This window comes from Gallinula chloropus (genome assembly GCF_964237585.1).
Source record: "Gallinula chloropus genome assembly, chromosome: 1".
In the NCBI taxonomy this organism is placed as follows: Eukaryota; Metazoa; Chordata; class Aves; order Gruiformes; family Rallidae; genus Gallinula; species Gallinula chloropus.
The window spans coordinates 61,249,153-61,451,567 of NC_140085.1; the positions used below are offsets into that span (position 1 = coordinate 61,249,153).

The 202,415-nt window shown below is 39.2% G+C and overlaps 1 protein-coding gene across 2 annotated transcripts; it reads right to left on the reverse strand.

Moving 5' to 3' along the window:
- Nucleotides 1-4,976: 4,976 nt before the first annotated feature.
- SYT1 (synaptotagmin 1) lies at nucleotides 4,977-135,413 on the reverse strand (the record flags this gene model as incomplete). 2 transcript variants are annotated; one of them, XM_084272070.1, is made up of 8 exons in its annotated part: nucleotides 4,977-5,183; nucleotides 9,100-9,233; nucleotides 56,257-56,374; nucleotides 79,218-79,385; nucleotides 82,735-82,902; nucleotides 86,128-86,241; nucleotides 99,575-99,759; nucleotides 135,242-135,413. In XM_084272070.1, the coding sequence occupies 8 exons, from the start codon at nucleotides 135,411-135,413 to the stop codon at nucleotides 4,977-4,979; spliced, it is 1,266 nt and encodes a 421-aa protein (XP_084128196.1). The 2 variants fall into 2 exon arrangements, with proteins under 2 accessions (XP_084128196.1, XP_084128195.1); XM_084272069.1 differs by having other exon boundaries at nucleotides 86,128-86,250.
- Nucleotides 135,414-202,415: the final 67,002 nt, after the last annotated feature.

Below are 202,415 nucleotides of genomic sequence, written 5' to 3' on the forward strand. Positions count from 1 at the left end.
AGTTAAAGTCTTCTCTGTGCTAGTTTGGCACGTACTTTTGGAACGACTTTTTAGTGCAGTATTAAAAAATGTCTATATTGAATATGAAGAGATTTATTGCATATAAGGTAAATGTAATTAAGACTGGGCAGAAGTTCTTGTGGTATGTATGGAAATGCCTGGATGAACTGACACTGAAAAGAGGGGCTGGAAGTAAATTTGGTAGATGTATGGTCCGAAGGGCAGGCCAGTATGCGTGTAAGGAACTGAACTGGCAGACTGGAGTGCAAATGCTAATGCATAAATATGTAAGGGAATTGACTGTTAGAGTAATCAGAAAATATAATGTTCTAATTTTTGCTTTGCATAACTAACAGACAATTAACTTTCATTGACTCATGATGTGAAAAGTGATCGAGAGATGTAGATCCTTTTCTTTGGTAACAGTCTGTCAGTTGGGAAGAATGTTTTTCTTGATAGTTGATTAGGGGTTAAATGAGCTGAATAAAATTGGCAATTTTTGCTGCTTTCCTCACTCAGTATAACAGCTATTATATGAAGCATTTTTCCTTACATTAATTGTAAGGCTTTAACTAATTAGCCCTGTTGGAAGAACTAGTTTTGATTGGCAAAGAAGTTCTTTCGGTGTTCCCAAGATGTTCAAGAATGGCTGGTGCATATAGAACATGGAACAAAGTATTTTTATTTATTGACTTTGATAGATTTGGGTCTGCATACAGCCAAATCGCTCCTCTTAGGGAAGTATGTGCTTGCTTTGCTTGTGCAACAGCTTTAGATGGCAATGAAGGGAGCAGCAGCATGTCATACCTGCATGATGTGGTACCTGCCTGTACCTTTGGGACCTACATCGCGCCACCGGACCATTACTTTAGCTCCTGCAGACCTAGCAGGCATCACTTCACAGCAGATCTGTAAAGCCATGGATGCAGACTCTAGCCATTGAAACTTTTGGAAGACCAGCTGCTCTCCAAGTTACTAGGCCCACCAGGAGATGTTGACCTGCCTCCACTCATGGAGAGTGGCATCACTCTCTTTGGTGCTCGTTGACTCTAGATGTGGGGGGAAAAACAAAAGCTGGGAGAAACGAGGGGAATGTCTGAGCAGTGGGAATAGGGAAAAGGGTAAACCCTGAAAATCTTTACTATGAGCTCTAATTTGTAGTAAGGTCTTGTGTAAGTAAGGGCTGTGGTTAAACTGGTGTGTATCCATAATTACCACAGTGTGGTTCCTGAAGGGATTTGGCCTGTTTCTTCTGAGACTGGGGAAAGAGCAGGGATATGTCTGTGAGAAGCGGTTACATAAAGCAAACATGACTTCAGGTTTGGGTTGGGGTTGTTTTGATCTGTTTCTCCTCATAGGCTTAGGAACTTAATTTGTTTCATAGCATAATGTTTTTCAACCATTTCTTTGTTTGAGGATTCACATCCTCCCACACCTCCCCCCATACAGATTAAGCTCTTATTAAATGATCTTTAGTCTGCAAGAAGGTTGATTTTTATGGCCAGCTGAGAAGTAGCTCTTGAATGCAGGCTAAAATATACTCTCTCTCTCTCTCTCTCTCCAAATGAAAACTTCCACCACAGCTCTAATGCGATGGGCTTGAAGAATACTGATGCGTAGGGAACTACTTGAAGCTTTTGTTGCGGTATAGAAACTAGTCCATGTTTTGATAGTGAATGGTGTTTCTGGAGGTAAATTATCAGGCTCCTTGGGAAAACTGGGTAGTAGTTCTTCATCTGCAATAGTGATGGAGACTTCATCTACTGGCTGTGACTGTCTTACAGTGAGTGGCCCGCGCTGATGAAAGCAGCTTTTCACAGCCCCTTGGAAAGTGCGGCGCCGTTACGCTTGCAATACTCTGAAGTTTATGACTGTGCTAAAGTCCCAGAGTGAAACGCCTTTCCAAAACTTTAGATTAAAAGAGAAACACTAGAACATCAACAGGAAATAAAACATTTTTATTGAATATCTGTGTAATATGTATGTTATTTTAACGACAATTGGAAAACTCTACCGTGGGAAGTCACTACACAAAGTGAAACAAAATATAAACCACCTCATCAAAAATGAAGGTAAAATACGGCTAAAGTTGTCAGCTCGCGGGCCACGAGCGATATGGCAGGATAAAACACCCCAAACATTTCTACAAGATACAGAGAAAACCCACACAGAGAAACACTCAAGCAGGCAGTAAATATACACAAAGGCAACTAGGATCTTTCTACAGCATCAGATTCTAATACTTCACACAGCTTTGTCAGAAAGGTACATGTGGCTTCTTTGAGGATGAAAATGTCATCTCGGTCACATGGCAGGTTCAGTCTCTGAGAATCATTGTACCTTACAAACCAGTTCTACGGTGACGTTCAGTCTGGCAGTGTAGGAAGAGAAAACGATCAAGAATACCTTAACACAATGAGTCAGTCCTGGCAGTTTGAACCTGCAGCTATCCTGAATGAACAACTGAAAGTTGGAGACCATGAAGCTCTTAGGCTGGAAAGCTGACTGTCCACTACTTCTCTTTGGTGGGGTTTGGTCCTTAAAGTTAAGATTTTAAAGTATTCCAGCTTGATGCTTTGCATGTATGCGTGCCTGTTTCTATCAGAAAATGTCTCACTTGTGTTTTTTCCATGTTTCATGTAAAAAAGAAAGAAAATGGGTCTTGCTATTCTCACTTTTGGAGGTGGGGAGAGACCTAGGCTTTTCACAGAATTGTAGGGGTTGGAAGGGACCTCCAGAGATCATTGAGTCCAACCCACCTGCCACAGCAGGTTCTTTAGGACAGGTCACACAGATTCTTTGCCGCCTCTTTTACCCCCCCTCTGTGTACTCAAAAAGGTGCTTGGCTGTTGCTGCACTGACCTGTCCGAGTGTTGCACCTCTCCCAGAAGCAGAACCTTGTGGGGTGGGGTGGGGGCTGTGGGATTTTGGTTTCAGTACACGGTTCTCTGATTACATTCATCTCTGTTTTCCGTAGTTTCTTTCGGATACAATCAGCAAGGATATTAATGGCCAACCTCTCATGCCTCCCTCCAAAAGGTGTAGCGTTTCCACATTTCTGGGGTAGTTTGCATGGCTGAAAGTAATGAGCTCTTCAAAGCATTATAGATATATTCACAGCTTGGAAAGATAAGCAAGGGGCCTCAAAGGACGGTACATGAGATAGAAGTGATGCCCTAAATGACTTGATGAGATGGTACAAGCTAAGATGACATGCTGGCTAGCCATCAGATGACTATCTACATTAAAGCGGCGGAGGGTGAGGGAGAGGGAGGTTGGAAGTGTAGAGTATTGCACAGGGCTTGACAAAATGCTGCGTGGTCAACCCATTCAGTATAGCATCCTTGTTCCCTGCATAGCCCTCCAGTTCTAAATTGGTCCATAATAACTAGAACTGCTTGTGCTATGCATTCCTTCGGCAGTGCAGTAGAAGGGAATGGCAGTATTATTACAATATCACTACGGAATAAATTGATTGCTATCCACTGAGAAAACTACATTTCTAAGCACACACGGCAGTCACAGTGATACACAGAGCAGTCTTTCAAGACTCTTATGGAATGACTAATAGCTTCATAATAGTGCCATTTACTACATAATAACATTGAAAACATTTAAAAACTCCTCCTGAAACGAGCATCTAGTATACAGAAGAGGTTGCTTCAGTTTTCTAGAACTTGTTCTTTGTTTTCACTTTTTTTTTTTTAAAGGACAAATTAAAACTTAAGTATAAATAGTATATAAAAGGTCACTAGCTGTTCTCTTTTGGCTTACTTTGAAGTGCATTTAGAACTATGGCTAAATTTTGTCATCTTCTGATGGGATTACAATACTGTCTGTTTACCATGAAACTATTTCGTATAATAAACTCACACGGCTGTGTCTAAAAAATATTCTGCATTCCTTCTAATCTGAGTTAGTATAATAAAATATTTTGTTACAAAGTCTAATGTGCAAACTCATTATAATGTGAAGTCGTGGATGGAATTCACAGTATGCAAATTTTGTATAAAGGTGATAATGGAGAGCTACTCTTGTTTTCGTGGCAGCATGTCGCGACTGCTGCGTCTCGCCCCTCCCTTCCCCGCCCCCCCCTCCCTGCACAACCTCTGCAATGGTCTTACTTGTTGTATGTCAGATGAAACCGTTGCCTCCTATGGAACTGCTTCCTCAACTTTCAATCTAAAGCCATTTCAGCTCGTTATGTGTTTCCTTTGGAATATATACAAAAGGATTGTATCCTGGCTTCTGGCTACGTCTCCTTGAGGTCAGCCACGGAGCTGCTCAGATCATGCTAAGTTGCCTGTGAAAGAAGTCTACCCAATCGGATTTGCCCCTCCAAGATTCACTGTGGACGCATAGTGTGTTATTAGGATGGTCCAGTTGAAAGCTCAGATTTAAGTTGTCCTTTAAGATGTCAGTGTAACACTACTAGTGCCTTACAAGTTGGAATTTTTTGTTTTTTTCTGGAATGCAGACGATACAATAGTTACCCTATAATATATTATCAGCTCTCCTATATCTCAGTCAATTTACATAATTTAAAATAGAACATCTTATTAAAAACATCTAGATATACACAGATTAGGAAACGCTTACAACATACAAATACACAAACTAGAAATAAATTCTCAGCATACTGGTGTATATATACAACTGTGTGATACAATAAATAATTTCTGTCATGCTCTATCTACACATCATATTGCTTAAAAGAAGAGTAGATTGGGGGGCAGTGGTGAAATGAAGCGCCTTTAGAGGGCTTTCTACATTTAAATTTGTGCAAATTAAAATGGGAATTTAAAAGTACAACCGATCTCTGTCAGGAACACATGGCTGGAAATGAAAGGACCCATATTACTGAGGTATTTACAGATACTGGCTAAAGAGCACTATGTGGGCAAATGCAGAAAGGCTTCTTTCTTCTTCTTCTTCTTCTTCTTCTTCTTCTTTTTTATAATTTAATTTTATTTGATTTACTTCTTGACTGCCAGCATGGCATCTACCTCCTCCTCGGGCTGTAAGGTGTGCCACTGTGCAATGGGCCGCCGAGGGTTGGCCAACATGTCTGACCAATGCCGCAGCTCCGCTCCGGTGCTGTTGTAGCCCACAAAGACTTTCCCGATGGCATCGTTCTTGCCAATCTTGTCATAGTCCAAAACAGTCACAACAATTTGCACTTTCTACAATGAGATAGAGAAAGAGCAGTGAGCATGACAGCGAGGGGAAGGTGGGCACGGGTAAATCTCAGGACAGACAGTGACAATGGAGACTCCACGTACACAAAGGGGGGTAAGTGTGTGACAGCCAGAGCAGGTTCCCCCAGCCAGAAGTAAATTCAAACTTTTGTCTTTGCTTGTTGTGAGCAAATAAAATTAGGTTCACAACCTCTCTAACTTGAAATTTGCCCCTTTTCTTTGAAGAGCGTCATATGGTAATCTAGGTTGAGGTTTGGGTATTTTTCCCCCTTAAACAGATTAACAACCCATGGTTTACTTTTTTTGTTATTGAGGATTGACTGCCAGAAGCCTGTAGGGCTAAGAGTGAGATCCTAAGGTAAACTAAACCACATGTAGTCAATTTAACACATGTTGCTTATGTAAATGAGTAAAAATTAGGTAAAATTCAGAAATGTCTCTACTCCCAAGTTAATGTCTGCCATGTTGTACTCTCTGTACATTGCTTTTCTGCTTCTAAATGACTCTTACCCTTCCATCCCACATGCCAATCGGTTACTTTCAGATGAATTGTGAAGATAGCCCTTACAGTTGCTACATACACATGTGGACTCGTTTATGTGCACACACACACACACACACACATATGTATATACTGTGTGTATTATATACTTTTATACAGGAGTCAAGGAAACCATCTGCATGCTCAGGGGAGCTGGAAAGACATATAAACCCCAGTGCTGTGGGGCTGACACACAGGCTGTGACTGTGACTGAGCAGGTGTTAGTATATCACTTCTGCTATGGGAACGGTGACCTCTGGAAAAGAGATTTAAACTATTCCCACAAAACCTGCGCAAACCCACCTGCTCATGTCCCATTCACTTAGACTGGGGCGCGCTGGGAGGTGATCTTCAAGTCAGGCAGTTGTGTATGCATTTGTGTGCATCAGGTCATTGATGACCTGTCCATCAGGTCATTAATATTTGTGAAAAGAGCACAAGCAGCTCTTCCCTCAGTTAGAGAGGCGTTCTTCCCCAATAGCACCTAAGGTGTTAACAGCCTTGGGATGATTTTACTAAGCTGCAAACGCGTCTCCTTAAGGAGGTTTGTTTTTCCCACTGCAAATACACACAGCCCCTTACTCCAGTGCGAGCTTCCTGAATTGAAGGAAGAAATGCCCCGAAACACATTCCTTCCAGAAAAATCTTTTATTATTAAGTTTTTAAATTTAAGGCTTTAAATACGTGTAACAACCTGGATTTTTTACTAGAATGACTAATTTCAATGCTTGCTTGTAATAGAATTATCGTTTAAAAGTAACTGCTGCTTCTAAGCATGTCTGTAACACCAGGCTCATGAGGTGTATTTATTCTACAGAGTCCCTTCCCTTACCAGACTGTACAATTCAGAGAAAGAGATGATTCCAACAGGCACTAAAGTATTTATATAGTTGCTGATGACAAAAGTGTACCTCAAACTCAAGGCACTCTCTCCCCAGAGCACTCACTATAAAAGGCTATATCCCGAAACATGTATTTCTACATGCCAAAATGATGTTTCAGTGTTGCTGTTTGCAATATGCTGACTTTAAATGTTGATGGTACCTCCCCAAATGAACATTTATGTTTTAGATGCATTGCACAATCACAGATATAAAGATTAAGCGTGAGACTATTATTTTATGATACAAAAAAAAGCTGCCTGCTGTACCTAGAAGCTTAGGGGTTAGTTACTGCTGGATATTTTTGGTGTTAATCATAAGACAACAATGACACTGCAAACAAAAGACCCTTTTCCTTGCTCTGTAAAGATGTAGGAACAGCTTGCTCAGATGATTAGTTCTGACACGACTTTCACCTCATGGCCTCTGGCTTGAACCCACAGAGAAATGTGAACATTGTCTTTGTGGCACATATTAGAGGGAAACCTGCACTGCAAAACCAAACAGGTGCCAGCAGAAAGCACCACCTCTGCTAAAAACACTTGGAATAGCAGTTTCCTCACTGTGACCAGGCATTCCTAGGACTGAAAGGGCCTGAAGACATTGCTACCTACAGAGGCAATCTGTCTTGAAAACAGCACAACACATGCTTGATCTGCCTGGAGCAACAGGATTTGACCTCCTAGCGGTGTCCCCCCATTACCTTTCAAGACATCACCATATTTTCCCACTTATGAGCTAGAATCCATATTCATTATTAAATTGTTGAAAATGTTAATGTTTGGTCCATTTTAAATTACAATGGTATGCTGCTATTGAGCTGCTTACCACCCTCCCTTGTTTTTACTCTCTAACCATCCCAAAACTTGTATAACCATTGTTGTTTTTATTTGACTGTAGAAGTTTGCTTAATGACTTTTACATTAATTTACTCCAAGGCACGGTGATTCTCACCATATTAAGTCTAAATAACACTCTAAAATGTGTTTTGGTAATGAAGAAATCACTTCAGTAACCATAATGACATCACCTCTGAACATAGTCTTTTATAACTAACTCCAAAACACATTAGCATATAACCAAAGCCCATAATTACAGATTTTAAATTGATGTACTGAAGTGAATAGCTATAAAGTCATTCTAATAAACTTATGAAAAAAGTGCAAAATATTAAACTGCTAAACTGTGATACTTTTTAGAGCCTCTATATCCACCTTGCAAAACTGATTTAGAATTGGAAGGCAAAATGGTCAAATACCTACAGAATGCACCTACCCATGCCAAAGCTCAGATCTGGTAACTCACAGGTGCCCCATTCTAGCTCCCCAGTCCTATCCCAATTTGGAAATCAAGACATTTGATGCCTAAATTGCCAGAGAGGCTGAATTTGATTGATTTTTTTTTGGCCTTTGGGTCTTTGATGCTTGTTATGAGATTTTTCACAAGCACACAGACCAGTTTTCATTAAAATCAACGGGAATTAAACCCCACTTTTGGATTCCTAGAGTCCAGAGACACCTGTACATGCTGTGGGGCATGAAGAAACTACTGAATGGTAGGAATGATGTTGCACTCCCAACACAAGCCGTAGGCATGGGCAACAAGAGTACTTGCTTTAGACACTGAAGATAAAGGTTATTACGCATTTAGGGAGGGAATTAAATTGGATGTGGGTTTCCCATGTCTCCTGAGATAGTTAAGAAGACTTTCTCTTTCTCTCATCACTAAGAGATGATTTGCCTTCCTGTAGCCAGAGGTAGGCAACTGAGTCCCTGAAAAACAAAAATGACACGATGCCTTGTCCAGGTATTTTCTACTGCTACTGACTTCCAGTTTGCTGACTTCTGAGGTCTGTAATTTTAGGCACTGAGCTCTCCAGGAGTAGCACCTGGCCAAATTCTGGAGCTCCCCTGAGGTGCCAAGTAAACAGGCACTGCAGTACCGACTCCTGAAATTCTCAAATGTCTTTTTCCAATGAGCATAGGAATCACCAAAAAAGTTTTCATGGTGTAGGGAATAACTGAAAAAAAAATAATGAATTATGCATTTTGCTTAAGAGCAATACTGCAGTACTTTCAACAAACGGCCGATAAACGGCCAGGGAACACAAATGTGTTGAAATAAGTCAGGGAAAATGGCTATCTATGCCTTTTCTTTTCTTCCTCCTTTTTTTTTTTTTTTTCCTTTTGCTGGCACATTCCTTTGCTGTCTCCCTGTGGATTTTTTTTTTCCAGAATCCATTTCTGTTAACAGAAAATGTCAGTTATCCATTTCTCACTGATGAATCAAAGCTTCATAAGTACTGTGCATTTTATCATTTCCCTCTTGAAGCAGTCACACTCATCTAATGTGGCACAGGGCTGGCACCTAGGTGCTAATGAAGGCATGCACACGTGATAATTAACAAGATTCCTGTTAAATATTTATAAGGGCTGAGAAACGGAATGCAGAGGGAAGACAAAACACTGTTTGACATTACCTGAATTTGCTCGAATGGTACTTCAAAGCTGAAAGACTCGTTGTAGTAGGGATTCAGAGTGTTCTTCTTAATTGTAGTCTTTTTCTTCTTCAGCCTCTTACCATTCTGCATCAGGTGGATCTTCACATAGGGATCTAAGTAATCAAGAAAAGCAGAGCTAAGAAGGGTAGTTCAGTGTGTTATCTACAGATTTTTAATGGACTCGATGGAGAAAAAGAAAAACCTCTAGCAACAAACAACTTGTGTTTAAACAAAGTCTTAATTTCCACTGTAGAAAATCTCCTGTATCACTGCAAAGCATTCCTGACAGAAAAAAGGTATAAAACATTTACTGCATTATCTCCTTAACATTGCAAGGGATGGGTAATTTCCCACATAACTTTATTCCATTGCTCATTAACCATCCTGGAAACATTTTTATGTTAATATTGTTTATTTACTGCAAACATTTCTTGGCAATGGGGCTGTGGGGGGGTTTTCCCAAGAGCCCTGAGCACTCTCAAATGCACACACGGCAGGCACAGGGCAAGGGTGGCTGGCTGCTCTGAGACTGCCTGGCAGCTCTTCCCACTGCTCCTTGGGTGGGAGCTGCACCATGGTTTTCCCACCCTGTGACATCCCCAGCGGGCTGCGACTGGCACAGCGCAGCATCCATGGATGTGCTGTGTGGATGGATTGTGTGTCAGGAAGGGGCCTTTAAGTACCAGGCCTCTACCTGAGTGCTACATGCAGCTACAGTGAGGTGCGGGGCGTGGTGTGGGTATAACCTATGAATTGGCTTTGCTACCCTCTAATGAATTCCCATCGTTATGCTGTATGACCTCTGGTAGCTAAGGAACGGAACCGATCTGGTACCTAATTAGGTATTCCTCGTGCAAGCAAAACTCTCATGGATGTTACTGCCATGAAGTGGGACCTCAGTGGTTGTACTTTCAGTGGAAACGTTGCCTGCCTAACGGAACAGCGCTATCAGTCTTTAACCTGTTACAAGAGCCATGTTCCCCTTTAGAGAATAAACTGGCAGTTGTTCTTCATGGTGGTGTTAATTAGCAATACCTTCAGTGAGCTCAGTTATTTTTCTGTTTAGGTGTACCACGAAGCACCGTTTAAAGCATCTCAAGCTCATCCTTTCCAACAATCTGTATGGTACTCTCCCCAGAATTTGGGTAGGTATCTCCCCTGGCTTCAGGCAGCTGAACTGTGATGTAGCTTGAAGCAAGCCTTGCCCTAGCGAGCTCATAGGAGCTATACAAAGCACCAGCCAGCCACAAGTCATCCATGGCACAAATATAAGAATGCAAGCTATAGAAGGAAAGGGATTCTTCTTTCCTTCCCAAGGAAAGGATGGGGCTACAGAAGAGTAATGACAAATTAATACTGAAATTAAATATTGTCACTATGAGGAAATCATGCCTTATGACTCTGCAATGAAATTCATGCTTGGAGTTTCTGAGAGGAGTAATTGCACTCTGCTACAGTCAAAATATGCTTTACTGTGGAAGACCTAGGAGTTCGGGGCAGTTAAGCTACTGGAGTGATTTGATCACAGCCTACAGTACCTCTGAAGGGAGCATAGTTTTGGTAGTGGACTCTTCAAGCCAGCAGACAAAGATATAATCAGATCCAATGGCTGCAAGAAGGAACTAGACAAATTCTAACTTAGAGGGAGGCACGTACTTTAGGAGTAAGGCTACTGAAACAGCTGGAGTAGCACCTCAGTGTTTGTGCTGAACTCCCTGTCACAGAGGGTTAAGATTCCTTCTCCCTCAAAAGACTCAAGGTCGAATAGAAATTACATCTGGGTAGGTTTACGCTCGAGGCTAGACAGGGGGATTGCAAGGTTTCCTTTTTGCTGCTCAATGTATGAGCATGTGAAGAGCAGAAGTGTTAGCAAAAAAGCCAACAGAGTTCTATTTCTTTTGAATACTGAGTTCAGCATCACTGCATACAGGGTTTCGAAGGCGTAAAACAGATAAATCTGGACTCCTTCAACATTAGGTGAACATGAGAAAAGCTCATCTGCCTTATTAACTTTGCTGAATGTGCAATTGTTTTGACATGCAAAACGATGTTTTAGGTACTTCTAATATACAGTTAGAAAGTTCAGTAGTCAAGGAGCCAGTGTAAGAGTGTTAAGACACAGAAACGAGACAAAATGCTGTTAAAAATAATCTGAGTAACCAGAGTGAGCTGGGAGGCTGAACAGTGCTGTGTTACGTTGTTATTAGTATTATTAAGGGGATTAGAATTGAAGAATTCAATGAAGATAAATACAGTCAATACGAGTCAACCCTTTACTGACCTGTGCTTGCACACAGATAGTATACAGAGATTTGCTGATTATTGATATGCCCATAAGGAACTGTATTGTAATGATTTACATAGTGATGCAGATATATTCCTACCTTGATAAACATTCCATGTTTTGGAGAAGAATATTTTTAACCTAGAATTCAAGTGGATGTCAACGCTTGAGGTCTACACTCACTTGAAGTGATTTGTTTCTATTGACTTCTAGCTCTTGCTGTCTTCTTTCTGGTATTAGAGCAAAATCTGACCCTGGATAACTCAGGCCATGGGACAAGGCCCAGAGGCTAGGTTTCTGTGGTTTCTTTTTCTTGCCCTGATCTTAAATTTGTCTGTCTGGGGATTTTAGTTAGGCTCAGCCAAACCCTAGGTTTTTAGTAGGAAAGATCCCAGGGGTAACAGACTGCCACAACAGTGCAGAACTCTCAGTGGCAGAGGTCCCAAATGGAGCACAAATGAGGACAGAGCATATGATAAAATATCCTATTTATTGTTATTATTTTTTTTTAAATCCAAGGATAAAAATCATCAAGCCAAACCAAATAAAGACTGAATTTCACCTAGCTGAAATCATGTTCTTTCTTTTCTAGTTTCAGAGGAAAATATTAAATGTTTGCTCACCACAAACCCCACTGCATACCAGAACGGGGTGTGCAGCTCAAGTAAGTGGATGGGCCATTAGAGATTTTAACTAAGTTTCGCCTCATTAGACTCTATATCCACTTCCTATTTCTTGAAGTATCCTGGTCTCATCTAATTTTGCCCACTCTATTTTTTCCAAGGCTCATCTACGACCCCCTCCACTACTACATCATCTTCAGCTACACTCTCCCATATCCCGCGACACTGTCCCTAACTCCCTCAACTCTCCAGTAATCTATTTGCTTGCGATCTACACAGACAACCTGGTACCCAAGCACAGACCTTCTAGTGACTTCATGAATAAGTCTCTGAAAAAGACAGGTTCTGTTCAACCAAATAGCAGAAGCTGAACTGCTTGGAGTCAATTATTAGAAGAAAGGAGGATAATCAAAAGAAAGCAGAACCTTGGGGAAGTGCCAGTCTCCAGTGATTTTTCCAAGATAAGGTTTAGTGCTAATGGAAACTTCTCTCTACTTGCGGTGCTGGCACCATTACTCATGCTGAGTAATACTTTAATATGTAAATAGTCTCACTGAATAAGTGAGACTAGTAAGGATGACAGAGCTGATATTACAGCCCAGCAGTGATAAATTGTCTGTTAAGTGCGTAGTCTGGGCATAAAGGGCAGAATTCTCTATACCAAGAAGACATGTCTACAACTGACACCAATGAAAATAAATAAGCATTTCACTTTATGTACTCTGGATAGTTATCTCATTGCAGAATAAATACCTGTCTTGGGTCAAATAAATTGTGCCCCAAACTATTTACTTCTCTCCACTGACACAAGACAGCCTACTTGCTTTCATGTAAACAGTTACACAGAAGAAATTGCAAGTTAGAAAAAGTGAACATCACTGTTGGGGTTTTTTCCCTACGGTTTTATTTCTTTCAAGAAAACAGTGATTTTGATCCACATTACATCCACAGGTATGTGTGGGTGGACATTGCCCATCTATCTGGAAGAAAGCATGTTGTGTCTGGAGGACTACAGGGTACAGCACTACCCCCATGTCAAAGGGGACAGAAAGGCCGCGTGTCTCTTGCTTAATAATTCACTTTAAGCAACGTGTGGGGCTAAATAAAATTCTGCTATTTATTCCCTCATTAACAGTCTAGCCATGAATGCCAAAAAGATGTAAAATTCATAACCGTGCACTGTAGATTTTACAACAACATCTCAAGGGAGTCAGCCTGAACAGCTTTAAAAGCACTGGGGGACCAGCTGACACATTTTGTTTTCCTGAAGTCTGCAGTAGGATGCCAATACATTATTGAAAAGGTAATTGAACAGGTACGTGATAGCAGGTAAAGACTTTGGAGCCATTTGGGCTGTGAAGCATCTATATACAATTAGAACCCTCTTAAAACAATGGCTAGTTCATCATTATTGTTTGTAGACAAGATGTACTTCACTGTTAGAGGTTTCAAGAAAGGAAATTTTGCAGCTGAAAGAAGACAGCACAACTGAAACTAAGAGAACCGTGGCAAATGGCAATATCTGAGGAAAACTCGGGAATGACTGCTTGTCAGTGGATTTTAAGATGAAAAATTTGTTATAGGGATCAGTAGTTAATGAAAAGTCATTTTCCACCTAGGCAGGAGAGAACTCAGCACACAAATTTCCAGCTGTACGAATCACAGACAAGTGTCAACACAGCGCTCGGCTTGGAACAGGTTTATTCTGAGCGCAAACATGAGGACGGTGCTGATCTTTCATAAATATTGGTAAGGCTTCTGTAATCTCATCAACATATGCCTACAAAGTGGACAAATCTCAAAAATGATACAGGGATAATTCTGGGCTTGATTGGGTGTGCAATTACTGAATTCCAGAGCCTGCTTGCGGGGGAAACGTAACTGTTTAAAGAAAAAAGCATCCCACGGTGCCGTGTGATGCATGGTGGGATCAGAGAGAACCCTCTGCAAGCCTCAAGTAAGCCTGACGCAATTAATAGGGAAAAAAAATGAGCCAGAACAAACTAGTCACAGATACAGCTGAATAAAGTTTCACATGGCAAAACACTGTAATAAGACATTCTCAGCTCAAATGTAGAAACCGAGAAGAATATGGTGCCAGAACTGCCTCCAGCTGTATTTTTGTCTTCAAAATGTTCAGGATAACTGGGTGCTAATTAGCATGTTTTTTCCCCATCAGAAGAGAAATGTATGCCACACCAGTGCCAAAGCACACATCACGGGCATTGAGAGCAAAGGTGTCGGCAGACAGCAGAGTTGCCATTCCGGGAAGCGGAACGAATTCCTGAAGAGCTCGGCAATTGATCCAATGGCTGAAGAAAATCAGGTTTGGAAATGCAGTGGCTCTGCAAACCCGGTGAGGACAGAGGCGACTTGCAGGGTGGATCCTTAGTTCCATCCTAAAGAGCCATAAAGGCTTTCATCCTGCAACAGCACAGCGGGGCGCCAAGCCCAGGAAAGGCCAAGACAGATGCTTAGACCCGAGCAGAATGCGTGTGAGGTTCAATACTGCCCCCTTAATCTGTTCCTGCTCTGTGAGAACTTGGCTTTCGGGAGCGGGCAGTGGGGGAGAAGAGCAATTTTAGACAGGAAACAACTTTATTTGTTTTCTATAGAGACCACACCAGGGATGAAGGCTGACAGCATCAGCAATACCTGCACGCTTCCTTCTGCCCTGGGAGAGCGGCCGCAGCAGTCGCCCACAGCTGTGCGATGGAAAGCAGCGGGGCTCTGAGAGCAGAGCAAAACTGGACAAACTTTCTGAGAGTTCCCACAGATCTGCTGATTTTTCCCAAGGATTGTGGGACATGCTGCCTCCATGGACACATAAATGCTTCTCTCCTGAGACAGGGATGATTCACACGATGCCTGTGGCATCCAGGCCATGGATAATTTGCTCTGACTTTTAAAATTTTTTTACTTCTGTTTATTCATGTATGGATGACAGGGGATAATTAAAGTCTCTAAAATAATGAGTTTAGACTAATATTGTTCCTGGATTGTCCAAACTAGTATTTTTCAGATGAATGGAAAGCTTCTAACAGGAAGGAAAGAGAGAGGGGGGAAATCGTGTTATCTGGGGAATAAACAATGTAAGGTACATTTACTGAGAAGGAGCACAAGTGCTATGGTATGTTCTAGACTGCATAAATACTATAGTTTATATCCATTGACGCAAGCTGTTGGGCTTTCTACCTTCCTCCACAAATGAGCAAATTAAAGTTGGAACATTATTTTTAAGGAGCAGCTGATGTCTCAAGGGAAATATTGGAAAACATTCTCATTAGAAACAATTCTCTTGGCAGAAAATATAGGGTTTGTGGGTTTTTCCTTATCATATTTCCTTGAGAACTGGATTATTGATTTATTTATTTTTTAAAATAAGTTCATTTGCTACATAATGTCCAGTCCTCAGCTAAGGTTCATATTTAGCTACTTGGGACCTCATCATAGTTTCCATAACCCCACTGGGCTGTAGATTATTGGATGTAATGGGCCAAATCTTTAGTTGTAGCCTGTAGTTTATCAATACACAAGGGAAAGTTGGGCAGCAAAAGTATTTGCCCTTAGTTCCTGCACAGCCTCTACACCAGTCCTTACCCCAGCAAAACACTTTTTAAAATCACTTTAATAAGCAACCTGAGGGTTAAGCGCTGCGTCCCTGGGAGATTCTCCCAACACCACCAAGTAGCTTACTGGCCATGAATGGCACTGAGGAATTGCAAGCAGCCCTGTTGGGCTGCCAGCACGGCCCTGATAGCTGCAAACAGTTTAGTTAGAAAGACTCTTACTACACTTTCTAATATCTATCCCGTGGGTGGACTGCTCCAGGAGCAGCGCTCGCACACACGCAGAGTAAGCTGCCCATCAAGCCTGGTCTTGCTTGTATTATATGTCACAGGGTAACAAGTTAGATGACTTTGGATTGCATATTTCCATCAGCATCTTTAAAAGAAGACGCTGTGAGATTGAGTAATTTATAAATGAAAACATTTGTAGTTTCATTCTCAGTAACATTATACAGATTCCTGTAGGGATAATAGAGTCCAATACATTTATAATGGGGAAGAAGTCGTTGGTATTTATAAGAACTAATGACAGCCTGCCTATTACAAACAAAAAGTTAACAGGAGAGCTTAGCCAAGCAGCCTCTAACAGCTCTTCACTGCTGTGTAGCTAGATGCACATCAAGCTGCAATTGAAAAGCTGAATTCAGAGAAGCAGGGAGCCTTGGGAAGAAGGAGGTGCTGTAAAACCAACAGCGAGCCAGCTATCCCCTCACCCCAGAATCCCAAACTGAGGTCGCTGAACATGTGGAGCTGACAGTGGAAACAGAAATGTTCACAGTGGCCTAAGGGCTGTTCAGCCAGCGCTCGAGTCTGCAGTTCCACCCACAGCACTTCCAAGGGGAACATAACAAATGCTACAGCGCCAGATGGGGAAAGTAGCAGAAAACTGAAAAAAAAAAAAGAAAAAAGAAAGAAACAGCCAAAACTCTTATTTAAAACCAGCACAAATTAGTGCTTATGAGCTTATGATTAAGTTTACTGCCAGAGCAAGGGCAGCTGATCTCTCTTGCAACCGAACAGTTCATTTCAGCATAGCTACTCGCAGGCAAAACAAAGTTTCATGAAGCGCAGCAGACGTGGGCTGAACCGGCAGGAGAACGCACCTTGAGGTTTGGCTGTGGGCAAACACAGAATACTCTTGTGGAAAAGCAAAGCAACCCAATCAAGCACCTCATAAATGTGATTACATGGAAACTACAAGCACCAGAGCAGTAAACCTTGCTCCCCTGTATTTACACCAAGAGGGGAGGAACTGACTGCTCGTGGAGCTCGACTGTAGTTAGGATGGGGAAAGAGAGCAGCGAATTAAAGAAGATTCAGTCTTCTGGAGAAGGGCACCTCCAATCTTACATAACAAAGGAATTAAGAGAGCGTATCATAACGTGTCATGCTTGTATACAAATAGAAAGAATACAGTAGCAACTAAGAGGAGGGAGGCATTAACATCAAATGGCAGAAAGGTATTAATTAGGGCTGCTGATACAGGCAGACTCTTCAGTACAGGATTTCAGACAGAAACCAAAGCAAACTGGCAATATCTCAGGCAGCAAATTCTGGCAGACCACGGAGTTTGAGCCTATGCAATGCCTTTTGATGTTATTGATAAAAAAATAACCATATTTATCAAAATGGTGGTACTGAATGTACCAGAAGACGATGCAGAGAAGCTTAGAGAAATTCAAAATACTGTCCTCAAGTGAACTGGGGAGGAGTTGGGGGTGGGGGTGGGGAAATACGTGTTGACTGAGGAATAATAACAAGCAGAAGAGTGGAGAGAGAAGCAGAAACACACAATATATAGAAAACCCCCAAACAACCCAAGGTTAAAGAGCATACCATGTGGATGTTTTAGCAGAAAAAATCCCAGGAACTGGGTACATGACATAACTGTCCTGTTACCAAGTACCTTGACGTCCTCCAGATCTGACCTGGCTATCTAAGGCCATGCAGAGAGGGTTATCAATATTTGGGGAGGGGGGCAGAACTGCCCAACCCCACTCTGAGGCATGTGCTGCTGAGCAGAGACCACAATTCAAAAATCAGGCTGAAAAAGAGAGCATGTGGGGAACATCAGATGGGGTGCGTGGGGTTTGGAAGAGCCTGACACCTGGATGGAGAGCTGCCTCGACACACCTGGAAAAAGTGTGATGGAGAAGAATTGCACTTTACCTTTTCAAGCCCCCACTGTTTTACTATAGCTGTACCAGCTTAGGGGGGCTTTGGGTTTTTATATGTATATATATATGATTTTTTTATATAAAATAAAACAATTAAATACTGGATTTTTTTCTTCACCCCCTCTTTTTTCTGGTAGCCAAGAGGTGAAGCTGCTAATTGCTGATTTAGGACACATTCATCAGAACTCTCTGTTGGTTAAAGTGATCTGAACCTACATTTACCACTTCCCAGCTCTCAAGAGAGTGAGACAAGGTTATAAGGTATGAGAAACAGGTTCTCAGTCTGCTCTGCTGAGAACGTTATATTGTTTGTGCTCCTTTCTTTTACTTAGTGAAGTGAAGGCTGGTGCCAGGTCTCCTTTCTTTGCATGCTCTTGCCTGTGTGATCATCATCTTTGGGTCTCTGCTCCTGTGGATGTTTACTGCATATAGCTATTTGCCTGCACCCTGGATGATGGTGGAAAGGCATCTACTTGGGGAATCTCAGTAGGTGATGCTGTTGGGTGGTGGTGTGACTATCAAGATTTTAGGGGACTGGACTGAAAGAAACCCAGGGGGATTTACTAATTTTAGTTATGATGAAGCTTCTCTGTGCTTCCAGGCTTAAATAGCTGGGCTGACTGTCCTGAGGAAAATTGCCGTGTCACACCGAGACAAGGGCGAGGACGGGCACCCAAAAATAACTGGAAGAAAGCAAGAGAAAAGGATTTCTTTCATGTAGTGAAAGGCTCTGCTGATAGAAAGACCCGACTGAAAGGAAGGAATGCTGGCCAGATGTAAGTATAGATGATACCTATTCAAACATAGTATTTTGCCCTGGCCAAGCTCTGAGACACCTTTGCTTAGGACAAACGTTATACAGACTGAGGTGCAGTGCATGTCCATTTTCTCTCTCTGAAAACAGTTGACACATTTGTTTTTCCCTTCATAAACTACTCACTGGTAACAAACATTTACCTCTTTTGGTTACTCCCCCCCCACGTTTCTCCCCAACTCCCCCTCCAACAAAACTCAGCCATGACAAAAACCTCCCAAACCCAGCAACTGTGAGGCAAAACAAGCCCTAATCTCAAACTGCATGAGGACAGCAGTACTACTGGGTAATAAAGAGAAGCACATTGGAGTGAGTGGCAGTATTCATTCAAAGGAATTACTCAGCCCTGAAACAAAGAGAAACTCTATTAAAACCAAAAACTGGTTGAACAAGCGTACTAGCAATTTACTGTAGCAAGAATATACATTTTGTGCTACAAACTTCTGATGTCAACATTGCCACAGCTTGACTGCCCATCAGCTCGGTGCTACTGGGTTGTGATGGTATTTACATGGGAAAAAGCTAATATACCCTCCTTAAGGGTAATCAGCATCCTCTCCCACAGAGGGTTAGAGGCAAGGCACCCAAAAGGCGACAAATCACATCAGAACCACTGATCTATGTGTCTATCACATTGTCTACGTGCCAGAGTTTTTCCCAAGCACAGCAAACCCAGTTATGAAGGCGTATTTCATACCCCCGCAGTCCAAAACAACGTTACGTGAGTTGGGAGGAGGAGAAGAGGATAGCAAAAAAAAAATAAAAGAGAAAGAAAAGGGAAGCAGCAGGATGTTTTATCTGTATATGACAGAAAGGGTAAGAAACACCCAATTACCTTAGCTCATATAAATGAGTCACCAGGAAAATACAAACCAACAAACTGCAAAATTATTCCGATGTTTTTAATAAAACCCTACTGCTTCTACTTTATAAACTGCTTTTCTCATCCAGGCAAGCTTTCAGTCTCAGACTCTAACGTTGAGAGAGACGTGTTTTTTGATTTGGGTGATTAAACTAGAAATAGCACCGAGAGGTAACACTGCAGGAATGCTGCAGTACAGAAGGAACAAAAAATACGGGCTTACAACATCAGCAACGACCAGTAACGCAGCCTGATCTGAGCTCTTCACAGCTGAGAAACCAACACTAGTTATGCTTTACCAAGGCTGGTATTTATTTTAAAAGCACATCAAGACTTTGGAACTACATTTAATTCATTGGTGGATGTATATAAAGGGAGTTCATCAACATCCAGTTTTCAGGCTCGATTTGAAATAATATCCATAGTGCTTTCTCTAGCTGAGAAGTTTATGTTTATAAAAAGATCAGTTTTCATTTTATTTTCATTATTTTCCTGTTAGATTCACGCTTTAAGGAAGAAAGATGTACACAGAAGTAAGGAGCTACATGATTGCAATGTTGCTTTTAGCCTACAAAACACTTTCAAGCATTCAAAATGACTTGGAGAAAATACTTAAGAGGTCTTTCTTCCCCCTCTCTCCTGCTTCCCAGCACATCCAGTGTCTGTTAAGCAGAATTTTGGGAAGTATTTTGGGAATTCATACAGGCTATTTGTAACACCAAATTTTAGTGTGATTCAGAGGATCAAAGTCTTTACTGCCTCAACACATGCACCAGCAACCCCCTGTATGAAACCTAAAGCAATCCATGATGCAGATGTTTATTTGTGCTTGCTGAGACATCGAGGACACATGAAGCATTTCCCTACTCTCTGCTTGGGACAAAGGCTGGGGCAAAACCCAGCTGATGTGCTTCCTGGGGGTGAGGAGGAGACCCCCAAAATACTGCAAGTCAGGACCTTGCAACATCTGCTCAAGGAATGGAAGGAGGCATTCTGGATAGTGTTTCCTAATATTGTTGGGAAAACTGGTTTTGTTTTGGATTAAATTTAATCACAATCGGCGGTAGGGGGGAGGGGGAAGATCAAAAGCAGATTTTCTTGGGATGGGCAACATCTTCATCTCAATCTTGGCACGAGAAATTACAATGTAGGCTAAATTTACCAGCAGTTTCAACTGAGTTCAGCTAAGTTGTACTGTTATTCAGAAATGACAGCTGAGTAAAAACCGATTTTGCAGTACAGCAAATGAAAAGTTTTGAAAAGCCTGAAGGTCAGATTTTAAACTCGGGTTCTTGCAGAGGCAGGGCTGGGAGGCTGCATGCCTACTTGCATTCCTGTCGCGTCCACATAATGAGAAGCAGTGACCTGAAACTTGAGGCAAATTTTTACTTAGACAAGAGTAACATCTAGACTATGCCCAATGAAGAATTATAGAAGTGCTGAAGTCCTTGGTAGAACAAACAACTTGCCTTGCTTATTTACCTCAGACAAATTACAAAAAGAACAAGACCAGGAGGTATTTAAGGGCAAACATTCAAGGCAGACCTTGAACAAGTGTTCAAGTCCAACAGCAAGAACGCTCTGCTACCACGAATATTAGTCCTGCTATAAGAGGACAGACAACTTGACAAATGGAGTCATTAGGTGAGAGATGGAAGTGTTTCTGAAAACACGGCCAATAGCTCATGCCCCAATGTACCCAAAGTCTTCTTCAAATTGTCCCTGCCATTTAATGACACACATGGATATCTGACTGACATGTCCACCACTTACTGTACACCACTTTTAGCTTAAAAGGCAGTCAAACGCAACACAACCGATCAGAAATCCAAAGGTACATGATAGTTTTCAGCTTGGCTACCTGCTACACATTTATACAGCACATATCCAATTTGGTACAAAAGTGGTGGAGCAATCTGATCTTGTGCTTCACTGACAAACCAGATTGAATCTGGGCAGTTCAGCATATTTCTACGTGCTACTCCATTGGAACAAGATCTTGATGTAGTCCAGTCAAGGGATCATGATCTGTAATAAAATCAAATAACCTGAGAATCCAAAAAGCACATGTGAATTTCAGAAACCCTTTGGCTCTTCAGGATTTAGAGTAGGAGTACTTGAAAAGACATGCCTGAATGTTTGTGGTTATTAGAGGAGGAGGAAGATGATGACAGAGGAATGAAACTGCTAAGAGTATTTATTTGGAATCAATACATTGAAGCCATAGCTTCCTCTAAGCCAAGGCAGTATTTGTTGTGTATAACAGAGAATATAAGTAATTTCAGTGAAACTAAGCTCAAAACCCAAAACTTTTAAACCAACCTTCACCTCACCAAATTTAGAATACATTTCCAAAAAGTCTTTGTGGTTGCTGATGAGTCCATTCTCAAAGGCACCTAACTCCTCTTTAAAAAAATCTCTGGTAAGAATGTGAAATGATCGATTCCCCTGGAGTCCCAGGCTTCAGCTTTCCTCAACTCCTATTGAACACTATTCAGCACTAGTCAGCACCTAGGTGACAATAGGCCTCTCTTTTTTGCCTGTGAACAATGAAAGCCAGGAGAGTCACTCAACAGCAATAAGAAATATATTTTTTTATGTACATGTCAGTAATGGCCATCAGCAAGCAATAATATTAAACCTGTGGCTTTCAGAAAGACAAAAACAAATTCTCTTGTCAGAAATGAAGATCACAAATGTTAAAAAGAATGACCTAAGGAAAGCTGAATTTTTAATTAAAAAAGGGCCAGATTTAGCAAACAATAAACTCGCCTTTCTGATATCCTCAGGAGAGAGAGGAACAGGGGGAGAGAGAGGGAGGGCCTCCGGTTAGCTTGCCATTAGCACAAAGGAAAACAATTGCAGGGCTTAGGGAGGATTTAGCTCTAACAAATGCTTATCACAAAGTCATGTCACTGCACACCATTGTTCTGTATTTGGAATGAAATTAATTTCCAACTCCATATTAACCTTTTAGAAACCCTGCTTGGTAGAGGAATTTAATCCTTTGGATTGTATTATGTGACCAGCAAAGGCCACTTCTAGATTCGGTGAGTTTGACAGCCTATTACCTGAATAACACTTTATTAAAAGGAAAAAAAAAAGTAACATAGAAAATCAGTTTCTTTTCATAACGAACAGCAGGCGGTTTAGGGTGCTGAAAAGTTGAGTGTGTCGGTTCAAGCAGACCAGACAAACAAAACAAAAGGGGAAATCCTACTTTTGTTTTAATTGCATTAATGTTCTATTCCTCTGTGCCATAATTAACCCACAGATGCTGCGACAGCATGCTTTCAGGCCATGCTCCAGGATAACACAACCTGTATCGTGAGGGAGTAGGTGTTCTCCAAACTTACTGAAAAACCACGTTCTCTGACGTGACCAAGTCAGAGCATTCAGCTGGGTCATGGGGGACAACTCCCACAAAGTAAGACAACAGCAGCGATTTAGAGAGCAGTGAAAGCAGGGATTTCAGTGCATGGTGGAGGGGGGGAGCCCATTTTCTGGTCTTTATTAGTCTCAGTGCGCCAAGTGTCTTTGTTGGTCTCTGCAGGACTCTCTCCCCGCTGCATTCCCGAAGCTGAGAGGAGCCCTCTGGATGTCAGACAAAATCTGCTGTCGCTACCATATTAGGAATCAAACCGAGTAGCAAAAGCCCCGGGCTGAGCGGAGATAAATCAACAGGGAACGCGTTTACCTTCCAGCCAGATGAGTAAAGCAAAGTGATTGAGGAAACAAAATAAATAATAACTTAAAACCAAATCCTAAGCAATAAGACTGACTGCGGTTTTTTTAATCTGCTTTGACTTCTATTGTGCTTCCTACTGAAGTGTAGCTCGAAAGCAGATTTGCAGATATGAACAAGCCCTGTTTCTTGCATTTCTTTTTTTGCTGTACTGTGAAATAATCCTGAGATACGTATCAATGATCAGCTCCCAATGTTTTTAACACATCCTTTTTAGCTGGCTGGAAAAGCATCATTATACTGCAGTGGAGGCAGTGTAAACTGCTGTCACCCTATTGACATAAATTTCAGTTTACAGCCAATCTGGCCTTTCCACCAAGATTTCCCTTAATCGTAGATGTAGTCAGTCCTTCACCGGTCATCAGCCTTGTGGTCCATAGGAAATCTCACCTGAAGTACAAGCTTTGCTTTCAGCTCTCTGGTGTGGAGGTAGAACGTAGTGCTTGCTATTACACTTCCCTATATGCACATGGATGTATTTTGAGCCATCTCTGATAGAGAGGGTCAGTAAGGCCGCTACATCATCGGTGATGGCATGCGATTCCATGTAGATGTGATTGAAATCTACAGATCCTGTATCTGCTGGGCATGAATGAGGGCCAGATCTGCAACGCACATCAGCCTGGAGCCTCTCAAATGTGGCAGTCTTACCCCTATTGCACTGCTTTTGGGAGTCCATACTCGGTGTAACAAACTGTCCCTGTGAAAGCTCTCCACCTCTACCCTCAGCGCTGCAGATGCTGTGAGACAGTGGATGCTCTCAAGATGCAGGTGCTCTGGATGCCAACCCATCAGAGAGGTAGGACCACTGGGGTTTGATGCCTGGACCCACGCACCAGCCACACACATATGATGACGTGCCATGTTCCCTCCTGCTCCTCAGCAGCACGACCATTCCAACTCCTCTGGCGTTTGCACAAGTATGCACCATGTCAGCATGCTTAACACAGTCAAGGTAGAAGGAAGGTTTGGGTTTCTATTCCAAAATCCAGATGAGCCTTATTTTTAGCATCTGGTATTTCACAGAAAGAAAAGAGTCTGGAGGGTAAGAAAAGATAGGGAGATGGATACACTGTTGAGTGATAATACTATTTCAGCCTTAGTAACCTTGCATGTCACTCGTGATGGTTGCCTTTGGTTGGATAGGAAACTGTCATATCCACACCCTTTTCTGACCCTCGGCCATTAGGCTCCCGAGGCATCCTTCGTCTCACACAGCCAAAATGAATGGGGCAGTTTCTCGACTGAATTTAATTTGAAGGGTTGTAAAGATAGTGGCAGGAATCATAGTTTGTCTGCAGAAATATCACCGGCTCTTCTGAGAGGAGAGGTGGTTTGTGGAGGGTGGCAGACTAACAACAAAAAAGAAGATTGTATGTATGTCGCGTATTTGTTCAGGGGAAGAAAATCAGTAGGATTCTGTCAACCAGCATGTTGTCTTGGCATAAAAATAAGCAATGGCTGAGGGAATGCAGAAATAGGATGGTAGTCACGGCTTTCTACAGCTTTTAGGACAAGAATAAAGCTGCAGTTTCCTAATTATATAGTGCTCACCCTCCAGCACACTGATTTCACTGCTACCTTTTCTCCTTTCTTGCTAAGGCGTTGCAGTTGCACAGTGTTGTCAGCTCCAAGCACAGTGGTTTTCTAAAAGCAAGACCTAACTATTCAAATATCCACAAGTGATATGAACATTAGCAAACAAAACCTGTATGTAATACAGCTGGAGCTGCAGCAAGATACTCCTGTCCACCGGGAAAATCAAAGCAAAGAAAGCCAGAAGCTCACGGGTCGTGACACCAGCCAGTGGTGGAAGGTCAGAAACACGCTTCTGTAGGGTGTCACACCATTAACTGCTCATCACCGGTGGGAGCCTGGAAACTGGACTTTACCCTGGGGCCTGGGACAGCCCTCCAGTCAAAGCTAAATTCAGGCAATTCACTCTGAAAGGTGGTGGCACCCAGAGGATGCAATTCAGTAACTCAGCCTACAACTACCTTGCTGCTAACTGGAGTTCATTTTCCCTTTTTCTTTTTCAGCTGGAGTGATGAGGGAAGTTGCATCTTGTTTCCCAGGTTATGTTTGTAGCTGATAGGAAAAGCTGTTGTGCTGGGTGGGAATTTAAGGGGAGTAGGGAATGGTGGGGTTGGAGGACTCATTCCCTTCCATTCCACATTATGGGACTTGTATCTATCGTAGTGATTGAAAAGAGGCAGAATATTTACAGAACAGCCAACTTTGCATTAAGTTTACAAGATTTTTTCTTCGCAATATAGTTGCTACTTATCTGTCATAGCTATTGCTCACCTACAGAGAAGCACTGTTCAATTAGGAGTTAATGTCTAAGGAGTAACACAATGTTTGCAGCGTAAGTTGCAGAATGCAAAGAAGAACAGTGAAAAGAGATGAAAAACACAGCCTTCATGTTGCTACAACTTTCAGATAGGACAGAAACTCAGAGTTTTACTGGCACACATTTGGTATCTTGATTAGATTTTCACAAAACAAAGGCTTAACGTGCCTTTGAAGCTTTAAAGTCAGGTCTGTTATATAAATTTGCCCACAACGCGTTATGCACGGCACCTCAGCATTTCAGATTTATTTTTTATAGCATCCCTCTCACTCAAACCACAGCAAATTCCAGACAAGGCTGTAAGCAAAACCCACAGAAGCTTTTCAAAAAGCTCTGTGTTTTCCTGCTTTGCCTGGAATTATCAGTGCCTTTGTTTCCCAAACTTTTGAACTTGCCATAAACATGTCTCCGTATGTTAAAGTATTGTCCTTCACCCAACCCCAGACTGTGAAAATACAGCAGATTACAAAAAGATTTGACATTTATTTTCAAAAGTACCCATATACCCCAACTTTATATGTTTTACTTTTTGTAAGTAAAGAGGTGACTTTGCCAACCATTTCTAAAGGATTAAAAAGCCTGCTGTGTCATCTCATATATCTTCGTTCAGTTTCTAATGCAGCCAGAGAGCACAAAGGCTGAGAGAAAACCTTTTATCATTTGCAGTTATCAACTGGGCCAGAATACAGTATTAGGCACCTTAGAAACTTTTACCTAAAACTTGCTTTGCTTTGAAAAATGACTGGTCTCTTAAGTGAAGGAAAGCAAGAAGTCTAACTTCAAAAAGGGAGTTATTATTATCCAGAAACCTAACACATTTTAGGGAAAAATTGTTGGGGACACTTTAAATAGCAAGCTATTTTTCTACTACATTGCTACAATAGTCCAGAAGTTTTTGGATGTTCTAAATTGCTTTATACCCTGGGATGAAAGTTGCTTTGGGAGAGTTTTAGCTGCCTTCGATGATAAGGTCTTTTATTTAAACAAATATATCAGAAGGCAGAGGCAATTTAAAAAAATTGTTGCTTCAATGAGAGTGAAAGTTAGTGTTTTGTCCTGAGGCTCTTTATCCAAGGTGCAGCTGATCTTAATGTTACAGGTTTCCAGAAAAATGTAGGCAGAATCCTTTTCTCCTTACACCCTCCTGTAACTGCTGGCGCATTGTGGCACTCACAAACTAGAAATTCAAGATAAAGGCTGATATTAAACATCAGTGTAATGCCCCAAACTAGGTGCTAAGAACCCTGTAAAATAATCATGTCAAATTCTTTACTTTCATATATAAATCTGTAACTTTAAAATATATATATGTATATATAATGTATTGTAAAAATCTTTCTACTTGCTTATTATTCCTGAGGTCTGGTATGCTTTTGCATCCATCTTCTCTTTTAGTATGGATCAGAATCTGGACATTATTCTAAGGCATCAGTCTGTTTTCTAACCAGAAATAACCCACTGAAGAACTCTGGCATTGATATTCAAGGCAGCAACCAGCTCCTGTAAGTACTGTATCATTAGAGAAGTGAGACTGCAAAATCAACTGTATGCAAACTTTAAGAATATTCACAGCTGCCAACTCTTGTGATTTTATCACAATCCCTGAGATACAGAGTATATATTTCTTGAAGCCTTAGTTTCTTGACATCATGTTGTCATGAGAAACCCTCAGCTTGCATTTAAAATAAAAAGCACCTTTGCTAACCCTCGTGGCTAGAAATAAAACTCTGCAAGCATAGAAACCAAAGCTTCAAATTGGGAATCCTTCATTTAATCCTATTTAAAATTTATTTACTTTTTAAGCCAAGAGGAAGAACTTTGAGAACGTGGGTTTGGCCATGTTGCTGCTCTCCTCTACTTAAGAACAGCATGCTCTAAAACTGAGCTGTTTGTGACCTTTTTCCTTAAGTTTTCTCTGCCTTAGTTCCCATTTCAAGCATTGTCAACGTGCAGTGATAAAAGCTTTAAAAGCCTTGTTGGGAAAGGCCTTTTACTGGCAATTTTGCCTGACATTTCTCCCAGAAAAAAAATTTCAGAACTTAGTGAAGTTGACATCAGTCAAAATACAGCCTTCAGAAAGTGCTTGTTGGTGTCCTCCTCGGCGCTAGGATGCTGGCATCACTAACATACTGGACTGGGTGAAACATCAAAACAGACAGGGGAAAACAACCAGAACTGTACTGGTTTACTCGCTATCAGGTCAGCACGAACTCATCCACGCAGGTGTTCTCACCAGTTCGATAAATATTTTTCTAACTACCTTAGTCTGTGTTATGCTGTTTCTACTGCTGGAAGAAGGGTTATCACTAAATTTCCCATAGCCCTCCCTCAGCTTTAAGTGTGATAGAAAGCTCCTTTTTCAATTATTATTTAGGTTTTCTCCTGAGGAGAAAATAAAGCCATTTAAGAAGACTAATCAGACAAAAGTAGGGTTTTGAATTGCTGGACACAAAAATCTCTTCCTGCAGTTTCCAGAGCAAAACAGCTGCAGCTGTGCCACGCAGTTCTTGGATGGTGCCTGTTTTCTGTGCTTTAGTTTTGTCAAAAATCAAACACTGAGTTCTGGCAGGTGTGAAAGAAGGGTGGCATGCAGGAGGAATGGACAGGAGAGAACAGGGACTCAGCGTATGACCTGTGGCTCCTCAGGCAGCTGGGCTCACAGAGTCACGAGGAGAGCAGCACCTGAGTTATGATCTTCTTCTGATTCACTCGGAAAGAATCCATCCTCTGCTGCTTATGAAGGGAGATAAGGGGGGGAAAAAGGCTCTGTCTGTAGCTCAGCTATTATCCTAAAGATTCCTGACTCATCTGGTATCCCTCATTCTGACATGCAGTGTTCATGGGACCTCTGGGTTTTATCGTGCTCAATTACAAACACCAGGTTCCTTGCCCTGGTTTGTTAACATGGATTAAGGATTTTGATTGCTTTACCCACATCTCTCCTGCTTTCACTTTATTTCCTGGCTCTAGAAGGTAACTACTTCATATCTGTTTATATTGTGCTCTAAAAATTGGATCCGTCTCTTAAAGAGACTTTGACAGAGCAGCAAATGTCCAGATCATCATTTTATTGCCTCAACCCATAGCACAGGACATCTGAGTTCCACGGATGGTTACCCATGACTGCAACCTGAATCAAGACATTTCCTTCCAGAATTCAGTGCCCAAGCTCACTTGTTGTTTATTTTTCATTGTATTTTATTGTACATGTAAAAGGAAAGTAGGAACTCTGCACTCAGCCAATCTGATCTTTCGCATCCATGTGCACTATTTCACCAAATGATTATTCCATCAAGAGACTATCTTTTGGCCAAGCTAAAGATGATCTTTCAGAAAGACACCAAACCAGATTTATGGACTGCTCCGTTAGCTCATATTCTCTGCCTTTAAGTTACTTTCACATGAAATCTCTTGGGATCATTCTCATTACTCATATTATCAGCCATTCTCATTGCTCTGAGGTGCTCTGATAAAGAACAGGAAAGGTTTCTTTGTAAAGATATCCAGCAAACTCAGAAACCTCTTAATAGTTATGAGTATCTTTGAAACTGATAATAGTCTTTTTTTTTTTTTTTTTTCTTCATGTATTGAATCTGGTAGTTTTATGCTATGGGGTATCATTTGCTTTTCACCATGTCATGTAAGGAAGTGCAAACAGCTCAGTAACACAGCCATTGCAGAATACCAAAATTCAATTTAGTAATTGAGAACAATTATATAGTTGTGCTACATAAAGTAAAAACCTTACAAAAGTATTCAGTATGTTAGAAGCTACTCATGTCACCACAGATTCAGCTTGGTAAAAGGTAGTACTGAATATATTCATTTTTGCCTCAAGAAGGTAACATGTCTCTCTCATCTGTTGTCAGTAGTAACCTGTTCGAAGTTATAATTAAAGAGAAGAACTGGGAAAGTTTTCTCTATCCTTGTGGTATTGTATAGGTCTTTCAAAGGATTAGATGAAAACATGATATAAATCCTGGCAGAATTAATCAAATATAATTGGAAGAACAGCAACCCATTCGTATCCAGGCCAACAGTCAATAAAACCAGTTGACTGCTTTCTAACATGACATTCCTTAAGAAGTGGAAGTCTTTGCATCATCATTCCCCCTAGATTTTTTTTTAAAATCATTTAAAGGGGCCATGGAGTTGGATGCTACAACCCGTTTGGCCTTTTCTTACCAAAAAACCCGAGAGAGACAGAAGGAAGAGGTAAGGAAAGAGCATTTAATCTTAACCTAATGGTTAAGAAGTTTACCTGACAGGTAGGTGAAAGGGATTGAGGTCCCTTTTCTAATGAACGTTCAGTTTCTTATAAGAGTGGAATACTTGGGGCAGGGTTACACTCTAGTAGTTAATAGCCTAGTATAGAGAGGACTCTCCTGGGAAGGAAGAGAAGTAGTTTCCTGTTCTAAATGGAGTTTATCATCTCCAAGTGCCAAGTTGGACAATCCTCCTGGCTGTGTTCATTCCCAGGAGTAGAAATCTTGGCATTGTCAAGTTTTAAGGAACTTAAAGAGTTTTGAGGAACTCAGAGGGGCCTAAACCCAGCCCTTTTTCTAAACTGTTGTATTGATTTCCTAAACAGTTCTGTAAATGTTATTTTCATACCATTCTCTCCTCTAATGGAAATATTATTCCCCCCCCCCCCCCCCCATCCCCCCCAAGAGTGTTTGACAGTCCTCCTCTGGTGTGATAAAGTAACTGCATTTTGAACAGGAAAGGCACCCCAGATTGGATTTACTGGCAATTAAAAACACTGCATACAACAACTTAGCTACACTGAGAAACGAGGATTGTCTGAGCCTGTGGCAGACTGCCCAGAAGCAGCAAGGCAAGCGCACGGGCAGCGTGCAAGAGGCGAGTCAGTGGGATTTGTGTTTGGCTAACAGCTCTGCCTGACACACATAAAGTAAAAGGCAGGGCACAATTAGGGCGTTTATGGTCATGGAAACACAATTCCCCAGCTAGTGCCTGATAGACAAAGAGCGCTGATCAGTGAAAATGATGTGGTGCTCCCCTGCAAAAGAAGAATAAGGAGCACACCCTGCTACATATTTAGATGCTTAGCCAGCACCCTGCCAGGTCCCGGTCCCAGGCTCAGTCCCCATGCCACAAAACCCAATTGTGCTGCCCAAAGCTGCCTCTGAAGCAACCCCAGGGAGAAGACGGTGAGAAACTGATTCTGACAAAGCAAAGACAAGGAAGCACTTCAGACAACACCAGATAATTCAAACCTGCGCACAGCTCCCTGCTAGAATAAATGGCCACATCACTGTCATCGTTGGTGAAATTTTACCCATTCAGATAAGCAGAGAATCAGGCCAATAATGCCCTACCAGACTAAATTATGTAACTACTTATCTGTAAAGGTTACCTTTGTTTTCTTTATAATGGAATTATCTCCACAAAACCAGTTATTTAGCCACTTCGTTATAAAACCATGTAGGAACACCACAATTTCTATCATCAGCTTATGATTGCCTTTCATTATTATTAATTCCAATAGTGCTATATAGCGATAATGAATCACAACAGGGGCACTACTTCAGATATTGTAGCACAGTATATCCACCAGACCAGAAAAACTACCTGCTGCATTAGGATAATTCTGACACGCTTTGTCTTCTTTCCTATAATTTTTTTTGTTCCCTGTTTATTTTCTCTGCTTGCAGCTTCCTAATCTAAGCAAAAATAATGATAATATTTTCCCCTTTGATAAGCACCCTAGTGACACCTCAATTTATTTTTTTTTGAATCAGCCTGCCTGTTTCAGTTCAGATCAACAGTCACGTCCAGTAGACATGTCAAGACCAGCGAGTGAAAACGCATACTTGTTGAAACTTGAAAAGTCGACCTTACACATACCACCCAATATTTAAAATATCAGGAACACTGCTTGAACAAGCAACATGACATGCTCCATGGTTGAAAATAATGGAATTATCATTTATTTTTTTTTTTAGACCTGATCTCACTACTTTGCACCTGGCTAAATTATTTACATCTGCGCTGAATGAGTATAGACCTGTGCCTTTACAGTCTGGTAGCACTCTACATCATCTTTCACACACAGTTACATGATTGAACAAATCTTTTGTTGAACTACAAAATCAGGTTCATGCACATCCCTAGACCAATTCCCTAATAATGATTTTCCATCTTGCAATCTGAAGTTCAATTTAAAGACTGAGGAGAGATGAAAACTATTTTCCCTCCTGAGAATTTGTCTAGTTCAGCTCTAAACATCAACAAAATATATGTTAGGAATGTATTGTCTTCATTTATATGTGAATAACTTATTCCTTCTTTCTTTCTTTCTTTCTATCTTAAGGAGGATAGTCCATGCCTCCTTCTAGTATCTAAACTCCCTATTTTATCTTGCACCAGGGAAGTAATTTACTATTGAGACTGTAATCTCTTTTTTGCAATCTACTGCTCTTGAATATTAAGCATGATAGATGCTGCATACACTTTTCAGATCTTTACAACATCAGCTTCAAGTCCATAAGAAGGCTGCTTAGGCCTCAAGTCAGTACCAGCTTCCAAAAGGATAAAAACTATGGATGTATATGTTCTTCAGTGTGTAAGACACACTGCAAAGGTACACTATGCATGGATAAAGGCACTCTGCCTCTTACTGTTGCAGGCACTTTTGTTGAAATTTTATGGCATCGTGGTTTTGTAAGTGAATCCACTAATATATTATTGGCTGGATTTCATACTGACCTCATTTTCTTAGCACACAGTGTATCAGACAAAGTGCTCATATACCTATGATAATAAAAGGCCAAATTAATAAAATATATTATATGAACTTTGTTTCATTTCTCCTTAATTTGAATACTTAGGCTGTTGAAAATGAACTTTATAATAATATTCAAAAGAGCCCTTGCTTTTTAGCAGAAACAAGGAAAAAAAATATTAGTGCCTGTTTTCTATATTTTCACAATGTCGGTTATGGCAAAACGAGCATTTTCATGGCCATTTAAAATCCCTAAGCAAGGCTGAGTATGACAGTACTTCTGGAATGGTTAAAATACTTGTTCATGAGGATTTTCAGTGCCAGAGCACATTAGCCCAAAGACAGTTACCTCAGTTGTTCTTGCGCCCTATTAGCCTGCTGCCAGCTCCAGCTACCTGCTGTACATAATCGCAGGGTTTTGCCTTGCATTTTCTAAGGTATTTTGCATTCCCAGGTGAGCAGCCTGGGATCTGCTCGGCACAACAGGCAGAGCAGCCTGAACAAAAACAAATCTTCAGCTATTTCCTAATTTCATTTCTCTCAGCCATACAAAAGCATGAAATTCTTATTCTCTGTATTTGGATGTTAAGTAAAGATTTCAATAATTCTGAAAAAAAAGGAGGTTTTAGCTTCTCTTGGAAACCTTATCCATGTATAGAAAATAATGGAAAGAGCCCACTTTAGCTGTTGGCCACATCACAGAATCACAGACTGGTTTGTGTTGGAAGGGACATTAAAGACCATCTAGTTCCTGCCATGGGCAGAGACACCCTCCACTAGACCAGGTTGCCCAAAGCCCCATCCAACTTGGCCTTGAACTCTGCCAGGGAGGGGGCAGCCACAGCTTCTCTGAGCAACCTGTGCCTCTCCACCCTCATGGTAAAGTATTTCTTCCTACTACCTAATCTAAATCTACACTCCTTCAGTTTAAGCCCATTACCCCTTGTACGATCACTCCATGGCCTTGTAAACAGCCCCTCTCCAGCTTTCTTGTAGGCCCCTTCAGGTACTGGAAAACTCCTCTAAGGTGTCCCCGGAGCTTTCTCTTCTCCAGGCTGAGTAACCCCAACTCTCTCAGCCTGTCTTCACAGAGGAGGTGTTCCAGCCCTCAGATCATCTTTGCGGCCTCCTCTGCACTCATTCCAACAGCATTATGTCCTTCTTATGTCAGGGTCCCCCGAGCTGGATGCAGTACTCCAGGTCTCATGAGAGCAGAGGGGCAGAATCCCCTCCCTCAAACTACTGGCCATACTGCTTTTTGATGCTTTCGGTGGTTGGCTTTCTGGGCTGCAAGCACATGTTGCTGGCTCATGTTGAGCTTTTCATCCCCAACAGGGACAAGTCCTTCTCTTCAGGGCCACTCTCAATCCATTCTACACACAGCCTGTAGTTGTGCTTAGGACTGCCTCAAATCTCTGTCTCCTTGATATACACATTAGAACTAACGAGCTGTGGATTTTGTCTATTTTTTTTTTCCCTTTTCAAATTACTACCACCAAGATCTCAAGTTTCCCTTACACAGGACTAGAAAACATTTTTCCCTTGTTGTCAACATTCCTCTTCTGCAGCATAAGATCAGCTGGAACAATGCTCTGTTAAAATTGTTGTTCAGAAATTTGCTTGGAGGCTCATTTTAAGAGCAGTGCAATTCTAGAAAGAGATTTCATATATTTTAGCATTAGTTGTTCATGTACAGAAATGTCTTTTTCATTAGGTTTCTTTCAATAGGTTTCATTTTCTATGCACGACAGGGTAAGAGATCATCTCTGCCCCAAACAGCCAGCAATACAAATACAGCCTAAAACAAAGAATGTTACATGTATATTCCTTTTCTCTTCCATCTCACAAGCTACAGTCAGAGTACCAGTTTTGATAATTTCTCTGAAAATACCCAACAATATGCATGTTTTTTCTTCAGTGGTGGGATAAATAAAATCAAGTAACTAGGAGCACCCTACCACAAGTGAAACAGGTGGGTAGAAAGGACAGATTTGAGGTAAGCAATCCTCTTCCTTAAAACCAAACCCTTAAATTCATACTGCCTTTTTTCATCTGACTGATACTTGAACTAGCATGGCAATATTTACATGACATAAAAGTCAGAATTTACTCACAGCTGGAGGCTACTGTTCACAACGCTGCTAGTTCACCATCATAAACTGTCTCTTTACACAGAGTCTAACCGAGTTGGAGCCTGATCCATGACCAAGACTACTGTGCACAAATAAACAGTAACAACATGATCGTTGTATTGAAGAATTACAGGCTGAACTGTCAGGATAATGTCATCTGCTATTGCTTTGCAGATTCGTTTTATTTTTGTATAAGGAAGACAAGATGCTTTTATTTTGCATTCTTGAGCAAAGGCGTTCATTAGCAGCCCTCACGGTTAGGCTTAGCTTAATCCAAGTTGGGCATCCAATATCCATATTGCAAACTGTCCATAGATCACTCTGAGGATAGGAATCAGTTGTAAAAGATGAACAAACAACATTTCAGAACATTGTTATTAAACACCCTTTTTACCAACAAAAAATAATAAAACTATTGTCTGCATAAGCCAGGATAATATAGTTTAAGTGTATCAGAAAATAACACATTTCTTTCTCACATGCCATGAAAACAGAATAAACGCGATACAGGTATTTTTCACTTCCAATTCTGTGATGGTATTGGACAGTGGAGTATATTATCCTTGAGAAGAGGAGGCTGAAGGTACCAGAAATGAGGTTGTAGAGAGGTGGATGATGGTCTCTTCAGCCAGGTGACAGGTGATAGGACAAGGCGAAATAACAGAATCACAGAATTGTAGTGGTTGGGAAGGACCTCAAGAGATCATCTGGTCCAACCCCCTGCCAAAGCAGGTTCCCTAGGACATATGGCACAAAGCTGCGCCAGGGCAGGCTCAGATTAGATGTTTAGGAAAAAATGTTTCACTGAAAGGGCTGTCAGGGCCTGGAACAGGCTGCCCAGGGAGGGGGTTGAATCACCATCCCTGGATGTGTTTAAAAAAAAGGTAGATAAGGAACATAGGGATCCGGTTTAGCATAGAACAGGAATGGTTGGAGTCAATGGTCTTAAAGGTCTTTTCCAACCTTGTGATTCTAAGTTATTAAACTACTACTATAAAAGGTAGATATCAAGTTCTTCAAAATCAAAGTATTTTTGTGCAAAAATTTTGGCTTATTCTTTCAGTCACAGGGTAATTTGTGAAGTGACAAAACCAGGGTTCATCCAAAATAACTGAATTGCATGAGAGCTGGCATCATTATTGGAGAAGTCATGAAAAGGAGGAAAACATGCAAAGACCATTAAAAAAAATTGGTTTGCACAAGTTTTCACAAAGCATGATACATAGCCAAAATAGATGAGAAAGCATTTGCAGTTCCTGGCAATAGGCAACAGTATTCTTAGTATCTCTATAAATACCTGAAATCAGCCACAGTGCAAGATTCTCCCAGATGCAAGTTACTCTTGCTCAGAGAAGTAGCAGGTTTCCGGTACGAACCTAACAACACACTGAGCTACGGAGAAGTTTCTTTTTCCCAACCTCCAACCCAATCATGTTGTTTATCACAGATGAGGGAACTATGTCGAAGCCCTCAATTTTTTTTATTTATTGGTGGATAAGGGTGGATACCAAGTACATGGGTATAGATGTCATCTTTTAAGTTCTGGTTTCCTCCAACTCATTGGCCCCGAGTGTCCACAAAACAGCGACACAACTTTGGGTTTCTGAACATCACTCTAAAGTACAACACAAATCTCACATAAATCTTACCATACAATATAGTCACAGTCTTCATTTTTTTTATGCTAAATTAGAGACTTCCAGTTCTTAAGCTGAAATACTGTCAATACTTGATAAAACTCTGCACCTACGTTTATTAATTCACTGTATACATATACTTATCCCATACACATGTGTATGCTTTATAAGACCAGCTTTATAAGATGCAGGATGCTAATTTAATATTGTACGGGGCGGGGAGGAGGGGGGGAATGTTTATTCATTTCTTTCAGGATGTCTCGGTTATAAGAACTACAAATTATTCTGATTTGGAAACGGTGTGGGCGTGAGGGAGGATGACACCTGTTCAGCACCACTCCCGCAGGAGCATTACTCCCACACAAGGGATTTGCATACTAATAGAAAAACAGTATTTGCAGGTTTTTATTTACTACATGAATAGCTGTATGCTAGAGATTAGTGACCAAAGCACCCAGCCTAACAAACTGCAAGCCCCTTCTCTGCGCATATCTTCATTTGTCATATCTTAGAATTCCAGCTGGTGTTCTTCTAGCATTCCTTTTCTACCATCCTCTTCTCCATTGTGACTACAACAACAACAGGTACACTGCTACACACATATTCAAAGAAATCTTTTAAAGCACGAAATAATCAGCTTCCGTGGTTCTTAGTGAAGGTGTATGTGTTCTCAGGTATGCATGGGCAGACCCAGCAGTTCAAATTTCCTCAGAATCTGTGTGATTCAGTGACATTTGGCCAGCTGAAAAGTTTTTGAGAACTATTTCCGAGTCATTTGGCTGGGTGCCTGTTTGGCTGATGCCCTTTACCACTACTGGGTGATTCACAGCTCCCTACCTCTAAGAATCAATACAGCAGAAATTGCTGTTTCTTTTGTATATTGAAGAGAGAGGGCTGCAACTGACTGCTCTGGAAAATGCAAACCCAGTTTACACAATTTCAAAAAGTAGTGGCACTATCTACTCTTAAAAGGATATAGTTATTTTTAAAGCTAAACTTACCCTAAGGCAAAGGACTCCCTCCCCCAAATAAATGGCCACCTTGCTTACTTTGGTCAGTAGCAGCTCCAATGCTTCCAGCTCAAATGAGCCAAGGTCTTTAGATGGGACTTTGGCTTTGCAGAATAAAATCAGCAAGAAAGCTAGAAAGTCACTCTGCAGCTTGTGGGGTGTCTGGATTGAACTCTCCAGGACATCCACAGCTCAGCAGTCTCAACTGCCAGGTCTTTATGTGTCTTCCAGGAGGGAAGGGAGTGGGTCAAGGGAACTGCATGCCATCCTTTGTGCCACCCGTTTCCCGGTTGGCTTACAGAGCTCCTCCCCTTGCCGGACTACAAGAACATCCACCGTATGACTGCAGCGCTTTCTGTCCGCAGCATGCAAACAGGTAGGAAGGGGACACCAGCTCTCTGGTCCTGTGGTGAGCGTATTTTCAGTTGCGTGATGGGAGAAAGATTGGAGAATTTAAGCCCTGCTGTGCACCCATACCAGGTGAATAGCTCCTCACTGATGCTTTAAATTACAGGCTTCAAGCTTTCTCTAAGAGCTATGAATATGCGAAAGCTGCAATGCAGTTATTTCTTAGTTTCCCATCTATTTTTGTATTTCACTTTCTAAATTATCTTGTTACATAAACTGAGCTTATCCCCACCCACTAAGCAGCATCCTTAATTTCATATCTGTTTCTTCCCCCCACTTATTACTAAATCCTCTCTCAACATACCTGTGGCTTTTTTGTAGTTTTGGGCTGTTTTATTTTGGGGACCTTCAAATATACCATTAATCTTGTGAATTACTTCAAGTTTTTTTAAACCTTTCCTATATTATCCAATTTATTAAGCATAGTATTTTGGCTGATGTCAAAGAGTTAACAATTAAGAGCTCGCACTGAGCTCAAAAGTATTCTTTTCTATACAAGTACATCAGTGTGCTCCTTGCTTCCACATAACTAATAACATGTCTTAAAATGCACGGATTTGAAATTTATCTGATCGATCTATTTATGTAATCCAATCAATCTGCTTATGCTTAAATATGTTGGTATGCTGTTATGACATTTGGGCATCTCCTATGACTAAAATCTAGCACTAAATTAATGACACCCAGAGAGAATTGTCAGGCCCCAATTACTTGTGTGCTGGCGCTGCCACTAAACCGAGTAAATAGCCCGTCTGTGTTGCAATGCAGACAGTGGAGATGATGTATTGTAATGCAGATCCCAGTCCTGTGTATTAGCATAGCAGCTGAGTGCATGAAGCATTTGTACCATGCTAACTTAAAAGCATCGGCTTCATTCCCATGTAATACAACACTAATAATTACACTGAGAACCCTCCAATTAAAGCCCCATCTGAAAGCTTTCCAGACCTGCAGAATCCCAAACAAGGAATGGTCAACATCAAGCAAAAAATTAAATTAAAAAGAATTTGATAAAAACCTTAATTAAAAGTGTGTCAGAACAAATACACCTCGCTTTAGGTCCTGAGGCCCATTAAATTTCAATATGACAAATTGCCACTGGGTGTGAATGTCAGAGATTCAGCGCTGCTTTCCCCACCACAGTCCTTTTTTGGTCTGAAAACTTTTTTTTCATCCTCAGAGTCTCTACAGCCGTCAGGAAGAGCAGCATCGCAGAAAACTCATCTCCAAAGCACCCAAGACCACAGCCAGGCTCAGGGAGGGGGCAGGGAACAGATGTAGGTATTAAGTGTTCCCACCTCCTCGCATACCGAGGGTGCTACCAGTACTGTTTGGGTCAGCTGTTGGCTTCTGGGAAGCCAGCAGAGATGAACAGCAATCACAGTACCAGCCTTCTGTCCTCTCAGCACTGAGATTCAGCGTGTACAGAGCGACAAACTGTTGCTGGCTGACCACTGAAATGGGCCCTGGTTTGGCTCCCGATCGAAATGAGAGCAACCTGAAATTTAACCAGCAACAACCAGGTCAACTCCAAACTGTCTTGAGAAGAGTGGACACCGCACTCCTCTGACAAGGGACAAAGAGTAAGTCGCTGCAAAATTCTCCACGAATTTCCCCATCCTGATAAGCCCCTTTTCTTAACTCAGCCTTGTCTTAAGTGGGACACACTCTTTTGGACTTAGATGTTGGTTGATGAGGAGAAAGACAGGAGCATCACTGAACCTATTTGTAAATCATAGTACCGGCCTTCTGTCCTCTTGGCACTGCGATTCAGATTTTGCAGATATATGCTGCAAAATGCTTTCAAGCCATGAGAGCCACAAAGTAAAAAAAAATCCAGAAAAGCCAAATTGCAATGAAGCAAAGTGAAAGGCAAATAGGTTTTACTCAGTTATTGCTCAAAATTATTTGACATAATTGAATACATTACTATTTTTTTCAAACATAGAGGGTATATCTTGATTTTTTTTTATAACAAAATGTTGAACCATACAGTTCCTTATTACAAAATCTACCATAGACAGAATCTCCAAACCAGTGGCAAAACCCTCCAAAGAGAACCCCCCCCCAAATCATTATAGCACTGTATAATTACTTTATGATTTTATCAGCGTGTGTGTCAGCAGGAGCAAGAAAGGGGCTGCTCTTCACAGAGACAATTCTATCACAACAAGGCTTACAAAGATATTAATGTAAAAGCTTCTCATTGTCTGGAAATCCTTTGCCATGGCAACTTAAAATCAGCTGCTTCCAAGTGATTTTAAAGCTTAACCGTCCCTCCTAACCTTTGAGCTACAGACCTGGTATTTCAACCACAACTATTAAATCTCCCAAACAGGTGTATACATTATCTCTACAAAGACCTGCATGATGAGGAGGTCCATTTACCCTACAGGGACAAGTAATCATTTCGGGACTCGTGTGTAGCAGAAATTATTGTATCAGGAATCCTGTATTCAAATCACTCTAACTCTTGCACACATGCTCCCAGAATGGCTGGGGTGGGTGCTGAGATGTTGGGGTATTTTTTTGCATTACAATCAATCTGCTTCCCACCGGACTGTATTTTTGTGCTGCTTTGCACTTGCTGACAGCATTGATCCTCTTATCATCTTCAAGGATATCTGATAAGAATTATCTGATTCAGTGGGAGCTTGAGACAGTTTCAGCTGCAGATGTACCAAAATTTGCTTTGAAATCTACAGATGCTCCTCCATTCAGCCAGTGAGACCGAGTACGTAGATAAGTTGGAAAATAAACGGTTACAAATTTGAACTGGAGAATCATGCGTGTCAGTTTTCTCTGAGCACCACAAAAAACTATCAGAGTGCATTTTCAGCTCTGAGTTCTTAAACTGTGTTGGGCTAATGGATCTCAGGATTGTGCATCACAAGCAGTGATGACTGGAAATTAGTTACCCCCCTGAGAAAATACCCAACTCTGTCCATTTCACAAGGACTGCTTATCATTTCCTGTTCATCCACTGTATTCCTGATTCATGTTCAGAGGGTGGCAAGGAAGAATAATACTTAGTATTCTGCTATTGGGGTAAAGTTTTGAAAGGCACAAGCTCCAACATGATCAAGCTGACCGGAGATCTTATTTAAGTATAATAATGATACAAATAATATGCAACAATCTCAGGGAAGAAGGGATCTGAGTACAGATGGAAGGAGGAGAGAAACACAAGTGTTACTATCGTTATTACTGCCACAGTGGCACTCAAGAGGCCCTTTTTCAGCTGGACTTTGGTTCTTATATGTTAAGAGGTGGCCTGTTCCACACTGGAGATGACGTAAGTGCAAAGACACAAAGAAATGCTCTCCAAGGTCAAACATAGCCAAATACCCTTACATATCATCAAACAAGCTACTAACAAATCTGGGAAGACTTAACCTTAAGGTTCAAAGTAGCATTTAGGTGCATACAGAACATCAAGACAGCCTTGGTACTGAAGGAAGTAAATGCAGAAAGACCTTATACATGCACGTAAGAGGGAACAGCTGTCAGTGTTTCCTGGAAAAAAATGTGTCCAACATCACACCACTGCACACCCCACAGAACACATTCACTTGGTCACCCAGCACGCGGAGATGTCCTCCTTTTCCTAAACACTTTGGGATATGGAGCATTGCACACTTCAGATCCATCTAGGATGCAGCCTGGCTGGCATGCCCAGCTCATGCTTAGCACAGGGACAGACTGAGCTGAGGTCATGACTGAGCTCTGCGCAAAGTACAGGCTTTGCACGCTCAGTCAAAAAATGTAGCAGCCCCTGGAAATGGAGAAGGTGATTCTGAGGACTAGGTTTTCATGAGGACAACATACAGCAGGGAACCAGGAAGCCTGGTTCCTACTCACCATGAGGAAATTTGATTCGCCACCTCCTCTGAACATTTCCTATCCATGAGGATATAGTCTTGGCTGGTGGTTGGGAAAATAAACCCTTTACTGGAATCTGGACACAAGTAAATGAGAAGGAAAGGCTCCCTGGACAAGAAGGATGTCTGGCAGGAAGCGTCTTGATTTTGCAAACCACAGGTAAGGTGGTTTGCACCTTACCAGGTGCAAACTGGTAGGTGGGTGAGGACAGATGAAGGTGTCTAGTTTATGAGATTTAACTTTTCTGGGATCATACAAGCATTTTACCTTCGGAAATTAGGACTTAAAGCCCACCCACACAGCGTACACTAAAGTGGGAAACAGAAAAGAAGACTTCTCTGAAGGTTCAACATAGAAGTTACCAGCAAATTAGTCATGTTCCCATGCCACCCATATCTCCACTGCCTCATGCAACTGCATTTGCAGAGTAATTTGGAAAACTAACTCCCTGAGAAACGCTACTGGTACTTTTCAGACAATTACAGTTGAAGTTTTTCCTCTTTTGGTCTTGCTTAGAAAGCCAAGAGTACTTACTAGTCTAAGGTCTCCTTTAAATATTTTTATTGCCTAGCAATATATGGTTCACTGACATTCAGGAGTCAGCTTTGGACAGAAGAGCTCAAGGGAATGAGTAATATGCACATTTCCCTTCAGCATGCCCCTTTTCACACCTGGCTATCCAAGTCACCTGATAGATGATTACACTGATGTGCACTCTGTCATTTCCTTATTGACTGCACATCTAAGAGACTCAGGTAAGCTTTAGTTTAAGCCCTACAGTATCTGTGAAGCCTCAATTATAAGAAATTTTGTTTTTTGAATTTAAGTCCTCCAACTGATTAAAAAAAAAGATTAACAGCTTCTCTGTGGTGTCAGAGCTGTGTGCAAGAGTTTTGATATAACAAAGACACCAAACATTCTGCTTTTCAGTATCAAGGCTTGGCTCTGAAATGCTGATTCAGTGAAAATTTGGTCACTGTAACTGACACAATCAGGAAAGGTTGCTAAAGGTACAGTTTGCAATGTATTTAAAGGCCTAAGTATGGGTAGGATTTTCAAAAGTACATAGCTAAGAACCTTTCAGAGAACTACTGAAAATCCCATCTGACTTCTAATTCTGTATCTCAAGATACAAATTTCTACAGTCATGTTTTTTTAAAATCATTATAAAATTTGCTATTTTACTCAGCCATTTTTCTTCCAGTTAAGTGAAAAGTTGTATACGTTTTTTCATTTTCTCTATTAAAAATAATCTGTGTGATAAGAATAACTGAATGCCACTTCTTTTGCATGTGCAAGAGGACAAGTATACGTGTACCGATCCAAAGTACTAATTGTTAGGCCTATCCAAAACTACTGCCATCCACTGGAGTTCATGAGTTGCCATGATTTGAAATAAAAATATTAGCAGAAGTTTCTGATCACTTTGGTAAGGCTTGGTCTTGCCCTTCATTGCCTTTAAGGTATTAGTATGTAATCCATGGAGCTACATGTCTGTAACAGAGTAGAACTGGAGGTCCAATGTCAGCATATGCTGTGAAATCTGTTGATGCAAAGTTTGGAAATATTCATGTGAACAAATTTACTGAGACTTTAGAGAGGGAAAGGCAAGCTTTAGGGGGATTTAGCGTGGCTACTGAAAACCTCACGCTGTCCTACAGTGGTTTGTGTTTTATGACTACTGTCAAAACCATGATTGGACTGTGTTACCTTGTCTGGTCTTTGGTGATTCATAGATGGCAACTCTCTGCGTCTTTTACGAACCCCTGAATATTGGTCCCTGTCAGCTTACATGCAATTTCTTTCAAATATGCTTCACTGTAATTATTTAGGGTTTTCCCCCCCTCCCACCTTGCCAAGTATTTTTATTGATCATGTTAACCTGCTTAAGTCATTAAGTGATTTACTGCTGCTTATATGCTTTATTTCTTTCATTCTGATTAGTTTGTGAGACACTCTCTAATCGCTGTGCTTCTCTCTTTAATATGGCTTGCAGATAGATCATTTAGGAATATGTGCTACTCAGACTATTTTATTATCCCTGTACAAAATTCACATAGAAATTGCTGGCAAGAAATAAAAAACACAGACAATGATAGGCAACGTTCCTCGTTTCCTAGAGGCAAAAAGGTGGCATTCATTTATGTGCAAGCAGAATAAACATCAAGTCAACACAGAGTATTCCAGCAATAGCCAAAGCCTTTACTGATCCTGTGGCCATGTGAAAAAAAAAAAAAAAAGAAAATAAATCCAAAATCTGTGTTCTACTGCCCTTTTTGTGATAAAATAGAAACGTCACTTGATGGAAATCAGAGGGGCAATCTGAAAATATGTCTTATTGGTACATTGTGGAATGGCAGAGTCTAACTCTGCGTGTTACAGCCAGTTTTCATTTGTTAATAGACGTATGCAATTTGAGAGACAACAAGGAAAATAAACATTCAGAGAATGTGGGAAGATAAAACTGGCAGATGGAGAAAATGGCTTTTATACTTCTGAGAATAAATAAAAATTAACAGAGAAAAACAAAAGTAAAAAATATAAAACTGAGCATGAGTGGTTTGCATTTGACCAGAACGTTATCTTTCAATGAAACAACCCTGGAATTAATATGGAACACTACTGGACCATATGGATGCTTGGATTGCTGCCAGAAAAATTACACCATCTGTCCTTTTACCAAAAAATGGACCAAAATGCTATGTGTTACAGTAAGGCTACCATTCTTTTCAACATACCAGACACGTTCCTGACTAGCAAAATACACTTCTCAGTCCAGTAAGATTAATAATGGTCCTGAGACAGCACTCATAACCTAGTCTGACCCAAAGATACCGAAGGGCTGTTTAATTACTGTGTCATGCTTTGGAAATCCAGGCCAGTGACATAAAACTTGATCACCAATAATGAGGAATTGTCATTACTCATATTGAGAAGCAGCTTAGAGCATTTCTGTATTCTCTTTGGTTACAATATAACATCCTTAACAAAATTTTAGAGAAGTCCGAGCTCCTCGACCTTTCTTACCAAGCTGAGTACAATAACTTTCTCTCCTCTATAGATGGCAGCACTATCAATTTACTCACTTCACCCTGTTATCAAATACATGAGATAAACAGCCATAAAGAGCAAGCAGAACACACGATTATACAATGCATCTCATTTAGTATGCCTGATTGCTATAATATAAGTCAAAGAAACAAAAAACCCCCAAACATTCCCCTAGGGTTCTTCACATTTGAAGTAGATTTCATGGAAATTTAACTCAATTTCAGGAATATAATTGAACTAACAATCTGTTCTCTCAGACAGGATGTCCCCTGCCTGATATTATGCAGGGCTGGACAGATGCCAAAGCAGATTTGAATGTACCTCAAAGTGCTAGTGAAAAATGACTGGGCTTTTCTAAAAGCAAGACGCATGTGTTAGGTAGGTCAGGCAGCAGCACTGTGGATGCTGCTAGTCTTCCCTTCCATTTAGCCTATCAGGATTCAAATATGCGGGAACTGTAAACAAAGAGAAACCACGGCAAACAGCATGTAAACAAGGGAAGCCAAAGTGCTTATCCTGGGAATGCTCTGCAGAAAGCAAACCTGCATGCAAATGCACAGCCACGGAATGCTTTGGGGACCCTGCTCTTTGCTGAAGTACGATGCCAACAGCCAACAATGCCAAAATTTGTTTTCTGAAGTCAGGGTATGACCTGGGTTATTCACATTCAAGGTCTCCCTCCTATGCATGGAAAGCAATTAAATCTAGAGAGGAAGTAATGGAATACTTTCGAGCCGCTGCCTAGGTTTTAAAAAAATATATTCATTTGCTTTATCCAGAGATCAGAAAGGAAGGAAAAAAAAACCCCACCACACGACAAGAAAATGAGAATAGATTTAAATGTGAATCATCAAAGCATGTTTGTCACTGGATTTACAATAAAACAAAGTACTTTTTTTTTTTTTTTTTGTTTGTGTTCCCAAGGAAACACAGTGTAGGTAATCATTCTGCCTTCTTTATGTGCAGGTACCAGCCTGGTGACTGACTGTCCTCTTTTCATACCTTTTTAGTATATTAGCCAGTGTCAATCAAACTCAACAGGATCACAGGCCTCTCAAGGATATTAAATTCCTACAAGCTTTGTGAAAGTAGGCAGCCAGGTGGAATAGTGAGAGCCTACTAAGTATCCCTATATGAGGTGAAAGCTGCAACATGGTCTCACCTCTTACTATACACCAGAAAAAACATGTGTGAAAGAGATATTATGGATGTTCAAACTGTGGAAAAAAGTTTCAATTGAAGCACATATTTTATTTGACATCAGAATACCCGTCACACTCTGAAATTTAAAGGAAATCGTACCTTATAATTTCACTGCTCACAGAACTATATTTTAAATTACTAGAGGACTACTGTTGGCCTTGGGCTTTTGCCAACTCTTAATGCGATGAAACATTTCATCAGTGCAAAACCTACCTCAAGGCTGAAAAGCTATCACGTCCATATCCCCTGCTACCGCATGGAACCTGAAGCTGGGGACCATAATACCTAGACACTATAGCATTTGATATTCCATAGTACCATAGATCTATTAGTTACACAAAGGAAAGCGTGCACTGGTGTGTGTAGAAGATGCGCTTGTCCTAGTAATTTAATTTACAAACCACATTATTTGTCTATGCTGTGGATTCTCTTATACAATTCCACTTTGTTGTGAGAAGAATTCAAACCATGATCAATCAAAAAGATGCAGTCCATGCCTGGATTAGACCACGGCCACGTCTATCTCAGATGTGAGTTCATTTCTTGACTAATTCAGGTCAAAGTACTCGACCAGTGTAGGAAATCACTCGCCCTTCCACAGGGACTGCTAGGCACACAGCCTAAGCAGAGCAGCAGATGGGAAGATTGTTCCTGTCAAGTGCTGGTTTCCTGAGCACAAGCCATACAGTAACTTCCCAAAGCAGATGTTCCTCAGAAATGGGGCACTACAAATAGCCTCCAGGAATGGGTGACCCAGTCCCTGACTTCCGCCATCCAGCAATGCGGTCTGATACACTTTGTCCAACAGTGGAAGCTTCTCCCCAGAAACACCTTTACTCTCAAAGCTTTCCAGATCCCAAACACCTTATTTGTAAAGTAACACATGCCTCTTTTTAATTAAATATCCCCCCCACCCCCCTATTTTTTATCCATGAGGGAGCAGCCTGAATTAACTTAGCTCCCAACCAGCTGAAACAATTTGCAGTGCAAGACTTGCTGATGCTGTCACATCCTTACATAAGCATTTCTTCACATCCTACATAGCCAGGGCTTCTGAACTCAAAAAACCCGTTATGTTGCATGCTCTCATAATCACTACTTTTAGCATCCCTCAAACGCTGGCAAGCATGTGATGGCTTGCTGATGGGAAGCAACCGATATAGCTGAGTACTTTGATTCAGCTTCCCGGAACTGACTGTGGGAACGCATCTCCCCTTGCAACAACGCTGTAATAAGACTGGCCCTGGAGCCAGCTGTGCTGCAAAGATTTCTGGAGAGGCTCAAAGAGAATTTCGGATGCTTTCTCACTAGGGCTCAATCTGGACATTATCATATTCTCTTCAGTGGAAAGGCAGATTTAACCTGCAGACCTGTATATGCAAAGCGTTCTGTGATACCACCAGGAATCTGAAGAAAAAGAGGTGCCACGAATTAGGTTTGATAGCAGAGATTAAACAGAACCCCTTACACTTCTCTGACCTGAAGCAATTCCTACAGAGATGCTGCTGAGCTGCAGAGATTACATTTGGATCCCGAAATCCTCATGTGTCACTACAGGACAGAAGTTAAAATTTGGTACTGCCTACTATTAGATCACGCACAGGTTTATAAGGTTTATCTGTATCCTTGTTTTTCAACAAACTCAAATCTGAGAGAGATTATATTGTGACAAAGCTCGTGATACAGAGATTATAAATCCTCCTTTCTGCCTTCACAAAAAATCCTCCCAAACAGCTGAGCTTTGCAATGGGTAGGGTTCTTTATGAAAGGTTTGGTTTTAGGCGTGTTTTGCAAGAAAACCTCTAAAAGGTACCCATTACACATTGGTCAATCGTTTTACAGAACATTTGAATTTTGCAGTCACATGAAGTTTATGTCTGCTGGCCTGCATACCGGACAGATGCTGTGAGCTGTGCTTTATTTGCATCTTCCCTTAATGAGAGTTACATATTTTACTATGCAATAAGTATTACATTAATATCTAATGTGATGGGATGCTGCAAGAAACCCCTGCACATAAATTATTTTGATTTAAAGAGAGTAAAAAAATGTTGCTATTTGTAAACTTGAAGACAGCTCAGCATAAATGAAAGGAATTCCTGTGGGGAATGAGCAATAACGTATTCATCAAGAAAAGAGGAAGACAATTTTAATCTCCTCCTATGGACTAAAGTGACTGCATAGCAACCATGAAGTGTCAGGAGATGTTCCTCCATATTACCAGTTTTACTATTGCATTATATTAGTGATAGATACATAAACTGAAACACATCTGGCACTGCTTTATCAACGAGATCAGTAAAACAGAGGAAAAACCCCACAGATTTTTGTTTAAATCCAATCATATTGTTATGGTGGAGAAAAAAAAAAGTCTCCTCTCTTATCTTTAGCTTTGCAAAATGATTGCTTAGCACCTTAGCTGTCCTAAATAAGGGAAATATCTAAATAAAGGTGTTGCTGGTGTAGGTACTTCACTCATACCCAGCCTTGTTTCCCTCTTCAATACATCTGAAAGTTTCACACTTAACAATAATATGCCTGAAGAGCTCAGTTTATTACAAAGCAGAGGTAAAGACACCTTAATGATGAGACACAAGATTCTCATGAAAACCCCATCACTCACTGTGATGACTTTCAAGCTAATAAACAAAAACACAAGATAGGTAGGCAGGAAGTAAACCCTGACAAATTCTCACCTCCACCTTTACAGGGGAAAAGTGGCATTTTTGGGCTTCACTTTTCCACCTCGTTGGCAGGTAATTTGCAGTTAATCAAATCCTTGAGAGTGACTCAACTAGAATAAGGTGGCTCTAAGGCAGTTTGGCATGAGCTGGAATGAAGAAAAAAACCCAAATTCTGGGTTTTGTACCTCGGGTATAGCAACATGGAAGTAAAGTGAAGGATAAAATATTTGGAAAGAGATTCGTATCACTCTCCTGACACACACAACACGCACAAGGAGAGTAGCTGAACGTTGGCACCTCAATCTCAATCAGCAACAATATTATGTTTCTCTCCTGTTAACCTGAGTAGGGTAATGGGATCTTTATGGGAAACTGCCTCAATAGAAGTGAGGGCAGGACTTTGCTTCCACTTTCAGTTGGAAAGGTTTTGGGAAATAAATTTTGGAACTGGTGATGGGAAAACTGATTTTTGTGGAATGATAAGCATCACACAGCTGTCAGCAGAGAGCTTGCTGGCAAACGTGAGAACAAACAGTTATCACCCATAAGGCATATGTGCAAAGTACTGATACCAACAAAGAACTGCAAACACCCCTTTTCCTCTCTCTCTCTCTCCTTACACCGAAGTACACACTTCTCTCTCATCACAGACATATTTGTAGCACTGTGTTCTAGAGGAGATGTGCAGCTCCCTCCCCATTATACAACCCCTGCTCTCTTCATGGATAATCGAGGAACAGGACCGAGGGTCTAATTTGTGAAATGCTTTTTTCCATTGAGATGTGCACACAAAGGAGTTACACACTGGAAACTGAGTTAGGAGGACTATAAAAAGTAACCATATAAAGATCTAGCAGAATCTAATCATCTTTCTTGCCCACATGGGATTAAACAAACAAAAAAATGCGTTGTGAGATTTAAAGTACAGTAAAAACTTGAGTTTAAAGTTATTTCTATTTCTTCAGAAAGTGCTACAAACTTCACCAAACCTCAACCACCTTAACAGTGCTAATAAAATACTCATCATGCTATCTTAAAAACCTGTATGACTTTACACAGCCCTGCAAAGGAAATACCCTCAATTACACGTTCCTTACTTTCTGTGAGCATTTAAGCACTGATCTAAACTGTATTTATAGAGATGAAAAAAGACATTTTCTTTTTGAGTTCATATTATATTTTTTTTTTCTTCAAACCCATTAAAAGAAAAGACATAGGCTGCAATTTTCAGAGAGTAAAAATAAATTAAACTTACTTGTAAGAGAACTGCCTAATTTCCCTAAGGACTCCAGAATCTATCTACACTATTTTTACATCCATTTTACAGCCGCTCACATTGCTATGAAATTCTGTAGAGCTTGGAAACCTAAAGTATTAACCATCTAATTTTCATATAAGTAATTAACACACACACACATCTTCACACTTGCTTTGGGACTGCATAACCAAATAAAACAACACTATAATTTAATCAGGAAGAAGCCCACATACAATCACACACAAAATCATTTTTTTTTTAATGTGGCTGTTCACATAAAAGAAGTCTTCCTGCCCTCTGTTTTGGGGAAGGGAGTGTAGAGGGAAATCGATAGCCATGCCAGAAAATTATGGGTATTGTTGCTGGCAGGGTTAGCGCAGCTGGGTGCTGATCTCCTGTACCTTTGGTCGGCAGGCACAATTAAGGAGACATACACATACAATAAGTTTTCTTTCCTTTCTCAAATCAAGAAGCTGTTCAAACACCTCCTGAGCCCAGGTGCTTTTTCAGCACAGCATTTGTCCAAAGGTTTCTCTGAGCAATGTCCACAGGTTTTGTACAACTTCACTGGTAATCAGCAGGTACAATCTATTTTTCCTCATTTTGAGCATAGGAGGGGGAAAAAAAAAGAGCAGAACAATTTGACTCTACTTCTTTGTAAGAACTGACACATTTGATGGTTCATATAATACAATATATTATTGCATGCAATAGCCTGTAGCGTATGATTCAATGGAAATTGTGTACTCGCTCCAAAATGGGCAATTACCTGACAGCTTCCTCACAAGACTCTGAAAAATGCCCTGGAATACGAGAGTTTATGGATCCTTTAACATGACATCAGTGATGAATACATTGTAATTTGGAATATATTTTGATTTTGGAATTGCCTTCCTCAGCTTTTAAATTGAGGAAGAAGGTTGTTTGATGTCGAAGGTTTGAGTTGGTATTAGAAGAAACAACTCCTTTAGACCTTTCTTAGCTGCTGAAAGAGGACCATTTTGGACAAGACCCCACCTCCCTATGGTCCAGTATTAAGGAAGATGTCACCAACTGGAATGTTCTTCCAAGCAGGAGAGAAAAATTTTAACATGATGGAGATCTGGTGGCTGATTCTATCATCCCTGTAGGAACCAACCCACAGTGAATTTACTGTGATGCCGTGGGACCGCTTTGCAAGCATTAGAGAGATGTACTGCTGAAGCCATCTACTGTTGGAAGCTCTGCCAGTGTATTACGGTAGAGATACTGAGATATTAGATGTTGCAGAAATCCTTGCAGCAAGTGGAGATCTTAAAATATGTGTTGGTACTGATCTCTGTTGGATTCTTTAGGATTAGGCTAGCTGCAAATGCAGCTGTGGTGGTGTTTGTATTTTTACGCTCGCCTTTTAATAAGGCTGTTTTCTTTTCCCTTAATATTCACTGAGTTATGCTTACAATATGGCTCATAGCAAGGCCACGGCACTAATGGTGTATTTCTCTTCCCATAATATTGCATTTGTGCTAGCTAGCTTTTAAGGTTTCTTATGTTTTAATGAAGTTATTAAAGTGAATGCTCTGACTGCATAATTCATGAGCATTCACTCTGCCTTCAAAGAGCTGGTCTCTAAACAATTTTTAATTTTTCAATTCTTTTCTAAGACATCCAACTAAGCCTTTTGAATGTGAATGCAGTATTTAAAATAAATGTCTAATTGTAGAAAACTGGCTTTGTTTCTGCTGTAGTAGGATTTGGTCCCCAGAGATAGTTCTGATTTATAGTATTTGCTCATCAGATACAAAGAGGTGCTCTGTATTTTCTATTTATAGCTCATAAATATTGAGATTAGTTTTCACACACAATGGACTGGATTAAGGGCTGCTTTCTCTGTATCCGCAGCTTTCTGGAAAAGGAAGAGCACATGGGTCTGATGCCAATCCTCTCACCCTAAGCATTAATTTGCAATAGACAGAAAAAGTTTAGGGTCTGCTATAATATTTGCTACTTGGGAACAGTTCCAAAGCAACACCTGAGCCAGCCAGGGTATGTCCTCCCTGATGAAACTTGGGGTCTGACTGGAGGTAGTGGTCAGAGACAGCAGTGCTGAGAAGATAAGCAGAGGGTATATTGATTGCTACTGGGATAAATTCCTGATAACTAGATTGACTAAAAGCTAATAATACTAAAATAATACACAGAGGGGAAAAAAAAAACCCATTAGCTTTCAAGGATTTTTAGAAAGAATAAACCAAACAGAAATTAATCTTGAAAAGATGATAAGCTATGACTTATTATCAGCCATTAAGAGATGACTTTTTGACATAAACCATTATTTTGCCAGCAATACATAGAGCCACTGAGGTTCTTAAAAGAGGCATTTGAGCTGAAGAGCCTGGCTGGCTAAACACCAATGACAACAGCCTGTCCTGGTGCCAGACCCAGTCTGCTCTGAAGGTTCAGAAGGAAAATGTTTTTCAATGTATTCAGTTAATTTATTTCAACGATGGGCTTGGTCAAAGAAGGAAAAGCTGCTGGAAGTTGAAATGAAAGCTTTTATTTCATGTTAGGAACAAAAATGAATAGAAATGGAGGGTATGACTTAATACAGGAAATCTTCAGAACTGCCTGCATAAATGTGTATTAATACTGGGAATCTTCCCACGTAATAGCAAAGAAGCACCATATTTATTGCACAGATCACATTTATCTGCTGGTCAGATGTGCTGAGGGTTAAACAACCTTTTTTTTTTCTTCAGAAAATAAGTACAAAATATGAATAAAACCCAAGTTTACAATTAATCGAGATAAAAGTTTTATAATAATTTAAATCTGTAACTGAAATCACTGCCACTTTAATTAACATCTGTTAGGGAAGCTGCAGACAGTTCCTGCCCTCTTTCTGCAGCAGAAGGGATTGCAAATCTGAATCAAGTATGGGAATTCACAGACAGCCTTTGTGAACCAAATGGCACTGTTGAGCTGCATTGTGCCCTTACTGAGGAATTAGTCAGACTACGTCTCTATGGCCTGTTTGGAGAGATTAAACAGCAAACTGTTTCCGAAATCTTCCAATTTTGCAAATCATCTAAATGAAATTAAATAACGACAATCAACACAGTGATTTGGGAGTCTAAATTCCCTTGATTTGCTGTAAGATACAAGACTCTAAATCTCGTAGAAGTTTTGGGTGAAGGATACCTATAAAACCATGTAACCAGACTTTACCAAATCCAGACAAATAAAAATGATCTATTTATAGTTTACATTCCTACATATCACCTGCCAGGTGTCAGATTCATTAAAAATGCATCTGAATATAATTTAAATAATTAAAATGCCATTTTAAAAGTGCATAATTGTTTGCCAGAGGCCCTTGCTCACCAGAAGTAATAATTTCCACTTGTTGTGGTGACTTGATGAGCTCAGGCTGAACAGTTCCAGTGTTTGCGCCAAGGTTTGCTTTAGTCACAGCCTGATGTTGCAATTAAGTTTAAGACCTGGGAGTTTATTGCTCAGATGGGTAATCTGGTTTTGTTACAAGGAGTCTAATGAATTTGATGATTAGTCTGTTGTCTTTTATTGTCTGTTTCTGAAGTAATTTGTGCTTGGCTTTTGACTGCTAATAAAATTTATGGAAAAGTTCACAGCACCGGAGATAAAGGCTTTTTTAATTTTTTTTTTCCAACTGTAGTAAACATTAAATGGGATATATACACTGACTAGCAGGATTAAGATTTTTTACCAGTAGCATTTCACCCTGTAGGAATGGCTAGGAAAGGTAGTACTTTCAATCTACTTTCATCGGTCTTGCTTTTGATAGGCACTTCCTTAGCTGGCCTCTATATCTGCAAAACATAAGTTATGCATGTTGAAAATCATGCATGTTTTTAAGGCTGACTGTCCACAATTATGGATGCATTCCAAGGTTTAATAAATCACTGAATAGAAGTGCAGAGGGCTACTGAGCTGCAGCGACTGGTTCTTTCTATTGGGACTAAAGAGGACAGAGACGCTAAAGCTTTCCATGCTGTTGAGGTGCAAAGGTATAGCAGAAATTTACTAGCAGCATTAATACTCAAGATGTGGAGAGAAGCAGCCAGAAGGAAACCGTAAGGTTGCCTGCTGCTGTGCTGTGAATGCTTGGCAGCCCTCAGTCAGACCTCCTGCAGGAGACACGGCCTTGCTCCTCCTTTCCACAAGGCAGATAAACTCCAGGGAGGCATAAAAGCTGGATGCAAGGGAAAGCAGAGCTCTTTCCAAATGTCTGTCTTCTGCTTTTCTAGCATCTTCTCCAAAATTGGACAGAGTAACAAAAAGACATATTCCAAACCCAAAAGCAGATGCTTTTTATACAATATCTGACAAACTTCTAAGAATTTTTTTCTCCTCTCTGTGACAACTCCATAATTTTCACCTCTTGCTAATGGCTTTCCCTTGGTGACAGTAAGTGCTGTTCACTATATAGGTAACATTCAGTTAGAGATCACATTTGATTGTTAACATTTTCCCACCTCCACTGCAGTGCAAAACTTTGTGAGGCAAAAAAAAAAGTCATTTTAGTATCTAGAAAAAATAACAAAACTGGTGGGAAAAGCATTCCCTGACTGAGATAAAATCCTGTCACTTCCATTGCCACTTAGCCATACTGTACTTTGAGAGTAGGTATTATTTAGTGTGAATAATGACAACAGAATCTCAGCTTGATTTCCAAAGTTATTTCTGCATAATTTATTCCAAAGATAAATTCCCTAATGAAAGATACTGGATCCACTTTAAACCAACATTATTTCATCTATAATTACAGCCTCAGAAATATGGTACTAACCGCCATTTATCACTGTCAGCGACTTTTGAATTCCTGCTACAACCATGGTATCCCATTGGGTTTGTTTGTCTCTGAGAGAACATGATGTTTCTAGTTTGGCATGGCACTAAAGAAGGAGAACAAAACCTGTCATCCTCTAGGAATATATTTAAATGCTGGGCCACATAGAGGAGAGTAGGACCATTCATTTCCTCATAGTTATTTCCAACACAATACATTGTATTTTCCATCTGTAGTTTGTAGAAGGTCTTGAGTTCATCAGTGCTTCCCCTGCCTGCTTCTTACTTTTCTTATGAGCTGAGTACCCATTATCCATCATATTTCACACAAAGCTTGGAAAAGAATATAGATGCTCTGGCTCTTAGAGCTACAGTTTGGTCAACCCCCAACCCTGCACTTCCTCATTATAAGAATCTAATCTTTTGTTAGGAAAAATTTGGAAGTAAATGTGTTTAAGAACATTAATTTGCAATTAGTTCAGCACAAGCATTAGGGAAACTATTAGTGGCGCGTCCTAATCTAGTTTCCATTTTAGACAAGAAAAGCTAGATTTCATTCAGGTAATCACGACAATATTTTGATGTCGTTTACTCTACCAAGCCTGCTGCAGTGTAGTGGAAGACTTTAGAAGCAAGTAAAATTAAAAAAAAAAAAGAAAAGAAAAGCTAATTGGTTCCTGGTAAGAGACTTTGCTTCCCCCCACTTTGTGAAGGCCCTCCTGTTATTGTTCATGCATAGTGGTAAATAAAAACTTAAGGCTTGCTTCCAGCAGGTCACTATTTCCCCGTGTACTTGGGAAATTACTCTTACCTTGTGCTAAGATTATTAGAAAATAAAAGTAAACCACTTTTTTTTCCTGTCACTTGTTAATCCAAAATCAGCAATTACATCTTCTGTGTGATAGTGATAGCTGTGAAAGCTTTCAATGCAAAAGCTGTGCTGTAATACCCTCATTCTCAGTGCTCAGTAGAAACCACCTCTTTCAAACAGAAGGTATAGAAAATACAATTCTTCTGGAAAGACCTCCCCTTATAAAGCATCTTGTTATTTAATTTGTTCTAAGATGATTGGCAATTTAGATGGTAATTTTTTCCAAGAATTCCAGACACGGCAGAGAACAGAGGCCTACATGGAGCTCTACCAGGTCGCTGGGCCACAGCCCCGCCACAGTGACACAGCCCTGATGACACACGAGACGACTGCATCGTCCCTTAGAGATGTCATGCCTCATCTCACTCATGGTGTGCATACCCTTACTATGAGGAAAGACTACGAGGACTGTCTGTAGGTACTAAGCATGTTGGAGCAATCAATCTCACCGACTACCGCAAGTGCAAGACTGTCATTTTGATTGCTGGTCTACACATACATGCAGAGCACTCCCAATGCTGTGCAGGGGAGCACTCCCACCTGAGCCCTTCAAATGTAGAAACAATTATCCTAGCACCTCAACCAGCAGTCTGCATGGTGACCTGAGGTGAGTTCCTCTATTATGTATTATCAGTAGCACTGCAGCGAAACGCTCGCATTTTGTGAGACTAAACACACTGTAGGAACTGCAGTGAGATTTTTGTCTCTTGCCTGAACGGTGTGTGTTTATCTCCAGGCAACAGGAGAGAAGGAAAGTACAGAGAGCTGTACACTGTCATTTGACTGTTTAACTCTTCAGACCTTGTCTTGGAGTGGAAAGCAACATATAATGAAAATCCCTTTTTTAAGCTGGGATGAATTCTGCTACACGCCCTAACTTTGAGAAAACACCAACCGCATTTTTCAGACAGCAAACAAGTGCCCTTACCTTCTCAACCAAGAGATCTGCAACAGAAAGCGAGTTGTTTCTCAGCCTTTACAAGCCTGCAAAATCTACAAGCAGATTTTCACGCACGTACCTGATAGTCCACCGACATCCATCTTCTTCAAGTTCTTTGCCTCCAGGATGACGACAGTCAGTTTGCCAGCAGTAGGCACATAACGGAGGGAGAAGCAGATGTCACCCAGTTTTTCTTGCTGTGAAAGCAAACAAGACGTGGTGTTATATTTTAATCATTTTTTGTACCTCTTAAAAATACAGCTCTGAAAGCTCCACAGGAAATTAACAGGACTACATCTCAAACTCCCATTCTCAGACACAATATTCAAATGAACAATATAAGGTATCTGCCAAAAGTTGCCCAGCTTAAATCCATGATAACCTCAAGTCCATTGCTGCAACTGGAGTGCACTGGAGCTATTGTGTATGGGGCCAATGACAAGATATGTGCTGGCTGCCAAGCTGTACTGCTCAGCATTTCAACTTTGACAACTGGGTCCCACAAATACTATTTGCCCTTTAAACCAAGTCAGGATAATTGTTTTGTTTTGGATTTTTTTTCAAGGTTGTGTTCCAGTGGAAAACAATTAACACACATGCACAGACAACCCCTATGCTGCTTTCTCTAAGTATAAAGAAACCTACAAAGAACAAAGCATTCAGTATAAAATAAAACACTTGTCTTTTATCTGACAGGCAAAACAAACAAACAAAAAAAGGCAGACATAGGCTGGGAGAGTACACCGTGCATCCCTCTTCACATCAGGAAGGGTTGGAAAGGATTTGGTTTTGCCTTCAGCCTTGCAGCCTTCAGATCCTGCCAAATGCAACCTTTTGTAATTCATTGCTCAGTATATTCCTAACAGTCCTGGCAAAGAGGAAAGGCTAAATTATGCTCAGAATTACAGGAACTTTACTTTAAAAGGAGGAGTAATAGATATTAACTTGCAGAGAGAAAGAGAGAGAGAATATTGCTAGGATGATGTGAGCTGCTTTCCTCTTTCCTTTTGGGCACAACAGTATCTCTAGTGGGGTAACAAGGTCGCTTTTGAGACAAGAATAATTAGGTTGCACCTAACAGTCCAATAAACTATTTCAGACAGCAATGTTTCACTTTCCAAGACAGTAGTTCTTATGGCACATATCTGTTTCCACAATTTATTCTGGCAATAAAGAACATTTCTATCAAGACATACCTCTTTGGTTCCAGTGTTTTTTGCAGGAATTATGCACCTTTTCCCTTGTACCAGAAATGCAAAATAAGAACATGGCAATTTACCAGCTTCAAAGAGCCAAAGGGAAGGAGGCAAAGTCAGAACCTTACCTAAAAAGCTGGGGGAACACTACTGACTGCCACTGGCTCACATATTCATGGATGCAGTGGGTATTCCTAGAGAAAAGACAGCCTATGTCCTAAGGATTTTACCATCCATGTACAAGAAACCAAAATGTTCTTTCCCAATTGAGAACTCAAACTTCCAAGTCATTTAAGAAGTAGTGAACTTTATCCACTAATCCAAATTTTCAGCATCAGTGGTAGTTCTCCTCTCAATAGCTCTTACACACAATCACTTCTTATCCAGGTTTGGATAAGCATCTGCAGTATACCCATCTGAAGGATGCATGATAGATATTCAGCTCTACTTCAGAGTTTACATCTTCCTCCCTTAACAAAAGGTGTCTCAGAAGACTCCCTTGGGGATGTGGGGTACCTTATTGTTCTAAATAAACCACTGGAATAGTACATATAAGAATGGCATCATGTAGTTATCATTCCTTTTAATAAAAAAAACCCTCCAAATAACCCCCCAAACAACTTAGAAACTACAATAAAAACTCAACATCTATAAGTGACAGACCCTGAATTGATTATTCGAAGTTGGGAATGAGCCCCAGGGATTGTAATAGATAATTCCCTGCAAAACATCATCTCAGTGATCACCAGTGGCCACAATGAAATAGTTCAAGATGTTAGATGGCTGCATCACATATAAAACTGCTGTCAGAGCGTACATGTGCCAGTATCCTGAAAAGTGGTGCAGTTATGGTGTCCTCCCCAACTCAAAAGGATATGACAGAACTGGGAAAGATCCCAAGAAAAGCAGCGGGAATGATCAAATATATGACACAGCTTCTGCAGAAGGGAGAGCTAAGCAGCTTAGTACTTTTCATGCTGGAAAGGGGCTGGGTGGGGAACAGTATCTGAGAGACCTCTATCTGACTCAGGAGGACTAAAAGCATGTTATGACTTTGCTCAAAAGAAGAGATATCAGAAAATTTACATTTTAAACTCATATCTAAAATAACCTGAGATGCCTTTCACAGCATGGACTGCACTTCTAGGGAAGGACTTAACTATTCCTCCCTGCCTGCATACACTGTTATGAGTCCCAGCACAGACTCAGAGCACAGAAATACAGCTTTCAGCCGTGCAATCCGCATAGCTCATGCTTGGCTCTAACGGCGCCTGCAATGGCATGGTGACAGCAAAACACGCTCCTGTCCCCCTGACATTCAGTTTTGTAAGTCCATATTGGCTAGGCTAACAGTGAAGTTGATCTATCACTTGCAGCTTGTTCAGAATGGAAGAAATCAATTGCTTATTGATTTGTGTCATCATGATCACAGCTCACCCAGCTGCCCAGGCTTCTCCACAGTCGCTGTTCTATTACTTGCTAGACTTGGGTTAAATTTGCCCAGTTGATTCATGGGGCTCCAACTAAGACTGAAACGGGGTATATTTGAAAGGTCATATCAGTCCCCTGTCTTGGAGACCTTTGTAGTCACGTATCATCTACCCTCACCTGTAGATTCACTAGCTGGAGCTTTGGCTGTAGCAGCACGGGAACGTGTATTCCCATGTACTCCTCAGAAATGCACCTCATTGACAGACTAGCTAAGCCATCTATTTTGGAAGGTACTTTTAAATCAATACCATGCTTCTAATTCTTCCTTTGATGGGGGTTTGGTTGGATTTTGGTTGGGTTTTTTTTTTTCCCTGTGTTAAGACTAGAGTTTGTTTTGTAAGCATAAAGTGGCCTTAGGGTTGTTGTTTCTGATCTAAGTGCTTCAGCAGAGGCTGGAGGAGGTACTTTACACTGTTACTGCCACAGAGCCCATCACCTCTCACCAGCCTTTCTCCACCTGCAATCATGTTATGCTTCTGTGCAAACGCCACAATTGTCAACACAGCAGAGTAATTTTTTGAGACCGTTTAATGCTTTTTTAGCCTTTTTAATGTAATTTTAGCTGCAGGAAGCACAGAGAAGAAGCCAGCATCATGTGAACAGCCAGTTTTCCATAGATACCAGCAAGCCACAGGAAATGGCAGCAGATGATGGGCTCATTCCAGTGAGTAACTTAAAAGAAAAAGCATAGGATTTCAGTTGTTATTAAAGTCTGTATTAACCACATTTCTTCAGTATTTCTTGTACTTTTAACATTTTGCATGAGTGCCACAAGTTTTCTGTCATGAAGGTTTTTATTTTCTTTTTTAAATTAAAAAAAATATTTGCTAGGCAAAATGCTGCAAGCAGCAGCACTGCAATGAAGCAACAAAAAGCAATCACCAGAGGTGTGGTTTGCAGGAGATAATTACAAACCCCTGCAGGGCGACGAGGTACAGATGAGTGCTTCTGGGATGGTGATTATCTCATGGAGGTGCCTTATTGTTATTATGAATTTCTTTCAGTCCTCCATATAAATAATTTATGTTAGTAAATTACTTTGATCTCTGATGGAAAGTCTAAGTTAGTGTTAGAAACTTCCAACTGGGAGGTTCACAGGCATTAACCTATTCATGTATAATGCCTAAACACCAATCAAAAGACTCTCTCCATCTAAGCAACTTCATAACTTCATTACATTTAAAGAGGATGCAATGGAGCAGAACATAAATGACACAGACAGCACTGCTAACACTTCTTCAGCTCAGAAAAGGCCATTTGAAGTCCTGTTGAGAACCTGGACTTTTTAGAGACGACTCTAAGTGGCTCCTGCCTGTCTCATGTTTCTTCTTCTATTTGTCAGTAGTCATTTTTACCTTGACAGTACACTCTCCTAATGAGCTACAGAGAAAAATGCTATTTATGCAGATTACTCTCATTCGCACTGCAGAATCTCTAACAGCCATATCTATCTTCTTAATATAAACATTCTCCTCATTTTTGTAGAAGATATTACGATAAACTTGATGCTTGCAGCTCTCTTGGTAAAACAACACCAAAATAACGAGCCACAGCACCATATGCTTTTTCCTAATTGGATCTAAGACTCCAAAACAGCCAGTTGAGGAAGGATAGAAACACAGTGAAGTGGGTTTCCAACTTCAATACCCAGTTTTGATTGTGGATATTTGCATATGCCTGAGAGAAACACAGTAAGACGTGGTTTATGAGAGAAGACATTCTTCTGCCCATCAATATTTACAATGGAAGCTCATAATGTTCACTGTATAGTTTTTGCACCAAAGAAAAAGTTTTAAAACTCTGTGGCAAAAATAGAGACAGCACAAAGGTGGGTTATAAGCTAAATTAGAGTCTTCCAAATTCAAGAAACATGAGTCAACTGTAATGACAATCTCTAATTCTGATTTCCACATCCATGGGCTTCAGACAGTTTTGAGGTCATCACATTCTGTCTACACATGGGGATTGCAAATCCAACAAATTCCTTCTCTTGGTATGTAAGCCACGAATATGCTGAGCTGCAAAGGTGTCACAATAATACCAGTAACAGAATTACATGGGTGCAGAAATGGGTTACACGGACCAGCCACAACTTTTCTATTAAGCCGCCACAGCAAATGGGCAGATTTGGCAACCCACACAAATAGCTGGGATCTACAATTGGGAAAACACTGCTCCTCTACATCACCCCTAGGACAAACAGGGATCATCCTGGGAAAAGGAAATACTGGTTTGTTGGGTTCCCTCTTTTTCTTAAAACCTGAAATTGTATTGCCACAGTAGCTGTCCTTAACATTACCAAAGACATTGAGTTTTTTTGTAAGTACATGGTTAAAGTATAAATCAGAAAATTTCAAACCCACAATCAAACAGACAATCTCTTACACTTGCAAATCAGAGACCAGACGACCCCACAATATCCAGATGATTCTGCCACGATTAGGCAAAGGAGTGGGAAGTGAGCAAGAAGCTCTTAAATCTCAGTCTGCATAAATAAGCTAGAAATAGGTGGTGCAGCAGGGAGGATAGAAGAGAACAAGAAAGAGAAAGAAAAGCTTGAGCAAATGTTTTGGCCCATTATTATAGCACTTCTGGAGACTCACATGAATATGTATGCACACCAAGGATCACTGTACCCCAAAGCCCACGAACTGCTTTTCATATAAAGTACTGGAAGTGAACAGGAGCAGCAAAGTTCTCCTCAGCCTTTCCAATCAAAAGGCTGATTACAGAAGTAGCACTTTCAGACTTGCAAAATGTTAACTATACACCCAATCAATATAAACTTACGGAGTTTAACACCTAAACCATTAATCTGACAAGCAGAATAATCCTCTGCTGTCTAACAGAATTTCATGCCCATGAACAGAGCAGCCATGCTGTTATACAGCTAGCAGTAAATAGGTACTAAATGTCTCTGGAGATAAGGAAGAACCTTCTTCATGACTGTACCTACCACACTTGTGGAAAATATTTTAAAACAATAAAATATGAAGAGACAAATGCCCCACTGCATGTTTCTTTATTCAAGAATCAGTCTTTATTCACAGGAATAACCCACTTGTCTTCCAAAATGGAAGCACAGATTGTCTGCGCTCAAAAGTCTTTCCTGTTTGCTTTTACTAATGCTATTTCAGAAGTGCCTTCATAGGTTATACCCTCTTCAAATGTGCAAACTTGGCCACAAAAGGAAGCTCCTGTTAATGTAAAGTGTTCAGTTACAAGTGACATAACAAGGAAATTAAGCAGCAAAGTGAAATAGGTTACAGCAGGAGATCTTGGAAAAAACAGGATTCTTGAGGCAGAGATCCAGAGGGCTCATTTTGGATGCTATAAAAAAGGGACTAGCAGTGACAACAGGCTAAAGAAGAGATGGAAAAAGAGTCTGATGCTAGGTGAACAGAGAACAGAAATAGAAGCAAATGTCCACGAGGTAAGTTTTAAAAGGGAGAAGTTTTAGAGCAGGCAGGGAACAGTCTTACAAATGGAATGAATTTATTAAAAGTATCAGGAGGTGGTACCTATAGGGGTATAGTCATGGCATAAAGTAGGAGTGAGGAAGAGCCAAAAGAAATGGTTTAATTGCATATTCCTTTTGACTGATTTCCCTACTACGGTCCTACTCGCTGACTCCTTTGTGATACAACTTCTGTATGCCAGCACTACTTTTTACCTTTGCTTAAAGGGAACAGACCTGGCAGAATCTTTCTGTGGAAATGATTTGTTCTTCCTTCTTCTAAGCAGCCTTACTTCACATAGAAATACTTCACAGATCTTTGTCTTCTAATTGATATACATATATATACATGTATGTATACATAGAGAGGTAGTAGACTGCATTTCTTTTAACTGTCCTAATTATGTAACATTTTCCAATACAATTGTAAATCGGACTTGAAAACAAGTTGGGCAATAATTGGAACCAGCCAATGTTGTTAGAAAATTACCAAGTCAGGTTTTGTCAGCTTCCTCCTTTCAGTCCTCTTCATTACATTTTTAACTGTTTAGAGAAAGCACTTCTGTTACTGCTTACTAAAAAGCAGAGGAAATGGAAAGAGAAAACACTGTTATTATTAGTAGAAAATGACACTTCACGGTCATCAGTTTAAAAGCATTACAATCAGCTGCCTCTTGCAGAATGAGAAACGCTGTGGCTGAAGGCACTTGAAATCAAAGATTAGCAGAAACTCACTCTTTGATTTCCAAACAAGAGACCATGCTACCAAACATACCGAGTTCTTAATTATACAAGAAGAAAATTAATTTCTTAAATAAATGCAAAAGGGAGGAATGAATTAAAAGACACACGTATGCCCGAACATCACAGCCTGGTTTTGCGTAACTCTTTGCCTGCCCACAGATGCTTGCAGCTGGCCTCTCTGCTTTAATGACTGCATCTCGCTCTGTTTTGCCACTTGGCTTCTCCTCAGCTCCTGCCTGATCATATTTCTAAATGTCACTCACGCTTATGCAGGCCAGTGCACAAAACAAAATTAATTTAACTGAATGGCACATTAATATTATTACTTTTGACAGCATGGAAAACTTATTAACTATAGCATGTCACACGGCTAGTCTTCTAGTGAGTAGTCCAAGTACAACATTGAAAGGAAATGTAATACATTTGAAAGATTTTTTTTCGCTTATCATCCACTATGAGAAGTCAAATCACAAAGCTTTTCCATGATTATTAGAATATTATATATGCCTTGCAGTCCCTTTACAGAAAGCCCTTGTCCCCCTGTGGGAAGGTATGGGAAGCCACAGTACAGTACCCTTGTTTGATCTGAAAACTTCTCCTGTAGTAAGTATGGGTGCCTTAACACTTAGTAAATGTATTTTTTACTACCAAGAACATCCTAGTTTCCACAAGCAATTGAGTCCAAAGCTTTAGACTATGGACTGAAATTACAGCATCCATCTGAAAATATACAGGATCGGTAGACAGCAGAGAACTGTGATTAAGAATCAAATCAATTACAGATGACTGACTTGAAAGATGTACCACTGAGTGTGGTACTTTATTAAAACCCTGACATGAACAGAGTCCTTGCTACAATGACCATACGGTATCGATTAAGGAAAGACAGAACAAACAGACTAACAAACCAGTAGGTGGGTTGATTGGCAATATGGAATAAGAAATCCTCTATTGTTGCTGGTAAATTCTGCTGAAATTCAACAGCCCCAGCAGAAGACTATCAGGTGAATTCAGTGCCTCTATAACTGAAGCTATATAGTATATTTCTATTTGAACTGCAAGAACCACAAAGAGAAATTCAGTGGAATTTGTGGATTTCTTTTGTAGCCAGCTATCTTCCTCCTTTTCCTCTGTACCAAACTACCAAGACAAAAAGACCTTGCACCTCATACCAGCCCCAGCCACACTATAAATAAATGGTTCTTTTTGCAGTGATACTAACACAGCCTGGTTCACTCAACTCCTGCAGATATATGTCCTCTTTTCTCTCATCTCTTGCTTGCTGCAACAGCAGTTCAGCTTTCATGTTCCTCCATAACATCCCCCAGCACTACCTCCAACTCCCTTCTATGACCCCAATCACAAACCCCACAAAATGCAACAGCCTCCTCCAAAATCTCCTAAATTGGCTGTTAGGCAAGAAGCAGCACACGATGTGGTTATTTTAAAACTAGAAACTTGCTGGTTAGCTAGCAGCAGGCCCAACAGAACGTGTGAGGACCTGGCACATGCTCAAGGGTTTCTCTGAGCAGCAGGAGAAGCTGAGTGCCCATCTCTCTTTTAGCTACTGACTTCCATTAAACTTACAGGAGCTTTCCTACCATGCTCCTAGTTTCCAGGGCAGCACACGACACCATTCTGTGCCAAATCTAGTTTGTGCTTTTATTTTCACAAGAAAACTCAGCCATACAGACAAGCCAGGATCTCACTACGCTGCAGCCCAGTGGTGATCTGGAAGGGGCTGAAAGGGAACTGGATTTGCTAATGGGAAAACCACAGACAGCTGATAAGTGAAGTCTTATTACCACAAGACAGTTCTCCACCTGTAATTTAGCAAGTTGAAGATGACTTTCCTTTGGCTAAAGTTTCCCCCAAATTAATGATAACATTTATTTCCATCCTCTACTATCAGCACAGGCAGAATTTGAAATCCCTTTCTGTACCACCCCTCTTCATTTGGAAAGTTTTCTTCCATTGTCCTTTTTTACTGATTTTTGTACTGGAGATTTTTCCAGAGCATCCAAGCTGCCTAAAAATATGAGATGGGGTAAAGGATATGCAGCTGGAAAAGAGGCAATCTGAAAACCCTTAGAGAAGCTCAAAGCCTCTTTTGTTCTAGTGCTTCCTAGTTTCAGGGAGTTAGAAATATGTAAAATACCATATCAGATAATTTCAATATTTTTGTCTGGGATTCCAGTTCAAATGAAGAAACTAATACATGCCTCTTTCTACAACATCTTGCATTTCAATTTTAGCTTGTTAAATATTTGTGCTCAGCTTGAGAATGAGTTCCTTCTAACTAGTGCTATGTACTTACCCTTACCAGCTCATACCTCACTCCTTAAGCCAAGCGTTCAAAAATGTATTTTTAAGAAACTGCTGAAAAATATTCAAGATTTTTGGTAAATACATACTGGAAAAAAACCCCGTCTTTTATTACTCCACTTCCCCTGGCTATTTCGCTTTTAAAAACTCTCTTAACACTTTCTTTAGGAAGACAAGACAGCTCATCAAAGGTCATCATAGCAATCAGTACCACACACTGAATTTCATTAATCTCTTCAGTAAAAAGAAAGAGGTCACTGCAGTCATCTATAAAAATCTGGGAAAGAAGACTGCACTTATCATGAGATCTCTGGCTCAATGATGTTCATTTTTAATAAATCTTAGACCACAAGGGAAATTCCAAAGGACTGTAACGGTGCTAACATTATGCCCATCTTACTCAAAAAAAGGCCAAATGGGATGAAGGTGGTATCTATCAGCCATTTGCCTTTTATCAAGCCCACATGAAACAAAGGAAGAATTCATAAAAGATTGCATTAATGATGGTTTAAAGGATATGAAATATAATGAATATGAAGTCACATGGTTTTATGGAAAATAGATCTTTTCAAGTAAAATCAGATTCATTCTTTGATAAGATCATAAATTTGGTTGATGAAGGAAACATGCAAATTTTTTAAAAAAATTCTGTTGAAGGTCTACTGCTGTTTTTATAGATGTTATAGACATTAAGACATTTCTGTTGATAAATTAAGTATGCAAAAATTATCATAATGGTAAATAATGCAACAGGCTGGTCAGAGAGAAAGTGTAACTGCTACTGTAATGTGCAAAACACTCAATAGTAGTGAGTAGAAACAGCTGTAGACTTTGTCTGGCAAGGATATAAAATATACTACTCGCACTTGTGTACTTTTTAGTTTAAGATGCTGGAAACTACAAAGAAGGTAAAAAGTCACAACTCTTATTGGAAAAATGTAGGAAAAGCCTCATCATGAAAAACATAAAAGATGATTTTCTGCAGCTTTTTGAAAAGAGGATTGGAAGTGACTTGATTACAGTGCATAAGTATTGTAGAGAAGAGGAAGCATCATGCATTAAATGGCTTGAAACTACTGAAGAAGGGCATAACAAGAATCAATTACTTGGAGTAGAATCCAGTAACATCCCAGATAACAAATAAAGTACACATGTCTAACAGAGAGACAGGGTAACTACTGAAGCTATAAGGGATGTGTTATTTTCTCCATCTACTGATGTCTTATAATCAGTAACTTTCAACCTCTTTGGTTTCGAAGACCCTCTAAGAGATTTCCAGCTGAGCTGCAAAACTGTCAGCCACGCTTTCTTTGTAACCTTCGTCTGTAAGGTCCAACACAGAGCTTTCCAGTGGAATTTCCAGAAAAATCTGATTAGATGATATTAAAATATATCATGGGAGACTTGGTTTTAGTGAACTTCTACTAGAACATGTAGATAATGCTGAAAATCAGGATACCTTGAGGAAATCTGAGCTTTTGGAGATTGCAGGCTATGGCAATGAAGCCAGGACAAAATGTCATGGGCAGAGTGTTTCTAGCTCCTTGCTCCAAAACCAATCAAGGTCTATCTTTCAACTTTATAAGGAATTTTCCTTGTGCCACCTTCCTCCCAAGTTGGAACACTACAACCTCCTGGATGCTGACTGTTTTCCAGAGCGAGTTTGATTATAGGAGGTTCTTTAAAATGTTTCTTGAAGATGTAGAAGTCATAGAATCATAAAATATCCTGAGTTGGAAGGGACCCGTAAGGATCATCAAATCCAACTGCTGGGTCCATACAGGGCCAGCCAAATCAGAGCATGGGACTGAGTGCATCCTCCAGATGCTTCTTGACCTCAGCCAAGCTCAGTGCTCTGACCACTTCCCTGGGGACCCTGTTCCAATGCCTGACCACCCTCCAGTAAAGAACCTCTTCCCAACATCCAACCCAAACCTCTCCTGTCACAGCTTCACACCATTATGCCCTTGGGTTCTATCACTGGTTGCCAGCAGAGATAGGTGCCTGCCCCTCCATTCCACCTCATCAGGAAACCACAGACCACAATGAGGTCTCCCTTCAGTCACCTTTTCTCCAGGTTGAACAGAGAGACTTTAGCCTCTCCTTGTAAGATTTCCCCTCCAGACCCTTTACCATCCTGTCCTTTAGATTCATGTCAAACATCCTCACTTTATTTAGAAAAATGCCTAATTTAATAGGAAATTTTAGTATTTCTAAACACAGTATTTTTTTATTTAATGGGAGATATTTTTTGCCAAAAGAAGATGGTAATGTTAGCTAGTCTAGGCTAAGTGCAAATCAAATAGATAGATTTAAAGACTTGTCATGCTTAGCGAGTTGTAAGACCTCATATAGTAGTGCCTTCCGGCAATAAACCCAAGGAATCAATGAACAGGTGAGCTAAATAGTCTAAGGAGCACTGCTCAATGTTTATACACAAGGTATTCACAGCTTTATATGCAGTGATTGGGCTTGAAGGCCAATTAACAGCGATGTTTCATGATAGGGAACATATAAACAGGAAAGTTTCAGTGCCCTTAAATTCTTACATAATGTGCCCAGTGTTTGCGCTTGCAGGAACTTTTGCCAACTCTGGAACTCCACAGTTGAAATCTAAGCTGGAAGATGATATTCTCAAGTCGTTCCAGAACATATGATCACTGCAGCAAATCTAGTACAACGTAATTAAAATCTGTGCTCATTTACAATTCTCATATATCAGAAAATATTAATTTTTGGATTTTATATTTTTAATTGTAAAAGTTGAAATTTTTAATACATGAAATGTGCATATTTTCCCTTTGGGTTGATGGATAAAAACAAACCATGAAAGTTCTCCATTGAGAAATCAAGTAGTAGTTTAGTATCACAGACAGTATCAATCATGTCTTTTAAAAGATTTTAAATTATTTAATGATTTAAAGGGTGTGTAGAAAAGTATGATTCTATATCTAGAGAAACATCATCATTTGCTATATCAAATTGCAATGAGAGACACTGGCCCTCACTGTAAATGAAAAATAAAGAGAAAGAGAGAAGCATGCACATATTTGGATAGTACATGAAGCTACAGGTGGGTTTTTCTGGAGAGCTTTGATGTATTGTCAAAGTCCAAGTTAATATTCAAGAGTGATAGAAAAAGAAAATGCAGGGATGAAAATCTACTATGACAAGAAAGAACTCAAGGGTCACAGAGATGTGCTGTAGAAGAACTGCAGCTCTTTGTGTCACGGAATTACAACAGTTGTACCTATTTTCTGTACAGTAAGTACAAGCAATAAATTAGAGTAATCAAAATTAATTCAAGTGACCCACATCTCCTGCAAAACTTGCCTGCTCTAAAACATCACAGAAAATTAATGTTCGGCCTGACTGATTAATGGGAAAGTCTGAATGAATAAAACCACTTTCAGCGTAATCCGCTGCCATCTAATTCTGGGCTGGGCATTAACAGAAAGGGGATGTCAGCTGCAGACCTCAGGGCACTCGCATGAAAATAAGCTGTTGCCGGTTTTGAAGCCTGAGCTCCACTCATCGACAGAGATCTTCCTGTTAATTTTCACAGTTACAGAAGAAGATATAGAAAAACAAAGGTAAAATAAGTAGGTTAAAGACGGGCCATCAGCTCTGAAGATTACCAGAACCAATAAAACTGGTTAAGGATCCAATGGGAAGCTCAGTTATGGTCTGCCCACTGCCATCCATACCACTTAGAAGCTGACATGCTGTGCTCTGTGCTGGTGGCATCAAAAGCAGGTTCTAAACCCCACAAAATGACAATCATCTAGGGAATGACTTGGGTTAGAATTTTATGGCAAGCTCTCTGTCTAAGAAGAAGAGATTTGAACTCAAGGTCAGCCACAAGTGGAAAATGGCACTAGAGAAGGATTCCCAAATTTAGTTGCCATTACCGGTCCAAGGTCAGCCACAAGTGGAAAATGGCACTAGAGAAAGGTTCCCAAATTTAGTTGCCATTATCGGTCACAGTGGAAGCAGCAGAAACTCCTGATTCTTGTCTGTTGGAAGTGAATGCATCCAGCCGATCAAACAGCAATTACATAACACTTTGAACTCTCTTCTTACTGCTAGTTTGGAAACTTCTGCCTTTGGCACTATTTCTATAATTCTGATTGCAAACATAACTCTAAAAGGACAACGTCCTGGCCTCCATGTCACTGGATTGTGTTTCAGGTACTTCCCTTCATCTAGTGCCTGGCCAGCAAGAAGCACATACAGAAAATAGCTCCATTCCAAAACATGATCAGTAATGAATTTCATCTGTGCACTGATGATTGTAGCTCAAAGTGAGTTGTGTTCTGCTAGAAGGAGACAGCAGAGGTAGTAATTCTGTAGTAGTGACCATACTCAAGCCCTCCCCAGAAAGAAATCCTACTCTGGCAAGTCTGCCAGTGGAAGGGACAGAACAATTACGGTACCACTAGCCAGGCAGTCATCTGAAACAAAAATTCCCCACAAATGCAATTAAAGGCCACTCACAGAACAACTGAAGTCTGCACAAAAGGTTCCATCACAGATGATGCATCATAAAAGAGATTTATTTCTGCTCCACACGCAGGTCTACATCTTATATGCACACGTAATCGCAGAGCGAGAATATGCAGAGAAGTGAGGAGGTGGAGTGATTCACAGAAGTTTGATCTCTGCTCAACACAGATACTAAAAAGCAATGGCAACTTTATACCGTGGAGGCTAAAAAGTGCAGCTTAATCATTAGCTGACTCACTCAGGTGTATAGAATGATGGTACACATTAAAAAAAAGAAACAAACTGAAAAAATAAAAAAACGAGAAATCAGTCAGCATTTTAGGATTTCCTCCCTTCATGTGGCCAGTGCTATGAAAATCTGGAGACAGAGAGAGAGAAGAGAAATAGTTTGATCTTTAGACAGTGGCATCATTCCTGGAGTAAAATCCCTCTCTGTTAGAATTCTAGATGACAGAGGTTTAAAAAAAAATTGAATTATATAGAACCAATGTTATAAATGTTCATGCTCAGATAAGGTACAGAAAAACATCTATCTTGTTAATCTCTTTACATCTTATGTATGACGTAGAGTTACCTATGAACATCCAAGAATATTATTTGTTTAGATCTGTGTGATTGAAAGTGAAGGACTAGCCATAATCAGCCCTTCAAAAAAAAACTGTGTGCATGTTGGAGACCGCAAGATCTTGAAAATTGGAAATGTCAGTTTTCCATTAACCTACAAGGGAAGAATGCAGAAAATGCAGAAACAGAGATATTCTATGAAGAGGTTTTGTTCTGCAAGTTGTTATTTTGTACAACAGCATCCTGCTCAGACTGAATTAGACACGCACTACAGAAAAAGGCTATGCTATTCCAAAGGGTTTTAGAGCTTAATTTAATATCATCATGTCCTGTTTCTCTAGTTATGATAAAACTCACTAGTAAGTTGCAGAAGGCCATGGAAAAGGAAAGGAAGCCATCCAGAGGGATCTTGACAGGCTGGAAAGATGGGCCCGGGGGAACCTAATGAGGTTCAACACTGCCAAGTGTGAGGTGTTGCACATGGGCCGGAGGAATCCCAGACATAGATACAGACTGGGAGAAGAGCTTCTTGAGAGTAGCCCTGCTGAGAAGGACTTGGGGATTCTGGTGGATGAGAAACTTAACGTGAGCCAACAGTGTGCTCTTGTAGCTCGCAAGGCAAATGGTATCCTGGGCTCCATCAGAAGAGGGGTGGCCAGCAGAGAGAGGGAGGTGATTGTCCCTCTCTACTCTGCCCTCGTGAAGCCCCATCTGGAGTACTGTGTCCAGATCTGGGGCCTCCTATACAAGAAGGTTGTGGAACTGTTGGAGAGGGTTCAGAGGAGGGCCATAAGGATGATTAGAGGGCTGGAGCACCTGCCCTACGAAGAGAGGCTGAGGGAGCTGGGCTTGTTCAGCCTGGAGAAGAGAAGGCTGTGGGGGGACCTCATTACAGCCTTCCAGAACCTGAAGAGAGCTTATAAGCAGGAGAGGATTCAACTTTTTAAAAGGATAGACAATGGCAGGACAAGGGGGAATGGATTAAAACTAAAGGAATGAAGGTTTAGATTAGATATTGGGGGGAAGTTTTTTACAGAAAGAGTGGTGAGGTGCTGGAACAGGCTGCCCAGAGAAGTAGTGGATGCCCCGTTCCTGGAGGTGTTCAAGGCCAGGTTGGATGGGGCCCTGGGCAACCTTGTGTAGATCCAAGCCTGAGGTTGGTGGCACTGCCTGTGGCAGGGGGGTTGGAACTGTATGATCCTTGGGGTCCCTTCCAACCCATGCCATTCTATGATTCTAAGAAAGAGGGAAGAGGTACAGAGATAATTGCCCTAAAACCACCCACCTGCATGACCAACACCACATCAGCCCATGTGAGGAATTTCTTTGGCCTTTGGTGGCAGGCTGAGTTTTATGATGCAATCGAACAGGTAACTGTAGGAATGAGTTATTACTGTCTGACATCTATTTAGCCCAGAAATAAGGCTTGGTAATACATCCTAAATTTATGTACTCCACCTCTGAAAAACATTAGCATAAAGCCAATAAAAGTCTAATACCACCAAACTCAAAAAACCCTTGATTATATTCTAGATTCTAACTGGTTTCTCTAAAATAAAGGCATTTGGTGCTAATTCCTGTCACAGGTACAATGCAAAGTGCTTCAAATGTCAGTTAAGCTCGTTGTTAAACTAAACTGAAACACAACAGGATCTGAAAAGAGGTTAATGGTTACTATGGCAATTCCTGACATGGTCTAAATTGGTGTTTAAGAGGTGACAGCGGAAAGAAATCAAGAAAATGGCTAATACCTTTCTTTCTCTGACCACTATTCCTAAATCTTTGTCTTTAACCTTTTCAAAAATACATCTTTCTCTGAGGCTTCTGGAAACCACGGTCTTTTAGTTCTACCTGGACTGGGCGAAGTGAGGAGACCAGGGTGGCATATTGCTCCTCAATCTTTAGTGAAAAAGCTGTTGTTGTCTTTGGGAGAGTGGCTGGTAAGATGCTGGTGTCTGTTGTGAGGGTCCTTCTAATGACATTCATGATGGAGTATTTTGAAACAGCCATCTTGCAGTTTCCCCTAGCTCCTGATCCTGGTTTGTAACAGCAGTCAGATAATGATTTTTGTCACTGTCAGTTTGCCAAGGTAGGGGAGAAAGGGAAATAAGGTATTACCCTGGACTACTGTAAAGCTTCTGCCTAGAATCCCAGTGAGAAATGCAATTTCTGCCTCTGGATAATACATTTACTGATGCTAGTAGTCAGAAAAACAGGAAAGTACATAAAAGTCTGGGTAGAGAACAATACAGGAAAATTTCATGTATAGTATGTTCTGCGGTCCTTTCACACCAATCAGCCGATTATGCAGATGCATTTGCAAACCATCAGAGATTACAGATCTTTATAACTGGGCATAGCTCATGATTATGGTTGAATTCCCTGGAATTCCTTCTGCAGCTTCTATCCAAAACATTTGTAGTGTAGCTTTAGCACCTTCCACTTGGAATACACATGCAAATGACTGATACATCACCTATCTGAATGAATCACTTGCAGGTACACGGAGAATACTTCCAGCATCTCAGGGATATAAATTCGTCTGAAACCTTTTTAAGAAGAACTCAGAGATGATTTTGCTTCCTCTCAGCATCTTTATCAAAAGCCTACAAAAACACCATTCAGAACATTGCTTTCAAATGCTGCTGCATGTTTAGCACCCCAGTGCAGTGCTTTTGAACTTCTTGGCTGGTCTGGCTTCTATTAGGCTTTTAAAAATATCCTATACTTGAGCAATACCCCCCCACCCCTGATAACATTAAGAGGCAGAGATGGAGAGTTATCTGCTATTTTTTCCTTTGGCCTCGCAACATTCTACAAGCTCTTTAAGAATATGTTGTGTCTAGAATCAACATTAATATAATTACTTTGTATATGGATCATTAGATGCTTAGCACCAAGTGTAAGATGTACACTGTCAGTGCAACTTAACTTCAAGTTGCACTTCCACTCTTGAAAGTCAAATGGTCATGAGAATGTTTTTGACAAATAAGCAATACAAGTTTTTCTGATCTCACAATGAATGCTGTCCAGAAACAGAAGGGCCTCAGCAGAGCCTGAATTTAACACCAAACTGCTCCTTCTTGTCTACTGTGCTCTGTATTTGAATTTAATATCTGTAAAGCAGACAGTCTGAGATGAATCAAGACAAGTTCTCTTTTGATTTCAAGTAAGCCAATTATGCTCTTTTTGTTGTAACATAAGAATGCCTCTGACCTCCTAAGGTAGGTGCCTCTTCCAGAGAGGGAGTAAGATAATATTCAATAAAGGTATATAGTGGGATTGTCAGCAGTTGGAGTATGAAAGGTGAGAAAAGAATGCATAAATATAATAGCCTGAAACAGTACCGTAACTGCTCTACTTGAGTCATATGGTTTTACCTTTAAAATCACAACATTTCAACATCTTCAATTTCAAGATGAAAAACAACTAATTAACTGCTGAAGAATTTCAAATCAGGCTTGCTTATTCTCACACTTAAGGACTTCTGTTTTGCTACCTGTCTCACTATCAAATTCAGTTCCTTTGCAGGACTGATGCTGCATGTACAGCAGTGAAGATGTTTGAAATGTTGTGCATTTACTCTACGTAGCTCTGCCATGAAACCTGAAAATTAAAATCCTTGAAAGTTTTGATTTGGTGTAAGAAGAAGTGAACTTGAGAAAACTTGAACGCCACCCAGAAAACATAGTGATCCAGTATAATATGCAGCTAAATAAAGGAGACCTCACATTTTAAAAATTGTCTGACACCCTGACAGCATCTCCATAGGGATAATGATACTTTCTTTTGCAAAGCACTGTGCTATCTGCAAAGCTGTATAAGAACTAAGTGTTATTATTAGAGATGGGAAAGGCCTATTAGATCATCTGTCCATCTCTGATATAACAGAAAATGACAGTGATTTGCTGCTGTGATTTGACACTGACATTTGCAAAAATGTCCTTTCCTCTTAACTCTCTGCAAGTCTCAGTGCTGAAAATATAATAAGTTTCTATGAAGCATACCAAGGTATTAAGTACACCCATTTCAGGCCTGCTCTCCCAACTCCTTCCTTTAACTTTTATTTTTTGAAGAGGAAGGAAAGAACAATCTTCACGAACAGCGCAGGTCAACTTTCACAGAATTGGTCTTCTGCTCCCCCACTTCAGACAGCTTGTATCTCATCCTTGTGCAAGGCAGTACTGTAGTGTCTCTCCTGTTTGGGATTCTGTATCATGTAGGAGAGAAGATGTGTCTTCTGCTGGTGTTTGCCAGCAGACTTCCAACTTAGAAGTCCTGTACAAAGTATATCCATCACAACCCACAGTGATACGAGTATGCGTCATCCACCATGTAACTTATCCATGGTAGATGTCTAGTTAGATAATGCAGAATCTTATGTGATGTCATTCATAAGAAGTCTGCAGAACTCTTGGTGGTGGATACTGGTAGGTCAAAAATCCTTCTTCTCATGGAATAAGGTTCTGCTTCCACTGCATTCAATGGAAAGAACTGTTTCTGTTCTTCGTTGTATTCCCTAAAATTTCCTGGAATGTTTGCTACAACAGGTTTTCAATTTAAGTGCCAATATAACAAAATGTCTGGGGGGAAATCAGTTGAAGTATTCAGAAGATGACTCTCAGTATGATTCACACTGCTGTGAGCAAAGAAGAGGTCTGTCTGGTCTTCTGTACTGGAGTGATAACAGATATTGGATGCAGTGTGTACTCAGATAAAGTTAATGGCAGTGACATCTGGTAGACGACACAGAGGAGCAAACTCCTATGATCTGTTTTTTTAACACTCGGTGCCCAAACCATTATATGTCAGAGTTGGTAAAAGTGAGTAATCTTTCAGCATCTACCTCTCTTCCCTCCCTTACCCTCAGTCATATAAGATTGAAGGACTAAGAGACAAATCACCTCCATATATTCACAAGGACAGCAGAGCTAAAAGCAGCCAGGGAAAAAAGATTCAAGGTATGCAGATGGTTAGTTGTGGCCTCCCCAATACTTAGCAGTCATTGTACAGACCTGTGCATTCCCACAGCGCTCTCACAGTCGTAACAAATGCTTACATAAAGCCTCGTACCTTCAAAGTGCCTCACCAACATAAGTATATTAATAAGACCTTTCCCAGATGAGAATGCAGTGTCAGAGACATGCCATTCAAATGGCTGGGCTGTGAGAGGTAGAGCTTCAAATATTTCATTAAACCTTCATCCTCTGCCGTCAATTTCAAATCCATTTAGAAAAAAAGGACAGAAAATAGAGCTTTATGAGCAGAAAGAAGGGTAACCGCTTGTAAAATGATTTTGCCCTCTGCATTTGCAGTGTTAATTAAATTGTATATTCAGTAATGTGCATCAACTGAATTCTACATAAAGTCAAATAGAAATAATAATTTTTATACTTAGTTTGACTGATGCCACCTAGATGGTTCTTTCAAAGTGACTGTTGACAATAGTCACTGATGTGCTTTGGTATGTATCTTGTTTAAGGGTCATAATTAAAACCTTAAGGGTAGTTTGGCACCTGATACTTAATTGTAAACATATGTAGAATAATAGTTAGCACTAGGCTGTCAAGAGCTGACAAACTTACCTAAGTGCTGTAAGGGTAAAAGAAGAAAATAAAACCTACCATACAGACCACATACAGATGTGCTTTTCAAGAACAAATCCCTTACACAACTATAACTTGTAGAATAGTCTACAAAAGATTTTTGGCAGTAATAGAATTGAATTTGTCATACATTTTCGGATGAAATCCAGTTGATTGGGCTTTAATTAATTTTTTATCATGTTTGCTTAGTGTTAGTAATCCAAACCACCATGTCATGTTCATGATCAGTAGCAAGAGAAGCATGTTTCTGTTGCTACAAATCTGGCACAGGTACATCATGTTAAGCTTTGTACATGCAGTACTGTATTTGCTAATTCTGAAGCTGGAGTACTGCTTGGCCACAGCTGTATCTGCTGTGAATTCTGCAACATCTGCTGTGTCAGATGATTAACAGGTTTATGGAGGTAAGACCTCTCCCACCCCTCTTTGTCCCATAGTTACTGTCACCTAAAACCTAGTAGAACACGCATGGCATCTGTGCTGCTAAGCAAAAGCTCAGAATTTGAAGATGGTCCTTGGCAGAAGTCAAAGATGGAAATAGGAATGACATGTCTGGGGAAAAACAGCTCCCAAAGCATTGACTCTTGGTTCCTGGTAGAGATTTCTTTTTCAAATTGGGCTAACCAGTTCTTTGAATCAGGCTCAACACATATATGGCAGAAGTACAGGTTCCCTAACAGTAAAAATAAGTGAAGACCTTTTTGAATTAAATACACTTGACTGATGTACATCTTGAGTAACTGGTTTCTGTGGGGTCACATTTTGTATGTACAGTAAGCTCAGAAGCTTTTGTGGGGTAAGCTACAACTAATATATAGAAAACCATGAGTAATCACATCTCCAACTAACCCAAGTTACAACGTTTTTCTATATTTATTGGATATTTTGCATGCTTGTGAGCATAGAGATGCAAAAATGGAACAAGTGACCTTCCGTATTATGACAAAATATTTAGGGAGTTGGTGGAAGCACAGTTTTTCAGGATGTTTTCATAGGATGATATTGCCTAATTCCTTATAAGTAAAAAAAAGCCATGCATCAGTAGCAGCTTCAAAATGGCCCTATCAAAAAACTTTACAAAAATGACATGTTTTTTTCTGTAAACGTTGTACCTGAATTTGAAGAAAGGTGAGGGCAGAGGCTCAAACAGCAACTAAGGAAAGCTAGTTTCTCCTAGTTAGCATAGACAAATGACAAATATGTAAAAATACTCATCTGTCAGTTCACTTGGGCTCTGAAAGCACAAACAAGGTACAACCTAGGTTTCATACCTAATGCAAACTATTCAAAGTTCTTGTAATACTCTTCTAATATCTAAATACTTTAGGCATTATTTTTTGAATTATCTTCTTTTATTTTAACCAAAAATTCTTCCCAAGTCAGAATGCAATTTTTGAAATAGCTCACACTACATTTCAAGCATCTTTGACTTTGTTTTGTATTGGCAGGATATGAACTTTATGAAGCAATCAAGGAACTGAGTCAGGTTTCACTGTGGATGTAAGCTAGAAAACTCCAGAGGCAATTTTCACTGCCACAAGACTGATGAAACCCCACAATAATCTATGCCATGTTATCCATTACCTTCATAGGGGGATATGATTATTCTAAAAGCTTAAAGTTATACTAAAAAGGTGAAGATTCAGTTCCTCTTCCTGTAGTGTTTTGCAACAGAAAAACATGAAATGGTTTAATATCACACACAGTGGCTCATTTAAAGTCCAGCTTGATACTCAATAAAGTTTGGAAGGATTAATACACTCTGATTTCACGTTTCTAGACTTCCAGTATCACAGAATCACAAGGTTGGAAAATATCTTTAAGATCATCAAGTCCAACCATTCCTGTCCTATGCTAAACCATATCCCTAAGTACCTCACAGCTTTAAAGAACAGGGACCTTGAACTTCAAACTTTTTCCCCTTTTTTTTCATTTTCATCTTTGTCTCTAAGATTGGAAAAAAAAAGTGCCCCACATAGCATAAGTACCAATGTCATATGCAATAGGAGAGCCCTGCAAATGCTGTCACTATGAAACAATGCCATGCAGAATATTCCCTGTGTAGCAGTGGCTTTCAAATCAATGAGCAGTAGAAGAAAGACATCTGAAAATAGTCTTTAAAAGCAAACACTCAAAAAGGCAAGACAGAAATCTACTGTTTTTGAAACTCTGAGAAGGCTGCATGGGTCAGCTTCTGCAGAATTTCCCACAACTTTTAGCTTAAATCAAATATTCGGGGTTTTATCACTTGAATTAAGGAAAGATTTCATCCCGAGATTGTCCCTTTAATTACAGAAACTACGCTTCAAACCCAAAGCAGCTTATTAGCTAAATTAGACAACGAGGAGCTCAGACTCCCACCAGAGCACTGAAGCACACTGTGCGCTCCGACTATTAGGAGTGGGCAGATATTATCTAGCAATCAAAAGGAAAAATAATGTAAAACTCAGTATAAAATGGGCTCATAATAAATAAAAAGGTGAATGTGACAGTATGAACAACCTTACAGGACTGTGAGGTTTCATCACAGTTTAGTGATGAAGTATTTCTGAAAAGTATCTTGTGTACACGTAGCACTCTACCTACTAAATAATGAACCCATGGGATGTTTGCACAGAGAGGAAAGTAATAAAAAAAAAGTGATTAATTTTGAATGAGATGCCATTCCAAGTTCTTTATCAAATGAATAATTCTAATCAATGTATATTATTGCCCAGTGGCTCAATCAAGGTCTGAGACATTTCAGTGAAAACCTACTGTTATGTTTGTGCACAATAAGATGCCTTGAGATGGAAAGCCTGAGAATGATTAAGGTCACAAAGAAGCCTACATGCACACTGCTCTTATAATTCAAATGCAAATTCTCTGTCCCCAAACTGCATCAATTCAAGAAAAATTCAAACTCATGAAAACTTTCTTAATATGTTGCATAAAGTATCAAAAAGATTGAAAATAGGATTAGCAAAGGAGAATGTACCATTCATTGAGTATTGGAAAAGATGCTTATCAAAAATTTATCAGGCGAGGTAAGTCTGAGAAATGCTGATAACAGATGGGAGCTGTCTAGGCAAAAAAATGTTGCTAGTTTGACTGTTTCTCTGGCTGAGGATAAAAGTGTCCTGGGGGAAAAAAAAAGTCTGATTTTTCTTACCTCTTCCTTCTCTGCACTTTGCAAGTCCCTCCACTCCTCAGTGACATGACCAAAGTCCACCGTGTTCATCGCAACCTTATATTCCCCAATGATATCATGTTTGGAGAAACGATCAAAGTCATAAACTGCCATCACTAAAGTTTTTCCACCCAGCTCAGAGTATGGCACCTGAAAAGAAGAGAAAATGACAAACTCTGTATCTAAGACAATAAAGATCAGTCCACTACAATGCAAATCTATTTCTTTGGTTTATCAGCTGTCATCTCAGGTAAATTGAACTGCAGAGAAAATTATGAGGTGCATTTGTTTCAGAGTAACTGGGCGCAGTATTTTTTGAGACCAGGCTCTGGAGCTCGACAGAACAATGTGGCAGCTCACTCATCACTCCCTGGGTTTTTCTCATTCTACTTCAAATCATTTTGTGGGTGATGAAACTGAAAGAGGAAGCCCAATTATTTGCACTGAAGACACATGAACTTTTCACACAATGGTGTCTTTTCCTCAATAAATCAACTGTCATCACTCAGAAATGGGTAGCTCCTAGACCGATGAAAAAAGCAGAACTGGATTACTGTATCTGACAAGTAATTAGACACTAAATAGTTCTCTAGCAGTACCATTACCTATTACTCACCAAGAGGTATTTTTCATTACCATACCTTTCACACTGTGGACACTAAGGTGCTTTCGAAGTCATGCTGTACAGCTAGAAATTGTGGTGGCAGAAGGCCAAGTTCTGACTAATTCTCCAGCTGTTCTGAAGTGTTTCGGACAGATGTTGTGGGTTAGGATGCTTATGAGTCACATTTTTAATATGCAGATGGAGATGTGCAGTTCAGGTAAGCTACACTTGAGTGGCTATCTAGAGAGGTCTGATTTAGGAATTGTTTGGACTTGCATTGAACACTTGGTCAATTCAAATATATTCTGCAAGTATAAATGGTTCCCATGGGCTTCAGTAAACACTACTCTATTAATTGTCTATATAAAAAGAAGAATGAAAGCATGACATTATCACTGGCCCTGTTAACCACTGTTCGTTCCCGTTTGTTTAAACCCCAGGACTCTTGTCTTTTGTTACTGTTTGGCTTCAACTCGCTTTTTAAAACACTAATAACACGAGTAGCTTTCCTTTTTCATAACATGTTATGTAACATTTAAAAGAAGCTTTTCAAGTTGAGAGCTGCCATTACTGAGTACAATAGCTTCAGTGGGTACAGGCTGGTGTATTGTAGTAAATGCCACAGCAAAATCTATTTTGATTCTATAAATTATTTGTATCTTCTAAAAAGCTATAGAAGGAAAATGTATGTGGAAGGCATAACCAGAAAAAAAAAAGTCACTTTTTATTTTTATGCAACCTCAAAATCAGAAATGTTTTGAACTTTCTTTCTCCATCAGCTTACAATGCCACTTAGTGGATGCTGCTTGTTTGGAATGCATGAAAAAACTACCTCTATCACCATTTAATTCTTTTTTTTTAACCATTAACTTGAACTCATTTTAGCTACTTTCCTTTTTTAAAGAAGATCTAGTGGCAATGCTTTCTCCATTCATTACCTCTAAAGCAGCCTCAGCCCATAGCTTTATTCAGGACAACCAAGGATGTGATGTCCTCCACGTTCCTGAAGGATCGCTCCCTCTCTCTGCTTTCTAACTCTGAAGATACTCAGTCTCGTGACTTAATGTGAGCGAGACCTTGGTAGGAGGACATGTATAGGAGTGTTTTTTCTGACAAAGACATGTCACTCCTCCAGACATGAACCCTCTTCCCTCTTTAGGGGGAACACCTCCCTCTGTCAGACTGGTGTACTCCAGCCAGGATTTCTCAGTTTCCTTCTGGCAGCACAGTGTGGGGGTACAATTCAGACGGCTGCATGAATAACAGGATATTTAAGAAACAGAAATGAAAAAAGCACTATGATAGGGAACCACCCTAAGAGGAGAAGGAATGAGGTCCCTGGCTCAAGATGCAATAGAGCAGCATCACAACCCATCTCATTCCCATTAGCCATTCCTTGGGAGGAAGGCAGACAGCTTACAGCTATGCCCTTGGAGAAGGTACCTAAATGGGCCTGGGCTGCCTGGTGGGCAGCTCTGCTGAAAGACAGGAAGGGTGCCAACAGAAGCTGTGCACCACCTGAAGTGGGTCACAGAAGTAAGGTTCTGACCAAGTAAAGGAGAAATTGTCGGTAGTTCCTAAGGAACTACAGTTCTTTATTACAGTTGCAACACTAGTTAAATGGTCACTTGCCTTTTCAGTGTAGCCCCCAGAACAATGACAGTATTTGGCGTGACCTGTTGGTTTTCTCTTGAGTACATGCCTCAGTATCCAGGGGATGATCAGCACCATACTGGGATGCACCTAAGCACTCTGTGAGGTCTTTCATGGAAAACAAACTTTCTTCCAAAGCATAAAATTTGAATATTAAAGATGTGACTCAAAACAAGTGGACATTATACCCAGGAGTGGATGATCTGATTTATAATTTGTGCCTTCATCTTAGATGACAGCATTATCGGTTCTTTCTTTTCTTTTGTGAGCTGCATGGGAATCTGTAATTTATAACTCTGTTTTCTCTTAAATACTCTCTTAGGGAAGCTCAAGGAAAAAATAACTCCCCACGAAAGATTATTTTTATGAACATCTTCAAGGGAAAAAATAAGCTTATATATGCAGTAGTAGTTCTGGCCTCCAGGGATATCTTTCTCATTGAATGATTACATAGCCTGAGTCTTTCGCTGTTCCTGTTTTCAATCTGGAGCTGTCATTATAAGATTGGGCATAGAGAGAAAGGCCTAAAGTAACAGCAGAGGAATGTATATTAGGAGAAGCCCCATGAAACATGTTGTGGAGTATTCCTTTTGTGTATTTAACTAGAATTTAGGTTTAGGTACTGATACAGTTTTAGAAAAATACTATTTACAGATACTGTTGGAATGACTTAAATATTGCAACATAAGACTTAGCTACATTTATTTAATTCATATGTTATTAAATCAGAGACATGATCTCTTTTCATATGTAAAGTAGCATGGCAAAGAATTGCTATGACAAAGTCTAGCAAGATTAATCTGCTGTATTGTCCTTCATCCATTTACTTTCCTTGAGTTTTAATTTATTTTTGTAGGGAAAAGAAATGGCACACTGAAATTTATAAATCAGACTACAAAGATATTCAAAGAAAATGCTGGTCTCATGAAATTTCCCAGACATTTGTCAAACTGTCACCATTTTCTGACTTTCTTCTAAGTTTTATCCAACGACAAAATATGGATCAGATTGTCATACATCAGGAAAACTGAAGTAGCTAAATCAAACTGTGCCTTTAACACCTACTGAGATCTGACACTATGTGATACCATTTTCATCATAAGATTGAGTATCACATGCTTCTACAACATGAATAGTCACTATGCTGCAGTTACCAATTAACTTAGACGTCTAACTTGGTAGCCAAGCATGAGATACAGTGGTTACACAAAAAAAACCTTTCAGTAATTATCAAAAAAATACCTTGAATGTAAATTGCTCATTGAAAACAGGGTTAAGGGTCTTTCTGTGGACTTTTGTCTCATATTTCTTCTTCTTATCAGGCAGCAGGAAAACTTTGACATAGGGATCAGATGTACCACCCATATCTAATGCAGGCAGCTCAGCTGCTTGAATAATCCCAACCAGAAGCTGAAGAGAGAGAAAAACAGCAGAATAAAATTTCAAATAGATATTATATATATAAAAAAAAACCCCAAACCCAAAAAACCCGCCCCTGTAACAGAGAAATACACATGCAGACTCTATTTCTGGTCTATGAAAAAACTATTCCCCTTCCCCTCTTCAAGGAAGGCAAATGAAGCAACACTATAGACTTTAGAAAACCAATTATGGCAGATGCAGACTGTACAAAGGCTGTTTTTAAGCAGAGAAGAGGTTTTCAAAGGGCAGCTGATTACAGCTAAATACAGACTTCATCTTTTTAAAGACTGCAATCAAATAACTTTCAATTGCTCTCTCCTCTTGTGCATTATTTTTCTATGCTGGGCACCATGAAAGAAATCACATTATTAAACAATCAAGAATGTCTAATTTTGACTACAAAATTTGTATTCTAAATTCCCAACATGTAACCTTCCCCCCAAGCAAACACAAAAAGGTGATATATGAAATGCAAATCCTCAGGCAGAGCTTTACTGAAAACAAATGCATCTTGCTGTCTTCCTTATATTTAACTTTTCTCGCTATGTATACAAATGGGTTTAGGTAGTAAACTAAGGACAGCATTTTCAAAGAATGCACCAGGAAATCTAACCTTTGGTAACTAATTTCTAACAGCAATCTGCAATCTCGCTGTAAAACAGAAAAAATAGTTTCTTAATACTCTTACACACTTTTAAAAATACGACTGAAGCGCCACTGAAACTTGAAAATGCATTCGTAATTTTTCAAGTGTTATAAATGAAGGGTTATGTTATGCTATGTTATATTATCTAGACATCCCTGCCTGCATTAGGCCTTATCAGCAGAATGGAGGTTTAATCTTGTTTCATAGACACAGAACCAAGGTAAACAGTCAAGTGACTCTTCAAGGTCAATCTGAAGACAAGATATTAAGAACCGAGAATGTGAGAATATTTTCTTCTAAATCAGTGCTTCAGTCACAATATATTTGCCACTCTCATGGATGAATTGTTTAAAATTGGAAACAGAAGCTCTAACAATTGGAATACAGAACAATATAGTCAATCTAGGGAAGAACTTTCTGGTTTCTGAGAGATTCCTCAAAGTTAGACTTATTTTTGCTAGTTTTAAATGCATAGTATGTCCTGAACGCTTCCCCACCTATAGGACTCTTAAGCTGCATGAAACATTTTCCTTTAGCTGTAAGAAACACTTCTGTCTCATTCTTATTCTAGATGCATAACATTTCATAAATACAGGGATAGGCTCAGGATCTACATCAAGTCTTTCACATCAAAGAATGAAAAACAAATCTGTGACTTTCAGTTAACAGAGTGGAAAAGTAATTCAATTCCCTTTTAAAATTTCTCTCTCTAAAACGGAGGCATTCTGCTCTGGAGAGTACATTGAGCATGTTGTCTTCGTTCTTAACCCTGTGCAACGTGTTAGCTGGATTTTTGGTCTGCAGTTTCGTGCTACTATGCCATACTAACTTTACTGAATCCCCTCTTCTGCTCTTTTATATAATCTAATGATAAAATCTAAGCTGCAACATAGTTTAGAGCAGCAAAATAAAACAAGAATCCGTAAGTCAATTTGTTGCCTCAATTAAATACTACACACTTATACAAATTTATTGCTCTCCCATCGTGCTTTTCTTTGTGAAATACAGTTCACAAAATCAACATTTCCTTTAACAAAACTGACATAGAAAGTTTGCTTTCATATTCTAAGGAAACTGAAATCCATTTGTCAGAACACGTTTGTAGCTTTTCCTTTCCCCCTCTTTAGATCTTCTGCTTCTGAAGGGTCTAACGCTTCATACTGATTTCATACTGATTTCAAGGGGGATCAGTGTGACTCATCGCATGGCCACGGTTTTTACTCTGGGAGTCAAGGAAAAGCTCCTTTAACCACAGATTCTTGAAAGGCCTCAGAACTCTTTTTGGCTCTTGTATTGAAAAACAGGTACTGGTAGTCAGGAGATATTTGAAAAGAAAGTGAAAGACTATGTATTATTCCAGGTCATAGTTGTGTGTAAATGCCCTGCTGCTGACACAGAAATTATTCTTAATTGCTCTTAGTTTCTTTGTCTTGCAACAAACAAATGTACTGCATTCCATGAATACAACCTAAGAAAGAATCTGAATGTGGAAATAAATCACAAGTGAATGTGGAATTCTGTTCAGATGAACAGGATTTAACAAGGATTTAAGTTCAGTAGTCATTTCTTTCCCTAAAGTGAGACGAATGATGTGGTTTTGACAGAATTTGTCAAAAAATGAAATGTAGGATATGTATTCTCAAGTGCACTGAAAGAGTGAAGAGTGGATGTAAAGAAGTCAGATGTGTTGGTGTACTTTGACCTGAAGTTAAGCACAGTGAGTCGTAATGGGAGACTGTGCATCAGTAGAACTGACAAAAGTAATCCCAATGACACAGCAAGAGGCCTGGGGAAGGAATTGAATATGAGTTTCAGGATATGGGAAGACCCATGAAGTAGGTCAGTTTTAGGCCTACATCACATTATGGTGCCTGTTCCTACTGAAAACTTGGGTAAGTATACCGAAGTTTGACCTTAGCAGCTTCAGAGAAGGGTACTGAAGGATATGAGTCCTTGAGTGGAGAGATTCTCCTTGTCCAACTTCACTGAGTTTTTTTGGGACAGACCTTTTTATTTGGACTTTTGTTCCAAACTAAAGTTTTCTTGGCCAGTAGTTGGACTTTCATGGAGAGCAACAGAAACAGATGCAGCTAGTTAATAAGGCAAAGTGCACACCTGATGAAGTGCAAGAAAGCTACTCCTGGTGTTATCAACTTGTTAATAGACCCACAGTGAATCAACTTACTGTTATGTCTCTCTCTTTTCCCTCTTTTCTTTTGCTTGCTTACATTTTAAATAACTGAGGCCTGCACTCATCTTTTACTGTCTGCGTGCAGACTCCATAATAATATGTGGGTTGACATTGATTGGTGATGCCTTAATACAAGTTATTAATAAGCATTAGATAAAACTGTGTCTTCAATTTTGATTAAAGGTGTAATATAAATTTCAAGTACGTTGACTACCCATTTAGTAGTACCTCTGCAATTAAACTTCAGTCTTGCTTTCTCTTTTTCACGCCATGCAAGCAGTAAGGATTTCAGAAATATCTACTGTGACTAAATGTATTACTTCATTCTCCCCTTGCGCACGGAAAAATGAAATGTTACAGGTTGTTTGTTTCAAACCTGATTATTCTGGAAGTCATAATCCAAAGAATATTGGATTTTCCCTAGTTTCTCCACTTCTTTGGGTTCTTCTTTCTCTTCTCCATCAGTCAGCCCAGTCTCAGCATCATCATCCTTAAGAGCCTAGAAAGGAGGAAGGCAACATTCATAAATAAGGCAAACTCTTAAGTACCAGTTTCAAATAGACACTGTTCCCAAATCTATTTTGAAGCCATTAAAAGCAAGCATGACAGCAGAAATCCAAATATGCAGTTTACATATATATTTATACTATTTAGGTTGCTCAAGAAGATGTTGTAAATCAGCAAGCAAGCAATGGAAGTAGGAAGAAAGCTTCTTGGACTCTTACAAGCAACAATTGTTATAAAACCTGAAAGTAGAAACAAAATATCAACTCCATATCAAAAAAATTCTTCTGGGCTCACACTGGCTCTCAAAGAGGCACAAGGAGGCAAACATGCTATTAAATAAGCAAAGTCATACATTCATTCAACTTAGGAACGTCTTGGCAAGTCAAACTCGATCGTGCATGCTGTGAATTGTTCGCAATTGGCAACGCGTTTCTGTAGGATTACTATGATACAGAGCATGTGCTGTGGATGAGTTCTTCCTACAATCATATGCCAAACGTTTTTCACGTTCATTTAGAATGAATATGGAAGCAAAGTTTTCACCATGCCATTAGCAAATGCATGTTTCTCCTTTTCCCTCCCTCCCGAGACCAATTTCCTCTTTATTCATTCTCGCTACAAAGCTTGGCTGAACCAAATTGATTGAAAGTTTTTAGTTTGCTTAGAAAGAAACATGAAAACAAAGAAATTCAGAACTGCTTACAGATTTGTTTATTGCATAAAACCTGCTATTTGTAAAGGACACAGCATTTATCTTAGATTTTATACAGAATTAAACTGCTAAAGGATGTATTTTTTTTTTTCCTGTACCAGAAAGCGAAAGCATCTGCACTGTAAAAAATGGAATTCATACAATTACTAAACCATATGAACCCTAACCAACTATGTAGGTCTTATTCCAGCAGATTCTTACCTTAGTAAGAACTAAAACATTGCAAAGGTGATCAGACAAATAGTGAAAAAATTGCAGGAAATGGGAAAATAAAGTCGAGAGTGTGAAAACAATAAATCAATATTGACTACTCATCCAAAATTGTTATTTGCACGTTACAGTAAATGGTACCCGTATCTACATATGCCCTACCTGGATGAAAGTTCCTTCTATACAGCCCTTCTGCTTGCAGAACTGGACTATTAAATGCAAGAACAAGATTTGTTATGTTCTTTCCTTTTCTCACAATATGAGGTGGTCTGATGAAACCTAATGGCATATTTAAACAACAGGTTGCAGCTGGAGCTCTCTATCCAAAGAGACGGCAAGGCTGGAAAGAAGCCATAACCACAGTTGTCAGTGGTTGGGGAAAGAAAGAATGTGAAAGCATTACTATTCTCACTCAGCCATGAAGGCAGTGGGGGCTGTGCAACAGTTGCGTGGGTGTGGTAAGAGGAAAGATTGATCTCTGAGGTAGAAAATGTTATTTTTCAGAAAGCCAGATCTAAATTCAAAAGGTCAGATTCAAAACTGTTTAGTATTAAGCAATTATTTTGCTGCGTTTTGAAATAAGCTAGAAATTCAGCTGGCACGTCTCAACTGAAATCAATGTAACAACAACATTGATTTATGCAAGCTGAGGAGCCGGGTTAGAGTTAAATATCTGAATGTTGGTGAATGATGGACTCCACTAGAAACATAAATTACAGACTACCTGGATGAGATCGGTGGGAAAGGTTGGTAGTGGATGAGAATCTGCTGCCGTGTTGGAAGAGTAATGCTTTTTGAACTAAACAATTTCTATTGGGAAGGGCTGAACTGCCTGAAATGAAAATGATTTTTAGACATTTTGATCACCGAGCTGCTAGTGACATCAATGTTTGTAGCACAACAATTTTGTTAGTACAACACGTGTGACACTTCAAAGCTTGACAGGCTTTATGGCAAGGGACACAGCCCCTGCAGGACCATAGGTGGGATGGTCAGGATATGGGGAGATGCAGTTACGCCAAACACTCTGCTTTTGGTGGTAATAAGGACTTCTGATCAAGACAAAGAAATGATGTGACTTAATCCAACTGAAGCAACTGCATTTATCTGAGCCTGGAGACCACAGGAAGCAATAACTCGGAGTGGGTTGTTAACTCCAAGACCCACCGCTCTGAATCATCTCAGTATTGCCCTAGCAAAGGACTCCATGACAGAAGGGAGATAAACAGCTCCAGTACGTCTGCCTACTGTGGATAATGCTCTGGGTAACTCAATGTGAAAAAGTTCTTACTATGGCTATGGAAAATACAATGGGAAACTAATGTCCTTGCAAGGGAGTTGTGAAGTGCAGACAGAAAAAATTGCGTGGTTGGGAAACTTCTCCACAGGTTATGAGAGGCCTATTGGAAAGTGAAAGCTATTTCTCTGGAGAGATGGAAAACACTGCACGTTATTCACATCAGCTGAGAAGCTATATGATTCTTTTTGACCTTGAGTCAGAAACACCGAAGCACTAAGAGACACTAAGAATGAGATGGTGTCTGGATTTGGCCAAGGTCATGGCATGGGGGGAGAGAAGAAATGACAAATTATTATCTCTACAGTAGTCTGTACATAACAGTTTTTACTATCAAGAGAGGTATTTGCTTTCAAACTAGAGGCCAATGCTTCAAGAAGAAGCTGAGTCAAAGGAAGCACAGAAGTTTCTCATGTTTGATGCAGCTGCTGAGTTCCAAAGAGGAAGAAGAATTAGATTGCTTCAAAGTACTTGAAACACCCCGTAGGGATTTTCATTTTGTATTGAGATTTTCTGAAAGATCAATATTTAATGGAATAGTACTGCAACCTTCAATTTATAGCACACTATATCACACTATATTGGATCTTGCTGTTGTATTGCTACAATCAATTAAAATAAGCAGCTATATTTTATTGGTTTTAGGAACAATAAAATATTTTTAATTATAAGACAGCTTTTTCCTCAAGCCTCTTAAACTGACACAACTGTGATCAGAAAGCCTGGATTTAGATGTGGAGGAATGTAAGCCTTTCCTAATATTTCTTTTAATTTCATGACATTTTAAATGCCTTTTCTGTGAAATATGCAGCATAGAAATGCATTATTACATTGTGCTGGAGACCAGATTTATTTTTCCCAATTTGGAATGACTGTGAAGTTCATTCAATTGGTTTCTTCATTTCTGCATAACATATGCAGAAAGACACGAAGACGAAACCTCTATAGCCTCTTACATATGTATAAATATCTGAAAAACGTAGGCTTATATGTAAGCAGGTGCAGGAATATACAAAAAAAAAAATGAAAAGAAGTGTTAATCCAATGCAACCATTACAAGGTTACACATCTAATGAAATCAGCAAGTGGGAAAAGTTATGTTGTGCCAGGGACCTTAACAGAGTCACGCAATATGCAATGTGTTTTCTTGGACCTGGAACGCAAAATGAATTTTTGAGCAACCTCTCATTTCATCTGTATTTGAATGAGCTCTCTAACTAGTTCTAACCAAGGACGCAGACATAAATCTACACATGGCACTAGGATTTTCTTTTCTGTGCCATGTTTAGGGGATTGTTTTCAAGCTCGTCTGCTCTGTAGTGGCTCCTACAACAAACAGGGCTAAATTACAGCAATCTGGGATCCACATTTCAATCTACCGGCTGTTTCTTCCCTTCCGTAACATAATTAAGAGTGGTTTTGCAGTCTCCTCTTTTCTTTTGGGTTGTTAAAGAAACAGCTTCCTTTTCATTTTTTTTTTTTTTGCAGTTGCATCTTTTGCATTAAAAAGGGAAAGAATAAAACAAAACTGCTTGCAATTGCAGTTCCTCAAACTCCACACCTTGCAGTTGGGTTTTTACACTTCCTGAGCTTCCTCCCCCACTTCCCATTCTCCCAGCTGACTGAAGCCTCTCTGCAGTGATGCTGCCCCTTGATAGTGTGAACATCCCTTGCTTCCAGCTCAGTTCCACCAAAAATTCCTGCACCTCGTCACTGTGTTTGCCCCACTACTCCCCGCCACAAACCACAAGAGAGACTCCAGGGATTGAAAGAGCTGTACATATGCTTTCATTTAACCCACCTCAAAACTGCATGTACAAATTGAGGGGGTCTGCAAGAGTCTGCACAGCTGATCTGTTGGTTGCCTCCAGATTCTGCAAGTGTAGAAGCTCCAGGAAAGCAAACTGACACAAGACTCGGGAAAGACAGCAAGAGTACTCCCTCGCCTCCTGTACAGCGAGGCAGAGGCCACCAACATATATCTGAGTCACCAGGAGGATGCAAAGACCCATCAAGGTATATTTTGCACTTTGATTCCAGTCTCAGTTATCGTTAATGGCTGGTTCATGTGACAAGCTATTTAAGACCGCAGGCAAAGTGGCTTTCACTGCCGTATGTAGAGAAACACTTTAATTAACAGAGTTTTTAGGGTCCCTTCCATTAATCGTGTGGCCTATGGCCTTGTTTTGAAGGAAACAAGACACCAGTAAGCAAGAAGAAGGCAGGTTAAGAAGGAAAACAGAATGCTGACTGTAGCCTGTAAGTTTATGTGCTGCACAGCGCGTGCTGCTGTCCTGAGTTCCATCTCCGCCTGCCCCATCAATCATTCCTTTTGTTCACATGCTGAAGGGGATATTTTTTTAACGTGTGAATGATGCCCAGTCCTCAGGCGTGTGCAATGCCTGCTGAGCTGAATGCAAGAAAACAATATTATTTTGTAGAGAGAATGTTCTGTGCCATGTCTAACAATGAATTTATCAGGAAGGCAATTTTTCCTCCTCACCTAGGAATGGCTCCATTTCCACTAATGGCGGGGCACCCCTTATCAATTTCATTCACATTCAAGAACACCATAATTCTGACCCGAACAATTTTTATCCCAGGGAAAAGAAAAGCCTTTAAAAATTCCTGGCTGATTCCCTATCAGAGAGCAGAAAAGCCTGCAATTGTAGCACATTTCCTATCAGAGTCCCTCAGAAGGAAAGACAGCGTTTCATTCTTTTGGCATCTGCTTTCTCTCGGTGAATTAGTATAAAGAGAATGTTGTGCACGGGTTTCCAGTGGCTGAGCCAGGCTTCCATCACTGTGAAATCTACTTTGCCATTGCTGCTGGAAGAGTGTTGGCCTCACACATCAGCAGTGAGCCACACTGATGCACAGAATGAGCGAGACTCTGCTGTGTCCAGCATGCTATGCCTTGACATTACTTCCTTGCTTGTTATCCAGGTTTTAAATGGTCTGTTGGATTATTCAAAAGGCTTGCCTTCTTTGGGAGCTCTATGACATGAGGCCACCATATCTAGCTGAAGAGCTCACTGAATTGTTAGGGTACTGGTATAATAGAAGAATACAGCAAGTGCTAGAGGGGTTCAATGTAAAATACTAGTATATACATTCAACTGGAGCTTTTAAGACCCCAAATCAAAGTGGGTTTTTTGTAGCCAGTGTTTATTCACTGAAAAAAGTTGCAGCCAATCTCAGCCTGGGTGTCTGTTTTGGAAGTTCACCCTGTGGGTCAGTCAGAGTCTGCTTTGAATACAGAGCCCATGTGCATTGTTATGGTTTAACCAAGAAGGCACCCAAAACAACCACAAAACTTTGCTCAGTAAAGTGGGATGGGGAGAGGGAGAGAACAGAAAAGAAATAAAACTTGTGGGCTGAAAGAAAGACAATTGAATAGGACAGAAAAGGGAGGAGGAAGAGAGTAAGGTGATGATAATAATATAAGTTATGCATATCACAATTGCTCACTACCTGGAGTCAATGCCCAGCTAGTTTCTAATACTCACCACCTCCCAGCCAACACCCTGTTATATACTGAGCATGACATCATATGGTAGGGAACATCTCTTTGGCCAGTTTGGGTCAGCTGTCCTGCCTGTTTTCCCTCCCAGCTTCTTGGGCATCCCTGCCCCACTTCTCATCATCAGGGCAGTATGAGAAGCTGAAATGTCCTTGACTGCTTAGCAACAATGAAAATATTAGCGTGCTATCCACATTATTCTCATCCTAAATCCAAAATACAGATGCTCTGTTCCACCCAAAACCAGGACACATGTGAACAAAACTAAGCAAGTGTTCCTGTAAGTGTGCTAGTGTGCTCTGTCCCCACTTCCCATATGGCAGCGTTTGGTTGTGCTGAGCAGCAGGCTGTGAGTAGGAGGCAGCTTTAGGCTGCTTGGCCAGTGCATGCTGCTCAATCAATTGTTCTCCATCCTCCCCAAATCAATGGCAGTGAGCCAGATGGAAGCACGCTTTGGGACAGAGCTGGCTTGTCAACATGGAAGAACCACCCTGAGTCCTACTTGTACTTCTATTTGAAAAATCTGCCATACTATATAATTAGCATCTTTTTACCAGTGAAAATTAACCTAAATTTAGGTATACATGATTTATTGGGTGCCCCATTGATATGTGGAGAAAAAGTTGACAAAGAACTGTTCTTTTGGCTCAGATGCTTAAAAAGAGGTAAGATCACACCTCTGATGCTCTACACAGGACTTTATCAAGTCTCTGATGTCATCCTTGAAGAGTATTTTGCTATTCATGTTTATTGTTCATAATTTCATAAAGAATAAATGCCTTTGACAATTAGATATTCCCAATAGGTTCTTAAATGTATATACCCACTGACTTCAGGCACTCAGTGTAAGAGTATAGCTCTCCATATAATCAGTGGATACAGGTTAATGTCTCAAGAGTGTGATTCAGATCACTTAATTTAGGGAATAATTGCATACTTCCTAGACACCACTCATTAGGAACCTGCAGACTCTGGTCTTGAATAAAGAATTAAAAATTTGGTCCGTTAATCAAGAGGACACAAGAAAGAAATGTCCTTGACTGGAAGCTTCTGGTGGCAAGGCCTTCAGTATAGAAAAGAAGACATGTAAGAAAATGAGTAGGATCTATATCTTCTTATCATGCTAACAATACAATAGGTTACTAAAAAAGTAAATGAATTATTTAAGAGGAAAAATATTTTTATAGAAAGACGGAAAAGAAATCCAGAAAGTATGCAAAGGGAGCTCCTGTGACTTCTTGGGAGTGACTGAGAGGTAGAGACAGAATGGAAATAAGCCCAGCCTTGTGGCTCACAGCTGCTGCTTCCACATTTTCAGGGTTCTGAAGTCTAGTATAAATCTAAGTTACAAAAGAGTTTTGCAAAACACCATGCAGAATGCAAACACTCATCTATAACATTGTATCTTTATAAACATGCTATTTTCACATTTTTCAAGAAGTTTTATGCACTCTGCATATTGTTTTCTGAGGCAGGCAAAAAACCAGGACAATTGGTCAAGCCTGCAATTAAATTAATGTACAAACAAGACTCAGTCAATGCATTTTTACTGCTGCCATGTAGTTATCGGGCTTGCTTTCCAAGAAAGACTTGTCCCCATTGTTTCTGACTAATTTTCTGCACTGTAATGGCTCTGGAGCACATACCATCTTTCTGAGTGTGAATCAGGGTGTGGATAAGCCATTGTGAGTGTTAATATCAGCACGGGCTGAAGATGCCAACAAATGGGAATTGTCATGCTGAGACCAAGACAGGTGGAATCGTGGAATAAATACGCTCACTATTCTCTAGGCATTCAACTGGGAAAAAAGGCAACCACATGAGCAAACATTGCAGAAGAAAAGACCACTGCCAGCAAGAAAGCTCCTGTCCCTCAGAGACTCCCTTTTGGATAATTTCTGCCAATAAAGTTTTGGGTTCCTCCAAGTGAAATCCAGGCTCTCAGGATATCAGTGTGGATTTTACTGACTTCATTTTGGCTATCACCTTCATGTTGCTTGATCAAAACACACTACTTGGAAATATTTGGGGGCACCTAACATTAAAAAGCTTGTTCCTTCACTGTTTTGACTTCATGAGGGCAAGAGTGTTTACTGTTCCAACAGCTAATATCATAAAGTGAATTAGCCTAAGAAAACCATTATATGGTGAAGTTTGGTTAGATGTAATTGCAGCTCTCAATATCACATTACTTTATAACACCCTGATGTTTCACTGCTATTAACAAATGAACACTAATCAGAATAGTCTGATGGTTAGCTCCTGACCCCAATGTAAAAGGAAGGCCTACATAAAAGAAAAACAAACGAACGTTCAGGGAAGTCAGGTGCCTGACTGAAGGCCACAGTAAGTCAGTAGCAGAGCCAAGAATATACTTCTCATACTGCAGGGTGTAGGATGTATACCTGAACTCAAATGTCCTATTTCACCTAACAGACATATTCAGTGTAAGTCAAAAGTCTTTCACTGGTGACACTGTTTCAGCCTGATGCAATGAGAAAGGATGGAGCTATTAAATCCCCTTCTGCACAAATGCTTTGTGACCTAATAAAATGGTCAGACCACCACAACAATTATTCTCCCAGCAATAGGGCTTGATTTTAGTAATTTTTCAGTGCCACTGTTCATGACTGGAATGATTACGTCTATTCCTTTCCTCAGCCCACAGGCTGAGCTTAAGCAAGATTTTTTTTTGTACCAGTGCATTAAATTCAGACCCAATAAAACAGCAGCTATTGCAGTGCCTCTGGACCTGGGTGCTTTTGGACTTTTTTATTTTTGCACCTAAAGAAAAAAGTAGTGGGAGCCAACAGAGGCATGGCAGAAAGACTGGAAAGTTATAAAGATGAAAACTGTGATGGGAAGATCCCATAAAAACACTGGTCCTAAATGCAAACCAGTTTCACCGACAGGAATCTGGAGTAAGACCACTTAAAAGAGGTTGATATGGAGCATTAAGTTTGGGCAGTGTACTGAGATGATGATGTGAGAGCCCACAGCAAGTTTCATGAGGTACCAAGCATTTTAGCAACACTTTGAAACTAAGACATACTGCTTTTGATATAGTGACATTTATACCGAAAAAGAAAGAAAATGAGCAAGTTATTTTTATGCCCCTAGCTATTTTAAACTTGAGCTTTCTAGTACAGTTTGACTTAATATTTTAACTACAAAAAGAATGACAACTTCTTTTCTTTTGCCTCCCCCTCTAGCCTCCCCACAAACATATACCCAAAGAATAAAATAGCCAATCAATTTAGTTCAGCCTCTTGATGTGTGTATCAAAGCTTCTACATATAAATCTCAGCTGAGGAGCCAGAGCTGTCAGAAGACTATATGTATCAGAGCTTGGGACTAGGTGCGTCCAATAAGCAAAATAAACCTACCGCAAGTGACAATCCAGAACAGTCATGAGACACAACATAGACAAGGAGGACATAGAAGGAAGAAATAAAAATTAAAATATCCACACACAAACATTAGTAAAAACCGTGGAGAAATGACCTTTTTACAGCAGTACTTTCATTAACCATTTCCAACCCCTAGAAGAAATCTAATCCTCCTAGTGTCCCTTGGTGGAATTGTATACTCTACTTAAAAAAGTAAGAGTTGCCTGCAATGGAAACAGGTTTCAAGACTGAAAATGTAATCTTACTGTCAACTCATCTTGTGCTTTACCTCAAAAACATTTGCTGATAATCTATATTATTCCATAAATAATTTCTTATTTGAAGTTGTGTTCACATAAGTGGACATTTTGAAGCACAGATATTCTAACAGAGACCAAAATTTTATTCCACTTTTTATAATATCTAGCTATCATATGTGACTGTTGAGCTGTCTGAGTCTCTGTGTCAACAGAATCTTTAACTATGCCAAGCTTTATGGCTCTACAGTTATTTGGCATGGATGTGCAGGTCAGCATGAGTACCTGCAGGTCAGAAGTTCTCTTTGACAAACAAAACCAGACTAAGATGGAAATTATATTTCCAGAAGCTGATACTTTTGATGTACCAAATGTGATTCCCTTTTAGGTTTTCTGAGCCTTGGGAACTAGGATCTTGCAAGATGCCAAGTGCTCATCAACTGCTATTATTCACTCTCAGCTGAATGCAGAAGGTAATTAGCACTTGCAGGTTCAGGCCTAACAATGGCTGAACTAAGCTGTTGGGGTTTTTGACATTTCAGTTCTTGGTACTGTATGTTGCCCTTTACAGTGGCATTAGATTTACATCTTGTTCTTCAATTACTTTTTTTAACATTAAAATTTGCTGCTTCAAAGAGCTAAAAGGCATACTTGATTCTCCCCTTTCTATTTTATGCCAGAGCCTCTAAAGTGGTTCAATTCTCTTAATGGAAATATTTAACAATTAGCATTGCATTGAATTCAGCTAGGTATATTAAAATTTGCACTGATAATTGAAGGTTAAACTGTTAAACAATTAGTCATACTGGGAAAAAAAAAAAAAAGGAAAGGCAGCTGAAATCTCACAAATTAGGAATTAAGTTGGAAAACTTCCTGAATGCCAAAGACTTAAAATCTGTACAATATCAGACTTCTAGGTATTAATGTAAGGGGCTAATTCAAGTGGCTTGTTCTTGAAATCCCAGATGAGAAGAGGAAGCTTGACTTGAGCACTGGTGATGCATCCACTTATTAAAAGAACCTACCCTCCTTAGATTTAACTGTGCAAAAGAAAACATATTGGTTAAAGCCCAAAAGGATTGGGCACAAGTATGCTTAAGTAACTACATAGAGTATTTTGAGTGGGATCATCTTAAAATACCTATCTGTGTAACATTTCAGAGTTTGAACTCTCTGTAGACAAGAGATGCATGGTTCAGCTTTTTATCAAAATTTCAAATGAAAAAGAAATGACACTCATTAATTACATGATATAATTTTGCATTTAAAATAGGAATTTCCCAAGAATCTATGGTCATTTATCCAGGTCCTAATGAATATAATTAAAAACACTTAATAATATACTGTAAATACAACAATGGCCTTACACGATACAGAACAAATTTCACATAAATATCAATTAACAAATAGTACATTATTTGTCCTAAAAAAAAAAAATTAGTTTTGTTATCATTTATAAAAAGCAAACATCTCAAGGAATTGTCCCACAAGCATAATCAAACATTTCTTCCAAATTATTCTTAATTCAATGGGAGGAAGTTGGCCAACAGTAGCCCAGGGTAACCCAACAATTAATGATGTGAATTTCCATGCGTTGCTGAGGGGGAAATATCTCACAATTACTTAATATTAATAGCCCAGAACAAAGTCTATAGATCAAGTACTGGGAATCTAGGAATGCTAAATCAAAGTACTTAAAGCAAAAGAGTTTGTTTCACATTCACCAAATGGCAGAAACAAAACCAGCATAAAATCTTTTTCAAGGGAGAACTCAAAATTTCCTCTCTCTTTTTTTTTGAGCCCGGCCTCAGTAATCTTCCTAGCCTTGGAACAACTACATCTACATCAGTGTACTGACATGGCTGTTTTCAGGTATGAAATTGTCTTGTGTTGGTGTCATGGAGCCCAGTAGCCCAGTGTGGCACTTGAGACACCTTCTCTCCAGGTGGAACTAAGGCTGAAGCTGCACACCAGGGCACTAGCTAAAGTGCTCCACTTGCAATGTTGATGCAAGAGTCTCTATATGCTCACTCTTTGTGCCTGTGCAGGACTCTCTTAGTTCCAGTAAGACAATCTGGGATAGCTGTAGTCAATTTTTGCTTTGTGTGATGTAGATACATGAATACACCTAGGATGGGCAAGTGGTGTGAACTTCATTAACTTCGAGCTTGAAATGTGTACTTATGGTCTGAGAATCAAAATGGATTGTGTCAGACCAAGCTTCACTTTTTCCTTCATCACTCACAGGATGACAGCATGTACAGTGGTCACTATAACATGTTGATACATACAGCAGCTACGGTAATTGCGTAGCATGAACAAGAATAAGCCAACTGGATCTTCAGTTATTTTCTTTGCTTAATGGCTACTGAACAACTGTCCTCTTGTCTGATAATGGAAAATGAAAACAGCTCTGACAGCTTTATACCTTTGAAGCTTATCCATTATTTTCCTCCCCTTATCTAAGCTCCTTTCAGACTCGAGTCGTGATCCAGTTGTAGCTAATCATCAGACTTGTAAGGCTTCCTCGTCCACTTTTCTGATTTTGCTCTTGCTCTATCATGTCTTATGAGCTTGGAGAAGCATGTTAATGTGTTCCAGAACTCTTAAGACTGGCTGATGAGCTACATTGGTTGGCTGCTTCATCACTGTACAGCAGCATCTCACCACTTGTTCTGGACTGCTCCATGGGCGTTTTAGCTTTAGGCTTATCTTTTTAGCTCTTTTTCCCCATCAGCTGGCCCTAGTCCTTGAGTTCCCAACTTTGGCTTGTACTTCTAATTAACCAGCCTTCAGCCCTGCTACACTAGATCTCAATTTGTGGAAGGAACTGCTCTTTCCTGACTATGCTTTTATTCTCTCTCTGGTTGGATGTGTGCTCTTGGACTCCTCTAGCTCAACTTTACCAGAGGTCTTGGGAGCACAGACTTGAACATTCAATATCTTTACAGTTATTGGCTCCTACTGAAGAGGCTTTACAAAGCAGTTCTGTGTATCTCTTCAGTACTTTCTGTTTGAAAAATACAGCCCTTTGTCATCTCAGCTAAGGAAATCTGGCAGTGCAGCAAGGACACATGGATACTTCACATTTATTTCCCCATTCTGCTTGTTGTCTACAGTTTGCTCCAGAAAGGACAATACAAAAACCCTGTTAGGAAAAAAGCTTTAATTTCTTTCAGAAACAAATTAGTCAAGTCTGTGACCCTAAGCATTAGGTCATTCAACCTTCTGCTTCTCTTGCATGAAGCATATCTGAAGGACAAGTTTTTCTGCCTTTATGAAAATGATGCTGCTCAAAGGGCATTATGCTAATCTTTTCCTCCAAGTTACTCAGTTGCTTATAGCTACAGGTATGACCTGTTAACTTTAACCTCCTCCTCTCCAGTGCAAAATGGATTCTTCCAACATAATGTGGAACATCCCATGCTCTTCTTCCTTGTTTTCCCTGCTATTCATTTTTTTTTCTTCTAAACTGCTGTTTCTTTCTCTGCTGAACTTTTGCTTTTGTGTAAAGAGAGATTTAGAGTTCAGAGCTACTTTTGATTACCATGTAAGCTCAGAAATACTGCTAGAAAGATATACAAACACTGTACTAGGTCCTGGTCAAAGTCTTGAAAAAGAACAGTGAAAATTGCACACATTTGCTTCATTTTTGGGACAACCAAGATACTCTCAATGAACTAGCCCCTTCCAGACGAGTCATTATAAGCCTGCTCAATTTATTAACACAGCAGGGAAATTGGCTGGTTGCTTTATTAGCCATGCCACACCCAGATTCATCTTTTGTGATAGTACTGAGAAGATGCTGACAATCAGTTCTCTCTTCACAGAGCTGCTACTGAGGCCACAAGCAGAACTTTTTGTAAACACATCAAACAAAAATCTTTAAATGCAACTCAGGTGTTTAAGAAAAGGAGAGATACTTTACCTGGTCTTTCATGGTTTTCCCTAAATCTTTAACATCTTTCATGTTAATAGCATTCTTCCCTCCCTTCTCCTTTCCCTTCTTCTTGTTCTTCTTTTTGAACAAGCATTTCTTACAGAGACAAAAGCAGCAGGTAAGGATTAATAGGACTGCAACTATGGCTATGGCTATTAAGGCCCAAGGTGGCACTGGAAGAGAAAAAAGAAACACACACAAAAAGAAGGTGGTAAACTGTTAGCAAGGTTAAATATAGAAACAAGCACATTTCTCTCACAGCTAAGCCTTTTTTCAAAGAAAATGCCCTGCAGAAATACCTGAAAACCTTTCTAAAGCATCCTGTCATCATTTGTATATTTCTCCCGCCTCAGCATTTGAACACACAATGCCAGTTTAACACATCTATCTATTTACATGCCTGGCGATACATATCAAACTCACTTGCAGCTATTTTGATTAATCAACCATCTGAAAACAGTATGTCCAAAAATATTTATACCGTGCAAATCTGTAAAATGCTCAGCACATTTAGGCAGTTACTCACTTCTTTCTTTAAGCATCTCCCCAACCCACCTGGTATTGTGGCTGAAGCAAGTGGAACTGACTGGGATTTTCCCTTTTCCAGAACAGTATCTGATCCAAGCAGTCAGCTTTAACGAACCACCCAGTTCTTCTCCTCTGCCCACTGCCACACTTGACAGACTCACAGATTCTTCACAACAGATACAGGTTAAGGTCATCAGTAAAGACTGACCAAGGACAAAGGAACGTCCAGTCACCATCATGCCCTAACACTAGCAAAGCTTCACAGCTACATTCTCACCTACACTTTCCTATAAAGAAAAGCATATGTTCCATTTCTTCATTCAGCCCACGATGCTGGACATGGCTGAAGCATGATTAAATATCACAGAACTCTTACTATGACCAAAGGTTCTTCTTAAAGGTCAGATTTTTTTGGAAGAAAGTACTAAGATGACACTTAAACACAGGTACCCCAGAAGGGAATTATCTTCATGCAAATCAGCTTTAATGATCACGGATCCCCACATTTAAGCAGAACATCTGATGAAACTCTAAATCTTGTAAATCGCAATTTTCTAAAAATCTTGAAATGCACACAGTCCATCAGGGCTGTGAGGCACCCTCTTGGTGCATTACTTAAAGGCCTCTAATATGATACTGAGCAAAACCAAAGAGTGAATCAAATTTGACATGTTGACGTCAGTGAATCACAGAAGGGAATGGGCAGTATAAATAGAGAAAATTAACTGCCTAAAGGAGCTAAGCAGAGTGTGAAGCATGGTCACAGGAACTTCCACTGTAAATGACCAGTTCAGGAATAGGACAAAGCACCTACACCTTCCTTATTCTAAATTTAAAGAACATAGTTCTAACTTATATTCAAACGTCCTTGGTGACAGATACAAAAATAATGCAGGAGAACAGTTAAACAATAATTTCTGTAATACTTTTTGTGCCTCCAAATGTTCATTAAATGCAGCTGCTATAAAAGGGAAGCTGTACCATATGTAGAACAAATGAGAACTGATTACTAAACAAATGAATGTTAAAAGATAAACAGTGAACAGATTAACAGCTGTTTATGGGATGGATTTTATGGAGTCAGCAGCAGCAATTCTGCAGTTAAGGTTGCAGTAGATCCACACTTATCACAACTTAAAATCTTTATTTCATGCATTAATGATTTCGTTTTGTCTTCAGATCTGGTGTGGTAATGCTTTGGAGTGAACCTGACTCTCCCATAAATGTTTACATGTTTTTTCACCCAGCCCTCACCACTGTGAAACCACCCAGCCTTTTACAGGCAGCCCCTGTTCTTCTCAAATCCTAAACTTTACACGTGCACTCAGTCCGTTAGACTTTTAGCATCTGAAATGGTATTTATATAACACTATATTTTAAATCTGAGCTAATCTATGGGAGTTATGTCAATATGGAATAAATGCTGAGCCCAAATTTATCACCCATTCGTTTTGCTGCCTTGTCAGCACAATGCCAGCGATATATGGGGAGCGACAAGAATAGAGGATGGGGTTCTGCCAGCAGGATGGCACCGTGGGAGGGAAGAGAGGAGGAACACATCAAATGTGGGTATGCTGGGACAGCCAAGGAATGGAGGAGACAAGGAATGTGGGTGTTAATAGGATACATACATATGCATCCTACAGATGAAAAAGCTTGTGTAGGTAGTGAAGTCAGGTGCCTTTGTGATGCAACTGTTGTGTAAAGCGGTATTCTGGCAGTGCTGCCTCGGTTCTCTGGAGCATGAAAAATGTAGGGTGCCTTGGGGAGCATTTGAAACACTTGCAGATACCTCAGCTTCTTTTTTATAATGCATTGTCTGCTCTCATCTGTTTGTAATTTAATTTCACCCAGTAGCTCTTGTGATGCAGTTAAATGATCATGAAATTAATAACAGAGACACCAAGAATTATGCAGAATTCCTTATTTATCTCTTCAAAGAAAATATGGTTCCATTTTTATTAAACAAACCATAAGCCATAAAGGAAAAAAAATGGGGCCAACCCAAAAATCTGGACATTTCCAAAACCACTTCAACATTCAAGTCTTAAAAAGGAAAAAGGAAGGGTGGTTTTTTTTTTTCCTAATAGAACTGTAGTCTCTCTGTCAAGGACATAGTTCATCCAAACATTGCCACTGACAGGGATTGCCCAGTCAGTGGATGTACAAGGTAGACTTCAGGCAAGTGAAATGCACAGTCACTGCTGTCTTTGAAGTGATGTTTGTTTCCTTTCAAAGGCACTATTTAAATAATTTAAAATGTTAATAATTTTACATAATAGAGACAAGATTTTCCAAAATTACTAAAGACTTTTAGGGTTTTCATATTTGTGCTCCCCAATTCATGATGATGCAGAAGAGCTTGAATTTGTGAAAAAGGTAGGATTTTAAAAAATCAATTTTCTGTAAAATCATCTCAGGATGGACAGACCAGAATGAAATTACTAATGTCAGGGGTCACTCAAGCCTACAGCCCCTAATTTTTCAGCCATTTTGAAGACTGTGAACAATATCTATAAAAACCTTACCGACAGTATATGAACTTCCTTGGTTCAGCACAGTGGCTCACTGTAGAGATTCGTATTGGTTAATTCCAGTTGGGCCTTACCCACAGTTACGCAAGATTTTAAAATAATTTGGTTTAAATTTATTTAAATAAAGAATTTAAGTGGAAAACAAAAGGGATCTACAGTTTGGAGACTACCTCCACCTATATTAAACCAGTTTGATCAGGTCCAGCAGTGCAGTTTGTAACCTCAGGAGGTCTTTGTACATGACCCATTGAGCAAAAGACCCCTGTGGCAGATGAGGTAAGGTGGGGGACGTGAAAAATGCAGATCCTGACCAAGCGACTGAGGTGTCAGGAAGCCAGAAGCTTCTTGTACAACTTGTCTTACCGGGTGCCTGCACAAGGGGGTGCTTTGAAACAAGCAATACCTACCTATGTGATCAAGGAAAAGCTATTGGTTTGAGGATAATTAATATGTGTGTGTGAACTTTCTGGTATTTCAGTGCTATTTTCTTTGTTCTGCTCCTGTGGGTAAATACAGAATACGGACTTTGAAGAAGCTGTCATGAGTCGCTACGTGATTCAGTGATTGATTCTACAAGGCTCTTAAATCTATATGGAGGGGATCTGTTGTGTAGCATAGTTAGTAAATAAAGTCTTGAATTAGTCTTATTGATCCAATCCAAACAGGGTATGCTCTAGGACTTCACTTAGAAATGCAGGAATGGAGCTGATCTGTAAAAGGAGAGTGTAAAGAAAATTAAACATGTGGCTTACCCCCGAGCAATAGCAGGGCACTGAAATCAGTAAGTTCTAGGATTGTGTTGATAATTGAAGCATTTTGGGTACTGATTTTGTGTCCTTCACTCATGCTGAACTGCAGTCAGATATGAATGTGGCTAAAGGAATTGTAAGCTCTATTATCCCTCCCTGTTGCTTCCTACCACTAATGCCAGCCAGGGTTGTGTGCATGTTGTGGGTCATTTGATTAATTTCTGGCATTCACAAATGCAGCAGCTGTGATGCACTTACATTATCATTTTAGTTTGCAGTTAGGAGTGCATTTATGAGGCAGATCTCCAGACCTCACCCATACACCATGCTTGGACTCACGTTGTGTGGCAGTCTGAGAGGACATGATGGACCCAACGGGAACATATGATCCCAGAGTTCACCTAATGGTGCTCCACCACAGAAGGCACTTGGCCCACAGGAGCAAACATAATCCAAAGCATTCATCCACAAAGTTTGCAATATGGGGCTGAGTGTTCAATCAACTGCTTTACTCTACTGTTTTGTTTCTACTTCACTGCACTAAAATGTAGCTTATGTCCCAACTTGTCATTAAATCTTATTCCACTGAATATGCTAGATTCAAAAGTAAAGATGTATTACAGAGTTATTCAATTTAAAAATTATGCCCTTTATATAAAGATTTCCTTACTTGGCCTTACACAAAATGCTTAGAGAGGTACAGGCCTTGGGTCTAAAACTGACATTCACATTAGATGATCTAAAATAATCAAATGCCTTGGAGGACATTTGACTCCAGTGGAAGGACAGTAAGAGGCAAGTCACAAAATGTGCAACAGCATCAAAGTGCTACAGTCTGTAAAAAGGAGCAAAATCCTTTATCCTAATAATTTCCTTTCCATCTGCAATGTCAGAGGAAACCTTATTAACTTAGAATCCAAAGAGAGGGAAGGTCAAGGAAGAACCAAAGAGAGGACCTGAATTATAAAGTGAAGACTTCCATAGCAAAATCTCTGCCCACTGACAACTTCCAATTAAGCAATTAAGCAGCCCCATTTAAACTGTGGCAACGAAGGACTATCAGCTGATGGCAACTGCCATATTATTCTGCAAAGGAGGCCTGTGGCATGTCAGAATTGATAAACATTAATAATCTATGTTTCAGGGGGGCTACGATACTTAACAGGAAGGTGCAACTGCCAAATAGTTGAATGTGAAATGCATTGCATTAAACCAAAGCTCTGCTAGCCTGAACATGAGAGAACTGGGAGTTTTCATTTACTAAACCATAGCTTTCTGCACGTACAGCTTCTAATCAGGAAGCAAATCCCATATGTATCCATATTCAGACTTTCTGTATAGAAACTCCCCAGGAGCCACGTTCTTGGAATCAATTTGACTTTCATTATAAGTCACTTAAAGAAAGTGTACTGCGAGCAAGGACCCAGGTAATGGATACCACTATTCACAGCAGAAGGAATACAAAGGTGATCAATGCAAAGAAAAGGAAATGCTGATACCTGGTAACATGACTTGAGAAAGAGGAAGAGAAAAACTGCCAACTTATAAATACTGATGTGATTTAAATAGTATCTTGCAGGCCTATACAGCTACATTTCCACTCTGAACACTCTTACGTATCATCCCTTGGTTTAACATCATGTTTGCAAAACATTATTTTAACTTTCTTACATTCATCACGTATTTTTTATGTGGGTCACATTAATGGTGCTACCTTTGACCCATCACTGGAAGGAACTGCTACTAAATATCTTAACGGATGCTCTCATGTTGACATGTCTCCTCCCTTGCCTATTCTTTTGAGCATGTGCAGTTGCATAAGACTATGTCTATGAATAGTTTATGGAAGTTACTGAAGGTTTAACTGAGCTAAGAGATGAGTGTTTTGACAGTGAAAGTTCCCCACATGCAAAACAGTCTGTGAAAGTGCACTGATCAGATGGGCTTCATTCATTGAAGATACTCCTGCTTGTTGCTTCTTTGTTAGACATTATTATGCAAAATTATGCAAACTCTGTAGGACTGAACATTCCAGTCTTTGCAAATAAACTGACATTGAATTTAGCAGTAGTCCCAGATATGGCTACAAATTTAGCCAAGGTGCTTGGTCTGCTTGAGAATCTTATGTGCCTGCTGTATGCTTGCTCCCAAAGTTCTAAGTCAAAATGCATAAAATTACTGAAATATTTACCTGAAGGCAAACCCATGCCTACCAGTAGAATTTGCAGGTAATTTATGTTTATTATTGCTGTTATTAATTCACCCTTTAGGGTTCTCTCTTATGGTAAAATACACACACCCAACAGCACATCTTATTTCTGCAGAGCAGAACTATTTCTGTCTGTTGCTATCACTCTCTCCTTCCTTCCGACATGTTTTGCTCCCTCTCGCCCCCAGCTTCTTGCTGCTCATTCTCATCAGATCCTCTGCCCCTCATCTTTCAAGACACAGTGAGTAGAAAGCAAGGCAGGAGAGATTCCAGGTGAAATGGGATGATGAAGCAGCCAGAGGGAGGAAGTGAAGCTGCTGAGATATCTCCTTCTTGAAAGAAGTACCTCAGAGAGATTGCAAAAGCCTTCAAGCTTAACTGGCAGGTTTCACCACATAAATGCTAAAATGAAAATAGCTTCTCTCTTAACCTGCCCTTTCCCTACAAAATCAAAATGAAGAAATATGAGAAGAAGAGAGTTAAGACAGACACAGCCTTTGGTGGCTGTGTCACTGCCACTTGAGGCCACTCTCCTAGGCTCACTTTCAGCTGAACCACTCTTGCATAGCGTGCTCGGCGGCCACATGGCTCCTCAGGAAGGTCCCTCCTGTGGTCTCTTATGTTGTCTGCCCTTACTAGCAGAGCTGTACTTCTGAGGGACTGCTGGCTCTCCTCTCACCCTCTCACAGCTCTCTGCCCTCCCGGCTCCCTGTCCTCCAGCAAATACAGCCGGTTCTTCCACTGCCCTCTAAGAAAGAATGATATTCCCCTACTTGTCGTGTCCCAGAGGAGCAACCAGCAGCCCAAGTCCCTGTTGTCTAGCATGTCCCTTGTGAAGTACCCCTACATTGGCCAGAGTGACAAATAAACCAGCCTCCCTCTTCTGGTAAAGCCTCTAGGTCAGAAAACAGTACAGAAAGGAAAGACTTCGGTGGAAGAAGCTTTCTAACCATGTAGATAATATTTTTAGACTGATGTTTCCTATCAGTTCATATACCTGCTGCCATAAAGCTTTTAAAATAAAATAAATTAATTTAGGATCTAGATAATTGCCAGAGAAAGCCCTGGGCACATTGAGCAGCTGGGGAGGATGAAGAAAGCTGGAGCCTCCAACCAGACCTGGAAACCTGACAGGTTTGCTGAAGGCTTTCCAATAACTCTATGTACTAACACCAGCTGAGGCCAAATACTTTCCTGAGAAGGGACAAAATTACCCAGGGGGCTAATATTCAATGCTGACGAGCAAATCTGTAGAAGCTCGAGATGACTGCTTTCCATCATGTGGACAATTGTATTTTGTGGTTAAAAACACTTTTCGCATTTCCTGTGACATAAACAATATGTTGCACTTCAAAACTGATGGATAGTCTGAAGGGGAAAAAAAAAACCCCAACAATAAAGTTGTGCGACTCCTTCTGACTTGGAACTGTAATTTTCAAGGGGACAAAATACTCCAGTCATGTCAATCCCAGGACTCAGAAGTCAAGAGAATCAGACTCAAAAGTAATGAAACTGATGGGAAAAAAAATCAATTATGTCTAGATAAATTTGATTTTCTTAACTGATTTCATTCATTGTATGCAACACTGGCTTTGTTTTATCTTCTTCTTTCTCAATTTTTGAACACCTAGAAATGTTATTTGTGTCACATTTTCAAGGTTTGCCCTGCAAATGTGAGAGCAAGGGTTGTATTTCAATTTTCAAAACAGGAATCACATTTCTTGCATATCAGAATTAGTCATGCATAGAGCATGTTGAATTTTATACGTTCCAAAATGACATAAAAACTCCATTGCCAAGGAAGGACAAGCTAATTCGGCAGAATTTTTTATAAAAATATTACGCAGGAGTTAAGTCCTTTAGAAAAGGAACTGAACTGTGAATTCTGACAAGATAAACTTACAGAAACTGTGTATCTTTAAGCCAATGGTTTGTTAACATATGCAGACTTAACACAGAATGCTATTACATGATGAGCAAAGGTTTAAAGAACAGTTACTATTAAAAGAATTAACAACACCAGAGTAATACACTAAGTTCCCATTGAAAATAACAATCAGCTTCCTTCCTCAGTGAGATTTCATATGCATTTAGAAGGTCTCAAATAAAAATGCCTCATATATAGCACTTTTCATCAGTAGACCACAATATGTCTTACATCTGAGCTGCAGAAATGTGGACATTAGTACACACAGAATAAAATTACTTAGGTTGGCATCATATAGAAGTCACCAGTCAGATTATTGACTGGTGCTGTGCACAGTAAACAAGAGGGGCTTCATTTGCTGTGAGCATGTTTCCAGCACCACAAGTCCCTGCTACATCTTTGCCAGGAGCAAGGTTCGTGTAGGCTGCAGATCCTAGGCACGCACTGCGCAGGTGTAGGGAGCCAGGTGCTGGAGGATGCCATGTGCACGTTGCAAGGAAGTGCGCAGCAGAGATCAGCCCTGGGCTGCAGTGTCAACCTCAGATCCCACCAAAGGAAACACTTCAAGTGTTACCCTAGGGTGCTCACGTGCTGTGTAGCTCCTGGTAGTACAGAGGCACTGGAAACTCACACCCAGAAGGAACCCCTCCAGCACAGCGTTGAGCACCCTGTGTGACACCAGATCCAAACATACATCAGAGGTGCCCTGGGTCCTTGTGCTAGGCCCCTCAAGGCTGTAATCTTTCTGACATGTCTCACTGGCACCTCAGCTACTGCAGCGCCAGGAGCCTCGCTCAGCCCTTTGGGCACCCCCTGCACTTCCCTTCTTCCCAGGCAGTATGTCAGAGGACCACTTCCAGATTTTCTGCATGGCTGTTTCATACGAAACAGTGATGCTGCTGACTAGGAGGACTGAAAGACGGGACTTCCTAACCTGGAGTGTTACTGTCAGCAGAGTAATTACTGTCCCACAGAGAGCGTAATGACATGCCGAGCTCTGAAAATGTTCCAGGCTTGCAGAGTGTTTGGAACCTTAAAACTTAAATTTGTTTATCTCTACAGAGCTGTAGCATAAACAGACCAAAGTTTCGTTTGTCACGATGTGCTACTCCGATAATTTTTCACTTCTTATTTAAAGCTTTAATCTGACTATTGCCCTTTTATTATCTAACCAGCAATATTGTATCCAGAGTTCACACACTAAGACAAAGCACCAAAGTATGGGATAGCACAGGGCAAACAGAAGTTACTTGTCATACATACCAAACTGATGAATGCACCCACTCAAACAATCCTCCTGTTCCTCAGCCTTGCTGCCAGTTCAGATTTTGATTTCGTACCTTATTAAAACTTTTGGTGAATTCTCAGTGAAATTTACTGTCTCTCCATGTGAAACAAGACCAAATGTCAAAATATAAAGTATTTCTAACTCATATGTAAATAAATCCTTTCTGGACTTGATCTTTTGCCTCTATCCATCTCACAGTCCAGTAGAGTCATATTGTTGTCTCTGAACAGATACTAAGCAGCTTCATATAACCTCTTTTATCCAGCCCTTGAAAAGGCTCAGGACTAACCTGTTTTTCCCCTCTCTGATAGGCAAGATAAAGACAGGCTAAAAAGACTCACCTACAATATAGAATATACTACATATACATATATATATACACAAACACACATATATATCTATAGACACACACTCACACATATATACATATATATGCATCGTGTCTGACATCCACTTATTCAAGAAACATATGTAGTCTGCAGTTAAGAATCATGGGAACTATTAATTTCTAGAATTGATTATTACTTTTGGACATAAAAAGCCTTTGTTGGTGATTTTCATTTTTTAAATTGCTTCAACAGGAAAGCATTTGCATGCTTAAATATGGTAAGCAGTGACTAAGTCTAATTTCTAATAGGTTTGAGAACTTTTTCCTATTTTTAATATCCAGAATGATTTAAAAAATACCCCTATTTGCATAGCTGTAGTAGTGATAAATCAGTTATAAAAATGAGGAAACAAAAACCCAACCTACTTCCAGCTAGAAATAAAGCTTTTAGAAAATCTTTCTACTGTACGTAAGGTCAACTGCAGTACACAGCCAGCAACTATGCACATGAGAAGCCATATTTCTGTGCCAGTAATGTATCTGCAAAAGCAAATTAATTTTGCTGTGTACCCAGTGAAATCAACTGAATATCTGCTTGTTACTTTAAATGTACAGATAAAACTTTGAACAAGATTCTTTCATTAAATATTATCATTATTAATAGACATTCGTTTGTGTGTGGGTAGTGCCTAAGGGCACCGACTCAGCAGGAACGCCTCACCAGATTAGACATTGCACACAGATGACATAAAAAGACAGTCTCACTGGAGAGGCTTTAGAGAGTAAAGTCCCAAGCCTGTGTGGTGGGCACATACCCATTTCGGTCTATCTGACTGGTCCTAAGACCTGTGTCCTTGTCCACCCATCAGCCTACAAGAATGCACCACATTTATACACTACCAGATCCAGTCTGCCCAAGCACATCACCTACCAGTCCCTTATGCACAACCCTTGCTAAATACCTTTTCTATCATCTCAACAACTTTCTCCTAGGATCCTGTCCACTTAGCACAGAAACTCCCTCTTTTTGGAGGGAATCCACACAACCAACCTGGCACCTCCATATCTCACCAATGGCCAAGGCTTTGGCCAAGATTGGGCCCTGAAACAAAGGACACAGAAAACCAGGAGATTCTCTGTGGCCCAGACCCTTTAAAAGGAGTGCCAGAGCTGACTGCATTATTGAAGCAATAGCAGTTAGCCTCAGGCAAACCAGATTTCTACCATGGCTTACTCTGGTGTTCCAGGTTCCTTTTAATAGAAATGCCCCAAATAAAAATTTGGTACATTCAATAATTCTTCAGGCCACAGAGTCTTGTCTATTGCTTGCATAGGTGGGTGTATTGCAAGCATTCTCATGCCAAACCCTATCCCTAGTCACCACAGCTGAAACATCCCATGTGGTCTGTCACCTTTGGTTCCAGGGTGTCTGTAAGACCAAGAATGGCCCTATAATACATTACATAATACTTACAACCTTCATAAGCCATGCATGTTCACAGAAATCATCAATAAGATACACTTCATTGGTTTGGTGTCCTCTCCAGAATGGATGAAACCAGATTGCTAGGTAATCCTGGTATTGCTACGTAATCCCGGTCATGGTTCATGACCAGCAACAGCAATGGCTTACTGGGTGCGTTGTACAGGCAAGGGTTCATACCACCTGTCAGTCAGAGAGCACAGCAGATCAGGATGCAGGTGTTGAGACTGGCTGTGCTATTCCACAGTGGGACTAAGCAAGGCTGGACAGGACTGTATGTATGGATTTTCCCAAGGGACCTGGAATTGTGTACTGGTTGAGTTGTGCAGGGGTATGCAGCAGAGCATTCCTGGCAGGAAACCCTGTCCTCTGTGCAGCACTCTGCTCCGTTTGGGAAAGGGCAGAGAGAAAACTGGCAGTGTTGCAGGTGGTTTAAGAATGTTGTATGGGTGACACTGGGTTGTCAGACTGGGGACATAACAGTGCAGGCTCTGCTGAGCTGGTTTATGATGCATACCCAGCAGGCCAGGGCAGCTAGGTGAGTTATTCTGCAGTGTGTAGTCTGCCAGACTGTCTGGGGTGGCTGTGCTGAAGGACTGACTGCTTACAGCCTTGCCCCAGGAATTCTACCTAAAATGTTTTCACAACCTCTACCTATTAAGTAGAGTTGCCGGTCAGGTTACTTGTGTCAGCTTTGAGAATTTGGAGGGAACATGTACCATCAGCCTGGGATGGAAAGAGAGAGCCATCCCCATGGCACACCTTACCTCTGCCTCAACAAGCACCTGGAAGATAACTATCCTCACTCCTTCCAGGAGCCAAATTTCCCCAGAAAACACCACTGGCATGAATGCGTCCAACAGCTTTTGCAGCAGCCTGTTCTGTTCTGGACATCAGTGTCACTATGAAGATGTGTATCAGAAGATGTCAAAAACACAGTTTAGTGATATCTGTATGTTATTAGACACATACTGCTAATACAGAAAAAAGAAATTAATAATTTGATTATTCAATGGCTTTACACAATTCAAGTCCCTTGGACAAAATGTTGTTTCCACCCACTACTTAAAAAAATGGCAGGTTTTGACCTTTCTCTTTTTAAGTGTTTGGTTTTATTTTAAAAGACTGAAGCAAAGAATCTAAATATGGGTTGTGCCCTTGCCTAGTATTTCGACCTCCTTTATTCTGCAAGAAGCTATCAAGGCTGCAACCCACATATCAGTAGTGGCCTCTGTAGGAAGAAATCTATTTTCAAGGTACCGTTAAGGTTAATAGCCATGTTGCTCTTCTTTTTCAGAAGCTCATTTAGCAGCACTATTATGATGAGGATGATGATGATTGATTACTAACTTCTACCTTTTTGCACAAAAAGCACCGTTCCTGATTGGCTAACTATAAATGCTGTAATGGTTATTAACTTTGTTGCAGGAACCACTGCCAAAGTGATAAATAGATTTGTTTTACATTAGCTACCAGCCTAAAAGCATCATTTGACCTCATTAATAGATCTAATCAAATCTGGAGTTATGCTCCCTAAGAAGGAAGACTATCCCTTTTAGGACAAGAACTCTGAGGCTTTTTTCTCATCTCCACAAATAGAAAAGTTTAAATTTTGTTCCATTGAGGTAAGGTCACAATTCTTTCCAAAATGCTTGTGTGAATACCAGGCATTTAAGTTTTCCTTACTTCTTGCTTGGTCTGGAAGAAGTTAAAACTGCTCTGAGGAGGCACTAAAAAGCTACCTGTACAAGCCCAGGGAAGCTGTGTGTCTTGGAAAAGCAGTCAGTTTGCTGATGGAACCACAAACACAACCATTGCACATACATGTCTAGAACTTCATGCTAGTATTTTGAAATCTACATCAAAACTATATGGTTGATGTAGACATATAAATCTTCAGGTCTGTGGAATTAAAAAGCTGTAGACTAAATTTAATCTCTTGATCCACATTTCTTACAACCTAGCTGCAAATTGTTTCTCCCATCCTTCTTCTGTACTTCTATAAGGTACAAATATAACACACTTCTCACTGTTGCTCTGCTTCTCACTTTGCCTACCTAGCAATGTTAGAAAGTATTAATTTAACATGCCTGTGATATGTTTTCTCTCATGTTGTGCTTCTTTCTTCTGCTAATTGTCCTGAGTAATTAATTTATGAGCTCGAGTCAGGCCCTATATTCAGCTGGACCATGTGTGTGTTACAGCTGTAACCCAAAGTCGATAGCTTTAGCTTAGGGGACAATGTGGATCCAAAAGAAGCCTGGAAGGGACTGTTTTATAAGGACACATATCATCCTGAAGGACAGAACAAAACATTATTGTATGGTGTGGATTAATACAGGCAGTTTGTCCCAATGTTTTCTTTGTCCTGTTAATCTTATTGGCTATCAGCAAAAGCAACTATTATCAGTTTGCCTCTGCAGACAGCAACTCTCCCTGAAAATCTCATTTACTACTTTTATCTCCCTTTCTTTTTTTTAAAACCTGACATAAAGTAGAGGTGAAGTATGTGCCACATGCAAGCTTTGGGGCACGGGAGGAACCACAAAAAAAGAAGACTCTTTGCATTGGTTCTGCATTTTATTATGTGATCGTAGCTTATTCTAAAATTTAGCAACATTGAGAACTGGGAATCAGTAATCTGTTCCTCCCTCTCATTTTGGCCTTTATTATTTCCTACACAATGCCATGACTTCAGCATGAGTTAGAAGTGCTGTCATACATTAGAGCTTCTGCCTTGATGAAGGAATTTAATCTAAGTCTCTCCCTTTCCTGGTGAGGCACTCCAACTTTCAGATTAATATATAAAAAGTGGCGAGCTGTGCGATCAGTGTAGTATCAGAAGACACAGGCTTGTTCTACACCTACTCCCATTCTCCAAAAAAGAAGGGCTGTAGGCATCCGTGCTTTGAAGGGGAATTTTCATTCTCCAGTGTTAAGCAGACAGGTGAACCAGTCTGCTGCTCTGAGACACGAGCTAAGGGTTTCAGATGAAAACCCTCCATCTTAAACCCTGTATCCGGCTTTCTGCTGAACAGCCAGCCTGGGAGGCTTTTTATCGTTCTGAGACCCCTTGACTCCCACCTGTGCTGAGTTTGAAGTCCAGGCGTGTAATACTGAACGCAGGCTGCAAGCTTTTCTCAAATTATGTCAGACATTTGTCCTGGATATGACAGAAAGAAATAAATCCTCTCTCTTGGTACTAGAGTCCACCTTTGATTATCTGCAGTAGGTGTCATTTTTGCCTTGCAGTGCCCAAATGAAAACCAGGCACATTCTAGGCACTTAGATCCCTTATGGGGTGCACTGGTATGAGCTCAATTCACAGAAAGAGCATCCTTTTCCTCCATCTCCTTCTGAAGTGTCCTATTGACACTGCACGCGCTCAGCACAGACTGAGCCAGCAGGTACATCCAGCCCAGATTCCTCCATGAGGTGAAGCATCCTTGTAAGGGCATATTGAAAACTCAATGATGAAATGTTACCCTCTTCTTCTATTCATTGGGAAGAGGGTAGGATATGGAACCTTACACCAGCACTGAAGATCAATTATTTGACATTCTGGTTTGACTTTGCTGCAGTAAATGATCATCAGGGTCTGACTCAAGTTCTGTGCTAGACTTGCACCTACAGTCCTGTGTTTGACAACACACCATGTTCATTTTACACCTCTGAATTGAGTTTGGAATGATGATATGCCAATTGGCATAGTCAAAGAAAAGTACTGTTTTCCTCTTAAAGAAGGAAAGACAGGAGAGGGTGACTTGTGACTTGCTTTTAGGATCACAAAGAATGTCACTGAAAATTGAAAGTGGTCAATCTAACCCCATGACCAGTGCATGCCTTTGTCCTGAGACAGGCGTACTTCCATTCTAGTAATATTTTGCTCCAGTATTTACAGTAAACCTTAGCAGCTGCTCTACATGGACACATTTTCTTACTGCTATTTAACAACCACTGCATCTCCTTGTCGCTCAGAAGTCTATCCCACTTATTAAAATCATTTAATTAAACTCCATTCTTTTCATTGGATTAATTTCATTGCTACCAAGCAAAGAGAGCGAAAAAATGATCAAATTTTAAAATTAAAAGTACACAGCAGAGTTCCTGCTTCTCTCTCTCTCACTAAATACAATCAAACTTGAAGTGATTAACCCCAAGTCTGGCCAGAATAGAAAAATAAAAATTAAAAGGGAATACCATAACTCAGCATAGGAAGAATAATCACTTCTGGAATTAGAAGTCAGTCTGCTGAAATCAATGGCTGTGGTCCTGATGACTTCTGTCCAGTAAGGTTTCTGTCCCAGGTTCCCTGTTCCAGAGTACTTACAAGTACTCTGACATTAACTAAAGAAGCGGCTGTGCTCTCTCTTAATAAGAACTTTGCAATAGCTAATCGACAATTCTTCCAGACCTGTAGCATCACCAGTAATGAACAATTAATCCTCCATCTCCTCAGAACTGAGTTAAGCGCCGAATAGAAAGGGAGAGGCAGCAAGAGAAAATGGGCTCTGTGAAGCATGAAGAAATAAAAATGGAAAGATCATAAAGAAAACAAACATTAAGGGTAAAAGAGCAATCAATAAAGTCCAAAGCTTGCAAAAATTGCCTTGGAAAATAAGAACTCTAAAGGAATTTAAATAAGTATAAATGGAATTCTCGGAAAGATTTATTCAAGGGTGAATTAATTCTTCAGCTCAATTTCCTTTTTTCTTCCCGTGCATGATTGTCTCTTAGGCTACTTCACTTTAGGCATATGGTGCCACATGACAATAACAACACATATTAATCTCTAAGTTCTGTATGTTCTCCCGCAGCGATTACTCCAGCAAGCAAAAGGTTAACACATTTAAATGTATGCAAATGAGATGGTGGTTTGTTACTGGCTGAAAGTGCCTTGAAACAGGCTAATAGTGATACACAGATGCAACTTTGCATCTGCAGGCTAATTAAAACTAATCTAATTAAATATGGTGCATCTGTAAAGCAGCTTGAGCACTGCAGAGAACACACAGAATTCCTTTTATAGTTGGAAAGAGCTTCCAAGAGCCAGTGTGCCTGCCATTTCACTTTATTTGGAGCCACTTTAAGAGCAGGTGAGTAATCAGCAAATAAATTCTCTGTAGCTGCTTTGGACCTGTTCATTGAGAGCAGCAGTGATAAATGTATCCACAGATACATTACAGCAGCAATGGAGGCCACATTGGCGGGGGGAGGTAATGTCCTTTCATTAGGCAAAATGATGCAGTCAGAAAAAAAGGAAAAAAGCTTGAAGCTGTAAGTGATTCTTCAGCCTCGCTTATTAAGGCAGAATTCAGCCTCAAAATAACACTTTTGCAGATGTGTCACTGACACGAGTTGTCCACAGTGAAATCAGGCATGATCAAAATGTGTCTTGCCGAGGGATTTCTCTTAACATATTCTTATTACAGAGTCTCCCCTCACCCTTTTCTTTCCTTCCCCCTCGGCAAATAAACATTCCACGGACATTGTATTCAGTATGAGAACTTCCTGTTCTCAATTGAAGTTCTGCCGTAAGCGTTTCCAGCACTGAGAACTAAAATGGCCACAAGGAAATAAAACAGTGTGTATAAGCCTCTACCCTGCCCAGCATGGGCCATCAGACCAACATAAAAGAATAAATTCCTGTCATTTATCTTTTTTCTATCCCTGATAATAATTCAGGTAAGAAACTGCATGTTATAAAACTGTCTTAAAATGCTTAAATCAGCAGTTCTCAGGTGAAAGGAGGTCAAAGGAGGACAAATCTGGATGAAAAGTTCATCACAACATACTTCCATGAAGTATTGCAGTAGACAAAGATACACTGCATATTCTCACATTAGAGAAATAGACCAAACTGTTCTGATCTTGTTGTAACCTAAAATAACTGTTTGTAGCAAGTCATAGATGTGAAGGTGTGGTCCTTGCCATGAGTCTAAATTCATGCTGGGCAAAAGACTACAGATCTCATTGTTTTTCTTTTTTCTCCATTTCTGAAGGGTCACCATATTACTTAAATGTTGAATTCAGTAATATCCATATTGCTAAAATGTTGAATTCCAATATGCCCTTTACCCTCTGGGACAGGCATTGCTCTAGATCCCTTGGAAGCTCTCCACATCAGGGCACACTTTGCATCAGAGCAGACTCATGGAATGAGAATGTGTAAGAATTAAACTGTAGATAAAACACCCTCACAGGCCAGCAAATTGACTTCCTACCATTTTAGATGAAACAGTATGAAAACAGTATGAAAAATTGAAATAGGCTTGTGAGTAGAGCTCTGGACACTTCTCTTTTCTTGGCTGGTACCCTAGCCAGTGAGCTACTTACCCCACATAAGCCAGAAGCTAAGCCACTTCTCCCACAGACCAATGCTCCCAAATCCCCGAGTCTCCCACAGAAGATTTCTCTGTCAGCATCAGTGTGAACGATGAGTAATGCATTCATTCTCCATGCAGTTTAACCTACAGCCCATAGGCTCGCTCTCTTCTCTAGGGGGTGAGATGCGTGGGCTTAAACTTGTTCAGGCTAAGATGTTCTTAGACTTTCTACAAGCCATGTTGTTTCTCCTCTCATGACAGTGCCTTAGCAACTATCCTTACTGGAAAATAAAACTGGTGACACCACTATCAGCATTTCCCTTTCCTTCTTTAGCCCCACCGTAACCCCACTAGTTCCAAGAAAGAAAATGCAACCTCCAAGTTAAAGAGCGATAGGTAAGACAGACAAATCCCATAGTGAAAATTGGGTCTGCTCTTTGAAAAAAAAAATGTACACAGAGTGTTCTGTTATCAAAAAGGAATCGTAAATGATGAAAATTCTCAAAATTGTCCCATTAAAGTAATTTTCTTTGCTGCCTGATGTTTCTAGACAAGAAGAGCTTCGATTTGAGTCCTTCCAGTTGTAAATAGTCCCATTAATTTCAGCAAAACCATGCTGAACAATGTTTGTAGGATGATGTCTTGAGGTGAACTTACTAATACACAGGAAAAAATGCCCTGCATTTTTCGACAGCGTGCCTTTAACCTAGGAAAGATAAGTGTGGTGATTCATAGAAAAGGGATATTTTGTTAAGTTATATCTAATTTTCAAATGAAATGTCAGTCTGCAATTGCTAATCAAATAGTCATTTTCATGGTGTTTTTCTATACGCTGCTGTGAAATTTACGCCATTATAGAAGCTGGAAAAAGGCATCTTTCATAATTCAAAACCTCCATTAAGGTGAGCTTTACGTGCTCCATACGCTGTCACAGAGGCCCAGGCAGCATAATGAATATCCCCCTTTGTGAATATGTGCCCTGACGGTTAACAGTACTGTGTACTATGCTAAAAAGCCTTGGGGTAACAGAGACTTCAAAAAAACCCAGTGTTTTCTTTCTCCTAAGTATGCAACATGAATATAAGTTCAAAATTAAAAGCACTGAATTTTAGACGAGGGAAATTGTATTCAGATCTAGATTTTCTTGATGTTCTATTTTATCATGGTATCATACATTTCCTAAGGACTAAAAAAGGGACTGTCAAACATATTGTTATTTTTGACATGGTATCTTGATTTCAGTTCAATTTAGAGGTTTTAGTGTGGAACAAACATGGGTCTGTATATACAGTGCATTAAGGATACAACATTTGCTTATTTTGCTCTTTTATTATATATCACTTTAATTTACTAATTAGTCATTATTTATTTATTCTCTGCGTACTTTTGTTTACTGTCATTACTATTACTATTGTATTACTTTGATCACACTTTTGTCCTATGCTCACTCAATATATAGTACTCAGAAATCAAACAGCTTTTATAATTACATGAAGGTCGTATGATGGCTCTGCCACCTGTGAATTGTCTTTAAATCAGCACAGAGTTTTAAGCCACCATAAACATAGAACAATAATTTATATATGGCAAAAACTGAATAAGATACAAAATACAGTAAGAGAAAGTAATTAAAAAAACCCCAACATAGGACAGACGATGCAGTTTCTAATTTCTAGACTTAAATGTTGTCTATATTGGTGAGCACAAGACTTCATAAAATTTGAATCTTAGCCTCCTGCCTTTGCTGTATTTTCAATAACCAAGAAACACAGCAAAATAATGCTGATTTGCTCAACATGTAGCAGAAATAAATCTGTGAATATTTGGCTCACCTTCTTATCGCTGATACTAGATTACTCTGCAGTACAGCAAAATTAGGACTTATTTGGTGAAATCTCAAAAGACCTCATCAATACTCCCCAACGGAGCTTCAGAGCCAAGTTATGGCTATATACAGGAACACTATAATATATAAGAAATGCAGTTGACAGAGGTAAAAATGGGCCAATAAATTTGATTGTCATGGTGAAACAGTCCTTTAATAAGGACAATGCTTTTGTCCTCATCACCTGCAATATGCACTAAACTTGGAAGGTAACATTTTTGTGCTTTGACTAGTATTCGACCCATCCCAGGTCATAAATAATCTGTGTTGTCCCAGGAGACTCCACTGAAGTGAGTGAAACTAGTTATATTTATTCAGGCACATCATGCTAGAGGTGACACTTGATGAAAGAAGAAATACTTCCCTGGAGCAAAACTAAATGCCATTTACCTCACTGCTGATGGCTTAGTGAGTCAACATCTCTGCACTAGATTCCACAGATTGAACCACTGAAGAGTTAAAAATACCACCCCAAAATAAACTCTATTAAGCAGTTTCCTAGTCAAAAAATATTAATTATGGCCAACATGTAGTCTATATTTTGCTTGATAGCCCTTTTATCCCTTTAGGAAAGCAGTTTCCCACAAGCATACCCCTTACAAGTGGCTAGTGCATATTTAATTGGCCTCACATACCTTCAAGTTGAATCAGCTCATGCCAGGAAACACTCTCCTGGAACCCAGCACTGTAGCCAATTTTCCTTTGCCTTCCCTCTAAACTTGGCAATGTTGTGATTTAGCCTGGCTTGTATCAAGTGTTGATCCTTATCTGAGGTCACACACAATTTTGCTGACTGCCATTCACATAACAGGGTTACATACAGCGCACTTTTCTGATTCTCCTTTCAAAAATGTTTCTTGTCCAGCTAGGAGCGTAGTTAGTGGCAGTTAGAAAACACTTGAGCAGGGATATGAGGTTTTCCGTTGATAGTTCAGTGCAGGAACATTCAACATATTCATGGGGTAAAGGACAACCACTGACAGAGGCCCTGTTAGTCCTGAGCAAAAAAAAACCAGCTACTCCTACCCTCATGACTTCTGCCACTATGACAAGAAAAAATTGCACATTTTACAGTACATTAGTCTCGAAGTTACTAAAAAATAAACATCAGTATGCAGTCTGCTTTGCCAAAATGTTAGCTGAATGTTTTTTCACTCCTTCTTAGCAAGCTTTGTGTGAAGTAGAGGGAAAGGTAGAGAAATATTGTTTCGTATTTATTCTTTTTCTTCAGAAGTATCCTATGGCAGACAAACAGCCTGGAGAACAGAGGAGAGACTAGCACTGGCAGCGAGCCTTATGCCTCTCTCAGCCATATGTCAAAAAAAATTTCAGGGGTTTTAACTTTCCTCTTTCCTCCCATAACTGTATCCTCAGTTAAAGTCTTAGAATGGCAAAACTCTTTTTTTCCTGGTGAGGCAGAAAGTGTAAACGTGAGAAGATGCTCTGTGATGAGTGAACCAGGAAAAAGTAAGGGAAAGAGGCAGTAGATGAAAAATGGTGAGAAGAACTGGATTTGTAAGTCACAAATGGGTTACTGTTTCCTTTCAGATCACAGACGTGACCTCTACTGCTCACATGCCATACATCTCGTCAAAATACTCTGCAATAGTAATTCTCAGACCATCAGACCTATTGACATGGAGAGTGCAAAGACATATACTCTCATTAATGCTCATCTGTCTGCTGGAAGTAAGTGTTGCATCTTCTTGGAGAAAGAGTCGCTGATGTTTTATTTTACTTTTTTACCTTAGAAAAGGCAATTTTAAGTTCACCTAGCATCAGGACAGGATCATAGATATTCTACAGCTCCCAATTCTCTACCCCTAAAATGTCAGAGCAAACACAATACTGGCATCCCCCCCTCCTAAAACACTATGGGAAAGCTGGGAATATCAGCATTCTTTTGCTACATCAAGAATCCTCACTGACACTTCAGTCTTGCAGTGGCTCCCCACCCTTATTCTGACGATGCTGAATGCGTAATTAACTGCTGTAACTCAACACCTTCACAATTTGGGTGCAGCCTCATTAAGTTTGGGAACTGGACAGGAAGTACACTTACCTACAACTATAAGCATGGACATAATTTATTTTAGTCCTATTTTGATCTAAGTGTGTTACAGCTTGCCTTTACCTCTTACAGAAACCAAAGCAAAGCAAAGCAAAACCAAGTTTGAAAGAGAGGTGTTATGGCACTTGTTAATCTATTAAGTGATCCATTGTAGCAAACCTGACTGATAATAATCCTGGCACTTTATAATTCCCCTGGTACAAGAGGAAAGATCAAAGAAGCCTGCCCAAACAGGTAACTATCAGTATCACTGGAGGCAACCCCATAATTTTGTCTGCAAGTACTGCTGAGGTCCAGTCACTGTAAAAGTCTTGAACTCTGTGAGAGCTTGATGCTGACTTCTCAGTGCTGAAGCTAAAGGAGGGAGGAATTCGGGAGGCACCGCATCTGCTCCCTGCTCATTGCCACAGCACTCCAATTCACCCACCAAACAGCTGAACAATTCACTAAAGCTCATGGATGACCTAAACCCAGAAGAATGCTGAACAACATCATCTGCCACTATGCTGGATCTCTCTCAGGCACAGAAAGCAGCACCGTGGTGGCCTGCTTCCCCCTGAGCTAGAAATGCTGAGGAACAGTGGTGGAGACACGCTGATGCGAGGGCTGCTGTACTTTGGAGGAAGCATAAAACCAACGTCCTCGGCTTTTGTGGTGATGAAAGATCCCCTGGGATTTTCCCAAAAGGATTGTAATGCCTTGCAGCCCCATCCAACTCTCATTAAACTAAATGGAAAGAACCTCAATCACTTTTGTGGAAATTGGATGTTTGCAGGGTTGGCCCAAATCCCAAGTGAGATAATTACATTCTTCCAATGGTTTCCACTGGAAAATTTCAGTATGTGTCCCCCCCATTCCCATCCCAAATGATCTCAAAGTAGCACTCTACTGATCATTTAAACTAAACAACTGCCCAAAATGCTGTCTTTTTTTGACAACAATCATGAAAATGTGTGTTGTGATAATAAGCCATGTGACAGAAGAGGGTACAACTCTCAGCAAGCAGCATACTAAAATGAAATGGAAGGTAAAAAAAAGATTACACTGGGATTTATGAAGGTCTGAAAAGAAATTGGCTACTGCCACCATGTATGTGCATGTTATGTCTCGAAAATTACTTCACTTGTGGAGTTACAAACTTTTAAAACAACCATAGCTAAAGTAAAATTAATTTACATTAAGATATAAATTAATGTAGCAGTTCATCAGGTAAATTGCAGTGTGTATTAGAAATCTAAGTGTTTACAGTCTTGATCCTTCAAACCACTTGTGTGTAACAAATTTAATTCGATGCACTATTCAGGAGCTTAAAGGTTAGTACACATTTAAATACTTTACTGGATTAAACCTCTTGGAATTCTAAAACCTGCTGTCTATCATTTCAGTACCTGAACTCAATCTGGACACCTAGGTTATACTTGCATGGCTCTATCAAGTAAGAAAGTACTTCTGTTGCCTTTAATGTTATTTAGAGGAGTTCTGTATGTCAGTCATGAACAGGACTAGAAAACAAGAAAGAACTTGTTCACCAGTTTGCACCCATCCTGCACTGCAGCGTTCAGCTAGTGTTACTCTGCCATCAGGGATTTGGTATCACAAATTATTTTACCTAATGTGGACACAATGTAGGGCATTGGTTGTTTTGATTTTAAACAGGACATGTTTTCTGTTCCTCTTCTACCAGGACCCACCGGGATAAATATTCGGTTCAACAGAATAAAAGTGCCTCTTATCATTATAATTATAAAATTATATCTAGTTATCTTATTCTAGGTGGCAGTGAGAAGTAGCAATGATGTTGGACAGACCCATGCACTTTGCAGAATCAAAGCCCAGCTGTCTGCAGGTTCCTGACAAAAATTAGCTGTTGCAAATCAAGGATGTTGCAGTTTAAACACTTCAGTGAAAGCATTAACTGAACTGATAAAAGATTTTTGCAAATAGGTTCCCTCCTCCATTTTGTCTCTTCCTACACACCTATATTTATATCAAGAAAAGCAGTGTGCTGAAGTATTTTTGTACCATACAATCACTGTTAAATAAATGCATGGCTGTTGCAGGATATTCAAGTCAATTTTGACTTATTTTCATGCCATGTTATCAGCATTAATGTTATGCCACAAGTCCAGGTAACATTAAGCTTTCTTGTTTGTCCACTGGTCCTCTCCACCACCCATATTATTTTCTGTTGTCCTGAGCATCTCTCTGTCCTGTGACTTAACACTCGTCGATAAATATTTCATGAGGCAAGAGAGTTTAGAAATTGCTATTCTGGAACAGTTTTCTATAAAGTGATTACCATCATCGAGTTGTAATCTAAAATGCTACACTAGACTGAAATTTATGAATAGTAAGCTTGCCCTATCTTCATCTGTCCTTCCCTTGCCTACGCTGCAAGTAAATCTGCACCCATGAGATATTACAAACAAATAAGTAAGTCCGGGGCTGAGACCTGAAATGCTATATCCCAGCTTAGGGCAGCTGTTGGCTGAAAATGGGGTACTGAGGTCTTAGAAAACATGATAAAATAGCTGACTTTGGGAGAGAAGTGAGGCTTGAAAGCTAAAGAAACAAGTCTGAATGTTGGGTTAGCAAGTATATTACTTGTGCCAGTTTTTTCATGTGAGTTCTGGCTAGGACAAAAGTGTTGATAAATACATAAATGAAATTACACAGAAAGGAAACAGAAGATTCAATGAACTCTGGTAAGGAAGGATCATAAAATATCTGTAAGAAAGCTATAACAATTATTATCAACATGGTTGACTGCATGAAGAATGTACTGCCTTTCTGTGAACTTTTTACAGTAAAAAACCAAAAAAAAAATCTAATGCCTGTCTTAGTCCTGGAGGTTTTCTCCCTACTGGGGTATGGCTATATGGGGGATGGTCCTGACAGAGCTCTAGGGTGAGAAAGCTTCTCATGTGAAAATGACTTTCAATCCTACTGACAGCTCACCAGCTTCAGGATACCCTTCCTCCCTTTCTCTTCAAGGAACTTGCACCCCTACACTCCACCGTGTCAAACAAATGGTTTGTGTGGCTGCTTCAAACTGTCAACATGGGAGCTGCCAGCAAAGGTGAAGGAATATTATTCAGGAGGCAGCCTGAAATAGCTGAGTTCCTTACCTTCCTGAGAATAAAGGAAATCAAGGGATAAAGTTGGAAAACATACTCGGATCTACCTTTCCTGCAGGAACAGCTAGGTAAGAAATGCAGGACTCTTGGGGTCAGGCTCTGTAGCCTAATATGGGACATTTGTTTAAGAGTAGAACCCTGAAATACCCAGTGCTCTTTGCTTATTTTGTCCAATGGCATTTCACAGCAAAATGCACATGCTGTCCTTCAGCCATGACTCCAGTCCAGTTAGTTCCCTTGCTCTGCATCAGATCGTACATTGACAGCAGAGAGTGAACCAATCTCTCCCAAAGTAAGAGAAATCAAGTCTCTAAGTCTGGGGAAAGTGTTTTAAGGCTATGAATCAGTCTAAGAGGCTAACCTAGGGCTCTTCCTAGGTATCAAAGTCTGTGAGACCAGTACCATTTCAGACACATCTCGCTCCCGTTTTTCCTTCTGGATAAACCCGGGCCTCCTGTTCCTGTGATGTTCCAAACCAAAGCACTTAACTCATGTCTGTGACTCTGACTCCTGAAGCCTGGTTCCTAAAAGCTAAGTGTAGAAACCCTGAACATTTCTGGAGCTCCTTTTTAGATGTGGGTTGAAATGCCTTTCCCATCTGAAAGGACAAACCTCATCTTTCATTCTGACGGCTCTTGCTGCAATAGGGAAACAGTGCCAGCTACAGTACTGAAACATGCCCCCAGATGATATAGGGGCTGTGAGCAAATTAGGGAGCTCTTGCTGAAGTTGATAATTAAGATTAGATTCAGATTCAGAAACCTGCACAGGAGTAGGCAGATGGCTCGCTCAGCTGCCAGCTGGAACTCAGCCTTCATGAGGCAGTCATTCAAGTTCAGCAGCACAGCTTCCTTCTGTGAAGCCAGAGCAAAGTCTACCTACCCAAGATCCTTCTGAAGATTTGAGGCCACCTCCACAGCTCTTGCAAACTGGCTCTGCGTTGTGGAAGAAGTAGGGATTTTCAGATCTAGACCAGTTCAAGATCTCGCTTGAAATACAAGCCAAGGCTAAAAAGATAAAAGGAGCGCAAGAAAGGATGCTATAGACCTACAGGGACTTGTAATCCCTCAGGGAAGACTAGTTTGGGCAATTCTCAGCAGCAAACTCACCCAGCTCTAAGTGGAATAGTTAACAATAACAACAAAGAATGACATTCTATTCAGCATCTTTGCCAACTTACAGCAGTACCTCAGAATTACAGAGGCTTCATTATGTACTCTTGGTTCTTATAAAAATGCAAGAGAATATCTTCTAGCTTGCCACAGTGCGTAGGCACAAGTACCTGAGCTAAGGATGGAATATCAATCTTAACAGTAATTCCTATATTTTCATTGCCCATTTATACCATACTTTTCAGAAGCAAATCTATTAACCATAGTCCCAAGTGCTTTTTTTCTTTCACGCGGTACGCTGCTGAGAATCAATCTTTAAATGTATTCTCAATTTTAAGTTCAGAACAATTGTTCCATGAACTCTCTTTATAGAGCATTTTCAGAGCAAGATTACAAACTGAATTATAACAGATAATGGGTAATTTCTGTAGACACTTTATCTGCAGGTAAGTTGGAAAAAAACCTAACAAAGATTGTGTTTATTTTATGCATGTAAACATAATTTTAGTGCACTTTCCCTCACACAAAGTAATGAAATTTTAAGATACATTCCCAGTACTGAAAGGAAGCCAGCAACCATGTTCAGTTTTCTGCTTCTAAATTGAATTCTCTACTCTATTTATAAGGCACCGGCACAACTTGACATATCTATAGTGCAATAAAATACCTACCAGAGTCGTTGTAACATATAAAATAATAATCACAGTGATATGCTAGAGGAGACCCTTGGGGGTGCTCTGACACCCCTTGTTAAAACCCTGTCACCAAACCAAAGTTAGTTGCTCATGCCTGTTTCTGCTAAAGATGATTTTCATCCCCATGACTGTAAAACTTAATTAATCTGAATGTTTTTTTTGTTTTCTTCTATTTTGCTGAAATGTCCTTGATATTGCGTATTTCACAGGAGAACTTACTTCTCCCACCCCTTCTTTCAGATTGCACAACTCAAACCCCACTGCTGTTTTGGAAAATGATGTTTCAGAGACAGGTAATCAATAAGGTACAATTCTCTTTGATGCTGAGGTTACACTCCCTGTGTGCTTCTGGCTAAGAGACAGTATTTCCCTTGATGTGACAGTGCCTTCTCAAGGTGCTGTAGAAGAGGACGTGGGTTTAGCCTGTGACAGGCTCCCCCTGTGCTGGGGATGGAAAGTGCTGCAGCTGGTGCCCTGGTTCAAGTTGTTGGATTCTGCTCTTCTGATTTCTCCTTTTCTCCTCAGCTTGTAGAAGGAGCCAAGAAAGTGGTCAGAATAGGGATAAGATCAGTCCTCTCTCAGAACCAAGTGTGTCAGATGTGTGGGTTGCACTTGCTTTGATCAGAGATGTGTAACCTCCTGGTGAGCATGTGTGCTTGCTGGTGCTGGATGAAGCTGGATCATGCTACGGTCTGCAGCAGAACCTTTGGGACATACTAGAGCAGCTTGTGCTAGCTCAAGTATCTACTTAGATATTTGGATTTAAAAGCTGTATTTTTCAGGACTCCTAATTTCAATTATTCAAAATATGCTGGTCTCTTAAAAATAACAAAGGTGTTTTCAAATTATGAATTTATAAAGTAACAGAGTTGAATTGTTTTTCTTTGTCTCGTGATTTTTGTGTCATGTGAATGTGCATGGGTAGTATTTTCAAAGCTTTTCCCCATCAGCAGGTGATCTAGAAACTTTTCTTTAAGAAAAAAAAAAATAATTTCTGAGGTTCCAGTGAAATTACTTGGTTTGAGGTTGCATGGCCAGGTTTTAGTAGTGAAGCAGCTACAGGGGTGGCTTCTGTAAGAAGCTGCTAGTAGTTTCCCCTAGGTCTGAAAGAGCCAATATCAGATGGCTTCAAGACAGACCTGCTGATGACCAAGGCCAAGTCAGTCAGCGATGGCGGTAGCGCCACTGTGATAACGTATTTAAGAAGGAAATGAAAAAAGGAGCATCAGAATTTTCAGCTAGAGGCAGGAGTGAGAAGGTGTGAGAAACTCTGCAGACACTAAGGTCAGTGAAGAAGGGGGAAAATGGGGTGCTCCAGGTGCCAGAGGAGAGATTCCCCTGCAGCCCATGGAGCAGCCCATGGTGAAGCAGGTTGTCCCCCTGCAGCCCACAGACGATGATAAGAAGTAGAGGTTTCACCTGCAGTGCATGGAGGACCCCGTGCTGGAGCAGGGGTCCACAAAGGAGGCTGTGACCTTGTAGGAAGCCTGTGCTGGAGCAAGCTCCTGGCAGAACCTACAGCCCATGGAGTGAGTAGCCCATGCTGGAGCAGTCTGGTCCTGAAGGTCTGCACCCCATGGAAGGGACTCATACTGGTACATTTTGTGAAGAACTGCAGTCCCTGTAGAAAGGACTCATGTTGGAGAAGTTCATGTAGGACTGTCTCTTATGCTGGAGCAGGTGAAGAGTGTGAGGAGTCCTCCTGCTGAGGAGGAAGGATGACTGCAACTGCCATTCCCTGTCCCCCTCTGATGCTCAGGGGGAGGAGGCAGAGAAATTGGGAGCAAAGGTAAGCCCTGGATAAAGGAAGGCATGGGGGGGAGGTGATTTAAAATTTGGTTTTATTTCTCAATACTCTATTATGTTTTACTTAGTAATAAATTCAAAGATTGATTTTCCTAAGTTGAGTCTGTTTTGCCCCATGATGGTAATTAGTGAATGATCTCTCCTTGTCCTTATTCTGACCTCCAAGCCTTTTGTTAGATTTTCTCTCCTCTGACCAGCTGAGGAGGGGTGTGATAGAGTGGCTTTGGTGGCACTGGGCCTCCAGCCCAGGTCAAGCCACCACAAAACAGAACCCTGGGCTGGAGGCTTCAGGAAGAAACTAAGTTATCAGAGATTTGCATTTAAATAACTACAGGAAGTTCTGCACCAACATGCAGAAGAACTTTTACACAGTGTGGGTGACAGAGCCCTGGGACAGGCTGCCCACGGAGGTTGTGGAGTCTCCTTCTCTGGAGATATTCAAGACTCGTCTGGATGCCTCCCTGTGCGATATCAGCTAGGGAGCTGCTTTGGTGGGGGATTGGACCCGACGATCTCTCGAGGTCCCTTCCAACCCCTATGATTCTGTGATTCTGTAATTTAGAAACAGATTTCACACCCCCCCTCTTCCCCCTCCCCGTCCCCGCCACCTTGTACTCTAATAACTCTTTCTTGTACTTGTTCTGTGTTCCAAAACAAATCTTCGTTACTGATTTCCCCTGTTCCCCAGTGCAAAGCTGCACGCGTTTGTTTGGCATGAGCAACTGCCAATGATTTGATGATAGGAAGGAAAACAAGAAGACTTTAATTTGTGCCTTCGCTCTTCTTCCAGCGCTATACTTCAGACTTTCCTAAACATCAAGAAACTTCTTTCTTTATTCTACTCTAAATCTCTACTTCTCCAAGTCTTCTTTGACAGGATACCTAAATACAGTTTGCCAATGTCAGACTGTTCCTAAACTGAGATGACTGCTTATTTTATTGACAAATACATGTGTGTACGTAACTCTCTCTCTCTGAACATATGGTATACATAGTCCTCATTTTCTGCAGGCAGGCAGCTATTCCTTGCCTGGTATTTCAAAAGGAAGGTCTCTGAAACAAAGCCTATTTTTCTGAGCTAACCTAAGATCTTAGGCAGGGACAAACACTGGCATGTGCCATGGAAATACAAACAAGTATTGGTGAGAACTCTACTGTGATTTTATGTTATTTGTCTCTCTTGATTAAACTGGTTTTTAAATCTGTAAGCGTTACATTATCAGCGTTTTGATTCTTTTTATGAACTTCAAAAAGAATGTGCCCTCTCTTCCCTGTGCCATTAAGATTTGTACTCCAGGAACCATTAAGAGAAGCAGTGAAATGAACAACCTGAAATTATTTTCTGTAGACGATCAAGCTGGCAGCTCAATAAAAATTAAATTTCAGGAAGACCCCCATGCAAAAAATCCTCAATTTTCTAATAAGAGATAAAATTAAATAATATCACCTTGCTAATCTTGATGACAAATAAGAATGAAAAATTAAGAAATTAATTTATTGCCTCTGATAGAAGGTAGTAAGAACTCTTAATGCAACCTCAGCTGGTCAGTCAAGAAAGGCAGAAGGGAAGAAAAGCGAGACCAGCAAGGAGAAAGAAATGATGAGGTCCATTTAGGATGGCTGCTGAAGGCTGAAACTTCAACTTAAGTGGCTTAAACATATAAAGCCAGACTTATTTTATTTGTTAATTTACCCCAATATATCCACAAGTCTTTACTCTGGCTTACTAAACTATTATTTAGAATTAACCTAGACCTCAGTCTTGCAGTTATTGTTACATATTTTATTACTGTTTCCACTATAGCCTCCAGTCCCGTTTTGTTTTGACAGTTACTCACTAAGGCGAGGAGAGATGAATAAACCTTTCTCTGAATATCTGCAAACAGAATGTGAAAGAAACCTGCACAGACCATCGGGTTTCAGCCTGAAACACCACACAGTTCTGAGCTCCTGGTTTGGGGGATTATCAGTCAGTTGTATTTGATGAATCAAATTTAGGGGGTTTTGAGCACCAGCTATTGAGGCCAAATGGAGTTGCAAGCCAGCCAAACATTTTGGAAAAAGGTTGGTATGGAAATGTAATTTTTTATCCAATTTCAATGTAAGATGGGAAAGAGCATTAGAAGTACGCAATAACTTGTTATTAAAGAGTGAAAGACAGTATTCTGGACTCAGTGCATTCAGTATTACAGCTGTTTGGGATTATATGAGAAGCCTTAACAGAGTACCATTATTCAGTCAGATGTATGCTGGGATTTTATTGGATTTTTACTCTTTTATTTACCTTACTGGCAGAACAAGGTCTTCTGCTCATACAGGGAGACACATAGGAAACATATCAAGATCACTCTGCTTTTACGAAGGTGCTTAATTAAGTAAACTAATGCTGATTGAGGTTAAGTTTTATTTTTGCATGGTTAACATCAGTATCTTGGCATTTAAAACCTCTGCCCAAGAGCTGTTGCTGTCTCGCATTCCCATAGTCTTGCTAGAACTTGCTTACTGTAAATGTATAGCAGCTACATTCCTGGGCTGTAGACAAAGGCACAGATGGAAGAGCGGTGAGAGGGAGGAAGGAAAGAATCGATATGTCTTAGAAAGTCTTGTAATGCAATTTTGTTTTCAGAAGTGTAAGTGCCATTTTATCTGCTTTTGTTTTACCCCTTTTTTCAGGTGTTGGAATTACTATGTTTAAAATGCAAAGTGTAAAAGCAGAGATGGTGCTTTTTTTTTTTTTTTCCCTCCTGCTGGTAAACAGCTTAAAATTTCTGCAGATTAAAGATAAATTGGGATGGAAGATATAAGAACCAATTAAGATAGAGTGACTTTTATACACAGTGCAGTTACAGAAAAACAACTGTACTGTGATTATGCAAATCAGCCACTCACAACCAAAATGCAGGGATTTACATAACGGAGAAAAAAAATTCTTCACAGTTCTGCCTCAGTAACCTTACAGGATTTTTGCACTTTAATTGTATGACTCATTGTAATAAAATGATCCCACTTGCTTTATCCAGAGTAGAAATATATGTTAGGACATCACCATTCTGAATGATTTGTGTGTTTCTGGAAGCCCATGCTCCCCTGCCACAAAAGGTCGGGTATCTTTTACTTTCAGGAGATGCAAATCAATGAGAAAACAGAATATCTGGCTGTATCAATCAAAAATTTAACTGGGTTTACCTATTGTATCACTACTTCTGTAATAAATGTGTACTAATACAAATGGTCCCTCTGTTCCTCTTGTAACTTTTAGTTTCTCATTCTATTAAGTTCATCCATTTTTGATAAAATAAAACTTCTCTGTTACAGGGGGAAACGTCAGTGTCATTTAAATTGCACAGACCCTTTCTTGGAGTTTTGCAAAGTGAAATCTTAATGGGAACCCTGATATTTTTAGTTTGTTAAATATGTCTAGAGGGTTTAACTTGTGATTTCTGTGTGTCCTACACAACATTATTTAAAAAAGATGACTGCTATTCTAAGCCACGTAGAAGGAACAGTATTTATTCAGCTGGGTGCAGTTTGCTGTACCTTTGTCAGCATGTATTCCACTATTTGAGTGGGGAGAGGGGTGTGGTTTTGGCTACTTTTCTATAAGCATGACTTGGTATGATGCAATTCTGTGAAAAAAATAGAAAAAAAGGAGGCTATGTATCAATTAGCTCCTACTATGGCTGGGCTTTTTGTCACTCGAACCACATTGATTTCAGGTGAGCTTTTTATATTCTACGTTTTTCTACATCCATTAAATCATGAAGGGTTATTTCCCATGTGCAGACATCTTAGGCAGAAGCAACTAAAACATTTAATTATTTCCCTGTCCCACACAGATGACAGAGCACTGACAAAAAAAAACCCCAAATACCCTCTCATTAACCCTGTCACGTGGGGGTGAACACGAGACCTTCAGAAGTTTTAAATGAGAGAGAACAAAGGCTAGACAACTTGCTGATTAGGGCATTCCTCTGCTGGGTGTGAGACTCAGGGTCAGGTCTTCAGCTTCAGTCTACCAAAGGAAAAACCTGGTTCATGGTCTTGGAAGTGTTTTTAGACTCAAGTATCTGTGTTGCCTGAATGGGGCCCGTTAACCCTCTTTATTGTCTCTCATGCAGCAAATTTCAAGGAAGGCACTACAGAAACAATTTGGTTGGAGCAAATTTACAATCATCTGCTCTATTTTAAGAGAGATTCTCAAAATTTGCGACCAGTTATAAGAGGTCAGGTCTGACAACTTTTGTATCACAGTTAAATTCTCAGTTTGTGACAGGCTAACAGCACCTTGCTGACAACTCCATACCGACATAAACCAAATAAATAATAAGGGAATGCTATATTCTTCTGATAGGGAAATAAAATCTCTTCTCCCTTCCTGCCCCAAATATTTGGGAGACAGCCTACTTAAACTTCTTTGGTGATCTGTTTGTGTGTTTGTAAATGAGAAACACATATAGACCTGTCAATTGCAGTCAATTCATGTAGGATTTCTTATTGAGGAAAATAAAAGTAATTTGGGAACTATAATGCTTCAATATGTCAATGGCCCTACTTGATATTTAAACATTTTAAAAAACCCACACTCAAGCATGTTGCCCTTCTGTAGCACAATGAACACTCAACTTTCTTCTTGAAATGGCAAAATTAAAAAAATAAATATACATACACAGCTGAATGTCATGTAAACAGTCCCAGTATTTGACAGAGACGCTGGGAAGATCTAATCACATCTGCAGCCTCCAGAAGGAGAGCAGACAATTGGCACGGCATTTGTCACTACCCAGGTTCATTTCTCCAATACAAAATTACTGCAAGATCTTGGATAAGACGCCAGATTTCTAAAATAGGGGTGATATGTTCAGGTCTCACTATCAGCATAAGGTACCACATTTTATAAATACTATAATATATTTCATGATAAATAAAAGCTGTCTCACATAGTACAGTTTCCTCAGTAAGCACTTTCATCATGTAAAACTAGGGTTTTGGGGTTTTTTTTCATGAACAGAAAAATCACAGAACAGTAGGAGTTGGAAGTGACCTTGAAAGATCATCTAGTCCAAACCCCCTGCCAGAAGAGGATCAGCTAGACTAAATCACACTCGTGGGTTTTGAATGTCTCCAGAGAAGGAGACTCCACAATGTCTCTGGGCAGCTCCATCACCCTCAGAGTGAAAAAGTTCCTCCTTACATTCACATGGAACTTCCCATGCTCCAGCTGGCAGCCATTGCCCCATGTCCTATCGCTGCCATTACTGAGAAAAGCCTGGCTCCATCATCCTGACTTTTGCCCTTTACATATTTATAAACATTAATAAGGTCACCTCTCAGTATCCTCTAAGCTAAAGAGGCCCAGCTCCCTCACCATCTCCTCATAAGGAAGGTGTTCCACTCTCTTAATCATCTTGGTGGCCCAGTGCTGGACTCTTTCAAGGAGTGCTATATCCTTCTTGAACCAAGAAGCCCAGAACTGGGCACAATATTCCAGGGCGGTCTCAGCAAGGCAGAGTACACCTACTAACCACACCCCTTCTAAGACACCCCAGGATGTCATTGGCCTTCTTAGCCAGGAGGGCACATTGCTGGCTCATGGTCATCCTGCTGTCCATCAGGATCTCCAGGTCCCTCTCACCTACACTGCTCTCCAATAGGCCAGTCCCCAGCCTATACTGGTACCTGGGATTGTTCTTCCCTAGATGCAAGACCCTACACTTGTCCAGGTTAAATCTCATTCAACTTTTCCCCACCCAGTTCTCCAGCCTGTCTGAGGCTTGCTGAATGGCAGCACAGCCCTCTGGTGTGTCAGCCACACCTCCCAAGTTCTGTGTTGTCAGCAAGGTCTATTCGGTACAATGTGGAAAGCTTCTTCAGTCTGGAGTTTCTCCAGACTGGACTTTCAACTTGTTTTCATTCTTTTTTAAAAAAAGTACTCAGCAGTGCATTCCAAATTCCATTCTATCTAGAGACCTTTTCCTAGACCTACCAACTACAGAGTTCCTCCTATTAGAAACCATTCACTCCTTTGCTAGGCTAAAATCAAAGTTCAAAAAAAACCCCAAACCAAAAAAGTGTCATCTATCTCATTTACACAGCACAGAGAGATAAAAATTAAAAGAGAAATGCTTCAAATGCTGACCTCCCTCAATGTGTGTCATCTCCCCTACCCCCCGCTTCTTTGTTCTTTGTGTCTTTTTTTGTTTTTTCCCATGATATCATCAGGCAATTTCATGTCAGTATGGTCTGCACTGGACTGTGCAGATTACCAAACTAATGACATATGGACTTATTACTACCGTAACACCTCTAGTCTTGCAAGTGAGAATTTCGAGTGACAGAGCAAGGCTGTTTGCTATCAGTTTTGCAAAAACCTCATCTGCCAGATTGCCAAGATCCATTCCAGAGATAAAAAATCCATTAATATTCTAATTTGTTATCTGTCTTTATCAGTCACACAACACTTCTTTACACAGATTATAACCTTCTAAAAAGGAAAACTCCTACATATGTTAAAGTACTTCCCTCATAATATTTTACATTTACTTATTCTCATGCAGTAAAAATTCTTGGAGGTTGAACATCTCTCTAATGCCTGCTGTTAAAACACAAATATACACACAGACTTTGCCTCCCCGTCTACAAAACTGTCAAAATTATTTGGTGGTGTCACTGGGTAAGTTTTCTGTCAGTAGCAAAAAATGATATTTTTCTTTATTATATGAAAAAATATCGACAATGTTGAATTAGCTGTGCATTTAATACCAGCAAATGAATGCATATTAAAACATATCAAACAGGTTCTGAAGCCTCAGTATCATCAGAAACAGCAGCAAAAAGCTAATACATATATTTTTTTTACAAATGTGAACAAACTGAGGCCTCAAGTTTGAATCAATCCTTTCCAGCTCAGACAGAAAGAACCCTGCTGAGTTTAACCCTGTTGATTTCACGTAAGTATCTACTGGCGCAATCACAGTGTTCTGCATAGGTACTGGAGCTCATGCAAACAACGGCCAGTGGCTGAGCTAACAGAACTACTGAGTGAGAAAAGCATGGCTATCTTCACACCTTACTGATGTATTAGAGCTATTTCTGTGTTAAAAAAGCCCTTTTCCCACTTTCTCTAGATTTTCTAATCCCTTAAAAATACAGACTTTGCCTTATTTTCCTCAATATTTATGAGTTCTGGCCAAATTTTACTTTAAAGTGAGATGCCTACATACATTTGTCACAAAAGTGAAGCTTTAAGTGTTACTGTGAAGAAGTATTTTGTTTACTGTTCCCACGGCCAATGTGTAGTTCTGCCATTCCAGTTCTGATGATTCAGCAAGTATCGATCAGTAAAAATAACTGAGATAACCTGACATATCAGAAATAGTCTCAAATATCATATATATATATATATATGAATTTTATTACAACTAAATATGAGGAGTTTACTAAGCCAGGCTTATCTTCTCATTTTTCTATTTTTGACTGTAAAACATTTAGCATGCTGTCTACATAAATAAAAAAGAAGAAGAAATTTTCAAGTGAACTCTAGTCTGCCAACAGAAGCTTTTTAATCAAGTTTTACTTACATGGAATTTTGTTCAGTTCATTCATGAACTTCTCTTTTAACTTAGAAAATGCATCTTCTTTTCCTCCCCCTCCTCCTGGACTTGCTGGTTCGGTGACGTTACTTGGAGGTGCTGCTGCTACAGTGGTAGCTGGCGGTGCTGCCAGGGCCTCATGATGACTTTCACTCACCATTTTAACCCTTGGGTAAGCTGTTGGAAGAAAAGAAAGACACAATCCCCCCCAAAAGAGGTAAAATTAAATCATTGAAATGGATCTCTCATCAATAAAAGACTAAACAGACAGAACATCACTTGGTGCTCATGCTAGCTGGGCAAATACAACTGCATCAGCATATTGCTTCATGTTCATGATAAAATATTTATTAGCCAAGAGAGAAAAGTCTTTTGCAGGGTTAATTTCAGCCAGAATTGTTTTATTGCTTAGAGTTCTTCTCCAATGGTGTTGCATTTTGAACTGCTGAATGTGAAACCTCAAAATTCCCGTAAAACTCTCACGTAGATTTACATTTTGCTCTTCGGTTTTGAAAGTATAAACCAATTGGGTAATAACCGCTCCCGATGTGCAAATTTCACAGAGTATTTACAGAATTATTTTTCTATGAGAGTACAGAGGTGTGGATCATAGCCAAAGTTTCTATATAAAATAAATGAAGTGTTAAGGATATAATAAAAACACTTCAAGATTTCCTGTCAAAGTAATAATCTATTCTTTCCTCTTTAAGCAAGTTGTATATTGAACAGAAATTGATTTGCATCCGTCCATTTTTATCTTCACTTTGTGAAGGCAATTTTCCTTCCAGTTATTTCGCGTGACATTTGCTACTGACAATATTCTCTTAAATTATTCAGATGTCTCATTGGTGCATTCATGAAGCTACGGCATCTGTAGGGTATCTAAACACAGCCATATTGACATATCTGAGAGGCTGCCACAAACATAATCCCACATCAGCATATTTTTTTAATTTCATGTTCTTTAATGGGCATTTTGTAAAGCCTTTACTTGGGTGTACATTATAAAGCAGAGAAATTTGGGACAGTGGGGTGAAGATGGGATGAGATGCACAAAGCGATTTCAGTGCCACAAGAAGGCGGGCTGAAATGTTTACATTGGTTTTGAACACATTGTTCTGATTTTCTGCCGCATCCCAACTATCACTGATCTGAATAATCATCTTGGTTTTTCTTCAGAAAACCAGAGGAAGAGAGGGTTTGAGAGATAAAAAACATTCATTATTGCTCTGAGTGTACAATTGCTTTCAGCCCCTAAAGACATTTGTCCTTTGACTTTTTGCTGAGAGATTTAAACATCATCATCAGAAAAAAAGGCAACACATCAAAATTAAAGGGGCATACGAGCATCTGACTGCACGCAGCATGATGAATCATGAACTTTCCTGCCTTACGTGACTGTTTTCGTGAATGTTGCTGAGAGTGCTCAGATCGCTAAATCACAATGAGGATTGGCTTTTCATCCTTCAACTTTACTTCTACAAGCCCACAGTCAGGACGACCTGCAAGCGCAGACCTGACTGCGGGCATAACGATGCTTTTGAAATCATCCTCGTCTTTCTCGTCATTAAGCTGGGGTCTGCACACGAGTGTAGTCTGGAATAGAAGCTGTTCTCCACTACTGTCAGCTGATTAAAAAGATTTTAACTAAATAGGGGGCTGGCCTTGTTCTGCAGAAGCAATTTGGTGGGTATTTCGCAGCAATTTTATCCAAGCATTATTCCCTGCCTGCCCATCGCTTCTGCCTTTGCCCTCACAGTCTCTAGCCTAATATAAAATCATGTTGATGTTGACACAGAATATGTATATGATACCGCTCCATAAATATTTCATAAGCATGCAGTCTTATCTGTATGCCTGGAACAACATGGGAGCAGTTCACTAGCTAAAGCAGACCGAAGTGGATGGAAAGATTCCAGTTAATATCCACGAACTTTGGCTCCGGTCCGATGTCTGCGAAGATTTCTCCACTTGCCTCCCAAAATAACAATCGGGAAAAACATGTAGTGCATAATTTGTGTAGTATGAAGTAATGTGCCAGCTATTCTAGACTAGAAGACTTTTTCCATATGCTCTGATGAACGCCAAATACTATGAAGCAAAACATGCAGAGCCATCAGCTGTGAACATTACTGCTGCTTTGTATTATAGCATTTTGTCAATGAATGTCAGTTAAATCAGAAGAAAAGTTGCATGATATATCATAATTAAATCAAAATTAAATTCCTTAATTATAATATATTGCTTAATTATTTCAGGCCTGGCAGTTGACTATTTTATTTTGTAATGGAAGACACAATTTGCAGTGATGACTTTCAGCTAATTAAAAATTAAGGCAAATGTAATTTATTTGCTTCCAGTTTTAGAGCTATATTTTGAAAAAACATTGGGAGAACAAATTTGAAGCGGTGCACTTTCATTTATTTAAAGGAAGGAGAAAATAACAAAACAGTATTCCTCCGAACTGCAGGAACAATCCTCGGTGGAGTCTTAGTGCAGTTAGAGGTCACTACATCTAATGAGGCATGCACAAATGCTCTGAGACCTGCCACAGAGCCTTCGACCTTTACACGCCAATGACACTGTCCTGATATTTTCAGTAGGTGTGAAGGGGCTGAACAGGAATCTTGTCTCAGGGAAAGCTTTCTGTGGTGAAGAATTTTCAGGAGAACACATGCCCACTCCCTTAGAGAGATAACAACTGAGAGCTTCTGCTATTGTAAGGCTGCACTTTTCCCCAGGAACAAGGGTGTAAACACTGTGGGACTATCAGAGACTTTGGAATACTGAATAATTAGATTTAAATCAGCCTTTTATAAAAAAAAGGGGTTACATTTAATTCTGCAGTGCAGCTGAAGGTGAAGATTCGTACAATACTAGCAGATTATCTGCCATTTATGAAATGGCAACTGCAAGCAAAAAATTTCTTATGGGTTAAAAAATGAAATGTCCTGGAATTCAATTAAGGTTTCCAGTTCAGTGTCCACTACGATGATTAGAGAGCTGGGTATAAAACATTACGTATTTCATGTACAACATGGGGTCATAAATAAGTGTACATTTGTAGTCGTAAATAAAGGTACAGTTTCACTCACATGTTTCTATAAAACACAGCATAGATTATATTCCCCAAGTATATGCTTGTCATCCCTACACAGAAGTAGGCAAGTGCTGACTGAAAATCCAGGGATGACGATTTGATCCCTTGAGGTAGTCAGGGGTTTAGAGCTTTAGAGTTCCCTATGCAAGAAAAAACTGATAAAAATGACTATCGGCTCACACTTTTACATAATTTCCTCTGGAACTGAAGCATTTGAGTATTACACAAATGCACTCTGGAGATTCATAAGAAGCCAGAGATATATTTCCTTATGGAGGCACAAAGTATTGGCTGCCTGCCTTAGTATGCTGGTATGGATCCAGGCGGTAAGTGTCCCATTGAAATGCACCTCTTAAGAGAGGAGTAACATAGCAACTACTCTTAAGAGAAAAGAAGAGTAAGTCTTCAGACACTGATGATTACAGAGTGTGGAGTAGCCTCTGGAAATCACGAGCTGACAGAACGTGTTCCAAGGGGAAACGACCTCTGCAATCATTTGGGTATATTCAAAATGAGATGTGGACAACTTGGAGGGATTAATCCCATGGGAAATTTTTACTTGTTATAAAGTGTTTTTGAAAAATAAACTGAATAGTAAGAAAATTAATGAGAATGCTGTGGGAGTGATTCACAGGAAAAGCGGATTTTCAGGATTTGGAATGACAGCAAAACTCAGGAGTGGTGTAAATGGTGTATCACCTTCTGGCAAATCATGGGAAGATTTATGATAGACCTAACCGACCCTCCCCACTGCCCATCCCCAAGGACAACACAGCAAATCTGTATGGTTTCTATGTGGTTAAATTGCAGCAGGTATACCCTAGTAGCTGCGAAAGCATTTAGTGACTGTTTAATCTCACAGAAATAAAATTCCTTCCGGACGGTGTATTTCAGACCATTAAATTTTGCTCATTCCTCCTCTTATCTGCTGAATACAAATAGGGTGGAGCAAGACAGCAAGTAGGTCAGACAAAACCATTCCTCCAAAATCATGACCAAATCATTCCCTCCTGATGAGAAATTTTCTGGCAAGTGTCCTTTTACCTTACCTCCTCTCAATTTTTTCTGCTATGCTAAAAATTAAAATCAAAAGTCTTGTTAAAAATTAAAACATAAGAATATAGTGTTGGTATGAGTAACTGTGTAAGTTTTCAGAAGTAATTGTCACCATTCTGTCAATGTCTAATGCTTTAACTGTAGTAGAACTGGTCACTCAATAAGCCTGCAAATTTGTAAATTGGGATCTTCTCAGCATCCCAAATATGTTCACCTCAGCAGTTACATTCAGCTTGGAAGATAATAAGAAAAGTTGTTCAGGGAAAAAAATCAAATCACATGTTAACACCAGTTGTGTTCCTCTGTTATTTTTGTTTACAGCTCCTGTGCACTGCAGAAGGAACTTGGCTTTCAGTGCTGATACATCCAGGGGAAGTATGCAGTCTTACCGGAGAAAGGTTTGACACCACACTGAAAGTGTACCCTATTCCATTAGACTGTTTTTGATGAAATTAATTCATCATTATGAAGATGGGAACATTACCAGAATGTGTAAAGATATCTACAATAAATGATCTCTTCCTAGATTTAAGCATTCTGGGATGTTAATAATACATTTTTTATTCATTCATCTTCCTATTAATGTAATATGCTATCTATCTAGCTTCAGTAATGGGCATTTATTTTAAAAGACAAGCTCAGAAAGGAGACTATCATGGCTTTTTATAAAGATGGGTCTGTAACTACATTTTCAGAAGAATGGAAGGTCACGGTAAAGATGTCATATCAAAACAGCCTTTTCACCACCACCACAAAGGCTTACAACGCAACCTAGATTTAGTACTGCTTTAGAGATGGTACATGAAAGGCCCGACATTTCATGGGGAAAAAAGTTCTGATTAAGAACCTGGGTGGGGGAATTCAGGTGTCCTGTTGGTGCTGCTGCTGCTGCACAAGAAATGTCCCATCAAACCCCCATAGAATCACCCAGGGGTGCACCTTAGTGAGGGAGAGACGCTTCTCCTGCTGCCATACATGAAGCATCAATTCAGTGGATGCCTTCTAGATCTCAGCTAGTTTTGAACTGGTTTTGCAATGCCTGCTACTAATACTGCATCAATGCTTTCATTGGCTTAAATGAAATGTCTGCACAAAAGCCCCTGGCTACTTTATAGCTCAGTTTTAGAAATGACTATGTCAGTGTGTCCCACCAAAGGCTTATCACCAGTGCTGGAGCAGGATGGAGGAACGCGGTGTTGAAGATAGGAAGAGACCAAGAGGTGGCAAGTCAATAGGGATGAGGACATTGAGCAAGGCACATCTGAGCTCAAGTTTAAGCAAGTGTGGGGGTAGGAAGAGAGTGACACACAAAATCAGGCAGAAAGGCTGCAAACCCAATGCATCAGAAAGGAGAGCTTGGCAGAACTATTTTTTGAAAGACAACACTGTTAATTTTGGGAGCAAAAAGTTAGATTGATTTATCTCCAATACTGTCCTGGACCAGGCAATAATTTTCCAGCTATTAAACATGACCTCAGTATCAGTCTCCAGAATTTTCTTAAAATAGGAACAACAGCTGAAAGAAACTAGCTTCATGGCCAAATCCAAACTCCTTTTATTTATTAAAAAAAAAATAAGTAATATGTTGAAACAAATTCTGCTTCTCCTCAGAGACATCCATTTAGTCCATTTTTCAAGTGCTTCTGGCATTGTAGCTCTCCAGAAGTTTTGTGTATATAGATATGAATTTCAGATGGGTTATACTGTAATAGTCAGACAAAGCAACAATAATAAGCATGAGAAAATGAAATATTGCAAGATTTCCAGTCTGATATACACACTGAAAAACTATTATCTGAGTACGAGTTATATCAAAATAATATTCAGATCTTTGTATACTCAACCTATTTCACTCTTCTAATTCACTGTATATCTAATAAATGTAGAATATTTGTAGAATAAGCATAGAATAATTTACAGTTCTCTGTCACCATAAACACATTTTATTTCATTGAAATCAGCGTACGATTTCATCTCTAAGCATGTTTCAAAGCTAACCCTATAATGTCACAGAAAATTACCTGCCCAGTGGACAGCAAACCATCTGAATATTCTGGGAGGGATATAGACACTGTGAACACTGGAGAAACACAAATTCTTCAGTACGTGGCACAATCTACTTGTTTCTCTTTGAGCTTCCTGATCCTGTTATTAAATATGGCAGAACTGTTCAACATAGGGGGCTCCAAAATGTCTCAGGCTGCAGAGTCTACAAGAGAAACGTTGGCTAGCATTTTCAGAAAGACACTCAGTCTGATATCTCATCTATGAGCAGCTAATCACTACACATTTTGCAGTACCAAGCTATGCAAAATGATATTTTCAGACTCCTTAAGCTGTTGATAAGACTGGTGTTAATTAAATAAAAACAGCAAAGCCAATGCTATTATTTTTTCCAGCAAAAAGCTATGATGTTTTGACGGCACTTCAAACTCCCACTCCCCCAATGCAGAAGAGCACACGGGAGCCAGAGGAGCCACAGGATCTCATAGAGAAACAAAAATCAACCGCAAGGAGCATTGCAGCAAGTCAAGAGTGGTGAGTCCCTTGCATAGATTCACTAAATAAATGCCTGTTTCCATGGCCGTGTTCTGAAACTCTTATTTTCCCCTAAGTATATGATATTTCTTAGTCATTTATTTCCTTTGAATTTTAGAGGTAATGGGGCTAGAGACAGCCCTGTGTCTCTGGATGTTGACATTGTTGTCATGTTTCAGCAGCAGTGAGGTTACCAAACCTGTCAAAGCATCAGAATATGTATAATTTAACCCCTGTGTCTTCCTCTATGACTGCAAATGCTGCTTCAAAATGACTGAAGTCCTTGACAATAGCTAGTTATGAATAGGAATAAGGGAAGGAAAGAAACTACAGTAATTTCCTCCCACATGATCATTCTGTCATCTTTCACACTTGCATCTTGTTTCCTGAAGCTGTAATCTGTATTTCTAGTCCCCTGGTATTTACTTCCAGAATTCCTTTATACAGCAGTGTAAGACAAAAGAATTCATATAAAAATTAGTGTTCAACTGCATTTAAGCATGAAATTCTAATACAGTCCACAGAGAATTCTCGCTGCTCCAAAATCATTTTAGAGTAATCCTACAAATAATGAAGCCCTTTATATCAATAAATTCCTTGTTGTGTACGTTGCATAAAATCAATTTATATTCACAAATTTGGCTCCTGTCCAATCAATGGTTCTAATAAAGCCTATAAACTAGTAAAGTGCCATAGAGATTAGCTATGACATTGTAAAATTCATAAGGAACAACAAAACAGAAATTGTAAAATAATATGTAGAAATGCTATTAGTGTTACCGTTTCTGTATCTATAAGTCACAGCTCTAAATTCAGTTTCCCCCTTTGAATTTTCCTTCTATCAAGATTTCCTGTGTGTCCCAATTTCTGCATGCAGTAACTACGGGGTTGGTGAAATTAATTAGGAGCAAGCAGGATGGTACGTGCACTAAGAAACCAAATACGGGGAGCTGAGATGTGATATTCAGTGCTACCTTGCAGATGAGGTAAGTCTTGGACTTGGGTTGTGAAACAAATAACACCTCAGAGTGTGATTCTGCTCTGACAAGTGACCAGGTAAAAATGGCACCTTCTTGCTGAAAAAGTTCTGCTCCTTACATATATTCAGTCACATATGATGAAATTAATAAGTACCACATCCCAATTTCATCATCCAGTCTTTTTTGCCTGCAATATCAGGAAGCTAATGAAACAAGAAGACAACAAGCTTGTATTCCTCATCTGCATCATGAAAGCAGGCATTATAAACTTAATTTCAAAGACCAGCACATTTTGAGAACCTACTGCAGATTACAGAGTTATATCTGAAGCCATGGGATTATAGCCTTGTAGCCAAGCACATGAAATTTGGGCTGCATTACATGGTGGTAGGTGGGAGAAGAAAACAGCTCAGCTAGTTTTTCAGATCCTACAATAAAGTTATATGGCTGACATTTAGAAAAAAAAATAAACAGTTGGCATTTGGCTTTAAAGCTTTAAAATGCGTCACTCAAGTGTACTAATGGGAAAAATACTCACATGTGAGTCAATTTTGTTGATCAAGCTTTGCAAATTATGTGTGATAAAAGACTCAGACTTTGCAGGTAGGTGCACTCTAGTTCTAAAAATTCTCAGTAGTTCATCACGCAGGTATCAATCAGACCCATGTAAAGTAACTGTGTACACACAAATAGAACTCTGTATATATACATCACAGGTAGATTCCTCCCATGATATGCTACTATACTTGCTATAAGGTGACTAACCAAGTGTTATGATTTTGCTGTCAATAAAGCAAACGACAGTTCAAGTCCAAGAACTATCTTGTAAACAGATGGTGGGTTTGTGAGGGAAATAAACAATATTCATAGATTGTGATGTTGATAAAAAGATTTTTCAGTATTTTCTTCAGCAATATTTTATCATAGCTGAAATAAGGAACAACACTGCAAAACCACAGCTGATTGGCTGTGACAGGTTCTGCTAATTGCAGCTACATGAAAATTATTGTTTCATGAACATCACCAGTCCAGGAAAGAAGACCATGGGAGAGTAGGAAGCATCTGCATTTACATTTGTTTTTTAAGTTAAAAATAAAAATGAAAAAAAGAAAAGTTATTAGATATTTATGGTTAATTACTGTACTTACACTTTGGAGATAATCTTATCAGCACATGGAGGAAAAATAGTGGAAATGGAACTAATTGTCCCATAATGACTGATACTTTTTCCTCCTGTTGAGAATGACATGCGATCACCCAATAGCTTTCTGCACACAGCAGGAGGCCAAATTATCAATCAATTACATGACAATTAATTCTTAACTTGTAACATTTTTCTACTAAAATGGAAAAAAGAAAATCCTAATTTGAGATTAATCATCATTCATTCCCTACAGTGTATTGGAAAGCCATCTTTTTAAAAGATGCTCTTACACAGATCTGAAATTATTTTAACGACCAATAACCATAAACTAAGGCAGTTTATTAGCATAGGCACTACTTTCTGCTGTTAGTGCTGCTACTTCTTGTTCTGCAATTATTTCTGTAGGTGAACAATTTAGTAAGGATCCCATTCACAAAAATGTTTTATCCAACTCACGAACGAGCAATGCTAGAGAAAACAACTTCAGAATAAAGATGAGGAAGTAACAAAGGAAAAGGAAAGAAGAAAACTACTTGGATGTTTTTCTTTAACAACAGTTACCAACTGAATAGTAATTTAGGGATTTTCAGAAATTTACGGGGTTTTGCACATGGAAACGCTTGGAGTGATCATGCTCCCATCCCCATTCATTTGTGCCTCTCTGAAATGGAAGCATCATTGCTGCTCAGCTTTGAAAGTAAAAAGACTTGCATACCCTCTCCCTTCAGAAGAGGACACAAACATCACCTGGAAGAAGATGCTGGAGACAGTTCAGAAGAGGAGGATGATTTATGAGTCACTCCTGGTTTTAGCATACCCCGCTGATAAGGCAGCTTCTCACTCAGCATGCTGGCTGCTGAGCAACCCATTTTGAGATACTCACACCTTCCTGATATCATATGGGAAGCTTGATCTAAAGGTATGATATAGCCCAAGGTTGTAGAGAGTAGGAATATTTATATGCACAGCATCAGGGAACCTCTAATCAAATCCACAACCTAGATTTGCTCTGCTTGTATAAATAGGATGACAAGGCAGTGTGATGTCTCTGCCTGATGGCATGACCCTTCTGGGTCATGAATATTCCCCACTTCCATCTGGAAGTTCGGCACAGCTTTGAAAGAAACTTGGCGGACTGAGGCCAGCTGAGACACCTGGTCTGAATTCTAAAAGGAGTCCTCCTGAATGCCTCATCTAGGATGGCAGGTAAAGTCCCAGAGCATCATGCCCTTCTAGACTGAGGGATGGATCTACCCTGAATTTGGACAACAGTCTGCAGTGGCATTCTGACTGAGGCAGTGATTGATAGACCATTCTGCCTCATTAGCCACTTACTGCTGCAGGAGGGCAACTAAGGTTAGTGCTATTGCCAAAACAACCTGAGGGAGATAGAAATCCTACTTAATAGGCATAGCTGATTTATTGCTACGGCTGGCTTTCCCAATTTTGTTCTGAGCGCTTCCTCCTTCTGCCCAGTACAGTGCTCTTTGTTGTAAACTATTGACTCAGTGTGTGATGGGGAAAAGTGCTGTTCATCAAAAGCCTGTAAGAAGGGTAATTCAGTTTTTCAAGTTTGTGGATGGAAACTTGAGCAAATTTTACTTAACCTACCATAATTAAACTTGGACTGCACTCAACACCTCATTGGTTATGGGATGGTTATGGTTTGTTTTAAACACCTTAGTGCACATCATCACATACCCTAAGTTTTCCTGTAGATTTATCTGATTGAGCTAATTGTCCAATCAGGACATCAGAAGAACGATTGTGTGTACACCAAGTGCTACTCAGTTAACATTCATGCAGAAACCCAGAAGTTTGAAGTGAGAAAATGAACATGAAAGAAAATAAGAGTTCTACTTTCTATAGATATTTACTGATGTAATTTAAAAAAACAAAAAAAAGTTCTGTTTCAGATCCTATCTTTGACGGTCGTGTTGCCTAATTGAACACTTCAGTGCAATAGTGCATTTTTGTTTAATTGGCTTTCTTGTTTCTCCCCTATTTTGTTCATTGTGACGCTCTATATTCAGCTATGGCATTATAACCACCTATTGGCGACAAATCCCAACATACAAACATGATCTATTTAAAAATGAAACCAAAAACCTTACTGATCATATGTGCACAGGAAAATAAGCTTATCTGTTGTCATGAAGCCCACAACAAAGACAATTAGTTACGCACTCAGTACCAGACTTCTAGCTAAAAGTAGTACCATTTTTACTATTATGTAATCTGTGGCCTGCTGAGCACTATGTGACATGGCAGACTTGCAGCTGGGGAGCTTCAGCACTAAAGATACACATCCTCCAAGGTCATGTGCTACTGCTGCTTGGCTGATAACCTTGGCCAACAAGGAGGATGACACAAGGCAGACATCACGCTGCTTGCTGATCCACGTCCTCAAGAAGAGGAAGTGGTTGGGACAGACACGTAACAATTTTAACTTCATTTCCAGCCTCTGGTAGCTGGTTTTTTGCCCTCTGCGATCTATAAATCAAACTGTATTGCTCTGGAAAGGATGAGGACACTGAGCCAAGACAGAAGCAGGATGTGGGTAGGCTAGCATTACCTTTAAGACCCTTTAAGTACATGTGCTATTGCTTTGTGGCCATGGGCGTTTTGTCTTCATGAAAGCATGTAAACACAGGGCTGGAATCAAATGATAACACCAGCACTGGCTGCAAGAGCCTGGTCTTCTATAATAAATGTAGCACTAATTATTAAAGAAAGCCGTGGCTTTCTCTAAAAATCTTGCAGCCAAGAGCTTTCTAGAGATTATACTTACATTATAAAGAAGGAGCACAAAAGGATTTAACATGATTGATGGAACTGTTTGCAGTCTTCAGAAGAGAGTAATAAATAAGTTAGCATTTCAAAGTTCTGTGAAGAGAAAAGATATTTGAGAGAAAGCACATGGATGCATTGTTCTGTAGCACGGGCATTTGATGAGCTCCAGAAATCTCTTTGGAAGAGAAAAGATGTATTATAGTGTGTGAAAAAGAAGAAATCTTCAGTATCGGGTTGTTATCTAGTTGCTAAGGGCTGGTTCTTGATGAAAACACAGCAGAATAGAATGGATAGTTTAAGCACTGTGAGGTAAAAGCAGAAAATTGGACTTAGAGCACAAGGGACACTCACAATGGAATGAAAGTGGATGCAGGAAAATGTTAAGAATGTGACAAGAAAAAGATTATAATAAGTATGAAGAGACGAAAGTCCAAGTTTTGCCTTTACTTCAACAAAGCCCTTGGAGAAAAAAGAAAGATGAATTAGTCCTGCTGGAATGTATATTAGCAAAGAGAAAAGAAAGATGAAAAGAAGAATACTACTTCCATTTCAAGGTCATTTTAAACCAAGCAGCAACAACTAAACCTTTAATTATAAGCTTGTAATTCTTGTTTGTTTATTATTAATTGCTCATAAAAAGAAGAGATAAGAGCTTGAAACAACATAGTCTTGAACTTAATTTTGTTCATACTTCTACTGGCAAAAAAAGCATAGGATGATTTTAAATTGATAAAAAAAGTGTAGATAGAAAAGTGTAGTACACAATTCTTCTAACACACACTAAGTAGTACTTTTTTCTTTCTTCCACCCTTTACAAAAACATGGATTTTAAGTTCACAGAGCACCTCAAGTACGCCAAAAGCCAAGGTATCTCCTCAGAAGTCAGGAACAACTGCAGCTTCATTGTCCTACACATGCAGAGTCCGGCTTACCTTGAAGAGTTCAACAAACCTGGAGACAGGTTGAGAAGAAAGTCCCCACTGGAAGCCCCTTCCTATTGAAACCCTGGCCAACGTGGCATCTGTGTTTCAGCCGTTATCAGATGTCTCGGTAGGAGAGAGAAGCAGCAGTTGTGGCAACGAGTGATATTTGTTTTTAATCCACAAGCACAAGCACTGACTGGAATTTTCATCACCTTTCCAACCATTTGAAAACAATAATTGTTAGCTCTGTTAAATACCTTCTCTTTCTAAACCAATACTCTCCAAATGCAAATTGTAGTCGCAGCTGCAAAGGAAATCTACTGCCAAAATACACCATTGGGAGAGAAGAAAATATAGTGGCAGCTGGCTGTCTCCAAAGAGGGAGAGTGTCATCTCTCTGAAACACTGTCGGCTCTTGTAGAAGAAATGCTAAAGAGCAAAGAACTGCAATATCAGCCAGGCACTGGCTGACAGTGGATGTTGCTAATGCGAACAAATTGGAGGCTGTAACTTTAGTAGAAGAAGGAGGAAAGGATCATAAGGGCTAAAGGACTGGAATGACTTTGACTGCACACAAGGTGAAACTTTAGTCAAAATCGTGCAGTGTAAAGACGCTTTTTAGGTTAATTTGGATTCAACAAGTATCCTCTACCTCTCTCTCTTAAGCATTTCTTACTTGTCTTTACAGATTCCTGACCAAAGCTCAGTGGTTGCTTTAACCGCTATTTGTTTATCCCACATTCCAGTCCCATGAGTTTATCATTAGCAGGGGACAGTTTAAGGAATAAAAGTCAGGTGATGCAGCCCTTTAGTACAGCTTCACTGAACAAGCTGTGATGGCAGAACACTTCAAGAAATACCTGTTGCCTGTGACATGGGGATAGCTCAACACAACAGCTTTTTCTGCTGGCAGAGTGTCCTGGATTTGAAGTGGGGATCTATGAGATGAGACACTGCAGCTGATGAGAACTGCCCTACAGTATGAAGTCCTCTGTCAGAGCCCACTTCAGAGGGAACCTACTTACGGCTGTGCCACAAGAACACTGAAGTTATCATCTCAAACTCAAAAGAGACTCCCGAAACCTTTACCTTTCTACATTTTATCTAGAATAACAAGAACCTCTAGTTATATGTTCATTGCATATGTTACTGAGTCCTTTGCAATGCATGAATAAAGAATTTTTAGCTTTACAGTACCGACACTTCACAGCTCAGTTGAGTATTGGCAGGAGTAGTTTCTGAATCTAGTCTACACAAGAAGAGAACAGCACACTCTTTGCCTTCTTACAAAACCACTTGTAAGACAGCAGGCCAATAACGGATACTGAGATCTCAGGTATCTATATTCTGCTTACCAAGGGCAACTATTGTCTAGCATTTACAGCAGCAGTTAGAAACATGACAGCTAGGTACATTGATTCTCTATTTAATTCTTTCTGACAGGCAAAGGTGGTACAGTAGGTGAAGTTTGCTTTTTTCTGTTGAAGCCTCCTCAGACTCCTTGTGACAAACCCTCCTGTGACAAAATTGGCAAGTGATACCTGCTCTGAAATGAGATTCTGGTCAATAATAAGGCTTGTGAATTATGTTGAATATACATACTAGCCTAAAATGCATTTTGGGCTGCATCTAGGCCTGCTATCTACATGTGTAGTCTCGATGGAAGCTGTGACATGTTGTAACAGGCCTTCAGTATGGATAGTCAGAACCAGCACGCTGTGGTGCATTGCAGCAGCATCGATGTGCAGGCGAGGCGAGACACATTCATCCTCCTTGTCATACCTCCTATTAACATCTATTGCCTTTTTAAATGAAGTACTTGCACCTCTTCTGAAGGCTAGGTTTCTTTTGCTCATTTGGTGGTTTTGACCTCTTCCCTTTGCTCATGGCTGTTGTTTCACTCTCCTTCTCCTGGTGTGTGACTCATGCTACCACAAGAATCGCATTTCTCTGCTTCATTAGCCATCTTCAGCCTATCTCTTTAGATCCCTCCTCCAGACATGCTCTCTCCTGTTTTCTATTCTTCCCCTCTATCTTACTTCAGTCTCTGTGTAATATTAATAGGAGACTTTCAGAAGCAGAAAGTGAAATGTAGACACTTAGCTATCATTCATGCCTTTGAAAAAAGTCTCCTCCTACACCTTCCTAATTCTCTTGCTATGCAGCAAAACCCTTTATTTTTAACTCCCCTTCCTCTCATCAACTGTCCCTCCCTCCATTCTCGGTGTTCAGTTTTGCTTATCTAACTGAGGCCACAGCTTTGCCAGCAGATCTCTGCAGTGCAGACATGTCAGCAAAACTTCTAAGGTGCACCGTGAGCCTAACAGAAACAGCCTTTGTCAGTCTGCATTACCCGCTTTCAGAAGACAGTGTAACTTCACCAGCAAACACGCCTCCTCTTCAGCACTTGTTCTACCTGTACATTCAGGAACTGATCAGCATAGTATAGAAGACAAAATTTGAGACAGCACTTGATTCAGACAGTCCTTCTAGAGCAATTAAAAAAACCCAAACAAAACCAAAACCCTACCCCCCTAAAAAGAATGTAAATTACAGTGCAAAAGAAATATGTGATAGAATGCCTGATACTGGCTGCACCTCGAGTACTGTCTCTAATTCTGGGCCCCTCACTACAGGAAGGACATTGAGGTCCTTGAGCATGTTCAGACAAGGGCAATCAGGCTGTTGAAGGGGCTGGAGTGGCTGAGAGAGCTGGGGATGTTTAGCCTTGAGATGAGGAGGCTGAGGGGAGACCTTATCACTGCCTACAATTACCTGAAGGGAGGTTGTAGAGAGGTGGGTGTAGGTCTCTTCAGCCATGTGATAGGTGATAGGACAAGGGGAAATGGCACAAAGCTGTGCCAGGGCAGGTTTATATTAGATGTTAGGAAAAAAAAATTACTGAAAGAGTTGTCAGGGCCTGGAACAGGTTGAGTCACCATCCCTGGATGTGTTTAAAAAAAAGGGTAGATGAGGTACTTAGGGATATGGTTCAGCTTAGGACAGGAATGGTTGCACTCAGTGATCTCAAAGGTCTTTTCTAACCTTGTAATTCTGTGCTTCTGTGCTACTCTGTGTCTAAGGGGCTAAGGAAATGGTTCGGTTTGTTGGGTATAACTTCAGCTGCCTCATACTTCAGCAGAAGTAAGTCCATTCATTTAGCATAGCTGGAGTGAATAATAACAAATTATTTTCAGGTCTTTTTCATAAGTCACAACTGTTCAGGAGTGATGTAAATTTTAATTGAAAATGTCTGTCTTGTTAGAACACTGGACCGTTAAAAGAGGTACGTAAGAAAATTTATTATAATAGCACAGAAAATAGACTGGGCTTTTAGCAAACGTGTTCCTCTCGTGTATTGCAGCCTAATGATGGTCCATAAACTTTAATTAGCTGTACTTTGAGCCCACCACTGCCACTTGTGATGGAAACTAATACTGAAAAAAGGAAATTTTATCTTGGGAGCTGAACTGGAACGATTTTTAACTTTTGCTAATACAAATCTCTGCAAAGTCTTTTGGGTTTATATTTTAACAAGTTTGTTTGATAATATTCTAGGCATACACAATGAAGAACTCTCTCTTCTGAGCCATGAGAGACAGGAAGAGAAAAAAAGTGTTTTGTGCAAACAAAGAGACAGTGGATGTACCTTTGGGAAGTGAACTGCAATGTGACCTAAACAGGCTTCTCCCACACTCTCTTCTGACACTACCTTCGCTACCCTTGGAAAGCCACGAAGTCTCATTCCTTGGTGCACTTATCAAACTGTCAGCAGTAAAGGGTTAGGAGTAATTTCCCATATGACAGGTTGCTTCACAACAAGCTGGGTTAGGATTTCTTGCATGTCTATTTGAAGCATCTGATTCTAAATACTGCCAGACATTATATACTCTCTTGGATGGGTACTAACCGATATTAAACTAGATGGAATATAGGTTTAATCTAGCATAATAAATCTCGATATTTCTGTATACTCGTAAACATGGAACAGCACTTGGCCATATTCCAAGATCTACTACACTTACACTGCACACTTTATACACAAAGTATGAATCATGGTTAGTCCCTGTAAATATGGGAAAGTAATAGTCATCCAACTCATCTTGATTTAATTATACTAAAATGGCTATAATGTTCAAGAAGCCGAGAAGTTAAACAACCCAATTGACTTCTGATGTTAGAATAACTGCTTCTTCCCACCCTATAGTAATGCACTGCATATTGCTTTGAAGTCGTTTTAATGGTCCCCGCCTAGTGCCTGGTATATTCAAGGCTAAGCACACGAGGCTCTCCTATGTTTCTGCCTATCATCTCTTCCTTTAAAGAAAAAACTTACCATTTTTATTGCCTGGTGTGGAATTTTGTTTGCTTGTTTTGCTTTATTTTTATTGAGTAAGGCGGGGATATAAAGCAGAGGAAAAAGAAAGAGCTAATGTTTGAAAATAATCTCTTCACATTAGCCACTCAGTAATAACAACAGTTCTTGTCTGAATGCCTGAGGACAACACTTTCTAAGTGCATCTCAAACTGCAGATTGTAGCAGATTTGTTATGTTTTGGGTAGATCTGATTGAAATGCTTTGCCGTTCAAAGAGAATAAACTGTAAGAAGGTAAAAAAAATGGGTTTCTTCTTGTATGTAGTAATCACCTGCCTAGTCTTGGGAGGAACCATGAAAGCTGTGAGTAAATTCTATAGTTAATATGCAGATTTTGCAAAGAAGCATGAGCTCTGGGCAGGTCAATGTTATCTGTTAATGAACGGGCCCAACAGAGAGAAGGAGAGATATGAATCAAGAAAACTTTGGGTTTTGGTAAAAAAAAAGGAAGCAGCTTCTGTTTTGACATCTTTGTTCTGCTGCACAGCTTGTAAACTGCACAGCAGGGGTGGGTTTTTTTGGTGGGCTCAGTTTCTAAGCACAGAAAAGAGACTTTCTCTGGCATACTATATATTCATTGAAAGAGAAAGCTGGTGAATCACTTTCAAATGGTGAAGCTCCTGAATTCCACAAGCTGTAGGCATTGGACATAGTTCAAAGTTCTTAAAACGTTCACAAATTCAACTATCTTGGACTTTTCCCTAGAAAACAGGAAAATAAAATGTAATACTTGAAGGAACCAAGAATAGACTAGAAGTGTTAATGTCTGTTTGCAAATTCTACCTTTGGGTATGCAGTTCTGAAATTTCCATTTGTTCATCTCAAGATACCTATGTTTTAAAATTTAGGATCATTTCTATTCAGTAATTTTTTTGTTTTATACTTCTAATTCTAGGTAGCCCATTATTTCAGCTCAATAAACACAGACACATAATAGGTTTCATAACAGATTTTTTTTGAGAAGTCAGAAAAAATATTTGTAACACAAAATACCATAAAATTTAGTAAATATGGATTAGCAGTGGGCTAATCCATATTTGATTTACATTTTACATTCTTAATTAAAGTCATTCATTTGTAAAGACTTTAAATTTTTACATCTGTGAGAGCTGAAAGTTAATAAAAAAATTCAAACTTTACAAAACCTGGCAGTGGATAGTATTAACAAAACAAACACTTTCAGCAAAGACTACATGATAATGTCACATTTATTACAAATATGTTAATAAAGTAATTCCATCTTAAAATTTATCTATGTCAGCTCATACTCCTTACAGAAATTTTCAACCACGACACTACATCATGTTTTGTGTCTGTGTTTCAGTGAATTCTCATATATAGAACACAGATTATGCCAGGACACTTCACATCTTTAGTGATGTAGCAGGAAAGAAACAATATGCAATCATATTAAAACTATCACAAGCTACGAACTGTAGGCAGCAAAACTGTCATTTTAGCTTATGTTTTGTATTTCCTGTCTCCCAAATGCTTAGAAGGCTGCTTGGGATTTATACAAGATATTTTCTCTCTTTAAAGACACATTAATAGCACCCTTTTTATTGTCTACATTCTAGTGGTCTCACATGATTTGAATCCCAAAATATCTAATCAGAAATCTTGATTTCTAATTCATCTTTGAAGTTTGGATGCATTTTTCATAAGTTCTAAAAATAAAGAGTTCTGTCTTCTGCAGTGGCATGTCATGCATATGTATGAAGACACTGTGACAAAATTCCAAGGCATTTTAAGAAATGTAAATGGCAGAGAAAACATACTAGCAAAATATGATGCAGCATTTTAGTCTTTTACATATGGGAAGTCTTTGAATATATCAAGATAATTAAGGGCAAGCCAGTGACAATGGCAGACAAGATAGGGTCATGCACTGGAGCTACAGACTGGAGGAGGCTGGTGGAGATACAGTCTAAAAGATAAGTATTCATTTTCTGGAACATAACATCTTATTGGAATGTGGGGATATACTTAAACAATGCTCATCCCAATTACACAAAAAAAAACCCCTAAGTAAAGGGGAAAGAATAAAGCTTCTGAAAACTGCTAGCATTTGGAATGACAGATTCATAGAGTTATGCAAGCTTAGTTCAATGTTCCCATGTTAAAAGAACTCTAATTCTGTCAGATGGGTAAGATACTGTGAAGGAGAAAATATTTCCTTTTTAAATTTGGGGAGAAAATCCTCAATTTTTGTACAGGCACTGAAAGAAATCCAACTGGTAGAAAAGAGCACCTCCCGCTTGTCCATAACAAAAGCAGAAACAAGCCCTGTGAAAATAGCCAGAGGGCAGGATAAGGGCTAAACAGATGCATTTGTAAACAGACTTTTACTAAAAATGCTTACCAGGAGATCTTTTATAAGAGATGATGCATATCTTTGTAATCAAGTATTTTATAAAATACTCTAAAATATTATAAACCATTAAAAAACTTTCAATTTCTGAAGGACAGGGTCCAAAGTGAAAGTTAGTTGGGAGATAAGGCATTTAAAGTGAGATTCCAGTACTAAACAGCGTCATATACACCTATTTCTAAAAATCTTCTTAAATTCAGTTCAGGATGTTTCTCTTTCTGCACTTACAGGAAGATTGTTCCTGAATCTGATTGTTCTCATGGTTGGAAAGCTTCCTTTCATTTTCAGTCTAAGTTTCGTCCTGGCCAGTGTTGTCTTTTAGCTTTAATTGTATTTCCCCCCCAGCTAGTATTTATATCATGAATATTTTTCATTATTGTTCTTTATCATCCCTTTGCTAGAGTGAACATGCTTGTTCTTTTTGTAAAATTCAGGCTATCCAGCCCCTTCTCCCCACAGTGATCTTATTAGATATTTTCCTATTTTTCAGCTTTTTTTCTTAATCTGGACACATCATACTATTCTTAAGAGCAACTCCTGTCATCGCCAAAAGACTGGTAGAGAAACAGAGCCTTAGAAGAAAGTAGACAGCATGGATAGCACTCAACCTCTGATGACACAAGTAGGCCACTACAATTACTGTGAAATGTAGTTTTGCCTTGTGCAGCTGCTACCTATGATCATCTTTATCCTCTCTTCATTATGCACCTACATTTAAGTGTTATTTTAGACTCTGCTTGCTGAACCCCTTCCCAGTGTCTGCTCCTGGCACCTCAGGAGCCTGGCTTTATGAAGCATTTCTAAGGCATTGAAGAGACAGAATAGAAAATAGCCATTAAAAGCTGAAGACTAATTTTATTGCCTGAAGCTAATTTTTTTTTTCTGACCTAAACATAGCCTTCCCTTTGATGACAAGCTTTACTGAAAAAGGAACAAAAAAAAGAAAAAATGAAATATGTTTAGGTTTGTACATGGACATGGATGCATCTTAACAAGTACATATGATGGCTGGTAGTATCCAGAAATTGCAGTCCCAAATAATGCCTTTTTTAGCCTTATGGGCTCTGCCTGGGCAGAGAGATTTTTATCCACCAGTCCTTTCCTCCATTGAAGAAGAAAGAAGTAGTGCACAAAAATTCAGGTTGTATATACAAAACCAGTGAAGAATTGACTAAGTAATGGCTTAAGCAGAGGAGCCTAACGCAATGTTCCAATACTCAGTGTGCCCCATTAGACCACAACTTTTTCCACCATCTTCTGTTGTTATGTAATATTTATTAAGAGACTTTGGATAAGAAGATTGTGGAGTGTAGTGATCAAACGCTAGGAAAAGTAAAAGCAGAACTCAACTTCTTGTGAGAGAAATAACTTATTAAATAGTCATGGGCATGGAATAAAAAACCTGCGAGGCTATAAATCTCCCAACCTCGTATCTCAGAAAGCTCAATATTAACATTTAAACTCAGTGAGCATTTAAAAGAACTAGTGCTGTGTTCCTCTTTGACCTTAATTGATGTTTCAGACTGGCATTTCAGTCTTCTGAAGTAAGCTCCTTCCCCTGACACTGGCAGCAACAACAGGAGAAAGAAAAGTCAGGGCTGAGTTCAGATGCAGGTTTCCTTCTCCTCTTTACAGGTGATGCTATCTCAGGACAGAATTAGCATCTGCCCACTCCCTTTCCTCCTACTGCAGAGGGAATTCAGTACTACTGCTGGTGGGGGGCAGACAAACCTGAAGGGAAAATGTTAACCTAAAAATGTCTATGATGGGATGGAAAAGAAGTCCTGAAAGGGCCAAATATCAAGGGATAAAACCAGAGGAGAAAGCACTTAAGAAGTGCTAGAGGTAGTAAAATAGCCATGGAAGAAGGTGACAGACAGAGAGGTGTGATTGTTGAGTGCAATTCAGGAGAGAGAACAGAAAAACAAAAGGAAAAGAACAAAGTGAGAGAACAGATTCCAGGAGAAGAGGTGAAATGCAGAAGAGAGGAAAACAATGAATCAAAAGAATGAGTCACAAGTCCTAGGTAAGGTCATGAAAAAGAAAGTATAAAATGCAAGGAATGAATAGATAAAAATTACCCAACTGTGAGGCTCCCTCACGTGGTCTGTGTATTTTAATCACCATACTTAAAACACTCTACAGATCTTTCAATTAAAAAACTGTTAAGTCTTGCTTTGATCCCTCCTGTAGCACAATACTGTTGCATATGCCGGCATAGATATTTCAACAGTGAAAAAAGGAGAAAGAGAAATCACAATTTAATTTTTACATTTTGCCATTTTCTGGCAAAGGTACAAACCATTGGGACTGGCACCTTAAAACAGTGAAGTCACTGGAAGATTACAAGGATGTTATGAGGTTATGTAGGGAGAAAGGGCTAAAGCTCAACTTAATCAGGCTACTGCTGTAAAAGACAATAAAAATGTCTCTATAAATACCTTAGCAACAAAAGAAGAGCTGCATACTGGATGTGAGGGGGAAACATAGTGACAAAGGATGAAGAAAAGGCTGAGATACTTTCTTTGCCACAAGTCTTTAATAGTAAGACCCACCAGCGTGGCATCTCAGTGAGCCCTCCCGATGGTGCCAGAAGGCAGATTTCTTCTTGGAAAAGAAATAGAGCTATAGAGGAGGGAGAGGTGAAGAGGAGGCATGCCCTGTGCTGTCTAATGCATTGTACAAGGTGTTTACATGAGGCGCTCAAAGGACAGAAACAGATTCCTCTGGGGCCTCCTTTGAATCTTCCTGAGTTGGAGCATGTCTCAATTTCCACTGACAAACAGACTATTAGGCAGGGTGAACAGTCTTCCACAAGTCTGGGTAAGGAGCCTTGTCTATTCATTCCCTCTGTCTACTTTTTCTTGCATGCAGCGATGTAGACTTAGGCATGAGGTGATCATCAGAACCCCAGCAGTGGACTGACTTCAAGTAATTTCAGTTCCAGCACCGATACCTAGTTCTTAGGGAACAGTATTACTTAGAAAGACAAGGATGGATAACATTCCTCTATGACCACTAAAGAAATCACAGTAGGTAGTCAGCAAGAACGCAGGTTTCAGTAGCACTATGGGCTGACACTTATGGCAAGGCACTCAAACCTGCAGTCATCTCTTGGGTTCTCCTCTTGGTCACCGTGACATCCTGTCTCCCCAGTTTGCACAGTAACTTGAAGTGACTACAGGTAACTATCTCCTAATGGATGAAAACTGGCAGAAACAGGCTCCATGGGCAAGCAGGTTAGGAAGAGAAAGCACCACACAGGTGCTAGCTTGCTGCAGAAGCAGTAGAAACAGCAAGAGTAGGATAGCTGTAAGGGAAGTGTAGCCTTTTTGTCCATGCAAGGCTTCTGCTTTCTCACAGAGACTGAGGGATTTTTGCTGGATTCTGTCCATTAGCTGGTATGATCCTTGTGACCCACTTCTGGTCTGTATCTCCTACACACTGAGTAATCCTGCTCTAATCCATGCCTCTAGAAAACGAGAAGGCTGGCTTGCTTGGCACAAACGTTTGTTTAAAGCCATCAAATTTTATGAAGCAATTTAAAATGGGCTTTTATATTCTATTTATAAATACAACTTCTTTATGAAGGCTCCTTGCCTAATCTTCATCCTTCATAGTCAGACATTATCACATAATGTTAAGCAGTTTTTTTCTGAAACCTCAGTTTATAACAACTAATAAAATACTCATGCTTGTACATGCTGCACAGTTTGTAATGGAACTGGTTTTAAAAAGTCCTAGATACAGCAAACAGCACTGAGTTGTCTATCACATGTTTTTGCCATGAGACCTTCAATATTTTCTCCTGTATGTCCTCCATGAGTACCAGAAAACGTTCTGAATATAAATAACTTGACTACAGAATCTAAATGACTTTATAAAACAAAGAAAAAACCAATATAAGCAGTTCAATGAAAAACCACTCCACCTACCCCCATACTATTCTCTTTGACTGCTAGAACAATGTGGAACAAAACCCAGCTGTGCCTTAAACCCCAGAAGTCATGTTAACCATAGCAAACAGGAGACGACATTTCAACTTTGCATGAAAGCAACAAAAATCTTGTGTATTTGTCTCAAAAAATTGCACTCTGCCTAGGAAAACTGCTGTATAGTATATATCTTGTAAAAATATACAAGATTATAATTTATATTGGTAGATAGATATATTTCTTTGCAGGCTTTAAAATAAATGCATCTTCAATCTCGAAAAGAAAAGCTTCAATCAAATATAGAAGGAATTAAATGAGCAGTAAATTCTACAGAAATTCTTCTTTGAGTACATGAAATATAACTGCAAACAAGAAAACTCCTCCTAAAAACTATAAATACAAAGTTTCAGAACCACCACAGATAGCGTGTAATAGTAACTTACATGGCCATTTGAATGATTTCAAAATTCAATAGAAAAATTATAATTTGCCATTATAAGAGGATACTCCAGATAAATTGCAATACCATTATAATTCTCCTAGCCAGCCTTAGGTAAACCTGATATATTCACGGTCCCCAGAGATCTTAATCCAAGATCGACAGAAGGTGACTGCTCATCCAAACTGAAACCCAGTTCAAGACTATCCAAGATGCTCTTTTGTAAACTCCTGTGAAACAGTACAGTCCATGACATTTCGAAAAGAAAACATCTTGCTTAGACAGAGGCGGATTGAAAACTATTCAAAGTGGAAATGATTGCTCTTACTCTGCTATTCAACATGCTTACTGCTGAGATCTGCTGTCCAAAACACGTATTGAACATTTTAAAAGTAATTAGCGGTTCATAAATAATAAAATAAATCTGTAACAAAATGGAGAATTGTACAGAGATTCTAGGAGCTTTTAAATATCTACTTTCCAACAAATGTAAGGGAAAAAACATCAGAAGGGAGTAAGAATTTTTTAAAAGTTAAAGGTCTTATAATAATTCAAACTTTATGATGGATATTAAGTAGAATAAATTTGGAAGAGTAAATAATTAGATTATGGAGGGATTTTGATCAAACGAAGAATTATTCTGATATAATATAGTAAGTAGCATGGCAAATGCTACCTAATGTCAGCATTGTTGACAACCTGGTAAATATAGTGGAAGAAAAATGATTCTGGAACAGAAAGCTAAAATTCTGTGAAAGTGGAAAATAGGAATGAATTCCACTAATTGCATTTATTTTATATTATCTACATAACACACTCTGAACAACATCAACTATAAATATTGGATCCCCTATACTGGTCCACATCCTAATACATTACAACACCTCTATCATGTTCCTTTTAATCTAAAGACCTTGTTCCCTCAAAATGATCAAAATGATGACCTAGAAAAGTTGAAGAGAGGAAAAAATTGTGGAAAGTTCCATAAAATTTTAAACCTCCTCTGTATTAAAGCTACAGAGTGAAGCAGTGGTCCAGAGGCCATGAATAAAGGATGCAAAGCCATTGTGGAATAAGAGGGAATGTACAAAGCAGTGTTGTCCTGGTTGTAGCTGGGATAGGGTTAATTTTATTCCTAGAAGCTGCTATAGCACAGTGTTTTGGATTTAGTACGAAAATAATGTTAACAATTGATGGTTTCATTTAAGTTAGGTATCAGGAAGAATTTCTTTACTGAAAGGGTAGTCATGTATTGGATCAGGTAGCCCAGGGAACTGGTGAAGTCAGCATCCCTGGAGATATTTAAAAAGTGTGTAGATGTTGTGCTTGGGGACATGGCCTAGAAGTGGACTAGGCAGAGTCAGGTTGTGGTTGGATTTGGAGATCTTTAAGGTCTCTTCCAACCTAAGTGATTCTATGATTCCATCACTGCTGCTAAACAGTGTTTACAATTAAGTCCTGGACTTTTCCTTTTCCCAGGCCCTGCCAGAAAGCAAGCACGAGCCTTCCATAGGATGTGTCCAAGAAGCTTGGAGGGGACGTGGCCAGGACAGCAGACCCACATAAGCTGGAGGGAGTTGGCCAGGTAGGGCTGCGGTATCATTCAGCAGGTGGTGAGCAATTGTGCTGTGTACCACCAGTTTTGAATATTCTTTTATCATTATTGTTCTCTTCCTCTTCTGTCCTATGACACTCTTTTTTTTAACCCAACCCATGAGTTTTACTTTCTTTTCTCTGATTCTCCCCTACCTCACTGCAGGGGAGTGAGCTAATGGCTGTGCCATTGCTTTAGCCACTGGCGGGGTTAAACCTCACCATGACTGCGAAGTTGTTTCTGTCCCAGAAGCCAGCTTTGGATATTTGGTGTACAAAAATGACCACAGAATGTCAAACAAGGAGTGATCTAGAGCTTTAATCCAGTTAGGATTTTGTTGGGTGAAAGGTGGCTACCGCAGAGACACTTTGACTAGAGGCAGCATCTCTTTCTATGAAGCTACCAAGCTCTGCACAACCTGTAGGATTTTGCCTCAGAAGTGTTAGTATTTCAGTACACAGAAAAGTGGCACCACCCCACTAAAAAACATACCAAAGTACCTTGTCTGCTTTAATGACACTTTGATTTATAATTTAATTGTCTAGGAAAAGAGCTGAGCACACTGATTTGCTTTACTGTGTAGAGGTGATTATTCATTATTAGTGAGAACGTTCTCTGTTATTAACCTGGAGGATGCTGATATCTTATATGTAATCCACCTTGCTCACTGAATGATGCTGAACAGGAAACGTGGCTCTTATTTTGAATGCAAATTTTCCCCCCATATTACATTGAAGTAATAAATTTATTAATATAAACACAGTAAAATGTATTTTAAATTAAGTGGTTATTTGCAGATACCATAATGCAGAGGCATATATAGCACTGATTATGTCTTCACATTGAGGTATTAAAAATAAGAGGCCCTGTCTCACCTTCGAAGTGAGAACATATCAGCTTTGTAACATACTTGGGTATAAATCATTGCACAAATGAATGGGCATAGGAAAGGGCTTTAAAAAAATAATTCTGTTTTAAATAAACTCCAGCATACTCCAGTATCTGCAGCAAACCAGTATCAGCATGGATTTTCAGAGATTCTGAGAAGACACAAATCTCAGTGAAGACAATGGGAGAGAAGGTACTCGGCAATTTTGAAAATCAGGTTATTGAAAGGCTTTTCAAACAACAGATTATTTTCGCTTTCTTGCTGCAGAACAAGCTTAAGACAAACAAATCCTGATTTCTGAAGCATCTGGTTTAACTTCCCAAGCTCGTCTTATATTTATTCAAAGAGGGGTACATGATGTCCTGATTATTTTTAATGCTACTAGCCCCGCAACCTCCTTCTGCGGGTGACTATCCTGGTGGTAGTGTTATTTTAGTCAGTAGATGGCATTAGCTGCCTCAGTGTCATTTTTGCTGCGCGATTTATCAAGAAGTGGGTCAGCTACAGCCTGTGGCTGTGTGTGTGTTCCCAGCAGGCTGAGAAAAAGAGAAAAAAGATTAAAAAAAAAAGATTTTGTTTTCTTTTGTTAATTACTCTTGCCATATTTTTAGTTGTTTCACTAGACAATGTAATTAGACAATAAGGACCAGATCCAACAGCAGGTATGCATCATCAGACAACGGTGTAAGAAGTAGGAAGGTTATCACTGGAGCTTGTGTTCAGACAGCAAATCCTTCTGCTGTAGGTATTGCTCAGGATTACAGGGGGTTGGCACTGAGGCAGCGAGGACAGCAAAACTGTTCAAAGACATGAGGGGAAAGACAGCTAACACAGTTCTAACCTGCTCCTGACCCTTCTTCTCTACCTGACTCCTCCCAGCATCTTCTACTCATGAAGATGACACATTAAGGTGTCAGAGCTAGATGTAAATTGAACAGCATGATTTACATTTTGTAGATTTTTTATAACTATTAGTTCTCAAAAAGGATGCTTTTCAGTTATCTTTATAATAAAATCTAGGCTGAAAAAATGCACACATGTGTGCATATATACCACAGACAAAAATCTGAATCCTGTATTATTCAAATATCCAATGGGAATGTTCAGATATTTCTCTCAAGTGGTTCCAACCCAAACCCTGCAGTTAAACACCATGAAAGCGTGTTTGAGACCCACAATCTAAAATTGCCTAGTGCCGAGAAGAATGCAATTCTCTTCTCATGTAAAAATAATTCAAGCAATATTTCTTTTTCCCCTCCTTCCACACTGAGATGAATTTGACAAACTTAAAAGCCCTTTTCAGCAAAGTGTGAGATGCTTCCACTCTCTGATCCCACAGCCACTGATTAGAAGACACAACAGGGAGGTGCAAGAAGCTGAAAGACATGGCAGTGGGTTTCCCACATGCCTGTGTATGCCCTAGCCACCCAGACAGGACCATGGGTATTTGGAAACATCTGTTTCTTACTCAGTCCTCTCAAACCAGTACATGCATTCCTGCTGACGGCTTTCAACCTGCAGGTGCTAGTGGTAGAACTGGATAGGGGTGGGAAAATGGGTAGATGACATCACTAGTTCTCACTATGCTAAGGGATGCACTGAAACCAGCATTTTCAAGTCCATTTCTCAACTTTTAAATTTGACATTTCATCTTCTTACATGGCTTCCTTGACTTTTCTCACCTGTATTTTCAAGGCAACAACTCATAATAGGCATTTCTCATTTGCAGTTAGTGATTCCTCTTGAAATTTCAGGTGGTTGTTTTGGTTGCATATCAGAACTAGAGCAAACATCCAATAACAAATGTAATGATTTTTTCTGAGGAACACATATTTTTAATCCACACTGAATATGTATAGTGTACACTTTCCATTTTACGGAAAAAAAATCTGTCAAAATTACAGCTCTGCTATTTTTTTCTTACTTGCCTACTCTGATTATTGATATGTAAGACAAGTGAGTTCTTACCTAGTCAAATGGTTATACGCTCACGCAAATCAAGACGTGATTGCATCAGTATCGTTAGTCCAGCTATACACAATGAGAGATTGATCTAAGTCTGCCCTCATTATTTCATACTGTGACATATCCACCCAAATGCCTAGCTATAGCAAGCTAGAGGGTTTTTTTTTTTCACACTGGTATTGCATGTAACTGCAACAAAACAGTCACACACAAGTAGCAAATGTTCCTCTTAAAAGTCTGGATTAGCGGGATTATCCTCTTCCAGCCCTCTAAATATAAACACTTTGAGTTCCCTTTCCTAACTATTCTAAGTATTCTCTTGCTGTAGGGTGAGTGCAAGAATAGTATAGCTGACAGCAGGGAAATACTGTGTCGGTTTTGTATGTGGGTAACTGAAGCAACATAAAAACTAAAGGACTTTATCAGGCTTGAACACAGTATTATGGAAAAGCTTATTCCCAAATTTCCCATGCCAAAATATTGCAAATACGCCACCATCCATAGCTCTCTAAGTGCCAATATAAACCAGAAAAGTTATACTGAAAGATGAAGTCAGAACATAAAAATAAATAAGCAAAATCAATAGCACAGTGAAAACAGAAATCTTAAGATGCTGCCTGATGCACTTTCCTAACAGGCACATTTCCTCTGCTTCACATTGCAGCATCACTGATGTTTCAGTTTTCTACAATGACTAGCAGTGTAGCACATCTTCCTAACTTGCAGGTAAACAAGGGTTTAACGTCTAAATGAGACATTAATACCCAGACAGCGAGATAGAACTCAAGGATGTGATGCTGCTTTTTCCATAGTCAATCCTCCAGATAGCAACGTAAAATTGAGAAAAATGAGGATAAAATTTCCTTATATAAACAGGAACCCAGGATACCATTTCATCAAGAGTAAAAGATTTTGCTTCCAGCCATTAAAACATCCAAGAGTGGAAGCACAAGGCTTCAGACTACCTAGTCCACAGCATAGAAACCTTTCCCCCCCCACCCCCAAGGAATTCTCAGTTAAAGACAAGGAGAAATTATTCCTGAAATAAACTGAGAAAACCAAACCAGGATTCTTTAGGACTGTAACCCATCTTGCTCTGTTCTCACAAAATTTATGCCACATGTACAAATGGCAAATTGTGTCAGGGTAATTATTTATTCTACAAAAAAGGACTTTGGCTTCAAGTTGGAACATCTTTTTTCTTCTTCTTCTTTTTTTTCCCCAACAACAAAGAAAAACAATGACAATTTCAGTCCCAAAACACCAACTTGGCAGAAAGCCTGAGCCGCTGTTCTTAAATTCAATGACACTGAAAGCTCAATAAAATAACTTTGCCTGAGAACTCACAACACAGAAAGAAAAATTAAACGATCCAGTTCTGAAGGGAAATGAAGATTTTAGAAAGACTTACAGCACAGATCATTCTAGAAATATTTTTCAGGGTTGAAACTTGCATGTGATATTTTAGAAGGAAAATCAGAAGGAATGAAATTTCAAGGCAAGCTGGAAAATTTTAGACTCTCTCAGATACCAATGTATGTCTAGATCACGACAGATAATCAGCCATATATACCGCACTCCCTGAACAATGCAGTGACAATAAAACCTCCACACACATTAGGACAAGAGAAGAGATGATTAGATAAAACAAGTATCCTGAGTGTTTTCAAAACAGAAACAAGCCCCCCAGCAGCTCTTCAAACATGAATTGACAGTCATTATAATAGATGAAGGTTTTTTTAATTGTCAGTCATTTCCAAATTTGCAATTTTCAATGACTCAAACATCTGTGAAAAGTTTAGTGCCATGCCTGAATACCCAGAATATTACACATATTGTGCAAATTAACATCACTAGGCTATTATGTATGACTTTGTAGACTTAGTTCTACACACTTAACACAGGGGAAGCTCCCCAGCTAATACTACTTTCAAAGATTTGTGAAACAAACTCAAATTGCCAGATGAAGACAAGCATTTTAGAAAGCACAGGCACTTTCCTATAGAGAAGTAGAACAATAAGGTCAATTATCTGTTTGAAATAATCTTTTTTTCCTGGGTTTCCTTGTCCTTCATCCAGCTGCATCTCCCCAGCAAGGCCAGGCAGAAGCAGTTCAGTCTGAAATAACCTTTTATGCCAGCTGAATTTCAATCTTTCTGCAGAAGTATTTGCCATTCTGGAAGAAGACTTGGCTTGAGTTGTACAGATAACACCATAAATATTGACTCATAGCTGGCATTTCCACAGCTTCACAATGTGATTCAAACAGGGTCTGTAGTCTGGAGCATTCTTGAACATAATATGTAGGAGGCCCAGCTCAATGTAAATAACTAAATAAATGACTGGACTACATCTTACTCCAATATCTAGCTCCAAATAGAAGAGTAGCCTAAAATTATTCTGGAATGTAACTATTTAGTACAAATGGTATTTTTCCAACAAGTCATAATGCAACTTTTCCCTTCATCACTTAGCTAAGTGCTGTACTGACCAGCACCTTACAAAAATAATGAAGTAATACCGTTAGGCAATACCATATTTAGAAAGGGTAAAACTGAACACCCAGGGATTTTCTGCTGCTATCTTTTCAGTAATGAAGTTGCATAAAAACAATCAGAAAACAAATCATCCAGTAGTGAACATGCTAGCCTTGATCTCTGGATTCAGTTCTGTCACAGAAATGATCTCTCACAGAAAAGTCTCACGAACTTGATGGGTCACAAATGGACTGACTACCTGCATGTTTTGGTAGAGGCTGGATAACTTGGTGCATCATAGTGTGAAGATACCTGGTCATTGCTGCAAGCTACTGAAGTCACAGACCATGAAGATACTGCTTCATGACACACACATGCACACAGTTTAATGTAGGGTTTATGAAATATCATCCCAAAGCTAAGATTAAGAAATTATCAAAGCTGGCATCATATAATTTCTTATATGATATACTGAGGAACATAGATAAAATAGCATAGCGACTCAAACACTACATGAAAGTTATATTTTCCACTTGAGATTTATTTGAATTCATTTTCCAGCCTCTGCCAACCTCCAGGGTCCCCGTCCAACCTTTGGCAACTGTGACCAACCACTGATTATTAACTGATTTTGCTTATGCAATAAGCTTCTCCCTGCCTCCAATCATTTTAATAAACCTTCTCTTCATCTGCTCTAGTATGGATTTATCTCCCTGGAAGAGTGATGGCAAGAACCATATATAGCATTCCAAGTGGAATTTCAGCTGTATGTTTCTAAATTAACAGTAACTTATAGAAATCTTTCAGTTTTCCATGGTGGTATCTCTAGTCACCCATGAACTCATATTTTTTTTTCCCTTCTTTGTAGTTTTCAAGGGATGAGAACCCAGACAAGGTAAAATTTTTTTACTCCTGTTTACCTTTAGTTCTGTATTTATAGACATTACCTATTTCTAATAATCCTCTCTTCAATCTCAACCTTTTCCCTAGAGGTACCATTCCTTCTACAAGCTGCCAAACTTTCCCATATGTATCAGAATCAAATTTCTTCAGTTTTCTGACTTTCTGGGACTGGCAGCTGAAAAAAATAATACTGATTCAAGATCAATGTTCCTTTAGGAATCTCTCCAATAACCTCCCTCCTAACCAATAACTTTAAATACATCCCATCGTGTTTACCTCTTCTGACAGTCTGTTAATTACTTTAGAGCTTTTGTACACATTTACAACATAACTAAGACTGTTTAAAAAATGTGCTTCCATATCAAATGATAGAAAGCCCATATAGATAAAATTTACTGAGCATCCTTTCTCAATAAAAACCAGCTATTTTATCAAAGAATGTGGTCAAATCAGCCTGGCATGCTCTATAGTTGATATTCCATGTAGATTTCCGTTACCTCCATGCCTTTAATTAGTGTTTCGTTAAAATATGTTCTAAACCCTTGTATATTACTGAGGTCAGACTAATTGTCTAACATTGCCCGAATCATCTTTTAACATGAAAGCAAGAAAACAATTTTTGTGTATAATACAGTGCCTTTTCCAGGCACACTTTAAATCATAGATTTTTAAAACATCATTTTCTAAATCTAGGACATCTCTAAATTATTAAGCATTTTTGAAAAACCACAGGCAACTGGAAATGAAAATAGGCATGATAAATCAAAAAGAAAACAAAAAAACTAATCCAAATATGCTATAATTTCTGAAAAGTTATGGATATCATCAATGCTCATTATTATAAAACAAATAAGTATTTCAATTATTTTACTTATTAAAATTTATTTTTATACTTTTATTATCTATAAATATTTATATTTTTGTTATATATTAAAATAACAAAGAATCAGAAAAATATAAAGTATCTAATTTTTAATCTTCCATTTCTGGGGAGTTAATATTTCTCTTTAATATAATCCTTCTATCAGGCAGAAATAAGAAAGTGATCCTTGGATGTGGAATTTCTAGACTATAGTGTTTCATGTCCCAGCTGAACCGATTCACCAGTTTGTCATTTCACGATGTTTGCTAAGGAGACATGGTTATGAAACACAAGGGTAAACTGGTGCGTTAAAAATGGTTTAATTTTCAAATGACTGCCAAGGAACAAGGACTTAAGTAAACAAGATAATAATATTCAGAGTTTCTGCACACACACTGCTCTCATAGATGAACAGAGGCTTTGGGTTCTCACCATTGCTTCAAAGAAGGGTTCTCATTTGGGTGGGTCCTGTGTGCCTAGCTTTAAGAACTCTGAAAAGTTGTCTTTATTCAAGCAGCACATGATGAGTACTGAGAGCCAGCAATTCTTACAGAGACCTGATTTCCATAAAGTAAACAATAACATGCCATTTATAAAATGCTCGAGATGAAATTTGAATTGAAAACTGTATGTACAGATAGACATCTGTAAATATTATATATTTTAATATAATATGGTCCAATCATAAAAACTACATATAATTCATTGATACTGTTCTTTAGTGACAAGTCAACACTGTTTTACAGTTCTCAAGAAAGGTTTGAAAGGTGTTAGTTGAGAATTATGTGAAATGGTGTTAATGTAATATTAAAAAATGCCCTATGGCTTAGTCTTCAGTGAATATGTGAGAAGAGTAAGAAACTTGCAGTTATGTCTGTAGTTCAAGTACTGGTTTATGGGTTATTTAACCGCAGCACAATAGATTTACATGTTCTGTTTGTAGTGAGAAACTGCAAAACAGAATAATTTTGACTCTCCCTATCACCAGCATCAAAACAAGTTCGTTCATGCCTCTGAAGATAAGAAAAATGTACCCTAAAAATATCCGGAATGAAATTGCAGAATCTTATTTTAAGGCCGGGGTGGTGGACTCAGGCGCAATCTCTTGTGTTTAAAATAGTACAAAGAGAGTAGCTATAAGAAAGGGGAGCACTATAGAATAAGGGAGGTATAGGACAAGGAAAAAGAAAAGTTCTTTAGTTCTTTAAAGCTAAATGCCTTCTTCTGAGGCTTCCTTTTACCATCAACTTTCATATCTTTTCATTATAAAAATTGTTTTACAAATCATTATTAGCACTTTTATGTCCAGCTCAACAACCTTCTTCCCTAATATCATAATTTATATGCAAAAATAATATGCCTGATTTAATATGCTTATCGGTCCTTGTACTAATTAATGCATACATATTTTCCATCAGCAGTTGAGCTTAGTAACAGTAATTTAAAACAGATACAAACTGTATGTCAAAGTAATCACTAAGCCATCATGCACTCTTTTTCTATGCATGCCAACATTTGCACCCTTGCAAATGTGCTTAGGATATAATTCAGTGGGTTTTAGCCTAGCAATTTAAATTACAATGCTAATTACTACACATATTGGTCATCTTAGGAATCACCTATGCCAAAGTCCAACAGATACATACTTCTTTAGAATCCTTCTTCACCACAATAAATCACAGAATCATTAAGGTTGGAAAAGACCTCCAAGATCATCTAGTCCAACCATCCCCCTACCACCTACACTACTAACTAAACCATGTCCTGAGGGATGGGGATGGGATGGGGATGGTGACTCCACCACCTCCCTAGGCAACCTGTTCCAATGCCTAACCACTCTTTCTGAGAGGAAATTTCTCATAATTTCTAACCTGAAGCTCCCCTGGAGGAACTTGCAGCTGTTTCCTCTTGCCCTATTACTACTTATCAGTGAGAAGAGGCTGACCCCCAGCTCACCACAACCTCCTTTCAGGTAGTTATAGAGAGCACTAAGGTCTCCTCTGCACTTCCTCTTCTCCAGACTAAACAGCCCCAGCTCCCTCAGCCACTCCTCATCAGACATCCAGACCCTTCAACATCTTCATTGCCCTTCTCTGGACACACTCCTGGGCCTCAATGTCTTTGTTGTAGTGAGGGGCCCAAACCTGAACACAGTATTTGAGGTGCGCCCTCACTAGAACTGAGTACAGGGGGATGGTCCCCTCCCTGGTCCTGCTGACTACTCTATTCCTGATGCAAGCCAGGATGCCGCTGGCCACCTTGGCACACTGCTGGCTCATGTTCAAACTACAGAACAGACATTTATGGAAGAAATCTGCATCAGTTGTGATTAAAAGGATCTGAAATGCCAAGGATTTAAATTGCCACCTTTTTCTGCAAGCAGGTTGCTGGACACAAAGGCAGATTTAAAGAGTTGTAATGACCCCCCAGCTAAATTGACCGATTTCGTGCGAAGTCTTCATGTTATTCTGTTTTCCTACAGCAGAACCTAATGAGTTGAAGATAGCGGCTGTAGCACTGCGCCAACACGCTGCTTCTACTCGCTGCCTAGACTAATAATGTCTTCGGAAATTCATCTGGGAGAATAGTTTCTTTAAACGCCTTTCAGCTAGGGAATCCCACCAGAAGCAGTATTTATTTTCATTGTTGGTGCTAGTGGCATGCAGGTTAAAAGCTGTACTTCTAAGATAAGGTGTACTTCTCGCCCCTTACTCTCTGCTAAAGAATTGTTATTTAAAACGTTGCTCAGGCACCTCACAATGCTTTTCCAAGTTGCATTTCATTTCACTTGGAATTATTTCATTTGAACTGTTATGGACCCCATAAAATACTATGAACTTTTGCAATACATTTCAAATACACTGTAGTGACATCATTAGTAATCAGTACTGTGTGTTGCCTCTTTTTCATGTAACTTCAATAATCCTTAAATAGATTTGTATATTAACCTGACCTCTTAGGGCACTGAGGACTTTAGGAGTGGGATTTGTCTCACTTGACTTTAGATACTAAGTCTGAGCTAACAGCAGACTAGGAAGACAGACTGGAGAGAGACACCCACAGAAGAAAGTTTATACAATTTTATCCATTTTAAAAATGTATTTATATGATGTCTAACTTTCATAGAACTAAAATTAGGTAAGATGAGTCCAACTCTTGGCAAGTTTATCAGGTGCCATGCATTGCACTATAATTTGTTTTCCAGGAGACAGCAGCTTGGGAAATAATGATTGCCCAAAAGAAGGAGGTGATTTTTATGAGAATATTAAGTGAGGAAAGGGGAAGATTATCGTAGAGGCCAATATGAGTCTGTGAGGAACCCAAAAGCTATTTTACAAACTTGTAAATAGAAAAAATAAATTTCACCTTGGCTTCAATTGTTTTATGTATAGCTTTAGTAACACCTAAGAAGAAAAATAGAAAGAAGAAAAAGACCTGAAAAAATACAAAGCAGTTTACTATTATTTTATATATTACTGCATTTAGACTATGACCAGTATTTATATTAAAAAGATTTAAAGATTCATTTTATTTAGTTATAGAGAGTGGAAAGGAAGGTTTTATTCCATGCATTTGGCTTTTGGAAACATTCACTGTAATTGAATCCATGTGAAAAGGTGGGTTGCTATTTACAAGTTTCATTTATATGAAAATGACCACCTGCTATGGTAATGAAAAAGCCAGTATGTTAAAACTTGAGAAATATCTTTTTATGAGCTATTCCTTCAGCATCCTTACAAATATCACCGAATGGTAATAAAAGCTATTTTTCATATTTTCTTCCTGAAGTTTGAAAAGAAGATAAGAACCCTCAACATAAAGCAAAATTTTAGTAAGGATGGAGAAAAAGAATTTGACCCCAGTCTTCCATCACATCCACAAAACAAAACTAATAAAATACAAGTAGGTTTTGGCTACCATTAAAGCAATTCCCCATTTTGTATTCAAAAGAGGTAATGATTTCATGTAGACCCAGATATGAGAAACTAAGAAATGCCTAAGAAATCTACCTCATTCCCCAGTGCCACATAATCCTATGCAAGTATATGAAATCTTTGCTTGAACAGTATTGCTTTAGTTATCAATGTCATCTGTGAACCCTTTTCGACTCATCTATAACTTGCTATCAAAAGACAGATACGTTAATACCTATTATAGGTAATAAAGATGTGTTGGAGAAGAAAGTATTTTACACTGGAGATACTATGGTTGTCTGTCTCATAGGATTGTAATTATGGTTCAGTAGAAATGATATAACAACTCTCTTAATTTGAAGGAAAGGAAGTTAAGGGACTACTAGCAAGAATTACATTTGTTTCTAGCATTTGGAATTCATTCCCTTCTCTCCTCTCCAATTTATAGGGGACATGACTTGCCAAACGTTTGGAGAAACTACCCAAAAGCTCTTAAACATATCAGATCATGGGGCATTCGGAAACTCTAAGATTTGAGAAAGTTTTCTTTTTCTGATGTTGGATATGCTTTTCATTATTTGGAAACCAAAGATTATGCAGAAGTTGGTGGATTCTATGAATTACAACACACAAAATAGGTATCTATCACAGCATTTCATGAAGAACAAACACAGACATGCTAGCATTGGCCACTTTTGCAAGTCGGTTGTTCCCTTCCTGGAGATGACCACAGCAGCCCTACTCTTTAACAAGGAAATTTCAACTGGGAATATAACCTCTTTTTTGAGATTTAAGCTTAAAGAAGCTTATGGTAGCAAAAGTAAATAACCTGTACGTGTTTTGCACATTAGCACTGGATCTCAAGTTAGCTATAAAACAACAACAACAAAAGATATGGAAATACTTAAAAAGCACAACAATCAATCAACCCCCCAGAAAGTCAAGATAAAGGGTGGTCCTACCAGAGTTTAGGGCTCACAGATATACAATATGTCATGTTGTTCTTATACAATAAAACTGCTTAAATCTCATGCTACCCTTATTGGGACCATTTAAGTTTCTTAACAGTTCAGTGGCACAATATAAAAATGTGTATAATTTAAGCTGTAAATCAAAGTTTGGCTTTTATCTTCCCTGTGAGAACTTGGCAATTTAAAATATCCCTTTGGCCCTGTTTTCATTTTGTGCAGCTTTTCTATGTTCTGAAGAGATGTACTAATATAGTCACTCTTTGGAACATCTGTGTAATCTACTTCAGCCACAACCAAGGAGAGTTGCTGGGTTTTTTTTCCCGTTAAAAGACCCACCTTTACAAATGAGAATGTCCTTCTGCAACAGCTGTCATTAGACTCAGCCGCTCTTCCAAGCACACCCCACTGAGGTACCAAAGCAATCATCAGTCACCAACCCAAGAAAGCAAGTTCAAAGCCCCAAAGGCACTTGTTACAGCTGAACTTTAGGAATTTTGAAGTCTAGACAGGGTGTATCTTATTTCTAACAACCTGCTATTTCTATAACCTGTTCCCTGACCAGAATTTGCTGAAATAAACATAAAAAGATCCCCATTGCCTTCAATTAACTTTTTATCAAGCTTTAGCTACTTCCTCTTATCCTCACCCTCCCACTCACCTTCCCAATATATGTATCTCATCCTTCTGCTGTATTTTACTGCTTCCAATTAGTTGTGCTTTCTGCCCCCCTGACTTTTCTCTGTTGACTCTTCAGACTGGTTTTTTTAATTGCCAGCTTTACTCCTCTTACCCTTATGAAAGTGCTAGTCACATGTTATAGATAATCTCCTCTTGACATATCCATTAATTAAAACCCTCACTATGCTCATATGTAAAAAAAAAAAGATCCCTGGCGAGACCACTTCTGGAGTGCTGTGTCCAATTCTGTGCTCCCCAGTTCAAGAGACATATAGACATACTGGAACAAGCCCAGAGAAAGGCCACAAAGATCATTAAGGAACTGACGCATCTGTCACCCGATGAGAGGTTGCAAGAGCTGGGACTGATCTCTGCAAGAACTCCACCCCAACTAGTCGTAAGCCGGACAAAAATGTCAGGAAGCTTGCATGGATGAACAAGCTGCTCCCAGCAGAACTGAAACACCAAAACAAAAGAAGCATGCAGAAGGAGGAAACAGGGAGAGGAAATCTAGGAAGAATATAAAGATATTGAAGATTAGGAAAAATGTGAGCCCACTGCTGAATGTGGAAGGGGATCTGGTGACACAGGACGTGGAAAAGGCTGAAGTACTGAATACCATCTTCACCTCAGTCTGTACTAGTAAGGCCAGCCTTCAGGAACCCCAGGCCTCAGAGATCAAAAGGCAAGTCTGGAGCAAGTAAGATGTACTCTCGGTAGAAGTGCATCAGGTCAGGGAATACTTAAGCAAACTGGACAGACTTAAGACCACAGTCCCTCATGGGGTGCACCCACAGGTTCTGAGGGAGTTCCCTTTGGCCATTTCAGGGTTACTATTGATAATCTTTGAAGGATTGTGGCAACTGGAAGAAGTGTCCAAAGACTGCAGGAAAGCAAATGTCACTTCAACATTCAAGAAGGTCAGGAAGGGGGGCCCAGGGAACTGCAGGCTGGTCAGACTCAAGTCCATCTCTGGGAAGATGATAGGACAGGTGATCCTGGAAACCATTTTCAGGCACATGAAGGACAAGAAGGTGATCGGGCATAGTCAGCATGGGAAAGTCATGCTTAAATAATGTGACAACCTTCTATGATGAAATGCTGTCAACTTTGACCTCAACAAGTCTTTTGACACTGCCTTCTGTAAAACCCTCATAGAGAAGCTGATGGGGTGAGCTAGAATTGCAGGCAGTGAGGTGGACTGAAAACTAGCTGAACAGCAGGGCACGGAAAGTGGTGATAACTGGCACAAAATCTAGTTGGAAGCCAGTAACTAGGAGTCAGTATGGGTCCAGCCCGGTTGAACATCTTCATTAATGGTCTGGTTAACAGGGCAGAATGTACCCTCAACAAGTTTGCACTCTGTTAAAAGCAAGAATTTAAAACTGAAAGTGGTAAGAGAACAGCAGGTAAACAATAGCATACTCTTCCAAACCTCCCACTCCTAAAGCCAACCGTTATCATCTGTTATCTCTTTTGTTGCTCTTCTGTCTAATTTTAGATTGCAAACACTTCAGGGCATGGATGACATTTTTTATTTGCCTAAGATGTGAACAGCAGCTATACATAAACTATATAAATGATTAGTAACGATAATAGTAGCAGCACAATGGCAAAACATAGCTCTGTCTCCACCTCCCATTTAATAATCCAATAATCCAAAATAAAAAAATCAAATGGTCTATCATCCAGTAAACATTTTTACTATTTTTATATTATGTTTTCTTATAATCTTTATTTGGATATAATAGAGAGTATACTCCACCTTAAAAATACTACAGAAAATAACAAAAGAAAGAGATCCTAAATTTCACAAATTTAAAGAAAACTTGACTTTTTCTGCAGAATAAAAAGGTTCTCTAATTCAAAAGGTCAGATAGAAAATGTTAATGAAAACAGAGCCCAGTCAAGTCAAATAATACGAAAATAAACAGGGATTTTGCTTCAGGCAGCTTGAATCTGATTTAAGCAGCACTCTTGGAAGAATCCAGCTGTTGTTTACTGAAATGTAAAATAGTGTGCTTATTCTTTTATGTGACAGCATTCATGATCCTTCAAATCAGGATGTAACGTATTTCTTCTCATCAACAATAACCATTTTATGCATAGTTACTAATCTGACCAATTACCTGAAAGCTAATTACTCAGACTTTACAGAATGGGACAGCTAACCCAATGTATTTTGATTTTAATTACAGGTATTTAATAAGGAACACTGCCAAATACATCCATACATTAATTCTTTACAACAGAATTACAGATATTTTACTAGTGATTGAATAAGTCTGTGATCATCTTTGTTTTATAGCCTCAGAGCTTAATCTAATTTTAGATAATGCAGAGCTGGGCTATGCTTTGGCAATTATGGTATTTATTCATGTTAACAATTTACCTCTTTTCTGTGTCTGCACGCTGAATTTCCACACTGAGACATTGTAATTCCCTCAAGACAGGAGTATAACCCGGAAGGTTCAAAACAATGCATTATTAAGAAGAAAAAGTCACAGCTTTCCTCAGGAATATAACTTGTGGCAAGTTTAGACAGAGACATACTCAGTCCAGACTAAGTGAGCCCTCAAAATCATAACCTGCAAAACCCATCTGCACTTCTAACACGTCTCTGAAGACAATCATGCCATCTATCCCCACCTATGGGTCCTGATTTTTACAGAAGGTCAATGAAAGGCTAGTGCTACTACAGAAAAATGTTTCCTTTCTATATCACTGTGCTAAGCTATGTTCTATATAATTGCTTATATTATATACCATCTATATTATTGTACCAAACATTCAGTGCAAATTTGTGCTGCTTATAAAAGCTAAAAAAGGTCAGCAGAGAGAGATACACTCCCACAATCCATGCTAAAACGTTTATTTCAGTCTCATGGTCTCCAAGCTTTCACAAGTGCTTTAAGAGGAGATTGGAAAGAATTTGCTGCCCACTCACGATGATGTCTCATAAAAGGTTCTTCAAAAACGGATCAAAGGCTGTAATTTCCATGCCATTTCTGTCCAATTTCCTTTTCTCTTAATGTTTTCATTTTTGAAATGGCTATGATTGCAATCCAATTTTGCCCACACAGCACTGCAGGTCTAAATGAACCATTTATCACAAACTTTTTGTCTTTTGGCTGCTCGTGATTTTATTTGCTTTGCAATTTTTTAATTTCATTTTTTGGTACTACTTATACTGCATTGCAATTACCTTCATAATTATACCTGCAGTGATTTACATTATTCTGTTCCCAGATGCATCATCAAGACTTCTGATCCCACCCAATTGCACTTTAATATTGATGTTAATTTTTTCCTCCTCCTCCTCTATCACCAAAAAGATTTTCTTACAGATCTTTCCACAGAAAGAACTTTTCTTTTTTGTCATTCCCTCAGGACACAAATATTGCTGAGATATTGTCTTCCTTTTGCTGAGTGGGATTCCTTTACTTTACATGCACATGTGAATCTCATGTATTTTTTTTCTTTCCCTCAAAAAATTTCATGTATGAAAAAAAAAATGATGATAAAGTTCAGCGTATATTCCACTGACTGTCATTATCTTACTAGGCAGAATGCCACATTTTGAATAACTGTATTTTTCTTCTTCAGCATAAAATAGCACCATAAGCAAACAGGTTCTCCATCATTTGTCTAAATGTTTTTGAGTTCCTTGCCTTTCATTTTCAAAAAAAATAAATATAAGCTCTTAAAACTCAATTTAAGCAACAAATGATCTTTCAAAAGAGTTTTTAAAACCCTCTCATCTGCCTGCTTTCAAAATTAGGAGAGAAATTCAGAATTCATAGTCATCTAGCCCTCTACACTAAAGGCCAAAGACCAATATATTTTACTTTAATATTTACTGTTTTCCTCCAATTTCCATCTTATAATAATATTTGGTTCTAATACTTGACCTTTAATAATAGTGCTATTCATTACAGCTTATGCATAACACGATATAAAATATTATTTCAAGGCTAAATGTTATTGTTAGACTTTTCCAAATTTATCTTTCAATATATACAGTATGTCATATTACAAAATGGAAAACAAATTTGTTTCAGACTTAATGGCCTTTAAAGTGAGAAAAATAAACTATATATAATAACTACGGGGATGATGGAGACAGACAATAAAATAATAAATATAGCAATACTCAGAAGTTCCCACAGACTGTTGACACATGGCTAAAATACCTCAAACACACCACAGTGTTCCCATCCCTGAGATCAGTACCTCACAATATTTCAGCTACACGTGGACTTCCACAAAGGGTAAAAGAAACTGTGGATGCAAGTCTCTTCTTTGAAGGCAAAGGAATATATATCGATATACACATATATTTTAATATAAATATATATGTAAACAAAATATATGTATGTGGATATGTTTGTGCATATACAGGTGTTTATTTATTTATTTTACAGAGAATACATCTAATAAAATCTCAGAATACATCTAATAAGACCCATGTTGACTAATGATGTTGTTAACAAGGAGCAAGCGTTCCTGCTAAACTTTTATGGATAGATTTGTTTTTACACTTGGCCAGACTGAGACAGCACAAAACAAGAAGTCCCATTTGGTGAGGCAGTGGATATTACTGGATGGCACACTAAACATATACATGCACACTCACTTCATACATAGCTTATAATCAAAGTTATAAGCAACCTATAGTATGTGACCAAAGTAACCTAGAATTTGTATAGAAGTGCATGGGAAAGAATAAATATCAGATAAAATAACATTTACTGTTGGTTTGCTACCAGCTTTTCCCATAGGCAAGGATTCCTGCTGTTTCATAACAAAACCAACAAAATGGTGATGGAAATTAAAGAAAATATTTGATTTGGAGGTAGAGGCTATGAGATGTATTTCACACAGGGAATTAAGTGAAAGATTTCTCCAAGTTCCTCGGCAATGTAAAATAATTAGAAGATTAAAAAAAATAAGCTCTCAAATGAGAGAAATATTCTATAAGACAAAAAAAAAAAAAGTCCATCTATAGAATTCAGCACAATACAGCAAGAAGCAAGCCAGTGCTTTTATTGGATCTCAGTGCTTGTAAAACCAGCTTCCCGGCTCTGAAAGTCAATACTGAAAGGAAATAATCCCCTGTTTCTTTACTTAACTCAGCCAAGTGAAATTATGAGGGAGTAAATATTAGATGCTGTTTCTAGAGTTATCTCTTACATTTTTCATCTAAGAACATGCAAGCCATACTCTTTTCTCAGAAATACTGCTAAAAAAACATAAACTGAAAAAAAGAGACTGATTTCAATAGAGCCAATCCAGATTTATACTTACATATTTCAGAGCAAAATCTATCCTGGTATATTACATATTGTCTGATAAAGATTCAGAATTTCCTCTGTACATGAATGACTTCCTGTAACATTGCATTCTTTTTAAGAAGTAATTCAAACCAGTAATCAATGCAATAACACTCACTAGTGTAAGATCAGGAGCTGTCCCTATTCACCCTGAGGGAAAAAACACAAACAAGTAAAACACAATTAATTCAAAATGGTAACTTCAAATTCTTCTGGTGTCACAGGGTCCAGTTTTTGTTCCACAGCAATTGTCAAAATGTCTTTTTCTAGAAATGTGATTTTTTTTTGCTCCTAGAGCATTACGACCCATATTTACAAAGGATTTTAGGAATTATTAAAATCCACTGAATCTAGACTTAGAAATGCCTTGAGACCCTGAGCCTTAATGCATTTTCTCTCATCAGTTTAATTTCAGTTTTCCCAGCACTTATGATTCGAGTTCTTGCTTTTTTATTGTGGACAAAGATAAATTTAAGCGATGTTCACTTTTTCAGGACAAAAAGGCCAAAACGGTGGCTGCAGTTTCTAAAGTAATAACTGCTTCGATTTCTGTCCAAGGCTATTGACCACATGTAGACTACAATGGCAGAGGTGTTTTCTTCATAAAGAAAAGTAAAATCTATCATCAGTAAATGGATAGTGCATTAAAGTAAGAATAAAAAGTAACAGTAAAATAAAATATCATGTTTGTTTCCACCTGCCAGGTGTGATGCCAAGTTTTAAACAGGAATAAATACTGAAAACATAGCATACAGGACAGTGTGATATGTACATACAGCTGCTGTTCCTTACGTGTGAAATAAAAAGGTCCTGGCAATACTATTTACTACAACATGCACAGAGCAAAACTTGCTTAGGATGCCTTATATACATGTAGCTAGAGCGAAATGTATTTCAAATAACTCACACAACAATAAAAGATCTCATCAGGTGAGAAGGAGGTATACAAACAAAGTCTATGACTGGCTTTTTGCTTTCTGTCTGCAATTCTATTGTACTCAAATCTGTTCCCATTTGGCTGTGATTCTCTCAGGTGTAAAAATGGCATTTGTTGATATGGGCCAGGGTTCCTTGCAACTTTGCAGCATGCCATCTTTTATTACCAGGGTCACAGGAAAAATTTATGCTTCTTTCTCCACCTAACATGGCTACCACAAATAAATATAATAAAATATGCTACATGGTATGCCTATGCAGATATTCTTAAATATAAATGACCAAGAGAAAAAGAAACAGTAGGGGAAAAAAAAAAGCCCTAAAGGAACATGGACATTTCAATGGAGCTCTACTTTTCACAATAAAGTCTTGATTAAAAGTGTGATGAGAATCAAACTTAAAGCTCACAATGGATTTGCACACGCTCTGAATGAGCAATAATGGGACTTAGTTGCACAGTTATGTTCCTAGGTTTCTGCTAGATTTTTCACCCGAGTTTCACTAATGTTGCTGTGTTTGATTGATTGCAATTTTCTCCATTTCTAAGCTTTGTGCCAGAAAGCAACATTTTGTTCCATTCATCTTAGCAAGTGACACAATGTTCCTTGGCATGTGATATTAATAAAAAGTCATGTTGCCTGTCTCTCTTGGTTGGTCACACCAAGTTTGATTTTTGGTAGCATTTAATATTCAGTTAGATTGTCAGTCACCTCCTTATTTAAATTTGAAATAAACTTCTGAAAATAAATGCATCTATGGGAAAAAAGCCAAATTTAGATAATTTACATTGCCTGTCTCCCCCAGCACATCACACCCTGCCCTCACCCTCTGTACAGAAGCAACAGCAAGGCTTTACATTTGCTTTTTATTCCTTGGTGTTGTCTTCAGGCCACAAAGTGAGATTAGATTCTTACCTGGCCTCCCATGCGAACCCTGTTTGAAGCTCTACCAAAATGCTTTATAAAGAGACCCAGCACTGACTTTCCAGGTGACAAACCTGCCTGTCACTGCTGCTTGCTACTCAACGAACAAAGATCCTGGCAGTCTGAAGAGCTCTCCTGAGGTTTTAAAGCAGGCACAGCAACGCAGGATTACTGCACGCTGTTTGAAACAAACTTCCACCCTTTGTACAGGCAAGGCTGCTCACGTCTTACACAGGACAGCTACTCAAGCACGTTCCAGGGCACTCCCCAAGAAATAATATGCTAATTCCATATCTGTGGCGAAGTTTGGTCCTGGTGCACATCCAAATACACCCACAAAGGAAAGTGAAACCAATGACACAGACTGTATGGCATAATGAACTGTATCAGCAGGATAATATATTATTACCATATCATAATATCATACATATTACACACACATACACACATGTCAATATGGACATGCTTCACTGATAAGTAAAATTGTGTCAAAGAGTGCAAAGCTGTACCATAGATTTGCTACAAAATCAGTACAGATCTGATTTTATTCCCCTCATTTATAATGCATAACTTTTGTTTAAGTCATAAAACCTACAGACTTTACCATTTTAATATCAAAAAGTCACAAAACCAACATTACACTCAAGATTTTACTACTGCCTTGCAGCAAATTCATAATTCTCAATATTCATATTGGGGTAAAGCATCAGCCTGTTTTTGGCTGGTTTTAATTCTCTTCTGAGGCTTGTTTCCATGTTTCATATTTAAGCTCACCTATGTTTTATATTAACACTTACTGAACACTGATTGAAAAAGGTACTTTATAAGGGAAAAAAAAAGTTGATCAAGTCTTTACTCCTGGAAACTACACATTCCTTTGATTAGGGATAAAAACTGTAAGCCATAGGACTAGCAAATCATGCAAGACAAGGTTAGAAAAGTACAGAGCAATGTAAGGACTCAATAGAGAGCTTGTGGAAACCAAGCCTGTTCCTTCAGTGATGCAGCACAGGTCATTTGCATGCAAAAGACTCACCCTGTGGTCAAACCTAAAAAAAAAAGCACTCGCTAACTAGCAATCCCATAGCTGACACCAGAACAAGGAATAATTATTTTTGTCTGGTAAAAACTACAGCTGTGTCTTCTTAATGATTTTATTATTTTTCAGACATCTGGTTATGAATGCAAAAAAAATTTAATTATTGCTGGAAGGAAATAAGTTGACTCTACTGAGGGGCCTGTCTTGACCTCTAATGTTTAAGTGGGTAGTGCCAAAACTGGGAAATGGAAGGAGAGGCAAACACTGCATTGAGAGGAAATAGCTTTCATGAGACAAACTGAGACGACAGAGAAAAGGATATATGATTTCAGATGTATACGATCAAAATGGCTATGCAACCCAATAAACTCTTTCCACTTCACTTGTTCAGTGGCTTCTGCTATGAAATAATTCTACTGTCTAGCACAGCTGTAAACCATCCATCTTCTGCTAGCTTCTCTTCTTGCAGGATTAGTAAAATGCATTGGCTCACAGGAAGTCTCAGGGTTATGAGAACGGGTGAGTGCACGCACAGAGAAACTGGATACTCCTGACTTTTGTGGCAGGGAGCTGTTAGGACCACAGACAGAAGCACTGAAGGACAAATAAAGAGGCAAATAACATATCAAGTATAAACGAGTGTTAGTAACTTCTGTATCTATTGCAATGTTTGACAGAGGGAAGGATGGGGAGATACTTCTTTTTCTTGGCATTGAGAACAGCACACAGTGATGTAAAAAAGGTTTTAGGATTTTGTGTAATCTTGAGTCATGCTCTGTACACCTCTCCACCCGTTACATCATGGACACCCATGCAGAGTTAACCCGAGCCCCCTAGATGCACGTACTTCTTAGCAATCCCACTGCACTTCTTCAGGAAAACAGATGAATGGCTTGGGCAATCCTGCCAGACTACAAATGTGAGATACAAAGTCAGTGGAGTCTCTTTTCTCCCTTTTATTCAGCCAGGAAGGAGAGTGAAAAGATAGGATAAGCCAGAAGAACAGAGCCATGCATTCCCAGGGCCGTGCTGACACGCTTGGGTTCCAGCGAGCTAAGATGTCATGACACTACTGGGACTTACCACGCAGTGATGAAGTGTACACTGCAAACATGGACACTTTGCATGAGAGCAGCACGCTGCAAGTTGCTGTCTGCTGCTCTGTCTGAAAGGACACCTGTGCATTCACTCTCATACCTGTGACGTACCACGGTTGCGATGTCATACCAATCTACACAGTCACGACACGTTTCTTATCACTCGAACCAAACATCGACCACTGAGAATCAAAGATGCATCGTAAGTAACCTCAAACATAGTTTGCAGTGTTCAACTTCTCTGGGTCTTTTTGGCTTCACTACGTTGCATTCTGCTTCCTCCATTTTATTATTTCCTGTTAGGCTTTTCTCACAAATGTTCTCATTTTTTATAATACTTAAGTAAGCAGCCACTTACTACTGTAATTACTCTTTAAAATTAATTAATAGAATGAAGTGTCATGATTAAGAACATCTTAATTATTTGCATAGAACAGACATCAAAAAAGTCTGTGGCTCTTTTGTGAAGCCTGCTGTAGTTCAAGCAAACAAAGCAGTCTCTGTACCATGTATTAATAGATAAAACCTATACTGTGGGGAGTCAGGAAGTCAGTCTGCATCTTCTACAGCTAGAGTAGTAGAGAAGACAGAAGACGAGGTCACTTGACCACACTGACCCCATAACAATAAGAGCCATAACTGACCCTGCCCTTATGTGGCTTTGCAGTAAAAGAGGACAATTCAGAGCTTCAGGCTTCTGTTGTTAGCCAAAAACCTGTTTTGGTTTCATGCTTGCTGTACACTAGATGGCTCAACCATTCCAGTAGCTTCAAATCATAGTTTATGGCAAAGATTTCAGTATTTTATCGACAGGTATCGTGAGATCTTGAAAACATAATTTTCTTCCATAGAGTTTTACACATCTAAGATACCCATTTGTATACCCTTAAATTATCTTCCATTGGTTACAAGCTCAGATAGAGCTGTCATAAAAATTACTGAAAAAACTCTCTGAAAACGCCTGAAGAGAAAATGCAGGGCCTACATTTAGGACATGCTGCATACTTGTACATCCTACATGTAGGACAACACATCCTACAGCTCCACGGGTTCTACAGCAATCCCACTAAGACAAGTCATGTTGGGTTTTAGAGTTCCTGTGCCAGAGCTGCAACTGTGACTGGAGGTGTTAACCCCCTCTCCTAATTAACCCATTTCTCTCTCAACTAACAACATCAGGAAATGGAATCAAGACAAAACCCTTTATTTCCTCTTTTTTTTTTTTTTTTAATCTATCTCCTTCAGAAAAGAAACACCAACAAGAGCTAAGGAATCTGGAGAAAGTCTTGAATACTGAAGCAGTAACTATCAAATTCTGATTGCCACTCCTATCATCACATTTTGTGCCACAGAGAATCTGTTAGCTACTTAGAGACAAGGTTAGGTGAATGGGTGAAGTTTTTTATTACACTACAGGTATTTTTATAGTGATTTAGATTCTTTTTTTTTTACAACTGCTTGAAATGTGCAAGTATACCTATGTCTTCTGCAGAACCTGAAATCAAGAAGGGAATATTCAGTAATAATAATGACAATAAAAACGCCAAGAGATAGCAGAATTATTTCTTCTTAAGTTTTATCTTGTTATCCTCTGTTCTTTTTCAGGTTTTCTTTTTTCTTGCAGTGCTCCTTCTTCATTAAGTTCTTGTTTGGTAAACAAAGTACACAAAGTAGATAAAGATGCCAGTGGTAACACACACGATCACAAGTAATTTTTATAATTGATGTGGAAACTGTCCAAGCATAAGGTCCACCTGCCTGAGCGGTACAAAAACGCTGAGTAGCCAGCAGATGTGGTCAAGTGTGAATTCCCTTCACATCCCTCACTCTCACATAGCTCCCGTCTGTTGATATCAGCAGAGCAGCCAGAGCAAACCTCACAGCAGCCTGCACATATGTGATGGCATCAGGGCCAGGTGGCATGAACTAATACTGTCCCCCAGATGTTCCAACTTACACTCAAGCTTCAACACAGCTTCGGTCTGCCCCCAAAGCCAGAGCTCGACCGTAACACCAGTAACACCAGAGCACAGTCCTCATCGTGGCAGATATTTACACAAAAAAGCTAACACAGATAATAAAATGTACAATCCTATTAATGATAATCAAAGGTGGCCATCCAATGGTTTTCCTGCATCAAGACCAATACTAATCTGCACAGTGCTCAAATACCATACGAATCTGAAATAGTCTTGAATATTTTCTCACTTTAGCACATATACTTACCAGAGTTTTTTCAAGATCATGCTCACTTAACCACCTGCAGAACTCTTACAAAGATCTAAAAAGGGACAGGGCAAATGAAAATTCCTAAAAGTGCTAACTCATACATTGGAATATATTCTGATACATTTAGAAGGTACAGCAATATAAACACATAGGCACAAGCATTACATTGTGCATTTCTATTTTTGTCATATGGCATATTAAACAAAATAAACACTAGAGTAAAAGAGTATTTTTTTAAATGGAGGAGATGTATATATACTTTATTTGGATTCTGTAGTTTAAAGCAAATGGTAGCAAACCTCTGTACCATGAACAATAAAATGCAGTTTGTTCTTAATGTTGCTGTGAGCTCTTTATCTTGCTGTGGTTTTGCACATGTTTTCAGAGATTGATGCAGACACTTGCAATGGTACTATTTAAAACTCCTTTGTAATGAAAAAGCATTATAATATTAGGCTAAAAATGAAAAATAAAATATTTCAACAAATATATCATGCTTATTCTGATAATCTCACATATTTCTGTGAGCAAAGTAAAATGTGTTCAGTTTTGCCCTCTGAAACACTTCTGACTTCATTTTTGTAGCATGATCAATAAGAACTCATAATAATTTACTGGAAGCAATGTAAGTCATAATGACTAAAATGTCATACGCTAAATGCCACGGCCCGGTAACTGTACAGTGGAAGTTCGTATCACATATGACTTGCGAAATGACCAAGTTTTCCTCACACAGTATATGGAAAGGTTTAGTAGTGGGGTCACCTACAGAGTTGTAGGAACGCTTACAGTAAACTAAACTAGACTTGACTCAACTACACTACTACTACACTACCGTTTTGCAATGTAGTACTCACACTTGAAAAACCTTCAAATGTTACGTAGAGTTTGTCACATCATTACATTCAGATTTCTTATTTGTCCTATTCTTGGCTCTGAAACTTAGTCACTGAAAGTAAAATACTGCCTGTATTGCCAATGCTAAGCCAGTATGATTTTTCAGTGTTATTTTTGTGATTGAGAGCCAGTTGGAGGGCATCACCCTATCAGGCAGTGGGTGTATACAGAGACCTATTCCAGCACGACACCATGTGCCAGGCATTACTGTCAGCACAACTCAAACCATACCTGCTTTGCTGACTCACAGAGGCAGATTAGAAATCCAGAAGGGACCACTGTTATCACACGGTCTGACCTGCAGTATTACAAAGGGCTTGGGAATTCCCAGAAGAAATTCCTATTTGTAGCAGAGAATCTGTCTTCAAAAACCATGACTTTGATTTATAAACTCGCCGTCTTAAAGAATTCACTGTTGCTATTTTCAGAGGTATCACCATGTTTTTTTTATTTATGGAACAAACTAATCTACTTTCAATTGCTAATCTGTTTATGTCTTTGCCTACTAGGTTTTAAGCTTTCTGTATTCAGTTTTCTGTTCTCCACGTATACAATTACTCACATATATAAAGTCTTCACTGAAAGATTTTCTTTTTGCTGAGTGAATTGAATAAAACTCAAGCTAATATATCACCATACAGAGCATTTTCTAGTGAGTCTTGTGGCTCTTTAAGTCCTTAAGTTTCCAACTTCCTTGCTGAATAGTGGAAAATAGGATTAGGTTTTGTATTCACTAGCTGCATAGAGCAGAAGAGACAAAAATATCTCCTTAGTTTATTCTATATTGCCTTGTTTGTATGTTCAGTGATTACATTAGCTCTTGTTGGTTAATGTCTTGAATAAAAAACTATTATTAATATTAACTATTAATAAAAAACTCTATTCATTGTCACTATCATTATGGCACCTAAATGCTTTTCCTGGGTAGCAATCCCTGTGCTGTAACTTGAGCGACCTTTGTTATATCTTAACAGTTATGCTTATAAAACATATGCTTTGCCTCAGCAGAGTTGAATCCCTTAATATTCAAGTCCCACACCTGCATTTCCATTATTTTGCCTGAGACTGATGTCAGACTGACAGGCTTATAATTACCTAGGTTATCTCACCTATTAAAAAAAAAAAGTGTTAGCATGACCTTAGCTCCCACAGACTTCTGGAACATCCCCAGTGCTCCAAGTTATAATGAAAATCGATATTAAAAATCCAGAGTTCTGCCAATCTTTTAAAAAATATTTAAATATAACTTACCTCAATGTATTGACTTAAGATTTCCAGCATTAGTAGCCTTAGTGACTGTTGGAGTAGAAAGAATTTCATAAAGAGTGTGGCAACCTGCTTATCCTCAGATACAGAACAGAAGCACTTAAGAACACTCCTGGCTTTAGGTCCTCTTTGTCTGTCATAGGACTTTTATTCATTCAGTATCACACAGTATCATGGAAATAGCCAACTTTGTATGACATTGGTGACATTCAGAAGCCACAATAGACAAAAATTGGGACTCATGTCAGTCCCATGATGTGCAGCGAGAGTGACAAAATTTGTCAATCACGCATTTTATTTTTTTATACAAATGGTAGAGAATTTATTAGAAATAGTGGGAAAATAAACAATCAGTCCACAGAAAAATTAGCTGTAATCATCTAATTCCAAAGGTCTTTTTGATGGATTCTAAAACCCCTGAGTCTTCACTAAAGTGTAAGCAGAAGAGATTGCTATCCTATGTTGCAGATGCAGACCTATGCATATGAGTGCAAGTTTATATTATTAAGAATTTTTCTGTTACTGGTATTTTCAAGCACCCTTCCTCAGTATTCCCTGGAAATCAAACACAGAGCATGTGCAGACTTTAAATATAACGGTCCTCATACTCACTGACAATATTTTCTAACCTTCTGTATGATACTATTCCATTTTATTACAAAAATATTTCAACTGCTTGAATGACTGATATCTTTACTACTTGCAGTTCTGGCAACATTAAGAACCGATACTGCCTGCCTTTAAATTTTGTCCCCATAGTTATTGCCTAGAAAAAGACTACTGACAAGAGCAAACTTGCTAATATAATCATCAGCAACAAGAAGAATATAAAGATTTAGAGAACTATTCCAGTTCCCAGTCTATTCATCTGATGATGTGTTATTTTTGAGCTCTAAGCTGTTAAGCTTTTAATCTCACAATGTGAGTGTCAACTGCTAGTGATGAGGCAGACACATCAGTAAACACCTTTTTCTAGGTGCACCTGCATGCACTTGGCTTCGAGTGACACACTGTTCCTTTGAAGGATTGTTCTACAGAAAGATGTTCCCAAACACAAACACTCTCAGAAGCTGCCACAGGTAACAGCAGTTAAAACCAATCCAGGACAGATGGGGTAATATTTTATTTTTACTAAGAATATGATGAGGAAAAAAATTAAAAAAACTATTGCCACTAGGAGATTTACACTCAGAAAGGTGGCAGATTTTCTACTTCTACATTTTAGGTAGATTTAATATTATATTACTGAATAGATTAATCAAAACATATTTTTCTTTTTGCACAGGAGAAAACAAGAAAGTCTAGAAATTAGTTATGCCTTACAAAGTCTTTTAAGGAAATTATGACCTTTCATTCTTTTCCAATCTATTATTTGAAGGAAGCAAACAAAGAAACCCTAAACATTTTTTAAAAATTAAATTAATCAACTAAGCATTTAAATTTTGAAGTTATGCTCCATCAAGTTTTCTGAAAACCAAATACTTTTACAGAAATATTTACACTTGAATTATCAAACTGAAGAGGCATTTAACTAATGTATTCATATGAATCCATTGAAGGAATGGGAAAGTCAGAGTTACACAGTAAAAAAAAAAGGACAGAGAGCTGAACAAGCAGTATGAAGGGCTGCAGTGACTATGTTAGGACATCTAAGCTGCTGGAGAAGTGGAACGTCAGAGTAAGATGCTCTAAAGAGGTGGGCAGGTGTGTGGGTCTCTGTTGATGACTTGGGTGAACACTCACCTGCAAGTGAGGTGGTGTAGTTTTGCGTGGTTGGTTTCTGGTGGAGAAGGGGTGGCTTCTGCAAGAAGCAGCCAGAAGCTCTCTGCAAGCTGACAGAGTAAACACCAGCGGGCTCAAGGCCAGAGTCATTGCTGACCAAGGCTGAGCCCATTAGCAACGGTCACAGCGCCTCTGGGAATCACATTTAAGAGAAAAAAACTGCAAGCAGCCACTTTTTGCCACCAGAGAAGGGAGTGAGAAGATGTAAGAATTTTTGCAGACACCAAGGCCAGTGAAGAAAGGAAGTGGGGGATGAGGTGCTTCAGGTGCCAGAGATAAAGATTCCGCCTGCAGTCCATGGATGATGACGGGGAGCAAAGAAGGCCAAGATATAGGGGGTGAAAATCAAATCCATATGTTTAAATTTTGCTGCACATGCCACAAAGAAGAAATCTGTGTATATTCTTTACACCAAATACATACTGTTCAGGGAATACTGACCTTGCTGAAGTCAATGACTTGATGTATTTGGGGGCACAAAATGCAAATCTTAATGTACTTGGAAACAACATTAAATACTACCTACAATACTTTTCTTTCAGAAGAAAGTCCTTCTTGTGACAGCCTCACAGCAGAGGAGTGAAAAAAGGTCAGACTCCCTGTTTGGCAACTCATGTTTTAAAAGTATTCTCTAATCATTAATACCTTCAAAGCCAAATACTGCTTTAAAGAGGGGGTTATTTCCTCTCATGATCTGGAAATAGAAGTAATTGCCTGCTATTAGATGTTAGCTAAAGACAAGAAAAGCAACAACAGCTAATGAAAGCTTTTTCACATTCGACAAGTCACCTAAAAATGAGGAAAAAACATATAAAACAACAATAGGAAATATAGGGAAATAAAAGATTTAATTACTGGACAACTTAGCTTGTCCACTATCTTCATAAATTCTCTCTCTCCTCAAGTACAAAGAGTTCTTAAATAACCAAAAACATTTAACAAACTTGTCTCATACAAAGAAAAAAAGACCATTTTTTCCATCACTTCAAAACTTCCTCTCTTAAATAGACGACAAACCTTTCTGCAAATGTTTTGGACATACATGCTCTAGTTCTTTATATACACTCACATCTACTCCAGGAAGAACATAAAACGTATTTTCTAAGTTACAATGTGATAAATGGTAGATTTATGGGAACTGGTGCATTGCAACTGGATGAGTGCTCTGGACATAAAGGGAAAGACATCATTATCGTTTCTATAAATACTTTGCACTGTAGAATTATACTGTACTTTGAATGGCAATTCAAAACAAAATCATACTAAAATCCTCTCTGTTTCTGTCCCATTTGAAACCATAATAATCTCTGAATGATCCCAACAGAGGTTGAACTGAATGGGCAGAGGTATAGCTTCCAGTTTGTAAAGGATTGAAAGGAACTTTCAACTGAAAGTTGAACCAGCACAGCTCCAGCAAACATTATTTATTTTCTTAATTAAATCAGCTAGCTCTCTTTGGTGTAAAGTGAAATGCTTATGGCTCAGTTATAAGCCATATTCTTTCTTTTACACATCAAACTCTACAAGATGCTTTGTACCTTTCTGCCTTTAAAGAAAAAGAGATATGCAAAGTTCCCATGTGCCCGAGATCTCTGGGCCCTGAAGAAAACTACTTTGGTGAAGACCTTAGAAGGTAAGTGTCTGAAATAACATTCTAATGCCATAGCTCAGCATCTGAGGATAATCGTAACATGAAGAAGTTACTTGGTAAGACAAATGTATACATCAGGAAGATGAAGACTTCACAAGTATCAAGTTCATCTATTCATTCTATAAATGTTCTCTCCTCATCCTTTTTTTCCTGGTTTTTAGGCATAAAACCAGCTCTCAGCAGGTTCAGAGGAAGCTTCGAGGCAGTTTCCTCGGTAAAGCTCGACCTAGAATTTGAGCGCTGAAAGAGCTCAGAAGCCTACTTCAAAGGTGAATATTTTTCAAAAGCATGCCTAAATTTATCTGTTCCACTTTTTCTATTATTTGTTGAACAATAAAAATACCGCCTCACGTTTACAAACCACTTGGGATCTCCAGCTGAAAGATGCTATTCAATTACTCTCATGAAATCATTGTTAAAAATGAGATTCCCTATTATGCCCATTTTCTAATCAGCTGAAGAACACTAAGTTCAAAAGTTCACCTTGATTCTAACTGGATTCATAATCTGTTTAGGAAATTGAAAATAGAAGGCAGAAAAGGGGCAGGAGAAAAATGTTCAGTGATAACAAAACAAAGAGAGGACAGCAAGTAAAATTAAAGAGACCAAAATGATTCTGAGAAGGCACGGGGAAAAAATCAAATTATAAGTATGATTGATTTCAAAAATAGAGTGCTAGCAACATTAGCTTTGTCTTTATTTCTACTAGAATACATCATGCACAATTCCTAATAGGGATTTTTATTAGTTTATGAACTTCCCTTATCAAAATTCCACAGAGAAGAAATGGGTGAGAAACCAAATGATTTGTGAACCTGCCTGCCTACAAAGTACTTTGAAAGGTTAATTTAAGATATGTCAGATTTTAGAAGGTTTTTTTCTCAAATTATGATATTGATCTAATATAAATATAAAGCTACAGCTTTGCAGTAATCTGTACAATCACTTCCCATGAAAAACAAGAATAAGGTCATGTTGGACACAGATTTCTTGTTGATACCAAAATCTGTGTAGTAATGTTTTTAAAGGTAATTTTAATTATCTCTATTTGAAATTTCTACTAGAAACCACATTAAATGGAGAGGAGTCTAAGAAAATATTGGGCATATGTTTTTAGGAAACTGATCATTGTTATCTAGACTTTACCAAATACCTGATAAAATCTCTAACGATTTTTGCTTCTAAGACTTATTTTCTTGAAGTAACACCTCCACTTGGATTGGAAAAAAAAAAAAAAGTTAATGTGCACACTAGATGAGGGTGCTGTATGTCAGCATCACGCAATATCCTTTTCTACATCTCAGATATTTCCTCTATCTTTTTTTCGGGATACCCTACATCCATGGGGCAAATGCGTGTCATTCACTGAGTCATCTGCTTAACTGAAGAAAAGTATCTTCTCTTCCTTTCCTCCTGATATAAAAATCATATACTGTTTATTGGGAAAAAACAGATAATCATAAAAAATTTAAAATCTTTAACTATAAATATTAGTTTTGATTCACTATCAGTGCACACAGAACTCCACCAAAACATTTGCTGTTTCTACTTCTGTGAACTAATTGTGCATTTCCCTTAAGTATTTTGAGTTTCAGATATGATTTATATTTCCAGGCAGTGGACACAACAAGCTGCATGGCAAGTTCTTCTTCCCTAATTTAATTGACGACACTATGTTCCTTCATAGTCAATGGCTAGAAACAGCTCCCTTAGAAGATGAGTCATCCCATCCTATAATAGAAGTTGAAATAAAATAAGATGAATTGTCCTTTCAGTGGCGGTAAAACCAGCTGAGGACCGTACTGTAAACTCACACACCTGACTTATAGGTATGTACAGCTGCACAAAATGAATACCCATCTTTAGATTTCAAATCATTAAAATTAACCCAAGAGCACAACAACAATTTAAAAAAAATGTGCTGCAAATGATCAATTTGCCCTGCCCTAGTAAATTTTTCCCAGTTTCAGCAGCAACATTCATCCATTTGACTGGCACTGCTGAGTGCAGTTTTCACCTTCACACTTCATATATTAAAATATGTCAAGCCAGCACTGCTATCTGATCCCATCCATGTTCCAATGTCAGCACGCTCCAGAAGGGTGGTGAGGTGCACTGAAGCTAGCCTAAGGAAACAAAATGGCTGAAAAGATGTTGCAAAAGCATTACAGAGATGTGTAAATGTTCTAGAAAGAGATACTGTTGGAGTAGGGAGAGAACATTCTCATATATTGTACAGACAAAGTAAGTCTCAGACCCACCAGAACTATGCACCAGTAATTAATACTGCTTGTATAAGACCTTAAATTGTATTGGGTGAGAATTTCTGAGGTGAGTTAGCAACGCATACAGGCAAGGCAGATCAAGAACACAAAATACTGAGTGGCACATCAGCAGTTTTTGCTCACACATGGCTATTTTACACATAAAAATATCCTGGGTACTCATATGCAATGATAGAGCACAATTATCTATTTTATTAATCTGGTCCCATGTGTGCTTTAAATCAGGAAGTGCAAGGTGAAAACTGCAGTGAAACAATACTCGTTACGGGATTTTGTCTAAGGCAAGTGAGGCAAAAACTTTAGAATTTGGCCTTCACAAGCTAGCATTTAGACTCCAAGCCTTTGCAATTATTTTTAATTGCTTACATCATGTAGTATTGGTTTAGTGAGACTCAACAGGAAAAGGATTATGATTCTATTTTAAAATAAACTGGGTAAAAATATTTTGTAAATTGACAGCCAAAGTGCCACTATGCTGTGAGTATTATTTGGCAGGAAAATAAGTTGCTTATTATGCATTTCAGGGCAAGTTTAAAAGTTCTTCACTCCAGCAAAACTGATGCTACCAGTTTGTTTTAATTTTTTTTTTTTTTTTATTTCATTCCATTCTTCTTAAGAAGCAATAGCTCCTTAGCAGTGTGATATTTAAACTTATCAGGTTGTTCTACATTTCTGTTGATGAAACAGCAGGTGAGAACGTGGGGAATATAATTTGATGCTACAGCTATGGAATTAAATGGATAGATGGATCATTTTTTCAATCAAGTTGTATTAATAGAGAAACTCAGAGCAGGGTCTATCATGCTGATTTCAAGTTGCAGAACTTCACAGAAACTTCAGCTAATTCTTTGTTGAAGCTATACTGTCTTCTGAGTACCTGAGATACAAGCTTAGGGCTAAAAACTGACTGATGGATTGGAATTCCCCCAGTCAGGTTAACCGCTGAGACTTCTTGAACTATCATTAGGATGTAAGATGGCAACAAATCCACTTTTGAACCATTTCACCCAGCTTCTCCACTTCCGATCCTTTAGTCAAAGGCAGTAAGACCATATATTCAATAATTACATCCCTTACTTCACTCCCAATGCTGTACCCCCAGAATCCCCTACAGCCTAGGGCAAGCATACCTCAGCAGCTCTGAGCTGTAAGAAGGGAGAGCTAGGTCTGACCTGGTGTGCAGCTAGCAGGAGGAACTAACTCATGTTTGACTCAAGACCAATGGTAGCAGAGACTAGAGAGTAACAGGAAGAAGTGAACTCTGTCTGGAGATCAAATTCAGAATTAACATGAGGAAGAAACTGGTAGCAGGATAGGGATAATGATAGGATATTTGATTCAGCAAACCATGACATGCATAGACCAGGAGGATGGTGATACGAACACAGCAAACAGTACAGTCATGAGGCCATGGTGTATTTGAGGAAGATCATCTGAAGACCCCGAAGCCACAGTCTCCTGTAGGCATGACAACTGTGTTGAGGCATGGCCTTACAGGAGGAAGCATGAAGACTCCCCTGTTGAGGTAGGTATGTGGTCCATGGTTTCCCTGGTGTTGCTGGTGCGTGTGCTATAGGTTCTCTGCACCTCTAGGAGGCTGTGAATGAGGGCCAAGTGTTTGTGTGTGTTAGAAGTGTTATTATTTATAATGGTGGTCGTTTAGGTAAGTTTCAGTATTATTGCTTTAGCACTTTTAGACATCATTGTCTTATTATTTAGTTAATAAAACGAATATTCCAATTAAGTGGGAGCTTGCTGCAACTGGCATGGCCTCACACGCACAGCACACCATGACATCAGGTGTACACTGTGTGGGTAGAAGATGCTGAAGATGATCAAAAGCTGCAATCTGATGCCTGTATGCCAGGTCTACCAGTGCCCTGTAAGGCAGTGACTGTGATGGCCAGCAGCCTGTGGCTGCCCTGTGACACCCTGAGTGCAGGCTACCTGAGGCAAGGTCTTGGATTTCTCACCCTACTACTATTATTGTGAAACTTTCATGTTCACCTGTGACAAAGTTTTCATCCTGTCCTTTATCAGGAGTAGTTACAATCCAAACACTATCATTTTCAAGCACTACGATGACAGTAACCGAACTAAGATAGGTATTTCTCCTTTTGTTTGGAAAATACTTACATTTGAGAAAAGGGAGAAAGGACAGTACTGCAGAAATGAAGAGAACGGCTTTGAGTCTGTGATAAACTATTTCTAGTCTCACACTTCCAATGAGGGCACTTTCCTACTTTCTTGGACACATTTCTTCCTTGTCTAGGTCTGATAGACTGAAAAGTAAAACCTTTTCAGGAACCAGTGGTGTGCTAAACAGCGAGGTTGAGGAGATATGGTAAGAACACGCTCTGGTGAAAAATATAACTATATATGAGAGAAGAATCCTTTACAACAGGAATTTTATTCCTTTTTCTCTAGTCTCTTACAGGACAGAGAAAAGGCAACTGGGACAGAAGGGTCTTGGAAAATGACTGTACCAGTTAGGTACATGAAGTTTGTGTGCCTGACCTAATACAAGTCAGCAACAAGGTGTGGAAAAATCCTTTTCTTCATTTACTATACAAAAAAAAAAAAAAAAAAAAGTCTAGTTTGTACAAACTTATCTGTGTTCTAATTACACATTTGTATCAAGTCCTGTAGAGATGTTTGTGCCACAGAAGCCTCATTTCAGTTACAATTAGGTAGTTTAAGGAAAGAGTGAAACAGCACTGACTGTAGGTAAATTAGCCATTTTGTCAGTAGTCCTCTACAGTTTATGGCCAAATGTTATCCCAAAAGGTGCCCAGCAAGTCTATCTTGCAATGGCAGAAATTAAGAGCTCTTAGCACCCAACAAACTTTCCTTCTGATCTAATGTTATTGAAGCCTAAGGTGACAGTAAAATTCACAGGGTTTTAGTAATACCCGTGGAAGAGAAAGATCCAGCCCACTATGAAAAATGTTTTCCTTGAATTGGTCGTTAGTAATCTCATTCTTTTCAAAATGAAAAATGACTGTAATATGCACACGATATTAGGAACTAAGGCAAGTTAGTACAGATTCTCCTTGAATGTCATATTTGTTTTGTGACTTACTGCAAAACAAAGGTCCAAAACTACTTTTCTCCGCCATACTTTTTTTTTTCTTTTGGCAGTGAAAGATAGCTAGGTAAAGATGATGAAGATGTTCATTCACACATCCCACTGAAGTTCATTCCTTTTCCTACTTCCGTTGATGCTTTTGAAAAAGTCTGAAGAAATTCTTTTGGTCTAATTTATATGCCCTTCCCATGCCTGCATACTGCCAGTTTAGATACGTCACCTGTAATAACAATGAAAAATTGCTGTGTGCCTCATGCTCTATTCTTTTCATCTGCTTTAGAAACTCGCTCCAGCTACCATAAGGGAGTTCAGTTGTGAGTAGTAACAAATCTAATTTAACCTCACTAAGTCACAGTTTTTTCATCTTAATAGCTATTCTGAACAGCCCGGAAAACTCATTAAGGGGAAGACTCTCAAGTCTAGTTCATGTCTTTTATGGGAATGAACTAGATTACTGAAAAGAATGCATTCTTAAAAAGATAGATAGCTTAAAGACATCCTCAACTACAATTGTCAGTACTATACAATTATTGACACAAGCAGTACCTTTGTACTGCTTCTGGTAGCATCTTGAAGAATCAAGTGTGCTTAACAATATTGCGTGACATACAGAGAAATTTAAACCAGAGACAACCAGTAATGTTCAATGTGGAGGTGAGTTCCATTACTTGTATTACTCAAAAGGCAGCAGCATATTCTTTCATTTACCACTCTGACAAATGATACTAGCCAGACTGACACTCAGTAGGCATTAACACCTTATCATGTCATCATTTAAATTCAAAGTTAACTAAGGGGGCAGCAGCTCCTGCTTCCTTCCATCCTGAGACAAAATTTGTGTCTCACTAATGTGAACCTTAGGATAACTCAGAGTGAAAACTGGATACTGGGTCTAGTCTATAAGGCCAAAGTCACTTTGCCTTGTGTGTCAAAAATAATTGAACATCTGTTGACTGAAGCCCTTACATTGTACAATTCTTTTGGGAAAGGAAAAAGAAAAATGAGAAAAGCAGAGACACATGTGGAAGAAAGGAAGGAGGTGAACACCAGAAGAAACATGCTGCTGGTGGGTGACTGAAGAGAAGCAATGCTTTAAGCTTTGGAACAAAAGAAAGAACTTTTTATCCTCTTTACTGAAGATGAAGAGAAGAGATATGCTCTGAATAAGATAAAGCTCAGGACAATTAATTTCAATGTAATCTTCCTGACACTTGCCCATTTCCAAAGCATACCCACTTCTGGTGTGGCAGAAACAAAATTTTGAAAGCAAGTGAGTTCTGGACATAGCACGACAACATGTTACAGAAGCAGCATCAAGACAACGCAAGGACAAAGTAAACTTGGCTAGAAGTGAGTTAGGACTATGGGCTTAGAGCACTATACATGAGCACAAGAACTATAGCCTGAATTCTGAACTATCAGTAGCTACAATAACCAGAGAACTTTTGTAATGGATTAAGACAAACAACGAAGTCTGGAGGACTTAAGTATATAATAGCAGAGTCAACAATTCATCTTTCTTAGTTTCAGATGCCTACCAGATAGACATTTTCAGTTGAACTAGTCACCACTGGGATTAATAAAAGCTTAATCAATATTTTTAATAGCACCAAGAACAGAATTCCTCTCACTGTAAGTAAGGAAACACATTTAAGACTGGGTGATGAATTCAATTGGCAAGTCCCCATCTTCCCCTCAGATGTCAACAATACAAGCATTTTCCTCTGACCTAGTCATCCAAGGGGATCTTTACAGTCAATGCACTACAGAGCTGGTATTGACTGCATTGGAACAAGCCGCTGAGTTCTGGAGGATAGTTTTATCTTCTTAAAGTAGATTTCAAGCGCAGACATGCCACTGAAGTACCTACTTTTCTCCACTGCCTATGAAAGAAACTATGGGTGACTAATTTCTATATGTATCCCATGTATTGAAAAATGTCTGCCTTAAAAGTCTCTTCCTGAAGTGCTACTCTGTTGGTTTTGTATGGAATGTGAGTTCTAGTCTGGAGTAAAACCCTGTATTCCACTCAATCCAAACTGAACAATAACAGGCATGAAAATTTTAAGACTGCTGATCCCTCTAGGTTTTCAATTCCCTATCTACCTCCATTCTGACCAAAGGAAAAAAGAAAAATTAAGAAAAGAATGGTCATTCTGACTTTGTTACAGAATTATAAATTAAAACTTCTTTCCGATCAGAAATTGGGACTCTACAGTACGAAAAAAGTTTTAGTTTGTGACAAAAAAATTAGAGAGATCCCTCATGGCTGTAAAGGGTGAAGTATCATCAGTCAACCATGACTTCTAGTAGTGTAATGTGCAAAAGCATCCTAGTGACAGCTTCATAGCTAATCACCACACAACAGTTTTCATCCCAGCACTGATTACAGTCTCCCAATTCACTAAGTCAACATTCAAGAGAAAAAAAAATCTTTCAGATACTGAAACCTTCCTTATAGATACATAACATTCTCCAGAAGCAGAAATGGTTTACCAACTACAATAACAGTATGGAATCTGGTTGCTATTCCATAGCAAGAAGCAGTACTATGATGGATGCACATCGTGGTCAGGCCTGCCTTTAGCAGCCTGCTTAACTATTAAAATACACAACACACCATAGGAAACCCTTTAACTGGAAAATCTTCTTATGAGGATGTGCCTTAGTAAGGGGTTTGAGCACTCTCCTGATTTCTACTGAAATCGTGAATAGTCATGAAGAAAACAAAAACTACAGCATACTGTTATCCCTGTGTATTTAGAAGCTACATTTAAGGAATCCCAAAATCATGAGGATGGCAGACTGTCATGTCTTTTTTTTTTTTTTTTAAGGGTAACTATGTGATTGCTTTCTGCATATAAGGGTTTCAAGCTGTAAAAAAATCAGACTAAAAATTTTGTTTTCTTTTTTCCTCAGAACAAACTAGAAAATGACCTTAAAGAGAGAAGCAATTCTCATGTGAACAAAGTAGCTCCAGGAGGTGAGGCTTTAAAAATATTCTCACCCCAAATATTGAGAAGTTTGTAACAAACCACAGATGTTTGGTTGCTGCAAACAATGACTATTTTAAGTTCCTCTGCATTTGGTAAGAAATAATATCCTCTCCATTTACCTGTGATTGAGGACCACTTTTGTCTTGCTCTCCTGTGTTAATTAAAGTCCTAATTGCAAAAGCAAGGCTAATTAGACACAATATCTAGAGAAATGGGTTGGGTTTTGTTTGGTTGGTTAGTTTTCAGTATTTAAACCTCAGTTAGTGAAGTACAGCAGAAAAAAAACCCCAAATTCCAGATTCACAGGAAACTTATTTAAAATATCAAAACACTTATTACAATACAGAAGCAAACAAAACCCCACACAAATGCAATTTTTTTATACCTGCTTTACATGCAAGGTGGCTTTTTTTTTTTTTTGGTGAGCTTCTTAAACATTAAACTGTCATCAGGGATATCTCATATTCTTTCCTTGCCAAAAACAACCTAGAATATTCTGTAGATTTAATTATAAATATAGTCCTGTATCAATCCATTACTTGTAAACCCAGATCTATCACTTTGACTTCGACATAGTTCCTACACTTTTCACAAAGAGGGGCTGTCTAAATACGTGATAATGTTAGGAGTATGAATTTTAACTGAATCTCTCTTTCCCACAGTTCTATGTTCTCTTTCATAATGATTTTGTAGTCATTATTAACTACTTTCCACCAGAAGATCTGATTTCCATTAGAGCAGCAGTACTTGAATGCTTGAGGCTTGCTGATATTCAGGATGATGTTTAGCTAGACTCATCTAAAAAGTCAAGATGCTGCATTGTATTACAATTAATGCACAGTGATATAAATACAAGTTGTGTATGCAACTTGGAAAAACACTTTTGCACTTGTGTATGTGCAATGCACACAACAGTAATCCACAAACTTGTCTCACAGGAATTATCTTGCATTGACAGCATGTCTGTATCAAGCTATGGGGGATAACTAGCTACAGATTAAGACCTATGCTTTTCTTGATAGACTGCTCCAGGTAGTCTCAATAATTCATTTAAATCTAGCTCTGATGTCTTTATGTAACACAGAATCCAGCAACATAGACTAACTATGTACATTGATCCTGACTATGGCTTTTAAGAGGTACAGCAAATCAAACAGTAGTCATAATTTATTCAAGAGTATTGCATTGCTAGTGGAGAGGGGCAAAAAACCAAAATCAGAAGACAAAAAATTTGGACCACAGCATGTAAATTAAACCTGTCATTGGATGGTAGGAGTATTCATGATCAAAATGAGAGGTTTCTCATTCACAGCAAAACCTATGAGAGGACTTTGATATTTTATTTGCACTACCAGAAATAATTTAGGCAGCCTATATCTGTCCTGAGTGCAATGCTATTTCCTTATTTGCCAAATGGTTAAGAATCTTAATAAAATCCAGTGGAAAACAACCTAGAAAATCTTAAAAAGAATGATCAGGAAAAGAAAGACATAAAAAGCAAATCACCTTCAAAATTTATCAGTCTAACATATGCTGGAAAACTATGTCACAGCTCTGTCTCAAGTTATACTGGTGCCTGGGTTTAAAGAACATACTCAATATGCAAGGCTGCAGGCTTGTGTGTTCAGTTTTAATTGAAGGAAATTCCACTAATTACTTATTAATCTAGTGCAGTGATTTTTCATGTGCTTTGTTCATACAGAATAAAATCTGTGCCTTTAAAATTTTAATAGATGGAAGGCTGAGGAAATTGGTGAATATAAACAGATTCTTTCATACCCATATCAGTGGTTCAAATCCAGTTAATGTTTCTGGGGACAAGGAGAAACCATCTGTTTAGAAACCTACATGAAATGAGTTGATGATCTTAAATATAACCCCTAACGGGCGTATGTTCATCACCTGCTTGATTGACACACATGCTGATAGATAGCACAGAACAAAACCTGACCTATTTTCACATCAAGAGCTGAACCTAAAGAGCAAAGATGAAGCATATTGCTATGGCAATCAGCAGAAGCTTGTATTAATACTGTTTATAGTGAAATTGCTCTGCAGATAATAGAGAGATAATTTCAGTTGTCATCAATTGAGGTCGTTATTTACTAAATTACATAACAGATGTAGGGGGCAGTCTGCTATTTTAAATGTATATCTAATGTTTTTCTATCCATGTAACCAAAAATGTTTCTCTTCCTCAGAACAGTCAACTCTAAAATTTTATTACAGTGGATGAAAGCTGGTTGAATTTTGACACAAGTTTTAAGATAAAATAGTCTGACCTAAATGCAAAGCATCTTATTCACTATTCACAATAGATATCTTTCTTCTAGTCCAAGTTGTTTATCTCCCTATCTACATTTTTCCCAGCTCTATTTCCCTTCTTTATACAGCTCTTGTAATTTACTCTCTGAATAAATTGCATTGTAATTTTACCACAAAAGAAATTTTTATCTTAATTTTTGTTAATCCAGGCAGACAAAACCACATTATGCAAATAGTTCTGGAACTAATGCAGGAGCCAGAGAAAAATAACTAACCTGGAAAAACGTTTTTGGCATCCACTGCAGATATTCCTTTCCCACATGCTAAGAGCATGTGCAGTGCAGCGGCTATACACTCAGAAATGGTTAGCTACCACCACTGCCCTTTGGTGAGATTTCTCTTTGTCATACAGAATACTTGATGGATTTTTCCACTTCACCCGTCTTCTCACCAGAAAAGAAACTGTCTTTAGTTCCAAACAAGCATTAGAGCAGTGACAAAGTCTATGACATTCTACCTCACACCTTCACCTTTAGGCTGCCATAATCTGCAAAAGTGACCATGAAGTCTCTAGGCAATTTTCCACCTGGACAGTTCAAACAAATAATTGCCAGAAGCAACAGCATCCTGTGGCTTTCTTGTACTTGCTTCTCTTTTAATACAAGAAGGTAGATCTCAATAATCACACATAATGGTAACTTTCACGCATGGCAGCAGCACCGTAGAAGAAACTATAACTAAGCTTTGATTGATTATCTGTGGCCTAAAATAACAGTAAAATAACAGATCCCAAAGTCAGACTGGCAACAAAGGAACCAAATGCTGTTACACGTTACTTGCATGTGTCTAGGTCATGGCAGCACAAAACCACACTAGCACTACAGTGCCAGCTGACAAAAGTGTCAGCAAGTCACACTTGATCTGTGTGACATCCACTTTATCTTCCCATGACTTTACAAAGTTAGAGCAACTTGGCAGAACTGAAGTCATCCTCCCTTTCATGAGGCTACCTGTGATCTGGAAACCATCACAGAGTAATGGTCTCCCTACACCTTCCCACAAGACTAGCTCAGCATCAAATTCTTTCAGGTAGGGACTGCATTTTTTGTTTCGAGCTCTACAGTATTTGAACAAATTGGCTCTTGATCTATAATGAGTGCTTTCCTTACTATCACAATACTAATCAAATTCCATTAAGCAGTAGCAGGCGTAAAATTCAGCCCAACCAGTGAATTTCTGCTGAAAACCACTTATGCTAGTTTTACAAAAGGCTCAGAACAAAAAGAAAGCACAGCATCACAAATACCCTAAATCAGCTTTTACTTTAAATTTCAGTAACGAACAAAGATCGCAGTGAAATGCTTTTCATTCAGAAGAAAACTTATCTATTCATACATAACAAAGAAAAGAATTTGGTATTCCTGAGACTGGAGTAATAAACGTATGAAATGCCAGGCCTCCAACTTG